Below are 265,803 nucleotides of genomic sequence, written 5' to 3'. Positions count from 1 at the left end.
TGGGCTTCACTCCCAGACCCTTTTTTTTTTTTTTTTTTTTTTTGGAAACAGGGTCTCTTAAGCCAGCAAGGCTGGCTCCGAACCAGCGCGATCCTCCTGTCCCAGCCTCCCAAACGCGGGGATTACAAGCGTGCGCCACCACGCCCGGCTAGCGCATGATTTCTAATCCCAGTACTTGAGCCTGAGACACGAGGATTGCACGTTCGAGGCTAATAATTTAGGGAAACCCTGTTTCAAAATAAGACAGAGCTAGCCAGGCATGATGGCACACGCTTGTAATACCAGTACTTGGGAGGCTGAGACAGGAAGATCCCACAGGTTTGAAGCCAGCCTCAGCTATTTAGTGAGGCTCTCAGCAACTTAGTGAGTCCCTGTTTCCAAATAAAATATAAAATAGGTCTGGGAGTATAGCCCAGAAGTAGAAAGTCATTCCCAATACCACACACACACACACACACACACACACACACACACACACACACACACACAATAGAGCTAGGGTGTAGCTCAGAGGCAGAAAGTCCTGAATTCAACTCCCAGCTTCCCCACACACAGAAAAAAAGAAGTTAGAAAATTGCCACAAAGAAAAACAAATAAAGAGTTGGGGTTGCTGTTATAAACTAACAGAACCGGGAATGTTTGCTCAGACTTGTAATTCCAGTACTTGAGAGGCTGAGACAGGAGGATCACAGGTTCGAGGACAGCCTTAGCACCCAAAAACCCAAACAGGGAAAAGGCCTAAAAGAGAAGGTAACTGCTAACTCTCTGTGTGTGTGTGTGTGTGTGTGTGTGTGTGTGTGTGTGTGTGTGTTACAGGAGATTGAATACAGGGGCATTCTGCCTCCTGGATACACTCTCAGCCCTATTTTATTTTTAACAGGGTTTTGCTATGTTAATGAGAATCTCACTACTTGCTGAAGCTGTCCTCAAACCTGCGATGCTCCTGTCCCAGCCTCACACATATTGGCATTACAGTAAAGCAAAGACCTGGGATGTTGCTCAGTGATAGAGTGCCTATCTTGCCCAAGGTCCAGGGTTCCTCTCCCAGCACAGGAAAAAAAAAAAAAGGCAAAGATCTGAAGAAAGTGAAGGAGGGAGTCTGGGGGAAGAACCTTCCAGGCAGAAAGAACACCAAGTACAAAGACCAGATGTGAGGAGTGAGTCTGGCATATCAAAGAAAACAAGGAGCTCACTGTGGCAGCAGTAAGCCAGGGAAAATGTAATACAACGCAAGGCCAGAGAAGTGAAGGCAAATCTCTCACCACCTATGAGGGCAATTTAATACTGATGGACCACATACTGCATTGTTGGAAATCCTGGAAATGCCACCGTGAATGAATGCTTTTTATTTTATTTGGTTTGTTTGTTTTGTGGTATTGGGGATTGAACCCAGGGATGTTCTACCTCTGAGCCACATCCCCAGCATATATTATTTTATTTTTAGTGTGTGTGTGTGTGTGTGTGTGTGTGTATGTGTGTTTTACTGGAGACTGAACACTCAAAATGTACACCCATTTTATTCTTACACCTATTTTATTCATACACCTATTTTATTCTTTATTTTGAAACAGGGTCTCACTAAGTTGCTGAAGCTGGTTGTGGTGAACCTGAGATCCTCCTGTCTCAGCTCCCAAGTACGGGGATTACAAGCATATGCCACCCTATCCAGTTTTACTTTTTTTTTTTTTTTTTTTTTTTTTTTTTGCGGGTCTGGAGATGAAACCCAGGGGCATTTGACCTCCGAGCTATACTCCCTGCCCTATTTTTTCTTCTTTATTTTGAAACCAGGTCTCATTGAGTTGCAGAGGGCCTCACTAAGTAGCTCAGGCTGCCTGTGAACCGCGATCCTCCCGTCTCAGCCTCCCAAATGCTGGGATCACAAGCGTGAGCCACCACGCCCGGCATTTATTTTTGAAACAGGGTCTTGCTAAGTTGCTAAGGCTGGGCTCGAACCTGTGATCCTCCAAGCCCAAGAGAAAGGGTTGACCTTTGGTAGGAACAGAGCAACTTCATCCACTATAACAAAAGGAAAAGTAGAGCTGGGCTTGGTGGTGCATGTCTGTAATACCAGCACATGGGAAGCTGAAACAGGAGGATCCCAGGTTCAAGGCCAGACTTAGCAATTTAGTGAGGCCCTATTTCAAAATTAAAAAATGGAATGGGGGTGGAATCTGAGAGGTAGAATGCCCCTGGGTTCAATCCCCAGAACCAACAAAAACAAAACAAGGAGAGTGGAGAAAATAGGTTAGATGTCAGTGGGTCGGAGGTTAGATGATGGGGAAATGAGTCCGCTTCTAGCTGTGTCTAAGTGAAAAGCAGCCCAGAGCTTAGGAGTAAGAATGTGCGCTGTGGCGTAATCGTAGCCCTGTGCTTCATAACAATGCTCTGGTCAAAAGCAGATTGAATAGAGTATGGTGATCCCTTAAGATCATAATAGAAGCCGGGCATGCTGGTGCACACCTATAATCCCAGTACTTGGAAGGCTGAGATGGGAGAATCACAGGTTCAAGGACAGCTTCAGCCTCAGTAGCGAGACCCTCAGTATGTTAGTGAGACCCTGTCTCACAATAAAAATTGGGACTATTTCCCACTTTCATAAAACGGACCATTCCAACTGGGCGTGGTGGCGCACGCTTTGTAATCCCAGAATGTGGGAGGCTGAGGCAGGAGGATCTGGGTTTGTGGCCAGCCTCAGCTACTTAGTGAGGCCTTTTGCAACTAACTCAGTGAGACCCTGTTTTAAAATTAAAAATTAAAAAAAAAATAAGGCTAGGTGTGTCACTTGGAGGTAGAATGCCCCTGGGTTCCATCCCCAGTACTGCAAAAGAAAAAAGGACTCTTCCAAACCCTTTCCCAGGAATATACCCCTTTATCAAGGCCTTTTCTTAAACTGTACCCTACTTCCCTAAATAAACCTCTTATTATATGCTAAAAATTAAATTTAAATTTTAAAAAATTGGGGTAGGTATATAGCTCAGAGGTAGAGTGTCCCTAGATTCAATCCCCAGTACCACCAAAAAAAAGATTATAACAGAGCCCGGCTTGGGCTTGTAATCCCCGCGCTTGGGAGGCGGAGACAAGAGGATCCCGCAGCTTTGATGCCAGCTGCGCTGGCTTAAGAGACCCTGTTTCCAAATAAAAAAGTATAAAATAGGTCTGGGAGTGTAGCCCGGAGATAGAAGGGTTTCCAGGAACCCCAGTACCACACACACAAAAAAAAATTATAACAGAGCTGAGCTGAAAAATTCCTATTACCTGTATCACCTAGTGATGTTGTAATATCATAGAACAACACAGTACTTACTTACTCGTTTGTCGTGAGGCTGGTGTAAATAAGCTTACTACACTGCTGTATGAAAGCACAGCACATGTAATTATGTTTAGTACATAAAACTTGACAATGATAATAAACAACCATATTACTGGTTTATGTTCCCCCTATACTATATTTTTAATCATTATTTTAGAATGTACTCCCTTTTTTTTTCTTTTCTTTTTTTTTTTTTTTTTGGTGGTACTGGGAGTGGAACCCAGAGGCTTTCTACCTCCAGGCTATACTCCCAGACCTATTTTATATTTTATTTGGAAACAGGGTCTCACTAAGTTGCTAAGAGCCTCACTAAGTAGCTGAGACTGGCTTCGAACCTGTGCTATCCTTCTGTCTCAGCCTCCCAAGTGCAGGAATTACAAGCGGGCACCACCACGCCCGGCCTACTCCTACTTAATAAAAAAGGTTAACTGTAAAACAGCTTCAAGCAGGTTCTTCAGAAGATATCCCAGAAGGCCTTGCAACCATAGGAGATGACAGCTCCATATATGTTCCTGCCCCTGAAGACTCCATTGGCACAAGATGTGAGGGTCAAAGGCAGTAAGTAATACTGATGATCCTGGCCCTGTGTAGGCCAAGGCAAATGTGTGTGTTTGTCTTCATTTTTTTCTTTGTTGGTACTGAGATTGGAACTCAGGGGCATTCTACCTCTGAGCTTCAACCCCAGCCCTTTTTATTTTTTTCTTTTTCTTTCTTTTTTTTTTTTTTTTGAAGATTTAAAGAAGTTTATTAAAAGATAGAAATACAGAAAATAGAAATACAGCCCCATGCCCAAATGGCATGCAGGGGTGACTCGAAATGAATACACCTATTTTTTTTTATTTTTCTAAGTTGCTGAGTCTCACTAAATTGCTAAGGCTGGCCTCAAACTTACAATCCTCTTGCCTCAGCCTTGGGATTACAGGCATGTGTCACTATGCCCATCTTGTGTTTCCTTCCTTCCTTCCTCCCTTCCTTCCTTCCTTTTGTGGAACTGGGGATTGAATCCAGGGGCATTTTATCTCTAAGCTACACACCCCTCCGGCCCTATTTTATTTTTTAAACTTGGGTCTCACTAAGTTGCAAAGGGCCTCACTAAGTTTCTGAGGCTGGCCATAAACCCGTGACCCTCCTGTCTCAGCCTCCCAAGTACCACCATGCCTAGTTTTTGTCTATTTTCATTTTTAAAGAAAACCTTTAAAAGTAAATATACGTGTGTGTTAATAATATATACACACTTTTTAAAATAGGCTATAGGAGCTGAGGGTGGTGGCACACACTTGTAATCCCAGCATTTGAGAGGCTAAGACTGGAGGAACATGGTTCACGGTCAGCCTCAGCTACTTAGTGAGGCCCTTTGCAACTCAGTGAGACCCTGTTTCAAAATAAGGAATAAAAAATAGGGCTGAGAGTGTAGCTCGGAGGTAGAATACCCCTGGGTTCCATCCACAGTACCACAGAAAAAGATAAATTAATTAAATAAAATAAAACAGGCTGTAGGTGTCTAGCATGTAGTGCGGCTAGACCCTCTAGGTTCATGTAAATACACTCTGTAATGCTCACACAGTGACAAACATGGCTTAGTTATGCACTGCTCAGAGAATATCCCTGTTGTTAAGGGATGCGTAACTGTGCCTGCATCGCATCCTCAGGCCCATCACTTAGTAGCTTTATGACAAGTTTCCTAACTTCTCTGTGTCTCTCTTTTCCCTCAGAGTCACATCTTGATAATGCAAATGATAATAGTAATTGCCTTCAAAGATTGCTTTGAGGATTAAATGAGCTCATATAAGCTAAGTTTTTTTTTTAAACTTAGAACAGTGCCTAATGGATAGAAAACACTAGATAACCAGGGGCACAAAACATGCATGAAATATAAAGTGTAATATAAAGCCATTATCAGCCTGGAATGGTGGTACAGACCTATAATCCCAGTGACTGAGGAAACTGAGGCAGGAGGATCACAAGTTCGAGGACAGCCTCTGAAAATTAACAAGACCCGCCGGGCGTGGTGGCGCACGCTTGTAATCCCCGCGCTTGGGAGGCAGAGACAGGAGGATCGCGCAGGTTCGAAGCCAGCCGCGCGCGCTGGCTTAGGAGACCCTGTTTCCAAATATAAAAATGTAAAAAGAGGTCTGGGAGTGTAGCCCAGAGGTAGAAGGGCTTCCAGGAACCCCAGTACCACCTAAAAAAAATAATAATAATAAAAAAAATAAACAAGACCCTGCCTCAAAATAAAAGTTTAAAATAACAAGAAGCCAGGCGTGGTGGCGCACGCTTGTAATCCCAGTATCTGGGAGGCTGAGACAGGAGGATCCGGGTTCGCAGCCAGCCTCAGCTACTTAGTGAGGCCCTCCACAACTTAGTGAGACCCTGTTTCCAAATAAAGAATAAAAAATTGGGCTGGGGGTATAGCTTGGAGGTAGAATGACCCTGGGTTCAATCCTCTGCACCACAAAAGAAAAAAAAAGTAAATGAAAAATAAAATAGCAAGAGCTGGGAATGTAGGTCAGAATAGAATACTTCAAGGTTCAATCCCAAGAACTTAAAAAAAGGGGGGAGAAGCCATTCTTTTTCATTTTGGATTTTTTTCATTAATTTTACCACTTATTGAGTATTTACTCTGTGCCAGAGAATGTGCCTATCATATTATATACCTTATCATATGTAATCATCACTCTACTATGAATAAATTAATCTCCACATTTTTGTGTGTGTGTGGTACTGGGGATGGAACCCAGGGACATTTAACCTCCGAGCTACACCCCCAGCCCAATTTTTTATTCTTTATTTTAATTTTTTTTTTTGTGGTACTGGGGATGGAACCCAGGGGCCTTCTACCTCTGGGCTACAATCCCAGACCTATTTTATATTTTATTTGGAGACAGGGTCTCTTAAACCAGCAAGGCTGGCTTTGAACCTGCGCCATCCTCCCGTCTCCGCCTCCCAAGCGTGGGGATTACAAGCATGTGCCACCATGCCCGGCTTTTTTATTCTTTATTTTAAAACTGGGTCTCATTAAATTGCAGAGGGCCTCACTAACTAGCTGAGGCTGTCCTCGAACCACGATCCTCCAGTCTCAGTCTCCCAAATGCTGGGATTACAAGCATGTGCCACCACACCTGGCTCCAACCCTATTTTTTTTTTTTTTTTTTTTTTTGGTGGTACTGGGGTTTCTGGAAACCCTTCTACCTCTGGGTTACACTCCCAGACCTATTTTATATTTTATTTGGAAACAGGGTCTCTTAAACCAGCAAGGCTGGCTTTGAACCTGCGCCATCCTCCTGTCTCCGCCTCCCAAGCACGGGAATTACAAGAGTGCGCCACCACGCCCAGCGTCAACCCTATTTTTTATTCTTTATTTTGAAACAAGGTCTTACTGAGTTGCAAAGGGCCTCGCTTAATTGTCGAAGCTGGCTTCAAACCTGCACTCCTCCTATCTCAGCCTCCCAAATGCTGGGATTACAAGCGTGTGCCACCACACCCGGCTATTTTTTATTCTTTATTTTGAAACAGGGTCTCCCTAAGTTGCGGAGAGCCTCACTGAATAACTGAGGTGGCCGCAAACCTGTGATCCTCCTGTGTCAGCCGCTCAAGTACTGGAATTACAAGTATGCACCTCCATGCCTGGCTACAACCCTAGCACTATTTTTTTATTCTTTATTTTGAAACAGGGTCTCACTTAGTCACAAAGGGTCTCACTATGCGGAGTAGCCGAGGCATCCACGAACAGCAATCCTCCTATCTCAGCCTCCCAAATGCTAGGATTACAAGCATGTGCCACCACATCTGGCATTCCCAGTTTTTTTTTTTTTTTAAACAGAGTCTCACTAAGTTGCAGAGGCCTCTGGGATTATATGCATGTGCCACTATGCTTGGCTGAGACTTTTTTTTTTTTTTTTTTTGGTGGTAGTACTGGGGATTGAACCCAGGCAGGGGCACTTTACCTCTTAGCCACACACCCAGCCCTTTATTTTTTTAATTTTATTTTGAAACAGGGTCTCACTAGATTGCTAAGAGTCTCCTTATATTGTTAAAACTATCCTCAAACCTGCTTTCCTCCTGTCTCAGCATCCCAAGTACTGGGAGTACAGGTATGTACCATTACACTCAGCTCAGACTTTTTAAAAGCAAAACAAGCAATATAAAGAGTCTAGGTTTTCTTTCTTTTTCTTTTCTTTATTTTACTTTACTTTTTTTAAACTTTTTGCAGTACTGGGGATGGAACCCAGGAGCATCCTACCTCCAAGCCAGACCCCAGCCCTATTTTTTTATTATTTTGAAACAGGATCTCACTAAGTTGCTGAGGGCTTCATTAAGTAACTGAGGCTGGCCACGAACCCGTGATCCTCCTGTCTCAGCCTCCCACATTTTTTTTAAGAAGAGCAAAAAAGCCGGGCGTGGTGGCGCAGTTTGTAATCCCCGCACTTGGGAGGCAGAGACGGGAAAATCGCGCAGGTTCGAAGCCAGCCGCGTGCGCGCTGGCTTAGGAGACCCTGTTTCCAAATAAAAATGTAAAAATAGGTCTGGGAGTGTAGTCCAGAGATAGAAGGGCTTCCAGGAACCCCAGTACCACCAAAAAAAAAAAAAAAAAAAAAAAGAAGAGCAAAAAAATGGCTTCTGTTTCTCAATATAAAGTTTCCTTTCTTTACACAGCTTTTCAGAAATGTGAGGGGCTAGCCAAGTAGTGGCACACAGCTATGATCCCAGTACTTAGGAGGCTGAGACAGGAGGATCGCAGGTTCACGGCCAACCTCAGCAGCTTAGTGAGATTTTCAACAACCTAGTGAGATCCTGTTTCAAAACAAAACATAAAAAACTGAGGGGGTAGCTCAGAGGTAGAAGACCTCTGGGTTCAATAGTCAGTAACCCCCCCCCCCACACACACACAGAAAAATAAATTTGAGGAGTGTGTGTGTGTGTGTGTGTGTGTGTGTGTGTGTGTGTTTCTAGCAAAAACGATTTCCACTTTCTCCGCAGCTGGGAGTGTAGGTGCAAATGACTTCACGATGTGCTCTGTTGTTCCTAGTTTACTGCCTTCTTTTCCTAAACTTCCCACCAACTGCTTTTGTTACCGCGATTATTGTTGTCATGTTTTCTTAATTGGCATGTGTTGGCCAACACACGGAACAGCATTTCCAGAATGCTGCCTTCATAAGGAAAAACTTGGAAACCTACAGAAAGAATGTGATTGTCCTTTGTGAGGTGTAGAGGAAAATTGTCATGCTTAAATTAGGATAGGAAAACGAGACGCTGCCTATTTTGTCTACAAACAGCAAGAACTGGTCCTTTCCTACGTACTCCTCCAGCTACAGAGCTGCTGAAATGCAGCAAAGAAAGCCGGCCATGGTGGCGCACGCTTGTAATCCCAGCATTCGGGAGGCTGAGACTGAAGGATCGCAGTCAGTGGACAGCCTGAGCTACTTAGTGAGGCCCTTTGCAACTCAGTGAGACCCTGTTTCAAAATAAAGAATAAAAAATTGGGCAGGGGGTGTATCTCGGAGGTCAAATACCCCTGGGTTCCATCCCCAGACCCGCAAAAAAAAAAAAAAAGCAGCAAAGGTTTTTTTTTGTGTGTGTGTGTGGTACTGAGGTTGTAACCCAGAGGCTTTCTACCTCCGAGCTATACTCCCAGACCTATTTATACTTTATTTGGAAACAGGGTCTCACTAAGTAGCTGAGGCTGGCTTCGAACCTGTGCTATCCTCCTGTCTCAGCCTCCCAAGTACAGGGATTACAAGTGTGCGCCACCACGCCCGGCTGTTTTTTTTTTTTTTTTTTTTTTTTTTTTTTTTTTTTTTTTTTATTCTTAAGGTACTGTGGATTGAACCCAGGGGCTGTCTACCTCTGAGCCACACCTCCAACCCTATTTTTTATTCCTTACTTTGAAACAGCATCTCACTAAGCTGTGAAGGGCCTCACGAGGTTGCTGAGGCTGGCAGGGAACCTACAATTGATCCTCCTGTCTCAGCTTCCCAAGTACTGAGAAAGGGAGAGAGAATATTTTAAGAGATCTAGGCTCTATCAGTGTTCTAAAGAGAGAAAAGAAGCTGGGCGTGATGGTGCACGCTTGTAATCCCAGCACTTGGGAGGCTGAGACAGGAGGATCTCACAGGTTCGAAGCCAGCCTCAGCTACTGAGTGAGGCTCTCAGCAACTCAGTGAGATCCTGTTTCCAAATAAAGTATAAAATAGGTCTGAGAATATAGCCCGGAGGTAGAAAAGCCCCTGGGTTCCAATCCCAATACCACTAAATAAATAAATAAATAATAAAGAGAAAAGAAAAATAAACTTACCTTTTTGTTTGTTGGTTGGTACTGGGGATTGTACTCAGGAGCCTTGTGCCTTTGACCTGCACCCTCAGCCCTTTATATTTCTTTATTTTGGAACAAGGTCTTGCTACGTTGATGGCTTGCTAAATTGCTGAGGCTATCCTCAAGCCTGCCGTCCTTCTGTCTCAGCCTGCCAAGTATGGGGATTATAGGTGTGCGCCACCACACCAGGTAATAAACTCATCTTTTGCCCTTTCCTAATGTCCCCTTAGAGAACCACATTCCTGATACCCTGGACCTTCCTATGTTTCATACGCTGGGCTTAATGGTGCACACCTGTAACTCCAGTACGTGGGAGGCTGAAACAGGAGGATCAGAGGTTCCTGGCCAACCTCAGCTACTTAGTGAGGCCCTCTGCAACTTAGTGAGACTCTATTTCAAAATAAAAATAAAATAAGGCTGGGATTATAGCTCAGAGGTAGAATGTCCCTGGGTTTAATCCCCAGTACCCCAGCCCGGGATGGTGGCGCACGCTTGTAATCCCAGCATTTGGGAGGCTGAGCCAGGAGGATCGCAGTTCATGGACAGTCTCAGCTACTTAGTGAGGCCCTTTGCAACTCAGTGAGACCCTGTTTCAAAATAAAAAATAAAGAGCCAGACGTGGTGGTGCACGCTTGTAATCCCTGCGCTTGGGAGGCAGAGACAGGAGGATCAGGCAGGTTCGAAGCCAGTTGCGCTGGCGTAAGAGACCCTGTTTCAAAAATATAAAATAGGTCTGGGAGTGTAGCCCGGAGGTAGAAGGGCTTCCAGGAACCCCAGTACCACAAAAAAATAAAAATAAAAAAAATAAAAAATAAAAAGTAGGGCTGGGGATGTAGCTCGAAGGTAGAATGCCCCTGGGTTCCATCCCTGGTACTGCAAAAAAAAAAAAAAATAATAATAATAGTAACCCCCAGTATTCCCCCACATACAAGTTTCATGACCATTTTCCTCCTTCTGGGGAATTGTCCACTCCTTTGTGCCCAACCTGTACCCTGAACAAAATTCTAAAGGAAAAAGACAGACGGCTCACTGCACACTGCTGAATATACAAATCCCCACTGTCTTGACTGGAGGTCTCTGAGGACTCCATTGCAGGTGCATCCTCCAATTCATGGGCCTCACGCAAGCAGTGTGGGACCAGAAAGCAGCAGTATCTGCTCAGCAGTGGGGGACAGTCCAAATAAAAGAGAGGGGAGGCTCGGGAAGCTGGCTTCCTAGAAACAGTTTTTAGCACGCCCAGCTTTTTAAAAAATTTTATTGGTGCATTGTAGTCATACAACTTAATGTAGTACAAGATGGTGGAGGCATACATGCACACATCATCCAATTAGCCCTTACCCAATTCCTGCCCCATTCCCTCCCCTCCCTCCTCCTCATGTTTGGCTTAGTGATTGGCTTTGATATGTTTGTACATGGTAAACATTAGAGAATTTCCCTCTTACCCCCTTCCATCCCCTCACTTAGGTCACCTTATTTGCTCATCTATAGTAAAACACACACGTTTTAATTTAAGAATAAATTTTAGGAGACAGGCATGGTGGCACATGCCTGTAATCCCAGTACTTGGGAGGCTGAGACAGTAGGAGCATAGGTTCAAGGCCAGCCTCAGTAATTTAGTTAGGGCCTCTACAACTTAGTGAGACTCTGTTTCAAAATAAAAATATAGCCAGGTGTGGTAATACATGCTTGTAATCCCAACATTTGGGAGGCTGAGACAGGAGCACCACAGTTTGAGGACAGCCTCAGCTATTTAGTGAGGCCCTTTGCACCTCAGTGAAACCCTGTTTCAAAATAAAGAATAAAAAAATAGGGCTGGGGGTATAGCTCAGAGGTAGAATGCCCCTGGGTTCCATCCCCAGTACCACAAATTAATTAATTAATTAATTAATTAAACAGGGCTAGGGGTATAGCTCGGAGGTAGAATGCTCCTGGGGCCCAATCCCTAGTACTACAAAAAATAAATAAAAAATTTTCAGCCTAGTGTGTTGCTGTGTGCCTATAATACCAGTACTTGGGAGGCTGAAATAGGAGGATTGCAGGCTCAAGGACAGCCTTAGTAACTTGTGAGACTCATCAAACTAATGAGACCCTGTTCAAAATAAAATAAAATTGGGTTCAGTGTATAGCTCAGAGGTCGAATGACCCTGGGTTCCATCCCCAATACCAAATAAATAAATAAATTTCAAAAAATAAAAACTGGGGGTGTAGCTCAGAGGTACATGTCTCTTGGTACCAAAAATTAAAATTAAAATAAAATTAGAATGAAGAAAACATAAGAGAGTTTTGGGGAAGCCAAGGCCTAGAAAAAAGGCTGCAAGGCCAAATGCAAGAATTTAAGAGGGCTCCTTCTCTGTGAACTCCATTTCTTTGTGAATTAGAAGGTTATTAACCGATATGTGGGGGAAAGTATTTGGCAGAGGTGGTGGGAGGGAGGGTAGATTTAGATAGTGAACTTTAAGATGATAATTGTGAGGGTCAAAAAGGAGAGATCCTGTGAAATGAAAAGCTATGTCAAAGTAGCACTGAAAGCCGGGCGTGGTGGTGCCTGGGAGGCTGAGACAGGAGGATCGCACAGGTTCAGCTACTTAGTGAAGCTCTCAGCAACTTAGTGAGACCCTGTTTCCAAATAAAGTATAAAATGGGTCTGGGAGTATATCCTAGAAGTAGGAAAGCCCCTGGGTTCCACCTCCAGTACCACACACACACACACACACACACACATACACACACACACACACAAGTAGCAATGAATGCCAGCTGAGTGGAAAGATACCATTAGTATCCAGGTAGCCAGGCACGGTGGCACATGCTTGTACACTTGTAATCTAAGTACTTGGAAGGCTGGGACAGGAGGATCAAAGGTCCTGGCCAGCCTCAGCTACTGAGATGCTCTGCAACCAGTAAAACCATGTCTCAAAATAATTAAAAATAGGAACCAGGCATGGTGGCGCTTGCTTGTAATCCGAATACTGGAGAGGTTGAGACAGGAGAATCTGGGTTCGCAGACAGACTCAGCTAATTAGTGAGGCTCTCCACAACTTACTGAGACCCTGTTTCAAAAGAAAGAGCATGCTGGGCATGGTGGCTTATAATCCCCGCATGGGAGGCGGAGACAGGAGGATCACGCAGGTTCGAAGCCAGCCTCTCTGGCTTACGAGACCCTGTTTCCAAATAAAAATATAAAAAATAGGTGTCTGGGAGTATATCCTGGAGGTAGAAGGGCTTCCAGGAACCCCAGTACCACCAAAAAAAAAAAAAAAAAAAAAAAGAGCAAAAAATAGGGCTGGGGTGTAGTTCAGAGGTAGAATGCCCCTGGGTTCAATCCCTAGTACCACAAAAAGAAAGAAGAGAGACAGAGAGAGAGAGAGAGAGACAGAGACAGAGAGAGGTAGGTGGGGGCGATACCATTAGTAGCACTGGCTTATCTGGTTTGGGATTTTTTTATCCTAGCAATTCTCATTAAACCTGACTGTAGGAATAGAGGAAATATATAAATATGTAACTTCATATATAATATCTAAAATTACATGTGTAATTAAAATTATTCAAGGCCGGATGTGTTGGTACATGCCTGTAATCTCTGTACTGGAGAGGTTGAGACAAAAGAGGATCACAGGTTCAAGGCCAGCCTCACAATAAAATAGGGCTAGGGGCTTAGCTCAGAGGTAGAATGCCCCTGGGTTCCATCCCCAGTACCAAAAAATAAATAAATAAATAACAAGGCTGGGAATCTAGGCTGGTCATGGCAGAAAGGAAGATAGAGTGGAAGAAAGGGTCTGAGAGACTGGCTTGATCTCCTGTGCAGTTAAAGAGAACACTAGTGGAAATAAGAGGTGAGAAGTTAGGAGGTTGTAATCAGAGAAAAGAGAAAGCTTCTGATTTCAGCATTGGAAAAGTTCCAGGTGATGGAAGGGAAGGCTGAGAGTGGAGCCCCAAGAGTTGAAAGCTGGAACATAGAGAGAGATGGAGGTACAGGAGGCCTAGAAGTTAAGAAATGGTGAGGCCACCATGCTGGCGAGCTCACTTGCATGGCAGTTGAAATTACCTGTTTGGTGGCAGGGACTGGGGTGAAAGCAGAGCCTGAGGGACAGATGCTGTGACCTCAGTGAAGGAAGTTGCTGAATTATGACAATAACAAAAGTAGAATCCTGTGATTTTTCTCAGATACCCAGGCGCCTAAGCAGAAGACCAAGGAAGACTGATTTAAGTTTTAGAAATTATCTGTGGCAGCCAGGTACAGTGCTCATGCCTACAATCCCTGAAGATGGAATGGGATAAATTATTTATTTATTTATTTATTTATTTATTGGTACTGGGGATGGAACCTAGGGGCTTTCTACCTCCAGGATACACTCCCAGACCTATTTTTATATTTATTTGGAAACAGAGTCTCACTAAGTTGCTGAAAACCTCACTAAGTAGCTGAGGCTGGCTTCGAACCTACACAATCTTTCTGTCTCAGCCTCCCAAGTGCTGGGATTACAAGAGCGCACCACCACACTCAGCCAAGATAAGTTATTTTAAAAATGTCCCTCTAGCCAGGCATGGTGGCCCATGCTTGTAATCCCCGCCCTTGGGAAGCGGAGACAGGAGGAGGCACAGGTTCGAAGCCAGCCGCGCTGGTTTAAGAGACCCTGTTTCCAAATAAAAATATAAAAAGTGGGTCTGGGAGTGTAACCCGGAGGTAGAAGGATTTCCGGGAACCCCAGTACCACCAAAAAAACCCCAAAAGCCTCCCAAATACTGGGATTACAGGCATGTTCTACCAAGTCCGGCTTCATGCTTACTTATAATTAAGTGAAAATATATGTGCGTATATATTTATGTATATATGTGTATTTATTTTATTTTATTATTATTTTTTGTGGTATTGGGATGGAATCCAGAGGCATTCTACTTCTAAGTTATACTTCGAGCCCTATTTTTTTATTCTTTATTTGAAACAGGGTCCCACTGAGTTGCAAAGGGCCTCACTAAGTAGCTGAGGCTATCCTTGAACTGCAATCCTTCTGTCTCAGCCTCCCAAAATGCTTGGATTACAAGCGTGCGCCACCACACTCGGCTCTGTATGTATGTGTAGATGTATACATTTGTAACAGGGATTGAACTCAGGGGAGGAAGCCCTGGTGGGAGATGGGCTGAAGAGGGGAGACCCGAGCAGAGTTGGATAACTGTTTGAAACGCTCCTTTCCTCCCAATGTTTAGTGTTTGCTGTTTAAATTGCCGGCTAGCTGTATAGCACTGCAGACCCTGGCTTTAGAAAGGAAGAGTTCTCACTGATCCTCAGGCTTTTATCCTGTAAGTGGAAGCATATCAATTAGAAAGATCTAGCCTCCTATCCAATTCCCAGGACTACACAGTGATTTCCAAAACATGGACCTGAATGCATAATTTATGGGCTTACTTTGTAGCTTTGTAATTAAATCTGAGAGGATTTGGTACAACTTCCTGCATATATAAATATACCATACTGGCCTGTAAAACTGATTATTTTGAACACTCCTTTTCCTACCCATTATTGGCTAATAACAGGTTGTGTTATGGCTGCAATTAAGTGGGATGAATGCATTGAACAAACGAAAGTTAAAATGCCTGTGAAGTGATTGGCCCACACAATCCTTCCTGATTTGAATTCAAGGTCTGTGCCATGCACTGCAAGTTCTTTTTTAATGTATGTTTTTCTTTTTTCTTTTTTTTTTTTTTTTTTTTTTGGTACTAGAGTTGGAACCTAGGGGCATTCTACTTCTGAGCTACATGCCAGCCCTATTTTTTTCTTCTTCTCCTTCTCCTTTTAACAAGGTCTCACAGAGTTGCTGACAGGCTGAGTTGCTGAGTTGTCCTTGAACCTGCGATCCTCCTGTCTCAGCCTCCCAAGTACTGGGATTACAAGTATGTGCTACCATGCCTGACACACTGCAATTCTCTAATATCTATTACATATGTCCCTAATTGTTCCTTAAGAGGACTGGTAAAATACATATAATATTTATCAAGTATATACTGTACCCTGGCATTGTGTAACTAATTTCAATTTCATCTATTGAGCCCTTATTTCTGTGCTAAGTGCTCTAGTTACAAAGGAGAGAACAAGTTAGACTTGGTCTCCCCTCCTGCGGCTTCTAAGTGGCTCAAGTAGTCCTTGTAACAACTGTTCAAAAAAAATCTTAAAGAGCAATAAATAATAATTGGTGATATCAATGATTGGTCCCAAAGATGACTTATCCATTAGGCATAGTAGATACAGTCATAAGAGCTCATGATACTCATAGAGGCGCAATAAAATGTTTTCATGTTAATGTATTTTAAAACCAGAAGAAGCCAGTTGTGGTGGTGCACACTTGTAATCCCAGTACGTGGGAGGCAGAGACAGGAGGATCACAGGTTCAAAGCCAGCCTTAGCAACTTAGCGAGACCCTGTTTCCAAATAAGAAATAAAATCAGGCTGGGGTATAACTTGGAGGTAGAATGCCTCTGGGTTCAATCCTTAGTACCACAAAATAATAAATAAATAAATAAATAAATCCTGAAGAAATGAACATGCTATATATTGCATAGATAATTATGAATTCAGCCTGCATTATATTAGTCTTTATGCCAATGCAGTCATCTTAACTACAGGAGCATTTTACCTTCAAGCTATATCCCCAGCCCTATTTTTTATTGTTTATTTTGAAACAGAGTCTCACAGAGTCGTGGAGGACCTCACTAAGTAGCTGAGGTTGTCCGCGAACCGCGATCCTCCTGTCTCAGCCTCCCAAATGCTCCACAAGCGTGCGCCACCACACCCGTTTAACTACTTTTTATAGAGGAAGGGGCTCAAGAAGGCAAAAGTGCCTAAATTCTAAAAAGAACACAATGGAGCTCTGATTAGTCCGAGACCACATATTTAGTAAGGAACAGACTCTGAAACCCTTTCTGGTACTGGGGATTGAATCCAGGGGTGTTCTACCTCTGAGCTACACTCCCAACCCTATTTTTTATGTTTTGTTTTGAAAGAGGGTCTCACCAGTTTGCTTAGAGTCTCACTATGTGGCCGAGGCTGTCCTTAAACCTACAATCCTCCTGCCGCAGCCTCCCAAATACTAGGATTACAGGTGTGCGCCACCACACCCAGCTTGGCATCTCTTTCGATTAGAAGCATCTGGAAGATGAGAATTTTGGCCTTTATTTCCCTCCGAGGACCTGACTCATTGACTCATCGGAGTAGATCAATAAACACTGAATTAAATCACCTTGAGTCACCCCAAAATACCTTCTACAGTGATGCTATGGTTTGAATGTTTGTGTCCCTACAAAATTCATTTGTTGGAATTTCAGCCTCAAAGTTATGGTAATAAGAGGTGGAGCAGTTAGAAGATTAGGTTAGTGGGGTTCTACCCTCATGATTAGAATTCATGCCTTTATTGATTGATTGATTGGTTTTGGTCCTGGGGATTGAATCCATGGGCATTCAAAATAAAGAAAAAAAAATAGGGTTGGGGGTGTAGCTCGAAGGTAGAATGCCCCTGGGTTCCATCCCCAGTAGTGCAAATAATAATAATAATAATAATAATGATGATGATGATGATGATGCCAGGCATGGTGGCGCACGCTTGTAATCCCCGCGCTTGGGAAGCGGAGACAGGAGGATCGCGCAGGTTCAAAGCCAGCCGCGCTGGTGTAAGAGACCCTGATTCAAAAATATAAAATAGGTCTGGGAGTGTAGCCTGGAGGTAGAAGGGCTTCCAGGAACCCCAGTACCACAATAATTAATAATAATAATAATAATAATAATAATAGCTGGGCATGGTGCCGCATGCTTGTAATCCCAGCAGCATTTGGGAGGCTGAGACAGGAGGATCACAGCCTCAGCTACTAAGTGAGACCTTTTTCCTTTTTTTTCTTTTTAGTACTGGGATGGAACCCAGGGGCATTCTACCTCCAAGCTACAACCCAGTTCTATTTTTTATTCTTTATTTTGAAACAGGGTCTCACTGAGTTGCAAAGGGCCTAAGTAGCTGAGGCTGTACACAAACCACGATTCTCCTATCTCAGCCTCCCGAATGCTGGGATTACAAGCGTGTACCACCATGCCTGGCTACCCTTTTTAAAAAATAAAAGAGACTAAAAACTAGGGCTGGTAATGTAGCTCAGAGGTAGAATTCCTCTGGGTTCCATCTCCGGTACTGCAAATCACAAACAAAAAACACCAAAATGATAACTTAATAATTTTACAACAAAATAATAATATTACAAATAATATTACAAATGTGTGCCACCACACCTGGCTTTTATTTTGTATTTTGAAACAGGATCTCACTAAGTTGCTGAGAGCCTCACCAAGTTGTGAAGCCTGGCTGTGAACCTGTGATCCTTCTGTCTCATCCTACCAAGTAATGAGATTACTGGTATGTGTCACCAAACCCAGTTTATCCGTAGCTTTTTTAAAATTTTATTTTGAGCCGGGTGTGGTGGCACACGCTTGTGATACCCGCGCTTGGGAGGCAGAGACAGGAGGATCGTGCAGGTTCGAAGCCAGCTGCGCTGGCTTAAGAGACCCTGTTTCCAAATATAATAAAGGCGAGCTGGGCATGGTGGCGCACGCTTGTAATCCCAGCACTTGGGAGGCTGAGACAGGAGGATCACATAAATTCAAAGCCAGCCTCAGCTACTTAGTGAGGCTCTCAGCAACTTAGACCCTGTTTCCAAATAAAATATAAAATAGGTCTGGGAGTATAGCCCAGAGGTAGAAAGCCACTGGGTTCCACCTACAGTACCACACACACAAAAACAAAGTAAAAAAAAAAATCCAAATATAAAAAAGGCCGGGTGTGGTGGTGCATGCTTGTAATCCCAGCACTTGGGAGGCTGAGACAGGAGGATCGTGCAAGTTCTAAGCCAGCCTCAACTACTTAGTGAGGTTCTCAGCAACTCAGTGAGACCCTGTTTCCAAATGAAATATCAAATAGGTCTGGGAGTATAGCCGGGAGGTAGAAAACACCTGGGTTCTGTCCCCAGTACCATAATAAATAAATAAATAAATAAATAAATAAATAAATAAAATGTCAGTAGTTTATAGACTGAAAAGCCCTGGCTTAGAGGAACCCAATCCAAACTCTTCCAGCTGGCACTCAAGGCCTGGACCAGTTTGGCCCTGTTCCACCTTTTCACTTTATCTCCTCTGCCTTATTCTCTGGATCTTCCATCTTCCTCGGAACTTTATGTCCCAGCTCTATCAGATTGCCACAAAATTTATAAAGAGTGATTAAGCACATGGGCTCTGAGCCAGGCCTGGGCATGGTAGTGTACCCTGTAATCTCATTTACTCAGGAGCCTGAGGCAGGAAGATCACAGACTCAAGGCCAGCCTCAGCAACTTAGCAAGACTCTGTCTCAAAATAAAAACTAAAAGGCTAAGACAGGAGGATCGCGGTTTGCAAAGACTCAGATACTACTTAGTGAGGCCCTTTAAAACTCATTGAGACCCTGTTTCAAAATAAAGAATAAAAAATAGGTCTGGTGGTGTAGCTCAGAAGTAGAGTGCCCCTGGGTTCATCCCCAGTATCACAAAAAATAAATAAGTAAATATAAAAAAATAAAAAATAAATAGCCGGGCATGGTGGTGCACGCTTGTAATCCCAGCACTTAAAAGGCGAAGACAGGAGGATCGCAGTTTGCAGACAGCCTCAGCTATTTAGTGAGGCCCTTGCAACTCAGTGAGACCCTGTTTCAAAAATAAAGAATAAAAAATAAGGGCTGGGGGTGTCACTCAGAGGTAGAATGCCTCTGGGTTCTATACCCAGTACCTAAAAAATAAATAAATAAAAGGTCTGGGGATGTTGCTCAGTGTCTCGGGTTCAACCCCTAGTTCCACAATTAATAAGTAGATAATAGATAAATGGACAGTCAAGCGAGAGACAAGCAAGCAAGGACTAAGGTTCTAAAGTCAGTCAGATCTGACTGTAAATTCAGGCTTTGCTCTTTGTTGCTTGTGAATCGTCTGGCAAGTGACCCGCCATCTCTAAGACTCAGTTCCTTCTTGTCTAAAATGGAGGCGAGACTAATAAAATGAAATAAAGGCAAAAAGAGTGATTGCTCTTACGAGAACTGCCTGGGACGATGCAGGGGAAGCCATCGCTCCCCTCGCTTGCACTTGCCATTCCAGCCTTTATTAAGGCACCAAACCCAGTCTTCTTTGGTCATAAGTTAGAGGCCTAAGGTCTGTCTCTCCCACTGGCTTGAGAATTCCTCGGCAGCATGGACGGGGTCCTATCCAATTGTCTCTGCCTCTCCAGCTTCTGTCATAGCACCTGAATATAGAGTTGATTTGTAAATACCAGTTGAAGTGAAAGTTTGACGTTCCCATTAGGACCTCCCCCACTGATGAGTAAAAAACCTTTAGAATTCTAAAGAGGCTCTTTCTTTGGGAGTCACTGTGGTTTCCTTTGCTGCTTCCAGTTTTTCTCATCTTTCAGGACTGTGTACTTACCATCGTTCCCGGCCAATCTCTCTTCCCTTTTTTCCCAATACTTTTATTGATACACTCTAATTATACATCATAGTGAGATTCAAAGTGATGAGTAAATACATGCACACAGCTCTTGGTGTATTTCTCTCCATGTCCCACCCCACGCCCCTTCATCCTCCCTCTACAAGTTAGTGAGATTAGTAGTGGTGCCATCATATAGGACATAACATTAGTTGAACTAGGACCTTCCTCAACCATATTTTTCTCCTTTCCACCTCCCTCCCCTCATCCATCCTCAATGTTTTCCTGCATTCTATTGGTCTCTCTCCTCATATAATTGAAGTCCCAGCCTAACATGGTGGCACATGCTTGTAATCCCAGTACTTTGGGGGCAGAGACAGGAGGATCGCAAGTTCATAGCCAGTCTCAGCAACTTAGTGAGGCCCTCTAGAGTTTAGTGAGACTCTGTTTCAGGACACAAAATAAAGCTGCACATGGTGGGGCACAACCGTATTTCCAGTACTTAGTAGGCTGAGACAGGAGGATGCAGGCCCGAGGACAGCCTCAGAAAGTAATAAAATTCTCATCAATCTTGCAAGACCCTGTTTCAAAATAAAAATAAAATAGAAGCCAGGTGTGGTGGTGCATTCCTATAATCTTAGTACTTGGGAGACTGAGACAGGAGGATCACAAGGTCAAGGACAGCCTGGGCAAGTAATAAGACTCTCATCAATCTAGAAAGACCCTGTTTCAAAATTAAAATAAAATAGGACTGGAGAGGTATCTTGGAGGTAGAATGACCCTGGGTTCAATCCCCAATATCCCCCGCCACACACACACACACACACACACACACACACACACACACACACACGCACACACACACACACACACACACACAGAGTTTAACTGAAGTCCCTTTTGTTTCCTATTTTCTCTGTAGTCTCCACATATGAGAGAAAACATGATCCTTGGCTGGCTTTTTTTTTTTTTTTTTCAGTACTGGGGATGGCACCCAGGGGCATTCTACCTCCAAGCCACACCCCCACCCCAGCCCTAGTTTTTATTCTTCATTTGGAAACAGGGTCTCACTGAGTTGCAAAGAGCCTTACTAGGTAGATGAGGCTGTCCTTGAACTGCGATCCTCCTGTCTCAGCCTCCCGAATGCTGGGATTGCAAGCGTGCACCACCACTATCTTTATTCTTTATTTTGAAAAAGTGTCTCACTGAGTTGCAGAGGGCGTAAGTAGTAGCTGAGGTTGACTGTGAACCACAATCCTCCTGTCTCAGCCTCCCAAATTCTGGGATTACAAGTGTGCACCACCATGCCCAGCTTGCTTGCTTTTTTTGGTGGCGGCAGGGGGTACAGGATAAGGAAACCAGGGGCATTCTACCTCTAAGCTACATGCAAGCTCTATTTATTTTATTTATATTTTAAAATAGTATCTCACAAAGTTACTGAGGCTAGCCTTGAACGTACAATACTCCTGTCTCAGACTCCAAAGTACTGGGATTACAGGTATGTGCCACCACAGCAGGCTGACCCCTGGCTTTCTGAAACTGGCTGATCTCACTTAGCATAATATTTTCTACTTCTACTCCTTTCCTGCAAATGACATGATTTTGTTCTTCTGTATGGCTGAGTAAAATTCCATTAAGTATATACCACATTTTCCTTTGTTTTCTTTTCTTGCCTTTCTTTCTTTCTTTCTTTCTTTCTTTCTTTCTTTCTTTCTTTCTTTCTTTCTTTCTTTCTTTCTTTCTTCTTTCTTTCTTTTTTTGTGGTACTGGAGATTGAACCCAGGGGCATTCTACCTATGAGCTACATCTCCAGACCTATTTATTTTTTATTTGGAAACAGAATTTCACTAAGTTGTTGAGAGTCTCACTAAGTTACCTGAGGCTGGCTATAAACCTGTGATCCTCCTGTCTCAGCCTCCCAAGTATTAGGATTCCAAGTGTGCAGAACCACATCTGGCCTCAGGGTAGTTTTAATTTGCATTTCCCTGGCTGGTATGTTGAACATTTTGGGGGCATTTTATTTCTTCTCTTTAGAAGTGTCTATTCAGCCCAGCGTGGTGGCGCAGGCTTGTAATCCCAGCATTTGGGAGGCTGAAACTGGAGGATCGCGGTTCGAAGCCAGCCTCAGCTACTACTTAGTGAGGCTCTTTCTAACTCAGTGAGACCCTGTTTCAAAATAAAGAAGCAAAAATAGGGCTGGGGGGGTGTAGCTCAGAGGTTGAATGCCCCTGGGCTCTATCCCCAGACCTGCAAAAAAAAAAAAAAAGTGTCTATTCAGTTAAATAACCCATTTTTAAATTGGGTTATTTGTTGTTAAGTTTTTTGAGTTTTTTATATATTCTAGATAGTTCATTATCAGAGGAGTAGCTGGCAAATATTTTCTCAAATTCTATAGGCTCTCTGAGTTTTGATTGTATTCTTTATTGTACAAAAGGATTTTTATTTGATGACATGCCATTTATTAATTCTTGATTTTATTTCCTGAGCTTTAGGGTAATATATTTTTTTTTTGCAACGCTAAGGGTTGAACCCAAGGGCATTATATACCTACAAGCTACACCCCAACACCCCCCCCCTTTTTTTTTGCAGGTCTGGGGATGGAACCCAGGGGCATATGACCTCCGAGCTACACCCCCTGCCCTATTTTTTATTCTTTATTTTGAAACCGGGTCTCACTGAGTTGCAGAGGGCCTCACTAAGTAGCTGAGGCTGGCCTTGAACCTGAGATCCTCCTGTCTCAGCCTCCCAAGTACTGGGATTATTGCATGTGCCCCCACGCCCAGCTTAGCTTTAGGAGTCTTATTGAGGATGTATCTGCCAGTGCCTAGATGAGTTGGTCCTGTTTTCTTCTAGTAATTGTAGTTTCTGGTCTAATTTCTAGATCTTTGACTCAGCTTGAGTTGACTTTTGTGTGACGAACAAGACAAGGATGTCCATGATCACCACTCCTATTCAATATAGTTCTTAAAATCTTAGCCAGAGCAATTAGGCAAGAGAAGGAAGTTAAAGGAATACAAATAGGGAAAGAAAAAGTGAAATTCTCTGTTTGCAGATGACATGATTATATACTTAGAAGACCCCCCCAAAAAAACTCAATCAGAAGACTTCTAGAGCTGATATACAAATTCAGCAAAGTAGCAGGGTACAAAAATCAACTAACAAAAATAGCTTCAGCCAGGCATGGTGGTACATACTTTTATTTCAGTACTTGGGAGGCTGAAACAAAAGGATCGCAGGTTTGAGGATAGTCTCAGCAAAATACTGAGGCTTTCAGCAATGTAGCAAGACCCTCTTTTCTTTTCTTTTCTTTTCTTTTCTTTTCTTTTCTTTTTTCTTTGTGGTACTGAAAATGGAACCCAGGGGCATTCTACCTTCAAACTACACCCCCATCCCTATTTTTTCTTTCTTTCTTTCTTTCTTTCTTTCTTTTTCTTTCTTTCTTCCTTTCTTTCTTCATTCTTTCTTTTGGTGGTACTGGGGATGGAACCCTTCTACCTCCGGACTACACTCTCAGACCTATTTTCTATTTTTATTTTTGAAAACAGGGTCTCTTAAGCCAGCAAGGCTGGCTTCAAACCTACACAATCCACCTGTCTCTGCCTCCCAAATGCGGGGATTCCAAGCGTCTGCCACCATGCCTGGCTTGATTGTTTATTTTGAAACAGGGTCTTACTGAGTTTCAGATGGCCTCACTAAAGTAGCTGAGGCTGTCTTCGAACCACAATCCTCCTGTCTCAGCCTCCCAAATGCTGGGATTACTAGCACATGCCACCATGCCTGGCTGAGACCCCTTTAAAACAAAAAAATAAAAAGAGTTGATGTTGTAGTTCAGAGTTAGAATGCCCCTAGGCTCAACCCCTGGTACCAAAAAGAAAAAAAAAAAAAGAGAGAAAAAGAAAAAAAAAATCAATAGCTTCTCTATACACCAACCATGAATCCACTGAAAAAGAAATTGGGAAACAATTCCATCCACAATACCCTTAAAACACACACACACACACACACACACACACACACACACACACATACACACACACACACACACACACACACACACACACACTGGATAAATCTAAAAATTTGACCTGGGATGTAAAAGACTGCCACAGTGAAAAATGTAGAGCCGGGCATGGTGACACACACTTATAATCTCAGCATTCGGGAGGCAGAGACTAGAGTATTGGTGCGGACAGCCTCAGCTCCTTAGAGGCCCTTTGCAACTCAGTGAGATCTTGTTTCAAAAAATAAAAAGAAGCCAGGCATGGTGGCGCACGCTTGTAATCCCTGCTCTTGGGAGGCTGAGACAGGCGGATTGCACAAGTTCAAAGCCAGGCTCAGCTACTTAGTGAGGCTCTCAGCAACTTAGTGAGACCCTGTTTCCAAATAAAAAATATAAAATAGGTCTGGGAGTATAGCCCGAAGGTAGAAAGCCTCTGAGTTCCACCAAAAAAAAAAAATAAATAAATAAATAAATAAAGACTAAAAAATAGGGCTTGGGGTGTAGCTCAGAGGTATAATGCCCCTGGGTTCCATCCCCAGTACTACAAATAAAATAAAATAGAAGAGAAAAGAAAAATGTAGAACATTAAAGAAAGAAATTGAAGAAGACCTTAGAAGATGAAAAGGCCTCCAATGGTCTTGGATAGGCAGAATAAATTTTGTCAAAATGGCCAGAATACAAAAACAACTTATAAAGTCAACACAATTTCTACTAAAATGCCAATATTATTTATTTTACCCAGAATTAGAAATAACTGGTTCTGCAGGAGTATCGCGCAGTTTCGAAGCCAGCCACGTGCGCTGGCTTAGGAGACCCTGTTTCCAAATAAAAATGTTAAAATAGGTCTGGGAGTGTAGCCCGGAGGTAGAAGGGCTTCCAGGAACCCCAGTACCACAAAAAAAAAAACAAAAAAACAAAAAAAACAAAAAAACAAAAAAACAAAAACTGGTCCTAAAATTAATATGGAAGGACAAAGGACCCAGAATAGCCAAAGCAAATCTGAACAGTAAGAACCATGCTGCTGTAGCCGGGCGTGATCCCAGCATTTGGGAGACTGAGGATCCAGGATTGCCGTTTGTGGACAGCCTCAGCTACTAAGGCCCTTTGCAGCTCATGAGACCCTGTTTCAAAATAAAGAATAAAAACCAGGGCTAGGGGTGTAGCTCGGAAGTAGAATGCCTCTGGGTTCCATCCCCAGTAACACAAAAAACAAAAACAAAAACAAATTATACCACAGAGCTATAGAGACAATAACAGCGTAGGATCCGCACAAGAATGGGCACATAGAAGAGTGGAATAAAGTAGAAGACACAGAGACAAATCCTCACTTTTATAGCTAGTTCATTTTTGACATACTCTAGAGAAATGACAGCCTTTTTAACAAATGGTGGTGAGAAAACTGTGGGGTTTTGTTTTGTTTTTGTACTGAGGATGGCGCCCAGGGGCATTCTACCTACGAGCTACACCTCCAGCTCTATTTTTTAATTCTTTATTTGGAAACAAGGTCTCACTGAGTTGCAAAGGGGCCTCACTAAGTAGCTGAGGCTGTCTGTGAACCGTGATCCTCCTGTCTCAGCCTCCCAAATGCTGGGATTACAAGCGTGCGCCCCCACGCCTGGCCTGAGCCCTTCACGATTACTTTGTTTTACTTTCTCAGAGGGCATGTTCTGATATCTATGTGCCTCCTTTATGGTCTTCTGTCTCAGACACTAGAAAGTGAGCTTCATGAGAGAAAAGTTGTCCGGCTTGTTTTCCACTGTGCCTTCAGTACCTAGCCTAGGCCTGGTGCATAGTAGGACCTCAATAAATAGATGTGCAAAAGATAAGGCAAGAAGGCAGTGAAGGAATTAGAATGAGAAACCCTGAGTTCTGGGACCTTGGGAGTCTCTCAGAACCTCAATTTGTTCTTCTGTAAGATGAGCATACCCACCCGCTCCTCCCACAGGGGTGAGAAGGTGGAATGATACAATGTTAAGTGCCCGGTGCAGTGCTTAGCATAGTACAGAGGTCAGCAAATGCTGTGCTCTCCTCCTCTTTGAGCATCATTTCCTCACGATGGGAGGAATAGCAGCGATTGTACAGAGTGGGCTGCTGTAGGAGTGGTATTAACCAAGCCTTTCCCTCCGTGGCCTCTGCACAGAGCCTCACCTGTGCTCCTCTACTAACCTCAGGAGGCAACACCTCCTTCAGGAAGCTTTCCCTGAGACCCCACACTGGATTAGGACTTCTGGGCTCAGGTGTTTCTGTTAAAATAAACAAGTATAGCCAGCATGGTGGCACACACCTGTCATCCCAGTATTTGTGAGGCTGAGATGGGAAGTGTTCGAGCTTAATCTCAGCAACTTAGCAAGACTCTTAGCAACCTAGCCAGATCCTGTTTCAAAACAAAAAAATAAAATAGGGCTAGGGGTGTAGTGCAGAGGTAGAATGCTGCTGGTTTCAATTTCCATTGACAAACACACATGCATACACACACACACACACACACACACACCACTCACTGGTATAATTGTTTCTTCACAAATCACACTGCTGTTTCTTCACAGGTCTAGTGGGTGGATGATGGGTGGATGGATGGACGGACCACAGGACAGAGGGAAGTCATCGTATGAAAGCACCTTAAACCCAGCTACACTAGAGTTGAGCAGGCTCACAGGCCCCCAGGGGCTGGCCTCAGCTGGCCCGGCCACTCCCCCACTCTCTGGAGACCCTGCCCTGTAGCTCCCTTAGCACTTAGCCCCCACTTAGCTCCTCCAGCACTCTCAGCACATGGTCCCCAACCATTGGCTGCAATCCTCCTGACCCTTACCCAGCCACGAATGGGAGGCAGCCAGGTGTGGATACAGGTGCTCTCAGCCCCCGCCCGGAGTCTCCGTAAAGGCCGTGCACAGCACCGGGCCAGGGCAGCAGCGCTGGGAGGCTGGGCGCTAGATGCTCAGGACAAGATGACGGGGCTGCGGGGACTGCTGCTGCTGCTGGCGACCTCTGCACTGCGGGCACAGATGCAGCGCCATGTCTACCTGCGCGAGGAGTTTGAAGACGGAGGTAAGCATTCCGGTGGAGCGATGGACGGAGGACAAGATCCTACTTGCTCCTCCCCGGTCGTCTGCCTGAGAGCTCGGTTTGCCTTGATTTTTCCCCCTGTTTGAAGCCTGTTTAGTGCCAGAAGGACCACAGTTCAAATCCCTGCTCTCTTCTTCCTAGATGTGTGACTTTCAGCTAGAGCTAACCTGGTTTCCTTCTGTTTCCTTCTTTATTAAATGAGGACAATCTAGATCTCGCAAAGTTGTCCTGAGAGTTAAATGAGATAAGATGTGCAAGGCTTTGCCCTTAACACATAGTAGGTGTGCGGTAAATGGTTCTCTCCCTTCCCTTCATCCTGAAAACACAAACAAGTGAAACTTGGAGGGGAAATGCCAACACTCATTGTGGTAGTGAAATGTTCTGGGGTCCACAAAATGTCAGAGCCTCGGGGGCATCTTATCTAGCAACTCCCATCCCTACCATGTCTCAGAAGAGCAGGGAATTATGGGAGGACTTACTTGACAGATATTCGTTGCTATTGTTTCAGTCTACAAAATATTCTTCCTTTATGCATATTTAAAATCTGATTCATTGAGAACACAGTGAATAAGGAATAAAAATGAGGAGTTTTAGGATCTGATCCATGTTCCAACCCCAAAGCCTGGCTAAGCCCTTTCCTCTTTCTTTCTTTCTTTCTTTCTTTCTTTCTTTCTTTCTTTCTTTCTTTCTTCTTTCTTTTTCGACACTGGGGATGGAACTCAGGGGCATTCTACCTCCAAGTGACACCCCCAGCCCTATTTTTTTTATTTTGAAACAGGATCTCACTGAATTGCAAAGAGCCACACTTAGCTGAGGCTGTCCGCAAACCGTGATCCTCCTGTTTCAGCCTCCTGAATGCTGGGATTCCAAGCGTGCGCCACCACGCCCAGCTGCCCTTTCCCCTTTTTGAGACTCAGTTTTCCCAGCCTGTGATACTAGTAACACCATGTCGAAGGTAGCGAGGTGCCAAGGAAGGAGTGGATAAACCCAGAAAAGAGGAAGAGCCGGGAGAAGGTGACACCTGGCAGTGCTCTGCAGGATGAAGGGGAGTTTATCCATAGGTAGGGATGGGGAGAAGGGTATTGACTCCAAATTATGATACAGCCTGCAGTGGCATGTTCAGGGACATGGAGAACATAAAGGGAGGGTAGAATGGGCCAGTCTGGAGAGCAGGCGGACCAGAGCCAAGGCACAGGGAGCCTGACTAATGCTGCAGCAGTGAGGAGCTAGTGAAGATGGTAAGCGAGGAGAAATGAGATTGGACCTGGGTCTTAGAGCACCTCAGCAAACATGGAGATGGAGCGGGAAGCTGACTGGAGACGGAAAAACCATCTGGGAGGCTACTGTAATCACGGGCAAAAGCAGAGAGGCCGTACCAGGTCAGTGGCGATATCAGTACAAGGGAAGGGGCAGACAGAAGCTTCAACTTCACTGACTAGCTGTGAGGGAACCTTTTCTTTCTCTTTCTTTCTGTTCCCTCTCCCACACGGGCTGGGGATTGAACCCACTGGCACTCTACCATTGCTTCGTTCCCAGCCCTTTTCATTTTTAACTTGGAAATAGGAGCTCACTAAATTGTCTCAGGCTGGCCCCAGACTTGCCATCCTCCTGCCTCAGGTGTTTGACTTGCTGAGATTACAGGCTTGTGTCACCACTCCCATTTGGGGGAAACTTTTTCACCAAGCCCAGCCTCCTCCAAGAATAGGTTGGTGGTTTGTTTCCTGGCTGACCTCAGCCCATCATTTGCAGTGAGCCCTGTGAGGCCGAAGCTGCTGACTGCTGGCTCCTGGCACCATAATTCCTCCTGGCAGTGGGAAGGGGAACACGCACGGACCTGCAGTCACTTCCCAGGGGACTTGATCTCCACTTGCCCAAAGCGGCAGGAGTGAAATGCCCAAGGGTTTTATGCATAAATGTTTCTGAAATGCTCCTTGCAACCCAGGAAAGAGTGGCTCAAGCCCCAAACTCCAAGGCAGTTGATGAAGCCAAAATCCTGAACCAAACCCAGGAGCACATTGTGTTCTGGAAAGGCAGCTCTGCCTCGCCTCCTCCGGGCCCCTCTCAGCTCTGAGCTTCTTGCCTGTCAGCCCTGCTCATGTCAGCAGTCAGCAGTCTCTTTCCCTGATTCTCCACTGTTTGCAGCATCAAAATCGGTGGCTGCCCTTGAGAGATGCCCAGTTAAGGACTGTTAAATGATTGAGCAATTGAACTGATTTTTGACACACACACGTCAAAAGATAATACCCCGAGAAAAGAGTATTTAAGAAATATTGCTGCAGTAGGATTGAGACATGTAACGGCTGAGGTCAAGTGCTTATCTTTTTTTGTTGTTGTTGTTTCATGGTACTGGGGATTGGACCCAGGGGCATTCTCCCTCCGAGATACACCCCCAGCCCTATTTTATTTTTATTTTGAAACAGGGTCTCATTCGGTTGATGATTCTCTCTACTTGCTGAAGCTGTTCTTGGACCTATGATCCTCCTGTCTCAGCCTTTCAAGTATTGGGACGACAGGTGCGTGCCATCATGCCCAGCTTTACTTGGTGGTTTAGGTAACAAACCTGAGTCATCTTTGATTGATTGATTGATTTTTAATTTTTATTTTTTTGTGGGTCTGGGGATGGAACCCAGGGGCATTCGACCTCTGAGCTACACCCCCTGCCCTATTTTTTATTCTTTATTTTGAAACAGGGTCTCACTGAGTTGCAAAGAGCCTCACTAAGTAGCTGAGGCTGTCTGCAAGTCATGATCCTCTGGTCTCAGCCTCCCAGATGCTGGGATTACAACCATGCACCACCATGCCCGGCTATCTTTGATTTATTAATTAATTTTATTTATTTATTTTTATGGTACTGGGAATTGAACCCAGGACTTTCTACTTCTGAGCTATGTCCCCAGACCTATTTTATTTATTTATTTATTTATTTATTTATTTATTTATTTATTTTGGTGGTACTGGGGTTCCTAGAAGCCCTTCTACCTCCGGGCTACACTCCCAGACCTATTTTTACATTTTTTTTTTTTTAAATTTGGAAACAGGGTCTCCTAAGCCAGCACGCGCGGCTGGCTTCGAACCTGCGCGATCCTTCTGTCTCTGCCTCCCAAGCGTGGGGATTACAAGCGTGCGCCACCACGCCCAGAGTCCTATTTCATTTTTATTTGCAAACAGAGTCTCACTAAGTTGATGAGTCTCATGACTTGCTGAGACTGCCCTCAAGCCTGTGATCCTCCTGTCTCAGCCTCCTAAGTACTGGGATTACAAGCATGTGCCACATTGCCCACTGATTCCTTTGTTTATCCCTCATCTAATCTGTCAGCAAGTCTGATTGACTCTACTTTCCTAATACACTCAGAGCATGCCATGTTTGCCTCTTGTATCACTGTCCCCAGTCCAGGCTCTGTCGTCTTTTGTACGCACCACTTGCTAGCTCGCTGGATGGCCTTTCTGCTCCACCTGTTTTCTTACATTTTTGACTGTTGCCTTCCTATGAGATGAAAAGTGAAATCCATCCTTCTTACTGTGATCTACATGTCCCCTGGCTCCCTGTCTACTCTCACCTCCTGCTTCCTCGTTATATTCAGCCACAGTGGCTTCCCTGCTGTTTCTCAGTCACCGCTCAAGTCCATCGCGGGGCCTTTGTACTTCCTGTGACTTCTGCCCTTAAGAGAATATTCATAGCTGGGCGTGGTGACGCAGCTTGTAATCTCAGGATTTGGGAAGCGGAGACAGGAGGATCATGGTTCACAGACATCCTCAGCTACCTTAGTAGGCCCTTTGCAACTCAGTGAGACCCTGTTTCAAAATAAAGAATAAAAAATAGGGCTGGGGATGTAGCTCAGAGGTAGAATGCTCCCGAGTTCCACTCCCAGTACCACAAAAAATAAGTAAATGAATAAGAATATTCATAAACCATTCAGGTTTCCCAGAGACATTATACTTCCAAACTACACCCCTATCCCTATTTTATTTTTATTTTGAAACAGGATCTTGCTAGGTTGATGAGAATCTCACTACTTTTGGAGGCTGTTCTTGAATTTGTGATCCTTCTGTCTCAGACTCCCAAGAAAGTAGAATTACAGGTGTGTATCACTAGGTTCAGCAAGTTTCTGTTTGTCTGTCTGTTTGTCTGTTTGTTTGTTTTGGGGTACTGGGAATAGAATTTAGGGGCATTCTACCTCCAGGCTACACTCCCAGCCATATTTTGTATTCTTTTCTTTTCTTTTCTTCTTTCGGTAAGGGGTTGAAACCCAGGGGCATTGTATCTCCAAGCTACATCCCCAGCCCTATTTTTTTTTGTCTTTTATTTTTGAAACAGGGTCTCACTGAGTTGCGAAGGGCCTCACCAAGTAGCTGAGGCTGGCCGCAAACCACAATCCTCCAATCTCTGCCTCCCAAATGCTGGGATTACAAGTGTGAGCTATCACGCCTGGCGATTCTTTCTTTATTTTTTTTTTTGAAACAGGGTCTTGCTGAGTTGCAAAGGTCCTCACTAAGTAGCTGAGGCTGTTGGTGAGCCGCAATCCTCCTGTCACAGCCTTCCAAATGTTGGGATGACAAGTTTGCACCACCAAGCCCGACTTAGTTTTCTGTTTAAATGTCTCCTCAGGGCCGGGCGTGGTGGCGCATGCTTGTAATCCCCGCGCTTGGGAGGCAGAGACAGGAGGATCGCGCAGGTTCGAAGCCAGCCGCGCTGGTTTAGGAGACCCTGTTTCCAAAAATAAAATAGGTCTGGGAGTGTAGCCCAGAGATAGACGGGCTTCCAGGAACCCCAGTACCACCAAAAATAAATAAATAAATAAATGTCTCCTCAGGGAGAGGGGAGGGAATAGGATGGGAAATGAGGAAGGGCTAAATGGGTGATGTGTGCATGTATGCCTCTCCCATCTTGTATCCTATTAACATGTATGACTTCATGAACCCCTCCCCCCCAAAAAAAATGTCTTCTCAGAGGAACTTTTCTTGTTTACCCTAACAAAAGTTATTCTTCCAAGCCGGCGTGATGGCAAATGCTTGTAATCCCAGTACTTGAGAGGCTGAGATAGGTGAATCTCTATTTCATGGCCTTCCTAAGCAATTTATAGGGAGGCCCTCTGCAACTTAGTGAGACCCTGTTTCAAAATAAAAAAAAAAAAAAAAAGCCGGGCGTGGTGGCGCACACTTGTAATCCCAGTACTTGGGAGGCTGAGACAGGAGGATCGCACAGGTTTGAAGCCGGCCTCAGCTAAGTGAGGCTCTCAGTAGCTTAATGAGACTCTGTTTCCAAATGAAATATAAAATAGGTCTGGGAGTGTAGCTCGGAGGTAGAAAGCCTCTGGGTTCCATCCCCAGTACCACAAAAAATAAAAAAAAAATAAAATAAAAAGAACTGAGGTGTAACTTAGAGGTAGAATGCCCCTATGCCAAAGTGCCTCAGTACCAAAACAACAATAACAATAATTTTTTGTTAAATGAGTGAATTTATTTATTTATTTATTTATTTATTTATTTATTGTGGTGCTAGGGATGGAACCCAGGGGCCTCCTACCTCTGAGCTATACCCCACCCCTATTTTATTCTTTATTTTGAAACAGGGTCTCACTAAGTTGCGGAGGGCCTCACTAAGTAGCTGTGGCTGGGCCTGAACCTGCGATCCTCCTGTCCCAGCTTTCCAAGTACTGGATTACAAGTGTGCGCCACCACGCCCAGCTGTGAGTGAATTTATTAATGAGTGAAATTCTCCTGTGAAATGACTATTTTCAGAGATTGAAATGCTCTTACTAGTTAAGGGAAACCCTTCCTCGCTGTCAAGGGATCCAGGAAACCAAACTCAGTAGGATGGGACTTAATCTTGTTGAGTGCCCATTGTGTCCCAGTGGATTTTCTTCTCCTTTGGACACTGTTTCATTGAATCTTTTAGCAGTTCCATAGGAAGATGCGATCATCTATTCAGTGATGAAGACACTTGGAGAGATGGAGTGGCTTTCCCCAAGTTAAGCAGCTAGCATCAAATGTAGTTAGGAGGCCAAGTAACATGCGTGTTATGGCTCAGAATTCCATCTGATGACAGTGGAGTGGGTTGGGAGCTGGAAGCCTGGCTATAGTGGACTGAGGGGTGGATGAAAGTTTAGGGAGTGAATTCAACAGGTGTAGGTCATGCATTGGAGAATACTAACTGAAGATAATTAGAGTAGAGCTCCAGTAGATAATTTGGATGATAGTATAGGTGGTTTCGTTGACACGAGGCAGAAGCCTTACACAAGGGAATTGAGAGAAGTGAGCAAGGTGACAAGGCCACATTTCCTTCAACTTCGAAACCCCTGCACTTGATTTAAGTCTGGCACATGGAAGGTACTTTATTAGCCAGGTACAGTGGGGTGTGTCTATAATCCCAGTTATTAGGAAGTGGAGACAGGAGGATCACAGGTTCAAGGCCAACCTCAGCAATTTAGAAAGACCCTCAGCAACAAAGTAGGACCTTGTTTCAAAAAAAAAAAATTGGACTGGGAGTGTAGCTCACAGGTGAATGCCCTGGGTTTAATCCCCAGTGGTTTTTTTTTTTTAAGTGTTTAAATAAAAGTCTATTATGGGGTATATTCGATCGAACCACCTCCGCATGCCACTCTTGAATGGCACGGGGCTGTAACTGTCTTCTGTATTTCTATCTTTTTAATAAACTTCTTTAAATCTTAAAAGTCTATAATGTACCAGGCATTGTGGCACACACTTGTAATCCCAATACTTGAGAGGCTGAGATAGGAGGATCACAGGTTCATGGCCAGCCTCAGCAATTTATGAGGCTCTCAGCAACTTAGTGAGACCCTGTTTCAAAATAAAAGAGTAAAAAATAGGAATGGAGGTGGAGCTCAGAGGTTTCAATCCCCAGGACCAAAAAAAAAAAAAAAGAAAGAAAGAAAAAAGAAGAGTCTGTGATATAGCTTAATCCCAGCTTAATCCCAGCTCATTTTAAAAAAAAGAAAGAAAAAGAAAAGAAAAAAAGAAGGAAGGAAGGAAGAGAAGGGGGAGAGAGAAAATAAAGAAGGAAGTGATAAGTAAAATAAAAAATTAATGTGAGTAAAATAAAAATAATGTGCATACGGCGGAGTGTGAAAAACACGAGAGAGGTCCGGTACACGTGGCATGTAAAGTTTTAATGGCACGGCTCTCCCAGGGATCAGGGCAAGGCACTGTGGGACCCGCACGCCTGTCCAAAGCTTGAGGACGCGGGCTCTCCTTTTCAAGGTATGCATCACGCGAGAGGAGGGTTTACTCGTGGGAACGCCCAATTCTCGCGGGGGGTTTCAGCCCCTCCCTTGCCCTGCAGAGGTCATGTGACACAAAGTCACATGAGTGCAGGACCCAACTTAACATTCCGGCCTTTTGATGGTAGGGATAATGGATGACGTTGGACCCTCTAGCTTCTTCCTGCTGTCAAGGGGCGTCGTCAGGGGCCCCAGGCCGGGAGGAGTTGGGAGTCCAGTCCCCCAGAAGGGGGTACAGGTGGGTGCATAGCTGCAGTGCGAATTGGAGGTTACCCTGGACAGCTTAGTGATGTGCGCTTGAGGAGGCTTGAACAGGCAAGGGCTATTAAAGAAAAAAACAAATCATGAGATTGAGCAGGCGACCAAAAAGGAGACTGGCTTACTCAGTACCTGGAGAGCTACCCTAAGCTGGCAAAGAGGATGGAGGTTGAGGGATCCAGGAGCCGTCAGTCTTCAGCCAGGCTGAGTAGGGCCAGCGGCAGGGCCTGGTCTGGAAAGGTGCTCCCCCTGTGTTGAGGCACCTGGGGCTCATCCTTTTCCAAGGGCACTGTTCCAGTGGCCCTCCTGGCCACACGCCAGGCACAGTCTGGTGGGCGTGGCTTCGCCCCACTTCAGGCAGGCTCCTGGAGGTAGTCGTCGTTGCAGTCCTCCACACCTAGGTGGCGCTCCAGAGGGCTGAGCCGCCACCACCAGCCGAAGGGCAGCTACCAGGGATCCGCTTTTTGGCAAAGTCGGAGTGTACGCTCCATCTCCGCCTGTTTCTCTCTGGAATTAAAACTTTAGATGCCATGTTAAGGTTCTGTCAGCTGCGATGGACCTATACTCACAAAGAGCGTGTCCCGGGGCTGGTGTCCGGCAAGAATGGCAACGCAGACTCCCCATGGGCAGAGGGTGTAGCCCCAGCCCCGGCCTGGCGTTTCCCGCAGCACCTAAGGCGCACCTGAGTGGGCCGGAAAGGGAGCCAGAAGCCGAGCGCATTTAGGACCGTGCGGAGCGGCTGGGCAGCCACCCAACAAAATTGCAGTCTGGTAGGGCCAAGATGGCGACTGTGACGTCACCAGGCAGCGATTGCGCGCCATCACAAAATGGCGGCTGATGGGAAAATAAATGGCAGCTGATAGGGGGGAACATTTGGAGGGATATCAGACCGCTTAGAAAAGTTCCTAACTATTCCTGGGCCACCACAACCCATTTCCCAACTCGTATCAAGGCAGACAGGCTCTCAGGGCATCTGCTAGTATAAAGGTTCGACTCCCCATAATTGGTTCGCGGGCGGAAACGAAGAACAGGAAATGGGCGTCCCCGATTTCCCTGCTCAATCGTTCGGAAACGGAGGTTAAGAGATAGGGAAGAACGTCTTCATTCCTTCTCAAAACCGGAGGATGACCTGGTCATCCGCAGGGTGGTCCCAGTGGACCAGGGGACAATGGGTCACCAAGCGCTTGGATTTTGGGGTCCCAGTGGACCGGAAGACCCAAGTCCGGAACCCGCTAACCAAGGGAAGGAGGCAGTTTACCGGAGTGAAGTGTTGCCAGCCAGCGCTGGCTGCGACAGAAACGCTGAGAAGCTGCTGGGAGCGTGGTAGAGCTGGGGCACGCAGATGCTGGTGGCTGGTGTGGATGGCACTGGCGGCTGGCGCAGGCGGGATCAAACGGTGGCACACAGGCGGCATGGCTTGCCGGGTTTGCAGCGTGGAGACAAAATGGCTTCCAGGCACGCGGCAGACGCTGAGGCTGGGCCCCGAGGAGCACCGCCAGTGAGCCTGGCTTGGGCGGGCGAAACGGAGCAGCAGCAGCGAGTAGAGCTATGCCTGGTGCGGGTGACTGTGGCGGACACCGAAGCCGGCTATGCGCCACCCAATGAGCCTGGCTCGGGACGGGTGGGGCAAACCGGCCAGAGGTCCCGGTGGTGACTGGAGCGCCGAGCTGGAACGGCGGTTTTAGGAGGTCCAAGCAGCAGGCAGAGGTCCTGGCCCGTGCAGGAGGTCAGCAAGCAGAGCAGGTGCCAGCATCACCCAAGGAGCCTGGCTCCGGGCGGGTGGAACTGGCAGCCTGGCGGCCGGCGGAGCCTGCACGCCCCGGCAGTGGTGGCTGCGGCCGCAGTGGCAGTGGAAGATGGCCGTCGGCGCTCCAGAAGAGAGCACGTGGGCAGGAAAAGATGGCCACTGGCTCTCAGCAGAGCGCAGGGCCGGAATGATGGCCGCAGACTCTCAGCAGAGTGCGGGATCAGAAAGATGGCCACCGGCTCTCAGCAGAGCGCGGGGCCGGAAAGATGGCCACCGGCTCTCAGCAGAGCGTGGGGCCGAAAAGATGGCCGCGAGCTCTCAGCAGAGCTCAGGGCTGGAAAGATGGCCACCGGCTCTCAGCAGAGCACGGGGCCGGAAAGATGGCCGCGAGCTCTCAGCAGAGCTCGGAGCTAGAAAGATGGCCACTGGCTCTCAGCAGAGCGTGGGGCCGGAAAGATGGCCGCGAGCTCTCAGCAGAGCTCGGGGCTGGAAAGATGGCCGTGGACTATCAGCAGAGCCAGGGGCGGGAAGAAGGCCGCCGGCTCTCCTGGAGAGCGCGGGGCTGGGGAAGAAGGCTTACAGTCTGGGCAGGCACGGGGCGGCGGCAGCGGCAGTGGCAGGAGCAACGCCTGCAAGCGGAGCGCTGGTGTGGGACCTCGCAATCGAGCTGCTGGCAGGTCGGAGAGTCCAGGGCTCAAAAAGAGAGTAAAAATAAAAAGAGAAAAAAGGAAAAAAAAGAAAAAAAAATGGGGAGGGACCCATGGTTCTCCCGGTTCGGCACCAAATGATAAGTAAAATAAAAAATTAATGCGAGTAAAATAAAAATAATGTGCATACGGCGGAGTGTGAAAAACACGAGAGAGGTCCGGTACACGTGGCATGTAAAGTTTTAATGGCACGGCTCTCCCGGGGATCAGGGCGAGGCACTGTGGGGCCCGCACGCCTGTCCGAAGCTTGAGGACGCGGGCTGTCCTTTTCAAGGTATGCCTCTCGCGAGAGGAGGGTTTACTCGTGGGAACGCCCAATTCTCGCGGGGGGTTTCAGCCCCTCCTTTGCCCTGCAGAGGTCATGTGACACAAAGTCACATGAGTGCAGGACTCAACTTATCAGGAAGATTGGTTTAAAGACAACCTCAAGCCAGATTTCATCAAGCCCCTGGGTTTCATCCCCAGTATCGAAAAAAAAAAAAGACAACTTCAGCAACTTAGTAACTTTCTTTCTTTCTTTCTTTCTTTCTTTCTTTCTTTCTTTCTTTCTTTCTTTCTTTCTCCTTCCTTCCTTCCTTCCTTCCTCCTCTCTTTCTGTGTGATGCTGAAGATTGAACCCAGGGGCATTCTACCTCTAAGCTACACTCACAGCCCTATTTATTTATTTATTTATTTATTTATTTATTTATTTATTTAATGCAAGTCTGAGGATGGCACCCAGGGGAATTCTACCTCTTTTTTTTGGGGGGGGGGGTTTACTGGGAGTGGAACTCAGAGGCTTTCTACCTCTGGGCTATACTTCCAGACCTATTTTTAAAATATATTTTATTTGGAAACAGTGTCTCACTAAGTTGCTGAGAGCCTCACTAAGTAGCTGAGGCTGGCTTTGAACCTGTGCGATCCTCCAGTCTCAGCCTCCCAAGCGCCGGGATTACAAGCATGCGTCATCATGCCCGGCTGGGGCATTCTACTTCTGAGCTACACCCCTAGTCCTATTTTTTTATTCTTTATTTTGAAACAGGGTCTCACTGAGTTGCAAAGAGCTTTACTAGTTGAGAGCTGAGGGGTCCTCAAACAGCAAGCCTCCTGTCTCAGCTTCCCAACTGCTGGGATTACAAACATGTACCACCACACCCAGCTCTTATATTTTATTTATTTATTTATTTATTTATTTATTTATTTATTTATTTATTTTGGTGGTAATGGGGTTCCTGGAAGCCCTTTTATATCCAGGCTACATTCCCAGACCTATTTTTTTTTTTTTTTAAACAGGGTCTCTTAAGCCAGCACGGCTGGCTTCGAACCTGCGCGATCCTCCTGTCTCTGCCTCACAAGTGTGGGGATTACAAGCGTGCGCCACCACACCCGGCTCTTATTTTTTATTTTGAAACAGGGTTTCACTAAATTGCAGAGGGCCTAAATTGCTGAGACTGTCCTTGAACCTGCTATCCTCCTGTCTCAACCTTCTAGGTACTAAGATTACAACTGTGTACCACCACACCCACCTGTGAGAGCCTCTTTCTAAATAAAATATAAAATAGGGCTGGATTGTAGTTTAGAGGTAAAATGCCTCCAGATTCAATCCCCAGTACCACATACAAAAAAAGTTAGATGTAAATATACAAAATTAGTTATAAGCTGGTGTGGTGGCACATGCTTGAAATCCCAGCGCTCAGGAGGCTGAAACAGGAGGATCACACAGGTTCAAAGCCAGCCTCAGCTACTTAGTGAGGCTCTCAGCAACTTAGTGAGACCCCATTTCCAAATAAAGTATAAAATAGGTCTGGGAGTGAGTATAGCCCAGAGGTAGAAAAGCCCTTGGGTTATACCCCCAGCACCTCAAAAAATTATTTCTAAAATATGAATATATATAGTCATTATGTAAAGTATAATTTATGCATAGAAAAGGTAATAGAAGATGGAGTGGTGGTGCACGCTTGTAATCCCAGCATTTGGGAGGCTGAGACAGGAGGATGGAGGTTTGCAGCTAGCCTCAGCTACTTAGTGAGGCCCTCTGCAACTCAGTGAGACCCTGTTTCAAAATAAAGAATAATAATATAAAAATAAGGCTGAGGATGTAGCTCGAGGTAGGATGCCCCTGGGTTCCATCTCCAGTACCACAAAAAAAAAAAAAAAAGAAAAAAAAGAAAAGGTATTAGAAGAAAATATAGCAAAATGTAAGTGATAAACAATAGCATTTCAAAGCCAGGCGTGGTGGCGCAAGCTTGTAATTCCAGCATTCAGGAGGCTGAGACAGGTGGATCACAGTTCAAGGACAGCCTCAGCTACTTAGGCCCTTTGCAACTCAGTGAGTCCCTGTTTCAAAATAAAGAATAAAAAATAGGGCTGTGGAGGGGGGTAGATTGGAGGTAGAATGCCCGTGGGTTCCATCCCTAGTACTGAAAAAAAAAAAAAAAGAAAGGAATTTCAGGTGATTTTACTTTGTATTTTAAAAGTTTTCTATAACAAACTTGTTATTCTTTTAATAAAAAAAATTAAAAATGAAGACAACTGCTTTTTCATTTCTTCTTGAAGCTGAATTTCTGGAATGTCAGCTCTTATTTGGCGCCACTAAACTGCACCTGATGTAAACTGTACCAGAACCCAGGGGCATTGTACCCCCAGCCCTATTACCCACTGGGTGTGATGCTTTCCAAACTCCCTCCTCCCCCATGTGCAGATGAGGAAATCGAGGTCCAGAGGGGGGCACGCCGCGCCTGGCCATTAAAGGGGCTGGATGCCGAGACTGATCCGGGCTACGTTTCTTCTACTGTTCTCAGACTGTCCCGGGCCACAGAGCAGCACAGCAATGACAGGTGGTACGAGCCCTTGGAATCCCGCCCTCTCTCTACAAACGGGGAAACTGAGTCCCAGAGAGAAGCAGCGTTTTCCCCAAGGCCACTTAATGAGTCAGTGACAGAGATATTTGTCAAGCCCAGGTGTCTCCTACCTTCCTAAGGATTCACTGGTCCCTGCTGTGAGCTGGCACGCGTCATATGGCCAGCGGGCAGTCATCCCAGTGGCCTCAGGGACAACAGGAGGTTTTAGAATCCCAGAACTTGTTGTCGAGGGACTGGCACATTAAGATATGCAGGAATGTTGATAGACTGAATGGGAGAATCATCAAACTGATGATATAAATAGATATGAGAGGGAGAGCAATGTGATGCAGGGACCCTTGTCAAAGCACAAAATCAGGCAGAAGGACACTGGAATTAGAATGGGGCTGAACGAGGCAGGAGCCACAAGGTGCGTGTGTGTGAATGTTAATTCCGTGAGCTCTCAGACTTGACCATGAGAGCTTGGCTGGAGAGACATTTTGAGACAAAGGGCCTCTGTGCCCAGCTGGCGCAGACACACTGAGGGCAGCGCCGCGGGGCCGAGGAACACCCTGCTGCCCAGGCCTCCGACTGATAAGCAATTGAGACCATCTGTGATTCAGGGAGACTTGGGCATGCTGAGCCTGGGGAAGAATAACGCTGGACAGATGCCCGAACCCCAGAGGCCCGATCCAGCTGGCCTCCCCAGGTCTCAAGTACAAACCGATGGTGGCGAGGAGCTCTCTGGAGGTCACAGCGGCGGGAGGGCAAGAGCAGGGCTGTGGACAGACAGTTGAGACTTCAAGCCCTTTGTATTTTTTGGTATTGGGGACTGACCCATGGGTGTTCTACCTCTGAGCCATACCCTTCAGCCCTTTTTTATTTTTTATTTTGGAACAAGGTCTCACTAAGTTGCTGAGGACCTTATTAAATTATTGAGGCTGACCCTGAAACAGCAATCCTCCTGTCTCAGCCTTCCAAGTACTGGGATTACCGGTATTCACCACTACGTCCGGCTGAGACTTCAGGTCTTTTATTCTGCCATTTATTCCCCAGGGCAGTGAGTGACTGAGGTAAATGACTAAGCTTTCTGAGTCTCCCTACACTGGAGGTAATGATCCTAACTCCCCTGCAGGGGACTGCGAGGACTGAATGGGACAAGGTATGGAAACCATCGCCCATGGCTGGTACATACTAAGAGCCAACCCCAGTCCCTACGGCCCCCTCCCTGGTGTTCTGCTTGAGTAGCTTGCCTGGAATGTGACTCATACTCTCCAATCACAGAGCAAATGTCATCTCAGCACAGAGGTGGGTTACCCTAATGAAAATGATACTTTAGCTGGGCATGGTGGCACATGGCTATCATCCTAGTACTTGGGAGGCTCAGACAGAAGGATCCCAGGTTTGAGGCCAGCCTCAGCAACTTAGTGAGACCCTATAAATAAATAAATGAATGAATAAATGACTGGCTGGAGCTGGGTGTTATGGTGAATGCCACACAGGTGGCACACCTGTAATCCCAGTCCTTGGGAGGCTGAGACAGGAGGATCGCAGGTTTGTGGCCAGCCTCAGCAACTTGTGAGGCTCTCTTCAACTCAGTGAGACTCTGTTTCAAAATAAAGAATAAAATAGGGCTCAGAAATAGAATGCCCCTGGAGTCAATCCCCAGTACCACACACACAAAAAAAATAAAATAAATAAATATAAAATAGGGCTGGGGTATAGCTCAGAGGTAGAACACCCCTGGATTCAATCCCCAGTACTGCAAAAAAAAAATAATAATAATATAAAAATATTGCCAAAGCTAATGGCAGAGATGAGTCCCTAGCCCAGTTTTTTCTTTTTCTTTATTTTTTTCCTTTCTTTTCTTTTCTTTTCTTTTTTTTCTTTTTCTTTCTTTCTTTCTTTCTTTTTTTTTTTTTTTTTTGCATTCTACCTCTGAGTAACACTCCCAGCCTATTTTTTATTCTTTATTTTGAAATAGGGTCTCACTAAGTTGTGGAGGGCCTCACGAGTTGCTGAGGATGGCTGTGAATTTGAGGTCCTCCTGTCTCGACCTCCCAAGTACTGGTATTACAAGTGTGCACCACCAGGCCTGGCTCCCTAGCTCTGTCTTTTGACTGAGCTACGTTACAAGCCAGATAATATGGGAGGCCCAGAGATGGAGCTGAGTTCATTTGAGAAAGGAAGTATGGTTCTGTGGCCCTCTCTTTCTTCTAGAGCGCTACAGATTTCAGTGTGATTATGTGCATTTATCAGCTGGACATGCCAGCTCCCAAACACATAACTTTTTGTGTGTGTGCGGGTCTGGGGATGGAACCCAGGAGCATTTGACCTCTGAGCTACACCCCCTGCCCTATTTTTTATTCTTTATTTTGAAACAGGGTCTCACTGAGTTGCAAAGGGCCTCACTACGTAGCCGAGGCTGTCCGCGAACCGCAATCCTCCAGTCTCAGCCTCCCGAATGCGGGGATTACAAGTGTGCGCCACCACGCCCGGCTAACACATAACTTTTTGTTGGAAGGGTCTTTGGAGACTTAGAGATATTTGGTCAATTTTTTTCTTGTTTTTTGGTGGTACTGGGAATGGAACCCTTCTATCTCTGGGCTATACTCCCAGACCTATTTTTTATATTTTATTTGGAAATAGGGTCTCTTAAGCCAGCGAGGCTAGCTTCGAACCTGCGCGATCCTCCTGCCTCCACCTCCTAAGCATGGGGATTACAAGCATGTGCCACCACGCCCAGCCTCAATTTATTATTTTTATTTATTTATTTATTTATTTATTTATTTCATGGTACAGGGGTTAAACCCAGGGGGATTCTATTTCCAAGATACACCCCCAGCCCTATTTTATTTTATTTTTTTGAAACATGGTCTCACTAGGTTGATGAGAGTCTCACTATTTGCTGAGGCTGTCCTCGAACCTGTGACCCTCCTGTCTCAGCATCCCGAGTCCTGGGATTACAGGATTGTGCCACGCTGTCCAGCCACCATGCTTCCTTCTGTCACGTACCTAACTGCACCGCTGCCTCACCTGTTTACTTGTTTACTGTTTATTTATGTGTCTCTTGCACCAAATTCCATGAACTCCTGAGGCTCACAGGTCCCTGATGGGGCCTCGTCAGATTCCTGTCAGTGCACCTGCTGCCTGGGCACAAAGTGAACACATAATTAGCATTCGTTGAAGAAAGGAATAAATGAGCGCAGAGCCCGGGGGAGAACTGGGTTCTGATCTCAGATCTGCAGCTGCTGTGTGTCCAGAGACGAGTTACTTCCTTCCGTGGGCTTCAGGTTTCCTGTCTGTAATATGAGGAAGTCAGATTAAATAACCACTAAGAGTCTTTTATGATAAGAGGTTCTGAAAGTGTGAAGCATGGAAGTGGGGCTTTGCTAATCATATGACATTATTCTCCTAACACAAGAAGCTTCCTGTTTTGAGGCACCCTAAATTGTGTTAGCTTTGATTTGTGTCAATACTCTTTGCCCAGAAAAAATATTTTAATTTTTTGGCGGTACTGGGAATGGAACCCAGAGGCATTCTACCTCCGAGCTACACACCCAGCCCCTATTTTTTTATTCTTTATTTTGAAACCGGGTCTCACTGAGTTGCAGAGGGCCTCACTAAGTAGCTGAGGCTGTCCACGAACTGCGATCCTCTGGTCTCAGCCTCCCGAATGCTGGGATTACAAGTGTGCGCCACCACGCCTGGCTCACCCAGAAAATTAATTAGGGATGAGAAGTTCAGAGTTCTGTTCTAACATCTTCTATCATGAAGTTCCAGGCCAAAGTTGTACAATTGTTTCTGCACATTTGGTAGACTCAATTAGCATTTGTCCATGGCATGGATAAACGCACCGATCCATTTGTGCGTAAGACTGAGAATTTATGGCTTAAGCAGAAAGCATGACCTCCCATCCATTTAGTCATTCAACAAAAATTTTTTGGCGATTTACTCTGTGCTAGATACCAGGACACGATGGTCAACAAAGCTACATAACTCACCAGTCTGGTGGGGAAGACAGATGTTACTCAACTCACACACAAATTATTCATCAGAGACACAGAGTGGCATGACTGACTCTTACACTGGTTGCTTCTCTAGGTTATGAAGGGCTTTTCACACCCATGATCTTATGGAAAGTCATATTGTTTAGGGGTTAAAAGTACAGATTCTGGCATTGCATCCACCTGAGTCCAAGCTTGGCTTGCCCACTTACTGACTGACTGTTCTTGGGCAAGACTCTAAGCTTCGATTTCATCATTTAAATTTTTTATTGGTGCATTGTATTCATACATCATATGGGATTAAAAAAAAAAAACTTGTGTAGACATACATGCACACAGCACCCAGTTAGCCCCTAACCAATCCTCACCCCATGTCCTCCCCATCCCTCCTTCCCACACTTGGCTTAGTGGTTGACATCAGTATCATCATCTTTTAATAGGAGAAAAAATAGGACATTCATCACAGGGCTATTATGAGAAGGCACGGAGATGCTGCAGATAAAACTCTTAGCATTATGCCTGACATATGGCTGCTAAATAGTATCTATTTTTTCTTTTGTTTTAAATACCATTCGTTTTAAAATCTGTTTTTAGTAGCTATTATTGTAATACATTTTTTCCCACATAGCACTTTTCTCTCTGTATCCTTCTCTTCTTCTAGAGGAAAGACCGTTGTGTGCATGTGTGTGTGTGTGTACACGCGTGAGCGCGTGCATGTGTGTGTTCTACTTCCAAGATGACCCCCAGCCTTCTTTTGTGTGTGTGGTACTGGGGGGGGGTGGAATCTAGGGGCCTTCTACCTGTAGGAAACACTCCCAGACCTACTATTATATTTTATTTGAAAACAGGGTCTCACTAAGTTGCTGAGAGCCTCAGTAAGTAGCTGAGACTGACTTCGAACCTGCTCAATACTCCTGTCTCAGCTTCCCAATTACTGGGATTACAAGCGTGCACCACCATGCCAGCCCTTCTTAATTTTGGGTTTGAAATAGAGTCTTGCTAGGTTGCTGAGGCTGGTCTCAAACCTGCGATTCTCCTGTCTCAGCCTCCCAAGTACAGGGATTACAGGCATGTGCCACCACTCCTGGCAAAGAAAGACAGTTCTGATATCAGATACATTTGGGGCTCAAATCTCAGATCTGGCTACTTACTAGGTGCCAAAAGGAAGTAATAATATCTATCTCATAGACTTGTCCACGGGTGTAAACAAGGTGATATTTTCAGGACCTAACACACATCTTGACTTTAGTATCAATACTTATTCTTCATTGGGTCAACTATGGTCAGAAAGTAGGGCCTGCTTAATTCAAGCCACAGTGGCTTTAGGCTGGAAGAAACTCCTGGCTCCCTTCCCTAAGAGAGAGTGACAGAGCTGGTCATGAAGACCTCCTGGCTTGTTGAGTACTGAGACCTTTCTTGTTTGCTTTTTGTTGTTTTCTGGTATGTGCGTGTGTGTGTGTGTGTGTGTGTGTACATATGTGTATGTGTGTGTGTATTTCTTTTTGTACTGGGGATTGAACTCAGGAGTACTCTATCTCCGAGTTATACCCCGTCCCTTTTTACATTGAAACAGGGTCTCATTAAGTTGCTGAGGGTTTCACCAAGTTGCTGAAGCTGACCTCAAACTTGTGATCCTCCTGTCTCAGTCTCCTAACTGGGATTACAGGTGTGCACTACCACACCTGGCTGAATACTGAGACCTTGAGAGAGACACAAAAAACATTGGGGAGGGAAATTTTTAATATCTTTCCTTATAGGCTTTTTATGTGTGTGTGTTACTGGGGATGGAACCCAGGGGCATTCTACCTTTGAGCCTCACCCCCAGCCCTATTTTTTATTCTTTATTTTGAAACAGGGTCTCACGGAATTGCAAAGGGCTTCACTAAGTAGCTGAGACTGGCTGAAAACCGCGATCCTCCTCTCTCAGCCTCCCAAATGCTTGGATTACAAGTGTGCACCACCACGCCCAGCTCCTTATAGGTTTTTGTTTTGTGTTGTGGTGCTAAACTTGAATCAAGGTCTCGTACCACATGCTAGGCAAGTACTCTACCACTGAGCTACACTTTCAACTCCCTTTCAGGTTTGGAGGTATTTTTGCTGGGCCTGATAATTTAATTGACATAAGATAGGGAAAATAGCATACAAGTCTGTCTGTCTGTCTGTCTGTCTGTCTCTCTCTCCCTCTCCTCTCCTTTCTTTCACACTAGGGATTGAACCCAGGGCAGTCTACCTCTGAGTTACATCCCCAGTCCTATTTTACTTTTTTTTTTTTTTTTTTTTTTTTTTTTGCAGAACTGGGGATTGAATCCAAGGAGCATTTTATATTCAAGCTACACCCTCAGCCCTATTTTTTATTCTTTATTTTGAAACAGGGTCTCACTAAGTTGCAGAGGGCCTCACTAAGTAGCTGAGGCTGGACACGAACCTCTGATCCTCCTGTCTTAGCCTCCCAAGTACTGGGATTACAAGAATGTGCCACCACGCCTGGACCTTTTTTTGTGTGTGTGTGGTGGTGGTGGTGGGGATTGAATCCAGGGGCATCCTAACTTTGATCTACATCCCCAACCTGATTTTTTTATTCTTTATTTTGAAACAGGGTCTCACTAAGTTGCTGAGGCTGGCCATGAGCCTTTGATCCTCTTATTTAGGCCTCCCAGGTACTGGGCTTACAAGTATGCATCATCACACCTAGCTACCAATTTCTTTCTTTTTTTTTTTTTTTTGCAGGTTTGGGGATGGAACCCAGGGGCATTTGACCTCCAAGCTACACCCCCTGCCCAATTTTTTATTCTTTATTTTGAAACCGGGTCTCACTGAGTTGTAGAGGGCCTCACTAAGTAGCTGAGGCTGACCGCGAACCGCGATCCTCCGATCTCCGCCTCCCAAATGCTGGGATTACAAGCGTGCGCCACCACGCCCGGCTACCAATTTCTTTAATACATCTTTTATATGGCCTGGGATCCCTGGTAAGGAAATAAAGACCCAAAGAAGCATTTAGCACCACTCCCTTAGACACTGAGATGGACAAAGAACAGTAAATTGTGGAATGTGGTCAGGGGAAGGGGCTTGAGTTGGGTAGAACTGTGACCCAGTTAGAGAAGTGACTGGGTAGATAAGGGTCGTATCAGGGTTTGTTCTGCAGATTTCCCTGCTTTGACTTCCTGTCCTTGACAATAAGAATATCACTTGCCTTTTGGTATGGGGAAGACAGTTTTCGCATGGAAATTTTATTCCTGTTTTTTAAGAAACAGAAGGAAGGTCAGAGTGATCTTCTTGCACCTGTTATTTTTTTAAGTGCCTTTAATTCCAAAGAATTGATATGGCACAGCAGCATATTTTGGGGGTGGCCTATTCTCAGCTCCTTCGAAAAGCGAGCCCAAGTCCCCTGGGTTTCATGAGAGGAGGCAGCTGAGTCATCAGACCTGAGTATTGGAGCTGATGGTGCAGCTCCAAGCGGCCTCCCCGGCTGTGTGTTGGTGTGGGGTTTTCCTGCGTGGGGAAGAGCAAAAGCAATGACCTTAGATATGAGGAAGAGGAATTTGAGAAGTAGCCCCTCGGCTGCAGGGAGGAGAGGAAATAAAGGCTAGCCCAAGGCCTTTTCTATCTCACGCTGCCAAATTGCCCTGTGACTCTGGGACTGTGGGGGGCCCAGGAAGTGGGAGTCAGCAGCTCTGAAGCATCCAATCAGAAAGGCACTGAATGTTTGGATGCAGTGCCAGGTCCCCAGAAGAATGCCTCTTTGTCTACATGCCATCTGTGCCAAAGCAGAACACATTTATCAGCATCTCCTTGAAACTGTCAGAGTCTAAAGAGTTTAAGCAACAAAAGAGGATAAATGAAAACCAATTGTTCATTATCATCCTCACTAATTTAAGAAGTATAAAATGTTATTGCTAATTTTTTTGGTAACAAAAATAAAAAGCTGATTTTTATTATTTTATTTTTTGTGGTACTGGGGGTAGAACCCAGGGGCCTTCTACCCCTGGCTATACCCCCTGTCCTATTTTATTTTTTATTTGGAAACATGGTCTTGCTAAGTTGCTAAGGCTGTCCTTGAACCTGTGACCATCCTGTCTCAGCCTCCCAAGTGCTGGAATTATAAGTGTGCCACCACGTCCAGCTTTTTATTTTATTTTACTAAACATAAGTAGGTATAAGGGCATAGTTCTATACATATTACCATCTACTTTTATGAGAATAAAAATATTTCAGCTGGGTTGGTGGTGAACACCTGTAATCCCAGTGCTTGGGAGGATAAGGCAGGAGGATTACAGGTTCAAGACCAGCCTTAGCAATCTAACTGGATTCTCAGCAACTTAGTGAGACTGTTTCATAACAACAACAAAAAAATAATAAAATGGGGCTGAGGTATAGATCAGAGGTAGAATATTTATTTATTTATTTATTTATTTATTTATTTATTTATTTATTTATTTTTGCCAGGCCTGGTGGCACAGGTCTGTAATCCCAGTACTTGGGAAGTTGAAGCCCAGCCTGGTTAAAAGAGGAGAGGTTCAGCCAGGTGTGGTGGCACGTACTTGTAATAACAGTACTTAGGAGGCTGAGACAGGACAGCAGGTTCGTGGCCAGCCTCAGCTACTTAGTGAGGCCCTTCTCAACTTAGTGAGACCCTGTTTCAAAATAAATAATAAAAAGCAGGGCTGGGAGCCATGCATGGTGGCGCATGCTTGTAATTCCAGCAATTGGCAGGCTGAGACCAGAGGATCTCAGTTCACAGAGAGCCTCAGCTACTTAGTGAGGTCCTCTGCAATTTAGTGAGACCCTGTTTCAAAATAAAGAATAAAAATAGGGCAGGGGGTGTGGCTCAGAGGTCAAATGCCCCTACGTTCCATCCCCATACCTACAAAATAAAACAAAACAAAACAGGGCTGGGGGATAGATCGGAGGGAGGTAGAATGCCCTGGTGTTCAATCTCCAGTACTGCAAATAAATTAATTATTAAAAAAATAAAATAGGGCCAGGAGTGCAACCTCCAGTACCAAAAAAATAAAAATAAAAGGCCCACTAAGGAACCTATTTTACTTTTTTGAAAGAAAGTCAGATTATAGGCCAGGAGCCCAATATAATTACAGTGGTTAAGGAGATGGGCCTTGGAATCAAATTTGAGATTGAATTGAGGTCCTCTGTTTATAAACTATAATACCATGGGCAAGTTATTCAAAATCTTTGAGCCTGAGCCAGGTGTGGTGGCGCACGCTTGTAATCCCAGCATTCGGGAGGCTGAGACCGGAGGATCGCTGTTCGCAGACAGCCTCAGCTACTTAGTGAGGCCCTCTGCAACTCAGTGAGACCTGGTTTCAAAATAAAGAATAAAAAATAGGGCAGGGGGTGTAGCTCGGAGGTCGAATGCCCGTGGGTTCCATCCCCAGACCTGCAAAAAAAAAAAAAAAAAAAAAAAAAAGGAGAGGTTCAGGTTAGAGGCCAGCCTTGGCAACTTAGCAAGGCCCTATTTCAAAAATAAAATATAGCCGGGCATGGTGGCACACACTTGTAATCCCCGCGCTTGGGAGGCGGAGACAGGAGGATTACGCAGGTTCGAAGCCAGCCGTGCTGGTTTAAGAGACGCTGTTTCCAAATAAAATATAAAATAGATCTGGGAGTGTAGCCCGGAAGTAGAAGGGTTTCCAGGAACCCCAGTACCACATAAATAAATAAATAAATAAATAAATAAATAAATAAATAAATAAAATATAGGACTGATGATATAGCTTGGAGTTAGAACATCTCTAAACTCAATCTCTAAAGATGGGCATGATGGCGCACTCTTGTAATCCCAGCATTCGGGAGGCTAAAACTGGAGTGAGACCAGAGAATCGTGATTCGCGGACAGCCTCAGCTACTTAGTGAGGTCCTCCGCAACTTAGTGAGGTCCTGTTTCAAAATAAAGAATAAAAAAATAGGGCAGGGGCTGTAGCTCAGAGATCAAATGCCTCTGGATTCCATCCCCAGATTCACACAAAAAATAAATAAAAATAATGAAAAAATAAATTCAATCTCTAACACCAAAAAAAAAAAAAAAAAGTTTCATGCCCTTAAATCCTAATTCCCTTGGGGGTGGGGTAGGTCATTAATGTGTAAGTGCTCAGCTGGCAGCCTGGTTTTTGGGCCACTCACTTTCCATGCCTGAAGAGTGGGACGAGGCAGCGGACAGCGAGGGGCATTTCAGCAATGCTGGAGTCACATGTTATACTCTTTTGCGCATGTGTGGTATTAAGGATTGAACCCAGGGGCATTCTACTTGCAAGTTTACAAGCCCCAATCATTTTTTTAAATTTATTTTTTTGGTGGTACTGGGGTTCCTGGAAGCCCTTCTACCTCCGGGCTACACTCCCAGACCTATTTTTACATTTTTATTTGGAAACAGGGTCTCCTAAACCAGCGCGGCTGGCTTCGAACCTGCGCGATCCTCCTGTCTCTGCCTCCCAAGCGCGGGGATTACAAGCATGCGCCACCACGCCTGGCCAACCCCAATCATTTTTTATTTTTGTTTGGAAACAGTCTTGGCTCAGTTGCCATAGCTGGCTTTGAGCCTGTGATCCTCCTGTCTCAGCCTCCCGAGTCCTGGGATTATAGGAACGCCCCCCACCCCCAGCAGTCTGCTACACTCTTACCATTTCCATAAAGCTTGGCTAGCATCGGTTGTACTTTATTGTTCTTAAGAAAACACTTTTTTTTTTTTTTAGTGTTGGGGATTGAACCAAAGGCCTTGCACATTACCTGAGCTACATCCTCAACTCTTTTTATTTTTTGAGTGTGTGTGTGTGTGTGTGTGTGTGTGTGTGTGTGTGTGTTGCTAAGGATTGAACCCAGGGGCCTTCTTCCTCTAGGCTACATCCCCAGATCTATTTTATTTTTTATTTTGAAACAGGGTCTTGGGAAGTTGCTGAAAGCCTCAGGAAGTTGCTGAGGCTGGACCTGCATCCTCTTGTCTCAGCCTCCCAAATACCAGCATTACAGGCATGTGCCACCGTGCCTGGTTTATTTTACTTTGAGTGCTGTTAGATTGCCCAGCCTAGCTGGATATGAGGGTACATGCCTATAATAATAGTACTCTGGAGGCTGATACAGGAGGATCATGAGTTTGAGGACCGCTTCAGCAATTTAGTGAGATCCTTAGCAGTTTAGCAAGACCCTGTTTCAAATAATAATAAAAAAAAAATACAGGACTGTGGATATAACTTGGAGGTACACTGCCCTAGGTCCAATCCTCAGTACCAAATAAATAAATTGCCCAGGATAGTCTTGACCTTTGGATTCTCCTGTCTCAGTCTTCCAGGGAGCTGGACTTGCAGGTTTGCACCACTGTGCCTTGCTCAGAAACAATTTTTATATGTTTTTTTTTCTCCTTTACTCCATAGATGGATGGAAAAAACGATGGGTGGAATCAAAACATCAGCCAGATTATGGTAAATTTCAGCTCACTGCGGGAAAATTCTATGCAGATAAAGAAAAAGATAAAGGTAAAAACTGGAATTCGGGAATGTACCAACTGACTGGAAATTTTTGAGTGTTAGACAGGCGTGGGGGCACACTCCTGTGATCCCACTACATTGGGAGGCTGAGATAGGAGGACGGAAGTTTCTAAGCCAGCCTCAGCAATGTAGCCAGACTCTCCAGACTCTCAGCAATGTGGCAAGACCGGTTCAAACAAAACAAAAAACAAACAAACAAAATTTAGCTGGGTGTGGTGGGAAGGCAGAGACAGGAGGATCGTGCAGGTTCGAAGCCAGCCGCACTGGCTTAAGAGACCCTGTTTCCAAATTTTAAAAAAGTATAAAATAGGTCTGGGAGTGTAGCCTGGAAGTAGAAGGGTTTCCAGGAACCCCAGTACCACCACAAAAAAAAAAAAAAAAAAAAAAAAAAAAAAGGCTGAGGGGTGTATCTTGGAGGCAGAATTCCCCTGTGTTCAGTCCCCAGTAACACACACACACACACACACACACACACACACACACATTAGATGAAAAAGAATGACCTTTCCGCTAAAATAATAATGTCATTTAATGAATAAGCATTATTTAAAACTAAGCCCTTGCACACATTATCCCCATTAACCTTCCTAAAAACTTGGTGAGGTGGTTATTATTTTTCCAGTTTTGAGGAGGAGCCTTGGAGTCTCAGAGAGACTGAGTTTTTTGCCCAGGGCTATGCGCAGCTGGCAAGAGGTGGGGCTGAGATCTGATTGTGGGTCTGGCTCCAGGGACCCAGTTCATTACTGCTTGACTGTTACTTTCCCCAACTCCTAAGATTGATCTTCCTCGTTCTTTCTTCCTTCCTTCCTTCCTTTCTTCCTTTCTTTCTTTCTTTCTTTCTTTCTTTCTTTCTTTCTTTCTTTCTTTCTTCCTTCCTTCCTTCCTTCCTTCCTTCCTTCCTTCCTTCCTTCCTTTCTTTCTCTTTCCCTCCCTCCCTCCCTTCCTTCCTTTCTTCTTTCTTTCTTTCTCAGTACTAAGGACTGAACCCAGGAGCATTCTGCCTCTGAGCTACACTCCCAGCCCTATTTTTTATTCTTTATATTGAAACGGGGTGTTACTAAGTTGCAGAGGACTTCACTAAGTCATTGAGGCTGGCTGGGATCCTAGGATCCTCTCCATCCTCCCTCCCATCTCAGCCTCCCAAATAGCAGGATTATAAGCATGCGCCACCACACCCAGCTCCTAAAATTTTTCAAGTAGCCCTTTGCCCTGGCAACTGAAGAAAGCACCACATAATACCCAAATGCTCTTCCCGGGAGCAATTTAGCACAATGGAGAGTAGGGCTAACCATGGCCTACTGGCTATATAATTGGAGTAAGTCTTTTTCTTCTGTGAGCCTTGACATTGGATAGAGATGATCATCATCGCCTGCCATGCTCAGTAGACAGGCTGGTGTGAGAGCCAGAGGATGTTGGGAAGGAAGGGTGAGCTCTGAGGACAGGGGCTGAAGGCACAGGCTTTGGGTCTGAGAAAGCTTTTGTCCTATAAATAGAATTTATTGATTGTCCCCTGGAGCCATTTCCCATCTTCTCCCTCCTGGCCACAGTTATGAATCTCGTTTTCATGTTTATTAAAGGAGAGAATTATAGACTGGCTTGAGTGTTTAAAATCTCATTTAAATCCACTCTGGAAACAGCTTCTAGAGGAGAGAGAATTGGAGACAGGGTGACCGTGGGATGCCTGTGCCTCGGTGGGCCAGGAAGGACAGGCTGCACGCTCAGCCCCACTTTGCCTCATCCCATCAGGTTCGTCACGTTACCCCTGGTTGCACGGGAAGACCCCAGGACACAAATGAGGCTCCAGTGAGGGGGGATTTTAATAGGGCAGGGTTTGCCAAAACAACCTTAAAGTTTGTTCTTTTGCCCATGTGCTCCCTTCTTCTTCCAGGAAGCCTTCCTTGGCTACTCTGGCCCTCCCTGAAGTGTTTTGAGTAGGGGGAGTAAGCATGCTCTAATGCAAACTGGGACGCCAGGCCTGGAGGCACATATGTATAGTCCTAGTAATTGAGAGGCTGAGAAAGGAGGATGGTTGGTTCAAGGCCGGCCTCAGCAACTTAGAGAGGCTCTCAGCAACCTTATGAGACCCTGTTTTCAAATAAAAAAAATAAAATAGGGCTGGAGATATAGCTCAGAGGTGGACTATTCCTGGGTTCCATTCCCAGAACCACCACCAAAAAAAAAAAAAAAAAAAAGTTGGTAGACAACTCCTAACATAATGTTAGACGCTTGTAATCCTAGAATTTGGGAGGCTGAGACAGGAGGATCACAGTTTGCGGCCAGCCTCAGCTACTTAGTGAGGACCTCTGTAACTCAGGGAGACCCTGTTTCAAAATAAAGAATAAAATCCAGGCATGGTGGTGCACGCTTGTAATCCCAGCGCTTGGGAGGCTGAGACAGGAGGATTGCACAGGTTCGAAGCCAGCCTCAGCTACTGAGTGAGGCTCTCAGCAACTTAGTGAGACCCTGTTTCCAAATAAAGTACAAAAAATAGGTCTGAGAGTATAGCCCAGAGGTAGAAAAGCCCCTGGGTCCACTCCTAGTACAAGAAAGAAAGAAAGAAAGAAAGAAAGAAAGAAAGAAAGAAAGAAAGAAAGAGAGAGAGAGAGAGAGAGAGAAGAAAGAAAGAAAGAAAGAAAGAAAGAAAGAAAGAAAGAAAGAAAGGAAGAAAAATAGGGCTGGGGAGCGGTGTCACTCAGAGGTAGAATACCCCTGGGTTTCATCCCCAGTACTGAAAAAAGAAAAAAAAAGAAAAAAAGAAATGCAAGTGCTGACCACAGTGCAACAGAGCCTTGTTTGAACCAGGACCTGTGATTCTTTGTGGAATTTAACAAATATGTGTTTTTATTTATTTTTTAAATTATTTTTTAAGTCTAGGATGTAGCTCAGTGATAGTTTGCCTAGTCATTTATGTCAGGCCCTGGGTTTAATCCCTACCACTGCAAAAAAAAAAAAAAAAAAAATCACATTAGCTGGAGGTGGTGGCACATGCTTGTAATCCTACTACTTGGGAGGCTGAGACAAGAAGATCACCAGTTTGAGGCCAGCCTCAGTAACTTAACAAGACCCTGTTTCAAAATTAAAAATAAAAAAGGGTTGGAGTACAGCTCATAATGCCTGTACCAAAATAAATAATTATGGGGGGGGCAGGGAGTACTAGGGATTGAACTAAGGAGCATTCTACTTCTGGGCTACACTCCCAGCCCCCCTCTTTTTGGTGGTACTGGGGATAGAACCCAGGGGTCTTCTACATTTAAGCTATATCCTCAGACTTATTTCATTTTTAGTTTAGTTGTATGTGTGTGAATGTGTGTGTGTGTGTGTGTGTGTGTGTGTGTGTGTTACTGGGGATTGAACCCAGAGGCATTCTACCTCTAATCTATACCCCCCCAGCCCAATTTTTCATTTTTTATTTGCAAACAAGGTCTCACTAAGTTAATACAAGCTTCACTGAGTTGCTGAGGCTGGCTTTGAACCTGTGATCCTCCTGTCTCAGCCTCCCCAGTCCTGGAATTACAGGTGTGTGCCACCACACCCATCTCACCCAACTTTTTAAAAGTTTTTTGAAACAGGATCTCACTAGGTTGCTGAGAGTTTCACTAAGTTGTGAGGCTGGCCTCGAACCTTCGATCATCCTGTTCCAGCCTATCAAGTACTATGGTCACAGGTGTGCACCACGATGCCTGGCTGTGTGATCTTGAGTAATTTTCCTTCTCTGGGGCAGCTATACAGTAATGTGATTAGTCTAGAAAGGCTCTGAGATCTCTGACCACCCTGATATTTACTAGGAGGTGAGGACTTGTAGTGGAGACTGAAGGCTCTGGAATCTGAACAACTAATTGAGTGATTCTGGATTAGTGAACTAGCCTCAAGACTCCATGACAACGGGGAGATTTTAGTGGCTCCCAGCCCTTGGGGTTATTAAGATGGTTAAGCACAGTAACACAGAGCTGAGCATGGTGGTATATGCCTATAATCCTAGTACCTAGGAGGCTGAGATAGAAGGATTGTGGGTTCGAGGACAGCCTCAGCAACATAGAGAGGTTTAAAGTAACCTAGCGAGACCCTGATTCCAAACAAAAAATAAAAGAGGTTCGGGGTATAGCTCAGAGGTAGAATGCTCCTGGGTTCAGTTCCCACTACCACCAAAAGAAGAAGGAGAAGGAAAAGAAAAGCAATAACACAAATAAAAACATTGTCTGGTAAAGAATAGTGTTCAATAAATAACAACAATGATTATTATTTGATCTAAGAGTTGATGCTGGGCCTATTTCAATCACAATGCCTATATGTAGCTGAGCCTCATTCTGGCCTCCCTGGGGGCCTTAGAAAAATAGGGCCTTGTTGGGTATGGTAGTATACATTTGGGAGACTGAGACAGGAGGATCACAAGTTGGAAGCCAGCCTCAGCAGCTTGGTGAGACTCTTAAGTAACCTAGTGAGACTCTGTATCCAAATAAAATATAAAATTGGCTGGGGGTGTAGCTCAGAGATAGAATGTTTCTGGGTTCAATCCCCAGTGCCCAAAACAAAACAAAACAACAACAAAAAAAAATAGGGTCTTGTTTTGTAAAGCTACAGAATAGTGTTCAAATATCTCTTGAAATTCAGAAGAAGCATGGATATAGGGGAAAGAAATGAGGTGAGTGTGGCTTAAGCTTCCTGCTCGGTTCCTGACTAGCCATGTGGCCCTATGCAGGTCCCTTCACTTCCCCAGGACTCAGCCTCCTAGCTTGGAAAGTAGCGATTATACCCATTTTGTAGGATTTCTTTAGGGCTCAGATGAGATTATAAGTATAAAGCTTCTAGCACTGTGTGTGGCTCACAACTGGTGTGTAAGAGGTGGGTTGGATCAAGTGCTGGCTCTCCCTGGTTGCTTTTGATTTGTTGATGCCTGAGGTCTCTGCGTTCTCTGTTTTTAGGTCTCCAGACCACTGAGGATGCCAAGTTTTATGCCCTTTCAACAAGGTTTGAGCCATTCAGCAATGAGAACGAGACCTTGGTGGTTCAGTTTTCAGTAAAACACGAGCAAGGCATTGATTGCGGTGGTGGGTATGTGAAACTGTTTCCTGCCACCCTGAACCAGAAGGATATGCATTCCGAATCTGAATATTACATCATGTTTGGTAAGCTCTATGATAGCAGTTCCTGTGAGACCTATGAAGTCCTGATTAGAGCCACTGGAATTGCTGAAAAGGTTTAGATTGATTTGGGACAGAAATTTTCAAATATGAGAGCTCCACACCTGCTATGCAGCATGACTCTTGGAAGACCTGAAAAAAAGTAACTCTAAACCTAAATGTTAATATAACTCAACCAAAGAAGTGGGGAGGCATGTGGTACTAACAAGTCTACAGTACAGAGAGGCATTTCTCAGCTCCTAGGGAGAGGGAAGGGAGTCATGAACTGGGAGAACGCTCCCAGACGCACCCGCTGCAGTAAGGAACTGCTCTCCGCCTCAGGGAGCATCACGGGAGGTCTGGGATGGACCTCATCAAGCTGTGCTGTGCCCAGAGTGTGGCATCTGTCACCTAAATATATAACTGGGCCTCCTGGGGGTGGTCCAGCTCTTACTTAGCTCCATCCAAACTTGAGTCCAGTTTCAAGGTTGCTAATATTAAAAAAAAAAATTAAACACCACCAAAGGATACAACTCCCACAGTGCAGTTGAAAAAAATGAATTGAGCCAGGCGTGGTGGCGCGCTTGTAATCCCCGCGCTTGGGAGGCGGAGACAGGAGGATCGCGCAGGTTCAAAGTCAGCCGCACGCGCTGGCTTAGGAGACCCTGTTTCCAAATAAAAATATAAAATAGGTCTGGGAGTGTAGCCCGGAGGTTCAAGTGCTTCCAGGAACCCCAGTACCACCAACAACAAAAAAAAATGAATTGTACTGATACTTGTGCACCAAGTCAGAGGAGAGGTTATGGTGATGCTGCACACCACACAGCCACATCTCCTTAAAAATCTCACTGGGCGTGGTGGTGCACGCTTATCATCCCAGCATTAGGGAGGCTGAGATCGGAGGATCGCGGTTCACAGGCAGCCTCAGCTACTTAGTGAGGCCCTCTGCAACTTGGTGAGACCCTGTTTCAAAATAAAGAATAAAAAACAGGGCAGGGGGTATAGCTTGGAGGTCAAATGCCCCTGGGTTCCATCCCCAGACCTACAAAACACTTTCTTTTCCCAGGACACATCAGATCTATCTATCATCTATCTATCTCCATCTCTCTTTCAAGCCCTTGTCCAAATCCTCCTCTTCAGCCTCTTTGCCTTCCTTTTTTTTTTTTTTTTCTTTTTTGGTACTTGGGGTTGAACCCATGGATAGTCTATGTCCAAGCTATACCCTCCAGAACTTTTTGTTTTGTTTTGTTTTGTTTTGCAGTACTGGGGATGGAACTCAGGGACATTCTACCTCCAAGCTACACCCCCAGCCCTTTTTGTTTCTTATGTTGAAACAGGGGCTTCCCGTGCTCAGCTAAATACTTGTGTGTGTGTGTGTGTGTGTGTGTGTGTGTGTGTGTGTGTGTGTGTTACTGGGGATGGAACCCAAGGGCATTCTACCTTTAAGCTACACCCCAAGCCCTATTTTTATTCTTTATATTGAAACAGGATCTCACTGAGTTGCAGAGGGCCTCACAGTTTGAGACTATCTTCGAACCAAGAATCTCCTGTCTCAGCCTCCCAAATACTGGGATTACGAGTGTGTGCCACTATGCCTGGCTTCATTCTGCCTTTTTTTTTTTTTTTTTTTTTTTTTGCGGGCCTGGGAATGGAACCCAGGGGCATTCAACCTCCGAGCTACACCCCCTGCCCTATTTTTTATTCTTTATTTTGAAACCGGGTCTCCCTGAGTTACAAAGGGCCTCACTAAATAGCTGAGACTGTCCGCGAACCGCGATCTTCCTGTCTCAGCCTCCCAAGCACGGGGATTACAAGCGTGCGCCACCACGCCTGGTCCTGGCCCTTATTTTTTATCTATTGAATTCTACTTGTGAGAATTAAATGACATGGTCTAAGATGCCTGGCATGGGGCGGACTTCCACTGGGTTTGGTCAATGGGAGCCCGGGCAGGAGTTCAGAGGGAGAGAAAAGAGTTGTAGCCCTCAGCTGAATGTCCCCTTCTCTCCTGGCTGCCTCCTCCACAGGACTGTTTCTTTTAGGATCTAGCAACTCCACCTCACTCCTCAGGGACTGGGCGCAACTAACCCCATAGTTGTTAGCCCTGAGAGTGGAACTACCTTTATTTATTTATTTTGGTGGGTGGTACTGGGGATTGAACCCAGAGGTATTCTATCTCTAAACCACACCCCTAGCACTATTTTATTTTTCATTTTGAAACAGGGTCTCACTAAGTTACTGTGTGATGGCCTCAACCCTGCACTCCTCCGGTCTCAACCTCCCAAGAACTGGTATTATAGGCATGCACTGCCACACCCGGCTACATCATCTGTTTCTTTTTGGAAACACTGATTAATGCACAGGCTGGATCTGCTTTGGATCTTGGCCACCGACCAGGCAAACTGCCTGAAATTGATGTGTAGTCATGCTTTGGGGTTTAATTTCCAGGCCCTGACATCTGTGGATTTGGCAACAACAAAGTACAGGTCATCCTTCATTACCAAGGGAAATACCATGAGAACAACAAGACCATCAAGTGCAGGGTGAGTGTGTGGGCTGGTCCTCAGCCTAGGGGGAAGGACCAGCATTTTCTATATGTTATCTTATTTAATCCTTAAAAATGTTCTATAAATTAAACATTATCATTTTCATCTTGCAGATTAGGAAGTAGACCTAAAGAAAAGCTATGCATTGCAGGAGTCCACAGAGGAATCCAAAAGTCTAGGAAGTCGCCCAAGTTCCCCACTGTTGGGCATGGTCTGGAGCCCAAATATCCTCATGCTGGGGAGGGAGGGAGTGCTGGGCTGAAAAATGGGGGCTCAGCTTATGTTAGTAACATCAAGTTAGAGACACCTAGGTTGGCTAGAGGAGAGGAGGCTGCTTCCATCAGCAAGCCATTCAGCAGGCATTCACTGAATGCTGACTCTGCTGGGCCTCAGGCTGGGGACAGGGTGAGGCAGACATGCCCTGCCCTGGTGGACACTGCAGCCCAGTGAAGGGAAGAGTCAAGTAAAGGAAAGTGACTCTCTAGTATGACCAGGGTCTGTGGGAACGTAGAGAGGACCCCACCCAGGCTGGAGGCTTAGGCCTCCCTGGAGAAGGTTTCCCCTAGGCTGATTTTTGTGTGTGTGTGTGTGTGTGTGTGTCTAGGGGTGGAACCCAGGGGCATTTGACCTCCAGACTACACTCCATGCCCTATTTTTTATTCTTTATTTTGAAACAGGTTCTCACTAAGTTGCAGAGGGCCTCACTAAGTAGTAGCTGAGGCTGTCTGTTCCAGTCTCAGCCTCCGGAATGCTGGGATTACAAGCATTTGCCACCACACCTGGCTTGCTTTAGGCTGAATTTTAAAAGATAAGCATGACCTGGCATGGTGGGACACACCTGTAATCCCAGGACTTGGGTGGCTGAGATAGGAGGAGTACAGATTCAAAGACAGCTTCGGCAACTTAGGGAGGCTCTCGGCAACCTAGCAAAAAAGACCCTGTTTTCAAATTAAAAATACAGAAAGGGCTAGCTGAGAGTGGCGGCACACGATTATAATCCCAGTACTTGGGAGACTGAGATAGTAGGATCTCAGGTTGGAGGCCAGCCTCAGCAACTTGTGAGGCCCTCTGAAACTCAGTGAGACCCTGTTTCAAAATAAAGAATAAAATAAGGCTGGGGGTATGGCTCAGAGGTAGAATCTTCTTTGGTCCCATCCCCAGTACCACAAAAATAAATAAATAAATAAATAAATAAATAAATAAATAAATAAATAAATCTAAAAATGTAGCTCAGGGGTAGAATGCCCCTGGGCTCAATCTCTAGTACACACACACACACACACACACACACACACACACACATGCACACATGCGCACACACAGAGTGTGACACATTTAGAGAGAACTGAATTCTTGGAAGAGATAATCACATAGAAATGTCAAGGAAAGTCTGGGCGTGGTGGCGCATGCTTGTAATCCCAGTACTTGGGAGGCTGAGACAGGAGGATGATGGGTTCGTGGCCAGCCTCAGCTACTTAGTGAGGCCCTCCGAAACTTGGTGAGAACTTGTTTCAAAATGAAGAATAAAAAATAGGCCTGGGGGTGTAGCTCAGAGGTAGAATGCCCCTGGGTTCCATTCCCAGGACTGAGAAAGAAAAGAAAGAAAAGAAAAAAAAAAAAGAAAAGAAAGGAAGAAGAAATGTTGAGGAGAGCCAGGCATTGTGGCTCATGCCTGTAACCCTAATACTTGGGAAGCTGAGACAGGAGGATCACAGGTTTGAAGACAGCCTCAGCACAGTGAGAGTCTCAACAACCTAGGGAGACCCTGTTTCAAAACAAAAAGTAAAAAGGGCCAGGGGATGCCTGGTGTGGTGGCACATGCTTATAATCTCAGCATTTGGGCGACTGAGACAGGAGGATCATGGGTCAGCCTCAGCTACTTAGTAAGGCCCTTTACAACACACTGAGACCCTGTTTCAGAATAAAGAATAAAAAAATAAGGCTGGGGTGTAGCTGGGAGGTAGAATGCCCCTGGGTTCCACCCCCAGTGACTGCAAAAAAAAAAAAAAAAAAAGAACTATAAGGGCTGGGGGTATATGTCAGAAGTTGAATGACCCAGTTCAATCCCCAGCACAGAAAAGAAAAGAAAAGGAAAGGAAAGTCAAAGAGACTTGAGAAAGAGTGGCTGGAAGAGGTATGGCACCACTGGACCACAGGGGATAGAGGGGGGAAGTAAGTATAGAGAAGCCCATAGGGCCCAGGTCGTGTTCAGGCGGAGTCTCCCAGAGCAGGTGCTTTCTGAGGTCCTTTCCAGGCTGGCTTTATGCTGAAGGCTGCAGACAGCAGATGAATCATGTATTACTCCTGTTATTGAGAAACTCACAATCTAATGGGACAGAGAGAAAAACAGACAAGACCAGAGAGTGAGTAGCAGAACAGTGGTGGAGGGAGAGATGGAAGTTAAGGGAGAGAGAGCAGTGTGTATTAGGAAATACAGAGACAAAAGGGACACAGTTCTGGGGATGTATCTCTGAGGCAGATTGCCCTGGGTTTGATCCCAAAATAATGATGATGATGATGATGATGATGATGATGATGATGATGATGATAATTACATAGTTTGATAGAACAGAACAGGCTTTATTTGGAGTAAAGCCTGGAAGGTGTACATGACCAGGGAAAGAGCCCACAGAAGTCATAAAAGCCCCTTCCTTACAGAATAAGGGCTTTTGGGGGGCATTAGGAGGGAGGGTGAGCAAAGCAGCCATGTATTTCTGAGTGGGGCTTAACAGCAGGCCAGGGCAGGTAAATTTATGGGACTGGGGGAAAGGGGGTAGTTAGAGGCATCTCTCTCCCCCCCTTTCCAGAAGTCCTTTCTTCTCAACTTCCTCCAGCCAGGTCTCACAGTCAGACCTCACAGTGGCCACAGTGTGCACTAGGAGAATGAGACCCAGGTCCCTAAATGACTAACCAGAAAAGGGAAGGAGGCATGTGGTGAAGTGTGTTTGTGAATACATGGGAAATGAATCCAGAGAACTGCGACTATGATGCATCTACTGCTTGAGATCGAAGATGCTCAGCATGGAATTGAAATGTGCCCCCATTCCCTTCATAGATCAATAAGGACACTCACCTGTACACTCTGATCATTCGCCCCAATGCTACTTATGAGGTCAAAATTGACAACAAGCGGGTGGCAGCCGGGGAACTGGAGGATGACTGGGACTTCTTGCCTCCCAAGAAAATAAAAGACCCCTATGCCCGGAAACCCAGGAAATGGGACGAACGGCTGCAAATAGAAGATCCTGAGGACAAGAAACCTGAGGTCAAAGGGTGTTTGGCTGGGGCGGGGGCGGGATCGCAGCTGTGGGGATAAGAGGAGGAGGCTGGGAGTGATGGAGCAGAGACTGGCGGGGGGGGGGGGGGGCTCAATTCCTCCAGGAGGCATCCAGCTAAATATCGATATGCAGAGAGATGTGGAAGGAAGCGGGCAGCAACTCACATTTGCTGGGTCCTTCTGGCAACCTCTGTGAGCTGTGTTCTGATCCTCCCTTTCTTTCCCTCTTGGTACTGGGGATTGAACCCAGAGGCATTCTACCTCTAAGCTGCACGCCAGCTTCCTTCCTTCCTTCCTTCCTTCCTTCCTTCCTTCCTTCCTTCCTTCCTCTCTCTTTTCTTTCTTGTAATGGAGATTGAACCCAGGGTCATTCCACCTTTCCACCTTCAAGCTAAACCCCCAACCCTATTCTTTTTTTTTTTTTTTTTTTTTTGAAACAGGGTCTAAGTTGTAGAGGGCTTCACTAAGTACTAAAGCTAACTGAACTTACAGTCCTCCAGGCTTAGTCTCCCAAGTACTGGGATCACAAGCATGTAATTACCACTACACCCAGCTGCCCTTTTTGTTTTGAAACAGGGTCTTGCTGAGTTGCTGAGGCTCTGGCCCTGAACCTATGATCCTCCTGTATCAGCCTCCCAAGTACTAGGCTTATAGGTGTGTGCCACTATGCCCAACTACAGTCTTTCTTTTATGGATGAAGAAACTTAAATGTTAGAAAACAAACTGACTTGAAGCTAGGCATAGTGGTGCACTCTTGTAATCCCAGTACTTGAGGGGGCTGAGACAGAAGGAGCACAGGTTTGCAGCCAGCCTCAGCTTCTTAGTGAGGCCCTCCACAACTTAGTGAGACCCTGTTTCAAAATAAAGAATAAAAAATGGGGCTGAGGGTACAGCTTGGAGGTAGAATGCCCCTGGGTTCCATTCCCCAATACTACACACACACACACACACACACACACACACACACACACACACACAAGGCAGAGGTGTAGCTTGGATGTAGAATACCTTTGAGTTCAATCCCGTTTGGCTGAGAAAAAAAGAAAGAAAAAAAGAAAAGAAAGAAAGGAAGGAAGAGAGGAAGAAAGAAAGAAATGAAGTGATATTTCCAAGCATACACAAGAACCAAGATTTGAACCTCTATCCCCTTGACTCCACCATTATTGATACAGGCAGCATGTTGGTGTGTGTTCATTGATTCATTCTGGTTCTGGAAAGCTATGCTGGAGGCAGCTATGAACAAGATAATCTTTGCCCTCCAAGGACTCAGTCTATGGAGGAGGCAGGAAAAAAAAAAAACACAAAGATCACACTGTGTGGTCGGTGCTGAGAGCTGGGGAAGCCAAAGCCTGTGAGAGCTAACCTAGGGGCTGGAAAAATAGGCTCTGGGATTGGACAGATGTGGGTTTCTTTAAAAAAAAAAAAACACTTTTATTGGTGCATTGTAGTCTCACATCATAATATAGTTCAGAGTGATAGGGACACACACACACACAGTACTTGGTGAGCTCGTCCCCCCTCCCCTGGCCCAGATATGTATTTGAATATGAGCTTCGATTGTTTACTGTGAGGCCTCAATTTACTAACAGACCCTGGGCAGAGAACTTAACTTCTGTGAAAGCCAATGTCACGCACAGGGATTAGCATAATACCTATGTGTAATGGCGGTATTGTGAAAATTAAATGAGCTAATATAAAATTATAAAATACATATTACAGTGTTTGGCATATGGTAAATCCTTAGTATATGGTATTTATATTGTTTATAATGTACTGAATTTCAGACAACACATTTCTTAGAGTAAAGAGAGTGGAGGGAAGACACTGTAGACCTGGGAACAGTGGCTAGGTGGAAAATCACAGGGTTTGCAGAGAATTGAAAGCAGCAGTTCAGTATTTGGGGAGACAGTTCAAGATGGGCATGGTAGGAGGAGAGGCTGAAACGTTCTGTTGGAGCCAGACCACGGAGGACGTCATCTGTCATATTACAATCCCACAGAACAGGGAGAGAAGGCAGAACAGACCCAGAGGAGACACTTAGGGTCAGCTGAGCACATCAGGAGGCCCAGCAGCTGGGACCTATCCCTAAAAGAGAGGCCTTCAGAGTGGCAGGCAGTGGCCCAGTCTTATGTAGAAAGATTCTGCAAAAGGCTCCCATCCCAGGGATAGGGAGGCATATATGATCAGGCAAAGCATTTGGGCCTTCAGCACCGTGGTGAAATAAGGGTCTGAGTTCTTGCCAGGCCCAGCAGGCAGGCTCAGGCCAACAAGACTAATCACATACCCTCTCTCCTGTTGAGGATTATGTGCCTGATGCAGTCAGGCTTGGCTCAAGGCCTGGGGCAGAGCCCAGAGGCTGCAGGCCCCTGCAGAGTAGCCCAGAAGGAGGTAGCAACTGAAGCTGGGTAGAGCTAAGCTTCCTGAGTCCAGTTAGCATTCCATCCCACAGGCTATGGACTTGCTAGATCCCCACCTAGCTCATCTGTTTCAGGAATTGCAATAATTCTCAAAACCTTTACGTTGGCTATTAAATTTTGGTGGGGGACTTCTGGGAAGATGGCGACCGAGAAAAGCGGGGCTTAAGAGCCCCGCTAACAACTAATCTCCATTACCACAACATCAGCGCCTTTCATAGCCAGAAAACACCATCACCAGAGAAACAAAAAAATCACCAGGCTCCAGAGAGAAAGCGGACTGAGAACAGAGCTCAGAGCCAGAGAAGATACACCGGCCTCACGCCCGAGGCCATGGCAGCAGCGCCATACTGCCGGCGGCAGCGGCGACTTCACCAGACGGCTACAGCAGGCCGAGGTGAGCCGCTGCAAACAGCCAGGTGGGATTTCTCGCCGCAGGTAAAATCTAAAGCTCCCAGTGGCTGAGCTCAGCACACGCTGCAGGGATTCAGAGTGGAAATCAAAACCAAGAAGAAATACGCCAGCCTCATGGCCGAGGGCATGGCAGCGGCACCATATTGCCACCGGCGGCAGCAGCAGAGAATTCACCGAATCCAGTACAGCTACATCTGCGTACTCAAGAACAGTGAGTCAAATTGCGGGCCACAGAGGAGAAATCCCAGTACTGTACTCCCTGGGACTTGACCCAGTGGGGGAGGGGCAGTGGCAGAGATATCACACCATAGGAGAACGTGCAACCTGGCACCCCCCACAGTCTAAAGCAGCTTCTATCGACTCTCTGGGTCGGAGACTCTGTGATACAACCCAGTAAAGGAGTAGTGGGGTCTGAGATACTACAGACTCGAGATCCAGAACACCTTAAATGAAGTCATAGTGACCCAAGGGAAGAACCCAGAGAAGGCACAAACTTCCTAAATCATGGGAAAGAGGAATAATACTGGAGCAATGAATGCCCACAACCCCACAACATCAGAACCCGATAAAACAGAAAATCAGAGATTTCTAGAAGATCAAATCAGGAAAATAACTGTAGAAATAATAGAGGTGCTTAGAAAAGAACTCAGAGAGAGCCAAAAAGAGTTAAAGGATGCAATTAATGAAGTAAAGCCCTCAATTCAAAGCACAAACAACCGATTAGACCACATGGAGAACAGAATCTCGCTCTTAGAAGATGATCATTCCAAAAATGAACGCATAGTTTCTAATCAAGAAAAAAAAATATCCGACAGCAGGAATCTGACATTGAAGAAATAGGGGCCCATTTTAAGAGAGCTAACCTAAGAATAATTGGAATAGAGGAGGGAAAAGAAAGTGAAACCAAAGGGATCAACAATCTCTTCAAGGAAGTAATAGCAGAAAATTTTCCAAACATAGAGCAAGAGGTTGATACACAGGTCCAGGAAACTTATAGAACTCCCTTTAGACAGGATCGAAGAAGAGGATCCCCATGCCACATAATTGTCAAAATGACCAATGTGGAAGCCAAGCAGAGAATCTTAAAGGCAACAAAAACAAAGGGCCAAGTGACATTCAGAGGCAAACCAATTAGAATCACTCCAGACTTCCCAAACCAAGTCATGAGAGCCAGAAGGGCTTGGAGTAACATATTCCAAACTCTGAAAGAAAACAACTTCCAGCCAAAAATTTCCTACCCAGCAAAACTTTCTATCAAATTAGATGGAGAAATAAGAAGCTTCCATGACAAACAGAAACTGAAGGAATTTATGTCTTCAAAACCAGCACTAGAGAAAATACTCAAAGAGATTAACTACAAAGAAGAAATAGGTAACACACACCAGAACCAGAGAAACAAGATTTTCCATCCAACAGACAACTAAGATTGGTTATCTGTGGAGATTCATTACTTATGTTAGTCTTTTACCTATCTCTAAATGGTATTGTTTGCCTTTATTGTTGTTAATTTTTAGGATTTCTAGTTGGAATATTAATATACCTTCAGATATAGCATTTGGAAATATTTTATCCCATTCTATTAGTAACTGTTAACTCTGTTTACATTGTCTTTGGATATACAATATTTTTTTTATTTTTTAGGGAGTTTGTATACTCTTCTGTTGCCTGTGCCATTGAAATCATATCCAAGAAATCACTGCCAATTTCAATGTTGTGAGGTTTAATGACCCAGATTTTCTCCTAAAAGTTTATAGTCTTAAGATTTATATTTAGGTCTTTTATCTATTTTGAGTTAATATTTGTATATGGGATTAGGTAAGGGTCCAATTTTATTCTTTTCCATGTAATTATTATTTTTAACAATATTTAGTTAAAAGAATATTATTTCCACCACCAAATGTTCGTGGAAACCTTGTCAAAAATAACTTGACAATATAGGGAAGTATTTAGCTCTAGGCTTTTATTTAACTCCAATGGTTTATATATCTGCCTTTATAATAGTACTACACTGTTTCAATTATTGTAGCTTTATATGGTTTGAAATCAGAAGATATATATCTTCTAGCTTTGTTCTTTTTCAAGATCGTTTTGGGTATCTAGAGTCCATTTTCCATATTAGGATAGATTTTTTCCCCTGAAATAATAAATATATAAATATATGATAGTTTCACCTAAAAAAATAGAAAAAAATATTCTCTGGTAAGAAAGAAAGTAAAAAGAAATATTGAAATGTTATCTTTAAGTCATCAAAAGCTTGGTATCAGACAAATGAAACTGTTATGTGAGATTATCATTTTTAATTTTGGATAAATTGCTATAATACTAGATGTCAACCACTAAGCCAAGCATGGGAGGGAGGGATGGGGAGAGAATGGGGTGGGGATCGGGTGGGGGCTGACTGGGCGATGTGTGCATGTATTTCTACAAAAGTTTGTATCCCACTATGATGTTTGAATACAGTGCACCAATAAAAAAAAATCAAAAAAATAAATAAATAAATTTTGGTGGGAGCCAGGTAAGGTAGTACATTCCTATAATCCCAGTACTTGGGAGGCTGAGACAGGAGGACTACAGGTTCAAGGTCAGCCTCAGCAACTTAGTGAGACCTTCCACAACTTAGCCAGACCTTGTTTCAAAACATAAAAAGAAAAAAAGGAAAAAAGCCAGGCATGGGGGCACATGCTTGTAATCCCAGCATTTGGGAGGCAGAGACCAGAGGATCATGGTTCAGGACAGCCTTAGCTACTTAGCTAAGCCCTTCACAACTCAGTGAGACCCTGTTTCAAAATAAAGAGTTAAAAATGGAGCTGGGGGTGTAGCTCAGAGATAGAATGTCCCTGGGTTCCATCTCCAGTATCACAAAAAAAGGGGAGCCTGGGGTGTCACTCAGAAGTAGAATGTTCAATCCCCAGTACAAAACAAAACAAAAAAATTGGAAACAAACCATGTCTGAACCCTAACAGAACACATGGCCGGGGGAAAGGAGAGGTCAGAGAAAAGGGACGTTCCACCTTATTTGAGCTCGCAGTCCTCAAGGTCAGAGTGACAGTGAACCTAGACGTAGAACTAGACTTGCTTAAAGGCCTTTTCTCTACTGTACTGGGATTTTTTTGCAGAGTCCAGAGCTGGGCACCCACGCAGGCAAGTAGGAAGGAAGGGGGGCAGTTCCCTCTGACTGCACTTGGGACCCCACTTTCATCCCAGACCACACATCTGTCTTCATGAAGGAATTTTATTGTAGGACTGGGAGGACTTTGAGTACATTCCAGACCCTGAGGCCAAGAAGCCAGACGACTGGAATGAGGCGATGGATGGAGAATGGGAAGGGCCACTGATACCCAACCTGAAGTATAAGGTGAGGAGTCACTGTCTTTCCAAAGGGCGTGAGAAGTAAGACATCATCTACAAATAAAAAATCCTGAGATGGGGTCGGAATTTTTCCCAACCCCCACCCCCAAATAGCACTGTGCCCTAGCCGAGCCTGCTCCTAGGTTGTGCCTAACTGGGAGAGGGTGGGCTGGTAAAATCAAGGATGAGAGAAGTTCAGGCAGTCCTGGGCAAGAAGCTCCTCCGGAGTGGTGGAAGCAGCCAAAGGAATGTGTTCCAAACAGGAAAGGGGCCTGGGGTCAGGGACTGGACTTCCTAGAAGTGGGTCCAAAGGGGAAAGGGCAGGACCTGAATGAGCCCGAGGCGATAGGGGCTGGGGGTGCATCTTTTGAAGAGCTAACTCCTGACCTCCTGTCGGAAGCAAGAACTAACGGAATCAGCTGACAAATGGTCCAGCAGCTAAGCTGACTGAGGCTTTGTGTTTGGCCACTGTTTCCTGTGCCGCCGCTCAGCAGGGAAAGAACAGCCCAGAGTGCCAGGACACGGAGAAGCTGCATTTCCTTAGCTTCATGCAGAGATGGGGCAGGCTCAGAATGGGTTCCTGCAGGGTCACTGAGCTCCCTCTGGGTAGAAAGGGGAACTTGGAAGAGTCTTGTGCATTAACTCAAAGAAAGGGGCAGGAACTCCAGGAATCCTGCTCTGAATCCGTATGCCTAATACTCAACTATTGGCCTTTGGTGACAGTGATCAGAAAAATGGAATTAATGCCATGTTTACTCTTTGATTCTTTGCTTAGGGACAATGGAAGCCTCGGGTCATCGACAACCCCAATTACCAGGGGGAGTGGATTCATCCAGAAATAGACAACCCTAAATATAAGCCAGACCCCACCATTGGCCGCTATTTTAACATCAGTGTTCTCGGCCTGGACCTTTGGCAGGTAAAGTTCTCTGGGCTTACAACCACTGATCAACAGTCTTCACACAGTAGAAAGAGCCCCAGGCTGAAGATCACAGACTTGAATACATCTTGGTTCTTCCAGGCTTCAAAATATTCATCTTTAAAATGGGAGTGATTGCCAGGCGTGGTGGCGCACGCTTATAATCCCCGCGCTTGGGAGGCAGAGACAGGAGGACCGCGCAGGTTCGAAGCCAGCCGCGCGCGCTGGCTTAGGAGACCCTGTTTCCAAATAAAAATGTAAAAATAGGTCTGGGAGTGTAGCCCGGAGGTAGAAGGGCTTCCAGGAACCCCAGTACCATCAAAAAATAAAAAAATAAATAAAATGGGAGTGATTAACCAGGCATGGTGATGTACACTTATAATCCAGCACTGGGAAGCTGAGTCAGGAGGAAACAGGTTTGAGGGCAGCCTCAGCAAGTGGTGAGACTCTCAGCCACCTAGCAAGACCCTGTTTCAAAATAAATAATAGCTGGGCTGGGTGAGGTGGTTCACACTTGCAATCCCAGCTTTCGGGACAGTTCACGGACAGCCTCAGCTGCTTAGTGAGGCTCTTTGCAACTCAGACCCTGTTTCAAAATAAATAATAAAAAAATAGGGCTGGGTGTGTTGCTTGGAGGTAGAATACCCCTGGGTTCCATCCCCAGTACCAAAATAAATAAAAGAATAGCTGAGCTGGGCGTGGTGGCACACGCTTTGTGTGTGTGTGTGTGTGTGTGTGTGTGTGTGTGTGTGTGTGGTGGTACTGGAGTTCCTGGAAGCCCTTTTACCTCCGGGCTACACTCCCAGACCTATTTTATATTTTTTATTTGGAAACAGGGTCTCCTAAGCCAGCGTGCGCGGATGGCTTCGAACCTACACGATCCTCCTGTCTCCACCTCCCAAGCGCGGGGATTACAAGTGTGCGCCACCACGCCTGGCTGGCACACGCTTTTAATCGCAGCTTTCAGAAGGTTGAGACAGGAGGATTGCAGTTTGCAGATAGCCTCAGCTACTTAGTTAGTGAGGTTCATTGCAACTCAGTGAACTCCTGTTTCAAAATAAAGAATAAAAAATAGGGCTGGGAGTGTAGCTCAGTGGTAGAATACCCTGGGTTCCATCTCCAGTAATGCAAAAATAGAAAGAAAGAAAGAAAGAAAGAAAGAAAGAAAGAAAGAAAGAAAGAAAGAAAGAAAGAAAGGAAGAAAGAAAGAAAGAAAGAAAGAGAAAGAAAGAAAGAATAGCCAAATAGCCAGGCATGGTGGTGTATGCTTGTAATTCCAGTACTTGGGGAGGCTGAGACAGGAAGATCATGCAGGTTCGAAGCCAGCCTCAGCTACTTAGTGAGGCTCTCAGCAACTTAGTGAGATCCTCTTTCCAAATAAAATATAAAATAGGTCTGGGAGTACATCCCAGAGGTAGAAGGCTCCTGAGTTTCATCCCCAGTACCACAAATAAATAAATAAATAAGGCCGAGTGTGTAGCTTGGAGGTAAATGCCCCTGGGTCCCATACCCAGTATTAAAAATAAAATAAAATAAATAAAATGGGAGTAATGATATTCATCCTAATAATTATAAGAACTAAAATTTACCAAGTCCCTACCATGTATCAAGCACTGCATTAAAAAAAAAAAAAAAGATTGCAGCCAGGTGTAGCAGTGCACACCTGTTCCAGTACTTGGGAAGCTGAAACAGGAGGATTGCATGTTCCAGGCTAGCCTCAGCAACACAGCAAGACTCAACAACCCAGTGAGACCCCGTTTCTAAATAAAACATAGGGTGTGTATCTTGGAGGTAGAATGTCCCTGGCTTTAATCTTCAGTAACACACACACACACACACACACACACACACACACACACACACAGACTTTGCATATGCCATTTCATTTTCACTGGAAATGTTTACTTCTTAATGTAAAAAGGAGGCTCAGGTGAGCAGAAAAACTAGGATCTGAGTGCAGGTCTTTCTGGCATCAGATCCAGGGTTCCAATACTTTATCTCTGGTCCTGTGTGGTTCCTGGGGGGAGGGGTAGTTCTATAGATAAACAGAAATCCGAGATCTGACAAAAGTCTGAAATTTTAAACTCCTTGGACAGATGTTGGGAGTGAGTGTCCCGGTGATGACAGCCCTGCCCAGCCTCCTCCTCTTGGCCTGCCTTCTTTCCTTGGCCCTGACTGGGAGGGATAGAGGAGGGCTCAGACACTCGGGCCTTTGGAGAATTGCTCTCCCTCCCCTTTCTTCCCTGACAATTGTTGGCCCATGGCCTCTCCAGGGAAGGCTCTAGAAACTGCAATACGCACAGTCCTGGAAGAATTTCTCTGGAGAGGAAGGGAATTCTCCTGTGTTATACCCTGGTCCATTACCTCCCTTACTTCTCACGACTCTGGAAGGTAACTATTTTTATCCCTCATTATTACTTCATTTGAGAGAATAGAGACTCAGAAATGCCAAGCGAGGAGCCCAAGGGCACACAGCCAGTGCACAGTAGGGACAGGAATATCCCAACTCGGGTCTGTCAGCCTCTGACACCCTTGCCACAGTGACTGTATCACAGTGCAGCAGAGCCTCTGGGGACAAAGGCCGCTTGTCCTTGGGTGTGTCCTGGCAGGCCCCTTGGAAATCTCTGTTTCTGGACAGATTTCAATAGTTTCCCGTGGTTTACAGATTTTTTGGCTTATCTGAAAAGTGTAGAGCTGGGCATGGTGGCCCATGCTTGTAATCCCAGTACTTGGGAGACTGAGACAGGAGGATTGCACGTTCGAGCCCAGCCTCAGCAATTTAGGAGACCCTGTTTCAAAATAAGGTGTAGCTCAGAGGTAGAATACCCCTAGGTTCAATCCCCAGTAGCACGAAATAAATTAGTAAATAAATAAAACAGGCCTGGGAGTGGAGGTAGAAATCCACCGTGTTCAAACTCTAGTAACAAAAAGCTGAAGATGTGAATATAATTTGCACAAGTTCACATTGTTATCTCTTTCAGTTGCTCCTTTTTGATATATAACAAGGACTTTCTATACCTTGTAAACAGATATGGTCGTATTACTAATTTGACTGTTTCCTTAAAAATACTTTTCCTCTCACTGAAAACATTATAGGTACACATTTTAAACCACATATCTGTTCATCTGCAAAATTAAAACTTATGTGACACTAATTGCTCTGCGTTCTCTCAACCTCTCCAAGCAGGCAAACCTTTCTATTTTAAGAATTTAAACCATGCCAGAGGAACACTTCTCAAATCTTAGCATGCATAAAAGTCAGTGGGGGAGCTTGTTAAAATACAGATCCTGATAGGAGATGAAGCCCAAGAGACGTGTGTGTGTGTGTGTGTGTGTGTGTGTGTGTGTGTGTGTAAGAGAAAGACATACACAGTTCTGCCTGGTGCTGCATTCTGTCCTAACTACGGGGTTGGGGTCTGGCACGGAACCACCCTCATCCTCCAGCCTTCTACTCATTAACCTGGAACATGTAGTATATAAAAGAGTCCCTGTACCTTACTGGAAAACCAAGTGACTCTCAGCATGGACATGGTGGACATTGCTTTACCTGCTCTCCCCAACCTCCCCACCCACCCTTCCCAGCCTTCAGATGCTCTGCGAGTCCATTGCCCTGCTGGCCCCTCCTCCACCTCCACCTAGTGAGCCAGTGGACCTCCTGCCCAGGCCCCGACCCTTCCCGTTCCCTCTTCTGATACCTCCAAACACAAGACTTTTACTTATTCCCCTTAGGTGGAAGTGATTGCGCCCTGGATAGGACAGAGGCTGTGGGGAGAGGGCAGAGAACAATGAAAACTCTTCTCTTCCTTTGTACTCCTTATGATCTGGGTACGGGGTTGCTGGGGATTGAACTCAGGGACGTTCTACCCACAAGCTATATCCTCAGCCCTTTTTTTTTTTTTTTTTTTTGTGTGTGTGTGTGTGTGTGGTCCTGGAGATGGAACCCAGGGGCATTCTACCTCCATGCTACACTCCAAGACCTATTTTATATTTTATTTGGAAACAGGGTCTCACTAAGTTGCTAAGAGCCTCACTAAGCTGCTGAGGTTGGCTTTGAACCTGTGATCCTCCTGTCTCAGCCTCCCAAGTACTGGTATTACAATCGTGTGCCACCATGCCTGGCTCTATCCTCAGTTTATTTTTTTATTATTTTTTATTTTTTTGGTGGTACTGGGGTTCCTGGAAGCCCTTCTACCTCCAGGCTACACTCCCAGACCTATTTTATATCTTTTATTTGGAAACAGGGTCTCTTAAGCCAGTGCGGCTGGCTTTGAACCTGCGCAATCCTCCTGTCTCCACCTCCCAAGCAGCGCAGGGATTACAAGTGTTCGCAACCATGCCCAGCTATCCTCAGCCCTTTAAAAAAATTTTTTTTTTGCAGTACCAGGGATTGAACCCAGGGGCATTCTACCTCCAAGCTAGACACCCAACCCTATTTTTTTATTCTTTATTTTAAAACAGGGTCTCACTGAGTTGCACGGGGCCTCACGAGGTAGCTGAGGCTGTCTGCGAACCTGCAATCCCCCTATCTCAGCCCCCAAGTACTGGGATTACAAGTGTGGGCCACCACACCTGGCTCAAAATTTTTATTTTGAAACAAGGTTTCGCTAAGTAGCTGAGATTTGCTTCAAACCTGTGATCCCCCTGTCTTGGCTTTCCAAGTACTGGGATTACAGGTATGTATCACCACACCCGGCTTCCTTTTGATGTTTGAAGGAACAGCAACACAAATTGCAATGAGTGTAACCTGGCCCTCATACAAAGCGCACTAATCTCCGACATCATTTGGTCTGTGCCACAGCCTTGCAAGGCCAGGAGGTCCATTCTTTTTCAATGGTGTGTGTGTGTGTGTGTGTGTGTGTGTGTGTGTGTGTGTGTGTGTGTGTGTTGATCTATCCCAGAGTCTCATGCATGCCAGGCAAGCACTCTGCAACTGAGCTCTACCAGCAGTCTCTGTTTCCATAGTCTTAGAGACTCTGCCATTGAGGTGACCTGCAGTCTCCATCTTTTAGTCTAGGATATAGAAGGACTCAGAAATGTAACTTGAGTTGTCAAGGTCCTATAGCCCAAAGTGCCCAAACCTATACTCTTTCCATTTTGTGATCCAAGTGGGACAGCACAAGAAACCAGGTTACTTTCTGTGAATAAACTTGTTAAAAATTCCTTAGTGCCAGATGTGGTGGCACACACTTGTAATCTAGTACTTGGGAGGCTGAGACAAGGGGATCACAGGTTCAACACCAGCCTCAGCAACTTAGCAAGACTCAGCAACCTAGCAAGACCTGTTTCAAAACAAAACAAAACAAAAAAATAAATAAATAAAAAAGGGCTGAGGGTGTAACTTGGAGGTAGAAAGTCCCTGGATTCAATCCCCTGTGTTTCTCTCTCACATACACACACATACCCTTATTTATTTATTTATTTATTTATTTATTTATTTATTTATTTATTTATTTTGCAGTACTGGGGATGGAACCCAGGGGCATTCTACCTCCGAGCTATATTTCCAGCCCTATTTTTTTATTCTTTATTTTGAAACGGGGTCTCACTGAGTTGCACAGGGCATCGCTAAGTAGCTGAGGCTGTCCGCAAACCACGATCCTCCTGTCTCAGCCTCCTGAATGCTGGGATTACAATCGTGCACCACCACGCCCGGCTTCCCTTAGTACTTTATGCTTTTTAATCAAACAAAGCTCTTTTTCATTTGTTCTTTTCTCTAACTATGCGAAGAAAGCAAGGAAGTTATATTTTCATCCCTTTTGCCATTTCATTTCATTTTGCAGATGAAAATATGTAAACACAGGGAAGAGATGAGCCCATCAAGGCCAACCCACTAGTGAGTTTTAGGAAGCAGGGGAGGTGGTGCCCTCAGATGCCAGAAGGATGTCGGGGTGGCAGAAGGGAGCTTGTCATTGAAGAGACCAGGGAAAAACATTACCTTGGAAATAGGAAAAATGAGCGAGTTTAAAAATGGGCAGTTTTCTAAGCAAGATTCCTGACAACTCAAAAGAAAAAAAAGTCCCAAAGGTTAGAAAATATCTTAGAGTTGCACAAGGAATTTTATATACCAATTGTAAGAAATGATTCAGAGCAAAATGACAGTCTCTAAGTGACTATTTTGGCATTTATTTTTCTGTTGAAGTCAGGGTTGGTGGGATGATACAAGGCAAACAAAAATCCTTTAGTTTGGTCCTGGGAATTGAATTCAGGGGCATTGTATCTCTGAACTATGCCTCCAGCCCTATTTTATTTTATTTTTTGAAACAGGGTCTCACTAAGTTGCTGAAGGCCTTGCTAAGTTGCTGAGGCTGGCTTCAAACCTGTCTCAGCCTCCTGAGTACTGGAATTACAGGCATGTCCATTACACACTGCTAAGTCATTTATTTATTTATTTATTTATTTATTTATTTATTTATTTAGCGGTACCAGGGATGGAACCCAGGGGCATTCTACCTCTGAGCTACACCCCAAGCCCTATTATTATTTTTTTATTATTATTTTCTTTTTTTGGTGGCTCTGGGGTTCCTGGAAACCCTTCTGCCTCAGGGCTACACTCCCAGACCTATTTTTATATTTTTATTTGGAAACAGGGTCTCATAAGCCAGCGAGGCTGGCTTTGAACCTGCATGATCCTCCTGTCTGTGCCTCCCAAGAGCAGGGATTACAGGCATGCACCACCACGCCTGGCTCGCTCTTTCTTTCTTTCTTTCTTTCTTTCTTTCTTTCTTTCTTTCTTTCTTTCTTTCTTTCGCGGGTCTGGGGAATGGAACCTAGGGGCATTCGACCTCCAAGCTACACCCCCTGCCCTATTATTATTTTATTCTTTATTTTGAAACCAAGTCTGAGTTGCAGAGGGCCTCACTAAGTAGCTGAAGCTGTCCGAGAACCACTATCCTCTGGTCTCAGCCTCCCGAATACTTGGATTAAAAGCATGCGCCACCATGCCTGACTTTTATTCTTTATTTTTGAAACAGGGTCGCATTGAGTTGTGAAGGGCCTCACTAAGTAGTTGAGGCTGTCTGTGAACCATGATACTTCCAGTCTCCGCCTCCCAAATGCTGGGATTACAAGCTTGTGCCATCATACCCCACCTCTAAGCCTCTCTTTCTTTCTTTCTTTCTTTCTTTCTTTCTTTCTTTCTTTCTTTCTTTCTTTCTTTCTTTTTTTTTTTTTGTGGTACTGGGGTCCTGGAAGCCCTTCTACCTCCGGGCTACACTCCAGACCTATTTTTTATAGTTTTATTTGGAAACAGGGTCTCTTAAACCAGAGTGGCTAGCTTCAAACGTGTGCAATCCTCCTGTCTCCGCCTCCCAAGATCAGGGATTACAAGCGTGTGCCACCACGCCTGGCTCTCTAAGTCTTTCTTATTAAAAACATTTTTAAAGCCAGGCCTGGTAGTGCATGCTTATAATCCCAGTACTTGGGAAGCTGAGACAGGAGGATCACAGGTTCATGGCCAGCCTCAGTTTAGAGAGATCCTATTTCAAAATAAAGAATAAAACATAGGGCTGGTGGTGTAGCTTGGAGGTAGAATGTCACTGAGTTCAATTCTCAGTATCACAAAAATAGATGAATAAATAAAAATAAAAATATTTTTAAAAATACAAAATGACAACAACAATAAAAAAATCCTTTGGGCCATGAAAGAATAAGGCAGAGTTTTTCAAAGTTTGGGGGAAGGACACAATATAACTCACCTGAATCTTTCTTTTGGTCACGTAACTGATTCTATGACATTAATCTGAAGATTTATTTTACATACTGCTAAAGTAAAAGACAAGAGCCTTTGACTCCTTTTGAAACATACCCAGAATGGAATGAGTATTACTTGCTAGACACTATGCTTTACATATATTATCTCTAATTCTCATGACTCTATTGCCAAAGGGTGATTATCTTCCCTGCCTCACTTAGGAGACTAGGCTTTGAGGTTGAGCAATGTGCCCAAGGTCATGCAAACTAGTATGTGGTTGAGCTGGTCTATTTGACTCCTCGACCTGTGATCTTTCTATTTTATTCCTTTATTGTGAAATAAACACTGAAAATACTACATACTATGAGCCAGGCGTGGTGGTGCATGCCTGTAATTCCAGTACTTAGGAAGCCAATACAGGAGGATCACAGGTTTGAAGATAGTCTCAGCAAGTAGTGATACTCTCAGCAACTTAGCAAGATACTGTTTCAAAATAAAAAAATAAAATAGGGCTATGGGTGTAACTCAAAGATGGAGTGCCCCTGGGTTCAATTTTCAGTAACACACACACACACACACACACACACACACACACACACACAAATTACATACTATGGATTTAATTCATCTTTCATTTAATGGCAAATACCAAAAATGTTATTTTAAAAAAAATAGAGGAGCTGGGCACAGCGACGCAGCATACATGTAATCCTAGTATTTAGGAAGCTGAAACAGGAGGATTGCAGGTTCATGGCCAGCCTTAGCAACTTGGGGAGGCCCTCCTCAACTTGGTGAGACTCTTGTTTCGAAACAAAAAATAAAAAAGGGTTAGGGTAGTTGGGCGTGGTGGTGCACGCTTATAATCCCAGCATTTGGGAGGCTGAGACAGGAGGATCGCGGTTCTCATACAGCCTCAGCTATTTAGTGAGGCCCTCCACAACTCAGTGAGACCCTGTTTCAAAATAAAGAGTAAAAATTGGAGCCGGGGTTGAATGTCCCTGGGTTCCATAAAAAAAAAAAAAAAAAAAGAAGAGAGAAATACGGTACAGGGTCTAAATTTTAGAGAATCTGAATTCTGCTTGCATTTCTTGTCATACTTTATGTTATTTTACTTTTTCTGGTTATATTAATGAGAGACCCTTAAAACTGCTACCTATTTTTTTTGTTGTTGTTGTTGTTTGGTGGTACTGGGGTTCCAGGAAACCCTTCTACCTCCAGGCTACACTCCCAGACCTATTTTATATTTTTATTTAGAAACAGGGTCTCTTAAGCCAGCAAGGCTGGCTTCGACCTGCTTGATCCTCCTGTCTCCGCCTCCTAAGGACAGGAATTAAGAGCGTGTGCCACCACGCCCGGCTGGACCCAATCTTGAGGCAGTGAAGTGATAAAAGTTTCTTTACAACCCTCTAAAATAGCCCTGAGAGAGCACCAAACATTGGGGATCAGTAAACTAAGTTCTTTCTAGAGCAGAGCAGCTGGATACTTTGAATTCCTAAGAATCTTTGCATTCCCTCCCCAGCCTTCATCATTCATTAACAATCTTTGGGTCCTGGGAATCTACATTTAACAAGGGCCTCCTAGTAATTTCTTTTTTTTTTTTTTTTTTTGTGTGTGTGTGTGCGCGCGCGCGCGCGTGCACGCATGTGCGAGACAGACACACACATGTGTGAGACAGGCAGACACACACATATCTGTGTGACAGACACACACACACGTACACACACACACACAAACACACCAGAGGGGATGAACCCAGGCCTGTGTAGGTTAAGCATGCACTCTACCACTGAGCGATATCCCCAGCCTCTCCAGGTGATTTTTAAACCATTTACCATTTAGGCACCTAGTTCTAATAATTCCATTGTTTTCTCTTCAACAGGTAAAATCAGGCAGCATCTTTGACAATTTCCTTCTTACAAACGATGAAGAGTTTGCTGCAGAGGTTGGAAACAAGACCTGGGGGATGAGAAAGGTAAGCTGCCCCCACCCCCACCTGGAGCCCATGCATCTGATTCCTCCTTTGGGTGCTGTCAGGTACATTTTCAAAATTGATCTCACCAATATCATCCCCTTTCTGGTCACATGGCCTTGAAAGGTGAGACAAAGAGCTGTCATTCATTGGAGATCTCCCACCTGGACTTGTGACTCAGCGAGCACTTTGCAAAACTGATCTCACTCGCCCCTTATGATGGCCTAGCCAGGTGAATATGACTACTTCTAGCTTTTGAACACAGGACGGGAGATGCAGACTATCAACTGTTCAAGTCTGACGCACTGCCTTAAACTTGCTTTGGAACTTGAACCCAGAACTCACATTCCTTGTTTGCCTCACCCTGCCTGCTCACAGCGTGGTGATCCAGGTCTGAGTCACTGAGCCTACTTTGGATGGGTGACTTGGGGCAAGAAAGAAGGCATAATGCCACTTACCAGCTTCCTGGCCCTCCCAGAACCATTTTTCCCTCCTGTGTTTACCAGTTTATCATAAAGGATGCAATTTAAGAACAGCCAGATGGAAGAGACACATGGGGTGAGGTCTGAGGGTGAGTGTGGCCCCTGCATACCCCTGCTCACCCCTCAGTGTGTCCACACCCCAGGAGCACATCAAATCTTGTTGTTTTTTTTTTTTTGTGCGTGTGTGGGTCTGGGAATGGAACCCAAGGGCATTCGACCTCCAAACTACATTCCTGACCCTATTTTCTTTTTTTTTTTTTTTTTTGGTGGTACTGGGGGTGGAACCCAGAGGCTTTCTACCTCTGGGCTATACTCCCAGACCTATTTTATACTTTATTTGGAAACAGGGTCTCACTAAGCTGCTGAGAGCCTCACTAAGTAACTGAGGCTGGCTTCGAACCTGTGCAATCCTCCTGTCTCAGCCTCCCAAGCACGGGGATTACAAGCATGTGCCACCATGCCCGGCTTCCCAGCCCTATTTTGTATTATTTATTTTGAAACAGGGTCTCACTTAGTAGCTGAGGCTGTCCACAAACCGCGATCCTCTGGTCTCAGCTTCCCAAATGCTGGGATTACAAGCGTGCGCCACCACAACTAGCTTAAAATCTTATTGTTCAAGAGTTTGTATAGAGTTTAATCTCTGCCCCTCCCACCACCACCCATTTATAGGAGGTCAGTGGGTGAGGTGGAGAGTTCCAGTCCTACAGTCTCTTGTTCTTTCCGGTGACAGCCCCATGCTAAGGCTACCTAGGGATCCACTCTGCCACTTTATTAATATAAACTCACGTCATGTGGGAAATTTCAAGGGTTTTAGGAGCTCCGTGCCAGGAGCTCTTTCAGAACTATTTTATGGGTGGAGTGAAACTTGAGGCAATGGGCCCATGATGGTGACACCAGGCATCCAGAAGTGCTGGCTCTGCTGGAAGGTCCATTCAAGCAGATGTGTGGCCAGTGCTTGATTATCCAACAGGAAGCTTATGCTTGAAGCAGCAGCAAAGGACAGGCACATACACACGAAATTTTTTGGAGAGAATTTTGATGCTTGATAGTTCCAAAAAAGCATCGAAGTAATCATTATGAGAAAAAGTAATTCGACTTTTTTATACTTCTGAGTCTGGTTTTGTCTGGTTTTCTGGTTTACTTGGAGTTATCAGTGTGTGTGTGTGTGTGTGTGTGTGTGTGTGTGTGTGTGTGTGTGGTACTAGGGATGGAACCCAGGGACATTCTACCTCTGATCTCCACCCAGCCCTATTTTTTATTCTTTCTTTTGAAATAGGGTCTCACTACGTTGCAAAGGACTTCACTAAGTAGCTGAGGATGGCCACGAACTGCGATCCTCATGTCTCAGCCTCTCAAATGCTGGGATTACAAGCATGCGCCACCACACTCGGCATCTGATGTTGTTTTATTAAATTGCTATTACATATTGGTTAAGAGTATGAATTTTGGAACCTTAGGTTCAAATCCAAGATCCATCCTTGACTAGCTATATGAACTGGGGTAAGTGAGACTCTCGCAATCTAGTGAGACCCTGTTTCACATACAAAGAACTCTAAACTTCAGATCCTTCATCTAGAAAATGACGTGAGTGACACTTCATGCGTTGTTATAAGGAATAAGAATGCTATGTGTAGATTGTCGAGCCCTGTCTTTAGCAATGCAGTAGGCATTTACTATTTGGTGAATCTTACCCAATTTTATGCCCAGACAAATTACACACACACACACACACACACACACACACACACACACACACACACATTCTCTTTACCCCACACATACTGAAAATTTATATGTAAATAAACAGCATCCCAAGCCAGATATGGTGGCGTATACCTATAATCCCAGTGCTTGGGAAGCTGAGACAGGAGGATTACAGGTTCAAGGGCAGCCTCAGCAACTCACTGACCCTCAGGAATTTAGCAAGACCCTGTTTCAAAATAAAAAATGAAAAGATCTGGGGGTATAGCTCAGAGGTAGAATGCCCCTGGGTTCATTCCCCAGTACCAAATAAATAAATAAACACCATCCCCCCCCCTCAAATTTAAGACTATGGGAAAATGCCAGACATTTCTAAAGTGGGTCAATTCAGTTGTACCCTCTGTAAGTTGCTTTAAAATTTCTCATTTTAAACAGGATGTAGAGAAGCAATGGAGAGAAGTGTATGAAGAAATGGAGAAAAGAAAAAAAGAAGAGGAGGCCCAGAAGAAAAAGGAAAAGGAAGAAGAACAGGAAGATGACATTTGGGCACTTGAAGAAGATGATGATGAAGAGGACCCTCAGGAGGAACCAGAACCGGACAGGCAGGGGCAGGACGGCGGTGCTGAAAGGGCGTCGCTGCCCCAAAGTGAAGAAGTCCATGTTGACCAGAAAGATGAGCTGTAACTGGGGGAAGATGGTTACTGTGCTCAGAAGCAAGTGGTGGTGCTTAGGAGAAATGCCCTTGAGGTTAGCCAAATAACCTGCTCTCTTAAAGTAAATGTTGGATTTGTATTTCCACCCCACCTTCTTTGCTCCTTATGACCTTGGAAAAGTCACTTCTGCTCTTGAAATTTATTTATTTATTTATTTATTTATTTATTTATTTATTTATCTATGGTACTGGGGATTGAGCTTGGGCACATTCTACCTCCAAGCTACACCCCCAGCCCTATTTTATATTTAGTTTGAAACAGATTTTCACTAGGTTGATGAGAGTCTCACTACTTGCTGAGGCTGTTCTCAAACCTGCTATCCTCCTGTCTTAGCCTCCCAAGTACTAAGAATTATTTTCTTATTAGGAAAAAGGGGTGATGATTTCTCTTTTATAAAGTTGTTGTAGGGAAATAAACTAATATGTGTAAAGTATCTGATATAAATATACAGTCAAAAAATAGTATCTGTTTTCGAAGCCAGCCTGGGAACCTATTCAGACTCTGTCTCACTAAAAAGGGGAGGAATATAGTTCAGTGGTAGAGTGTTTACCTAGCATGTGTGAGGCCCTGAGTTTAATCTCTAGTACCACAAATAATAAAAATAAATAATAATGATGATGATGATGATGATGATAATAATGTAATAATAGTAGCTATAACTACTATCTTTATCATGGTGTTTACAAAGTTAATTGCTGGTAAACAAACTTCTGTATAAACTTGATCCTCATTTCAATTTTCCTCATTATGCCTAGAGATTTTATTTTGTTTAAATATCTGTATTATTGTTTATTGTGCAGTGCTAATGGTTGTCCTTAATGCCCATTGATGTTTTTCCCCTGCAAATGTATACAGCACTTAGAAACAAATTGGACTTCCTCTTAACATAAGGAAAACTACTTTGTAAAAGTCCATTTGCTTCTCTGCTGTTTTGCACCCAAATTTTTAAAGGATTTTTACTTGTTTGCAAGTTTGCTGGTCTTGTATTTATCTTTCGTGTGTGTGTGTGTGTGTGTGTGTGTGTGTGTGTGTGTGTGTGTTACTGGAAATGGAACCCAGGGGCCTTCTACTCCGGGCTATACTCCCAGACATATTTTTTAGTATTTTATTTGAAAAAAAGGTCTCACTACGTTGCTGAAAGCTTCACTAAGTAGCTGAGGCTGGCTTTGAACCTGCCCTATCCTCCTGTCTCAGCCTCCCAAGTACTGGGATTACAAGCGTGGGCCGCCACACCTGGCTCACATTACTATACCTCGCATTCTCATTCTTATGAATCTGTGGAGCTCCTATAATGTGCTTATCTAATCTTCATAGTGGTCACTGCAGAGGATTCATTTTTATCTCTGTGTTACAGATGCATTAGCTGCACAGAGTGGGCCAGGCACTTGCTCAGGGTCTGTTAGTAAGGGGCCGGGCGAGGATCTGAACACAAGCTTGTCTTAGTTTCAAAGCTTATTTTCTGCTGCACCACCAGAGTCTTGCATGAGTGAGTACCAGTTATTAGTGAATGTACAGAATAGGCAATTTTCTACATGGAAGAAATGCCCTCTAAAAAAATTACAGCTAGAGCCGGGCGTGGTGGCGCACGCTTGTAATCCCCGCGCTTGGGAGGCTGAGACAGGAGGATTGCACAGGTTTGAAGCCAGCCTCAGCTACTTAGTGAAGCTTTCAGCAACTTAGTGAGACCCTGTGTCCAAATAAAATGTAAAAAAGGTCTGGGAGTATAGCCCGGAGGTAGAAAGCCTCTGGGTTCTACCCCTAGTACCACCAACAACAACAAAAAAAATTACAGCTAGGCGTGTTGACACATGCCTATAATTTTAATACTTGGGAGGCTGAAACAGGAGGAGCACAGGTCCTAGGCCAAACTCAGTAACTTAGCAAAGCCCTCAGCTATTTAGTGAGATCCTCTTTCAAAATAAAAAGCAAAATAGGAGATACGGCTCAGAGGTAGAATGCCCCTGGGTTCAATCCCCAGTACCAATAAACAAACAAACAAATACATAGATAAATAAATAAAAAGGTCCTAGCCAAGTATGGTGGCGCACACTTGTAATCTCAGTACTTGGGAGGCTGAGACAGGAAGATCGCAGGTTTGCGGGTAGCCTCAGCTGCTTATTGAGCCTCGCCACAACTTGATGAGACCCTGTTTCAAAATAAATAATAAGAAATAGGGCTGGGGGTATAGCTCGGAGGTAGAATGTCCCTGGGTTAAATCCCCAGTACCACAAAAAATAAAAAAATCTACTTCTGGCCTAGGAGTATATCTCAAGTTTTTCATCAGATACAAATTCAAATCTCTATATTGAACATTTACTGCCTCCTATTTTGTTACTTTATAAGTGAAAGTGTAGGTTCTTCCTTAATTCTCAATTACTTTAAATTGTTCTGTTGCTTTGGAGAATAATGGTGGCCCTGTGTCTTCAAAATTTGGGCAGGAGTATTTGCCAGTAGGATGAAATTTCACTTCTTATTGGCAGCTGGAGTTGATGATTCTTCTTCTTTTCACATTGAGAAGGATTTAGGAGTCAGTCATGGTGGCCCACACCTGTGATCCCATGACTTGGGAGGCTGAGACAGGAAGATCACAGGTTGGACGACAACATCAGCAATTTAGTGAGACTGGCACCTTAGGAAGACCCTGTTTCAAAATAAAAACTAGAATAGGACTTGGGTGTAGTTTGGAGGTAGAATACACCTCGGTTGAACCCCCAGTACCCCCCATAGATTTAAATTTAAATTAAACTGAAATATAGCATGTACCTGCTATGTTTACTGGAAAAGGTTATTTTACTACATGCTTGCTATAAAAACCATAATACGTCCATGATTAGGCCCTGATACCTGTACCAGGCACTAACCACCATGGAAAGCTACTGATGTTAGAAGTCTCTCTCATGAAATGACTCAGAGTCGAAATTATCATTTTTAGAGAAAATTGTTTATTATTATTATTATTATTATTATTATTATTACTACTACTACTACTACTATTTGTGGTACTGGGAAATGAACAAAGGGGCATTCTACTTCTGAGCTACACCCCTAGCCCTACAGTTTATTCTTTATTTTGAAACAGGGTCTCACTAAGTAGCTGAAGCTGACCTAGAAGCTGCAGTCCTCCTGTCTTAGCCTCCCAGGTACTGGGATTACAGAAGTGCACCATCACGACCAGCTTAGTGAAAATTCTTATTATAAGAGATATGGGGCAGCTGTGGAAAAGCTTCTGCGTTTACTTCGGCCAGCATCTTTTTTTATTGAGGATTTTAACAAAGCATTTCTTAAAAAAATGATCGAATGGCGGGGCAATCATGAGTTAAGCTTAGGGAGAGGCAGTCGTGGGTTAGTGTTGGGGAGAGGCAATCACAAGATAGGTTTAGGGAAGGGCACGTAAGCATTTCTGGGAGAACAGGAGGGCGTCCAAGTTCGCCTTGCTTATCAGTCCCATCCGGTCCAAGGAAGCTGGTCTGCTTGTGCACAATTTCCACTCCGCATGAGCTATGTACATAGCTAAACCAGTTGGAGATAGTGACCTTAGCATGGGGGGCTAGAGGACTCCCAACAGATACTCTCATTTTTCATATAAGAAAGGTCACATAAATAATAATAAAACACATACCCCACCATGGTTGCTGAAGGCATAATGTTCTTTCGGGTTGGAGGGAGGCAGATGCTCTTCTGGCATTAGAAATGCCGTAGAGAGCCGGGCGTGGTGGCGCACACTTGTAATCCCCGCGCTTGGGAGGCGGAGACAGGAGGATCGCGCAGGTTCGAAGCCAGCCGTGCTGGCGTAAGAGACCCTGTTTCAAAAATATAAAAAGTAGGTCTGGGAGTGTAGCCCGGAGGAAGAAGGGCTTCCAGGAACCCCAGTACCACCAAAAAAAAAAAAAAAAAAAGAAATGCCGTAGAGATGCGAGGGGCTGCAGTTTGCATTGCTTCTCCTGCCCAGAGGGAGAGTAGCTGGACTCTGATGAGTGAGGCCGCCCCCGAGAGCCGGGGGTAAGTGAGGCCCGGTGAGCAGCTGTGCCCACACCTCAACCACCACACGTGCTAACCCTCCTCCAACAAATGGCAGCCCTCTGCTGCGGCCCTCCCCGCCCACACGGGGCCTCCCACACTGCCGAGACTGGGAGTGTGGCCCCACAGCGAGCAACCCAGGGCTTGCCAACAACCTCAAACAAATCAATATTTCTCTTGCAGGAATCAGAATCGGGATGTGTGGGATAATTGAGGCAATCAGCATCAAGAAAGTCGATGACTAACAGGATGGAAAGAGAGGCCATGAGGCTGAGTAGGAGTATGCATGGGAGAAGACGGAGGCTGGGCTGTGACAAACCAGAGATAAGGATGCAGAAATTATGAGTATGGCTGGGCGTGGTGGCACACACCCAGTACTTGGGAGGCTAAGACAGGAGGATCTCAGGTTTGAGGTCAGCCTCAGCAACTTAGCAAGACTTCAGCAACCTAACAAGACCCTGTTTCAAAACATAAAATAAAATGACTGAGAGTGTAGCTTGGAGGTAGAATGACCCTGAGTTTAATCCTCAGTACCAAAGACAAAACAAAAAACAGAGTACACTAAGCTAAGAAGAAGAAAAACTTAAGTATGTCAATGCAAAAAATATTTTTAGAGTTCTATGAACAAGAAACTATGTTCATCTCTGAATATGTAAATGTGATTCAGATACACCCTCTGTCTTCACAGCACTTCACAAATAGTCACACAGTAAATAAATAATTACAAATTGTTTTAAGGGCTACTAAGAAGATTGGGACAGAGCAAACAAGGAAGGGACCTAATTAAGAAAAAGCATAAACCAGGCATGTTGGGAGTACTTGGGAGGCTCAGACAGGAGGATCCCATGTCTGAGGAAAGCCTCACCAATGTAGTGAAACTCTCACCAACCTAGTGAGACCCTCTTTCCAAACAAAAACTATAAAGTTTAGATATAGAATGCCCCTGGGTTTAACCCTCGGTACCCTCACACAAAGAAATAGCACAGAGGGAAGGTGTCTCTGAACAGAAAATCAGAATGAGACTTGAATTGCCAGGCATGGTAGCACACACCTGTAATCCCAATTTGGGAGGCTGAGACAGGACGATTGCAGGTTCGCAGCCAGCCTGAGCGATTCAGTGAAACTCATAGCAACCTAGTGAGATCCTGTTTCAGAATAAATAAGGGCTGGGGGTATAGCTTGGAGGTAGAAGGCTCCCTGGTTCAATCATTCCCCAGTTACGCATGCGCGAGTGCATGTGCACGCGTGCGAGCACACACACACACACAGACACACACAGACACACACACACACACACACACACACACACACACACACACACACACACACTGAGACCTGAAGAATGAGATGGAACCCACCATATGAAGATCAGGGAGAAGAGTATTTGAGGTAGGGAATATGTGAGGCCTGTTGGCAGAAAAGAGCTTGTCATGTTCAAAGAAGTGGGTAGGGGGAAGACACACATGTGGAGCAAAGGAAAGAAGAGGGAAACAGGTTAAGTTGGGAGAGTTAAGCAGAAGGAACGTCACACGGGACCTTGCAGGCCTTGGTGAGGAGTCGGGAATTTAGTTTCAGTATAGTGAGGAGACATAGTTGAGGCTGGTTAGTGACTAACACTAAGGAATCAGTCTGGTTCTATAATTTTTTTTTGGTGGTACTGGGAGTGGAACCCAGGGCTATACTCCCCTACTTCTGGGCTATACTCCCAGACCTATTTTATACTTTATTTGGAAACAGGGCCTCACTCAGTAGCTGAGGCTGGCTTCGAACCTGTGCGATCCTCCTGTCTCAGCCTCCCAAGCACTGGGATTACAAGCGCACGCCACCACGCCCGGCTCAGTCTGGGTCTAAAACCAAGTTCTACTGTATATCAGCTGTGTGGTCTTAGGCCAGTTACTGAATCTTTCTGTGCCACAGTGTCCTCATCCTAAACCTGAGGTAGATTTGAATTTCACTTCATGGTGACACGTGTGTGTGTGCATGTGTGTGTGTGTGTGTGTGTGTGTGTGTGTGTGTTTTGGGGGGGATGGTACTGGGGTTCCTGGAAACCCTTCTACCTCTGGGCTACACTCCCAGACCTATTTTATACTTTATTTGAAAACAGGGTCTCACTAAGTTGCTGAGAGCCTCACTAAGTAGCCGAGGCTGGCTTTGAACCTGCCCGATCCTCCTGTCTCCACCTCCCAAGCACGGGGATTACAAGTGTGTGCCACCAGGCCTGTCTCTCTCCCTCCCTCCCTCTCTCTTTCTCTCTCTCTCTCTCTCTCTCTCTCTCTCTCTCTCTCTCTCTCTCTCCATATATATATATAATATATATATATATGGCAGTTTCAAGCACACAACAGATTCCTGGTAAAAGTAGGCTTATATTCTTTGTTTTTGCACTACTGGGGATGGAACCCAGGGGTATTCTACCTCCGTGCTATACTCCCAGCCCTATTTTTCATCTTTATTTTGAAACAGGGTCTCACTGAGTTGCAAAGGGTCTCACTAAGCAGCTGAGGCTGTGAACCATGATCCTTCTGTCTCAGCCTCCCAATGCTGGGATTACAAGTGTATGCTACCACGCCTGGCTCTGGCTCTCAAATCTTAAACTTTATTTAGTAGGTTGTTTTTGGTAGTGAGGTGAATGTAACAATCCTGAAACTATTTTGTGTGTATTATAACACTGAATAAACATTGCTCTTGTTCCCACTGTGGGAAAAGAGAAATGCAAATAAAGAACCCTGTGGTGTGCCGGGCGTGGTGGCGCAGGCTTGTAATCCCAGCATTCGGGAGGCTGAGACAGGAGAATCTTGGTTCATGAACAGCCTCAGCTACCTTATGAGGCCCTTTGCAACTCAGTGAGATCCTGTCTCAAAATAAAGAATAAAAAATTGGGCTGAGGGTATAGCTCAGAGGTAAAATGCCCCTGGGTTCCATCCCTAGTAACACACACACACACACACACACACACACACACACACAACCTTGTGGTGTTGAATTGGAATTAGAGACACTGGTAATGAATTGATGATTAAAAATAGTTATCTAAATTAAATTGCAGTCAGGCGTCGTGGTATAGGCTTGTAATTCCAGCATTTGGGAGGCTGAGACTGGAGGATCATAGTTCACAGACAGCCTCAGCTACTTAGTGAGGCCCTTTGCAACTCAGTGAGACCCTGTTTAAAAATAGGGCTGGGATGTAACTCGGAGGTAGAATGCCCCTGGGTTAGCCGGGCGTGGTGGTGCACGCTTGTAATCCCCACGCTTGGGAGGTGGAGACAGGAGGATCGTGCAGGTTCGAAGCCAGCCATGCTGGCGTAAGAGGCCCTGTTTCAAAAATATAAAAAAAATATAGGTCTGGGAGTGTAGTGTAGCCCGGAGGTAGAAGGGCTTCCAGGAACCCCAGTACCACCAAAAAGAAAAAGAAAAGAAAAAAAAAAGAATGCCCCTGGGTTCCATCCTCAGTACTGAAAAAAAAAAAAAAAAAGAAAAAGAAAAAAAGAAAACAGCAAGAAAAAAATAACCACAACAGAATAAAAAATAGGGCTGAGGGTATACGAGGGTATAGCTTGGAGGTAGAATGCTCCTGGGTTCAATCCCCAGTGCCACAAAATAAACAAATAAATAAAAATAGATTAAATTGCTGTTTTCCCCTTTGGCTCTGTTTACTTAAAAGGCCCAAAAGCAATTATACCCCAGTAGCAATAAGCATACCTGGTGCCCAGATCTTGGTTTCTAAATACCATACTCCACTACAAGGCAGCTCGTTGAAGAAATGGATGATTTCCAGAAATAGACAGTGAAAGCACAAGATGAGCCTGGAACACCTGATACGAGGAAGTGAGAAAGTGCTTAAGCAACTAATTTGGCGGGAACATGTCAAAAGGACATAAAAGCCAAGACAGTTCGGTGGCACACCTGTAATTCTAGCTACTTGAAGTGTGAGGCAGGAGAATCATGGGTTCAAGGCCAGTCTTGACAAGACCCATAGCAACTTAGTGAGACTTCATCTCCAAATAAAATAATAAAACCAGGCACGGGGGCACAGCCTGTAATCTTAGTACTTGGGAGGCTGAGACAGGAGGATGACAGGTTCAGGGCCAGCATGTGATAATTTAGACTCTGTTTCAAAATAAATAAAACAGCTGGGCATGGTGGCGCAAGCTTGTAATCCCTGCGCTTGGAAAGTTGGAGACAGGAGGATCGTGCTGGTTCAAAGCCAGCCCCGCTGGCTTAAGAGACCCTGTTTCCAAATAAAAGAATACAAAATAGGTCTGAGAGTGTAGCCCAAACATAGAAGGGCTTCCAGGAACCCCAGTACCACCAAAAAAAATATAATAATAATAATAATAAATAATAAATAAATGCAAAATAAATAAAATAGGGCTGGGAGTGTAGCTCAGCAGTAGAATGCCCCTGGGTTCCATCCCCCATGCTGGTTGGGGAGGGGGAGAGGTGGAGGGTTCGATCCAGCATCACCTGAGGGCCTTCCACCTTGAGTCCTCTGTGACCCACCTACCTTCTAACACAGTGAGCTCCTCTGAAAGCACATTTTATTCCTTCAACTGCACCAGGATGAGCCGTTTTAGCCATCTCCACTTGAGGGCAGTAGAAAATGATGCCTTATGTGGTCTTGCTGGTTTCATTGTTTCAGCTTCTAGAACAAAACAAAGCCCTTCACATGATTTGCTCTCCAGTGTATTGGGTGAAATAAAGCTCCTGCTAGCACACCACTTTGTTCCAGTGTGTAAACCAGAGAAGCCCGACGTAATTCATAACAGGGCTTTGAAAAGAGGAGCAAGTGGGTAAAGATTTCATGCCCTGGGAAAATTCTGGAGCATATTATGAATTTAATAAAGAATGGCTGTTAACAGAAGAGAATATGTTGGAATTGCAAAGGACCATTGTGGAGGCTGAACACAGCCCTTCATTTTGTAGGCAGGACCCTGGGTCCAGAGGAGAGAAGGAACTTGACCACAGCCACCCCACAGGATAGAGAAGGAAATGGTTTCAACACTCATCTGGTTAGTCTGTGAAGACAGAGGTTCTGATATATTCAAATGACATCATAGACACAGCTTGCAGCTGGGCATGGTGAAGCACGCCTGTAATCTCAGCTTCTTGGGGAGGCTGAAGTGGAAGGATCCCAAGTTTGAGACCAGCGAGATTCTGTCTCAAAGGGAAAATTAAGAAAAGGGGCTGGGGCGAAGTATGGTGGCACACCCTTGTAATCCCAGTATTTAAGAGGCTGAGATAGGAGGTTCATGGGTTCATGGCCAGTCTCGGCTACTTAGTGAGACCCTCTGAAACTTAGTGAGACCCTGTTTCAAATAAAGAATAAAATAGGTCTGGGAGTATAGCCCAGAGACCCAGAGATAGAAAGCCTCTGGGTTCCACCCCAGTACCACAAAAAAAAAAAAAAAAAAAAAAAGAATAAAATAGGGCTGGAGGTATGGCTCATAGGTAAAATGCCCCTGGGTTCAATCCACAATACTGGAAGAAAAGAAAGAAAGAAGGAAAAGAAAGAAAGAAAGAAAGAAAGAAAGAAAGAAAGAAAGAAAGTGATAAGTAAAATAAAAAATTAAATGCGAGTAAAATAAAAATAATGTGCGTACGGCGGAGTGTGAAAAACACGAGAGAGGTCCGGTACAGGTGGCATGTAAAGTTTTAATGGCACGGCTCTCCCGGGGATCAGGGCAAGGCACCGTGGGGCCCGCGCACCTGTCCGAAGCTAGAGGACGCGGGCTCTCCTTTTAAAGGCATGCATCTCGCGAGATGGGGGTTTACTCGCGGGAATGCCCAATTCTCGCGGGGGGTTTCAGCCCCTCCCTTGCCCTGCAGAGGTCATGTGACACAAAGTCACATGAGTGCAGGACCCAACTTAACATTCCGGCCTTTTGATGGTAGGGATAATGGATGACGATTGGACCCTCTAGCTTCTTCCTGCTGTCAAGGGGCGTCGTCAGGGGCCCCAGGCCGGGAGGAGTCAGGAGTTCAGTCCCCCAGAAGGGGGTGCAGGTGGGTGCATAGCTGCAGTGCGAATTGGAGGTTACCCTGGACAGCTTAGTGATGTGCGCTTGAGGAGGCTTGAACAGGCAAGGGCTATTAAAGAAAAAAAACAAATCATGAGATTGAGCAGGCGACCAAAAAGGAGACTGGTTTACTCAGTACCTGGAGAGCTACCCTGAGCTGGCAAAGAGGATGGAGGTTGAGGGATCCAGGAGCCATCAGTCTTCAGCCAGGCTGAGTAAGGCCAGCGGCGGGGCCTGGTCTGGAAAGGTGCTCCCCCTGTGTTGAGGCACCTGGGGCTCACCCTTTTCCAAGGGCATTGTTCCAGTGGCCCTCCTGGCCGCACGCCGGGCACAGTCTGATTGGTGGGCGTGGCTTCGCCCCACTTCAGGCAGGCTCCTGGAGGTAGTTGTTGTTGCAGTCCTCCACACCTAGGTGGTGCTCCACAGGGCTGAGCCGCCACTGCCAGCTGAAGGGCAGCTACCAGGGATCTGCTTTTTGGCAAAGTCGGAGTGTACGCTCCATTTCCGCCTGTTTCTCTCTGGAATTAAAACTTAGATGCTATGTTAAGGTTCTGTCAGCTGTGACGGACCTATACTCACAAAGAGCGCGTCCCGGGGCTGGTGTCCGGCAAGAATGGCAACGCAGACTCCCCACGGGCAGAGGGTGTCGCCCCAGCCCCGGCGTTTCCCACAGCACCTAGGGCGCGCCCGAGCGGGCCGCCCAGCAAAATTGCAGTCTGGCACGGGCCAAGATGGTGACTGTGACATCACCAGGCAGTGACTACGCGCCATCACAAAATGGCAGCTGGCGGGAAAATAAATGGAAGCTGATGGGGGAGAGCATTTGGAGGGATACCAGACCGCTTATAAAAGTTCCTAACTATTCCTGGGCCACCGCAACCTATTTCCCAACTCGTATCAAGGCAGACAGGCTCTCAGGGCATCTGCTAGTATAAAGGTTCGACTCCCCATAATTGGTTCGCGGGCGGAAACGAAGAACAGGAAATGGGCGTCCCCGATTTCCCTGCTCAATCGTTCGGAAACGGAGGTTAAGAGATAGGGAAGAACGTCTTCATTCCTTCTCAAAACCGGAGGATGACCTGGTCATCCGCAGGGTGGTCCCAGTGGACCGGGGGACAATGGGTCACCAAGCGCTTGGATTTTTGGGTCCCAGTGGACCGGAAGACCCAAGTCCGGAACCAGCTAACCAAGGGAAGGAGGCAGTTTACCGGAGTATAGTGATGTCGGCCAGCGCTGGCTGTGACAGAAGCGCTGAGAAGCTGCTGGGGGCGTGGTGGAGCCAGGGCGCGCGGATGCCGGTGGCTGGTGTGGACGGCACTGGCGGCTGGCGGGATCAGTGGGGGCGCGCAGGCGGCGTGGCTTGCCGGACCCGCGGCGTGGAGACAAAATGGCTTCCAGGCACGCGCCAGACGCTGAGGCTGGGCCCCGAGGAGCACCGCCAGTGAGCCTGGCTCGGGGCGGGTGGGGCAAACCGGCCAGAGGTCCCGGCGGTGACCGGAGAACCAAGCTGGAACGGTGCTTTAGGAGGTCCAAGCGGCAGGCAGAGGTCCTGGCCCGCACAGGCGGTTGGCAGACAGAGCAAGTGCCAAGCTGCCTGGCTCGGGCCGGAAAGATGGCCGCCGACTCCTAGGATTGGTTAGGAGTGGAAAGTGGGAGGGATTAAAGATTGTGAGGCCTCCAGTGAGGCCATGAGGTGGGAGGGGTTAAAGATGGCGAGGCCTCCAGTGAGGCCATGAGGTGGGAGGGGTTAAGGATGGCGAGGCCTCCAGTGAGGCCATGAGGTGGGAGGGGTTAAGGATGGCGAGGCCTCCAGTGAGGTCATGAGGTGGGAGGGGTTAAGGATGGCGAGGCCTCCAGTGAGGCCATGAGGTGGGAGGGGTTAAGGATGGCGAGGCCTCCAGTGAGGCCATGAGGTGGGAGGGGTTAAGGATGGCGAGGCCTCCAGTGAGGCCATGAGGTGGGAGGGGTTAAAGATGGTGAGGCCTCCAGTGAGGCCATGAGGTGGGAGGGGTTAAAGATGGTGGGGCCAAGATGGCGGCCCCCCAGTGATTCCACGTGTGCAAGATGGCGGGCCAAAGCTGGCGACCCCCCCCCCCCAGTAATCCCATGTGGCTGCTTACCGGAATGGCCAGGCCCAGGCAGCAGGGGTGGGCAGGCACAGGGTGAAGGGCGCCAGGGTGCGAGTCCGAGTGGAGGAACCAGCTGGAGCGCGGGCTGGACTTGGCGGGCTGGGGTCTGTTTAGCAGAGTGGCGGCCGCCTAGGTGGAGGAGGCAGGCGGCCCCGGCAGGCAGGTCTAAGCAACGCCAGGCGCGGAGAAGACATAGGTGCACGGCGTGGCGCAGTCCGCGGGCGGCGCGTTCCCATTCCAGCGGCGGGCGGCGTGGGCAGGCGGGAACAGCGGTTTTAGGAGGTCCAAGCAGCAGGCAGAGGTCCTGGCCCGTGCAGGAGGTAGTCCACGCAGGCACGGGGCGGCAGCGGCGGCAGTGGTGGGAGCAACTCCTGCAAGCGGAGCGCTGGTGTGGGACCTCGCAGTCAGCTGCTGGCGGGTCGGAGAGTCCGGGGCTCAAAAAGAGAGTAAAAATAAAAAGAGAAAAAAGGAAAAAAACGAAAAAAAAAGAAAAAATGGGGAGGGACCCAAGAGTTCTCCCGGTTCGGCACCAAATGATAAGTAAAATAAAAAATTAAATGCGAGTAAAATAAAAATAATGTGCGTACGGCGGAGTGTGAAAAACACGAGAGAGGTCCGGTACACGTGGCATGTAAAGTTTTAATGGCACGGCTCTCCCGGGGATCAGGGCGAGGCACCGTGGGGCCCGCGCGCCTGTCCGAAGCTAGAGGACGCGGGCTCTCCTTTTAAAGGCATGCATCTCGCGAGATGGGGGTTTACTCGCGGGAACGCCCAATTCTCGCGGGGGTTTCAGCCCCTCCCTTGCCCTGCAGAGGTCATGTGACACAAAGTCACATGAGTGCAGGACCCAACTTAACAGAAAGAAAGAAAGAAAAAGAAAAGGGGCTGGGTATGTTGCTCAGAGCTAGAGTGCTTCTGTGTTCAATCCCCCATTCTGAAAAATAAAATAATTAACAAATAAGTTCAGCTTGCAAAGAGACTGAGCTTATTGTTGTTATTGATTCTGAGTTCTTGAAAAACTTGAGACACATGTGCCCCCCACATCTTCCTCTCCTTGGAAGGACGTGACTCCTCACCTTTTACTCTTATCCTTTTTAACTGATCCTACTGCCTGAATAGCATTTTTTTTGTGTGTGTGGTATTGGGTATTGAACTCAGGGGCATTCTACCTCTGAGCTATACCTCCACCCTGTTTTTTATTTTTTATTGAAACAGGGTCTCACTAAGTTGTGGAGAGCCTCACTAAACAGCTGAGGCTGGCTGCGAACCTGTGATCTTCCTGTCTCAGCCTCCCAAGTACTTTGATTACAAGTGTATGCCATCACGCCAACAGATAGCATGATTTATTCTTTTGTTTTGTTTTGTTTTGTTTTGTTGCTTTTTGGTGGTACTAGGGTTCCTGGAAACTCTTCTACCTCCGGGCTACACTCCCAGACCTATTTTTATACTTTTTTATTTGGAAACAGGGTCTCTTAAGCCAGCATGGCTGGCTTCGAACCTGCGAGATCCTCCTATCTCCGCCTCCCAAGTCTGGGGATTATGAGCGTGCGCCACCACGCCCGTCTGATAGCATTATTCTGATCACATCCAACCTCTTTTCCTTTTCTTTCTGGCAAGAGATTCCCGTGTGTGTGTGTGTGTGTGTGTGTGTGTGTGTGTGTGTGTGTGTGTGTGTGTCTAGGGAGTATTACGGATTGAACCCAAGGGTGTTAGTTCTACATCTGAGCTATACACCCAGCCCTATTTTAAAATAAGTTCTTTTTAAATTTTAAAATAAGGCTTGGCGTGGGTGGCGCACGCTTGTAATCCCCACGCTTGGGAGGTGGAGACAGGAGGATCGCGCAGGTTCACAGCCAGCCTCGCTGGCTTAAGAGACCCTGTTTCCAAATAAAAATATAAAATAGGTCTGGGAGTGTACCCTGGAGGTAGAAGGGTTTCCAGGAACCCCAGTAACACACACACACACACACAAAAAAAAAAAAGATTTAAAAATAAGATCTCGCCAGGTGTAGTGGCACACACAGCCTCCCTAGTGCTGGGATTACAAGAGACAGGAGAGTCGCAGTTTGCGGACAGCCTCAGCTATTTAGTGAGACCCTTTGCAACTCGGTGAGACCCTATTTCAAAATAAAGACTAAAACATAGGACTGGGTGTGTAGGTTGGAGGTAGAATGTGTCTGGGTTCCATCCCCAGTACTGCAATAATAAAATAAAATAAGGTCTCGCTAAGCTGAAGATCTCGCTACATTGCTGAGGTTGGCCTCGGAACTTTGATCCTTCCTTTCCCGGCCTCTCAAGTACTGGGATTATAGATGTGTGCCACCACACCTGGCCCACGACTCTTAAAATTAATCCCCGCTAACCTTGAATGGCCATTTAGCAACACATAGGGTTCATACTACGTTTTCATATTCATCCACTTTCCCCAAATGCTTATTGCATAAGTTTTCTCTATTCACACTCCTGCTATCCTTTCCTTTCTTCTCCCTCTCAGCAGATCACCCTCTCGCATGCATCCATGTACCTGTGTTCAGCCCTCTCTTTGGTGTTCTGACAGCCAGTTCTTCCCCCTGTGCTCTGGCAGTCCCCTCTCTGCCTACAGCATCACTGTTTCCTTTTTTTTTTTTTTTATAGAATCATCCCATTAGCTTAAAACATAATGCTGAAGCTGGGCGTGGTGGCCCACTCTTATAATCCCAGTACTTGGGAAGCAGAGACAAGAGGATTGCAGATTCACAGCCGCTCCCCCCCCCTAGTTACTTAATGAGGCCCTCCACAACTCAGTGAGACCCTGTTTCAAAATAAGAATGCAAAACAAGGCTGGGAGTGTAGCTTGGAGGTAGAACGCCCCTGGGTTCCACCCCCAGTGCCAAAAATAAAAATAAAAATAAAACCCCCCATAATGTGTTCTTTCTTATCCTAAGAAACTTCTCACCAGACACGATGGTGCACACCTGAAATCCCAGTACTTGGGTGGCCGAGACAGGATTGTAGTGTCAAGGCCATCAAGGCCAGCCTCAACAACTTTGTGAGAGGTCCTCAGAAACTTAGTAAGACCCTGCTTCAAAATAAAGAATAAAATAGGCTGGAGGTAAAGATCAGAGGTAGAATGCCCCTGAGTTCAATCCCCAGTACCACAGTTGTAATCCCAGCATTCAGGAGACTAAGACCGGAAGATCGCGGTACGTGGACAGCCTCAGCTACTTAGTGAGGCCCTCTGCAACTTAGTGAGACCGTTTCAAAATAAAGAATAAAAATAGGGCAGGGGGTGTAGCTCAGAGGTCGAATGCACCTGGGTTCCATCCCCAGACCCGCAAAAAAATAAAATAAATAAATAAATAAATAAATAAATAAAGGAAAAGAAACTTGTCTTGACTACACATCCCCCCTCCAGCTACCACAGTGTGTCTCTGCCTCCATTTCAGCTGGGCATCTTTAAATAACTGTGTATATTCCTTGTCTCCAACTCCTCTTCTCTCCTTCTCTCAAGCCCACTGTGATACGGTGTGCCCCTCCTTCAGCCCAAGCCCTTGTTTCCAAGGTTGTTAAAGACCTTCACATGTGGCTAATTCTGAGCTCAATTCTGAGTCCTCATCTAACTAGCCCTGTAGCCAGACTCCTGTGTGTGTGTGTGTGTGTGTGTGTGTGTGTGTGTGTGTGTGTGTGTGGTACTGGGGTTTGAACCCAGGGCTTCACTATACCCCAGCCCTTTTCTAAAATTTTTATTTTGGGATAAGTTCTGGCTAAGCTGCCCAGGCCAAGCCTTGAACTTGAGACCCTCCTGCCTTAGCCTCCAAAGTCCTGGGATTCCAGGCATGAGCCACTATGCCCACCCAGCTCTGTGATCAGACTTAACACGTTTTTTCATTTCTTCCTTCCTGAAACACTTTCTTCATTTAAGGACAGACACCAACCTCTCCTCTAAACCCACTGTTGCTTTTTTCAGTCTTCTTAACTACCTCCCAGCTATAGTCCCAGCCATAATTTATTTTTTTTATTTGGAAACAAAGTCTTGCTAAATTGCTAACCACCTCATTAAGTTGCTGAGGTTGGCTTTGAACCTGCAATCCTCCTGTCTCAGCCTTCCGAGTGTTAGGATTACAGGTGTGGGCCACCGCATCCAGCCTTGACCAGTTCTTTTTCATTTCCCTGACCTTTAACATTAGAGCAGCCCTGGGCTCAGTTCTTGGACAAACAGATGGTTTAGCCCAGTCTTATGGCTTAAAATGCCCTCATCTACTGATGACACCCAGATTTATATCTCCAACTCAGGCCTCTCCCACGAGGCTGGCTGTGAACCCACAATCCTCCTGTCTCAGCCTCCTAAGTACTGTGTGCCACCATGCCTGCCTTCCACTTTTATTTCTTATTTGGAAACAAGGTCTCACTAAGTTTCTGAGAGCCTCACTAAGTTGTGAGGTTAGCTTCTACCTATCATGCTCCTCTCTTAGCTTCCCATGGGATGAGAAGCATGTACCACCATGCCCAGTTTAGAACATTTCATCATTATTATTATTATTATTATTATTATTATTTTGTGTGTGAGTGGTACTGAGGCTCTGAGCTACACTCCCAGCCCTATTTTATTATTTTACTTTGAACCAGGGTCTCGCTAAGTTATTGAGACTGGCTGCAAAACTGCTATCCTTCCTATCTCAGCCTTCCAAGTATGGGGATTACAAGCGTGCGTCACCACGCCTGACTATTTGCAGAACATTTTGATCATCCTAAAAATAAATTCTGGACCCTGTTCTGTCCCTCTGTAACCCATTCCATCTACCTCCTGCCCCTAGCAACCTAAATCTACTTTCCATCTCTGTAGATTTGCCTATTTATTCTGGACATTTTATATAAATGAAATCATACAATGTGGGGGCCTTTATTTCTGGCTTTGTTTACTTAGCATAATGTCTTCAAGGTGCGTCCATGTTGTATCATGCATCAGTACCTTATTCTCTTTTATTGCGGGGCACCCCGTTGTATGAAGATATCAAAGTCTATCTATTCATCAATTGATGGATACTTGGGTTGTTTCCACTTTGGGCTATTATGAATAATACTGCTATGAACGTTCATATACAGGCTTCTGTGTAGACATATGTTTTCCATTCTTTTGGCTTTGTGTCTAGGAGTAGAATTGTTGGAGCATGTGTTTACTTTATGTTAACTTTTTGAGGAACTGAAAACTGTGTTCCAAAGTATCTGTTCCATTTTTTACATTTTCACCAGCAACATGGGAAGGTTCTGTTTTCTCCATATACATGCTAAAACTGAATTATTGCAACAATAACAACAACTTCATTGTTATTGTTGTTATTGTTATTGTTATTATTATTATTATTATTTATTTTTGCAGTGCTGGAAATCCACCCCAGGGTCTCTCATATGCTAGGGAAGTGCTCTACCACTGAGCTAAATCCTCAGCCCCAACTTCATTCTTTTATATGCAAATATACCATTCTTGCCCATTTAAAATTTATGGGCTACTTTAATGCATGTAAAGTAGCATTTCATTGTGGGTTTTTTTTTTTTTTTGCGGGTCTGGGGATGGAACCCAGAGGCATTTGACCTCCAAGATACACCCCCTGCCCATTTTTTTATTCTTTATTTTGAAACAGGGTCTCACTGAGTTGCAGAGGGCCTAAGTAGCTGAGGCTGTCCGCGAACCACAATCCTCCTTTCTCAGCCTCACAAATGCTGGGAGTACAAAAGTGTGGCGTGGGATTTTTTTGTTTTGTTTCAGTACTGAGAATTGAACCCAGAGGCATTCTACCTCTGAGCCACACCCTCAGGTGTATTTGTTTTGTCATTTTGAAATAGAATCTCATTAAGTTGCTGAGAGCCTCACTAAGTTGCTGAGGCTGTTCTCAAATCTGAGATGCTCCTATCTCAGCCTCCCAAATTACTGGGATTACAGTATAGGCATGCACCATGATGCCCGACTCATCGTAGTTTTTTGTTTGTTTGTTTGTTTTGTTTTTGCAGTACTGGGGATGGAACCCAGGGGTATTCTACCACTGAGCTAAACTCCCAGCTCTATTTTTTATTCTTTATTTTGGAACCGGGTTCACTGAGTTGCAAAGGGCCTCACTAAGTAGCTGAGGCTGTCTGTTAATCGTGATCCTCCAGTCTCAGCCTCCCAGCTGCTGGGATCACAAGTGTGCGCCACCACGCCTGGTTCATCATAGTTTTGATTTGTGTTTCTCTAGTGATTAATGATACTGAGCATCTTTTTAATGTGCTTTTTGGTCACTGTGTACTTTCTTCAAAGAAATGGCTACTCAAATCATTTATTTAATTTTATTTATTTGTTTATTGCAGTGCTGGCGGATTGAACACAGGGGAACTCTACCACTGGACTACAACTTTAGAACTTTTTTCTTTTTGTGATATTGGAGATTGAATCTAGGGGTGTTTTACCTCTGAATTACATTCCTAGGCCCATTTTATTTATTTATTTATTTATTTATTTATTTATAATTTTGAAACAGGCTCTTACTAAGTGAGTGTGTGTGCCATCTTGCCTGATTTGTTTTTTGTTTGTTTGTTGATTGGGTACTGGGGATTGAACCCAGGGGCATTCTACCTCCAAGCTATACTCTCAGTTCTTTTAACTTTTTTACATTTTGAAACAGGGTCTTCCTAAGTTATTGAGAATCTTGTTAAGTTGTTGAGGCTGGCCTTGAACCCACGATCCTCCTGTCTCTGCCTCTGGAGTACCGGATTATCAGTGTGTACCACTACACCAAGTACCTTGCTACATTCAGTTTTGTTTCTTGAGACCAGGTCTCACTAAGTTGCCCAGGCTGGTCTCAAACCCCTGGACTTGATGTGATCCCTTTGCCTCCGATTCCCAAGTTCTTGGAGCTGTAGGTAGGTGCCATCAAGACTAGCTTCTGTTCAATTTTTTGTTGGGTTATTTTATTTTTATTTTTGAGTTGTGTTATTTATTTATTCATTGTGGTACTTAGAATTAAACTTAGGGGCATCCTACCTCCGAACTGCACCCAAGGCCAATTTTTTTTTTTTTTTTTTTTTTAATTTTGAAACAGGGTCTCACTAATTTGCTGAGGATGGCTGCAAACCTACAATCCTTTTGTCTCAGCCTCCCAAGTACTGGTATTACAGGTGTACACCACCACTCTTTGCTTGTGTTATTTATATATTCTGGGCACAACTTTCTTATTAGACATATGATTTGCAAATATTTTCTCTCAGCTAAGGGCGGTGGCACACACCTGCAATCCCTAGTACTTGGAAGGCGGGGACAGAAGGATCGCAGTTTCCAGGACAGCCTCAGCAACAAAGCAAGGCTTTCAGCAATTTAGTGAGACCCTATTTCCAAACAAAAAAATGAAAAAGCCTGGGGTTGTAGCTTGGTGGCAGAACATCCCTGGGTTCAATCCCCAGCACCAAACACACACACACAATTTTTTTTCTGTCTTTCATTGGACTGAATTTTCACTTTCTTTAGGGTGTGTTTTGAAGCCCAAAGTGATTTATTTATTTATTTATTTATTTATTTATTTATTTATTTTTGTGGTACTGGAGATGGAACTCAGGGGCTTTCTACCTCCAGGCTACACTCCCAAACCTATTTTATATTTTATTTGGAAACAAGGTCTCATTAAGTTGCTGAGAGCCTCACTAAGTAACTGAGGCTGGCTTCAAACTCGTGCTATCCCTTAGCCTCCCAAGTACTGTCCAAGTACTGTCTTAGCCTCCCAAGTACTGGGATTACAAGCGTGCGCCACCATGCCCAGCTGCAAAATGATTGAATTTTGATAAATTCCAATTTATTTAACTTTTCTTTTTTTGCTTGTGCTTTTGGTGTCACAGCTAAGAAATTATCACCTAATAAAAGGCGATGAAGATTTACACCTTTGTTTCCAATCTTAGAAATTTATAGTTAATCAACTTTAGTTTCTTCTAAGAATTTCACACTCTTGGGGTCAAAATGGCCATTGACCCTTTTTTTGTGTGTGTGCTGGAGACTGAATCCAGCAATATTGTACCTTCAAACTATACCCCTAGATTTTTTTGGCTGTTGTTTTGAAACAGGACCTCTGTACATTGCTGAGGCTGTCCTTAAACCTGTGACCTTCCTGTCTCAGCCTCCCAAGTACTGGGATTTCAGGTGTGTGTAACCATGCCCAGCTTATAATTGCTATTTACCTGTCTGTTTTCCTCTTTAGACTGTGTACTCTTTGAGAGTGGGAACCATATCTTTTTCGCTTTATTTATTTATTTATTTATTTATTTATTTATTTTTGTAGTACTGGGGGTGGAACCTCAGGGCTTTCTACCTCCGGGCTATACTCTCAGACCTATTTTATATTTTACTTGGAAACAGGGTCTCATTAAGTTGCTGAGAGCCTCACTAAGTAGTTAAGGCTGGCTTTGAAACTGCGCAGTTCTCCTGTCTCAGCCTCCTAAGTGCGAGGATTACAAGCATGCACCACCACGCCGGGCTTTCTTTTTCACTTTTTAAATTCCTTTGCTTTGAACAGTGCTTCGCATAGTATATACTAAAAACATACTTGTCAAAAGACTAAACAAATGGGAAGAAGCCTATTGATCCACTTTTTGTGTGCGTGTGTGGTACCAGGGACTGAACACGGGGGCTTTCTATCTCCAAGCTACATCCTCAGCCTAATTTTATTTATTTATTTTTATTTTGAAACAGGGTTTTACTAAATTGCATAGGCTTCACTAAGTACTGAGGCTGGCTGTGAACCTACAATCCTCCTGTGTCAGCCTTCTAAATACTGGGATTATGAGCATGTGCCACCACATTCAGTTGACCCACCTCTTATAAGTCCCATTCTTCTGTAGACCTGCCCTTGGGAGTTTAAATCAGTAGTCTAAAAACAAGTCCACTAGCCGGGCGTGGTGGCGCACGCTTGTAATCCCCGCGCTTGGGAGGCGGAGACAGGAGGATCGCGCAGGTTCGAAGCCAGCCGCGCTCGCTGGTTTAGGAGACCCTGTTTCCAAATAAAAATGTAAAAATAGGTCTGGGAGTGTAGCCCGGAGGTAGAAGGGCTTCCAGGAACCCCAGTACCACCAAAATAAATTAAATAAATAAAATAATAAAAAAATAAAAACAAGTCCACTAGGCCAGAAGTTCACTGGATGAAGTTCAGTGACCTTTTATAGGCCTGAGATAATTAATGCACCTATGAAATCCAATCAGAAATTCTGTTCTTAAATGATTTTTAAAAAGCAACAACTGAGCCGGGCATGGTAGCGCACATTTGTAATCCCAGCATTTGGGAGGCTGAGACAGGAGGATTGCGGATTGCGTTCACAGACAGCCTCAGCTGCTACTTAGTGAGGCCCCATGCAACTCAATGAGACCCTGTTTCAAAACGAAGAATAAAAAATAGGACTGGGGGTGTAGCTCAGAGGTAGAATGCCCCTGGCTTCCATCCCTAGTACTGTTAAAAAAAAAAAAAAAGGCAACAACTGCTGGGTGTTGGCATATGCCTGTAATTCCAGTAGTTGGGAGGCTGAGACAGGAGAATCGCAGGTTCCAGGCCAGCCTCAGCAAGACCCGCATCAATTTAGCAAGACCCCATTTCAAAATTAAAAAATGAAAAGGGGCTGGGTTGTAGCCCAGAGGTAGGATGCTAGGATTCAGTCCCTAGTATAATCATCATCTGCTCACAGCAGTCTTTGTATATATGTTTAATTATAGGAATAATTTATTTTATATTATTTATATTATTTTATTTTTTTATGTTGAGATAGGCTCTCAATAAATTGCTGATGGCTTCACTAAGTGGCTTTAAACCTGTGATCCTCCTCTCTCAGCCTCCCATGTACTGACATTACTGACATGTGCCACCATGTCTGGCTGCATTTTGATATAACTAAAGCTACTAGTTGAAATAGTAGCTTGTAAACCAGGCATGGTGGCTTACCCTTGTAATCCAGCATTCAGAAGGCTGAGACTGAAGGATTGTGATTTGCAGACAGCCTCAGCTACTTAGTGAGGCCCTTGGCAACTCAATGGGACCTTGTTTCAAAAATAAAAAAGACTAAAAAATAGGAGTAGGGTTGTAGCTCGGAGGTACAGTGCCCCTGGGTTCCATCCCCAGTACTGCAAAAAACAAACAACAAAAAAAGTAAAAAAGAAAAAAATAGTAGTAGTTTGTAGAATGCTTATTGTACACTAAGAACTTTATAGACATCATAATTATTTTATCCTATTGTCTTCTCAACGAGGTGTGGAATACCATCTATTTTTTTTTTAACACGGAAGGATTGGAGTGGTTAAGCCATCGGGTTCTCACAGGTGGAGCCAAGATTGGAATATATGCCTTTTTGACAGTAAATTCATGCTCTATACAATTTACTTCTTTCATCTTACCTACTTATGATTCACATAATTTTATGAATAGAACAGTTGTATCTTATTTGAGAATAAGCTTGAAGGTTAGTAAGGCAAAATTATGTAGTGTCAAGATTACCCTAGAAAACCTCTTCAAAGTTATTCATTCAGTATAATATACAGATATATTATCTCTGTATAAATTCAACACAGCCAGTTATACTCATTGGAGTTAGGTAAAATTTTTATGTCTTCAGCTGAATACCAGCTAAAATCCTTGCCTTGCATATATAGAAATGATGTTGAAAGGTAACAACACGATGATCTTTCTTTAAACAATGACCATTGAGGGTAAATAACCTGTATAATAAAATGTAAGGACAATGCCATTTTTTATTTACATATTTTGATTTTCTGGACTGGCAGCTAGAGTATGTAATGCCTCTCATGTAAGTATATGCCCATTTGTTTATCTGTCAGTATCAAATTTTGAAGTAGGACAGAGTTTCCTTGACTTTTAATAGATTTTGCATTAATATAATGCATTAAATTTATCTTTTAAACCAGGTACAGTGGCACATGCCTATAATTCCCGTACTTTAGAGGCGAGACAGGAGAACACAGGTTTGAGAACAGTCTCAGCAATTTAACGAGGCCTTCAGTTACTGAGATCCTGTTTTAAAATAAAAAGTAAAATAGGGCTGTGGGTGTAGCTTGGAGGTAGAATGATCCTGGGTTTAATCCCCAGTACTACATACACATGAATTTATCTTTTAAACCAGGCATGGTGGCTCACACCTGCAATCGCAGTACTTGGGAGGCTGAGACAGGAGGATCCTGGTTCAAGAACAGCCTCAGTAGGCAGTGAGACTCTCATCCACCTTGTGAGATCCTGTTTCAAAATAAAAATAAAATAGGGCTGAATGTGTAGCTCGGAGGAGTCAATTCCTAGTACTACACGCATATAAACATCTTTTAATTTAACAGACCTGCTAGGTGGAGTGGTGCATACCTGTAATCTCAGCTACCTGGGAGGCTGAGGTAGGGGACGGCAAATTCAAGGACAGCCTGGGCAACTTAGCAAGATTGTGTCTCAGGATAAAAAACAAAAAGAGCTGGAGCTCAGTGGCAAAGCACTTCTGGGTGTAATCTCCAGTAGCACACGCACGCACACGCACATGTACACACACGAACAATAGATTGACTTCATATCTCTGTTAGGAGAGGGATACAGACAGTGCTTACTGATAAAGCTAATATACACGGGGCACCTATAAAGGAAGCTAATTTTTAACAAACATAACAATGAGATAATCCTCATTTGTTGAGTACTTATTCCCATGTGCCAGATACTGTGCAAAGTGCTTTGTAAGGATTGTCCCTTTCATTCCTGTAATCGCTCTGAGAGGTAGTTTGCATAAAACTAAGGCTCAAAGACTTTTTTTTTTTTTTTGCGCGGGTCTTAGGATGGAACCCAGGGGCATTCTACCTCTGAGCTACACCTCCTGCCCTATTTTTTATTCTTTATTTTGAAACCGGGTCTCACTGAGTTGCAGAGGGCCTCACTAAGTAGCTGAGGCTGTCCGCGAACCACGATCCTCCGGTCTCAGCCTCCCGAATGCTGGGATTACAAGCGTGCGCCACCACACCTGGCTCAGGCTCAAAGACTTTGGATAACTTGCCCATGGTATTATAGTTTATAAACAGAGGACCTCAATTCAATCTCAAATTTGATTCCAAGGCCCATCCCTTTAACCACTGTAATTATATTGGGCTCCTGGCCTATAATCTGACTTTCTTTCAAAAAAGTAAAATAGGTTCCTTACTGGGCCTTTTATTTTTATTTTTTTGGTACTGGAGGTTGCACTCCTGGCCCTATTTTATTTTTTTTTAATAATTAATTTATTTGCAGTACTGGAGATTGAACACCAGGGCATTCTACCTCCCTCCGATCTATCCCCCAGCCCTGTTTTGTTTTGTAGGTATGGGGATGGAACGTAGGGGCATTTGACCTCTGAGCCACACCCCCTGCCCTATTTTTATTCTTTATTTTGAAACAGGGTCTCACTAAATTGCAGAGGACCTCACTAAGTAGCTGAGGCTCTCTGTGAACTGAGATCCTCTGGTCTCAGCCTGCCAATTGCTGGAATTACAAGCATGCGCCGCCATGCGTGGCTCCCAGCCCTGCTTTTTATTATTTATTTTGAAACAGGGTCTCACTAAGTTGAGAAGGGCCTCACTAAGTAGCTGAGGCTGGCCACGAACCTGCTGTCCTGTCTCAGCCTCCTAAGTACTGTTACTACAAGTACGTGCCACCACACCTGGCTTATTTTTTATTTTATTTTTTATTTCTTTTGGTAGTACTGGGGGTGGAACTCAGGGCCTTTCTACCTCCGGTCTATACTCCCAGACCTATTTTCTATTTTATTTGGAAACAGGGTCTCACTAAGTTTCTGAGAGCCTCACTAAGTAGCTGAGGCTGGCTTCGAACCCGTGCGATCCTCCTGTCTCAGCCTCCAAGTGCTGGGATTACAAGTGTGCACCAACATGCCCGGCTTAATTTTTTTGTTTTGAAGCAGATTCTCACTAGGTTGCTGAGAGTTTCCCTAAATTGCCGAGGCTGGTCTTGAATCTGTGATCCTCCTGCTTTAATCTCCGAAGTACTGGGACTGCCTGGCTCTCAGAGGGCTTTTTAAGACAAGTCAGGGTCACTAGATTTGAAAATAACACCGGCCAGGCGTTCTGGCCCACGCTTGTAATCCCAGCGCTTGGGAGGCTGAGACAGGAGGATGGCACAGGTTCAAAGCCAGCCTCAGCTTCTTAGTGAGGCTCTCAGCAACTTAGTGAGACCCTGTTTCCAAATAAAGTATAAAAATAAGTCTGGGAGTATAGCCCGGAGGTAGAACAGCCCCTCAGTTCCACCTTCAGTACCACTAAATAAATAAATAAATAGTTAAAAAATAAATAAATGGGGAAAAAAGTAAAAGAAAATAACACCAACACAAAACATTAAAAGTCCTCTTTGCTGCCAGTGGTGACTTTGAATTTCTGAGAACCTCTAGAAAGACACATTTCTCTAGGCCTCTTCTGCTTGGCCATGATTTTGTCTGGGTATTTTTTAACCCCCTTTCATCCTTCTCTCCTTAGTTCTTCCCTCTCCTACCTCCACCGTGCTCTAATCCACCAAACAGCGAGCATGTTGAGAACATATGTGCTCAGCTGTGCTTGCTTGACGCATACTTTACCTGGAATGACCTGGCCCCAATTCTAGACCATGGTCAGTGGTTGATGAGAAGCCCCTGTAGGTTTGAAAGAGGGAAAATCTAAGATCTGATTTTATTATTATATTATATTTTAATAATAATAGTTATTATTATTATTATTATTATTATTATTATTATTATTATTACAGTACTGGGGATGGAACCCAGGGGCATTCTACCTCTAAGCTACACTCTCAGCCCTATTTTTTTAGTCATTTTATTTTTTATTTTTGAAATTGGGTCTCACTGAGTTGTGAAGGGCCTAGCTAAGTAGCTGAGGCTGTCTGAGAACCGCGATTCTCTGGTCTCAGCCTCCCAAAGGCTAGGATTACAAGCGTGCACCACCACATCTGGGTTTATTTATGTTTTTGTTTTTATTTTTGTCTGTTTTGCAGTATTGAGGATGGAACCCAGGGGCATTCTATCTCTGAGCTACACTCCCAACCCTATTTTTTAGTCTTTTATTTTTTTGAACCAGGGTCTCACTGAGTTGCAAAGGACCTCACTAAGTAGCTGAGGATGTCTGTGAACCGCGATCCTCCGGTCTCCGCCTCCCAGATGCTGGGATTACAAGCGTGCACCACCACGCCCAGCTTTGATTTATGTTTTGAAAATATTTATTCTGATGACGATATAGAGAGGAGATGAAGGTACAGGTGTGGAAGCTAACGAGTGTTAGCAATGGTCCAGGAGAAGAGGCGGCAGAGGAAACAGTGAAAAACAGTCAAATCTGGATGCATTTTGAAGACAGAATTAGAATTTTGGATATATATTGGAGATGTAGCCAACAAAACGTGCTGATAGACTGGACTTGGGCTGTGATAGAAAGCACAGAATTAAGGAAGAAAAGCCAGCAAGGCCTGAACAAAGCCTCCTCTATTTGTGCTATAATGTGAGATGTTCAATACACAGTTGTGGTTTTAAATTGAGACACAACTGTGATTATGGCTTAAAAAAAAACCTTGACTGAAAGAGCTGTCTATTGGCCATTTTGAGTGCATGAGGTGAATGTCTTGGTTTTCCCCAACTACATGAACCAACATTATTAGCACCTGCAAATTGCTAGACACTGCATTAGGCTTTTTCATAAAAGTCACATCATTTAGCTTTCCCCCAAACCCTGAGAAGTCAGATTCTCCCCATTTTACAGAGAAGGAAACTTAAGAGTTGGTTTGTGGTTTGACTGAAGTTACGCAGCCAGTGAGGGGCTGAGGCGAGATCTGAAGTCAAATTTGACTGTGATGTCCATCCATGCTCTTTGTCACTGAACAATCAAGATTTCCCAAACTTTTCCCCTTATTACCTGAAAGCTTCTGTTGGCTCTCATGTGCCCTACTTAAGAGCCCCAGGCTGGCAAACACGACAGCTTTGTTCTTTCTGCAGCCATCCTCTGACCTGGCTAGTGATTTAGGACAAGCTTCTTAATTTGATGGTGTCTCAGCCTTCACACATTGTAAGCAGGGCTAGTAATTACTGATGGAGAAAATGCTTTGAAATCTGCAGATGAAAGGACCTGCAGCCACAAAGCCACGAGTGCACATACTTTCTTTCCCATGGACCTGCCTTACGCCCCCCCCCCCTTTCATATACTTTCTCTCTTTCTTTGTATGGTACCGAGGATTGAACCTTAGGGCCTTGTGCATGCTAGGAAAGAACTCTACCACTGAGTTATGGCTTGAGCCCATTTCATTTTACTTTGAGACAGAGTTCCAGAAATTGCCCAAGCAGGCCTTAAATTTGTGATCCTCTTATCTCAGACTTCTGAGTAGTTGGGATTGCAGGCATGTGACACCATACCTGGCTCTTTTTGGTTTCTTACAACTTCCAGGACCCTTAATAAGACAGGGAGAGGACAGAAAGGAAACAGCAACTATACAACTGAATTTGCTTTTTCACTAGCAGCCAACGCACTTTGGGGCATAGATGTAATAATCTTCCTTAATCGTAGTACTCAATAAATATTACTGACAGATGAAAATTTATTCAAAACACCATTAAACAAAATTTTGAAAACTTTTGCAAATTATTTCTATTTTTGTGTTCAGTCTACTTAAACGCTAAATGTTCTCCAGTAGGAATGAAAAAAAGCTAACACTTATCTAGCATCTGCTACGTGCTGGGTATCAGGCTTCCACATGAAATCTCCCTAGTCATCATTATAGCATGAGCAGGTAGGTGTTATTATTACCTTCAGTTTACAGAGAAGACAACCATGGCTTGGTATAGTTCACTGACGTATCCAGTGTTCGAAAATTAAGATGCTATAGAAGCTGGGTGTGTTAGTACATGCCTGTAATCCCAGTACTCGGGAGGCTGAGAGAGGATTGCAGATTTGAGGCCATACTCAGAAACGTAGAGAGATTTCTGTTTCAAAATAAAAATAAGATTGAGTTGACAGCGTAGCTTAGAGGTACAAAGCCTCTGGGTTCAATTCCCAATAACACACACACACACACACACACACACACACACACACACATTAGAGCCAAGCATGGACCAAGCTGGGGCTTCCCAGTTCTAAATTCAGGCCCAGGACATCCCACTGTACTGACAAATTAGCAGGGATGTCACTTTTGAAGTGTCCTGTCACACCCCGGGTGTGTGTGTGGCATTTAAAAGCTGTTGACTGTTTTTTTCCTGGCTCAGTCTCTGGCACTGGGACAGTTACTGGTGTAGTACAATTGTTATTATTGTGCAGCCTCACATATTCTTTCTGCCCTGGGCAAAAACGAACAATGATGGGCTATATTTATGAAATCAGCAGCTTGGAAGCATGAGCGCCAGATAAGCATGACAATTGTAGTACTTTTTAAAAAACAATTTTATGGGGGCACAATAATTATGCACAGTAGCGGATTTGCTGCAACATACTATAATTTGATTGATTTCATCCCGCAGTGCCTCCTCTTTTCCTCCCCTCCATCCCCCTCTTCCCCTCTGTCTACAAAAATATGGAAAGCTTCACAAATATGTGTGTCATCCTTGCACAGGGACCAGGCTCATCGTTTCTGTATCATTTCAATTTCAGTGTATGCACTGCCAAAGCAAACACTGTAGTGTGTATTTTTTAATAGCTTAGCACCATTTATGTGGAAGGCCTTTTTCAAAGAATCATGCAAATAAATTGGTTCTTTGTATATCCAGAGAATTCCTCACAGTTCCCTCCCCCACAGTTTCAATCAGTCATCCTGCATTTCTCAACTTTATTTATGCTGACGATACGGATGTGCAGTGCTCATGAGGAGCTGATAGCACAGTTACTTCCAAGAGGTAGAAATCAAAGAAACAAAGTCACCATGATTTCCTTTAAGGGTGGGCTTGGGGGGGGCAGTGGGGTTAGAATAGGATAGAAAGAGACTGTGCATGATTTATTTATTTATTTATTTATTTATTTATTTATTTTATTTTAGGTACTGGGGCTGGAACCCAGGAGCATTCTACTTCCTAGCTATATCCCAGCCCTCTTTGTGTGTGTGTGGGGGGGTGTCTGGGGATGGAACCCAGGAGCATTCGACCTCCAAGCTACACCCTCTGCCCTATTTTTTATTCTTTATTTTTTATTTTTTTATTTTTATTTATTTATTTATTTATTTTTTTTGGTGGTTCTAGGGTTCCTGGAAGCCCTTCTACCTCCGGGCTACACTCCCAGACCTATTTTATATTTTTATTTGGAAACAGGGTCTCTTAAGCCAGGAAGGCTGGCTTCGAACCTGCGTGATCCTCCTGTCTCCGCCTCCCAAGCGCGGGGATTACAAGCGTGCGCCACCACGCCCGGCTTATTCTTTATTTTGAAACCGGGTCTCACTAAGTTGCGGAGGGCCTCACTAAGTAGCTGAGGTTGTCAACGGACTGCGATCCTCCTGTACCCCGCCTCCTGAATGCGGGCATTATAAGCATGCACCACCACGCCTGGCTCTATTTTTCTATTCTTTATTTTGAAACAGGGTCTCACTGAGTTGCAAAGGGCCTCATTGAGTAGCTGAGGCTGTCCGTAAACCACAATCCTCTTGTCTCAGCGTCCCGAATGCTGTGATTACACCACACCTGGCATGTGCATGATTTAAAATATGCAAGGTGGTACATGATTTTAAGTCTTCCATTTAAGCTCACCCCAGGTTTAGGGTTACCATAAATTCAGAGTCTCGTCTTCAGCTTGCCATGTTTAAGAGCACTGTTTCATGAGGTCTTCTTAGGAGTGATTAATTTCTGCAGGACACAGCAACATGCCCTATTAAAAAACACATGTAGCTGGGCGTGGTGCCGTGCATGCTTGTAATTCCAGTGCTGGAAGGCTGAGACAGAAGGATTACAGGTCCATGGCCAGCCTCAGCAATTTAGTGAGGCCCTCTACAATTTAATGACACCCTGTTTCAAAATATAAAATAAAATAGGGCTGGGGGTGTAGCTCAGAGGTAGAACACTACTGGGTTCAACTCCTAGCACCCCCGCTGCACACACACATGATATTTGGCCAGGTGTGGTGGCACACACTTGTAATCCCAGTACTTGGGACTGAGACAGGATGATCACAGGTTTGTAGTCAGCTTCAGTTATTTAGTGAGGCCTTCTGCAGCTTAGTAAGACCTTGTTTCAAAATAAAGAATAAAAAGGGTGCTAGGGGTATAACTTGGAGGAACAGTGCTTCTGGGTTTGATCCCAGCACCCCCCCCCAAAAAAAAAGAAAGAAAGAAAAAAAGAAAAGAAAAGAAAAGAAAGAAGAAAAATACTTTTTTGGATACTGAGGATGGAACCTGGAACCTGGAACATTTTACCTCCAAGGTATATTCCCAGCTCTTTTATTTTTATACTGAAACAGGGTCTGACAAGGTTGATGAGAGTCTCACTACTTGCTGAGGCTGTCCTCAAACCTGCAATCCTCCTGTCTCAGCCTACCAAATACTGGGATTACAAGCATATACCATCATACCTGACTTAAAAAGCACATTTGAATCAGAAATCCTGTGTATTTTAACCCTCAGCCCTGTCATTACAAATCTGGATAAATTCCTCTTCTGTACAATAAGATAAAAATAATTCCTACAGACTGGCCAGGTATGGTGGTGAACACTTGTAATTTTAGCATTTAGGAGGCTGAGACAGGAGGATCATGGTTCACGGACAATCTCAGCAACTTAGTGAGGCTCTTTTCAACTCCCTAAGACCCTGTTTCAAAATAAAGAATAAAAAAATAGGGCTGGTGGTGTAGCTTGGAGGTAGAATGCCCTGGGTTCCATCTCCAGTACCACATGAACACACATAAATCCCTATAGCATTTTTACGAAAATTAAACAATGTACACGAAAGCAGCAACTTTTGGCTATTACTGTGCAGATTTAAAGCATCAGACATAACTTTATGTACTTAGGAAACCTTCAAATTGCTGGGGCTGGCCTTGAACCTGTGATGCTCCTGTCTTAGTCTCCCAAGTACTGGGATTACATGTGTGTGCCTACTGCACTCAGCATTAGGGAACATCTATTCATCTTTCCAGTGTTGAGGATACATGTATTGGCTGCTCCAGGAACCCTTCCTTCTTCTAATTTATATATCTGCAAACTGACTTAGTAATTGGAGGGTTGGCTCAGGGGTATAGAGTTAAGTGGTGACTTCAAAGAATGTATGGTATAGCTATCACTTATTAAACATTAAGTTAAGGCTAGGCTCCATCCTATATCTTTATACATGATCTTTTGATTTTTTTTTGTACTAGGGCTTGAACCAGGGGTTTACATGTGTTAGGCAAGCACTCTACCAGTGAGCTATATACCCAGCCCTTATTTATTTGTTTGTTTGTTTGTTTAAACAAACACATTTTTGTGGTACTGGGGATTGAACCCAGGGGCTTTCTACCTCTGAGCTACACCCCCAGCCAAAATTCTTTATTTTGAAAAAAGGTCTCACTAAGTAACTGAGGCTGGCTGCGAACCTGCCATCTTCCTGTCTCAGCCTCCCAAGTACTGGGATTACAAGCATGTGCCATTACACCTGGGTCCCAGCCCTTATTTAATATTTTATTTTTGAGATAGGGTTTCACAAAATTGCTTAGGCTGTCTTAGAACTTGCAATCCTCCTGCCTCAGCTTCCTGAGTAGCTGGGATTTCAGGCATAAGCCATCATGCCTTGCGAACTATAGTTTATTTATTTATATGGTACTGGGAATTGAACACAGGGACATTCTACCTCAAACGGCATGCCCAGTTCTTTTTATTCTTTATTTTTGAAACAGGGTCTTGCTAAATTGCTGAGGTTGGTGTCAAACCTATGATCCTCCTGTTTCTATTTTATTTTATTTTATTTTTTGTGGTATTAGAGATAGAACCCAGGGGCATTCTACCTCTGAGCTATACCCCTAGCCCTATTTTATTCTTTATTTTGAAACAGGATCTCATTGAGTTGCAAAGGGCCTCACTAAATAGTAGTTGAGCATGCCCAGGAACTATGATTCTCCTGTCTCAGCCTCCCTAATGCAGGGATTACAAGCATGTACCACCATGCCTGGCTTTCTATTTTATTTTTTATTATAGACATGTGCCATGATCTCTGCCTTTTTACTTATTATTATTTTGGGGAGTACTGGAGGTTGAACTCAGAGTAATTCTACCTCCTAGTTATATACCCAGCCCTATTTCTCCCCCCAAGGAGGGTCTCTAAATTGCTGAGGGACTTTGCTAAGTAACTGAGGCTGGCCTTGAACTTGCAATCCTGTTTCAGCTTCCCAAGGACTGGGATTGTAGATATGCACCACCATTCCCAGCTTCTAATTTTTATGCCATCTCTCTGAAGTAGGTATTATCACCAGTGTACACATGAGGGATATGAGGCTTGGAGACCCAGAGACATTGTTTCCCTAGGAAATACAGGTAAATTCTTCTGTCTGCCCTATGCTGTTCATCCTTATTACAATGAATTAGATCCTCACATATCTTCCTTAGCTACATTTTATTCTCCTAAAATAGATCTGGAATGTGACCCAGTGCTTTGATGAGATCTGGGGCCCACATTTGCAAATTGTCATTGGTGTGTCATTAAAAAAATTCAACCTCAAAAGTTTTCAGCCTGTTTTGGAAGTTTGGCCTGTCATTCACATCCTTACATGCCTGCTTTCAACCCCCACTACATGTCAACTTATTAATTGAAACCAGATCCCATGAGTCCGGGGTGGGGGGGGGGAGCTACTACAAATTATTGGTGCTCTGGGAAGGACCTGGAGCAATTGCTGTACAATGATTCTAAGACAGTCTTACCCCTTTTTGGGGATCTGATTCTTCTATTTATTTTCTGATGCTGGAGATTGAACCCAGGGCCATTCAACCTCTGAGCTACATACTCACCTTTATTTTATTTTATTTTATTTTATTTTATTTTATTTTATTTTATTGGAACCAGGGTCTTGCTAGGTTGCTGAGCGCCTCAAAGAGTTGCTGAGGCTTGCTTCAAATCTGCAATCTTCCTGTCTCATCCTCCCAAGTACTGGGATTATAGGTATGTGCCACCACACGTGTTTCTATTTTTCTCTTTTTTCTTTCTTTTCTATTATTTTCTATTCTTTTTGCAGTACTGGAACATTCTACCTCTGAGCTACACTCCCAGACCTATTTTTTATTCTTTATTTTGAAACAGGGTCTCACTGAGTTGCAAAGGGCCTCACTAAGCAGCTGAGGCTGTCTGCGGACCATGATCCTCCTGTCTCAGCCTCCCAAATGCTGGGATTACAAGCGTGTGCCACCATGCACAGCTTCTATCTTTTTCTTAACTAAGATCCAAACCTGTTTGCAATGCCCCTCACTTAAACAAGTTATTTACAAAGTAAATATTTATTCCTTGATTTTCTTGTCTATGAAGTGGGAATGACGTGAAATAACTACACATGAGATTGTGTTCAGGTCAGTTCAACAGACTTTTATAATGTACCTGTTAGATATCAGGAGTTGTACTAGACACTATAAATACAAAAAACTTATAAATTGTGAAAAGCAGTACTGCATAAGTACAAAATATCTTTTTTCTTTCTTCCCCTGTAGCACTGGGGATTTAACCCAAAGCTTCATGCATACTAGGCAAATGTTCTATACTGAGTTACATCCCCAAACAGTTTTACTTTTTATTTTGAGACAGGGTCTTGCTAAGTTGCCCAGACTGGCCTTCAGATTGTGATCCTCCTGCCTCAGCCCCCCAGGTAGCTGGGATTACCACCATGCTCAGTCTGCTATGTGATTTTTGCATTTTTTTCTTTTTTATTTCAGTACTGGGGATGGAACCCAGGGACATCCTACCTCCAAATACACCCCCAGCCCTAGTTTTTATTATTTATTTGGAAGCAGGGTCTCACTGAGTTGCAGAGGGTCTCACTAAGTAGCTGAGGCTGTCCATGAACCCAGATCCTCCTGTCTCAGACTCCCAAATGCTGGGATTACAAGCGGGCGCCACCACGCTCGGCTGCTGCTGCTGCTACTGCTGCTGCTGCTGCTGCTGCTCCTCCTCCTCCTCCTCCTCCTCCTCCTCCTCCTCCTCTTCCTCCTCTTTCTCCTCCTTCTCCTTCTTTTTCTTTTCTTGGCAGTGCTGGTGATGGAACCCAGGGATATTGAGTTGCAACAGGCCTCACTTAGTAGCTGAAGCTGTCCGTAGACCATGATCCTCCTGTCTTAGCTGCCCAAATGCTGGTATTACAAGCATGCACCACCACACCCAGATTTTGCATTTTTTTATTTGTGTGCCTACAATTTTGGCACTTTTGCACGTTATTTCAAAGCAACACTAAGGCCATGTAACTAGTAGATGGTAGAACCAAGATTTGAACCTTGATGCTCCTAATGTCCGAGGCCTCTTTATTTCACTTCATTGCTTTGGTTATTATCTCTAACCTTGCAACATCACTTACCCTCTGTGATCCTGAGTTACCTCAGTCATTACAAGAGTGTAACTACTTCCGGTCAGAGTTGTTATGAAGCTCAAGCGTGTTAATGTCAAGTAGAAAACTCTGATAGAAATGTCAGTTATGGTTATAGCTGATAAATGTATCTAAGTAGAATAATTTAAAATTCTCCCTTAAGCTAAAAAGAATAACAGCAAAAAAGTGGCCAAGGAAGCCTTTCTTGAATAAATGGCTGCTCACAGACCTGCATGGCTTGCTCGTCAAGGCTGGAGCTTGTCAGAGGGGCTGAGTAGGAGCTCCTGGAGGCATTTCTGGTGATGATTTGTCTGTAGTGGAAAAAAATCTAAAAATTGAAATGGAGCTAACTGCATCCTGTATCTTGTTTTGTTGTCCTTCTTAGGGTATCAAATGGGGACTTCTGTGATGATGGTAACCGTTAGGGATCTGATAGATTTGTGGTTCCCATGGCAACTAGGTGTTGTCATAGACTCCACCATGACTGAGAAAAGAAGACAAATATATAGTGAGACTGGGCAATAGCTTTACTGAGTACCCAGCTACACTGTGAAGGAGATGTGGTGGTAAGTCAAGCCACTGATCTTCAATGATTTTATGAAGCTAACTCTTAAAAACAAGGCAGAGTGAGGAATGGTGGCATAGGCCTGTGATACCAGTACCTGGGAGGCTGAGACAGGAGGATCACAGGTTTGAGGACAGCCTCAGCAACTTAGCAAGACCCTCCCTGTCCTTGGAGGTAGAACTCTACCTGGGTTCATTCCCCAGTACCATAAACACACACACACACACACACACACACACACACACACACACACCCTACACACTTTCTCATGCTGCCACCCTCAAATAGAATAACCAACCCATTTCTCGAAATTCTCGTCTTCCAAAGCTCAGTTTATGTGCCACCTACTTCAAGAAGCCTTCTGGAAAACCCACACCTTACTTCCTAGTTGTTCTGGTGTGACATTTATTTTTTTTTTTTGCGGGTCTGGGGATGGAACCCAGGGGCATTTGACCTCTGAGCCACGCCCCCTGCCCAATTTTATTCTTTTTTTTTTTTTTTTTGAAACAAGGTCTCACTAAGTTGTGAAGGGCCTCACAGACAGCTGAGGCTGTCTGTGAACCACGATCCTCCTGTTTCAGCTTCCCGAATGCTGGGATTACAAGCGTGCGCCACCACACCCGGCTGGTGTGACATTTATTATACTCAGCTTTGTTTGTTGTGAGTTGGGCATGGTGGCACATGCCTGTAATCTCAGTACTTGGGAGGCTGAGACAGGAGGATCACAGGTTTGCAGCCAGCCTCAGAAACTTAGTGAGACTCACAGCAATCTAGCAAGACCCTGCTTCCAAACAAGAAATAAAATCAGGCTGGGGATGTAGCTCAGAGGTAGAATGCTTCTGGGACCAATACTACACACATGAAAGGAAATTATAGTATTTTTTATAGTGCTGGGGATTGAACTTAGGGGCATTCTACCTCTGAGCTGCTCCTCTAGCCCTATTTTAGTTTTTTTTTTTTTTTTTACAAACAGGGTCTCCCTAAGTTCCTAAGGCTGGCTGTGAACCTGTGATCCTCCTGTCTCAGTCTCCCAAGTACTGGGATTGCAAGTGTGCGCCACCACGCCCGGCTAGGTGTGTTATGTTTAATGTAGGCAGGAGTTAAGGCTTTCACGGAGCACATACTACAATGTTGGGGTCTGAGAATATGCAAATGTATAAGAAGCAGCTCTTTTCATTGAAGAGCTCCTACTCTAGAGGATGACATTCATTAGAGGGCTGATGATTTCATAAGGTAAAGAAGACATGTTAAAAGAAAAATGGGAGCAGGGTGTGGTGGCGCACGCTTGTAATCCCAGCGTTCGGGAGGCTGAGACAGGACTGTGGTTCGCTGACAGCCTAAGCTACTAAGTGAGGCCCTCTGCAACTCAGTGAGACCCTGTTTCAAAATAAAGACTAAAAAATAGGACTGGGGGTGTAGCTCAGAGGTAGAATGCCTCTGGGTTCCATCCCTGGTACCAAAATAAATAAATAAATAAATAAATAAATAAATAGGAAAATGTGTAACTCTGATTTGGGGAGAAGAGAAGGTACTTTGCAAAGGAAGCGATATTTGAGTTATTTCCAGAAAAAGGGAGAATTTGCTAGGTGGACTGTGGTAAAGTTAGGAATGCTTTAGGCCCCTAACAAGGCACAATGCACTTTAGTATTTCTCTCCCTTGGTGCCAGGGATGAACATGGGACTTTGTACCCGTTTTCTACCACTGAATCCTTTCTAGTGCTTTTTTTTTTTTTTTTTTTTAAAGAAAACATGAGCAATCCGAGTGCAACCAGCAGTAGGCCAGGGAGTGTTCTTTTCTCCTCCTCGAGGCTCTCAACCTTTTCAATATAATAGCAGATGGAAAGTTTTTGGAGTTAAATTGAACTACTAATCCAGCTATGTAATTGGCTCTATGATTTTAGGTAAGACTTATTTTTGTCTGTTTTCTCATTTGTATAATTATTTCTGTGTGTTTTTTTTTTTTTTTTTTTTTGTGTGGCACTTGGGGTGGAACCTCTGGGCTAAACTCCCAGACCAATTTTATATTTTTTATTTGGAAACAGGGTCTCACTAAGTTGCTGAGAACCTCACTAAGTTGCTGAGGCTAGCTTCGAACCTGTGCGATCCTCCTGTCTCAGACTCCCAAGCGCGGGGATTACAAGCGTGTGCCACCACGCCCGGCTTAATTATTTCTGTTTTGTTCCCTTCATTAATACAATTCAAAAGTTAAATGACTAGATCAGAGCTTGGCATATATAAAGTGCCACTATTAGCCGGGCATGGAGGCTCACACTTGTAATTCCAGGACTTGGGAGGCTGTGAATTACAGGTTTGAGGTCAGCCTCAGCGACTTTTGAGGTCCTCTGCAACTTAGTGAGACCCTGTTTAAAAATAAAGAATAGCGGGCGTGGTGGTGCGCACTTGGGAGGTGGAGGATCGCACAGGTTGGAAGCCAGCCGTGCTGGCTTAAGAGACCTTGAGAGACCTTGTTTCCAAATAAAAATATAAAATAGGTCTGGGAGTGTAGCCCGGAGAAGGGTTTCCAGGAGCCCCAGTACCACCAAAATAAATAAATAAATAAATAAATAAATAAATAAATAAAAGAAAAGAATAAAAATAGGACTGGGGTGTAGATTGGAGGTAGAATGCCCCTGAGTTCAATGCCACTATTATTTAGTATTATCTCATTTAGTCCTCACAAGCCACCTGGACTGTGGGTATAATTGTCTCTTCCCTTTTTGTGGTAGTGGGGGTTGAGCCCAGGGGCGTTCTTCCTCTAAGCTATATCGGCAGACCTTTTTATTTACTCTGTGTGTGTGTGTGTGTGTGTGTGTGTGTGTGTGTGTATGTATGTACGCGGGCGCGGGCCATGTATGTGTTTTACTGGGGATGGAAACCAGGGGTGTTAGACCTCTGAACTACCCCTCCAACCCTTTTATTATTTTTATTTTAATTTTATTTTTTGAGACAGAGTCGTACTAGGTTGCTGAGAGCCTAGCTAAATTGCTGAGGCTGGTGTTAAACCTGCGATTCTACTGTCTCAGTCTCCCAAGTACTGGGAGTACAGGGGAGTGCCACGGTGCCTGGTTTATTTTTTATTTTTATTTATTTATTCTTTGTGGTGCTGAAGTTTGAATCCTGGGGCATTCTACCCCTAGCTACACTCCCAGCCCTATTTTATTTTTTATTTGGAAACAGGGTCTCACTAAATTGCCGACAGCCTCGCTAAGTGCCCAGGCTGGCTTAAAACCCGCGATAAGGCTTCCTATCTCAGCCACCCAAGTCCTGGGGCTACAAGCGCGCGCTCGGGTTCATTCCGCCCGTTTTTCTGAAGGCAGCCCCAATCCAGGCGGGCTGGAGCCGCGCCCGTGCCCGCGCCCGTCCGCCCCGCAGCGTGGTCCGCGCCGGGTCTTCCGCGCGGGCGGGCTCCGGTCCGGGCGGATTCGCGCGCCGGGGTTTGCGCGCCGCCGCGCCCGCTCGGGCCGGGGGGCGGGGCCGCGGCGGGCGGGGCGGGGTGAGAGGGAAGTTGTGGAAGTTCGGGGAGACGCCCGCCGCCGCCGCCCGCGGCCTCGCCTCCGCCGCTCCCTCCGCCTCCTCCCCGCCCCGGCCCGTCCGCCCGGCCTTCCTGCCCCTGCCGTGCATGATGGAAACACCATGGCCGCGGCAGCCCCGCTCTCGCTGACACAGGTAACGCCGCCCGCCCGCCCCTCCCCCGCCGCGCCTGCCGCGTCCCGCCGCGCGGGAGCGGCCCCGGCGCCCCCCGAGCCCGCGGCCCCCCGCCCCTCCGTCCGGGAAGTGGCCCGGCCCGGCCGGCGCCCAGGTGCGCCCTGTGGAGCTCCGCCGAGCAGCCTCCCGGCCGCAGCGTGGCGTCCCCCGGCAGCCTCCCCGCGACCCCGCGGCGCCCCCGGCCCGGCAGTCCCCCCAGCATCCCGCCCGGGCGCCGGCCCCGGGGAGCCAGCCCCGCCCGGCCGCGCGCCCCGCTCCCCGACGCCGGTCCCCGGCCGGTCTTTTCCACCCAAGTTTACTTTCACTTCCAGCGGCGGTTGGGTGGGCGCCCAGCCGCTCCCGCCCGCGGCGACCAGGGAACCTTCCTCCAGCAGGTGCCACCAGGCTCGGTGCAGGGAACGAGCGCGGAGGTCACTTTGTCCTGGGAGAATCTTCAGGAAAACCTGTTGTCAGGCTCTTCCCTCTGGCTTTTGTTGCTTTCTTCAGAGCCCAGCCCTTGTGCTTCACAGAAAGCCCGCACACATCATTCACTCGAGGAGCCTGGTTCTTCCCTCTCTGTAAAGCCAATTCTAATCTTCCCATGATAGCCAGGATGACGAGGTGCCAGGCACCTGCCAGTCCCTCCCAGCGACTCCGACCACAACTCCTTCTCCCTCCCCTTGTCAGCCCTTTCTCTCCGAACCCAGCGGCCCTCAACTCCTTGGTCTGGGCCCACCCTAACCTTCCTGTCTGCCTTGTGCTATCTCCCTGTCATCTTGTCTCCTTGGCCTAGATTTGCCCGTGGTTCTAAGGCTTTAAGGCTGGGACAGACATTTGGGCAAAAGACTTCTGTGTTAGAATATAGAGGCTTTGCAGTGTTTTGCCTAGCACTCTAGGATAGAGTGAAAAAAATCCCCCAGGAACCAGGCTATCTACCCGAACACACACACACACACACACACACACACACACACACACACATTTATAGATGTGTGTCTCGGGTAAAAATAACTTCACTGTGCAGGAATTAAGAGTTTCTTAAGTAAAGTTTGTGTTCCAATTATTTACTATTGGTTATCCAAGTTATTTACTATTGGTTCTTCTGTGTTGACCAGCAAATAACAGGGAAGGAACCTTTAGCATGGAATGTAGTGGTTTAGTCTTGGTCACTAATCTATTTGGAAGGGTCCTTCAGAAACTTCAGTTTGAGGAATGGAAACATTGACTTTTGGGTGTTCACTTTCTACGCGTCTAGTTAGTGACTTGCATTAAACAAGATCCCTGTTGGCAGGCTGTTGTGTTTTGGCTCTGTTGGCTGATTCTGGCAGGAGTTTTTCTCTCTTGAAGATTTTGTTCTCTTGAAGGCTTCTGTAGAGTGAGTTGCTTCTCAGTTGTGTGCATACTTTATTTTCTCCTAGGGGAAAACTATGTTTTTAGTTTCTGTTTACTATCATTCATCTTTGGAGATTTGCTTCTGGCTCTGTCAATTTTATAGTAACTTAAATAATTTGCATATGTTCTTGTGGTTATATACTTAGGTACACAGAATAAATACTGAATCAGTAGTAGGGATTAGCCCTCAGTGTCTCATAGTTGAAAGAACGTATATTGGTAATTAATCAAATAAGTCAATTAAAAATCTTTGCTTTTAAGACACTTAGTGGCATTAGGACTCTATTGTAAAGGCACAAAAAGACATTCGCCAGTTAGATTTATTTGTTTATTGTGTACTGGAACTTGAACCAACCAGGACCATTTTACCTCCAAGCTATAACCCCAGCTCTGTTTTATTTTTTATTTTGAAACAGGGTCTTGCTAAGTTGCTGAGGCTACCTCCCCCCCCCCCCCAGTACTGGCAATTGAACCTAGGGGCATTCTACCTCCAAACTACACCCCCAGCTCTGTTTTTTATTCTTTATTTTGAAACAAGGTATCACTGAGTTGCAGAGGGCCTCACTAAGTAGCTGAGGCTGGCCACAAACCTGGGATCCTCCTGTCTCAACCTCCCAAGTACTATTATTAGTGTGCACCACTACACCTGACTTGAGGCTGACTTTGAACCTTCGATCCACTTGTCTCCTCTTTCAGCCTCTCAAGTACTGTAATTACAGGCATGTGCCACTGTGCCTGGCTTAGCAGATTTTTTTTTTTTTTTTGCCTGGCATTCTTACTTTTTTTTATTTTTATTTTTTTTTTTTTACTATGAAAAGCAGTACATGTCTTTTGCAATAGCTGGGACCCAAATACCTAGTTTCAGTAAGTTTTGTCTTCCTTCTGGAGGCAGAGGTCCATAGCTTCTCTTTCAGAAGGTAGGTGCTCCCGTTTCATGTGGACCCTCCTACTCTGTGCAGAGGAGCATGGTGGCCATGAGGGCTGATGGTTTCCAGAACATGCAACATGTAGTCCCACCCTGGCTATGCAGGGCTCCCTCTGATACCTCCCATACCCTTTTGCCACTTAGCATATTCTCCAGGCTTCTCAATCATGTGTGGCAGGTGCAGTCAGTCTACTTTGGGGGATTCCCTCAAAAACTCAAGGTGGACTGAACTGGATCTGTCTGACCCACCAATTTCTACTTTTGGGGCAATTTCTTCAGAAAATCAAAGTGGGTTGAATCTGGTCTCTGTCTCTCCAAAATAATAGCCTCTACCTCTGCTGCTGGCACTAGTGCTCATGGCTCTTAGCAGATATTTTTAAAGTACCTGTTATGTGCAAGGTACTGTCCCAGTATTGTCTTTATAAGTTTTTTTTTAACCTTTCAATTAAAAATAAACACAGTATGAGAGAAAATGTGAAAAGTGTTTTGGTTTATGCTTTTCTTCCTATTTCTCTGCCTCCCAACCAATTCTCCAACTCCCCCCACACCGAAATAAATCATTGAAATGATCATATTCTAGCTTCTAGAGATGATAGACTACTAGATTCATGAAACCTTAGTTCTAGTACCAGCCTTGCCAATAGCTAGCATTATGGCATTGGGTTATGTCTCCAGGCCTTAGCTACTGTGCTTTCTCTTCTATTCTCTTTTTTTCTTTTTTCTGTACTGGAGGTTGCACCAAGGAGTATTCTACCTCAGAGCTACATCTCCAGCCCTATTTTATTTTTTATTTTGAAACAGGGTCTTGCTGGGTTGCTGAGACTGTCCTCAAACTTGATGGTCCTACTGTCTCAGCCTCCCAAGTACTGGGATTATAGGTGTGTGCCACTGCACAAGGCTTCTTTCTACTATTTTTTCTTTTACAATGCTGGTGGTCAAAACCAGGGCCTCAGCCAGGCTGGTGGCACATGTTTGTAATCCCAGCTTTCGTGAGGCTGAGACCAGAGGATTCCAGTTTGCGGGCAGCCTCAGCTACTTAGTGAGGCCCTCTACAACTTACTGAGGCCCTGTTTCAAAATAAAGAATAAAAAACAGGGCAGGGGGTGTAGCTCAGAGGTTGAATGTCCCTGGGTTCCATCCCCAGACCTGCACACAAACAAAAAACACCAGGGCCTTGCCAGGCATGGTGGTGCATACTTGTAATCCGTACTTGGGAGACTGAGTCAGGAGAATCACAGGTTCAAAGCCAGCCTCAGTAGTTTAGTGAGGCCCTCCACAACTTAGTTAGGCCCTGTTTCCAAATAAAATATTAAAAAATAAGCCTGGGGATGTAACTTGGAGGTAGAAGGTCCCTGGGTTTCATCCCCAGTACCACCAAAAAACACCAAAAAAAACCAAAACTGGGGCCTTATGTGCACCAGGCAAGCACTCTACCTACCAATGAACTACATCCCCTGTCCTTCTGCCTGCCTGCCTGCCTGCCTGCCTGCCTTTCTTTCTTCCTTCCTTTGAATGGAAGCCAGGGGCCTTCTACCTCTGGGCTATGCCCTCAGCCCTATTTTATTTGAAAACAGGGTCTTGCTAGTTTGCTGAGAGCCTCACTAAGTTGTTGAGGCTGGTTTCAAATCTGCAACCCTTCTGTCTTAGCCTCCCAAACACTAGGATTATAGGCATGTACCACCATGCCTGCCTGCCCTTCAGTTTTTTAAACTTTGAAATTAATTAAACAAATATTCGTTGAGCAATCACTGTGTGCTAGAAATTATTCTAGTTACTGAGGATGTAGTAATGATCAAAATAGGTAAATATGGGGCTGGGCACGGTGGCACATGCTCTTGTAATCCCAGCATTTGGGAGGCTGAGACAGGAGGATTGTGGGCTCAAGGTCAGCCTCAGCTACTTAGACCCTTTGCAACTTAGTGAGACCTGTTTCAAAATAAAGAATGAAAAATAGGGCTGGGGGTGTAGCTCAGAGGTAGACTGCTCTGGGTTCCACGCCCAGTACCACACACACACACACACACACACACACACACACACACACACAGTAATTATTGGAGATGACAAAAATAGGGTAGTTTGAATTAGCTGATCAAAGGATCTTTCCAATTCTAGCATTCTGGTTGCCTTTTTTTTTTTTTTTTTCTTTTGATACTGGGAATTGAACCTAGGGCACACTTCCAGTTCTTTTTCTTTTCTTTCTTTTTTTTTTTTTTTGGTGCTGGGGATGGAACCCAGGGCCATCCTACCTCTACACTCCCAGCGCTACTTTATTCTTTATTTTGAAGCCGGGTCTCATTAAATTGTGGAGGGCCTCACAAGTTTCTGAGCCTGGCCAAGAACCTGTGATTCTCCTAACTCAGCTTCCCAAGAACTAGGACTAAAAGTGTGTGCCACCATGCCCAGCTGTTTTTTTTTTAACTTTTTCTTTTGAAATAAGTTATTGCTAAATTGCTGAGGGTGGCCTCAAACCTGCAATCCTCCTGTCTCAGTCTCTCAAATATTGGGATTATAGGCGTGTGCCACTGTGCCTGGCATAATGTTCTGTTTCTTAGATCATCTCCATTGATTTGTAGGCTTTCTCAAGGTATTTTATTTTTGTGGCACTTGGTTGAACCCAGGGGCATTCTACTTCCAGCTACACCTCCAGCTCTTATGTTTTATTTGGAAACAGGGTCTCACTAGATTGATGAGTGTCTCAGTACTGGCTGAGGCTGTTCTCGAACCTGCGATCCTTCTGTCTCAGCCTCCCAAGTACTGGGATAACAGGTGTGCACCACCCAGCCTGGCTGTCAGGGTACTTTAGTACAGCATAAACTTAGTGTTTTCTAATTTTAGTTGTTTTTGCTAGATGTATTTTTTTTCTTGTTAATAAGTAAAAGTTGAGGGAGAACGGTGCTGATTTTTGCTTAAGGAAATCTTTGCTACCTTGAGAGAGATCTAGCCATTCCTGGAATGGCTTGGCATGTTCAGTACTTGGGAGGGGTTGCTGTAGTTAATGTTAATTAGGAACAGTTGGGTTTGTCCAATGGCAAGCCTCCCAGGAATAATCTGAGTGCATTGATTTCTTCATTTTCACTATTTGCTGATAGAAAGCTAGTAGCAGACTAAGATGTAGTAGAAAGATTCCTTTAAAGTGAATTCTTGTTCCGAATATCTGCTATGTCTGGTAGCCTCAATTTAAGGCTCATACTTGCTTTTCAAGGAATATAAAAGTATTTCATGAATTTTTTGTTAGTTTTAGGCTTAATTGCATTATAACTCTGGAAACGAAAAGCAAGAAAATGGTCTGACAGATCTGGTAACTTCAAGAATTGCTAGAAAATTATCAATTAAAAGAGCTGGATGTGGTGGCACCGGCCTGTAACCCCAGTACTTGGGAGGCTACATACGGAGATTCAGGTTCAAGGCTCTGTTTCAAAATAAAAAGTTACAAAAGGGTTGGAAAGAGCGATATAGCTCAGAGATAGAACACTCCTTGCTTCCATCTCCAGTAACAAACAAACATGGCCCTACCTCAAAAACAAAAACTCTGAAAAGGCAGTGTGTTAGACAACCCGTACACTGGAATTTAATTTTAAAACACCTGAATCCTCATCAACAAGGTATGCCTTCATTAAAAAGTGTGTTTATTAGGAGCTTTTAAGTCTGAGGAATGTTATAATTGGAAATCCGTATTACAGTAAAGGGTAAAAATTCTACTTAGGCAAATAATTTAGTTAAGCTTGCAAAGAAAAGACTAGAAGAAACAATACCATGGTTTTATAATTATATATATATATATATATAATTTTTTTTTTTGGTGGTATTGGGGATGGAACTCTTTTACCTCTGGGCTATACTCCCAGACCTATTTTATATTTTTATTTGGAAACAGGGTCTCTTAAGCCAGCGAGGCTGGCTTCGAACCTGTGTGATCCTCCTGTCTCCACCTCCCAAGCACAGGGATTACAAGTGTGCGCTACCACACCTGGCCTTATGGTTATAACTTTTTAAATCTTGTTTTTAATGGCAAGCATGCATTCCTCTGTATTCAGCTGATTTATCACTTCTATATGACAATGTTTTTGAAAATGTACTACTTTTTTTGTGTTACTGGGAATGGAATCCAATGGACTTCTACCTTCAAGCTCTGCCCCAGCCTTATTTCATTTTTTTAATTTGGAGGCTGGCTTTGGACCTGTGATCCTCCTGTCTCAGCATCCTAAGTACAGAGATTCTAGGTATGTACCACCACACCTGGCTGTAAATTTACTAATTTAAATTGAGAACAGTAAGCCAGGTGTAGTGGTACACGTTTGTAATCCCAGTACTTAGGAGGCTGAGATGGGAGGATCGCAGGTTTGAGGCCAGCCTCAACTTCTTAGACCCTCTGCAACTTAGTGACACTCTGTTTCAAAAAATGAAGAAGAAAAAATAGGGCTGGGGGTATAGCTTGGAGGTATAATGCCCTTGGTTCAATATTCAGTACTGCAAAAATAAATAACCATTAAACTAAAAGTTTGTAGCTGGGCGTGGTGGCGCACACTTGTAATTCTAGCATTCTGGAGGCTGAGACCAGAAGATTGTGTTTCACGGAGAGCCACAGCTATTTAGGCCTTCCGTAACTTAGTGAGACGACCCTGTTTCAAAATAAAGAATAAAAAGTAGGGCAGGGGGTATAGCTTGGAGGCCGACTGCCCCTGGGTTCCATCCCCAGACTTGAAAAAAAAAAGTTTTTATTCCAAGATTGTGTCTACATTTAATTTTGTGTGTGTGATGCTGGAGACTGAACCCAGGGCTTCATACTTGCTAGGTAAGTAGTCCATCATGAGTGTCTCCAGCCCTTAGATTTTATTTTAAACATTCTCAACTTTGGGTTTAGGGAAATTGGTCAGAGGAATGATAATAATTATCATAATTGGTTTTGAGAATTCAGAAGGCTAATTTATAATTTCACGAGCTGCTTTATAATTTACAAAGCATTTTGTGCTCTTTTATTTGATCTTTATAATAACCAATGAACTAAGCTGTTACTATCGTCATGTCAAATTGGAGAATACTGAGGCTTAGAATTTAGGACTAAGTTTAAAAGTTAGAAAAAAAGCCAGCATGAATCCATGTTTTAAAAAATATCAAGCAGCTGGGTGTAGTGGTGTACGCCTGTAATCCCAGTACTTTGGAGGCTAAGACAGGATTGCAAGTTTGAGGCTAGTCTCAGCAATTTAGTGAGACTTGTAGGAACCTTGTAAGATTCTGTTTAAAACACACACACACACACACACACACACACACACACACACACACACACAGCCACCCAAGCTGGGCGTGATGACTCACGCTTGTAATCCCAGTATTTGGGAGGCTGAGACGAGAGGATCCGGGTTTATGGCCAACCTCAGCTACTTGGGCACTTTGCAACTTAGTGAGACCCTATTTTAAAATAAAAAGAATAAAAACATAGGTCTGTGGGTGTAACTCGAAAGTAGAATGCCCCTGGGCTCAATGTTCAATTCCCCAGTACCGCAAAAAAAAAAAAAAAAAAAAAAAAATATATATATATATATATATATATATATATATATATATATATATATATATATATCTGGATGTGGTTGTACGCTCCTATAATCCCAGTACTGGGAGGCAGAGATAGGAGGATCTCAGGTTTGAGGACAGCCTTAGTAAAGTAGTGACTTTCAGCAACCTAGCAAGAGCCCATTTCAAACAAAAAATAAAAAATCAGGTTGGGAATGTAGCTTAGAAGTAGAATATCCCTGAGTTCAGTCCCCAGTACCACAAAAACAAGTAAGTAAAACAAAACATAAATTTTAAAAATAGCTAGGTGTAGTGACACATGCCCGTAATCCCAGTATTTGGGAAGCTGAGACAGGAGGATTGCAGGTTTGAGGCCAGCCTCAGCAATTTAGCAAGACCCTGTTTCAAAATAAAAAATAAAAAGGTCTGGGGATTTTTCTCAAGAGGTAAAATGTCCTTAGATTTGATCCCTAGTACCAAAAATAAATGAATAAAATAAATGAATAAGCAAATTAAAAATATTTGGGCATGGTGGCACACCTTTAATTCAAATACTTGGTAGGCTGAGATGAGGATTGCAGGTTTTGAGGCCAGCCTTCACAATTTAGTGAGACCCTGTTTCAAAATAGAAAATAAAATAGGGCTGGAGTATAGCTCAGAGGTAGAATACGCCTATAATCCCTAGTGCCCACCCACCAAATGAACTGGAATTGTGATTAAAAAAATAAAGGATTGATTTTAGTGCTGGACTTGTAGCTCAGTCAATTTAGTAGAACTTAGGCTTAGCACATCCAAGGGCCTGGGTTTGATCCCCAGCACAAAAACAAAACAAAACAAAATCATTGTTATGTGGTGGAAATATAGGAAGAAAATAAGCCTCATTTTCTGTCCCTTTAAAATGGGAATTTTTCAAAGGGAATTTAATTATACCAGTAGTTTCCATCTTAAGTGATCAAGCTGTTTATTCCTTGTTACAGCTATAGTAAAAATACACATTTGGGCATTAACATCCTTGGTTTTTTTGGGGGGAGGGGACAAGTTTGTGAACTGCAGTGCTTTATAGTTTTTTTCTTTTTTTATTGAAAATAAATGGTAAACCGGGCGTGGTGGTGCACACTTGTAATCCCAGCATTCGGGAGGCTGAGACCTGGAGGATCGCGGTTCTCGGACAGTCAGCTACTTAGTGAGGCCCTCCGCAACTCAGTGAGACCCTGTTTCAAAATAAAGAATAAAAAATAAGGCAGGGGGTGTAGCTCAGAGGTCAAATGCCCCTGGGTTCCATCCCCAGATCTGCCAAAAAAAAAAAAAAAAAGAAAAAAAAAAGAAAATAAATGGTATACATTTAAACTGTACTTGGTGCCCTTAGTTTTTTTCTTTTTTTGATCATGGTTTCTCAGCATTGGGACTGTTGACATATGTCAGATAATTCTTTGTTGTGAGCGACTGTTCTGTACATGGTGGGATATTTTGCAGCATCCTTATCCAGGTAATTCTAGCAGCATTTTCCCCTGTTGTCACAATCAAGAGTACCTCCAGACATTGCCACATCTTTTCCTGGGGGATAAAATCATCTCTAAATCTGTTATGTGCCATGGATGACTTGCTGTGACCAGATTTCTTCCTTCTTTTCCTTCCTCCCTTTCTTCCTTCCAAAAGAATATATATATATATATATATATATATATGTATATATATATGTATATATGTATATATATTCGTATCATATTGTGTGTGGGGGCACTGGGGATTGAACCCAGAGGCATCTGAGTTATACCCTTAGTCCTGTTTTATTTTTATTTTGAAACAGGGTCTCACTGAGTTGCTGAAGTTGTCCTTGAACCTGTCTTAGCCTCCCAAGTGCTGGGATTATAGGCATGTGCCATTGTTTCCATTTTGTACACAGATTTTTTGAGTTTAAAAGTATTTTAATAAACAAAAAAACTTTAATAAGGCAACCGAAATTATGAATTTAATTTTGTGTGTGCTTTCTCAGGCTTTCTTAGTATGGTCTTATTTTAGTTGTGGAACAATTCTGTCTAGAGGGCTAAGTATTAATGTACCGGTTCTAAAAAGAAGCCATTCTTATGCCAAAGTTAAAAAGGAAGAGAACTGATGTTTCTTGGAATTTCTAGTATGTACTAGATAGTTCAGGTCATTTATACATGTCATTCCACTTACCCTTTGCCACCTTTCTACAAGTAGAAATTAATCTTCCTTTTTTTTTTTTTTTGCAGTACTGAGGATTGAACCCAGGGGCATTCTACCTCTGAGCTACACTCCTACTCCTATTTTTTATTCTTTATTTTGAACTAGGGTCTCACTAAATTGCAGAAGTTCTTACTAAGTAATTAAGGCTAGCTGCAAACCTGCAATCTTCCTGTCTTAGCCTCCCAAGTTTTGGAATTATGTGTGTGTCACCACACCCAGCTTAATTTTCTGTATTTGTTGCTCAAGGTTGCATGGAGTGGTAGAATTGAATGTGAACCCTGGCACATTTTGTTTTTCCCAAGGCACATTTCCTGTCCTGCTTCTTGTAAACAATCATTGATAATATTTCAGTCAAATTTAGAAATGAAAATGAGCATACAAATGAGATTGCATTCTTCTACTGATATGTGAGGGAAACGATATTCAGAAAGTGGTGTGTGTGTGTGTATGGGGGAGATCATCAAAATGGGATATTAAGCCGGGCGTGGTGGCGCATGCTTGTAATCCCCGCGCTTGGGAGGCTGAGACAGGAGGATCGCACAGGTTCGAAGGCAGCCTCAGCTACTTAGTGAGGCTCTCAGCAACTTATTGAGACCCTGTTTCCAAAAAAATATAAAATGGGTCTGGGAGTATAGCCCAGAGGTAGAAAGCCTCTGGGTTCCACCCCCAGTACCACACACACACACAAAAAGGATATTAATAAGGAATACTTAGTGCTTATTGTGTGTCAAGCACAGTTTCTGGTAATTCTTACAGTCTGGTGAAATTTCCAGTAATCTTTACAATATGATAATATAATAATCTATAACATCCCTATTTTACAAAAAGAAAAGGGAGGCACAGGAATAAAGCAATTAGTTCAAGGTCATACGTATTGCTGTCCAGTGGTAGTGCCAGGATTCTAACCCTGATCCCTGATAATCTAGCCCACTCAGAGATGAGTTGAACGAGTCTGAGTTTTTGTCTTGTTTTTGCCCAGGCTGCTCTCAAACTTCTGAGAGTCATCCTCCTGTCTTATACATCACTTGGTGTATTTCCTCCATATTCCACGCCACTCCCCGTTTCTCACACATGATGGTGTGCTTGGTAGTAATACCTTTCATGTATGGACATGACATTGCTTTCTATAACCTGGCTCCTTCCTCTGTAAAATAAAAATAAGAAAAAATCCAGTTAGGGTTGTTGAACAGAACAAGTGAAGTAAATCAGGTGCAGTGCTTAGTCAGCAGCCACCACATAGTAAATGCCTTTCTACAAATAGAAATTAATCTTCTATTGTAAATAACCTTTGATACACCACTTGATGAATCTTTTCTGTAAAATAATGTGTGGACACTGGGCGTGGTGGCACAGCTTGTAATCCCCATGCTTGGGAGGCTGAGACAGGAGGATTGCGCAGGTTCGAAGCCAGCCTCAGCTGGCTTAAGAGACCCAGTTTCCAAATAAAATATAAAATAGGTCTGAGAGTGTAGCCCGGAGGTAGAAAGCTCCTGGGTTTCATCCCCAGTACCACCACCCCCCAAAAAAAAAAAAAAAAAAATGTGGTGTTCTTTCGTACAATTGAATTTTTTTCATGTATACTTTTGAGTTTTGAAATCAAATGAGTAATTTATTTAGTTCATATTTTTTGTTTTTGGGGTTTTTTTTTTGGTGGTACTGGGGAGGAACCCACAGGCTTTCTACCTCCGGGATATCCTCCCAGACCTATTTTATATTTTATTTGGAAACAGGTTCTCACTAAGTTGCTGAGAGCCTCACTAAGTAGCTGAGGCTGGCTTCAAACCTCTGTGATCCTCCTGTCTCAGCCTCCCAAGCGCGGGGATTATAAGCGTGCGCCACCACACCCGGCTATTTAGTTCATATTTTTAAGATGTGTGTGTGTGTGTGTGTGTGTGTGTGTGTGTGTGTGTGTGTTACTGGGAATGAAACCCAGGAGCTTTCTATTTCTGGGCTACATTCCCAGACCTATCTTATATTTTATTTGGAAACAGGGTCTCACTAAGCTGCTGAAAGCCTCACTAAGTAGTTGAAGCTGGCTTTGAGCCTGTGGGATCCTCCTGTCTCAGCCTCCAAAGTACTGGAATTACAATGGTACGCCACCACGACCGGCTTATTTATTTATTTATTTATTTATTTAATTTTTGTAGTGCAGGAGATGGAACCCAGGGGCATTCTACCTCCCAGCTACACCCCCAGCCCGATTTTTTATTCTTTATTTTGAAACAGGGTCTCACTGAGTTGCAAATGGCCTCACTAGGTAGCTGAAGCTATCCACAAACTGAGGCTGGCCCTGAACCTGTGAGCCTCCTGTCTTAGCCTCCTTAGTACTGGGATTACAAGTTTACAAGTGTGCACCATCATGCCTGGCCTAAATATACTATTTTGAAAGAATTAGGTGAACATATCTAATTTGGTTGTAGAGGCAGGCCATTTATAGTTTGTTAAAGTTCACTTACTGCCATCCTCCTGTCCCAGCCTCCCAAATGCTGGCATTACAAGCGTGCACCACCATGCCCAGCTGTGCTAGGCTTTTAAGATCTTGAATTACAGATAGTAGCAATAATTAGATAGATTGAACAGTAACATCAAATATACTATTTTTAAATTTTTTGCCATATTGAGGATTGAACCTAGGGGCATTCTGCCTCCAAGCTACACCTCCAGCCCTATTTTTAAATTTATTTTGAAACAGAGTCTCACTAAGTTGTGGAAGGCCTCACTAAGTAGCTGAGGCTGGCTCTGAACCCGTGAGCCTCCTGTCTCAGCCTCCCTAGTACTGGGATTACAAGTTTACAAGCGTGCACCACCATGCCTGGCCTAAATATACTATTTTGAAAGAATTAGGTGAACATATCTAATTTGGTTGTAGAGGCAGGCCATTTATAGTTTGTTAAAGTTCACTTACTGGAAATTAGCATTGAAAGTTTTGAGCCTGAAGAAGATTAAAATATTTTAGTTTGCATACAGTTTTCATCCTTTTGAGTGTGTTTCTTTCATTCTTAGTCTGTTCTCTACATTCTGTTCTCCCTCTCCTCCTTTTTTTTTTTTTTTTTGGCACACTTTTATACATGGCCTTGTAATCTGGGGGTGGATTCTGGACCATCTGGCCCTTTTAAACAGTTCAAAAACTTAACTCTATTGACTGTGCTTTGAGCTGTACTTGCTTGAAATGTCCTGATTTGTCTCTTTGTGCTTGGCAAGTTTTCTTCTTGTATAAAACAGCTCTTAATGACCAATTCCTTCCTTAGCTCAGAAGTGTGTGTGTGTGTGTGTGTGTGTGTGTGTGTGTGTGTGTGTGTGTTTATACTAGGGATGGAACCCAGGAGCGTTCTACCTCTAAGCTATACCCTCTAGCCTGATTTTACTATTTTTGAAATGGTCTTCCTAAGTTGCTGAGGCTGGCCATGGAACCTGCAATCCTCCTGTTTAGCCTCCCAAGTACTGGAATTGTACGTGTGCTCCACTGTGCCCAGCTAGCCCAGGACGTCTGGCAGTACCTGTATTCATAGATTGAGTTGGGCAAATTTAGCAGGAGGAACCTGCGATCCTCCTGTTACTGCCTTCCAAATACTGGTATTAAAGGTGTGTGCTACTATACTTGGCTCAGTTCAGGTGTTTTGGTTTTGTTTTGTGGTACTTGTGATTGAACCCAGGGCTTCTACATCCACACCATACCTCAGCCCTATCTTTTCTTTCCCTTTCTTTCCTTCCTTCCTTCCTTCCTTCTTCCCTCCCTCCCTCCCTTCCTCCTTCTTTCTTTCTTTCTTTCTTTCTTTCTTTCTTTCTTTCTTTCTTTCTTTCTTTCTTTCTTTCTTTCTTTCTTTCTTTCTTTCTTTCTTTCTTTCTTTCGCAGTACTAGGGATTGAACCCAGGGGAATTCTACCTTGAAGCTACACCCCCAGCCCTATTTTTTATTCTTTTTTTTTTTTTTTTTTGAACAGGGTCTCACTAAGTTGCAGAGGGCTTTGCTAACTAGCTTGAACCTGTGAACCTCCTGTTTCAGCCTCCCAAGTACAAATGTTTGCTACCATGCCTGGTTTTATTCTTTATTTTGAAACAGGATCTCACTGTTTCAAAGGTCCTCACAAGTGTCTGAGGCTGCCCGCCAACCTGTGTTCCTCCTGTCTCAGCCTCCCAAGTACTGGATTACAAGCATGTGCCACCATTCTTGGCTACAATTCAGTATTTTTTAATTTGTTCGTAAGTATCTCCAAACATCACCTCTGTCAGTTTTAGAGCATTATTATCACCTTCAAAAGAAGCCCTTATACCCCTCAGTTATCATCCTTCTGTCTCTCATTTTCCCTTATCTGTAAGCAACTACTTCTATCTCTGTAGATTTCCTTATTCTGGTCTTTTTATGAATAGAATGAAATAATATATTGACTTTTGTTACTGGCTTCTTTGGCTTAGCATAATGTTTTTAAGATTCATCAAAGTTGTAGCAAGTGTGAATAATTTTCTTTATAGCTCAGTAGTTTCCCATTTATGGTTATACCACAGTTTATCCATTTATCCATTGATATTTGGGATGCTTCCATCTTTTGGTTATGATGGCTATAAATGTTTTATGTACAAGTCCTTGTGCAGGCTGGTTTCATTTCTCCTGGGTATATACCTGGTCACGTAGAAACTATGTTTAACCAATTGAGGAACTACTGATAGTTTTCTAATGGCACCATTTTATATTCCTACCAACAGAGAATGAGAGTGAGGATTTCTCCACATATACTCCAGTGATTGTTATTATTTGGCTTTTTTTTTTTTTTTTTTTTTTTTTTTTTGCGGTACTGGGGATGGAACCCAGGGGCATTCTACCTCCGAGCTACACCCCATCCCTATTTTTTATTTTTATTTTGAAACAGGGTCTCACTGAGTTACAAAGGGCCTTACTAAGTAGCTGAGGCTGTCTGGGAACTGTGATCCTCCTGTCTCAGCCTCCCAAATACTGGGATTATAAGCCTGTATCACCACACCCAGCTATTATTTGACTTTTATTTATTTTTTTATTGTGCTAGGGATTGAGCCTGGGGCATTTTGCCTCCAAGTTATAACCATAGCCCTATTTTTTTTTTTTTTTTAATTTGGAAACAGGGTCTCACCTGGTTGCTGAGGGCCTTACTAAGTTACTGAGGCTGGCCATGAACCTGTGATCCTCCTGTTTTAGCCTCCCAAGTATTGGGTCTACAGGCGTGCGCCACCATGTTGCTCTGTTATTCTTTCTGATGCTATTGTGAATGAAATTGATTTCTTAATTGCATTTTAAGGTTCATTACAATTGTGTAAAGATGATTAATTTTTGTGTACTGATCTTATACAAACTTGTTGAGTTTGTATATTAGTTCTAATAGATTCTTACTGTTTTATTTATATAATATGTCCTCTGAAAATACACTTTTACCTCCTCTTATCCAATCTGGATGCCATTTATTTCTTGTCCAAATTTCTTGCATATACCTTGCATTACAATAATAAAAAGAAGTGGCTGAAACAACTATATTTGTCATGTTCTGGTCTTTGAAGAAACCATGTGTATGTTTACTAGTACCTTGGAGGTGACTCATTCAGCCATAAAAGAAAACCTACTGGTTATTTGAAAAGGGCTTCATTTACATTTTGGTTATGGGGCTGAGGAGTTTTTGAGGGCCATTCTGGCACCATTAGCATCACCTGAGACCTTGTTAAGGGATCCATGCTCACATCTCATAGTGCCCCTATTCTAAATCAGAACCAGGAACTAGAGGTGAAGAGTTTATGTAGCCTTTTGCCTAGTAAATGTAGTTCATCTTAAAATAAAACAAATATGCCAGGCGTGGTGGCACATGCTTGTAATTCCAGTACTTGGGAGGCTGAAAAGGAGGATTGTAGATTCTAGGCCAGCACAGAGTAACTTAGTAAGACCTTGTTTCAAAATAAAAAGTAAAATAGGGTTTTTAGCCCAGAGTGGGAGAACACTGGGTTGAATCTCCAGTACCACAAAACCAAAACAAATAAAAAAACTAATAATGTTACATGTAGAGGGTTTTAATATATAATATTCCTAAAGATTCATTATTGTAGATATTTCTTTTCTTTGTTTTTCTTTCTAACATATAAGGAAACAACCCAGAGAAATTACCAATTTTCTGTGCTTTTAGGCATGTTAAAAACTCTGGCCTTGTACTTCATAGGTTGGAATTCCAGTTCTACCTTTTACTATCCTTGTAATTGGGGAAATAATTTAATTGCTCTGTGTTTTGTATTCTTCATATGTAAAATGTGAGTAAGAATGCCTGTTTTGCCAGGGGCTTGGTGGCACTTGCTTGTAATACCAGTACTTAGGAGGCTGAGACTGGAGGATTGCAGGTTTTCAACCAGCCTCAGCAATATAGCAAGGCCATCTGCAATTTAGTGAGACCCTGTTTTCAAAAACACATATAAAATAGGGCTTAAATTAAATGAGATAAAAAATACAACTAAAGGGCTGGGGATAGTGTTTGTCTCATAGTAAATCTTTATTAATAAAAATATTTACTGTTCCATCCAGGTATGGAGGGACATTCTTATAATCCCAATACCTGGGAGGCTGAGACAGGAAGATTGCGGGTTCAAGACCAGCCTCCGCAATTTAGCAAGTTTCAAAATAAAATATAAGTGGGCGTGGTGGCACACGCTTGTAATCCCTGTGCTGAGACAGGAAGATCGCACAGGTTTGAAACCAGCCTCACCTACTTAGTGAGGCTCTCAGCAACTTAGTGAGACCCTGATTTCAAATAAAATATAAAAATAGGTCTGGGAGTATAGCCTGGAGGTAGAAAGCCTTTGGGTTCCACCCCCAGTACCACCAAAAAAATAAAAAATAAAAAAATATATAAATTGGGCTGGAGGTGTAGCTTGGAAGTAGAATGCCCGTGGGTTCAATCCCCAGCACTAAAACCAAACGAAACCAAACCAAACAAAACCCTTACTGTTATAACTTTGACTAAGAACTCTAGCTGTGGCCCATATGTCTGAATTCTTTTTCCTCTCTTCTCCTTTTTTCATTCTACAAATTCTGAGTAATGACTGTCTGTGATGAAATTGTCTCCATTCTGAGAATACATAGGAACAAGACAGTCACTGGCTCCCTGTGTTAATATTTGTAGAGAGGGAGGCCAATAGAAGCAGATAATAAATATGGTGATAAGGAGGAAGAATAGAGCAGGGTAAGGGAAGAGACACAAAGTACTGCTTTGGATAGGGCAGCCAGAAAAGCCCCTCTCAGGAGGTTGTATTTGGTCAGAGATTTGAACCAGATAAGAAGCCATACATATCTATGGAGTTGTCCTGGTAGAGTGAACAGCAGGTACAGAGGCCATGAGAGAGGAGTGCTCTTTGTAGTTGCTGAGGGGGAGGGAACGGGGAGGGAATTGGGTAAGGCTAAGGGGATGTGTGCATGTATGCTTCCACCATATTGTACTACATTATGATGTATGACTACAATGCACCAATAAAAAAAGTAAAAAAAAAATTGGTTTAAGCTGGGCATGGTAGTGCATGCATGCTTATAATCCTAATACTTGGGAGGCTGAGAGAGGAGGATCCCACAGGTTCAGGTTCAAAGCCAGTCTCAGCTACTTAGTGAGGCTCTCAGCAACTTAGACCCTTTTCCCCAATAAAATATAGAAAAATAGGTCTGAGAGCATAGCCTGAAGGAAGAAAGCCCCTGGGTACCATCCCTAGTACTGCCCTCCCCCCAAAAAAGATTTAGTTTAGGTATCATTGTAAACCAAAGCCAAGGCTCCTTCAACTTCTCCTTGTCTTCATTTGTTATGAAGTAGTTCAGACATGACTTTTTTTTTTCCAGCTCTTTCTCTTTCATTTCTCTTAGGTACGTTTCACACTTAATCACAGTGTTATTACGCTTTCCTCCCCTGTACTCTTAACATGTCAGGGACTGTGGTTTCTTGTTTCTTTTGATATTCCTAGTAGCTCTGCATATAGATAAGCAATATGTTTAAATGAGTGATTAATGAAAGAGTGAGTAAACACACTATTTATTTATTTATTTATTTATTTATTTATTTATTTATTTATTTATTTATTGTACTGGAGATTGAACCGGGGGGTTCTACCTTTGAGCTACACCCCAGCCCTGTTTTTATTATTTATTTATTTATTTATTTATTTTTGTGGTATTGGGGATGGAACCCAGGGACATTCTACCTACGAGCTATACCCCCAGCCCTATTTTTTTATTCTTTATTTTGAAACGGGGTCTCACTGTGTTGCAAAGGACCTCACTATTTTTTTTCCCCTGTGGTACTGAGGATGAAACCCAGGGCTTTCTACCTGTGGTCTACCCTCCCAGACCTATTTTTTACTTTATTTGGAAATAGGGTCTCACTGAGTTGCTGAGAGCCTTACTGAGTAGCTGAGGCTGGTGAACCTACGCAGTCCGCCTGTCTCAGCCTCCCAAATGCTGGGATTACAAGCGTGAGTTACCACGCCCAGCCCTATTAAATTAAATTAATTAATTTATTTATTTTGATGGTACTGGGGCTCCTGGAATCCCTTCTACTTCCGAGCTACACTCCCAGACCTATTTTATATTTTATTATTTGAAAACAGAGTCTCTTAAATCAGCATGGCTGGCTTCGAACCGGTGCGATCCTCCTGTCTTTGCCTCCCAAGCGTGGGGATTACAAGCGTGCGCCACCACGCCCGGCTATTTTATTTTTTATTTGAAAACAGGGTCTCACCAAATTGCTGTGAGCTTCACTAAGTAGCTAAGGCTGGCTTCAAACCTGCAGTCCTCCTGTCTCAGCCTCCCAAATACTGGGATTACGAGTGTGTGTCACAGTGACCAGCATAGTATTTTTGATCAGAGGACTGACTATATTTTGGTACTCAGTTTCAGTGCATCAAATACATATTCATATTTAGCTGTTGTATTATAATTTCTCTTTCTCCCCTCAAAGTTCCAGTAGGGTCAGCAAGTTCCATGTGTTTATTTCAGGAGTGTATAGCACAAGTATGCAGAGTATATCAGCAATTGTTTGAATAAATGAATTGATGCTAGTATGTTCATAGAGTCTTCCACTGTATCATAAAAATTATAAGCCATGCTTACATTCTATTTCAGTAGGCCGTGAACTAAGGGCTTTAAGTGAAGAGGTGATTTTTATAAACTCTTATCTTTCCTGGTTGCTTTCTTCAGCAGCACCTTATCAAGTCTTACATTCTTGTAACTGCTTCGGTGACAGTTACTGTATTTTTCAACTAGAAATGGAAATATATGGTTTAATAATTATATAGAATACCAGAAATTCTGAGAGATGAGTATTATTTTTGTACCCACATACCAAAGTTAGCCTGTCCTCCAATTTCATAGTAGACATTCTTGTTTCAGGTACCTTCTCTGTAGCAGTTAAACAGTTAAAATTTCTAGTGTAGGTGATTCTCTGCAGATTTACACTGAGTGATGCAACCCCCAAAGCAACTGTCAAATATTGTTGTTGTTGTTGTTGTTGTCGTCGTCATCATCATCAGTAGTAGTAGTAATGGTGGTGGTGGTGGTGGTGGTAGTAGGAGGGATTGAACTCAGGGGCATTCTACCTTCAAGCTATACTCCATTACTTTTTATTTTGAAACAAGAGCTTATTAAATTGCTGAGGGTCACACTAAGTTGCTAAGGCTCTCCTTGTATCCTTCTGTGTCAGCCTCTCAAGTATTAGGATTACAGGCAAGCACCATCATGCTTGGTTTATAATTTAAAAGTAGACTTTGCTGAATTGGTCAGATGTTGAATTGGAATGTATATATAGTTGAAGGTAATATATAGTGCAGGATTTTTTTTAACCTTTTGGCTATTATGAATAATCCTTTTGGGTGCATATCCAGACCTGGAATTGCTAGATCATATGGTAATTCTACATTAAATTTTGTGTATGTGTATAGCATTAGAAATGGAATCCAAGGTGTTTCTACCTCTGATACACACTTCCATTTGTGTGTGTGTGTGTGTGTGTGTGTGTGTGTGTGTGTGTGCATGCGCTCACACACACACACGGGATTGAACTGAACCTACTTCTGAGCTACACACCCAGCCCTATTTTGTATTTTATTTTGAAACATGGTCTCACTAAGTTGCTGAGGACCTCACTAAATTTCTTAGTCTTGCCTTGAACCTGCGATCTTCCTGTCTCAGCTTCCCAAGCACTGGGATTATAAGCGTGCACCACCATACTCCACTACATCCACAGCCCCCCTGCCTTTTGTGGTACTGGAGATGGAACCCGTAGGCATTCTACCTCCAAGCTACCCCCCGCCCCCAGCCCTACAGCCCTATTTTTATTTTTTATTTTGAAACAGGGTCTCACTGAGTCAAAGGGCCTCACTAAGTAGTTGCTGAGGCTGTCCTCAAACCACGATCCTCCTGTATCAGCCTCTCCAGTGCTAGGATTACAGGCATGTGCCATCACGCCCAGCTTCAGATCCAGTTTTAAGTAGTGAAAACTGTTTAAGGATTCAGCTTTGATCTTTTACACATAGATACCCAATTTTCCCAACATTGTTGAAATACTGCTCTTTCCTAGCTGTATGCTCTTAGTACCCTTGTAAAAAACCATTTGAGGATGTCTGTCAGGGTTTACTTTTGAGGGCTCTTTTTTTCTCATTAATGTGTTGGTCCTTTGCCAATACCATAGATTTTATTACTATATTTTTATAAGCAAGAGGATCCTCCAACTTTCTTCTTCTTCAAGATTGTTTTGGTTATTTAGGATCTGGAGATTCTATGTGAACTGTAGGACAGATTTTCCATTTTGGCAAAACAAAACAAAACAAAAAAAAAAACAACTAAAGAATTTGATTTGAGAAGGCTCAAGACCAGCCTCAGGAATTTAGGGAGGCCAGCAACCTTGCAAGATCCTGTTTCTAAATAAAAATAAAACAGAGCTGGGGTGTAGCTCAGAGATAGAACATCCCTGGGTTTCATCCCCAGACCCCTCCCCACCAAAAAATCACATCATAACAATATGGAAGTTCCTCAAAAAATTAAAAGTAGAACTGCCATATGATTTAGCAGTCCTCTTTCTGTTTTTTTTTAATTTTTAAAATTTTTTAAAATTTATTTTACGTATTTATTTATTTATTTATTTATTTATTTATTTATTTTGTGGTGCTGGGGATGGAACTCAGAGGCTTTCTACCTTCGGGATACACTCCCAGACCTATTTTCTATTTTGTTTTTTTATTTTATTTATTTTTGTGGTACTAGGGGTGGAACTCAGAGGCTTTCTACCTTTGGGCTATACTCCCAGACCTATTTTATATTTTATTTGGAAGCAGGGTCTCACTAAGTTGCTTAGAGCCTCACTAAGTAGCTGAGGCTGGCTTCGAACCTGTGCGATTCTCCTTTGTCAGCCTCCGAAGCACGAGGATTACAAGTGTGTGCCACCATGCCTGGCTATTTTCAATTTTATTTGGAAACAGGGTCTCACTAAGTTGCTGAGAGCCTCACTGAGTAGATGAGGCTGGTTTCAAACTTGTGATTCTCCTGTCTCAGCCTCCCAAGTACTGGGATTACATGCGTGAGCCACCACACCCACCCTTGGGTATTTTTAAAATCAGATTCTTAAAGAGATATGTGTAGTTATACATTTGCTACTGCATTATTTACATTAGCCAAACTGTAAATAATCTAAATGGCTGTTGGTGTGTGATAGGATTTTTTTTTTTTTTTTTTTTTTTGCCATACTGGGGATGGAACCCAGGAGGATTCTACCTCCGAGCTACACCTCCAGCCCTATTTTTTATTCTTTATTTTGAAACAGTGTCTCATCTCAGCCTCCCAAATGCTGGGATTACAGGCGTGCGCCACCACGCCCGACTAGTGATAGGTTTTTAAAAATATGATATAGAGCCGGGCGTGGTGGCGCACGCTTGTAATCCCACTGCTTTGGTGTCTGAGACAGGAGGATCGCACAGGTTCGAAGTCAGCCTCAGCTACTTAAGTGAGGCTCTCAGCAACTTAGTGAGACCCTGTTTCCGAATAAAATATAAAATAGGGCTGGGAGTATAGCCCGGAGGTAGAAAAAAGCCCCTGGGTTCCACTCCCAGTACCACCACCACCCCAAAAAAAAAAAAAAATATATATATATATATATATATATATATACACACACATACATTGTATGTATATACATACCATAAATATTTCAGCCATTAAAAAGAAGAAAACTTTATCATATGCTATAGCATGAAGACATTAACGTAAGTGAAATAAATCAGTTATAGATGGACAAATTCTGTAGGATTCCACTTATATTCCAAACTTAGAGAAGCAAAAATACAGTGGTGGTTGCCAGTGGCTGGGGAGGGAAAAGATGAGAGGATGTGGTTTCCATGCAAGATGAAAAAGTTCTGGAGATCTACTGTTTAACACTGTGCATATAGTTAATACTGTACACGTACAATTTGTAGATCTTAGCTGGGTGTGGTGGTGTATGCTTGTAATCCCAGTATTGTATTGAATGTGTAGATTACTTTGGGTACCCATAGTCATCTTAATAATATTAAGACTTTAACAAATGAACATGATTTGTGTTTCTTTTTTTTTTTTTTTTTTTTTTTTGCGGGTTTGGGGATGGAAGCCAGGGGCATTTGACCTCCGAGCTAATCCCCTGCCATACTTTTTATTCTTTATTTTGAAACCGGGTCTCACTGAGTTGCAGAGGGCCTCACTAAGTAGCTGAGGCTGTCCGCGAACCGTGATCCTCCAGGTCTCAGCCTTCCCGAATGCTGGGATTACAAGCGTGTGCCACCACACCCGGCTCATGGTTTGTGTTTCTTTTCATTCATGCCTTTCATTTTCCTTCACCAGTATTAAGTCTTTCATGACTTAAATTTATTCTTAAGTATTTTACTTTTGTGATGATATTATAAATAGGTTTTTAAAATGTCCATTTCAAATTGTCTATTGCTGGTATGCAGAAATGCAACTGACTTTTCATGGTTGATTTTGTAATCTGCACCTTACTTGAATTTGCTTATTAGTTCTAACAGTTTTCTTGTGGAATCTTTAAGGTTTTCTATATATAAAAAAATCATGTCAGCCCAGCATGGTGCTATAAGCCTATAATTCCAGTACATGGAAGGATGAGACATGAAGATCAGAGTTGCAATTTATACTTTGTGGTTGTTAAACCTTACAGTAACTGTGCTCTGTGATCAGTAATATTGCCAATGTGCTGCTATGTACCTAGTTAGGAAAAAATCTGCTAAAAGGGGAGTTTTCTAAATTTTTTTTTTTTTTTTTTTTTTTGGTGGTACTGGGGTTCCTGGAAGCCCTTCTCCGGGCTGCACTCCCAGACCTATTTTATATTTTTATTTGGAAACAGGGTCTCTTAAGCCAGCGAGGCTGGCTTCTGGCTTCAAACTAGCGCGATCCTCTTGTCTCCACCTCCCAAGCTCAGGGATTACAAGCATGCGCCACCATGCCCAGCACCCAGGGGCTTTTCTACCTCCGGGCTATACTCCCAGACCTATTTTATACTTTATTTGGAAACAGGGTCTCACTAAGTTGCTGAGAGCCTCTTTAAGTAACTGAGGCTGTCTTTTTTTTTTTTTTAATTTTTATTGGTGAATTTTAGTCATACATTTTTTTTTTTTTTTTCCGGTGGTACTGGGGTTCCTGGAAAAACCCTTCGACCTACAGGTCACACTCCCAGACCTATATACACACATACATACATATATATATGTATGTATGTATATTTTTTGGAAATTATTTATTTATTTTTTTAATTTATTTTTATTGGTGCATTGTAATCATACATCACATTGGAATATAAGACTTGAGAGGATATACAAGCACACATCATCCTATTAGCCCTCATCCAGTCCCCATCCCATTCCCTCCCCCTCCCTAGATCCCATGCTTGTTTGGTGATTAACTTTGATACATATGTTTATGTACCTCCTGCTTTTTAAAGAGGCTCCATCCTCCCCTATTCCATACCCTCTGATTGGTCACCTTAATTGCTTCACTATAGGGCCCTTTCTATAGCTCGACCACTTCCTGTTGCCCCTTTCCTCCTAGTTATTGCTGATTAGGGGAAGCATCTGGTTTTAATTTTCTGCGATATTTCTCTGTGCATGCTGTGTTGCAAATACCGATCCCACTCTTGACGGCCCCATTTGTGGCCTGGCTACCCGGTGAACTGATCCAGACCTCGCTGGCTCAAGCAGCGGCCTTGCCTCATGGGAGGCCCCAGTTCTGGTCTCACTGGCCCCGACACTGGCCTAACCCCTCAGCTAGCTCCGATCCTGGCCTCGGAGGCCCCAGCACCGGCCTTGTAACTGAGGCTGTCTTTGAACCTGTGGCATCCTCCTATCTTAGCCTCCCAAGTGCTGGGATTACGAGTATGCACCACCATGCCTGGCAGTTCTGTTTTTTTTTTTTTTTTAAATTCTGAAAATTACAAACTTATTAGTTCCAGTATTTTTACAGGTGGTGTCTTTTTGCCTCTATCAAAGGCATTTTTATAGGCAAATATTTTTGTTTTTCTCATTTATGATTATTTTACATGTCCCATCAAATTTAAAAGCTACAGAATTGTAGGCCATCAATTTTATTCCTTTCCAGTACAGAATAAAAATTTATCTAGTTAAAAATAAGACTCTTAGAGTTGGGCATGGTGGCGCATGCTTGTAATCCCCGCGCTTGGGAGGCTGAGACAGGAGGATTGCACAGGTTCGAAGCCAGCCTCAGCTACTTAGTGAGGCTCTCAGCAACTTAGTGTGACCCTGTTTCAAAATTTAAAAAGGTCTGGGAGTATAGCACGGAGGTAGAAAGCCTCTGGTTTCCACCCTCAGTACCACCAAAAAAAAAAAAAAAAAAAGACTCTTAATGGACCTCCTATAATTCATTCCAAATCTAAAGTTTAACTATAGAATTTCAAAATTAAATCTTCTGTGCTATTTGAGCTTTTATCACTTAATTTGTTCAGTTTTTTTCTTGGTTTTAAAGTATACATATCAATATCTCAACAAACTATGTTTATAAAAATTAGTGTTTGCTAGGTTTGAAAGCTTGGGGTTTTTTTAGCTTTATTAATTTGACTTAAATCTTTGATTAAGGGTTTCCAGCTGAAGCCAGGCTGTGACATACGCTTGTAATCCCAGTATTTGGGAGGCTGAGACAGGAAGATCATGGTTCAAGGTCAGCCTCAGCTACTTAGTGAGGCCCTTTCCAACTCAGTGAGATCCTGTTTCAAAAAAAAAGAATAAAAAAAAAACCTTTTTTATTATCTTATCTCTAAGCTTGAGATAAAGCTTGGAGGTAGAATCTTCCTGGATTCCATCACCAGTCCTGAGAAAAAAAGAAGGTGAAGAAAAACACTTTATAAATCCAGAGCTAATACCCTCATACCCCCAGCTGTATGCATATATGTGTGTGTGTATTTGTGTGTGTGTGTGTGTGTGTGTGTGTGTGTGTGTGTGTGTGTGTTACTGGGGATGGAACCAGGGGCATTCTGCCTCTTAGGTACACCCCCAGCCCTATTATTTTATTTTATTTTTATTTTTTATAAGTGGAACATATTGAGAGTGGTGTACATTTACATTGTACTTCATGCCCTTCCCCCTCCTCTCCTCCCCCCCCATAGAGAGTGTCCAGGTTAATCATGTTGTATTTATGCTATTACACATATTCGTATGTAGCTCCTCCATTGAACAACCTCAGCTTTCTTCCTCTCCTATCCTTCCTTTCAAGGTTTGCTGAGATTTCCCCTCCATCATCTGGAATCCCTCTGGTATTACCACTACTCCCTAGCTTGAACATATTAGAGAAAACATATGTCCCTTCTCTTTCTGTGCTTGACTAATCTCACTTAACATAATGTTCTCTAGTACCTTCTATCTTATTGCAAATGCTATCATTTTATTTTTCTTTATAGCTGAATAGAATTCCATTGTGTGCATTTCCCATAATTTTGCAATCCATTCATCTGTTGATGTAGATCTAGGTTGGTTCCATATTTTGGCTATTACAAACTGTGCTGACATGGGTATGCATATGTTAACATAGTTCTCTGATTTCAACCCCTTTGGAGGGATACCCAGGAGTGGTATAGCCAGATCAAATGGTGGATCTATTCCCAGTTTTCTAAGGAATCTCCATACTGATCTCCATAGTGGCTGAACTACTTTGCACTCCCATCAACAGTGTAAAAGAGTTCCTCTTTCTCCACATCCTCACCAGCAATTGTTGTTTGATTTCTTTATGTTTGCCACTCTGATTGGGGTTAAATGGAATCTCAGCGTAGTTTTGATTTGCATCTCCCTGATGGCTAGTGATGTTGAACATCTTTTCATGTATCTATTGGCCATTTGTATCTTCTTTTGTGAAATGTCTATTCATTTCAGTTGCCCATTTCTTTTTTTTTTCTTTTTTTCTTTTTTTTTTTTTTTTCTTTTGCAGGTCTGGGGGTGGAACCCAGGGGCATTCGACCTCCGAGCTACACCTCCTGCCCTATTTTTTATTCTTTATTTTGAAACTGGGTCTCACTGAATTGCAGAGGGCCTCACAATTCTATCACTGAGTTATAACCCTATCCCTTTTAATTTTTATTTATTTATTATTTATTTTGTGGTACTAGGAATAGAACCCAGGAGCATTCTACCTTCCAGCTATACCCCCATCCCTATTTTTTATTCTTTTTTTTTTTTTGAAACAGGGTCTCACTGAGTTGCAAAGAACCTCACTAAGTAGTGAGTTTGTCCGCAAACTGCAATCCTTCTATCTCAGCCTCCCGAATGCTGGGATTACAAGTATGCACCACCACGCCTGGTTCCCTATCCCTTTTTAAAAATTTATTTTGAGCCGGGCGTGGTGGCGCACGCTTGTAATCCCCGCGCTTGGGAGGCAGAAACAGGAGGATCGCGCAGGTTCGAAGCTAGCCCCGCGCGCTGGCTTAGGAGACCCTGTTTCCAAATAAAAATGTAAAAATAGGTCTGGGAGTGTAGCCCGGAGGTAGAAGGGCTTCCAGGAACCCCAGTACCACCAAAAAAAAAAAAAAAAATAAATAAATAAATAAATAAAATAAAATAAAATAAAAATTTATTTTGAGGCCAAGTTTCTCTAAGTTATCTTCTGTTGCCCTCAAATCTATAATCATTCTGTCTCAGGCCCCCATATTCATTCCCTCTTTTGCCCCACTCCCCTCAGGAAGAAACAAAACCTAATTTCTTGAAATCAGAAATGCTTTTTTCTTACTCTTTGTTTCTCAATTATCTTTTGAGTGAGTGCTGAATATGTTAATAGGAGTTATTGGATAGAATATAATTATTATTATTTTTTTATTCTAGTTATCAAGTGGGAATCCTGTATATGAAAAATACTATAGACAGGTAAGATTTTTGTTTCCTTGTTTTCCCAGAATGAACATAATATATACTGTGCATTGTAGGCATGTAGATTAACAGCTGGATAAATTTGACATGTCTTGTTTTTAACTTCTTGTTGTTTAGCCTCCAACTTTGAGTACATAATGCTTCTAGCAAGTCCCCAGAAAAGTGAAAGGAAGATAATAATTAAGATAACTTAAGCCGGGCGTGGTGGTGCATGCTTGTAATCCCGGAGCTTGGGAGGCTGAGACAGGAGGATTGTGCAGGTTCAAAGCCAGCCTCAGCTACTTAGTGAGGCTCTCAGCAACTTAGACCCTGTTTCCAAATAAAATATAAAATAGGTCTGGGAGTATAGCCCAGAGGTAGGAAGCCTCTGGGTTCCACCCCCAGTACCATCAAAAAAAAAAAAAAAAAAAAAGAAAAAGAAAAAAAAAGACAATTATCTTAAATATATGTCTATGTTAAAAAAATCTATACAGGCCGGGCGTGGTGGCGCACGCTTGTAATCCCCGTGCTTGGGAGGCAGAAACAGGAGGATTGTGCAGGTTCGAAGCCGCGTGCGCTGGCTTAGGAGACCCTGTTTCCAAATAAAAATGTAAAAATGGGTCTGGGAGTGTAGCCTGGAGGTAGAAGGGCTTTCAGGAACCCCAGTACCACCCCCCCCCAAAAAAAATCTATACACTGTTCAATATATTCATTCAGATGTAAGTATTCAAATTAATTTATAAGCCAAGTAGAAATTACCTTTATGCTTTTTTTCCCCCCAGTAATGGGGATGGAACCCAGGGGCATTTCACTTCTGAGCTGTACCCCTAGCCCTATTTTTTATTTTGAAACAGGGTCTCACTGAGTTGTGAAGGGCCTCACTAAGTAGCTGAGGCTGGCTGCGAACCTCTATCCTCTTGTCTTAGCCTCCCAAATGCTGGGATTACAAGCATACGCTACCGTGCCTGGCTCCCTTTATTCTGTTTTTAAGATTTATTAAGGTGTAATTTTTACCTGGGCGTGGTGGTGCATGCCTGTAATCCCAGTACTTCGTGGCTGAAACAGAAGGATCACAGGTTCAAGGACAACCTCAGCAAAGTAGTGAGGCTCTCAGCAACCTAGTAAGACCCTGCTTCAAAACAAAAATATTTTTAAAAAGGGGAGGGCAGGGGGTGTAGCTCAGAGATAGAATGTCCCTGAGTTTAATCCCCAGCCTACACACTCATACAAGTATATTTTTTTACTAGCTGAAAACCACAGCTCTCATATAATTCTAAAATGAGCATAGGGGCTGAGGGTGTAACTCAGTGGTAGAGCAAACTAGCATGCACAAAGACTTGATTTCAATCCTGAGGATCATGAGAAAAAAGTTTAAACAAAGAAGAAGAAAGAAGAGTCAGAATTTTATTGAGCTCATTAATTACTGGGGAAACCAGGCGAGTATAAAAATGAAAATATGAATTACAGAGATTTATACTCTACCATTGGTATGGATAGGAATCAATTGCATTGTTAAGAATTTTCTATAACATAGTCTTTTAAGTAGAAAGTTAAATGAAGGGTGCACACTACAGATCAGATAATTTCCTGCGGTTATAGACAATCTCATTTGCCCATTTCCATGTATTAGATCATTTTTCTTAAAAGCCTCCTTGCCTTGTAATAATTATCACAGAAAAGACTGTTCTTATACTTGGCCTGGTTATCTACGTAGTTACAGAAAATATTACAGGCCTCGTGTGTGTGTGTGTGTGTGTGTGTGTGTGTGTGTGTGTGTGTGTGTGTGTTCGCAGTGGTGGGGATAGACCCCAGGGGCATTCTACCTCCAAACTATACCCCTAGCCTATTTTTTATTCTTTATTTTGAAACAGGATCTCACTAAGTTGCAAAGGACCTCACTAAGTAGCTGAGGCTGGCTGCTAACCACGATCCTCCTGTCTCAGCCTCCCAAATGCTGGGATTACAAGCATGTGCCACCACTCCCACATGACTCTTTGGTTTTGACTTGTAGATCTGGAGTGATAGACTATTTATTTAGCAACTTTTAAGGTTAGAGAATTAATTTCTGCCTGAAAACTTAGAATCTTATTATTTTTAAGTACTTATTATTTTAAGAGCTGGGGTCTTACTGTATTGCCAGATTGTCCTGAGTTCAAATCTTGGGCTCAACTGATTCTCTTGCCTCAGCCTCCCAAGTGTAACATGCCCAGCTTAATTATACTTTGGTGTTTGTTTGTTTGTTTTGTGGTATTAGGGATAGAACCCAGGGACCTTCTATCTTTAGGCTGCACCTTTCAGCCCTATTTTATCTTTTATTTGAAAACATGGATTTTGCAAAGTTGCTGAGAGCCTCACTAAGTTTCTGAGACCAGTTTCAAACCTGCGATCCTCCTGTCTTAACTTCCCAAGTAATGGGATTACAGGCATGCACCACTATGCCTAGCTTAAGTATACTTTTAAAAACCTGTATTATTTGTTCATTTATCTTTTTGGGGGGTGGTGGTGGTACTGGAGTTCCTTCTACCTCCGGGCCCTTCTACCTCTGGGCTACACTCCCAGACCCATTTTTTATATTTTTATTTGGAAACAGGGTCTCTTAAGCCAGCTCAGCTGGCTTCGAACCTGCGCAATCCTCCTGCCTCCATCTCCCAAGTGCGGGAATTACAAGCGTGTGCCACCACGCCCAGCTTGTTCATCTATCTTAAAATTAGGATCTAAAATTTAAATGTTCTCTCTGCCATATTTCACCAGCACTGCATATAAATTAGAGTGAACTTATCACATCTTGAGGTTTCCCAGACATGCTAAGGTTCCTAGCCTGCTGGTATGTGACCTTGCTTTACTGCTTGTGTGGTTGGGACTTCATAAACCAGACAGTAGGCCAGGTTTCTTGGAAGGGATTTATAGGTATTGGCTCCAATGTAAAGTCAGTGTTCTTTAATAGTAATTTGTTCTATCAAAATAAAAGGGAATCGTTCTCAAATATGGCTTAGTTTTACACGATTGATTTATCCAATTATATTCCTAGAAAAGCAGGATAAATTGTTGTTGAATCTTTGTAATAACTATTACTATATACAATAAAGATATTCAGCAAAAGTATTTGTTTCTAACAAAAAATCAAATGGTATCTGAGAAACATATATAAATTAGAATCAAATTAATACTTTGATTCAAGTTTACAAAAAGCAGAGCCTACTAAATTGAGGGTTGAAATAGTGTAAGAAGAAAAAGAATAGGTTTCTTCACATACCCATTAGAAAATAGAACATTAGCCATGGGTAGTGGCTCAGGCCTGTAATCCCAGTATTTGGGAGGCTGATAGAGGAAAATTGCAGGTTCAAAGCCAGCCTCAGTAATTTAGTCAGACCCTCGGAAGCTTAGAGAGACCCTGTTTCAAAAAAAATTTTTTAAAAAGTGCTGGGAGTGTAGCTTAGATGTATATTGCCCCAAGGCTCAATCCCTGGTACCACAAAAAAAAAAAAAAAAAAAAAAACACAAACACAAGCAAACAAAAATAAAAATACCAGCAGAGGACTGGAGATGTAACTTAGTAGATTGTGTGTTTAGCTTGTGGGAGGCCCTGGGTTCAATTCCCAGCACCTAAAAAAAAAAAAAAAAAAAATATATATATATATATATATATATGTATATGTAATTAAATTTTCTTCAACATTCAGCCTGGTATAATTCTGTATAATCATTCAGCTCTGTATAATACTGTTTTGGCTGGCTCTTGGGTCAGGAATCTGCTTTAGTGAAGTACACCTGCTTCTGGACTGAAAGGAATCCTGGAAATCCTGACAGACTATCAGTACAGTCTGAAAACTGTCTGAATGGTGTCAGCTTTGAAGTCTTTACCCCAAAGTTGCTAAAGTTTTAATAATTCAAAGTTCTTTGCACAAGGCTCTAATACTATCTTTATTGAAGACACATATTTTAGATTTGTTTTGTTTTTGCAGTACTGGGGATGGAACCCAGGGGCATTCTACCTATGAGCTAACTCCTAGCTCTATTTTTTATTCCTTTTTTTATTTTAATTTTTTGGTGGTACTGGGGTTCTTGGAAACCCTTCTACCTCCGGCCTACACTGCCAGACCCATTTTATATTTTTAAATTGGAAACAGGGTATCTTAAACCAGCGCGGCTGGCTTTAAGCCTGCACTATCCTCCTGTCTCTGCCTCCCAAAGGGGGGGGGGGTTTACAAGCATGCACCACCACGCCCGGCTTATTCATTATTTTGAAACAGGATCTCACTGAGTTGCAGAGGACCTCACTAAGTTGTTGAGGCTGTCCCTGAACCAGGATTCTCCTGTTTCAGCCTCCCAAATGCTGAGATTACCAGCGTGTATCACCATGCCCAGTTGTAGACTGTTTTTAATTTATTATGGTAATTAAAAGAATGGACGATAGTAAAATTCTTTATTGGATACAGTGCATAACTATTTAACGAGTTTGATCAGTGTCCCCTCTGAGTGCCTTTATATTTAAATTATACTGGGTGTGAGTAGTCTTCTGCCCTGATTAGGGAATAGGCAAAGAGAAGTAGTTCTGGAGAATTCTAGAGGCAGTTTCCCTGGTCCTTTTCTATACTTCTTCCCCTATCTAGATTTGAAGGATAGGCAGTTTTTCTTTTTTGCTGAGTGCCTGATTTATCCCATGTTTTCGCACTTGAAAGGGTTTTTTTTTTTTTTTGCTTCTTTGTTCCTAGTATTGAAATGTCTAGAATACTTTGTATATGTTTATAGTAAACTTAATCTTTTAAATAAACTGGAAATATAGCTATTTCATCTGTCCTAGTATAATGAATGACTTTTAAAAATTGACTTTCAGATTTACAAAGTAGAATTTTAGGGATTATTTACAAAAATGACAGTCATTGGGAAGTTTTTAAAATTTTCTGTTGTTTGTGACCTCATTCTATCTTAAAGGAAAGTCCCTATCAGTTAAAATAATGTTTCCTTAACGTGCTTTAGGAATTTAACAGCCTTTTTTTTGCATGTGTGCATGTGTTGGGGATTCAACTCAGGCGCATCCTACCTCTGAGCTATACTCCCAGCCCTATTTTTATTTTTGTATTTATTTACTTGTTTGTTTATTTTTGTGGTACTGGGGATGGAACCCAGGGATATTCTAACTTTGAGCTATACTCTCAGCCCTATTTTTTATTCTTTATTTTGAAACAGGGTCTTACTGAGTTGTAAAGGGCCTCACTAAGTAGCTGAGGCTGTCCACGAACCATGATCCTCCTGTCTCAGCCTCCCAGATGCTGGGATTATGAGTGTGCGCCACTATGCCCGGCTCTCTATTTTTATTTTGAGACAGTTTTGCTAGACAGCTTCACTAAGTTGCTGAGGCTGGCTTCAAATCTGGGATCTTCCTGTCTCAGTCTCCCAAGTATTGGGATTACAGGTGTGTACCACCATGCCTGGTGGAATTTAACAGATTTATTTATTTATTTATGCAGTACTGGGGGTGGAACCCAGGGGCATTGTACCTCTGAGCTACACCCCAGCCCTCTTTTTTAATCTTTTTAGTTATTGAAACAGTCTCACTGAGTTGTGAAGGGCCTTGCTAGTAGCTGAGGCTGTCCTCAAACCGCAATCCTCTGGTCTCCGCCTCCCAAATTCTGGGATTACAAACCTGTGCCACCACACCTAGCCTGCTTGCGTATGTATGTATGTATGTATGTATGTATGTATGTATGTATGTATTGAACCCAGGGGCATTCTACCTCTGAGGTATACTCTCAGCCTTATTTTTTATTCTTTATTTTCAAACAAGGTCTTACTAATTTGCAGAAGGCCTCACTAAGTAGCTGAGACTGGTTGTGATCCCTCTGCTCAGCCTCCCAGGTACTGGGATTACAGGCGTGCACTACCACACCCAGCTTTTAACAGTTTTAAAAATGTTTTATACTGCCGGGCGTGGTGGCGCACGCTTGTAATCCCCACGCTTAGGAGGCGGAGACAGGAAGATTGCGCAGGTTTGAAGCCAGACGCTCTGGCTTAAGAGACCCTGTTTCAAATAAGAAAAAAGTATAAAATAGGTCTGGGAGTGTAGCCCAGAGGTAGAAGGGTTTCTAGGAACCCACCCACCCCATATATATATATGGTTTATATATATATATATATATATATATATATATATATATATATATATATGGTTTATATATATATATATGGTTATATATATATATATAGTTTATTATGGAATCATTGTTGGTTTCTGAGCTGATATTCCTTTGATTTTCTTTTTTTTAATATTGTAGTTCCTAAGAGTAGTTATAAAAGCAGAAGTTGATCTGAAACCATTTTAAGAGCCAGATAACATATGCAGTTATTCCCATTTGTCAAAAGGCCTATTCAGGAAATGCTATCTTTTTCTTCCTATTGCCATTAAAGTTTATTGGAATTTAAATGACAACCATATTATTTGGAGTCAGAAGAAATGTGCTAATTCCACTAATTTACTCCCTCCGAGCTTCAGTTTTCTCATTTTTGTAGTAACATGGTAAAAACAACAACAGAACAACAAAAAGCCCTTACAAATTACCATTGCCGTCTAGATGATTCCCTACTTCTTCATGCTCCTGAGTCAAAGGATTCTCCCTCCATTCCGTCCTTCCTTCCTTCCTTTCTTCCTCCTCCCTCCCTCCCTGCCTGCCTCCTTTCTCTCTTTCCCTCCCTCTCCTTCCTTCCTTCCTTCTTTCTTTCTTCCTTTTCTTTCCCTCCCTCCCTCCCTCCCTCCCTTTCCTCCTCCTCCTCCTCCTCCTCCTCCTCCTCCTCCTCCTCCTCCTCCTCCTCCTCCTCCTCTCTCTCTCTCTCTCTCTCTCTCCTCTCTCCCCTTCCCTCTCTCCCTCTCTCCCTCTCTCCCTCTCTCTCTCCCTCTCTCCCTCCCTCCCTCCCTCCCTCTCTCCCTCCTCCCCCCCCCTCGTCTTTTTGGAACCAGGGATCCAACCCAGAAAACTGCACCTGCAAAAGCAAGTGCTTTGCCACTGAGCTACATCCCAGCCTGTTGTTCCTTTCTTGAAAAAGCCAGTTTCCAAATCCCGGGGATGGGAGGCAGATAAATGGAGATGATTTTGCCTTTGTGTTTTATTGTAAGCTTATGGTTTGTGTCTTCTCAGGTTGATACAGGCAGTACTGGAAGGGTGTTGGCTTCGGATGCTGCTGCTTTCCTGAAAAAATCAGGGCTTCCAGACTTGATACTTGGAAAGGTAGTATTTGCTTATTTTAACTAGGTTATAATGAATATATAGAGTCACAGATAAACTGGATGCAAATTCAGAAAGATACTATCAAGAAAATTAGAAGCCAGAGCACAGTGTTTTGGTACATGCCTATAATCTCAGTACTTAAGAAGCTGAGACAGGGAGATCAGAGGTTTGAGGCCACGTTGAGCAACTTGGCGAGATCCTTTTTCAAATTAAAACACGGAGCCAGGTATGGTGGTACATGCTTATAATCCCAGCATTTCAGAGACTGAGACAGGAGGATCATAGACCGCTTTAGCTACTTAGTGAGGTTCTTTGCACATCAGTGAGACCCTGTTTCAAAAATAAAGAATAAAAAATAGACCGGGGGGCATAGATTGGAGGTAGAATGCCCAGGGTTCCGCCCCCAGTACCGCAAAATAAATAAATAAAATAAATAAATAATAAAGGGTTCGGTATACCTCTGATGTAGAAAGCCCCTGAATTGAATCCCCAGTACCAAGGTGCAGAGAGAGAGAGAGAGAGAGAGAGAGACAGACAGACAGACAGACAGACAGACAGACGGACGGAAAGAGAAAGAGAGCACACATCTTAGAAGTTGGGCATAGTGGTGCACATCTGTAATCCGGTGCCTCAGGAGATTGAGGCAGGAGGATTACAAGTTCAAGACCAGCCTAGGCAATTTAGTAAGACTTTGTCTTAAAGTAAAAAAGGCTGTATCTAAGTAGTACAGCACCCTTGGGTTTAATTCCCTATTATCATGGAAAAAGAAAAACAAACTTAGAAGTTATAACTGATTAATAGAAGCAGATACAGTAATGAGATGGGGACAGTTTGTGACATAGGAATTTATCCCACTGTAAAGTAAGATGTTATTTAGATTTTTAGTAATAGATTACTTTTGAGGAGGATGAAATGAAGTAATAGTACATCTGGCTCAGAACCTTGCCACATACTCATAGAATTGTCTTTATGCTGCTTCCTCTACATAACTGCCTGTGTTTAGTATGTCATGAACAGAGCAGGGGATAGTAGACTTTGGAAAGAGCACAGAGGTGGAATGTCCCTATCCTATCAAAATCTTATACATGGCCAGGTATAGTAGCTCATGCATGTAATCCCAGTACTTAAGAGGCAGAGACAAGAGGATTGTAGGTTCAGAGCCAGCCTCTTATCAATTTAGTGAAACCTTGTTTCCAAATAAATAAAATAGAGCTGGGCGTGCTGGCACACACTTGTAATCCCAGCATTTGGGAGACTGAGACAGGAGGATCGCGCCGGTTCAAAGCCAGCCTCAGCTACTTAGTGAGGCTCTCGACAACTTAGTGAGACCCTGTTTCTAAATAAAATATAAAATAGGTCTGGGAGTATAGCCTGGAGGTAGAAAGCCCCTGGGTTCCACCTCTAGTACCACCAATAAATAAATAAATAAATAAATAAAGCAAGCAAGCTGTGGGAATAGCTCAGAGGTAGAGTGGTAAAGTATCCCTGGGTTTAATCCCCAGTACCAAAATCAGTCAATCATACATGATATTGACATGTAGTAAAAATACTGAAACATAACTACTATTGATAATTTTTTTTTCCTGTACTGAGGATGGAACCCAGGAGCATTCTACCTCCAAACTACACCTCCAGTCCTATTTTTATTCTTTATTTTGAAACAGTGTCTCACTGAGTTGTAAAGGGCCTCACAAGGTAGCTTAGACTGTCTGCGAACCCTGATCCCCCTGTCTCAGCCTCCCAAATGCTGGAATTACAAGTGTGTCACCACGCCTGGCCATTATTGAAAATTTAATTATTCACCAATAAACATTAGTCTCTCAGCTTAAGCCGGGCGTGGTGGCGCAGGCTTGTAATCCCAGCATTTGGGAGGCTGAGACCGGAAGATCGCGGTTCGTGGACAGCCTCAGCTACTTAATGAGGCCCTCTGCAACTTAGTGAGACCCGGTTTCAAAATAAGGAATAAAAAAAAAATAGGGCAGGGGGTGTAGCTCGGAGGTCGAATGCCCCTGGGTTCCATCCCCAGACCCGCAAAAAAAAAAAAAAAAAAAAAAAAAAAAAAAATCAGTTTGACTGTGGCACAGAATATTTTTAAAAGAATCTAAAATCAAGGATAGTATGTTTTAGTAGAAAGAACATTTTTTTACTCAGTTAAAACATAGGATAATGAAGCTGGGTTTGGTGGTGCACGCTTGTAATCCCAGCATTTGGGAGGCTAAGACAGGAGGATTGTGTTTGCAGACAGCCTCAGCTACTTAAGCCCCTTGCAACTCAGTGAAACCCTGTTTCAAAATAAAGAATAAAATAATAGGGCTGGGGGTATAGCTTGGAGGTAGAATTGCCCCTGAGTTCCATCCCAGATACTGAAAAAAAAAAAAAAAAAAAGTTAATGAAAAAAGCATTTGACTGGAAATTGGAAGCAAGATTTCAATTTCTTCCCATGGTGCCTTGAAAGTTTTTGAACCAAATCCCTTAACCACATTGGGCCCATTGGGTTTTAGTATCTTTGAGAAGGGTTGCACTGAGATCTTTAAAGGTTCTACTATGTGTGTGTGTGCACGTGCATGTGTACCTGTGTACTTTGTTTTAGATTTTTATTGGTGCACTGTAATTATTTCTACTTTATTTGTGTGTGTATGCTACTGGGTGTGGAACCCAGGGGCTTTTCTACCTCCGGGGTATACTCCTAGACCTATTTTATACTCTATTTGAAACAGGGTCTCACTAAGTTGCTGAGAGCCTCACTAAGTAGCTGAGGCTGGCTTCAAACCTGTGCGATCTCAGCCTCCCAAGCACTGGGATTACAAGCATATGCTACTACCTCCGGCCTTCTTTCTACTCTTAATTTCATGATTCTTAGAACTAATTACCAGAGAGCATTGGATTGTAAATTGAAGGGATTTAATTCATCTTTAAGATGATTTCTGCTAAAAATATAGACTGATTCTTTTTTCCCCTTAATTGCAGATTTGGGATTTAGCTGACACAGATGGCAAAGGCATCCTGAACAAACAAGTAAGATTCAAAGATTCATATGAAAATTTTGTAGGCTATTTGCAATAAAAGCTAGCCAACTGATTTTTTCTAATTTTTAAGCTAAAAGTTGAGTTTTTACCAACTTTAGAGTTTTGCAACTACTGAACACTTAAGTATCTAATTCCTAAAGGTCAGTTTTTGTTTGATGACATTGTTCTCTTGAGGTTTATTTTTTTGTACCACAGAGAGACTTTGCTCTTTGTATCTTAACTAATTAAATGTCTTGAATATACAAGGTTATAAGTAAATGTTGATTTAACTAGTAAGTGATAAAATGGTATTGCCTAGTACATTTGAAAAGAATCTCTTGGCTAAGTAAACCTACATATTCTGGTCTAGGTCTTAATTTTTTTTTTTAACCTCCAGGCTATATTCCCAGACCTATTTTATACTTTATTTGGAAACAGAGTCTCACTAAGTTGCTGAGAGCCTCACCTCACTAAGTAGCTGAGGCTGGCTTTGAACCTGTGCGATCCTCCTGTCTCAGCCTCCCAAGCGCTAAGATTACAAGCGTGTACCACTACACCCGGCTAGGTCTTACTTCTGACAGCCCCCAAAACAGTTTTGTAGGCCAAACATATTTCTTTGAAATATGAGTATTAGAGAGCCGAGTGTGGTGGTGCACGCTTGTAATTCTAGCCATGGGGAGGTTGAGACAGGAGGATTGCGGACCCTGTTTCAAAAAATAAAGAATAAAAAATAGGGCTGGGGGTGTAGCTTGGAGGTGGAATGCCCCTGGGTTCCATCTTCAGTACCGTAAAAAAAAAAAAAACCCAGTATTAATTTTGTATAATTTCCACTATCAGTATGTAACACAGTTTATTAAAATATTTTTTGCCGGGCCTGGTGGCACAAGCTTGTAATTGCAGCGCTTGGGAGGCTGAGACAGGAGGATCACACAGGTTCAAAGACAGCCTCAAGTGAGGCTTTCAGCAACTTAGTGAGACCCTGTTTCCAAATAAAGTATAAAAAATAGGTCTGGGAGTACAGTGTGGAGGTAGAAAAGCCCCAGTACTACAAAAAAAAATTTTTTTTTCCACTTGTATTGTTATTTGGTACTTAAAATGTTAGAAAACTCCTTTGTTACATAGGTCTTTTCTCAATTTTAAAGCAAGTGCTTTTGAAGAAAATGTGCTATTTGTTTCCACACGAAAACCATGGAATAATTATGAATTCTTTTATATTTTCAGATTCTAAGTGTGTGTGGTAGGGTGGTAAGTGGGTAGGGAATGCTCTTAACAGCTGTACTTTTCTTTCTCAGGAATTTTTTGTTGCTTTGCGTCTTGTGGCATGCGCCCAGAATGGATTGGAGGTGTCATTGAGTAGCTTGAACCTGGCTGTTCCTCCACCAAGATTTGTAAGAAATGCTTTTACATGTAAATTGTATTTAATTAAAAAAATAATACCATGTGACTTGAAATTAAAATATTTTAAAAAATTCCACTTTTAACTTTATTACTCAGCTACATGGTTTTCTTAGTGGCTACTGTGTTTTATTAGTTTTTTGTGCATTCTTCAATTATTATGTGTACATATAAAGAAATATATTGGGCCAGGTGTGGTGGCACATGCTTGTAATCCCAGCTCTTGGGAGGCTGAGACAGGAGGATTGCAGAGGTTCGAAGCCAGCCTCAGCTACTTAGTGAGGCTCTCAGCAACTTAGTGAGACCTTGTTTCCAAATAAAGTATAAAATAGGTAAATAGGTCTGGGAGTGTAGCCTGGAGGTAGAAAAGCCCTCGGGTTCCACCCCCAGTGCCACACACACACACAAAAAAAAATATAAATGTGTATTTCTTAACTTTCTCTTAATTGTAGTGTATTATTCATGTCATGCCATGCCTTTTATTTTTTTGTTTTTTTTGTGTGTGGTATTGGGGATTGAACCCAAGAGACATTCAGGCATTCTACCTTCAAGCTATACTTCTAGCCTGATTTTCTTTTCTTTTCCTTTTCTTTTCTTTTTTTTTCTTTTCTTCTCTTTTCTGTTTTTCAGTACTAGGGATGGAACCTGGGAGCATTCTACCTCTGAGCGACACCCCCAGCACAATTTTTTATTCTTTATTTTGAAACAGGTTCTCACTGAGTTGCAAAGGACCTCACTAAGTAGCCGAGGCTGTCAGAGAACTGCGATCCTCCTTCCATCTCAGCCTCTCCTTCCCTCTCTTCTTTCCTTCCTTCTTTCCTTAACCTAGAGACATTTACCTCCAAGCTATGCCTCCAGCCCAATTTTATTTCTTTATTTGGAAACAGGGTCTCACTAGGTTTCTGAGTCTCTTTACATTGCAGAGGCTAGTTTTGACCCCGTAATCCTTGTGTCTCAGCCTCCCAAGTTACTGGGATTACAAGCATACACTACCACACCCAGCTTCCAATTTTATTTCTTACTTGGTAATAGGATCTCATTAAGTTGCTGAGGCTGGCTTCAAACCTGGGATTCCTGACTCAGCCTTCAAGTACTGGACTTACAAGTATGCACCCCATGGCAGGCTGATCCCATATCTTTTAAAAATAACTATATGTTTTATAAATCTTTACATATAATTATATCATTGTATTAAACCTTTTTTTGGTACTGGGGGGTGGAACCCAGGGACATTCTACCTCTAAACTACACTCCCAGTTCTATTTTTTTTTTATTCTTTATTTTGAAACAGGTGTCACTAAGTTGCAGAGGGCCTCACTAAGTAGAACAGTGATCCTTCTGCCTCAGCCTCTCAAATGCTGGGATTACAAGCATGTGTCACCACACCTGGCTTCTTTTTCTGTTTTTGATGTTGGGGGTTGAACCCAGGGGCATTCTACCTCTGAGCTATATCCTTAGCCCTTTTATTTTTTGTCTTGTTATGTTACTGAGTGTCTTATTACATCACTAAGGCTGGCCTTGAACCTTTATCCTCCTTTCTATGGTTACAGGCGTAATATTAAGAATTTAATTTCAAGCCAAGCATGGTGGCATATGCTTGTAATCCCAGTATTTGAGAGCCTGAGACAGGAGGCTTTCAGCTTTTTGGCCAGCCTCAGCAACTTGTGAAGCCCTCTACAACTTAGTGAGATTCTGTTTCAAAATAAAGAATAAAATAGGACTGGGGTTGTAGCACGAAGATAGAATGCCTCTGGGTTTAATCCCCAGTACCACATACACACACACCAAAAAAAAAAAAAAAAAAAAAAAAAAAAAAGAAAGGAAGGAAGGAAGAAAAAAGAAAAAAAAAGAATTTAGTTTTGAGAATGTCTGTACTATGTTTAGGCATGAAGTCAGGTTTAATACAGGGATTTTTTTTTTTCTTTTTTGTTGGTAGTGGGATTCCTAGAAACCCTTCTACCTCTGGGCTACACTTCCAGACACCTATTTTTTATATATTTTTTTTACTTGGAAACAGGGTCTCTTAAGCCAGAGAGTCTGGCTTGGAACCTGCGTGATCCTCTTGTCTCTGTTTCCCAAGCGCGGGGATTATAAGCGTGCGCCACCACGCCCGGCAATATAGGGATTTTTTGCCCATTTATATTATTATAAAAAAATTTCAAGTATAGTGATCTGTCTCTTAAGTTAGATAAGCATAATAATTTGGGCATACTGTTAACAGGTAGCAGGTACTCATAACTTAAAAATGCTAATTTGAGCTATTTTCCCAGTCTGCTTTCCATAAATAATAATGGGGAAAAGTCATCAGTTAATAGGGCTCTAGATATTTATGTTAATATTCAATATCTTTATCTTCGTCTCAATTGTAGTAGTTTTCTTTAGGTGAAGACTAGTGGTCTTTTTATTTTTATTTTTATTTTATTTATTTTATTTTATTTTTTGCAGTACTGGGGATGGAACCCAGGGGCATTCTACCTTAGAGCTACACCCCTAGCCCTATTTTTTTAATTATTTATTTTGATACAGAGTCTCACTGAGTTGCAAAGGGCCTCACTAAGTAGTAGCTGAGGCTGGCTGTGAACCCTGATCCTCCTGTCTCAGCCTTCCAAATGCTGGGATTACAAACATGTGCTACCATGCCTGGCTTAGTGGTCTTCTTTAATAATTACATGTTTTAGTTAATACTACATAATGATTAGTATGAGTAAGTGAAAATTTTTCAGTAGAAAATAGATGAAGGTCTAGTTAATCTAAAATAGTGTTCTAAGTACATTGGGATCCAACATTTTGTATATTTATATCCCAAAACCATTTTTTGATGAATAATAATAATAATAATAATAATAATAATAATAGAATCCAGGGCATTCTCTTTTCAAGCTACACTTCTGTTTTTATTTTATTTTTACTTTGAAACAGGGTCTTGCTAGGCAGATGAGAGTCTTACTACTAGCTGAGGCTGCCCTCAAACTTTTAATCCTCTTGTCTCAGCCTCTCAAGTATTGGGATTACAGGTGTGTGCCCTCATGCCCGGCTCATTATTTATTGATAAAAGAAGTTCAACAATTTATGTACTATTTATTTTTTAGCATGATACCAGTAGTCCTTTGCTTATGGGTGGAACCTCTACAGCTGAACTCCCATGGGCTGTAAAAGTAAGTAAACTTTGTAACTATCCATTTCTTACCCCTACTTTGCTTCCTACCTGCATATATTCATTTCCTCTACATTAGACTTTCATTTGTGTTATTCAAGAAGAGTAGGAGAAATACTGGCCTTAGAAATCTTGGAAAGATCTTTCAATTCTGTTAGTCATTTTGTGTTAAAAAGTGAGAAATTGGGCCTTGACTAGGCAAATACTGAATAGTAATTTTTCATGTTATATAAGTAGCATTCAAGATTTTAGGAAACATTATCTGATTGACAAGAAAAAGAAATTTGCTTTGGGAAAATTGGGGAGAATCTTGATGTTTATTCCTGGATCGATTTTTATTTTTTAAATTAATTTCTTTGAGCCAGGCATGGTGGCGCATGCTTGTAATCCCCGTACTTGGGAGGCTGAGACAGGAGGATCGCACAGGTTCAAAGCCAGCCTCAGCTACTTAGTGAGGCTCTCAGCAACTTAATGAGACCCTGTTTCCAAATAAAATATAAAATAGGGCTGGGAGTATAGCCTGGAGGTAGAAAAGCCCCTGGGTTCCACCCCTAGTACCACACACACAAAAAAATTCTTTGAATTTGAAATGTACCTAATGCCAAGTTTAGAAAATCATAAAATATCACTAACAAATTACATTTGTAATTACACATTTAAGCCCAGTGGATGTATATATTTTAACTTACACTCTGTCTTATAAAAGTTACTTCCTGTTGGTCTGATTAAACAGTGAAAAGGTTAGTCCAGATGCTCTTCAAAATCTTTTTATCTCTTTTGACTCTAACCTAACAGAGAAACAAAGATTGTATTTCAGCTACAAAAGGAATAGGGAACACTGGACTTTAGAATAGTGTCACTTTGACATATTTATTTATTTTTGGTGGTACTGTGGGTGGAACCCAGAGGCTTTCTACCTCCGGGCTATACTCCCAGACCTATTTTGTATTTTATTCGGAAACAGGGTCTCACTAAGTTGCTGAAAGCCTCACTAAGTAGCTGAGGCTGGCTTCGAACCTGTGCGATCCTCCTGTCTCAGCCTCCCAAGTGCGGGGATTACAAGTGTGTGCCACCACGCCTGGCCTTAATTTGGTTTTTAAGTGTTCAATAAATGTGTTGTCTATTCTTTGAGGACTTGATTTTTTTTCTCGTGGTACCAAGGATTGACCCCACAGGCATTCTGCCTCTGAGCTACACCTCTAGTCCTATTTTTTATTCTTTATTTTGAAATAGGGTCTCACTAAGTTACAGAAGGCCTCACTAAATAGATGAAGCTGTCCACAAACCTGCAGTCCTCTTGTGTCAGTCTCCCAGGTACTAGAATTATAAGCATGTACCACTATGCCTGGCTAGCACTTCATTTTTATAACTAGCTAAATTCTTTCTGCCATTATTTAACTTGTCATTTTTTCTTCTAAATTTTATGTTGTAGGCTGAAGATAAGGCCAAATATGATGCAATTTTTGATAGTTTGAGCCCAGTGGATGGATTTTTGTCTGGTGATAAAGTGAAACCAGTATTGCTCAACTCTAAATTACCTGTGGAAATCCTTGGACGAGTAAGATACTAAGTTTTAAATGTAATTTGTATGTATTTTAATTTTATATCTACCAGGAGTACTTACAGCTCATTTTTAAATACACAGATTTTATTTTAAGGTTATATTATTACAGAATTTTCTGTGTTCTGATGTAATATATAAAATTATTGTCCATTTATCTCTTATTTTGGTTATTCCTTGTCAAATATGTATAGTTGAAATTATATACATAAGCCCTTTAAGTAGGTTTTTCTTTGTACACTCTGATCTTTCAATTTCTTGACAGTTTTTATTTTTTATTTTTATTTTTATTTTTGGTGGTACTGGGGTTCCTGGAAGCCCTTCTACCTCCAGGCTACACTCCCAGACCTATTTTTACATTTTTATTTGGAAACAGGGTCTCCTAAGCCAGCGCGCGCGGCTGGCTTCGAACCTACGCGATCCTCCTGTCTCTGCCTCCCAAGCGCGGGGATTACAAGCGTGCGCCACCACACCCCGGCGCTTGACAGTTTTTAAATACGATCAGTATTTTATATCTGTTACCTTATAAGGACTTTTACCTTTGCAATCATAAATTCTGCAGTCTTATCTGAAGTTCTTTTTTTTTAATTTTTTATTTGTGCACTGTATTCATACATCATAGTGGGATACAAAAAAAAACTTTTGTAGACATACATGCACACATCGCCAGTCAACCCCCACCCGATCCCCATCCCATTCCCTCCCCATCCCTCCTTCCCATGCTTGGCTTAGTGGTTGACATCTAGTATTATAGCAATTTATCCAAAATTAAAAATGATAATCTCATATAACAGTTTCATTTGTCTGATACCAAGCTTTTGATAACTTAAAGATAACATTTCAATATTTCTTTTTGCTTTCTTTCTTACCAGAGAATATTTTTTCTTTTTTTTTTTTTAGGTGAAACCATCATATATTTATATATTTATTTTTCAGAAAAAAATCTATCTTAATATGGAATATGGACTCTAGATACCCAAAACGATCTCGAAAAAGAACAAAGTTAGAAGATGTATATTTTCTGATTTCAAACCATATAAAGCTATAATAATTGATACAGTGTAGTACTGTTCTAAAGGCAGATATATAAACTATTGGAGCTAAATAAAAGCCTAGAGCTAAATTCTTCCATATATTGTCAAGTTATATTTGACAAGGTTTCCACGAACATTTGGTGGAGGAAATAATAATCTTTTAACTAAATATTGTTGAAACATAATAATTACATGAAAAAGAATAAAATTGGACCCTTACCTAATCCCATATACAAATATTAACTCAAAATAGATAAAAGACCTAAATATACATCTTAAGACTATAAACTTTTAGAAGAAAATCTGGGTCATAAACCTTACATCATTAAAATTGGCAGTGATTTCTTGGATATGATTTCAATGGCACAGGCAACAGAAGGGTAAACAAACTCCCTAAAAAATAAAAAAAATATTGTATATCCAAAGACAATGTAAACAGAGTTAAAAGTTACTGATAGAATGGGATAAAATATTTCCAAATGCTTTATGTGAAGGTATATTAATATTCCAACTAGAAATCCTAAAAATTAACAATAATAAAAGCAAACAATACAATTTAGATAGGTAAAAGACTAACATAAATAATGAATCTCCACATATAACTAATCTTAGTTGTCTTTTGGATGGAAAATTTTGTTTCTCTCCCTCCCTGTCCCTCCCTCCCTTGCTTGACTTAGTGATTGACTTTGATATGTTTAAGTACATTGTGTGTTTTAGAGATTTTCCTCTTCCCCCCTCCTTTCTCCTCCTTTAGGTTGTCTTGTTTGCTCCTCTATAGGATTTCCTCTTTCAAGAGTTCTGAAGTTCTTGTCTTTCTAGAGCTTTCTACAAGCTTGCAATACTTCAGTTCTTTGATTTCACTAAAACCTTTAAATCTCAGACTCCTTTACTTTTCCTCTTTTTAAAAAATTCCAATATCTTTTTCTTTTCCTTTTTTTTTTTTTTTTTGGTGGTACTGGGGTTCCTGGAAGCCCTTCTACCTTTGGCCTACACTCCCACGGACTACACTCCCAGACCTATTCTTTATATTTTTTATATTTTTATTTGGAAACAGGGTCTCTTAAGCCAGTGCGGCTGGCTTCGAACCTGCGTGATCCTCCTGTCTCTGCCTCCCAAGTGTGGGAATTACAAGCGTGCGCCACCACGCCCAGCTAAATTCCAATATCTTATTGTGGTAAAATACACATAACATGAAATTTACCATCTTAACTAATTTTAAATGTATAGCTCAAATATTTATAGTGTTAAATACATTTGTATTGTTATGCAACCATTATCACCATCTTCATAACTTTGTTCATCTTGTAAAACTTAAACACTTTCCCCATCTCCTGCTTTTTTTCAGGGCTGGAGATTGAACTCAGTGTTTCACGCATATTAGGCAAGCTCTCTTATCACTGAGCCACATTCCTACATTCCTGGCCTTTTCCCTGTCCCCCTCTAACTCCCCTCCCATGGTACTGGTATAGGACCCACAGGCATTTTTATTCTGAAATTCACCCCCAGCCCTGTTTTATTTTTTTATTTGGAAATGGTCTAAGTTGCTGTGGTGGGCCACAAACCTGTGATCCTCCTTTCTCAGCCTCCCAAATACTGGGATTATAGGTGTGTGTGTGTGTGTGTGTGTGTGTGTGTGTGTGTGTGTGTGTTCTGGGGTTTGAACTCAGGGGCGTTCTACCTCTGCACTACACCCTCAGCCCATTTTAATTTTTATTTTGAAGCAGAGTCTTGCTAGGTTGCAGAGAGTCTTGCTATGCTGTGTAGGCTGTCCTCAAACCTGTGATCCTCTTGTCTCAGCTGCCCAAGTACTGGAATTGTAGGTGTGTGCCACGACACCTGGCTTTTCCTGTCTTTTGAAATTACTTTTTTCCTCATCTGACTTAGGTTTTTTTGGTCCTCAGTTCTATACCCTTAACACCTAGCTCCCTGTGCTACTTTATTCTACTGTCTCTCCTGCTTGATGAAATCGTAAATTCTCCTTTTTTTTTTTTTTTTTTTTTTCCGGTACTGAGGATGGAACAGGGGCATTCTACCTCCGAGCTACACACCTTGCCCTATTTTTTATTCTTTTCTTTTTTTTTTTCTGAAACAGGGTCTTACTAAATTGCAGAGGACCTCACTAAGTAGCTGAGGCAGTCCTGAACTGTGATCCTCTGGTCTCAGCCTCCTGAATGTTGGGATTACAAGCGTGCGCCACCATGCCCAGCTTTATAAATTCCACTTTCTAGCTTGACTTTCCTGTCTTTTTAGTCTTTTTTCTAGATATTTTCAAGATTTTAACTCTTAAAATTCCCTAAGAAGTCTTTGAATTAAAAATCCTACTTTTCATGAATTATCTGTCTTCAGTGGCATGTAGACTACTGAGAAAGATCATTAAATTGGCATCATCTTGAACTCATGATCACTGACTTCAGAGGGGCCTCTTCCTAGTGTCTACCCTGCTTGTTTTCAGAGTGATTTTTCTCTACTCTCTTCATATTTCAAACCTTAACAACTCTTTTTAAACCTCCAATCCTTTCTTTAATTCCCTGCCTAATTAGATTACATAGGATCAAATCCTGGCTGTACTGCTGCATAGTAGTGATTGTGGAAAATCACTAGAAAATAGCATTTTCTTTTTTTTTTTTTTGACAGTACTGGGGTTGGAACCCAGGGACATTCTACCTCTGAGCTATGCCCCAGATCTATTTTTTATTCTTTATTTTGAAACAGGGTCTCACTGAGTTGTAAAGGCCTCACTGAGTAGCTGAGGCTGTCTGTGAACTGCGATCCTCCAGTCTCAGCCTCCCAAATGCTGGGATTACAAGCGTGCACCACCATGCCCGGCTCACATGTTCTCTTTCTAATATTTAAAGTGAGCATCATTTCCTTTGTGTGTGTGTGTGTGTGGGGAGGGTGGGTGAGTCTGGGGATGGAACCCAGGGGCATTCGACCTCTGAGCTATACCCTCTGCCCTATTTTTTATCCTTTTTTTTTTTAAAAAAAAAAACTGGGTCTCATTGAGTTGCAGAGGGCCTCACTAAGTAGCTGAGGCTGTCTGGGAACCGTGATCCTCTGGGTCTCAGCCTCCTGAATGCTGGGATTACAAGTGTGCGCCACCACGCTCGGCTTCCAGTTTTTCTTTTTTTTTTTTTCTTTTTTTTTTTTATATTGAGAATTGAACCCAGGGGCATTTAACTATCAACCTACATCACTAGTCCCTTTTATTGTTTTTTGTTGTTGTTGTTGTTGTTATTTTATTTTATTTGGTAACTAACTATATCACTAGTCCCTTTTTTTGGTATTTTATTTTATTTGGTATTGTGGATTGAACCCAGGGGCATTATACTTCTGAGCTATACCCTGAGCCCAGTCAATTTTTTTTTAGTCTATATTTTGAAATAGGATCTCGCTGTTGTTGAGGCTGGTTTGAACCTGTTTCTCTTGTCTCAACCTCCCAAATACTGGGATTAAAGGTATGCTACCATTCCCAGATTATTTTTTGTTTTGAAACAGTGTCTCACTAGGTTACTGAGACTTTCCTCAAACCTGTGATCCTCTTGTCTCAGTCTCCCAAGTACTAGGTTCACAGGTGAGCACCACCACACCCAGCAATATGATGTACTTAATACTTTTTTTGGGGGGTGGTGGTGGTACTGGGGATGGAACCCCTCTACTTCCGGGCTACTCCCCCAGACCTATTTTATATTTTTATTTGGAAACAGGGTCTCTTAAAATGTACTTCATACTTAATGCAGACTTTCTACGTATTTCTTGAATGCTAGCAGCTATGGTGATCATGACAATGATAATGACTATTACTACTATAGTACTTGTACTACTGCTACTACTACTACTGGATCAGCATTATATAGATAAGGGGCTCAGTGAATATTGACCTAAAAACTGTTTTTTAATATTGTATCCCACTAGTTATTTCTTTAAAAATTTTTTTAAATTGGTGCATTATAGTCATACATCTTAATGGAGTACAAGATGGTAGAGGCATAAATGCAAACATCATTCATTCAGTCCTTCCCAAATTCCCACCCCATTCTCTCCCCCCTCCCTCCTTCTCATGTTTGGCTTAATGATTGACTTTGATATGTTTGTGAATGTACATTGTGTACATTAGGGAATTTCCCTCTTCCCTCCTCCCATCACCCTCAGCTAGGCCTCCTTATTTGCTCATCTATGGTTTTTCCTTCTTCATCTAGAGTTCCTCTTATGACCCTTTTTCTCCCTAGCTTTTGCATATTAGGGAGAGCATCTGATTTCTTACTTTTTGTGACTGACTGATCTCACTTAGCATACTGTTCTCCACTTCCATCCATCTCCCTGTAAATGATGTAATTTTGATCTTCTTTATGGCTGAGTAAAATTCCATTGTGTACATATCCCATAGCTTTGTAATCCATTCATCTGTTGATGGACATCTTGGCTGGTTCCATAGTTTGGCAGTTGTGAATTGTGCATCTATGAACATAGATAGATACACATGCATTGGTTTGGTATTTTGGTTTTTATTTTTTGGTTAGATAACCAGAAGTGGTTTTGCTGGGTCATATGGTAAGTTTGTTCCTATTGTTCTGAGGATTCTCCATACTGTTTTCCAAAGTGTTTGTACTAATTTGCAAAACCACCAACAATGTAGAGTTCCCACTTCTCCACACCTTTGTCAGCATTTGTTATTGTTTGTGTTTTGAATGATTGCCATCCTAGTTGGAGTTAGGTGAAATCTCAGGGTAGTTTTGATTTGCATCTCTGATTGCTAATGATTATGTTCAGCATTTTTTCATACAGTTATTAGCCATTTGAATGTGATGCAGGATTCGTAAACTATAAATAATCTTGTCATCTATTACTTAAAACTAACCTATTAGCCTCCCGTTGCAGTTAAGGTAGAGTCCAAACTCCTTTCAAGGCACTTAGTGAGCAGGTACTTGCATATCTCCGTCCTAACATCTCACCAGTACACTTGGCCCTCACTGCCCCCAAGTAGCACACAAAGGAAAAGAACATTAATTTCTCTCACTTATTCTCTTTTTAAGGTTTGGGAGTTGAGTGATATTGAACATGATGGAAAGCTTGACAGAGATGAGTTTGCAGTTGTAAGTAACTTATATTCTTAAAATCTGAAATATCTTAATTGTTTTATCATGTGAAAAATTATCCTTTTAATTCATGGAGAAAAACTTTGTCCATCAGATTATTGCTATAAATTTTTAAAACTAGAGTTTATAGGTAGTTAATAAATATTTTAAACTAAATGAATAACAAAATGTGTGTTTTTTCTTTCCTTTCCTTTTTTTTTTTTTTTTTTTTTTGCGAGACTCCAGCCCTATTTTTTTATTCTTTATTTTGAAACAGGGTCTCACTGAGTTGCAAAGGGCCTCACTAAGTAGTAGCTGAGGCTGTCCTTGAACTGCGATCCTCCTGTCTCAGCCTCCAAATGCTGGGATTACAAGCGTGTGTGCCACCACACCCAGCCATATTTATTTTATTTGACACTATATTACATAGTAATACATGCTTTGGTTAATGTGCTGTAAAGATTCTAAGTGTTACTATCTTTTATATTCCTGCTTGGCAAGACATCTCAACAGCTGCCTCTGCTGTGGAATAATTTTACTTCATATGTATCCTGTAGTTTTTACATTAATTTTACTAAAAGGAAATATGAATAAGTTTAGTTACATTTTGTTTATGAAGGCAGAGTTTTTACATCTTATCTGATTCATTGTTTTAAAGACCCCTCAAAAGACATTATTTGAGTAAAGGGTTAGTTAAATCCAAGTAGGATAGCTGGGCATGGTGGTGCACGCTTGTAATCCCTGCACTTGGGAGGTGGAGACAGGAGGATCACGCAGGTTCAAAGCCAGCCTTTCTGGATTAAGAGACCCTGTTTCCAAATAAAATATATAATAGGTCTGGGAGTGTAGCCCAGAAGTAGAAGGGTTCCATCCCCAGTACCACACATACACATAAAATAAATAAAAAATAAATCCAAGTAGGGTATTCCTTCCTTCCTTCCTTCCTTCCTTTCTTTTTTTTTTTTTTTTTTGGTGGTACTGGGGTTCCTGGAAGCCCTTCTACCTCCGGGCTACACTCCCAGACCTATTTTATATTTTTGAAACAGGGTCTCTTACGCCAGCGCAGCTGGCTTTGAACCTGCGCGATCCTCCTGTCTCCGCCTCCTAAGCGCGGGGATTACAAGCGTGCACCACCACGCCCGGCTTCATTTCTTTCCTAAAAAGTAAACTCTGGTGTGGATGCATCACTGGCAAATCTCTAATCCTCCCCTTTACTCTCATATTTGAAATTAGTCTGTTCAGATTTTCTCTCCTTATTTTGCTAAGGAATTGTCATTTTTTTCCTTTTTCTTAATTTCAGAATGTTGCTACAAATTTGCATTGTTTTTCAGTCTCTTCTGAGTTTGTGGTTGTGCTCTTTTCTTAGTCCATCTCTTAAGCATTCATATTTTTGTTCTTGTTTTTAAAATTAGTTTAATCTGTCATTAAACATCTAGTCTGTTGATCTTTCAAAGGGACCATTTTTTGTACTTATTTGTCCTATTGTATTTTGACTTTATTTTCATTCTCTTCAATTTAATTTCTTCTTTCTAGTTTCTTTTCATTTATTTTTTGTTTTTATTTTGTTTTGGTGGTACTGGGGTTCCTGGAAGGACTTCAACCTCCAGGCTACACTCCCAGACCTATTTTATGTATATATATATTTTTTATTTGGAAACAGGGTCTCTTAAGCCAGCGTGGCTGGCTTCGAACCTGCGCGATCCTCCTATCTCCGTCTCCCAAGCGCTGGGATTATAAGCGTGTGCTACCATGCCCGGCTATTTTGAGTTTTTCATGGTTTTTTTTTTGTGTGTGTGTGATACTGGGGGTGAAACCCAGGGGCTTTTCTACTTCCCAGACCTATTTTATACTTTATTTTGAAACAGGGTCTCACTAAGTTGCTGAGAGCCTTACTAAGTAACTGAGGCTGGCTTCAAACCTGTGTGATCCTCTGTCTCAGCCTCCCAAGCACTGGGATTACAAGCGTGTGCCACTATGCCCGTGTTATGTTTTCTTTTTATTTTATTCTTTAAATTTTCTCAAGATAAGTGCTAGTATTTTTAATCTTTAATCCTTTTAAATCTTTAAATCATTTAAGCTGGGTATGGTGGTGCACACCTGTAATCCCAGTTCTTGGGGGAGTTGAGACAGGAGGATCAGAGGTTTGCGGGCAGCTTCAATAATTTAGTGAGACTGTCAGCATCTTAGAGAGACCTTGTTTCAAAATAAAGAATAAGCCGGGCGTGGTGGCCCACACTTGTAATTCCAGCATTTGGGAGGCTGAGACAAGCGGATCATGGTTCCAGACAACCTTAACTACTTGAGGCCCTTTGCAACTTAGTGAGACCTTGTTTCAAAATAAAGAATAAAAAATAGGGCTGGGGGTGTAGCTTGGAGATAGAATGACCCTGAGTTCCATCTCTAGTACTGCAAAAAATAAATTAAAAAAATAAAATGGGGCTGAGGGTCTAGCTCACAGATAGAACACCCCTTGGTTCAATCCCCATTATAAAAGAAAAGGTAAGAAAAGAAAAAGAAATTATTTAAAGATGTTTCTCCCAAATATAGATTTAGCTGTATAGGTCGAAAGTGTTCTTCTTTTTACTACTTTTTAGATAATTTTTAGTTTTCTTTGATCATCCAGATAAGGATTTCAAAGTAGTTAAATTTGTTTGGCTTTTGATACATATGTATATACTTTTAACTTGATTGGATTATGAATAAAGAGTATAGTCTGTAAAATCTCTTAAGAAATTTTTCAAGGTTTTCTTTATTGCCAAGTTTATGGCATTTTTACATATGCTTCACAGATATGCCAACATTTCTGTTTAAAGAATATTAGACTATTCTAAATATATTTCATCAAACTTATTGATTATGTGGTTTCTTTTTGTCTTTATTTAATTTTATCCCATTTATTTCCCACAAGACCCAAATGAAATAGAATACATATTATCACTTATTTTTATTTTTATTTTTTTGCGGTACTGGGGATGGAACCCAGGGTCATTCTACCTCCGAGTTACACCTCCAGCCCTGTTTTTATTCTTTATTTTGAAACAGGGTCTCATTGAGTTGCAAAGGGCCTCATTAAGTAGCTGAGACTGTCTGTGAACCTGGATTCTCCTGTCTCAGCCTCACAAATGCTGGGATTACAAGTGTGCACTACCATGCCTGGCCTCAAATTATCACATTTAAAACACAGATATAGAAACTTAAAGTCTCTTGAATTCATAGTTACAGGTTTATTTATTTATTTATTTATTTTTGCGGGTCTGGGGATGGAATCCAGGGGCATTTGACCCCCTGCCTTATTTTTTATTCTTTATTTTGGAACAGGATCTCACTAAGTTGCGGAGGGCCTCACTAAGTAGCTGAGGCTGTCTGCAAACCACAATCCTACTGTTTCAGTCTCCCGAATGCTGGGGTTACAAGTGTGTGCCACCACGCCTGGCTGCCATTTTTGTTTTCATTTGAGTCCTGGTTGGGAAATGGTAGAGGATATACTCTCACAATGGTGACAAAAGTTACTCCAGATATATTTCAGGGTTTAAGTCAATGTTTGGGGAAAGATGATATATTGAAGAGACCTGGTATATAATACTCTTTGAAACATTATCAACCTCTACATATAAAGCTTTGTAAATGGATTCTGTATTAAGAATATTGATTGTATGCCGGGCATGGTGGCCCACGCTTGTAATCCCAGCATTTGGTAGGCTGATACCGGAGGATTGTGGTTCGCGGACAGCCTCAGCTACTATTTAGTGAGGCCCTTTGCAACTTAGTGAGACTCTGTTTCAAAATAAAGAATAAAAACTAGGGCAGAGATGTAGCTTGGAGGTAGAATGCCCCTGGGTTCCATCCCAGACCCTCAAAAAAAATAAAAAAAATAGAATATTGATTGCCTGGTATGGTGGCTAACGCTTGTAATCCCAAATCTTGGGAGAGAATGAGATGGGAAGATTGCAAGCCAGCCTCAGCAAGTTAGTGAGGCTATCAGCAACTTAGACTTTGTTTCTAAATAATAAGAAAAAGAAAGCTGCACCAAAAAACAAACAAACAAACAAACAGGTAGGGAGTTAGCCTGGAGGTCGATGTCTTGTGGGTTCCATCCCCAGTATCATTGGTGCTAGCTAGACATGATGGCACAGGTTTATAATCCCAGGACTTGGGAGGCTGAGACAGGAAGATCACAGGTTCCAAATAAGAAATTTCCAAATAAGAAATAAAATTGGGTTGGGGGGACAGTTTGGAGGTAGAATGCCCCTGGGTTCAATTCCTAGTACCCCCCCCCCAAAAAAAAAAGAATATACAATGAAGCGGGTATAGTGGCATATCCCTTTAATCCCTGAGAGGCCTCCACAGAGATCCTCCCACAGGAGGATCACAAGTTCAGTGACCTAGAGAGGCCCTGTTTCAAAACAAAAAACGAAGGGCTGAGGGTATAACTCAGAATGCCCCTGGTTCAGTGTCCAGTACCAACACACACACACACACACACACACACACACACACACACACACACACACACACATATAATTTGCAGTTACAGATATTTTATCATTAAAATAGTACCCTTATTTGGTAAATAATACTATATAGTAAGGGAAGTGAATACAGTTTATCTTATATGTCCTGAAGCCTTTTCCTAGACAGTTTACTCTTTCTTTAAATAAGTCTTTACTAAAGGAATAATTTTAGGATAATAAACACATTTGCAGGAAATTATTACCTTAAATTTTGTTTTAAATATTGCTACATTTGCAGAAGTTTTTTTTCCAGCTTTAAAGTCTAGCTTATAATTTGGTGAAGTACTTTTTCTGATCCCTTTTTTGTCTAAATTACATATATTGTGTTTATTAAGTGCCTCTTGAAAACAGCACATTTCTGGTTTTGTTTTTGTTTTTTTCTGGTGTGTGCTAATGATTGAAGCCAGGGGCACTTTACTTCTGAGCTGTACTTCCAGCTGGAACATTTTACCTAATTTAAGTTACCTATGATAAAAATTGAATATGTAATCATTATTTTTGGGTGGCCTGCATTTTCTCTTGAACATATATTTTCTACTTTCCTAAATAAACCTCTGTCTATGTCTCTGGGGGGGAAAAAGTGAGTCAGGCATGGTGGTACACACCTGTAATCCTAGTACTTGGGAGGCTGAGACAGAGGGATTGCAGGTTTGAGGACAATCTCAGCAAGTAGTGAAACTCTCATCAACCCAGTGAGACCCTGTTCCAAAGTAGAAGTAAAATAGGGCTGGGAGTATAGCTCAGAGGTAGAATACCCCTGGGTTCAATCCCCAGTGCCACATACACACAAAAAAGTAAATTTGTAAAACTCAGATCTCATCATGGCATGGGTGTTCTGGCCACAACTAAAATGACTTTTGAGAGTCTCATTTGTGTATAAATGTACACACACAGAAATAAAGTGGATTTAAAACATCATATTACCCCTTTGTGGATTTTTTAAAATTTTATGGCTATCAGTATTTTATTTACTCATTGATGAATAATTTGATCAAAGTATAAAGATATTAGCAATATATCTCCTGGAATGTGTACTGGCGGGGTGAAACATACCTGTAATCCTAGTATTGGGAGGCTGAGACAGGAGAATTGCAGGTTCAAGGCTAGCCTCAGCAAGTTAGCTAGTTCCTCGGCAACTTAATGAGACCATATATCAAAATAAAATATTTGAATAAATTTTAAAAAGTTAGAGGTGTGCCTTGGAGGTAGAATGTCCCAAGATTTAATTCCTAGTATTGAATAAAAATAATTTTAAAAAATATAGTTCTTTGAGTTTTTCTTCTGGCCCATTTAGCTTAGTAGAAAGCTTCTTACTATTCATTCATTCATTCATTCATTCATTCATTCATTCATTTTGTGCATACGTGTGTTTGTATGTGTTACCAGGGATTGAACTCAGAGGCATTCTTCTGCTGAACTATATCTTGAGCCCTATTTTTAAATTTTTATTTTGAAAGAGGGTCTCACTAGGTAAATGAGTCTCACTACTTCCTGATGCTATCTTTGAACCTCTCTCTGCCTCCCAAATACTGGGATTATAGGCATAGACCCCTAAATATAGTAGTCTAGTATTTGGTTATGTTCATGTTTTTTCATAGATCTTTTTTTTTTTTTAGAGTTTGACATGGTGCTATAAATTAGCTTATTTTGGCAGAAGAGTTAGTAGCAAAGCCAAGCATGAACCTAAAGCCTTTGAGTGCCATACTTTAAAATTTGGAATGATTTTGGATTTACAAAAATGTTGCAGAGTTTCTCAATACCTCTTTCTGTTTTTTCTCATTGTTTGCATATTAAGTCTCCATGATACATTTGTCAAAACTAAGAAACTAACTTTGGTACATTACTGTTTAACTTCATACTTTATTTGGGTTTCAACAGTATTAACTGAGAAACTCTCAGAAACACAAATCTTCCAGCCTTTTCCCAGACCTACCAGAAACTAGAAAAGGGTGCAGCAGTCTGTGTTTAAAAACCCCTCTACCGCTAGTCAAAATGGTAAATGTCTGTAATCCTAATACTTGGGAGGCTGAGATAGGAGGATCACAGGTTTGAGGACAGCCTCAGCAAGTATTACAACTTTATCTAATTAACCTAGTGAGACCCTGTTTCAAAATAAAAATAGAAACAGGGCTAGGGGTGTAGTTCAGAGGTAAAATGTTTCTGGACTCAATCCCTAGTATCACCAGTAAACAAAGCAAAACCTATCTTTGGCTGGGCAGGGTGGTATACACCTGAAATTCTACTACTTGGGAGGGCGAGACAAGAGGAACCCAGGTTCAAGGCCAGCATGCACTTACTAAGAGTGGGCGTGTAACTCAGAGTTGGAGCACCCCTGGATTCAATCCCCAGTACATTAAAAGAAAAAAAATGCCTTCCAGGTTATACTCATAGCTACTAAAATTTTATTCTGCTTAAAAGCATAGAGAATGAGCCGGGCGTGGTGGTGCATGCTTGTAATCCCAGTACTTGGGAGGCTGAGACAGAAGGATTGCAGGTTTGCAGCCAGCCTAAGTTACTTAGTGAGGCCCTCTGTAACTTAGATCCTGTTTCAAAATAAAGAATAAAAAATATGACTGAGGATGTAGCTCGGAGGTAGAAGGCCCCTGAGTTTCATCCCCAGTAATGAAAACAGAAAACTGGGGAGAGAGAGACAGAGGGAGAGAGGGAGGCATCATTTAATTTAGTTATTGTTTTTATTTGGAAGACCTTGAATAGGATAAAGTATAGTATAATAAGACAAAATTGTTACAACCCAGCAGTACTAAAAGTGTTCTGTTCACTTTTTTAGTTGGTAAAAAAAAATTGCTTTTGTTTTGTGAAGGAAACTATTTTCAAGACAACATGAAATTAACAATTTTTTAAATTTTAAAAATATGTGTTTTCTATTGGCAGCAGATGGCTAATGTTACTTTATTGTTCTAGTGTCTAATTTTTTAGGAAATGCTTTCCATGTGCAGAAAGAGGACTGCTGACCTAATGTGCGTGCTACTCATTTTTCTTAGCAAAGTGCCTAATACTACAAGATGTGCCAACTGGATTGTTTTTTTTTTTCTGGAGTTTCAAGATTTTTGGATATATAAAGTTTGTGTATTCTTAAAACTAACATTTGAATTCTTCTAAGCTGGCTAGTGTATGGGAACAGAATTCTTGTTTTGATACACAGTGCTAAAAGCAGGAGAACTTGTTAGAATGCAGTCTCTTTGCCCAGCTCCAGAAGAAAGAATCAGCCGTATTGATTTCAGAATGCTGGGTGTAGGTCTATCAAGTTGCCAGGTAATATTGTGTATACCTATAGGTTAAGGTTTAGTTTTGTCAGTTGTAAAAGGAAAACATGGTGTTATAAAATTACAAGTGTGCTGGTAATAATGTTGATCACATTTAGATAAACCCCAGAGCATTGTAGCCAAAAGATCTTGGTTGAACCATACTGTATGGCTTCTTTAAAATGTTGTATTGGAAGCCAGGCATGGTGGCTCACACTTATAATCCCAGCATTTGAGAGGCTGAGACAGGAGGATCTCGGTTCGCGGACAGCCTCAGCTACTTTGTGAGGTCCTTTGCGACTCAGACCCTGTTTCAAAATAAAGAACAAAAAATAGAGCTGGAGTGTAATTGGAGGTAGAATGCCCCCGGATTCCATCCCCAATACAAAAAAAAAAAAAAAGTTGTATTGGGCAAGTTACTTACTTTTTCTTTTCTTTTCTTTTCTTTTTTTTTTTTTTTTTTTTTTTTTGTGGTGGTACTGGGGCTAGAACCCAGAGGCTTTCTACCTCTGAGCTATACTCTCAGACCTATTTTATATTTTATTTGGAAACAGGGTCTCACTAAGTTGCTGAGAGCCTCACTAAGTAGCTGAGGCTGGCTTCAAACCTGCACGATCCTCCTGTCTCGGCCTCCTAAGTGTGGGGATTACAAGCATGTGCCACCACGCCCGGCTCTGTTACTTACCATTTTTGAGCCTCATTTTCTTAATTTGTAAAATATTAGTAATCATAGAAATCATAGATCATTGTATTCAGTGGAAGAAAAACATCAAGAAGTATGTAAACTAAACTCTTTCTAGAAATTCCAAGTCACTTTGAGTAATTTCTTAATGCATAAAGATAATCACGGAAGCTTTTCTTTCTATATCTTTCTTCTTTTCTCTATTCATTTATTTTTGGTGGTGTTGGGGCTTGAACCCAGATGCATTCTATCTCCTAGCCACACCCCCAGCCCTATTTTTATTTATTTATTTTTTATTTATTTTTTGGTGGTACTGGGGGTAGAACCCAGAGGCTTTCTACCTCCCCGCTTTACTCCCAGACCTGTTTTATATTTTATTTGGAAACAGGGTCTCACTAAGTTGCTTGAGAGCCTCACTAAGTAGCTGAGGCTGGCTTTGAACCTGTGCAATCCTCCTGTCTCAGCCTCCCAAACGTGGGGATGTTGTTTATTTTTTGAAACAGGGTCTCACCGAGTTGCAAAGGGCCTTACTAAGTAGCTAAGGCTGTCTGTGAACCATGATTCTCCTGTTTTAGCCTCCCAAATGCTGGGATTACAAGCGTGCACCACCATGCTTGGTTTAATTTTTTAACTTTTAAAGCCATGGAAACTTAGCAAGATTCTGTCTCAAAATAAAAAGGATTGGGGATGTAGCTCAGTGGTAGAACACCCCTAGTACTGCAAACAGACACACAAAAAATAAAATAGATAATACATTCGCATGGCTCAGAAATCAATACAAAAAGGTATGCAGTTAAAAACAATTTAAAGCTGGGCATGGTGGTACACCCCTGTAATCCCACTACTTGGGAGGATGAGACAGGAGAATCACAGGTTCAAGGACATTCTCAGCAAGTACTGAGACTCTTATCAACCTAGTGAGACTTTGTTGCAAAGCAGAAATAAAATAGGGCTGGCTGGCATGATGGAGCATGCTTGTAATCCCAGCACTTGGGAGGCTGAGACAGGAGGATCACACAGGTTTGAAGCCAGCCTCAGGCTACTTAGTGAGGCTCAGCAACTCAGTGAGACCCTGTTTCCAAATAAAGTATAAAATAGGTCTGGGAATATAGCCTGGAGGTAGCAAAGGCCCTGGGTTCCACCCCCAGTACCACACACAAAAAATAAAAAAAAATAAAAATAGGGCTGGGGTTGTAGCTTAGAGGTAGAATGCCTCTGGGTTCAAGCCCCAACACCATAAAAAATCAATAATAGTAATAATAATAATAATAATAATAATAATAATAATAATAATAATAGTTTCATCCTTCATCCTTGCTCTCTGCTGCTCCAAGTATTTTAAGTCTGTAACCAGCCTCTTAATTTCCTCTCTATTTTCCTATAATTTCTTAATGTAAATGTAAACAAACATGAATAATTATTTCTTCCTTACCACAGTTAACACTATACTTTTTCATGTCTATCAGTATAGATTCTTGGATTTCTTTTCACATAGTATTTCATGATTCTTTTTTTGTTGTTGTTACTTTATTGAAAAGTACATATAGTGAATCGCATCCAGTTTATTTTTGCAGTACCGAGGATGGAAACCAGGGGCAATCTACTCCAGCTAACTGCATCCAATTTAAATACATAATTGGATGAGTCTGATAGTTAAGTAACTGTAAAGGCATCACCATTTTTTTGGTGGTACTAGGGGTGGAACCCAGAGGCTTTCTACCTCCGGGCTATACTCCCAGACCTTTTTTTTTTTTTTTTTTTTGAAACAGGGTCTCACTAAGTTGCTGAAAGCCTCACTAAGTAGCTGAGGCTGGCTTCGAACCTGTGTGAGCCTCCTGTCTCAGCGTCCCAAGCGCGGGGATTACAAGTGTGTGCCACCACACCCGGCTCAAAGGCACCACCATTTTTAAGATACAGAATGTTTCCCTGTGATGTTTTATTGCTTCATAGTATACTTTCATTGTATAGATGTACCATAATTTTTTAAACCATTCATGTGAACCAGGTGTGGTGGCACATGCTTGTAATCCCAGTACTTGGGAGGCTGAGTCAGGAAGATCCAGGTTCTCGGCTAGCCTCAGCTACTTAGTGAGGCCCTTGGCAACTCATTGAGACCCTGTTTCAAAATAAAGAATAAAAATAGGACTAGGTTTGTAGCTCAGAGGTAGAATGCCCCTGGGTTCAATCCCCAGCACCACACACACACATACACACACACACACACACACACACACACACAAATCCTGTGTGTGTGTGTGTGTGTGTGTGTGTGTGTGTGTGTGTTGTGTGTTTTATTAGGTATTGAGTCCAGGGGCATTCTACCTCTGACCTATACCTTTATCCCTATTTGATTTATTTATTTATTTATTTATTTTTGGTGGTACTGGGGCTCCTAGAAACTCTTCTACCTCCAGGCTACACTCCCAGACACCTATTTTTTTTTTTTTTTTGAAACAGGGTCTCTTAAGCCAGCTGGCTTCGAACCTGCGCGATCCTTCTGTCTCCGGCTCCCAAGCACGGGGATTACAAGCATGCTCCACCTCGCCCGTCGATTCCTATTTTATTTTTATTTTGAAACAGGGTCTTGTTAGGTTGATGAGAGTCTCTCTACTTGCTGAAGCTGTCCTTGACTTGTAATTCCAGTACTTGGGAGGCTGAGACAGGAAGATCAGGCTGCAATTTTTCTGTCTCAGCCTACTAAATACTGGGATTACAAGTGTGCGCCACCACTCCCAACTCTAAATCAGTGTTTCGTTCATAGACACTTGGGTCCTGATACAAAGAGTTCTGTAGTTAATAAACTTTTTTTTTTTTTTTTTTTTTTTTTTTTTTTTGGTGGTACTCGGGTTCCTGGAAGCCCTTCTACCTCCGGGCTACACTTCCAGACCTATTTTTTTATACTTTTTTTATTTGGAAACAGGGTCTCCTAAGCCAGCGCGCGCGCGGCTGGCTTCGAACCTGTGCGATCCTCCTGTCTCTGCCTCCCAAGCGCGGGGATTACAAGCGTGCGCCACCACACCCGGCCGTTAATAAACTTTTTTCATGCAGCATTTCATATGTAGCTGAGTCTAAGCATGGTTTCCCTGATGAAAAATGGTTGAGCCAAAGAAAAAATACATTTGCAATTTGGTAGATGTTGTCAATTTATCCTTCACAGGAATGGTACCAGTTTGAGTTCTGTAGAGGAAGAAAACTAATTTTCCCTCTACCTTTTAAGGTATTGGCTGGGATCCTTGTTAAAAAAAATTAAAGATTATAAAAAGAAAAACAAGCCAGGAGTGGTGGTGCACACTTCCAATTTCAATACTTGGGAGGCTGAGACAGAAAGATCACAAGTAGGAGACCAGCCTCAGTTAACTTCTCAGGACTCTCAGCAACCTAGTGAGGCCCTATTTAAAAAATAGAATAGAAGAATAGGGCTGAGGGTGTTGCTCAGAGATAGAATACCCCTGGGCTCAGTCCTCCCCCACAAAAAAAGAAAAACAAAGTTTTTTATTTTTTTTATTTATTATTATTATTATTATTTTTGGTGGTACTGGGGTTCCTGGAAGCCCTTCTACCTCCGGGCTACACTCCCAGACCTATTTTTACATTTTTTTTTTAATTTGGAAACAGGGTCTCCTAAGCCAGCGCGCACGGCTGGCTTCGAACCTGCGTGATCCTCCTGTCTCTGCCTCCCAAGTGCGGGTATTACAAGCGTGCGCCACCACGCCTGGCAAAAACAAAGTTTTTTAATATGTATATTTTATATGTACATAAGAGACCACTCAGAAAGGTTAGAACTCAAGCTTATAGCTTCTTCAACAAAGAACAATACATTTTTAGAGAAACAAGACAAATGAAAAGGACCTTGTTTCTAGGGGTTGCAAGTTGAAGGAAAGTAGATACATGAGAAACTAATGGTAGGTAAAGTCTAGTTAATAACGTTTGTTATGAGCCAGGCTTGGTGGTGCATACTTGTAATCTCAGCATTTGGGAGGCTGAGACAGGAGGATCGTTGTGCTCAGACAGCCTCAGCTACTTAATGAGGCCCTCTGTAACTCAGTGAGACCCGGTTTCAAAATAAAGAATAAAATACAGCTGGGGTGTAGCTCATAGGTAGAATGCCCTTGGGTTCCATCCCTAGTACTGCCAAAATAAAAATAAAAAAATAAAGTTTGTTATGTAAATTCATTTTTCTATTGGACTTAGCTTTATCTTCCCTTAATCTCTGGGAGCATTGTATATATTATGGAGATTACCTTTTTCTTTGCAGATAGTATTTCCCCCCCATGTTGTCATTTGCTTTTGTCTTTGCGGGGACTTTAGTTGAAGGTATATCTCTTAAGTTTTCTGCTATTCAGGATATCTCCCCCAAAATTGCTTAGTTTCAGTTACCTTTATTCCTTCCTTGTATTTCTTCCCTTTTTTCTCCTACTTTCCCTCCCAGCCACATTTCTTAAGAAAGGATTGTGACAGTTTGAAGATGATTTGTTGTTGAACAATAATCAATTCGGTGAGTAAATGCTGTTGATTGATTTTAATATATATGATCTTGGTTCATCTGTTTTTAAGGCCATGTTTTTGGTGTACTGCGCACTGGAGAAGGAACCTGTGCCAATGGCCTTGCCTCCAGCCTTGGTGCCACCTTCTAAGAGAAAAACGGTCAGTATATCAGACTCTATGCGTCTGATCCCCTCTGCAGCATCAGCCAAGGAATCTTACCACTCCTTACCACCTGTAGGCATTTTACCCACCAAAGCATCATTAAGACAGGTATAGATTTATCAGTGTTAAAGGATTTTTCTTTTAACAAAGTGCATGGCATTTAACCGTGATTACTTGATAAAGATAGAAGGAACAATCAAAGGGATCAAAGATTTAGAGCTCCCTCTGGTTGAACCTACACAATGAGACATGACAGAAGAGACAGGTATTTCTGTGCATTCTCTTAGGTCATATGGATGTTTCATTGGCATTACCTTGATCTTTGTGGGATTAAAGTTGGAAATGGAAGATGCTACATGCTAACACAGCATGCTTGCTATGGCATGATTTTTTTGTTGAATCTCTAGTTAACTCTTGGTTCTTTGGGATCAAATTATCCAATTCTGATTTGTCTAGTTATTCTTGCTTACCTGCCTCTTGTCAGGTTGATTAAAGCAAAATAATAACAGTGTGTGTGAATTGGCCAGTTTGCTGTAGTTACGAATACTGGATGAAACTAAAGAAAACAAAGATTGAGAATTATCTGAATATTTTTATTTCCCAGTTACCTATATTAATATCTGAATTCATAGGTCAAGAGTTAACTATGGGGGCTGGGAGTATTGCTCGGTGGTATAGTGCTTGCCTAACGTGCATGAGGCCCTGGGTTCAATCTTTAGCACCACAAAAATATGAGAAAAGTAAAATGTTGAGTGATTGCAGTACTATGTATTTAAAAAGTAGTTAAGTATGCTTGAATTTACTCATTGCTTAAAAGGAAAAAAAGTAAAATGGACATCTTATAAATACATCTCAACTAGCTGCATGTGGTCATGTATCCATCTCAGTGCCGGGAGGCTGAGACAGGCGATTTACAGGTTCAAAGCCTGCCTCAGCTACTTAGTGAGGCTTTCAGCAACTTAGGCCTGTTTCCAAATAAAAAACAAACAAAATAGGTTGGGGGTATAGCCCAGTGGTAGAAGGCCCCTGGGTTCCATCCTCGGTACCATAAAAAAAAAAAAAAAAAAAATCCCAACTGAGGTCTGTTTTTGTTATTTTCTCTTCACCACACCATTTTGGTTGCTGCATGATGGAGGGGATATACCTACACTGTTGTAGTTAGATATTCTTGTTCAGAATTTGTGATAGATAAGCTGGGTGTGATGGCGCACGCCTGTAATCCCAGTACTTGGGAGGCTGAGACAGGAGGATCGCACAGGTTCGAAGCCAGCCTTGGCTACTTAGGCTCTCAGCAACTTAGTGAGACCCTGTTTCAAAATGAAATGTAAAATAGGTCGGGGGTGTAGCCCAGAGGTAGAGGCCGCTGGGTTCCATCCCAAGGACCACGAAAAAAAAAATAATAATAAATAGAATTTGTGATAGATACTGGCATGGGTTGTACAAGAGTGACACTTCCAAGTTTGTTTCATTTGGTAGAAATACTGTTTTTCCTCCTCTCTAGTGGGTTGTATCCCCTGCAGAAAAAGTTAAATACGATGAAATCTTCATGAAAACTGATAAAGATATGGATGGATTTGTGTCTGGGTTGGAAGTCCGTGAAATCTTCCTGAAAACAGGTTTACCTTCTACCATACTAGCTCATATTTGGTAAGACTTGATTTAAATGGATTTTTAAAAAATGTATCAACACTAGTTTTGTGTGTTTTTATTTTTAGTCATTTTTGTGTGTACATAGCTTTTGTTTCAGAATTCCTTATAGAGAAAATTTAATTCTGGAAAATTACTCTAGGTAATGGACAAAAAGCATGAGAACAGGTTACCTGAAGCTTTATAATCCTGACAGTGTTAGCTATGAGAATGTTAAAGTGCATCATCTGTTTAAATCAGTTAACCTTAAGATTTTATAGAAGAATCCAAATACCTGAAATATAAACAATAAAAGAAGCAGTATCTTTAAGGCATACTCATGTAGTTCTATAGGGTATCTGTATTTTTTCACAAATTTTCATAACACACTCAGTCCTCAAAAAAGAAAAATCTACTGGTGAGGTAGCACAGTTGTGTAATCCAGTTCAAGCCAGCCCAGGCAACTGAGACCCTATCTCAAAAACAATAGCAACAAAGCTGGACTTGGTGGCGCACGCTTGCAATCCCAGCATTTGGGAGGCTGAGACCGGAGGATCACGGTTCATGGACAGTCTCAGCTACCTAGTGAGGCCCTCTGCAACTTAGTGAGATCCTGTTTCAAAATAAAGAATAAAAAATAGGGCAGGGGGTGTAGCTTGGAGGTTGGATGCCCTTGGGTTCCATCCCCAGACCCGGAAAACAAAACAAAACAAAAAAAAACAATAGCAACAAAAAAGGATCTGGAGGCAGCTCAGTATAGAGCAGAGCACTTGCTAGATTATGCAAGGCCCTGGTCTTAACCCCCAGTACTGCAAAAAAAAAAAAAAAAAAAAAAAAAAAAGTGTGTGTGTGTGTGTGTGTGTGTGTGTGTGTGAATAAAAAATAAGTGTGTTTAATAAATTTCACACTAAATGTGATAATGTATATGAAAATGTTTTGTAGTAGACCTGCTACCAATCCAGCTAATTAAACTGGAGGTTATTTTGAAATTTTAAGAGGCAGCAAATATCAGAAGGTGAAGCACATAATTGGCATAAAGAAGAGAGGAGGATAGTAAGTCTGGCTTAAAAGGGATAAGTACCCAAGACTGGGAGAGATTAAAGATGTATAACTAATAATGACTCCTGCTTTTGAGTGCCTAGGTTAGACACCATACTCAATGAATGGCAGCTATTAAGGTGGGCTTGGCATTATGCCCAGACTTCTAATGTATCCGGTCTTTCATTCCAATAGTAATCTCATGGGATGGGTATTATCTCTACTTTATAAATGAGGAAATTTAGGCTTGGAGAAGTTAAGAAATTTGGCCCAGATTGCAAGAAGAAATAAGTAGAGAAGTTGGAATTTAGGGTCAATTTGATACCATGGCCTATGGACTTTCGTCAAGCCATACTGGCTTTCAAAGAATTAAACAGATCAGACTTCAGAAAGCCAAGCTTTAAAAAAAAAAAAAAAGAAAAGAAAAAAGGAGAAAATAGAATGACAGTTGGCTTTTTTTATCTCCAAATGATTCCGTAAAGCAGTCCAGATCGCTGCCTTCTCACATGTGATCCCCATTTGCAGCTGTTCTTTCTGCTTCAACTTGGTGATATTTGTATCCTCCTACTCTAAGAGTTGCAGAAGCAAGATGACGTGGACATTTTGGCTTGTTTTGGATTTGTTACAGTGCCATCAATGAACTAAATTTTTTGAGATTTAGGTTTCATTTTAACATTTTTTAATGTTAAAAAAAAAAGTGGGAGTAGGGAGCATTAGGATTCTTTGGCCCATCACCACTTTTTTTTTTTTTTTTTTTTTTTTTTTGTGGTACTGGGGTACCTGGAAACCCTTCTACCTCCAGGCTACACTCCCAGACCTATTTTTACACTTTTTTAAACAGGGTCTCTTAAGCCAGCATGGCTGGCTTTGAACCTGCGCGATCCTCCTGTCTCCGCCTCCCAAGTGCGGGGATTACAAGTGTGTGCCACCACGCCCGGCTTCCCATCACCACTTTTACTTTGTAGTAGTTCTAGAAATTGATGAGAAAGCACAAAGTGAACCAGATTAGAGAGATCTTTGCTCAATGCCAAAATGACCATTCTCTTTTTTACCATCTTATGTGATCTATCTCTTACAACATTTAATCTTGGACAAGCTGCAAATTAATGTGAGTGACTTTCTTAATTGAACTGGTTATTTTTTAAAGGTATATAGTTGTACTTTTTTCCTCTTGGATTTTTGTAATGGTAATTGTGGCACTTATATACTATTCGTTTTGTTTGTACAGGGCATTATGTGACACAAAGGACTGTGGGAAGCTTTCAAAGGACCAGTTTGCTTTGGCTTTTCACTTAATCAACCAAAAGTTAACAAAGGGCGTTGATCCTCCTCATGTTCTTAGTCCTGAGATGATTCCACCATCAGACAGGGCAAGTTTACAAAAGGTAAGACAACAAGTCTGAATTTATTAATAGGAAGTTACAGTAAATGATATATCAAGTTCAGATTTTATTTGGATGTAATAAGGGGGAAAATGTTTCTGGCTAGGAGCATAGTATACTGTTGATGCTTTAGTTTGTATCTATAAATATACTCATGTGCCTATATAACATTCTTGATCAGCTTATTTACTATTTATTGTATATATGACAATTTATATTTTCCAACCTTAAGTCGGAAAAATTTGGCCTTATTTTTTCCTTCATGGATTTGTGAATAATTTTTATGAATAAAATATAAAAGTTAAATGAAATCTGTAAGAAAGTGCTTCATTTGATGACTCAGAAAACAATACAAATTTAAAAAGGAAAATCTGGGAGATAATGATTACTTAGTGTCCATTTTATATCAAAAAAGTCCTCAAGAAAAATATGTTGGGGATATACCTGTATGTGATTTGCCAATGCTGAACTTTATATCTGTATAGCTGAACTTTATATCTGAATAGCTAGAAGTAAGTTTTAGTTTGGGTTTCTGGCCAGCAGTGGGAATTTTCAAAACTACATCATTTTAACCATGTTGTTCTTTGATTTTCTCTCCTCATCTAGAAACCCTTCCCAGGATAATGCATTTATAATAACTTGGCCTTTGAAAGGACTTGTATACCATACTGTTTGCCTTTAAAAATACTTAAGCTGGGTGTGGTGTCACACACCTGTAATACCAGCTACTGGGGAATCTGAGAAGCAAGAATCTCTTGAGCCTAAGTGTTTGAGGCTAGCCTGGCAGCAGAGCATGAGCCTGTTTTGTTTGTTTGTTTGTTTGTTTGTTTGTTTGTGGTACTGGGGATTGAACCAAGGGGTGTTCTGCCTCTGAGCTACACTCCAAGTCCTTTTTATTTTGAAGCACTTAGTGGCTAAGGACATTGCCAAGTTGCTGGGGCTGGCCTTGAATGTGCAATCCTCCTGAAACTGCTCTTAAAACAAAAAACTATATTTAAATCTCTTGGCCTATAAAATAATTCTGCAGTGTTATATAAAATAAGAATTGTGCTGGGCATGGTGGTGTGTGTTTGTAATCCCAAGACTTGGGAGGCTGAGACAGGATTACAGGTTCAAGACCAGTCTCAGCCATTTTGTGAGGCTGGGGTTGGAGGTTGGAGGTAGAATGCTCTTGGGTTCAATCCTCTGTCTGTCTGTCTGTCTGTCTGTCTGTCTGTCTGTCTCCCTCTCCATCTCCCTCCCTCTCTCTCCTCTACCTCTCTTTCTCCCCCTCCCTCTCTCTCCTCCCCCCTCTCTTTTCTCCCCCTCTCCCTCTCTCCCTCTCTCCCTCTCTCCCCCTCTCCCCTCCTTCCCTCCCTCTTTCTCTCCCTCTCCCTTCCCCCTCTCTCTCCCTCTCCCTCCCCCCTCTTTCCCTCTCTCTCTCTTCTCTCTCCCTCCCTCACTCTCTTCCTCTCTCTCTTCCCCTCCCTCTCCCCCCCTCTCTCTCTCTCCTCTCTCTCTCCCTCCCTCTCTTTCTCTCCCCCCCACACACACCAGTTATAAAATATGTTCTTTGTATGAGGAGAATTTTCTTTCAAATATCAATAGAATGTTTTGGCTTTGCATTCATTTTTTAATGTGGGTTTTAAAAAATTCTATTTTAATAAATCTAATAGAAGACAAAATTGGATTTTTAAATGGAATTTATCACCACAAGAGTTACTTACAGGTGTTTTTGTTATTATTTCTAATAAAATAAATGTTAGATTGTTTGCTTGGTTAGATTTTTTCTGGGGTAGCACTTTGTGGATTTTTAAAATGTATGATATGGGTTACCTAGGTTGTAGAGTAGAAGTGATGCCACTCAGAAAGATAAAGGTTACTGGATTTCTATTTATGTCCTCTGCTAATCCAATTATAGAATGTCCTGTTGTTTCATTCTTTTTTCCTATGACTTCTTCATTTGTAACTTGCTAAGGCTTCCACCAACACAGATTACAGATTATGACAGAAATTTCTGAAGCAAATCGAGGTGTTCATTGAAATCTCTGTGCTATTAGATACTTGAAGTTTCATCCGAGTATACATAGTATTTAATTTAGTAGATTTGTTTGAAATCCATACATTTTGTCAATTTGTGTCAAGTATCAGTATTCATTAAAATAGGATTTTATCACTGTTAACTATTAACCCTAAATTTTAACTTATAAATTAAAATTTGTACTTGTTTTTATCTTCCAGAACATCTCTTTTTATAACCTGATTTTTTAAGTACTGCATTTTTTGCAGCTTTGACTAATCCCTTTTTGAATGTTGCTTTCCTTTCTGTGTTTTTTCTAGTTTGGACTATTTTTTCCATTCTGCAGCACTCTGCTTTTCGCCTTTCTTGTACTGTCAGTTTCTTAACTCTACTCTCTCTCAAGGTTAGAGCTTTATTTTATGCCTTTTTTTAGCATTGTGGTTTTTGGTTTACAAGATACATTTTGAAATTAGAGGTTTTTTTATGGGCAAAGTTGATGCAGAGAAAATACTGAAATAGCATGCTTTTATCACGTGTCACTCGGTCCTTGTGTGCATTTTAGCTTGCCTTTCCTAGGCTCTCTGATCCACTTCAGAGCGGATCATCAAATCACTAAAGTGGAATTTTTGTGTAATGCAAAAAGTGGGGGTGAGAGAAAATATTTTAAAAGATGGGTACAGGCTACATTTTCCTTTAAATATCCTTCCCATGCTATATTAGCTGAACTACTTTCAATGTTTCCTAATCATCTAAGGAATTATTTTCTAACTTGCTTGAGGTTAAACTAACTTGTTTTACTTTGTCTTCTTATTTGATGATATTTTAATAGCAAAGACTGTCAAATATGAGTCACCTTTTAAAGTTAGAGTGACAGAAGAGGTGTGGAAGTCATACTTTCCTTGGTACACTTGCACCTCCAGTAGCAGGTTTCTCAGCAGCATCTATGTGAATAGAAGCTCCTCTTGGTGATGAAAGTGAGACCGGGAACTATTTTTTCATTTTCTTCACCTGACTAGCTGTCTGGCCTGGCTTAGCTCATAGCTCATAAACAGAGTTATGATCCTGGTGAATAACTCTCATTTTCAGAAATTCCCTTTAAAACTGCTAACATAGCATTAATACAGGACTATATCAGTGGTGTACAGTAAAATAATGAAGAGATATATTTGATATAAATCTGAAATTAGTATGAAATCGAATGTATCATTAGTTAATCCTCATTGATGAATTTTTGGTATTGATTGTCAAAAAGCAGCTCAGTTCTAAAAATGCAGTGTGGCATTAAAAAGAAGAGTAGAAGGAAATAATTTGCCAAATTTTATTTTTGTTTTTCAAGTTTACTTTTATCCTGATGGTTCTATTTACCTAAGTGATCTTGACACACAAGTGCCAAGGGGCATAGAGTGAAATGGCATTTGAATTTAATTGGAAAACTTGTTCAGACTACTGTTAGCTGTGTTCAACTTTGAACAGTCATTTGATCTGTTTCCTCAGCTCTAAAATGGGATTAAGAATATCTGCCCTTCCTAACAACCCACTTTCAGAGCCGGGCGTGGTGGCGACACTTGTAATCCTAGCATTTGGGAGGCTGAGACTGAAGGATCGCAGTTCTCAGACAGCCTCAGCTACTTAGTGAGGCCCTTTGCAACTTAGACCCTGTTTCAAAATAAAGAATTAAAAAAATAGGGCAGGGAGTGTAGCTCAGAGGTCGAATGCCCCTGGGTTCCATCCCCAGACCCGCAAAACAAAAAAACAAACAAACAAACAAAAAAAAACCAAACCACTTTCAGATTAATTTTGAGAATTGGCTAATGGATTTTTAGTGCTTAATGAATTATAAATGATCATGTAAATGTGAGGAAATGGGATATTTCTTCTCTTGTGCAAGTTAATGGCATACATTAAGTTTATGATTATATAAAGGTTAATCCTACTAAGTATCTTCTACTAATAAGGGTCATCAGCATATATCTTGGGTTTTACATGTTCATGCATCAATTTTAACATTTTCAAAAAGTAGTGATTATTCTGTTGTCAGTCATCTGTTTAGAGCAGCAATTATTTATTTAATTTGTAAAGTGAGCATGGCAGAGATTACTTGCATGTTTTTTGTTTGTTTTGGCGGTACTGAGGTTCCTGGAAGCCCTTCTACCTCCGGGCTACACTCCCAGACCTATTTTTTACTTTTTTATTATTTATTTATTTATTATTTTATTTATTTATTTATTTATTATTTATTTATTTATTTATTTGGTGGTACTGGGGTTCCTGGAAGCCCTTCTACCTCCGGGCTATACTCCCAGACCTATTTTATACTTTTTATTTGGAAACGGGGTCTCTTAAGCCAGCGCGGCTGACTTCGAACCTGCACGACCCTCCTGTCTCCGCCTCCCAAGCGCGGGGATTACAAGGGTGTGCCACCACGCCCGGCTACTTTTTTTATTTTTGGAAACAGTGTCTCTTAAGCCAGAGCAGCTAGCTTTGAACCTGCGCTATCCTCCTGTCTCTACCTCCCAAGTGCAGGGATTGCAAACGTGCACCACCATGCCCGGCTACTTGCATGTTTTATAGGTGGAAATTGTGCAGCTGGTAAAATAACAAAGCCCCCAGAATAAACCAAGCTAGTTATTGTAACTACAAGTACCACTTGGAGAGCAATTTGGGGACTTTTATTATTATTATGTAAAAGATGTATGTGAGCCAGGCATGGTGTCATATGCCTGTAATCCCAGTACTTGGGAAGCTGAAACAAGAGGATTGCGGGTTTGAGGCCAGCTTCAGCAACTTAGTGAGGCCCTTTGCAACTTACTGTGAACATGTTTCAAAATAAAACATAAAATAGGGTTTGGAGTATAGCTCAGAGGTGGAACACCCCTTGGTTCAATCCCAGAGGGGAAAAAATCAAAATAAAAGATGTATTTGGTGATGTTAATATTTACTGTGAAACATCCTAGAGCATTTGGTTTTACTTTAAATAGAGTAGACACAAAATATTTGACAAAAAAGTAAATATTTATTGAATTGAACTAAATCAGTCATTATTATAATTCTGATACTCAACAAAATTTGTGTACTTTTGTACCAGATGAGACAAATCAATAAATCATCCATTTTGCTAAGAAATTTTATACCTCAGTGGAGGAATTAGTTTTTAAATTTGGTATCCACAAGAATCTGGACAGGCTAGGATCAAGCAACAAAGCTCTTGGGATCTGAGGTTAGGGCATATATTCATGGAATAACAAATTTTAGAGAATTAAAGGGAACTTAATACATTACCAAATTTATAATTATGTATATAATTGTATTTGATAGATTTTATTAAATGAAGTAAAAGTGTTAGTAATGTAATAAATATCCATTTATTGCTTTTAATATTTTCAGTGCCTAGTCTTATATTACGTAATTTAATGGTGATACTTTATAATTGTGAACTTTTTGTTTTTAGAACATCATAGGATCAAGTCCTGTTGCAGATTTCTCTGCTATTAAGGAGCTAGATACCCTTAACAATGAAATAGTTGACCTGCAGAGGTATGTAAAGTAAAATTGCAGCTGATTTCATATCCATACCCACGCAAAGTATATCTGTAACAGTATATGTGTGTGTATACACACAGACACCTTCTGTTTCTAATGCATATTTTGGTAAATGCTGCTTTTTTAAGTTAGGTACTGAAATTCTACTCAGTGTACCATATTTCATCAAGTGTAAGGCAGTCTTTAATTACTGGATATGCTATACTTTTATATATATATACCATTGAAAAAAAGAAAAACTATTATGCAGTAAACACCGATATGCCATTAACTAATAGGTAACTGTTTGATTTCAGATTGTGAAAAAAAATGTGTACCTAAAAATGAATGAAATAATTTTTCCTTAACTTTTTTTTTTTCATTGTGGTACTGGGGATGGAACCCATGGAACCCAGGTGCTTTCTACCTTCGGGCTACACACCCAGATCTATTTTATATTTTGTTTGGAAACAGGGTCTCACTAAGTTGCTGAGAGCCTCACTAAGTAGCTGAGGCTGGCTTCGAACCTGTGTGATCCTCCTGTCTCAGCCTCCCAAGTGCTGGGATTACAAGTGTGCACCACCACGCCCAGTGAATCTTTTTTCTTGTACATAGATACTGTATAGAAGAAATTCAAATGCAATTAGATTTGATTCTGAGTATGGCAAGTATTTTTTGTATTTCCCTACTCTCTGGAAATATAAATAATATTGTAAAAATTACTTCCTAAAATTTCAAAATTATCTTTTGAAGGGTCAGACCATTTTTCTATCTTCAAGGCACTGGATTTAAACATCACTATGAACTTATATCAAGGTTTTTTATTTGTGTGTATGGTACTGGAGATTGAACCCAGGGCCATATCCCCAGACCTATTTTATCTTAGGCTGGCTCAAACCTGTGATACTCCTGTCTCAGCCTCTAAAGTACTGGGATTGCAAGGTTATTATTTTTTTAACCTTTATAATTCATTTGAAGCAGGTAATGGCTAATAATATATTTTATTGATGGTGATAATTTCAAGTTTGATGGAGAGTGTTGCTTCTCTTCTATCAGTTCCTGAAAAAGTTCTGAGATTCAATCTGATTCAGTTGGCTTAAAACCATGCTGACTTCTGAGCCAGTCAATGGCGAGAGAGAGGGGGGAGGGAGGGAGAGAAGAGAGACAGTCAGTCATTAGAGGTTCTTGCCAGAGGAGGAATGAATTCTGGGAGGCAAACATCTACTATAAGCAGTATATAGCTTCAAATCTATTTAAATTTCAATAATCAACTTTAATATCTTATGACTAACATCCTATAAATTTACTGTAGGCACCTTTTCAAATGTCATTGCTTACTTTTGAGTATATTTGCTTTATATTTGCTTTATACTAAATTTAACTAAATTTTTACTGTTTGAAAATTGGGCTTTATTTTATTACATAAAGCCTCTAATATTGGAATCCTAAAACCTTAAAAAAAAAACTCCTTGGAGATCATATAGTCCAATTTCTTTCTTACTGTTGAGGAAAAATAAAGTCCAAAGACACATATCAAGTCAGAGATTCTGCTGACACCAAAGCCATATTTGGTGAGGTTAGCATTTTTTTCTTTATATAGTTTTGCCGCTAATTAAAATTTAAAAATGTTTGCTTTTTGTTTGAAACAGAGAAGCAAACTTTTGGTTATTGAATCTATAATGGTGTTTAGATTTTTCATTTTCGTATTTTCCATAAGTAATTTTGCTTGTTTTGATTATATAATACATATTTCATAGTAACTATTAAAAATATTTTTCTCTGCTTCTCAAGCCTATGAAAATTGGCACTTCAGTATTCTAGGACTTGCTTTCTTGACTTCCACAGTAGTTGTCTAACATATAAGTGTTTTTATAGTGAGTTCTTATAAGAATTACAACAACATAGGTAAATGCTCTCCTTTTGCCATATTTGTAATATTTGTTGCATTTTGGTCAACTAAGCTTTCAATAACTTTTAACAATCATAATGTTATACTTGTACCAGTGGCAGCTTGTATAGTGAGCAACAACTAACAACTTAAAAGAATGTAGCTGGTCATAGTGGCACATGCCTGTAATTCCAGTATGTGGGAGGCTGAGACAGGAGGATTTCAGGTTCAAAGCCAGCCTCAGCAGTTTAGCAAGACTTTCAGCAACTTAGCAAGGGTCTTGCTAAAAAGTGAAAAAAAAAAAGGCTGGGGATTTAGCTCAGAGGCAGAATATTTTGTGATTGTCTTACTATGAAAGATAGAGTTTCGAAATCTTGTTATTTTTTAGGTTGTAGTCACATTTTATAGATGTGTAATACATTTATACATGATTTGACATTTATGAAAATACAGTCTCTAGGCTTTTATTTTAGGTGAGATCTATGGTGTAGGCAAACTTCCATCATCTGTCAAATCCAGCAAAGGCATAATGAAATTCATTATCCATGCTAAAATTACAAAATTCACTTTTCTAAGTGATTATATTAGATCAAGTGATTGTATTATATTAAAAACAAGCTTTTGTTATGGTGAATAACTTTTTTCTGTGCAAAGTTTCTCCTTTTATTAATATATCAGGATGTGATATATATAACTATAAAATAAGAAAAAATAATTTAAACAGATTTTGTTTCAGTACTTACCAAATTGTTGTTGACAAAATAGACTCTTCTTTGTTGGTTTTGAGATGAAGATACTTAATTTTGGTCTGATGACCCGACTTGGAAACAAATAGCACATAATATGGAATTATGAATTTGTAATGAACATAATATAATATTTAACCCCCTTGATAATTATAGTACATATTTATTTTTAAAATTTGGGAAATGTAGAAAAGCATGTAAAAATGTTTCATAGAATAGTATTTTGTTTTCAGCATTCACAAATCAATGGATATAATGAAAGCTATGCTTGTAACCTGGGAGTGAGTTGGTAAAGAATGCTCTTACTTAGGGGTAGGCTGTGGCTCAGGGGCAGAGTGCTCACTTAGCATGTGCAAGGCCCTGGGTTCGATCCCTAGTACAAAGTGAGACTTTTTTTTTTTTTTTTTTTTTTGGTGGTACTGGGGTTCCTGGAAGCCCTTCTACCTCCAGGATACACTCCCACGGGCTACACTCCCAGACCTATTTTTTCACTTTTTTATGTGGAAACAGGGTCTCTTAAGCCAGCAAGGCTGGCTCCGAACCAGCGCGATCCTCCTGTCTCCACCTCCCAAGCGCGGGGATTACAAGCGTGCGCCACCATGCCTGGCAAAGTGAGACTTTTATATCCATGTATATTATTTTGTATTTATTTCCAAAGTTCCTAGACCCTTAAAAACTGTTCACAGTTTCATTTTCAAGAATTCTTGCTTTGAAAATAAAATGCTGCAGATAGAGAAGTTCTTGATAGAGGAAAAGGCAAAATATACTGAGAAGTGCTTCAGCCACTCTGACAGTGTGGTAGTGGCGAGTTATGCTGAGGCAGGAGTTAATGTTTTATCTTCTGCTAGCTTCTACTTCCTTCCTGTCTCTGTCCTTTCAGCAAGAATATCAGGAAGCAAAAGCCACATCCTGTCAGGCCTGTTCATTATCCTGGCGTTGGGCCAATAAACAGGATAGACGATTTTAATAATAGTTACTGGGGACTGTGCTATGCCTGCTTCATATAAATTTTCCTGTTGAATGCTTTATAACATTCTTGAAGAATAAGAGGTCTTGTCTTGATTTTTCAGACAAGGAAATGTTGGAACAAGTTTGTATTTCCAAGAAGCTTCCTTAATATTTGTCTCAATTCAGAGAGCAGTTTCCTTTGCTCAGAGCACTTTTAATACTGAGGCCCTATTTTATTTTATATTATTTTATTACTTTTGAAACAGAGACTTGCTAAATTGTTCACACTAGTCTGGAACCTGTGATCCTCCAGTCTCAATCTCCACTTACTAGGATTATAAATGTGTACCACTACACCTAACTGACTGTGTGTGTGTGTGTGTGGTGTGTGTGTGTGTGTGTGTGTGTGTGTGTGTGTCTGTGTGTGTGTGTGTGTGTTATTGGGGACTGAATTCAGGCATTCCACCTCCAAGCTAACACCCCCAGCCCTATTTTTTATTCTTTATTTTGAAATAGGGATTTTGAACAAGATTACAAACCTGTGCCACCAAACGCAGCTTGAATTTTTTTTTTTTTTAATGTGGTACTGGGGATTGAACCCAGGGGCATTCTACCTCTGAATTATACCCTGGCCCTAATTTTTATTCTTTATTTTGAAACAGGGTCTCACTAAGTTGCAGAGGGCCTCACTAAGTAGCTGAGGCTGGCCACAAACCTGTGATCCTCCTGTCTCAGCCTCCCAAGTACTGGAATTACAAGTGTGCACAACCACTCCTGGATGATTTTTTTTTTTTTTTTCTGGTGGTACTTGGGGTGGAACCCAGAGACTTTCTACCTCTGGGCTATACTCCCAGACCTATTATTTGGAAACAGGGTCTCACTAAGTTGCTGAGAGCCTCACTAAGTAGCTGAGGCTGGCTTCGAACCTGTGTAATCCTCCTGTCTCGGCTTCCCATGTGCTGGGATTACAAGCATGTGCCGCCATGCCCGGCTTAATTTTTTTTAATCATGTTTTTTGTTTAGTTTGGTTCAGTTTCTATTAGTAACTGGCCAAGGTGGTTGCATCTTCCTGTAATCCCAGTACTTTGGAGTTTGAGACAGGAGGATTGCAGGTTTGAGGCCAGTGCACAGTAACTTAGTGTGGTCATTCCCAACATAAAAAGGGCAAAGGAGGCTATAGCTTAGTGGTAGAAGGCCAGAGGGTTTAATCTCCAGTACCAAAAAGGAAGGAACCATTATATCTAGAAAGAGCATTGCTTATATATCAAATATGTTTTGCTTATATGATTCAATCAGATCTTTTTCTGGCTATGTACAGATCTATGGCACTGACAGCTAGGTTTCATGACTACCTCAGAAGTGGTATTACTGATAATTGAAGCTCTAGATTGTAAAGTGTACTTGTATGAATAAGGTTGCTACCTAATTCATTTCATTTAATGTATGTGTTGCGGTTGAAATGTGTTTGGTGTGTGAGGGGTGAAGTAATTCCCCCACAACCACACAAACAGGAAAACAGAGAAAAACTGCGGATTCTTGTTCTGAGCTAAGTATAAATACACATTAGCCCGAACTCTTGCTAAAGATTTAAAGAAGTTTATTAAAAGATGGAAATACAGAGAACAGAAATACAGCCCCATGCCAAAATGGCATGAGGGGATGACTCAAATGAGTACACCAAAGGGCTTATACACCGGACTTTTTATACCCATGACCTCCATCTTGTTTGCGTGACTCTGACGTAGTGAATGTCCCTGTAAGGTACCTCCCCTTAACCAGGTGTGGCCAGGCGGCTCCTTTCCTGAAGGGCAAGGTCAAACCCTGCCCTATCCTCCCTAGATCACCATGTATATCTCTTTAGAAAGCAGAAATTCTAGCTCTCCTCTATTGACTTGGTAATTATTTTGAGCTAGGTTAATTTACATTGAAATAGCTGCCTGTTTTAGACAGAAATCAAATCCTTGCACAGATCTGCCCCTCACCCATGTCTGCTGCCATTTTAATACAACTATTTTTGAAATATCAATCATCTTCTTTTGAAATATATTAATAATCAGAGCTTTCCCAAATCTTCCTAGGCTGTTCCCAATACTGGTACAGTATGGATTATCACTAAAACCTCTATTAGCAGACTCCCTTTATTTGAAAAGGTCTTTGCTAAAGTCTAAATCTGTGCTGTGCAATATAGTAGCCATTAGTCTTGTGTGGCTGTTGAACATTTAAAATATGGTTAGTCTAAATTAGGATGTGCTATTGTTGTAAAATATAATGGATTTCAGAGACAGTGTAACAAAACAATGTAAGATAGCGCATTAATTGTTTTATGTTTATTACCTATTGGAGATGTAGTATTATGAGACCTGCTCTGGTCTACTTAGTTGTGTTCTCTAAAATTTTATTTTATTTGGTTTAGTATTTTGTGGCTTTGGTAACTTACTAAGTGTCACTTATCTCTTTTGGTAAAGCTTTTATTTTTAAGATATATTTCTGGACATGTTAGCACATGTCCCCTAGTTCCCAGGGATTTGGGGAACTAAAGCAGGAAGACTGCAAGTTTAAGACCATTTTGGAGCCGGGCGTGGTGGCGCACGCTTGTAATCCCAGCATTTGGGAGGCTGAGACCGGAGGATCGCGGTTCGCAGACAGCCTCAGTTACTAAGTGAGGCCCTCTGCAACTCAGTGAGACCCGGTTTCAAAATAAAAAATAAAAAAAACAGGGCAGGGGGTGTAGCTCGGAGGTCGAATGCCCCTGAGTTCCATCCCCAGACCTGCAAAAAAAAAAAAAAAAAAAAAAAGACCATTCTGGGGCAACTTAGTGAGATCCTGTCTTAAATAAAGCTGGAGACATAGTATAGTGGTAGAGTGCCCTGGATTAAAACTACAGTACTGGGGCAAAGGGTAGGAAAACTGGGTTACAATCTGTCTTTGGGAACCAAAAAACGTGTCAGGAAATTTTATCATTAAGGAAAAAAACAGTATTGTGCTTTTATACTAGTAAATAAATAATGGTACTAATAATAATTAATGAAATTTACTTAACACTATCTGCTAGGTACTGTGCTGGAATCTTTCTAGATGTAATCTAAGTTAATTCTGGCTATCATCTCTATTTTATAATTGAGAAAGCTAAGGCTTAGTTTTACATTTAATTCCTTTTTTAAATATACTTTCACTGAAGCCAGGCTTGATGGCGCACACTTGTAATCCCAGCATTTGGGAGGCTGAGAAAAAGGAGAATCGTAGTTTGAGGACAGTCTCAGCCTCTTAGTGAGACCCTTTGCAACTCAGTGAGACCCTGTTTCAAAATAAAGGATAAAAATATAGGCCTGGGGGTATAGCTTGAAGTTAGAATGCCCCTGGGTTCCATCCCCAGTACCACGAAAATAAATAAGTAAGTAAGTAAGTAAATAAATAAATAAATAAATATACTTTCACTGGTACATTGTAATTAAACATATATGTGAATAGCACTTGATGTGATTCCCTCCAGATCCCTTCCCTGCACAAGTTGGTGAGACTGGTAATGCCTTTATATGTGGACAGCATTAATTGAACCTCATCACGTCTCCTTTCCCCCTTCCATCTCCTCCCCAATTCTCTTCCACTATTCTACTAGTCTCTCTCTTCATTTATCTGAAGTCCCTTTTGTTTTCTATGTCTAGCTTTCACATGAGAGAAATATATGACCCTTGACTTTTTGAGACTGGCTGTTCTCACATAATACATTATGTTCAAGTTCTATTTATTTTCTGCAAAATAACATAATTTTGTTCTTTATGAATAAGTAAAATTCCATTGTGGCCAGGCGTGGTGGTACACGCTTGTAATCCCTACACTTGGGAGGCTGAGACAGAAGGATCGCACAGGTTCTAAGACAGTCTCAGCTACTTAGTGAGGCTCTCAGCAACTTAGTGAGACCCTGTTTCCAGATAAGTATAAAATAGGTCTGGGAGTATAGTCCAGAGGTAGAAAAGCCCCTGGGTTCCACCCCCAGTACCAGTCACACACAAAAAAACCCGTTGTGTGTGTATACCACATTTTCTTTATCCATTCATTTGTTGACAAATACCCAGGCTGGTTCCATAATTTGGCTATTGTGAACTGTGTTGCTATAAACATGGGTGTGCATGTATCACTATATTTTTCTGACTATAATTCTTTTAGAAAGATACCATAAAGTGGTGTAGCTGGATCATGTGTTGGCTCTACTCCTAGTCTTTTCGTATACCTCTGTACTTAACTCCATAGTAGTTGTATTATTTACACTACCACCAACAGTATGTGAGAGTTCTTCCTTCCTGCCAATATTTTTTTTTTCTTTTTTAGGTACTGGGGATGGAACCCAGGAGCATTCTACCTCCAAGCAACGCCCCAGCCCTATTTGTTTATTCTTTATTTTGAAACAGGATCTCCCTCAGTTGCAAAGGGCCTCACAAAGTAGCTGAAGCTGTTCGTGAACCTTGATCCTCCCATCTCAGCGTCCCAAATGCTGGGATTATAAGCGTGTCCCACCATGCCTGGCTTGTTTGTATTCTTGATGACTGCCATTCTAACTAGAGTGAGATAGAATCACAGTATAGTTTTGATTGGAATTTCCCTAATTGATAATAATTTTGAACTTTTTTCTTTTGTAATCCTTCTTTTGAGAAGTTCAGTTCAGTTGACCATTTTTCCCTTTTTTTAATTGTTCATTGTGTATTCTAGATATTAGTCCTCTATGAGGAGGAACTGATAATTAGCTCTTTATATTCTTCCTTCCAACTCATCACACCAAGTGTGTGTTCATTTACATTGAATTGAGAACTTCTTAATGGCAAGTCCCTACCCCCACTGTTTTATAAAATGTAATAGTATTCAATATGTATTTGTTGAATCAGTAGGTAGGTCTTCAAGTTGCATAGGGATATATTAGATTCTGTTAATTATTTTTTTCTTTCACTCTTCACACCAGTTCCACATCTGATGTGTAAAATAGTTATCTTAAATGGGGAAACTAGAGCTTATTATTAGTTTGTTACTGTTTAGCTTTTTATTTAGAATCTTCTAGGTACTAGATGTGTTGCAAATAGTATTTAATCTTTTCTATAACTGTTACTTATTTCTGTAACTGTGAGATACAGGTTTTATTATCCCGCTTTTTTGTTGTTGTTGTTTTGTTTTTTGTTTTTTGTTTTGGTGGTACTGGGGTTCCTGGAAGCCCTTCTCCCTCCGGGCTACACTCTCAGACCTATTTTTATATATTTATATATATGCCTGGCTATTATCCCTCTTTTAAGAAAAGAAAACTGAGACTTAAAAATGAAGTGCAGGCCGGGCGTGGCGGCTCACGTTTGTAATCCCCGCATTTGGGAGGCAGACACAGGAGGATCACGCTGGTTCAAAGCCAGCCGGTCTGGCTTAAGAGACCCTGTTTCCAAATAAAAATATAAAAATAGGTCTGGGAGTGTAGCGCGGAGGTAGAAGGGCTTCCAGGAACCCCAGTACCGCCAAAAAAAAAAAAAAAAAAAAAAAGTGCAGCCGGTTGTGGTGGTGCATGTTTATAATCTTGGGAGACTGAGACAGAAGGATGATAAGTTTGAGTTCAGCCTCAGCAATTTAGTGAGACCGTGTTTCAAAATAAAAAATAAGAGCCGGGCGTGGTGGCACATGCTTATAATCCCCGTGCTTGGGAGGCTGAGACAGGAGGATTGCACAGGTTTGAAGCCAGCCTCAGCTACTTAGTGAGGCTCTCAGCAACTTAGTGAGACCCTGTTTCCAAATAAAGTATAAAATAGGCCTGGGAGCGTAGCCCAGAGGTAGAAAAGCCCCTGGGTTCTACCCCCAGTACCACAAATAAATAAATGAATAAAAATAATAAAAATAAAAAATAAAATTAGGTGGGGGTAGAGCTCAGAAGTAGAATGCCCCTGTGTTCAATTCTCAGTACTCCCCACACACAGAAAAAAGAAGTGCTGTACATAATTGGAGTTGCTTTAGGCAAAAGGGAGAATTTGATGGCTATATGTAATTGGAATAATAAAGGTATAGGTGGAAGGTATGTTAGGGTTCTCCATAGAAACAGAAGCAGTAGAATTTATGTATATGATTATCATACAGACAGAAAGAATGGGGGAATTTTTATTTTAAATTTGTTCATATGGTTTTAGGGCCTGGCTTTTTTTTTTTTTTTTTTTTTTTTTTTTTGGTAGTACTGGGGTTCCTGGTAGCCCTTCTACCTCTGGGTTATATTCCCAGACCTATTTTTTATACCTTTTTATTTTGAAACAGGGTCTCTTAAGCCAGCGTGTCTGGCCCGGGGGATTACAAGTGTGCGCCACCATGCCCGGTGGGCCTGGCAATTTTGAAATCTGCATAACAAGCCAGCAGATTGCAAACCCAAGGAAGAGTTGATATTGCAGTTGTGTCTGCAGAGGCAGTCTGGACAGAATTCCCTTTTCCTTCAGGAATCTCAGTCTCTCTCTTTTAAGGTCTTAAACTGATTGAATGAGGTCCATACATCATGGAGGATTCATCCCAGGAAAGACTGCTAACTCTGGGATAAAGAGGGGCCAGCTAGAAGCAGTAGCTATCTCTGTAGTGATTGAAGACCATCTGTGACTGGGCGTGGTGTTGCCTGTGCCTGTCTGTACTTGGGAGGCTGAGACAGGAGGATCGCATCGCAGGTTTCAGGACAGCCTCAGCAAGTAGTGAGCCTCAGCAACCCAGAGAGATACTGTTTCCAAATCAGAAATAAAATCTATAGCTCAAAGGTAGAGTGCCTCTGGGTTCCGTTCCCCATATGACAAAACAAAGAGACAAACAAAACAACAGTCTGTTATGGAGCCAGTATTTTAACCCTGAATTATTTTTTTTCAAGTCACAAGCTTTGAAAACCATATAATGAGTTTCTAATAGTAGAGGTTAGATTATTTTGAAGTGCCAGGTGTGATGGTGCATGCTTGTAATTCCAGCACTTGGGAGGCTGAGACAGGAGGATCTCAGGTTCACAGCCAGCCTCAGCTACTTAGTGAGACCCTGTTTCAAAATAAAGAATAAAAAATTGGCCATGGAGGGGGTAGCTCAGAGGTAGAATGCCCCTGGGTTCAATCCCCAGTATGGCAGATAAAAATATTATTTTAATTATTGAGACATGATTTTAAGGCAGAGATTTTATAACTATATTAATGTTTTGTGATCTTTTATAAGTCATTTATAAATTGAAAACTTCCTCCATTAACTTAAAATTCTTAGTAATATTAATATATAGGCTCAAAGCCTCCTTTTTTCTTGATTACATGATGTGCATTTCACCTTTTGAACCTAAGATTTTAGAGATATTAGTATATATATGTGAAAAAGAAGACAGTCTTTGAAAGATTAAGTGATATAATCAGAGTCAGAAAAACTCTCAACAGAGCCAGATTAGAATCCAGGTCTCTGTTTTTTGTTCATTTCCTTGCTCTCTGTAAGGCCCCAGTGCCTTACTGAAGATGCATAATGGGAATAGCATGCTTTTCTCTGTTTGCTTGTGAAAGAGATTGGTAGTTTAGCTACTTCATAATAAGCATTTCTACAGTTAAATGTGCCCCAAAAGGATTTTTATAAGTAAGACTTAGGATTCTAAAATATGGATTCTGAGTTTACAGTTTTCTAATTTCCAGCACTTTCTAGTGTTCTTTTTTTTTTTTCTGGTTAGAATATAGTGAATGCTTTCAGTAAAAAGACATAACTAGCCGGGCATGGTGGCGCACGCTTGTAATCTCCGCGCTTGGGAGGCTGAGACAGGAGGATTGCGCAGGTTCGAAGCCAGCCTCAGCTACTTAGTGAGGCTCTCAGCAACTTAGTGAGACCCTGTTTCCAAATAAAATATAAAAAATGGGTCTGGGAGTATAGCCCAGAGGTAGAAAGCCTCTGGGTTCCATCCCCAATACCACTAAAAAAAAAAAAAAAAAAGACATAACTATATATCTGGGAAGGACTTTGAAGGTGATTTAATCTTGTCTCTATGATAATACTGGAATTGTATCAAAGTTAAGACAGATGGCTTTCTGTCCCTTTAAACAGAGCTGGGAAAATGGAGGTAAATTGTTTGGACTCAAAGTTTCTCAATCTGACCCATCCTCTACGCAGCTTTTGACTACTTCATGTTAGGTCTGTGTAGTTACCAACCTCAGGCTACTGAAACTAGCCTGGGCCTTGCTCTCTCCTTGATGGGTACTAGGGCCCATGGAGTCAGAACCACAGTCTTTGAAACACCAGGGCGCTCTGTCCCTGGGGCGCTCTGTCCCTGGCTTGCTATAGAGCTTTGTTCTTGTGGATTCCTCAGGATTCCTCTGAGCCTCTTAGAGTACATAGGGCCAGAGAGAAAGTCTAGAGGATAATTAGGTTCATTTATTTTTCTGGAAATTTCTAAGGAGGAGAAAATAACTTTATAACATCCAAAATAAGTGGTAGTAGCTAGGCATGGTGTTTCACACTTGTAATTGCAGTACTTGGGAGGATTGTAGGTTCATGGCCAGCCTCAGCTACTTTGTGAAGTCCTCCACAACTTAGTGAGACCCTGATTCAAAAATAAAGAATAAAAAGTAGGGCTGAAGGCATAGCTCGAGGGTAGAATGCCCCCGGGTTCAGTCCCTAGTACCACACACAAAAAAGTGGTAGTTTGAGTAAAATACTCACACACCTGTTAAACAGAATGTATTGGTTATGCATACATCACCTTTATAAAGATATACACATTGTTCAAAAGGGAGGAGAATGTAAGAAATATAGCCAAGCATCTTTCCTGCACCTTAATGTATGATAACTTGGCGAAAATGAGTTGTAGAGTTGTGATCCACTGCAAGATGACAGAGAAACAATTTGGCATCCTTGAAATTTTAAATCAGTGAGGAAAATTGCTTAATTTTCAGTCTAGTTTCTAGGGCAAGTTTTCAGTAATTTTTTTCAATAGAGAGTGATATACCTGAACATTTAATTAAGCTTTCTGTTTATCAATGTATATTACAGTACTTGCTTTGGATTATAAAGGGAATTATGAGAACATAATTTTTTTTTTTTTTTTTTTTTTTTTTGGTGGTACTGGGGTTCCTGGAAGCCCTTCTTCCTCCGGGCTACACTCCCAGACCTATTTTATATTTTTGAAACAGGGTCTCTTACGCCAGCGCGGCTGGCTTCGAACCTGTGTGATCCTCCTGTCTCTGCCTCCCAAGCGCGGGGATTACAAGCGTGCGCCACCACGCCCGGCGCGAACATAATTTGACTAAATAGGGACCAAAAATTTAACTGATTGCTGTACTAAGATCGAATGCCTAAAATTTCCCATATTCTATTTATTTGGGAATGTTTTTCAGGGTGTTTTGGAGTTACCACTACTGTTGCTCTCACCTCCAATACACCATAAATTATGAAGAGAAATTTACATTCTTCATGCTTACTCCATTTTATGCAAATATAGACAGTGTTTGCTGGTTTGAGCTGAGTGTCCTTTGTGATCTGTTTGTCTTTTTCAAACATTCTCCTTTTGCTCTGCCAATCTTCTGTCTTAACTACTTGAAGTCAGCTCACTGCCTTCTTGCAGCCCTATTTTCCTGCATGTATGCTGATCCTCTGAGCAGATACTGTCAGCAGGAGTTAGCAGCAGAGCAGAATTAAGCAGAAACTGTCAGTAGTGGGAGTTAGCAGCAAAGCAGAAAGAATTGGAAGGTGTACATCCACATCAGTGTCTATGTGCCGATCTATGGTACTGTGTAGTGTTTTCTACTTTTGTTACTATCTACTGTCTGAAATGGAGCTGAAGTTATACCGACCTTGTGTGGAGTGCCTCTCAGGAGGGGTGGGGGAAGGGGCTAGATTTTCATGTGACTTATCTCTGACACACTGCAGCAGGACTGAAAACACTCATCTGTTCACATAAGGAGGAAAGAAAATTTTCCAGAATTGAGCTTGCAGAATTTGTGTGGTATTTTCAGATTTTGTTCCCCCTCTGTTTTTCTAGTTTTCGGTTTTACCTAATTTGATAAGGTTTGGAGGCAAGCGGGGGATGGCCTTTGCATAATATGTAGATTGAGGGATGGAAGGAACTGGCTGCAGCAATGATTCGCATGGTAAGGGACTGTTTAAAATCTCCACGACATCGCGACCCACATTGCGACCCATCTGACAAACGGTTAGTGAGCTCCTTAGCCATCTCCAGTCTCTAAAAGTAACAATATGCAAATAGCTTTATTCGTGTGTTTTTTTTTTCCATACAAATTTTAAGATCATTGTGCCTACATATCCAAAACAGTTGTTTTTGGTCTACATTTAAAATCTCACCTCGAAAAGGTGATAAATATAAGTGAAGCATGCAGTTTGTCCCCTCGGTATCTCCTTTGATATATTTCTAAATTTTCTTTATGTTGAAAGCTAAATGGAGCCTGAGCTTACATTTGGATTGTGCCTGGAAGGGAAAGTGAAATACAGTAATGAGGCTCTGAACAGAAATTGTGCAGTTCTAAGTCTGGATGACTTCTTAAATCTCATCCTTCCCTCTCCATGTTGCCTTTTATCTTCCCTACCCCCACTCAAAAATGTATTGCTGCAGAATTCTATGGTCTTTTTCTCACATTTTGTAGAAAAGAAAGGGATGGGAGCAGTAACAGTTGGTGTATGTGGGGGATAAACATGGGTATTTAACATTTGTTACATCAAAGAAATAGCTTTATTTTGTAATTTTGAATCTCAGGTTGCTTTAGACTTACAGGAACACAGCTTTGATCAAAATGTGTAAGAATTTAGGTAGTGAAATTTCAAAGCCCATTATGTTTGATTTGAAGAGTTGAAGGGAGAAATGCTTTGATTTTTTAAAAATGTAGTATATGTTGTTTTATATATTTATCAATTGGATTTGATAGATGTTCCCAAAATAGCCTGTTTGAGTAGATATATTTTTGATAGAGCAAATTACCTGAGATTAACAATCTTTTTCATTTTCTCTATGTTGTTGCATTCTAAAATTGATGTATACCAATGACTTAAGGGGAAATTAACACTTCAACCAGTGGCTCTTTCCTTAATATTGTTCACTGTTTTCTATTAGCCATTTTCATTTAATTCGACAGTGACACTTAAGGGTTAAGCTTATAGAGCTGATGCAACCCCTCCTTTTCTTCACCTAAGTGTTCATTGGACAGTATTTCCATAGCAACAGTGAGATCAGTGAAGCCTGAGTGTTTCATTGATTATTTGTCTCTTCCTTTTTTAATCTATTCTCTTTTCACCACATTTTAGTGAGGAAGCAATTTTTTGTAAACAGAGCTTATATTGATTTCTTTCCCATAAATAATTAAAAGAGGGTAGAAAATCTGCCCTTCACTTAAAAATTGAATGTTTCACTATGTATTTAAAAAGCGATTCCGGATTAGGAGGATGGATAACCATACCAGCTGTAGCTGATGTTCTCAAATATTCTTGCATTGTTTGCTGGTCTTCTAGGGAAAAGAATAATGTGGAACAGGACCTTAAGGAGAAAGAAGACACTATTAAACAGAGGACAAGTGAGGTTCAGGTAAGTGAATTGTAAAATCCATTATCTCATTTCTGACTTAGGAATATTCATTTTAAATGTATTGGGTCATTTACTATTTGATGACTATGCTATTAGGTGTAGGGAATACATCTATCTTTTGTAAAATGATTGATCTTGCTTTGAATTTTGGCCTTCAATGATTGTACTGCAAATGAGAAAGCAGTATTTTTCAGCATAGATTTCTAGTTTTAAGAGTGTTTTTAAATGGTATTTACCTATATTATACCATTAAGGGTAACTTTGAATGACTTTGTGAATACTATTATACCAGTAAAATTAAATAAATATGTGAGATCATCGTTATTATCATGAAAAACCAAATTGCTTTTTTATACATGTGAGATTCTTTAGCTAGAAGCCCTAGTATTTTCAAAGACTGTTTTTCATACTTCTGCTAGAATGGAAAATGATATAGAATCATTTAAAAATAACATTTTATGAGTTGCTTAGTAGCTGTGGTATTTTAACTTTGGTATGAAGAAATTTAATTTATTTTCACCAACTGCTCTGTTAAATTATTTCATTTTATAAATAGAAAAGGTAAAAAATCTTTTTCTAATGAAATGATGCAAAAGAGTGTTTCAAATACTAAAAACATAAGAAATTGAGCAGTGTCTCGTTTAGAGCAATAAGCAGTTCGTGTGGCCATGTTAGGGGTGCAGTTTCCTGAATGCTGCACTGGTACAAACAGGAGGTTAGATGTAGAAGCACCAGTAGCAGCTGCCAATAAGAGCTCATGGATGGACATTTCTTAGTGTGTTGCTTGTTTGTTAGATTTCCCTGCCTGGTATTAAACAGGTGACAGTGCTAAATTGTTGGAGTCATTATTTTGTTTTGATGTAGTAGAGATTGTCTGTTAGGTGGAGTATGCTAGGGCAAAGAAAATGATTTACTGAAGGATTGGGGAATAAACCAGAGAATCTTCTGGGTAGTTGATTCTCTGATTGCATTTATTATCTTTACTGGAATTTTCCTAAATGTGATGCAAGTCAAGAGATCATCACCAATATATTTCTCTTTCTGGTAGTAAAATTAGGTATAGAAAGGCAGGTTACTTGAATTGGATCATCATCATCATTATTATTATTTCTGTGGCACTAGAGATTGAACCCAGAGGCATTCTACCTCTGAGCTAAACTCCCAACCTGATTTTATTTCTTATTTGGAAACAGAGTCTCACTAAGTTGCAGAAGGCCTTGCTAAGTTGTCAAGGCTGGCTTCGAGCCTGCGATCTTCCTGTCTCAGCCTCCCAAGTATTGGGATAACAAGTGTACGCCACCATGCCCGGCTGTAATTGCATTATTTTATGCTGTTTTAAAGCCTCTTAAGAAATGCTAGAGCCTTTGATATTAAGCAGTTATTCCTGAAAATAGCTTGAGAATGGGAGACAAAATGTACAAAAATTTTCTCAATCTGAAGAAATAGATATAGTCACTGATATAATCTTGAATAGCTTCTGAAGTTGGTTAGTTACTGTTTTAAAGTATATAGGTTCTTGGGATAGATAATGTTTTGTTAACTTGAGTACATATACCTGTTAGTTTTTCCCTACTGTATATTTTGAGGATGGGGATTTAAATAGCCAGTCTAAGCTGGGCGTGGTGGCGCACACTTGTAATCCCCGCGCTTGGGAGGCTGAGACAGGAGGATCACACAGGTTCCAAGCCAGCCTCAGTTACTTAGTGAGGCTGTCAGCAACTTAGTGAGACCCTGTTTCTAAATAAAATAGAAAATAGGTCTAGGAGTATAGCCCAGAGGTAGAAAGTTCCTAGGTTCCACTCCCAGTACCACCAAAATAAATAAGTAAACAAACAAATAAATAAATAGCCAACCTAAAGAGCTCTAAAATTGACATTGTTCCTTTCAGGCTAAATGGATTGACCTGAAATATTTGGTTTCTTATAGAAGGCAGAATTTCTCTGTGATTGATTTATTGTTCTTATTTAGTAGCAATGATAAGGCATATGCTTAACCTTAAACTTTGTGAAATCCAAAATACGTGATTAGCATAGGAAGTCCAGTTTATTGAATTTTTCTGAATAGGTTGCTGTAAGTAAGGTCTTGTGGATCATGCTTAATATAGACTAAGTAGTAATGGTTGAACATAAATTAATTGAATAGTAACACTGGATTAAAGCTTTGGGTTAGTATATCTGTGTATAATCAGTGGTAGTGAGGCACTAGATTAAGAATGAAGATACTTGACATCTATAAAGCAATTAAAACTCTTCACTTTCATGATTGTTTTCAGTTTTATGAAGTATGAGACAACTTGCCAAAAATAGTCATAAGTAGATTTCATTACCTATTAAATTAACTCTGTGATATGCCCAATGGTAATGAGGCACAGACTAAGAATAACGTGTAATTAAAATTCATAAAAAATTGCAACTCTCAGTACTGACTTTTTGAATTATCTGGCAAAAAGCAATTAACTAGAGCTATTAAGAAATAGCAGAATCTAGCCGGGCATGGTGGCGCACACCTGTAATCCCACTACTTAGAAGACTAAGGCAGGAGGATTGCAGATTTGAGGACAGCTTCAGCAAGTAGTGAGATTCATCAATCTAGTGAGACCCTGTTTCCAAATAGGAATTAAAATTGGCCTGGAGGTGTAACTGGGAGGTAGAATATCTCTGGATTCAATCTCCAGTACCACGAAAGAAAGGAAGGAAGGAAGGAAGGAAGGAAGGAAGGAAGGAAGGAAGGAAGGAAGGAAGGAAGGAAGAAAGAAAACAGAATCTAAGAAGGTATACTTCACTGCTTCTTTCTGGCCCCTCTTTTTACACTTACTAATTGTGGTACTAAAAATGCTAAAATGAAGGCATTAAGAAAGACAAGTATCACTGGGTGTGGTGGCACACATTTGTAATCCCCGTGCTTGGGAGGCTGAGACAGGAGGATCCCTCAGGTTCCAAGCCAGCTGGCTTAAAAGACCCTGTTTCCAAATAAAAAGTATAAAATAGGTCTGGGAGTGTAGCCCGGAGGTAGAAGGGTTTCCAGGAACCCCAGTACCACCAAAACAACAACAAAAAAAAAAACAAAACAAAAAAAAGAAAAGTAATGGAATTTGGCTCATCGGTAATTATCTGCTCAACCCAAACTTATCTTTTCTGAGTATTCTTGCTTTTTACATATTAATAAAGTCACAAATATTGATTGATCTCATATTTCAAGCATAGAAACAAAAATTTCAAAACCAGTTGACTTAAGCTGGTTGTGGTGTGCACACTTGTAATCCCATTACTTGGGAGGCTGAGACAGGATGATCGCAGGTTCATGGCCACCCTCAGCTACTTAAGATAAGGTCCTCTGCAACTTAGACCCTATTTCAAAATAAAGAATAAAAAATAGGGCTGGAGGTGTAGCTCAGAAATAGAATGCCCCTGGTTCAATCCCCAGTACTGCAAAAAAAGAAAAAAATGTGTGTTGTTTTGTTTTTATTTGATGCTAGGAATTGAATCCAAAGCATTGTGTATGCAAGCATGTACTCTACCACTTAGATATAGCCTTAGCCAAGTTTTTTATTTCATATTTATATACTCTAGTTCAGTTAGAATATCTATTACATAATTCCTAAATATTCACTTCTTGTCTGTATTCCTCTCTGAACTCCCATCTTGAAAATTTTTAGTTCAAGATTTTTTTTATTAACAATGACCTCGTTTTATTTCATGAAATGATGACTGCTAATTTATATGAGGCATGCTAATAACTTATCAAGTTCTATGGAAAAATTAGACCCAAAGAGAACCAGTTAAAAAGAGAAAAATTTTGAAAGGCCATTTTATTTCTGATGTTTATGGTTTGGGCTTTTTAATTATAAGGAGAGAAGTAGACCCCACATTCTTTTCTACCTTGTCCCTACATACAATCTTACTAAACTTTTTTTTTTTCTGACTGGACAACAAATATGTAGGAATTTAGCCTCATATGATGCTTTTTAGTTTTTGTATAGAGGTTTATAAACAACAACTTGGTATCAGACAAATTTAAATCCGTTTCTTGGCTCTGCCACTTCCTAGGTTTGTGATCGTAAATAAATAATTGAAGCACTCTATGCTCTAGTTTTCTTTTCTGTGGCATGGAACAATAAAAATGCCAAACACTTCAGAGACTATATAAGAATAAAATGAAGTTGGGTGTGGTAGTGCATGCTTGTAATCCCAGTACTTGGGAGGCTAGTAGAAGAGGATAACGGGTTCGAGGACAGCCTCAGCAAATACTGAGACTCTCATCAACCTAGTGAGACCTTGTTTTAAAATAAAAATAGGACTGGAAGTATAGCTCAGAGATAGATTGCCCCAGATTCAATTTCCAGTACCGCAAAAAAAAAAAAAGAATAAAATTAGACAAAACAGGTAACATGCCTCATAGAATGATTGGCACCAGGTAAATGTTCACTCTGTGCCCTGCAGTCACCTCCTGTGCCTTCCTTCAATGTCAGGCTCTTTTTCCTCTGACTTTTTTCTTCATGCTGGGTTCTCTGTGCATAGGGCTTTCTACTTAGAAAGCTATTGCTGCCATGTTAGCTACCAACCTAATTTTCTACTGCTTTGTGTGAACATTTCCCCCTTCCCATCCTTTTACCACTTTGTACTGTCTTTTGTTTTGTTTGTTTGTTACTAGGGATGGAACCCAGGGGCATTGTAACTCTGCGCAACACCCCCAGCCCTATTTTTTATTCTTTATTTTGAAACAGGGTCTCACTAAGTTTCAGAAGGCCTCACTAAGGTGCTGAGGCTGTTCCGGATTTGTGATCTTTTTCAGCCTCCCAAATGCTGGGATTACAAGCATGTACCACCATGCCTAACTATACAGTCTTGTTTTTTTGTTTTGTTTTGTTTTGTTTTGGTGGTACTGGGGTTCCTGGAAGCCCTTCTACCTCCGGGCCACACTCCCAGACCTATTTTTTATTTTATTTCTGGAAACAGGGTCTCTTAAGCCAGCACAGCTGGCTTCGAACCTGCGTGATCCTCCTGTCTCCGCCTCCCAAGCGCAAGGATTACAAGCATGCACCACCACACCCGGCTACAGTCTTCTATTTACCCATTTCATTGTGCTTTAATTTTTCTCCCCAAGGCCAGCACTCTTAAGGCCAAATATGTTGGTGCTTCCTGTATTAATTAGTTTTGCTTTCTTGGGGTGTACAGTTCTATCTTCCTAACTCTTTCTTTGTTTCTGTGTCCTTTATCAAGAGCAGATGGATGGATGGATGGATGGATGGATGGATGGATGGATGGATGGATAGAGAGAGAGAGATATCTTCTTTCTCTGTACTGCCATGTTGTTCCCATGCTGATAACTACCAAATATTTGTCAAGCTTTCAACTCTTCTGAGTTCTAGTCCCACATCTTCAGTTAATCATTTTGTTATCTATAATTTTAGAGCCAGTATGTCTGAAGTTAGGCTTTTCTTGTTGGAAAAAAGTGGCATCCAGTTTGAACTTTGCTATTTGTCTCAGTGCTTTCACCGCGCCCCTAGCGTCTGTAAGTGCTCACTCTGTCTTCTCTTGCCTTATTCCCACTCATGCTTTTGTTGCTGTAATCTGGAATGTTTGCGACTTTCCTGCTCATAGTAATTCCACCTGTGCCTTAAAGCCCAGCTCAAATCTCATTGCTTCTCTTATCCTTTCCCTTCTCTGTCTCTTTAGGTCAGTTTTCCCTGCATTAGAGCTCGCAGAGGAGCATACCGACTTATGTGGCATGTACCATATGTTGCCTTATAGTCCTAGCTTGGTGTGTGTGTATGTAGATTCCAGGATCTTCTAGACTGTATTATGAGCTCCTGGAGCTTTGAAAATGTTCCCTGGATCATATCTTCTGCCATATTTGGTAATATTAGATGGAGGTACATTAAGGAAGCAATTCACAATAGAAATTAATAAATTTTTATTTTGTTCTTGAAATTTAAAAAAGACACACCCAGAAACCACAGGCAGATAGGTTTGGGAGCAGAATAGGTATCACTGGGTCAACAAGAGAAGCTCCCAATTATTTGTACTTTACCACTTAAGAATAATTCAGAGAAATTGTTCTCTTTTTTTTTTCATTTTAATTCACTTAGTTAAGCTTTCTCAGATGAAGAGGGATGACTTCTTTTAGATGAAAATAAAATTAGATACATGAGCTCAACATTCTTTTCCTGGCTACAGTGCTCTTTCGAACACACTGGGAAGTATCTAATTGGGAAATAAATGCAGGCTGTTAGTGGAGTTTTCTAACACTAGTTTAATAGGCTTTTTTTTTTTTTTTTTTTTTTTGGTGGTATTGGTGGTATTGGGGATGGAACCCTTCTACCTCCGGGCTACACTCCCAGACCTATTTTATATTTTATTTTCTTAAGCTAGCAAGGCTGGCTTTGAACCTGCGCGATCTTCCTGTCTCTACCTCCCCGGGACGGAGATTATAAGTGTGCGCCATCACGCCTGGCGCTCTTTCTGTTTTGTTTTGTTTTGTTTTTTTACTTAAACATCTTGCTCTACAGTTGATCAACCTTTTTATATGAAGAAAAATCCTATAACTTCTGTTTTGAATGTACACAGTGGATGTACCTGATTGTTTCTAGCTTTAGATTTGTTTTAATAAGGTATTTTTAGGTGGTTTTTAAATAAGTAGTACTTTTTGTGAGCTTATTGAAATTCCTCTTGTTCTCTTTAATAATTCTGGTATAGATATCCTACAGAATTATGTGTCTGTATATATGCTTTTTTTAAGAACCTTTTTTTTTTTTTTTGGTACTAGGGATTGAGCTCATGCGCATTCTACCTCTGAGCTATATCCCCAGCCCTGTTTTTTTTTTTTTTTTTTTTAACAAGATCTCACTGAGTTGCTGAAGCTGGCCTAGAACCTGTGATCCTTCTTGTCTCAGCCTCTCAAGTACTGGAATTACAGACATATGCTACCATACCTGACTGCTTTTTTTTTTTTTAATAAAGCAAGTGTTTTATTTATAAATTAGTGCCCCTTTAGTTCACTTTTATTCTGTTTTATGAAACAGTCACAAACATATTCATATTATTTATAATTCCTAAGTTACTTCTACAGATGTACATGTGACTTAGATTACTAAAATGAGTCTTTGATATGTCTAAGACATTTTATGATTTTAAATTTTATCTCCACTATCTGATAGCGCTAAGGGATGGTGATGAGTTTGTCATTTTCAGCAATTTGAGTGATTTCTAGAAAACAGGACATTTTTCTTGAAAAACAATTTTTAAATAAAGCAGAGATTCCGCAGCTCATTATCCCTTCATTCCTGGATAAAGCTTAGCTGTGGTTGCTTTGGTGTTTTTCTAGAACACACTCGGCACCATGTTACCTAGGCCTGTTCCCGGCATCCTTGCCACTTTCTAATGGCTGCAAGTAGAGCATGACTGGGGAAGCAAGGCAGAGCCAAGAATTTATGGGGAAGCAAGGCAGAGCACTCGTAAGTGCTGCCACTGTGCACTGACCGGGAGGGGGCTTCCCAAGGGTCACCTAAGAGCAAGAGAAATGATCCACATTGAATGAGGAGAAGGCACTGTCTGCCAGGAGAACCTGCTACCGCCCTAGTTAAGGGCATGGCAGGGATAGGGGAGCGGGAGGAGGCTTAAATCTGTTTATTGAGTCTCAGGATAAACAGATTTGTAACAAGTATTAGTTGGATGCTGATTATGATACAGAAATTGCATTGCATTGGTGGTAGTGAAATTTGATTCTTATTCCTGTTGGCATGTATATTCATAACTGTTCAGTTTTACTTTGTACAGTTCAATAATTTTAAATCCTAAATAAGATCCTTTAGCTTGTGAATTTGTTTGAATTTTTATAGAGAAAGTCTTCTTTTCAAATTTAGAAATAGATATAGAGAACCACTAATTAGAATGAATTTTTAAGAGGACCTCTGTCCAACTTTTGGTATTGCACTATTGTGAGGTATTTTCTCAGTAACTTTTTTCATAGGCTCATGCTTTTGTGTTACCATGAAGACTTTTACTGCAGCCAAGAAGTAAGAAAAGGCCGTAAGGTTAGGAAGTGTGAGTGAATGGTTTGCTATTTGGAAGAGAAAGGGCGGGAGTAAACATATTGGTTTGTTTATCCCTTTTCCTGTTGTGTAAGCCTGTCTTCCGCTGTTAGGATTAAATGGTTTGGCCAAAATATTATTTTGGAAAAAAAATGGTTCTGTTTATTAAAGGAAACTAGCAGTAATCCTATTATTTGTAATTCTTACCTAAAAATTTAGTCAAATCAGATTTTTTGTGTCTGTGTGGTACTAGGGATTAAACCCAGGGACATTCTATAAGTCTGAGATACCCTTAGACCTCCTTCTTAATTTTTAAATTTGAAATAGGTTCTTACTAAATTTCTGAGAGTCTTGCTAAATTGCTGAGGCTTGTTTTGTTTTGAACCTGCAAGCCTCCTGTTTTGGCCTCCCAAGTAGTGGAATAACAGGAATTCATCACCATGCCCAGCTACATCAGAATATTTTTATATTTGTCTAAAACCATCAAGATGTGATACTTAAAAAACAGCAAACTTGCCAGGCATGGTGGTGCATTCCTGTAATCCCAGTACCTGGAAAGTTGAGACAGGAGGATGGCAGGTTCCAGATTAGCCTCAGCAGCTTAGCAAGACTTGTTTCGAAATATAAAATGGACTAGGGTATACCTAAATATTTACACTGTGTACTGAAAACTGAGAATACCATGGTGAATAAAACTTACAAATAATTCTTGACTCATGAAGCTTACTTGTATTTTTGAGCATAGATTCCTAAACTTACTTGGCTTTTTGGGGGGGAAATTACTCAGCACCCTTTTGGAAGTCTACCTTCTTTAAGCAAATAAAACAAAGATTCAGTGACAAACTTGTATCCTTTTATGTTTCTATGTTTTGTTCTAGCACCTCACCCCCGTGTGTGAGGTGCTATTACCCACTTTGGAAATATGTGTCCTAGAGGAAGATAGGCCATAAGTAAGAACAATGGATTATATGCTCTATTATTCTTAGAAACTTTACAACCCAGCCAGGTGTGGTGGCTCACACCTGTTATCCTAGTATTTGGGAGCCTAAGACTGGAGGGATCACAGGCTCAAAGCCAGCCTCAGCAACTTTGTGACAGACCTTTTTTTAAAAAAAAAAAATAAATAGGGTTGGGGGTGTAGTGGAAATAGAATGCCTCTAAGTTCAATCCCTAGTCAGTCAGTCTGTCAGTGTGTCTCTGTCTGTCACACACACACACACAAAAACTTTACAGTCCCACACTGGAAATAGTCTTAATAACTTGGTATATCCATACAATAAAATACTATTCTAGAATAAAAAGGAATATACATGGAGCAACGTGTGTGAATCTCTAAAATGTTATTCTTGATGTAAAAGCAGGTTACAGTAGATTGCATATGTGATTCTGTTGGTGTGTGTGTGTGTGTGTGTGTGTGTGTGTGTGTGTGTGTGTGTGTGTTGGTGGTACTGGGGTTCCTGGAAACCCTTCTACCTCCGGGCTACACTCCCAGACCTATTTTTATATTTTTATTTGGAAACAGGGTCTCAAGCCACCTGAGCGATCCTCCTGTCTCCACCTCCCAAGTGCAGGGATTACGAGCGTACACCACCACGTCCGGATTGATATGAAATTTTTACTAACTGCAAAACTATAGAAACAAAAAGCAGGTCATTAATTGCCTGGGGCACAAAATAAGAGTGCAAATGAACATAAGAGAACTTTTGGAGTGATGAATTAATTAATTCTAAAACTGAATTGTGACAATGGTTGCACAAGTGTATCAATTTATTAAACTTTGAAGTGTATACTTAAAATGGCAAATTTTATATTATATAAACTACACTTCAGTAAGGCTGTTTAAAATAACTATATGCCAACATTAAAAACATTATGCTAAGTAAATAAAGCCAGTTACAAAAAGACACGTTGTATGACTTTATGTAAAATGTCTAGAATAAACAAATCCATAGAGATAAAAAGATTGTTTCTAGCCAGGCGTGGTGGCGCACGCTTGTAATCCCTGCGCTTGGGAGGCAGAGACAGGAGGATCGCGCAGGTTCGAAGCCAGCCGCGCGCGCTGGTTTAGGAGACCCTGTTTCCAAATGAAAATGTAAAAATAGGTCTGGGAGTGTAGCCCGGAGGTAGAAGGGCTTCCAGGAACCCCAGTACCACCAAAAAAAAAAAAAAAAAAAAAAAAAAAAAAAAAAAAAAAGATTGTTTCTAGGGCAGAGGAGGATGGGGTAAGGTAAGGAGGGAAGTCAGCAGAGAAGTAAGAGTTAACTTGCTAATGGGATCAAGGTTTCTTTCTTGGGTTGATGAAAGTGTTCCAGAATGTTTTGAGTTAATTATTGTACAACTCCCTGAATGTACTACTAAAAACCACTGAATTGTATACTTTTAAATAGGTGAATGGTATGCTATTCAAATTATTTCAGTAATCTGTTATAGAAAATAAATCAGTCATGCTATATTTGAGGGAGAATTAGAAGTGGGCTGGGCGGGGGGTGGTTTTGATAGTCAGAACACCTCACTGAGAAGCTTTCAAAGAGCTGAGGGGCCAGATTCCTAGAGGAAGGAGTTTCTAAGTGGAAGGGGTCATTGGTGGAAGGTCCCGAGGGGTCAGACCTGGTGTTTGAGGAGTGCCAAAGAGGACAGCCTGGTTGAGATAGACTGAGTAAGGGAGCGGTCTCTAGGAAGTGAGGTTGAGGGATGGGATCGAATAGGTCTTTGGTTTTTGCAGTGAGATGGGGGAGGTCAGTGCAAGGGTTTGAGTGTTTCTCTCTGTCTCTGTCTCTCTGTGGTGCTAGGAATTGAACTCATACATGCTAGGCAGACATTAACATTGAGCTATACCTCCAGCTTGTTTTAAATTTTATTTTGAGATAGGATTTCACTCAGTTTACTGAACTTACCTTTAACTTACAGTCCTCTGGACTCAGCCCTTTGAGTAGCTTGCCCAACTATGTTTCATTATTTTACAATATATTTCTGCTCTAGTATTTGGGATGCTGAGATAGGAGAATCAGTTTTGAGGCCAGCTGCAGAAACTTAAGACAGTTTCAGAATTAAAAAAAAAATTAAAAAGAGCTTGGGGATAGAATACTCAAGTTCAGTCTTCAGTACCAAATTTTTTTTCTATTTTAATTGACACATTGTAATTATACATATTTTAGGTGCAGTGTAATAATGTATATGTAATGGATGATGATCAAGTCATGATAATTGGCATACCTATAATCTCATACATAGTATTTCTTTGTAGAACATTCAAAAAACCTCTCTGGTAGCTATTTTCAAATATTCAGTTAATAATTGTCAAACATAGTTGTCCTATTGTTCAGTACAACCTCAGAAATGATTCCTCTTGAATCTAACTGCACGCCATTGTCCTCCCATGGTTCCCCCCACACCCACACCTTGCCAGGCTCCGTTAACCGCTGTTCTGTTCTCTACTTCTGAGAGACCACCTTTTATACTTGCACATACAAGTGAGGATGTGTGGTACTTGTTTGACATAGGTCTCTAGTAGAGGCTGATGTGCTGAAAATACACGAAGACTGCATGAGTGGAAGCAGGGCTGCCAGCTAGGGAGGGGGCAGCAGTCCAGCAAGCAGATGAAAGCCACTGTGCCAGCAGTGGGGAGCAAAGGGGCCCATATCTGAATGTCATTTGAAGGAAGTAACAATAGGGTTTGCTCACAGATTGGAGATGTGAAAGAAAGGGAAGAATCAAAGAAAATACCATGGTTTTTTTTTTTTTTTTTTTTTTTTTACCAGAGTAACTGAGAGGAGGGGGAAGATTGAGGTTAAAGATTTACAGAGAAGTGCCAGGAGGTTTGTTTGTTTGTTTGTTTGTTTGTTTGTTTGTTTGTTTTTGGTGGTATTGGGGTAGAACCCAGAATCTTTCTACCTCTGGGCTATACTCCCAGACCTATTTTATACTTTATTTGGAAACAGGGTCTCACTAAGTTGCTGAGAGCCTCACTAAGTAGCTGAGGCTGGCTTCGAACCTGTGCCATCCTCCTGTCTCAGCCTCCCAAGCGCAGGGATTACAAGCGTGCGCCACCACACCCGGCTGGAGTTTTGTTTTTGACATGCTAGTGAAGCCCATCAGATGTCCAAGGATGGGTTGTTGTTGTTGTTGTTTTTGTATATGTGTGTGTGGTGCTGTGGATCAACCCAGGATCTCACAAATGCTAGGCCAGTTCTCTATCACTGACTGACATCCCCATCCCTGAGGACAGATTTGAATAAGCAAATTAGATGTCTAAATCTAGAGTCTAGCCTGTTGTGGTAGTGCACACTTGTAATCCCAGTACCTAGGAGGCTGATAAAAAGAGGATAGCAGATTTGAAGCTAGCCTCAGAACTTAGTGAGAAATAAAAATAGAATAAAAAATAAAGAAGGACTGGAGGTGTAGCTCAGAGATAGAACACTCCTTGGTTCAGTCCCTAGTACCACAAAAAATAAATGAATGCGTGAATGAATTAATGTGCAGTCTAGGGAAGAGGTCCTCAAGTAAAGATTGTATAGTTATGAATACTCTAGTGCACCAAAACAATGTATTTGATAAGAAAATACTTTATTTTCCCTTAAGACAGACTTAAAAATTAGCTTACCCTCTCCCTTCCCAAAGAGAATAAATATGTTAATTTTCTTATATTGTAGGATCTTCAAGATGAAGTTCAAAGAGAAAATATCAATCTACAAAAACTACAGGCCCAGAAGCAGCAAGTACAGGAGCTCCTTGATGAACTGGATGAGCAGAAAGCCCAGCTGGAGGAGCAACTCAAGGAAGTCAGGAAGAAATGTGCGGAGGAGGCCCAGCTGGTAATGGCCGCGGCTTCCTGCTGCCTGCGAATAGGCTTTAGTTGCTTTTCCCAGTTGAACACGAAAACATTGTCTGCCCTTGTTCTCCTTAGGTGGCAATCTAGTCAGCAGTTGGCACATGAGGGAAATGGAGTAAGGTTCACCAGGTATTATAGGCTGGCTTTAGTGGAAATACAAGGGCACTATTTTATTTTATTTTATTATTTTTATTTTATTATTATTATTTTATTTATTTATTTATTTATTTTTTTGGTGGTACTGGGGTTCCTGGAAGCCCTTCTACTTCCGGGCTACACTCCCAGACCTATTTTTACATTTTTATTTGGAAACAGGGTCTCCTAAGCCAGCACACGTGGCTGGCTTCGAACCTGCGTGATCCTCCTGTCTCTGCCTCCCAAGCGCAGGGATTACAAGCGTGCGCCACCACGCCCAGCCAAGAGCACTATTTTAAAAGGGCAGAATTCTTCCAAATTTTGTTTGGAAGTGTAGTCCCTCCCCCCTCCCTTTCCCTCTCCTCTTCCATAAATTTCCCTTCTCCCCCAAATATATACATCAAAAAGCACCAAAATTGTAAACTAAAAAGATAAATGTATTATGTTATAAAACTTTTTTTTTTGGTAGTTCTGGGGATAGAACTCAGGAGCATTCTACCTCTGAGCCGCACCCCCAGCCCTATCTATCTATCTATCTATCTTTATTTTTGTGGTACTGGGGAGAGAACCCAGAATTACACCCCAGCCCTATTTTTTTTAATAGTTTTCATTTTGAAACAGGGTCTCACTGAGTTGTAAAGGGCCTCAATAAGTAGCTGAGGCTGCCCTTGAACCAGGATCCTCCTGTCTCAGCCTCTGGAATGCTGGGATTACAAGCATGTGCCACCACATCCAGCCCCAACCCTATTTATTTATTTATTTATTTATTTATTTATTTATTTATTATTTATTTATTTATTTATTTATTTTGGGGGTACTGGGGATAGAACAAAGGGGTATTATACCTCCGAGCTACAGCCCCTAACTCTATTATTTATTTATTTATTTATTTATTTATTTATTTATTTATTTTGGTGCTACTGGGGTTCCTGGAAACCCTTCTATCTCCAGGGTACACTCCCAGACTTATTTTTATATTTGTATTTGGAAACAGGGTCTCTTAAGCCAGCAAGGCTGGCTTCGAACCAGCATGATCCTCTTGTCTTAGCCTCCCGAATGCTGGGATTACGAGGGTGCACCACCACACCTGGCTCCCGGCCCTAATTTTTATTCTTTATTTGGAAGCAGGGTCTCACTAAGTAGCTGAGGCTGTCCTTGAACCTGCGATCCTCAGCTCAGCCTCCCAAGTACTGGGATTACAAGTGTGCGTCACAACACCTAACACATTATAGAACATTTTAATGTCTTCTCTCTTTTTTTGTGTGTGGTGCTAGGGATTGAACCCAGGGGCAATCTTCCTCCAAACTACACTCTCAGCCCTTTTTTTTATTCTTTATTTTGAAACAGGGTCTCACTAAGTTGCTGAGGCTGTCTGCGAACTGTGGTCCTACTGTCTCAGCTTCCCAAATGCTGGGAATTACAAGCATGCACCACCATACCCAGCTGAACGCTCTCTTCTTTTAATCCCCCTTCTCATTCACCTCCCTATTATAGATCTCTTCTCTGAAAGCTGAAATAACTAATCAAGAATCACAGATCTCAACTTATGAAGAAGAACTGGCCAAAGCTAGAGAAGAGCTGAGCCGCTTACAGCAAGAAACAGCAGAACTGGAGGAAAGTGTGGAATCAGGGAAGGCTCAGCTGGACCCTCTCCAGCAGCACCTGCAAGAGTCACAGCAGGAAATTAGCTCAGTAAGTCTCCATAAGCAGAAGTACTCAGTGGGCCCTGGCTACCCTGCTACTCAATGATTCTTTCTCTTTTCTTTTCTTTTCTTTTTTTTTTTTTTTTTTTTTTTTTAGTGGGACTTGAACCCAGGTGTTCTATCTCTGAAATACATTCCCAGCTCTTTTTTTGAAACAGAAACAGGGTCTCACTAAATTGCTGAGGCTGTCCTCAAACCTTCATCCTCCTATCTCAGCCTCTTAAGTACTGGGATTATAGGCATGCACCACCGTGCCCAGCATCAGTGACACTTTCTAACATCTGCTTCTCCCTCTGCCTAATTTATTATTAGTCATTTTGTACAAATAGGTTTCATGTCACCAGATATACATTCAAACTATCATGTATCTTCTACATCTGCTGATCATTTGAATAGTTAGTGGGTAAGAATGTAGGCTTTATAGTTAGATGGTCTTTTTTTTTTTTTTTTTTTTTGCTGGTCTGGGAATGGAACCCAGGGGCAATTGACCTCCGAGCTACACCCCCTGCCTTATATTTTATTTTTTATTTTGAAACAGGGTCTCTCACTAAGTTGCAGAGGACCTCACTAAGTAGCTGAGGCTGTCTGCAAACCGAGATCCTCCAGTCTCGGCCTCCCGAATGCTGGGATTACAAGCGTGCACCACCACGCCCGGCTTAGATGGTCCATATTTTAAGGGTATATAGATAAATGATTTTTAATAATTTTAGAATTCTGCAAATGTCACACAAATTAGTATTATAGTATTTCATCACTTTCAAAAGATCCCTCATAGCCATTTTTAGCCAGTTTCCATTTCTACCCTCAGGTGGCTACTAATCTGCAAGCTCTAGATTTGGGGTTAGAATATTTTATATAGATGAAATCAAACAATATATAATCTTTTTCATGTGATTCTTCCACTTAGTACGCATAATATATTTGAGGTTAGCCGGGCGTGGTGGCACATGCTTGTAATCCCAGCGCTTGGGAGGCTGAGACAGGAGGATCGCACAGGTTCAGAGCCAGCCTCAGCTCTTACTTAGGCTCTCAGCAACTTAGTAAGACCCAGTTTCCAAATAAAGTATAAAATAGGTCTGAGAATATAGCCCGGAAGTAGAAAGACCCTGGGTTCCACCCCCAGTACCACCAAAAAAAAGAAATATATGTATATATATACATATATATATATGTATATATATGTATATATATATTTGAGGTTCATCAATTATTTGTATCATGTATCAATATTATATTCCATTTTACTTCTGAATAGTATTCCCTCATATATTTAGGAAATATTTATTTACTTAACGTTCCAACTAATGAACATTTGTATTCTTTCTCTTTGTTGGCTGTTATGAATAATGCTGTTATGAACATTCACATACAAGTCTTTATGTAGGTATCTGATTTCATTTCTCCTGGATATGAAACAATTGGTCATACTGTAAAGTTATGTTTAACCTCTTTTTCACTAAACTTTATTTTTGTACTAGGAACTGAAACCAGAGGCATCCTACCTCCAAGCTATGCCCCCAGCCCCATTTTATTTTTATTTTGAAACAGGGTCTCACTAGGTTAATGAGAGTCTCATTATTTGATGACGCTGTCCTAAACCTGCAATCCTCCTGTTTTAGCCTCCAGCTACTGGGATTACAGGTGTGTGCCACCATGCATGACTTTATTAAACTTTAAATTACCAAATTGTTTTCCAAAGAGGACATACCTTTTTATATCACCACCAGCAACAGATGAGGGTTCTAGTTTGTTCACATTCTTACCAATATACCGTAGTCTTCCTAATAGTAGAAAGTGGTATCTCATAGTGTTTAATTTGCATTCCCCTATTCCTTGTTACTTATTGAATGCCTTTTCATGTGCTTATTAGCCATGTGTTTATCTTCCTAGATTAAAAGTCTATTCATATCTTTTTACTTATTTTTAAAATTGAGTTGTCTCATCATATTATGTTTTTTAGCATATACTTTACTAGAGAAATGATTTACAAATAATTTCTCTCAGTCTGTGACTTGTCTTTTCTTTTTGATTTCTTTGAATTTTTTTTTTTTCAATACTGGGGATGGAACCTAGAGGCATTTGACTTCCAAGCTATACCCTCAGCCTTATTTTTTATTTTTTATTTTGAAACTGCGTCTCATTAAGTTGCGGAAGGCCGTACTAAGTAGCTGAGGCTATTGTGAACCACAGTCCTCCAGTCTCAGCCTTCCAAATGCTGGGATTACAAGCACACGCCACCACTCCCAGCTTTTTATTTTTTATTTTGAAACAGGGTCTCACTGAATTGCAAAGGGCCTCACTAAGTAGCAGAGGCTGTTTTTAAACCCCGATCCTCCTGTCTTAGCCTCCTATATGCTGGAATGATAAGTGTGTGCCACCACACCCAGCTTCTTTGATCTTTTTTGAAATAGGCCTTCTTTCAAAGGAAAGAACATAAACAAATGAAGAAAGCGCTCTCTGTATTATAAATCATTATTTAGAAAATAAAACAATGTTTGTAAGCCATACAAAAGAAAGCCTAAATTTGGTCAGTATTCTTTTATCTCAGACAGAACCATAAGGAACAATCTGTTCTAAATAGAATTGATAGGTATTTCCATTTACTGTTGCATTGAAATGGTGTGTATAATTTTACTGTTACAGTTTTAATGTTAGAGTGAATCATGAAATAGACTTTATGGTCATGGTACTGGGATTACAAGTGTGCACCACCATGCCCAGCTCATTCATATATATATATTAGCTATTATAATGCATTGAATTCTCCTTCTGTGTCCTACTGTTGTTCTAGGAGTGTTAATTCATTTGAATGATAGGATCAGAAACACTTTGCCCTTTATTTAACATGCTTGGAATAGCTTAGATTTAGAGAAGACATTAGGACTCTAACCCACTAACAAATAATGCCAGAAAACAGAACTCCAGCTTATTTTACCCTTGTTTTCTCTCCCCTTTCCCAGTAGGAGTATGGCTGGTTCCAAAAAGCCTTTTGCACTATCCTTAACTTCCTGTATCTCTCTTAAAGCTGCATCACAGAGTCTCTTTTTTCTCTGTCATGTTGCTATCTCTTTCCACACAGTATCTTACCTTTTTCTTTTTGTCTTCTTTCTCTTTCTTTTTTCTCTTCTTTTCTTTTCTTTTCTTTTCTTTTCTTTTCTTTCTTTTTGTGGTACCAAGGATTGAACTCAGAGGCATTCTACCTCCTAGCTATACTCTCAGCACTATTTTATTTTTATTTTGAAACAGGGTCTCGCTAGGTTGATGAGAGTCTCCCTACTTGCTGAGGCTGTCCTTGAACTTGCGATCCTCCTGTCTCAGTCTCCCAAGTACTGGGATTACAAGCATGCGCCACCATGCCAGGCTTCTTTTTCTAATTATACTCTAAGGCACTGCCAGTTTGCAGAAATTCAGAATTCTTGGAGATTTCAAAAGATATACAAAAACAAAATCCATGTATACTAGAATTTCAAGAAAACTTACTGGGAGGTTATTGACATGTCTTCTCTAAGTCATGCTGTATTGCCAGAAGATTTTCCTGATAGAGAGCCAATTTATTCTTGACCAAGTCTAGGGGTATAGCTATTTTTATGGTACCTGCCTTTCAAGTGATAAATTTTGTTTTATATTTCTGCTTCTGTATTGATAGATGCAAATGAGATTGATGGAAATGAAAGAGCTGGAAAATCATAATAATCAATCAAATTGGTGTGGTAGCCCACACAGCATTCTTGTGAATGGCGCTACAGATTATTGCAGCCTCAGCACCAGCAGCAGTGAAACAGCCAACCTCAATGAACACGCCGAAAGCCAGAGCAACCTGGAGTCAGAGACCATGCACCAGGAGTCTCCAGTGAGTCTGAGAGCCATGCAGATCAAAGTTCTGTTGCATCATACTTAATGTGAATTTGTTAATATGCCTCACCTGAGGACAATTGAGATCTCATTTTTAGAAGCAGAAAGTGAGCCGAGCGTGGTGGCTCATCCCTGTAATCTCATTATTTGGGAGACTGAAACAAGAGGAACACAAGTTCAGGGACAGCCTCAGCAAGTAGTGAGACTCTAATCAGCATAGTGAGACCCTGTTTCAAAATAAAAATCAAGTAGAGTCAGGTGTGTAGCTCAGAGGTAGTGTACCCCTGGGCTCCATCCCCATTAAAACACACACAAAGAGTGAGTCCTGTTATAGTAATTTTAACAATTTTAGCTAGAGTTATAATGTAATATTAACTGCTTTGGGTTTTTCATAGAAATGATTTAAAAAATAGTACTTTATAGGTAATAACATTCATTTATTCATTGTTGAGATGAAGTCTCACTGTGTTGTCCAGAGTCATCTTAAACTCCTGGGATTAAGCAGCTCTCCTGCCTCTGCCTCTTAGTTACTAAGACAATAGGTTCCACTGTACTTGGCTTAGATAACATTTTTTAAAGGGGCTGAGGGTCTAGCTCAGTGTAATGAGCTTGTCTAACATGTGAGAGGCCCTGGCATGACACACAAAAGAAAGTTTAGTCTTACTCAATACTCAAAGTCGTTTTATTATAATGTTAATGAAATTCTTAACCCTTTCTTTAAGTAGCATACAGTTCAGTAGTGTGGCACTGTATTAAAGGGCTGTGATGAAAAACAGGATATTCAGGGAGGACAGACAGCTTGAAGGGAACTCAAAAAAGATTCTGTAGGGCAAGCTCTGTAAGTCACCTTTGGTAAGCAAGAAGGGGTTAAGCAAAGAAGACGGTGGTACATTCCTGGCAGAGGTCCTGTAGCATACATAGAAAGTAGAAGAGGGCTGGGTGTGGTGGCGCACGCTTGTAATCCCAGCATTCAGGAGGCTGAGACCAGAGGATCGCGGTATGTGGACAGCCTCAGCTACTTAGGCCCTTCGCAACTCAGTGAGACCCTGTTTCAAAATAAAGAATAAAAAATAGGGCTGGGGGTGTAGCTCAGTTGTTGATGCCCCCGGGTTCCATCCCCAGTACCACACAAAAAAAGTAAAAGAAAACATGCTGTGTGGAATCATGACAAGTTTGGAAGGATATCTTTGGTAAGAGATGAGGCAGTCTCCTAGTGGGCATCTGCATTTTCTTTGTTACTTTATCAGAGTATAGATGTATATGTTCTATCCCACGCTTGCTGAACTAGAGTTTCTGGGATGAAACACCAGGTACGTATATTTTAGTAACAAATTCCTTATGGATTACTTATGTGATTTTAAAGTATATCTAGATAAAAATGACTTGTATATTAGGGCCAGAGGGCAAAATAATTCAGATTCATTTTGAATCATTGTGAGATTTATCTTACTGAAGTAAGTAGCCCTTGAAGAATATTAAACAGGAAATAGTTAAATTTACCTTTTAGAAATATGGGAAATGAGCTGGGTGTGGTGACACATGCCTGTAATCTCAGTATTTGGGAAGCTTAGACAGGAGGATCCCAGGTTTGAGGACAGCCTCAGCAAGTAGTGAGTTCTCATCAACCTAGCAAGAGCCTGTTTCCAACCAAAAAATAAAACAGGGCTGGAATGTCGCCTGCAAGCAGAATGCCTCTGGGTTCCACCCCCAGTGCCACTAAAAAGAAATAAGGGAAATTAATTGGAAAGTGGGACTGTCCACATAGAAATTTGTTAAGACACTGTTAGGATAATCTCTGTGTGGGATTTTTTTTTTAGCCTAAATTTAAGCAGTTACAGGAGGGCTGATGAGAAAATGACATGTTTGAAAGGTATTATGGATGTCATATTTACAGACCTTATTATTTTTAGACAGTACTGTCGTGAATGTATTATTTAATATTCTGTCAAGCTCCGCAGGCAGATTACTTGGTTATCCCTCAATACATCAGGGTGGCATGAAGTGAAGGCTGTCCAGTCATTTTCTGCCCCCCTCCCTAGTACTAGGGATCACACTCTACCACTCAGATACATTCCCAGCTTGCTTGCTTGCTTGCTTGCTTGCTTGCTTGCTTGCTTGCTTTCTTTCTTTCTTTCTTTATTTATTTATTTATTTATTTATTTATTTATTTATTTATTTATTTATTTTGGGGTACTGAGGGTGGAACACAGAGGCTTTCTACCTCTGGGCTATACTCCCAGACCTATTTTATACTTTATTTGGAAACAGGGTCTCACTACGTTGCTGCGAGCCTCACTAAGTAGCTGAGGCTGGCTTTGAACCTATGTGATCCTCCTGTCTCAGCCTCCCAAGTGCTGGAATTTACAAGTGTGCGCCACCACGCCCAGCTCTTTTTATTTTGAGACAAATTTTAAGTTTCCCAAGCTGGCCTCAGATCTTCCTGCCTCAGCCTCCTGAGTTGCTGGGATGACATGCATACACTAGTACCTGGCAAGATTGTCCCAGCTTCTAAGCCTTTTTACCAAATGACCTAAATTAAGAAAACAGTGGAGAGGGATGTGGTGGCACACAATTGTAGTCCCAGTACTTGGGAGGCTGGGAGAGCAGAATCACAGATTCAAGGACAGTCTCAGCAACCTACAAGACTCTGTTTGAAACAAAACAATAAAAAGGGCTGGAGGTATAGCCCCTAGGTTCAGTCCCTAGTAACTAACAAGCACACACACACACACAGCAAGCAATTGAGAATCACTGAAGGATGTTTAGCCAGAGGAGCCACGATATAATTCATATTTTTTAATCTGTTTTGGCTACTATAGGAAATGTGGCTTGAAAGAAGCAGGAATGCAGTTAGAAGGCTACTAGTGCAGTCTAGACCAGAGTTGATTGTTCTATAAATGAATAATAATGACAGAGGGCATGTGAAGAAGTAGACTAAGATTTGGAGACTTATTCTAACTTACTCTAATAGCAATAATAACAATAAGAACAACAACACTAATAATATCATCATCTTAGAGGATGACTAAAAGAATGTAGTTAAAGATGACCTAAAGGCTTCTGACTTAAGTGACTTTGATGCTTGGTGACACCATTTTCCTAAGAAAGATTATAGGAGAAGAAATTATGCAATGAATATATGTTCTGCTTGTATTTTTTTAAATTTTTGGACCTGGACGTGGTGGCACATGCCTGTTATCCCTGTACGTGGGAGGCTGAGACAGGAGGATCACAGGTTCAAGGGCAGTCTCAGCAGATAGAAAGGCTCTCATCAACCTATCGAGATGCTGTTTCCAAATAAGAAATAAACTTGGGCTGGGGGTGGTAGCTCAAAGGAAGAATGCCTCTGGGCTCAATCCCCAGTACCACCCCAGAAATAATAACAATAGTTTTTGTTTTTTCCTTTGTTTCCTCTGCCAAGTAGAAAAGAATATATTGTTAGTCCGTGTGGCATTAATACTTGGTAGGCAGGTCTGAGCATACAGCTTAATGGAAGAGCAGTTACCTGGTATGGGCAAGGCCTTGGATTTGATTCCTCAGCACTATAAAAAAGAAAAGAGGGAGACAGACAGAAAAGCACATGTATGTTTGTTTATTTATTTAGGCAAGAAGTAGTCCTGAAATACCACCTTCTGACACGACTGATGAGAATGAAGTGGTGACTGCAGTCATTCATGAAAGCGTCTGTCCTGAATCTGACAGTGATAAGCATTCAAAAGAGGTAAAAAACAAACAAGCAGGGGGAGGGATTGGTGGTAGGAATTGAACCCAGGGGCATTCTACTTCTGGGCTATACCCCCAGCCCTTTCTGTTTTTAATTTTTTTAATTTTGAAACAGGGTCTCACCAGGTTGCTGAGGTCCCCACTGAGTGAGTTGCTGAGCCCCCTGGCCTCAAACCTGCTATCCTACTGCTCAGCCTCCCATGTACTGGGATTACAGACATGCACCACTGTTCTTGACTTACATTTAAATATTCTTAACATTAATGTGTCAAATGTTCTTTATGAGTACAGAAATATTTGTTAATTTTTCAAAGCATGTATATGAATGTCTGTTATTTTACTTTAAAATGCTACCAATTAGCCGGCGTGGTGGCGCACGCTTGTAATCCCAGCATTCGGGAGGCTGAGACCTGGAGGATCGCGGTTTGTGGACAGCCTCAGCTACTTAGTGAGGCCCCCTGCAACTCAGTGAGACCCGGTTTCAAAATAAAGAATAAAAAGTAGGGCAGGGGGTGTAGCTCGGAGGTTGAATGCCCCTGGGTTCCATCCCCAGACCCGCAAAAAAAAAAAAAAAAAAAAAAAAAAAATGCTACCTATTAAGCTGGGCATGGTGATGCATTAATTTTTTGGGAGGTCTTCTGCAATTTAGATCCTATTTCAAATAAGAGAATAAAATTGGGCTGGGGATGTAGCTCAAAGGTAGAATGCCCCTGGTTTCATTACCAGTATCAAAATTAAAAAAAAAAAACGTTACCGTTTAAAACTTTTATTTTCTAAAAACATTTTATTTAAAATTATTTTTAGGAAGATCCATTTAATGCAGAATCAAGTTCACTGACAGGTTCAGTTGCAGATACAAACTTGGATTTTTTTCAGTCTGATCCTTTTGTTGGCAGTAAGTATCTTTTTTCATACATTTATCAAAAAAGCTTTTTTAATGTGTATACTATATAAGGATTAGTGCTTTAATTTTGAGAATAGACTTGTTATAATAGAGAGGCAAGAATAAGGGTTAATCTCTTTATTATTTTTTATTTTAGTGCTGGGGATTCTCTATTATTATTTATTCTCTTTATTATTATTTTAGTGCTGGGGATTAAACCTAGGGCACTCTGCCTTCAAGCCACACCCTCAGGCCTTTTTATGTTGAAACAGGAGATGATAAGTTACTAGAGGCCTCACTCAGTTGCTGGGGCTGACCTTAAACGTGTGATCTTCTCATTCAGTCTCCCCAGTACTGGGATTATAAACACGTACCATCAGACTTAGCTGTGATCTTCAGTCTGCTACTGCTTGTCCCCCACAGGAAACTAAATCTCACAACTAATCCTTTGATTATGCCTTAGGAGCCTCTGAGCAAGAGTATGTTTCTTCTTCATAATGGAAACCAAGGAAAGAGATGTTATAGACAAGTAGTGGACATTGGATGCTTTAAAGCAGTCAGTAACTACTTACTAGAAGTGCCAACATTGTACTTTTAAAACAACAGAAACTAAGTAGAGTTAGATGTCTAATCCCTTGCCTTAAGGTACCTTCATGTTATTGAAGAAATATAACTTCGATAAATTAAAATGTCTTCTGTCAGTATAAATTATGTTAAATGATATCTCTTTTTTTACGGTACTAGGGATGGAACCCAGGAGCATTCTACATCCAGGCTCCACCCCCAGCCCTATTTTTTATTCTTTATTTTGAAACAGGGTCTCGTTGAGTTGCAGAGGGCCTCACTAAGTAGCTAAGGCTGTCCGCGAACCAGGATCTTCCTGTCTCAGCCTCCCAAATGCTGGGATTACAAGCTTGTGCCACCATGCCCAGCTCAGATATATTTAAATAAACACTTCTCCAAAGTAGATACACATGTGGCCAATTAACAGATGTGGAACATTAGGTATCTCTACAATAAGATATTCATATCTGGCTAGAATGGGTATAATTCAAAGAACAGATAAGTGTTGATGGGAATTGGGGAAAGTGCACCTCACATATACTGCTAGTCAGTGTGTAAAATAGTGCATTTTCTTTGGAAAACAGTCTGACCATTTCTCCACCAATTAAACATAGAATTACCAATTTAATAATTACTGTATTAACTGATATATACCCAGGAGAAATGAAAACATATCTACACAAATATTTGTATACAAATATCAAGCATCATTTTGCTCAATTTGTAATTGATTGGTTTGTCTTCTTTACTGTTGATTTATAAGAGCTCTTTACATATTTCAAATATACATTTTATCAGATATTTTCTTGGCATTCTCTATCATTTTTCTTAACTTATTTAAAAGATAGTTTACTATTGGGCATGGTGTTGCATGCTTGTAATCTTAGGAGGCTAAGACAGGAGGATTGAAGGTTTGAGGCCAGCCTCAGCAACTTAGTGAGACCTTGTTTCAAGTTTGGAGGTGTAACTCAGAGGTAGAATGCCCCTGAGTTCAATCCCTAGTACTACACACACACACACACACACACACGCACGCGCGCGCACACACACACACACACACACACACACACACACACACACTAGTTTGCTGCTTTTCAGTATATTCATAGGGTCATGCAACTATTACCACAGTTTAGAACATTTAAATTATCTCCCCCCAAAACTCCATACTTATTAACAGTCACTTCTATGTGTCCTCTCTCCCCATACTACTCAATATCAACAAATAGAGATTTGTTTGGCAAATAGTACACATGATTTTTTTATTTTTTATTTTTTGCGGGTCTAGGGATGGAACCCAGGGTCATTGGACGTCCGAGCTACACCCCCTGCCCTATTTTTTATTCTTTATTTCGAAACCGGGTCTCACTGAGTTGCAGAGGGCCTCACTAAGTAGCTGAGGCTGCCTGCGAACCGTGATTCTCCTGTCTCAACCTCCTGAATGCTGGGATTACAAGCGTGCACCACCACGCCTGGCTCGATACATACTTTTTTTAAACAAAGAATCATATTCTTCTGGAACTTTCGGTATTTTTAAATAAATTCCTCAGCAACTGGCCAAGGGATAAGAAAGGCCTACACCAGGTCTTTACCCAGGTCGGAGTCTTACCAAGGTGGTGCAATTAGAGTTGGGTGTGATGGCACAGGCCAGTAATCCCAGTACTTGAGAGACTGAAACAGGAGTGTGGTAGAATGCCCCTGCCTTCAACTCCCAGTAACTCACACACACACACACACGCACACACAATCCCAGTACTTGAGAGGCTGAAACAGGAGTGTGGTAAAATGCCCCTGCCTTCAACTCCCAGTAACTCACACACACACACACACACACACACACACACACACACACACACACACACTCCCAGTACTTGAGAGGCTAAAACAGGAGTATGGTAGAATGCCCCTGGCTTCAACTCCCAGTAACTCAGACACACACACACACACACGTGCGTGCGCACACACACACACACCTCCACCCCCTCCACCCCCTGCTCAGAAGATAGGGAAGAAACATACCAAAGCAAGACGTGAAGATTCAGAAGGGAGCCAGCGAGTGGGCCGAGGGAAGCTTGTTGCTACTGAGAAGAGTATTAACCTCCTTTAGGCTTCCAAAAGTGGAGTACAAACTCTGGGAGCTCCAAAGAATTAACAAAAGTGAGAATTGAGAAGAGACACAGAAGATGAGCTCTGGTTTAAGATTTAAACCCTTTGCTCTGCTCCTTGAAGGCCATGGGTTTCTTGTGTTGAATTTAACATTTGTGGGAGGGGGAATGGGGAATACTGAAGATTGAACTCAAGGTTGTTCTACCTCTTGAGTTACATCCCCAGCCCTCTTTTATTTTTTATTTTGAAGAAGGGTCTTGGTAAGTTGCCAAGATTGGCCTGGAACTTGTTTCCCTCCTATCTCTATCTCCCAAGTACTGAGACCACAGGCATGCACCACCATACCTGGTTATCTTATATTTTTGGTGGTATACTGCCAAGCACAAAAGTTTTAATTTGAGTGAAGTTCAATTTACCTATTTTCTTCTGCCATTTGTGATTTTGGTGTCAAATCTAAGAAACCATTACCTAATGTAAAGAAAGATTTACTCCAATTTTTTAAAGATCTTTATGGTTTTAGCCGGGCGTGGTGGTGCACGCTTGTAATCCCCGCGCTTGGGAGGCAGAGACAGGAGGATCACGCAGGTTCGAAGCCAGCCGCGTGAGCTGGCTTAGGAGACCCTGTTTCCAAATAAAAATATAAAATAGGTCTGGGAGTGTAGCCCGGAGGTAGAAGGGCTTCTAGGAACCCCAGTACCACCACCAAAAAAAAAAAAAAAAAAAAAATCTTTATGGTTTTAACTGTTACACTTAGGTCTTTGGTTCATTTTTAGTTAATTTTTGTGTATGGTGTAAGATAAGGGTCCTGTTGAAAAAACAGCATCTGTTAAAAAAAACTATTCTTTCCCCATTGTGTTTTCTTGGTACTCTTGTCAAAAATCTAGTAACCAGGTGTGGTGATGCACGCCTGTAATCCTAGTGCTTGGGAGACTAAGGCGGGTTTGAGGACAGCTTCAGTAATGTATCAAGACTCTTAGCAATCTAGCAGGACCCTGTTTCAGAACAAAAAGCAAAATTAAAAAAGGACTGGTGAAGTACCTCAGAATTAGAATGTCTCTAGGTTCAATCACCAGTACTGAAAAAGAAAAAAAATCAAATGACCATAAATATGAGGGTCTGTACTCTTCAATTCTATAAGAATAATTTTTTGCCTCACTGAAGCTCAGCTTCTTAATTTATTTTATTTTATTTTATTTTTTGGTGGCAGTGGGGATTGAACCCAGAGGCATTTTACCTCTGAGCTAACCCTCAGCCCAATTTTATTTATTTGGAAACAACGTGTCAATAAGTTGCAGAGGGCCTCACCAAGTTGTTGTTAAGGCTGGCTTTGAACCTGTGATCCTCCTGTCTTGTCTCAGCCTCCCAAGTACTAGGATTACAGGCGTTGGTTTACCATGCCTGGCTTAACTTCTTAATTTTTGAAGTGCTAATCATAATACATGTGTTCTTGGGAGGAGTAGAGATTTTCTTAGGAAAACTTTTGTTGTTGTGCCTGTCTTGCCCTCCATCTATAATTTCTACTTGTAATCAAGGTAAGTAGTTGGTTCTGTTTCAGATGTCTTTTTTATGAAGTGTATTGAGTTTCACCTTTATCCTTCATTAGTTTAAATATCTCCTTACTTGGATAACATTCATAATTCTATTAACTTTGAGGTGAAGTTACTGAAACTAACTTTGCTTTAAGAAGCTTTGCTTTAATTTTGTTTAAAATGAAAATGTCTTTTAAAAGTTACCTTTTAAACAAAGAAGTTACCCTTTAAATCATATTGCCACAACAACAAATATTGTTATTTTGATTTCTGCTTATTTACTTTATCACAGGTGATCCTTTCAAGGATGATCCTTTTGGCAAAATTGGTCAGTATATTACTGGATTATATCTTATCTTCAGTTCTGTTTAATTATAAGTTTATGTTAAATTTAGGAATGAGAGGTCACAAGCTGGGTAGTTATAAGAAATGGACTTCCTTTTTATTTAGTCTTTTGTTGTTGTTGTTGTTTGTACTAAGGATTTCACCCTCTGAACTATACACCCAAACTATTTTACTTTTATTTTTGAAATGGTCTCACTAAATTGCTGAGGCTGGTCTTGAACCTGTGATCCTCTTGTGTCAGCCTCCCAAGCATTGTGATTACAGATGGTACCACCACACCTGGCTCTTTTTATTTAGTTTTGAAACTGCTCTAAAGCCATAGTTTAAAGTAAATGCTGTGTGGGTCTTACATTTTCAGAAAAAGAGTGGTTGAGTCTGGTGAATTTGCTTAATGAAATGTGTTATATTTCTTTTTTCCTAAGCTGGGCCGGGTGGCACACACTTGTAATCCCAGCATTTAGAAGGCTGAGGCTGGAGGATTGCAGTTCGAAGCCAGCCACAGCTACTTAGTGAGACCCTCCGCAACTTAGTGAGACCCTGCTTCAAAATAAAGAATAAAATAGGGTGGGGGATGCGGCTCAGAGGTCACATGCCCCTGGTTTCCATCCCCAGACCCACACACACAAAGTTTGTTTGTTTGTTTTTAAGTTTTTTTCCCCTCTTTATTGTACTGCTAAGGATTGAACCCAGAGCCTTGGGCAAGCTAGGCAAGCACTTTACCACTGAGCTATGGCTCTGGCCCCAGATTTACTTTTTTAAAAAGTAATAATATTGTTCTAGTAAGTGGTTTTTGTTGTTGTTGTTGTTGTTGTTTGGTTTTGGTGGGGGGTTTGTTTGTTTTTATTTTTGTTTTGTTTTTTGGGTGGTACTAGGAATGGAACCCAGGGGCTTTCTACCTCGGGGCTAAATTCCAAGACCTTTATTTTTTTGGAAAGAAGGTCTCACTAAGTTGCTGAGAGCCTCACTAAGTAGCTGAGGCTGGCCTTCAACTTGTGTGATCCTCCTGTCTTAGCCTCCCAAATACTGGGATTACAAACGTGTGCCACCACGCTCAGTTTAGTAATAATATTATTATAGTTAATATTATTATAAATAATATAAACTCTTAATTTGCCTTAATCACTAAAAGTTAGGAGAGCATAATTAATCTACATGTTACTACAGGGTTAGAATGTAATTTTATTTTACTAAGATTATAGCCTACTCATTACAAATAATAGAAAAGGAAACATCTTGAAGAATTACTAAATGTTGACACATTTTTGGGGAGAATTTTAAAAAATACTTTCATTGAGAGAGGTTTAGTAGGTATAAAATTCTTTATCTTTTGCTGGGCATGGTGGCAAACACTTGTAATCCCAGCATTTGGGAGGCTGAGACCAGAGGGTCGCAGTTTGCGGACAGCCTCAGCTACTTAGTGAGACCCTGTTTCAAAATAAAGAATACAAAATAGGGCAAGGGGTATAGCTCAGAGGTCAAATGCCCCTAGATTCCATCCCCAAACCCACACACACACAAAAATCTACATCTTTTATTGGTACATTGTAACTATATATCATATTGAGCTTTAGTATGATAGAAAAATACATGTACATAGTTGTCTAGGATTATTTTTATTAGAATAAAGCAAATCTTCAATTTAGTAAGACCCTGTTTCAAAATAAAAAGTAAAACAGGGCTGGAGTGTAACTCAGAGGTAGAGTGAGTCTAGGTTCAATTCCCAGTATCACAAGAAGGAAGGAAGGGAGGGAGGGAGGGAGGGAGAAAAAGAAGGAAGGAAAGAAAGAAAATCTTGCTTAGCATTTAGTTTCGCTCCTCAAATCTCTTCCAAAGTATTGGCTATTAGCCTTTAGCACAGAGAAAGAAATATATTTTATTCTTTTATTATTGTTTTCTTTAGTTATGATAGCATAGAATAAGGAGACTTAAAAGATGTACCCTTTAAGATTATATGCTGCTGGGCATGGTGGCACACATTTGTAATCTTAGTACTTGGGAGGCTGAGATAGGAGGATCACAGGTTCACGGCCTGCCTCAGCAATTTAGTCAAGCCCTCTACAATTTATTGAGACCCTGTCCCAAAATAAAAAAAATTAGCCAGGCGTGGTGGCACATGCTTGTAATCCCAGCATCTGGGAGGCTGAGACAGGAGGATCCAGGTTCGCAGCCAGCCTCAGCTACTTAATGAGGCCCTCTGCAACGTAGTGAGATCTTGTTTCAAAATAAAGAATAAAAAGGGCTGAGGGTGTAGCTCAAAAATAGAATGCCCCTGGGTTCTATCCCTAGTACCACACACACACAAAAAAAAATTAAATAGGGATGGGGGTATAGCTCAGAGGTAGAATGCCCCTGTGTTTCAGTCCCAAGTACAACCAAAAAAGACAGAGATACGTTTAGTAGGTGAAAATTATATGTCTTTTATCAATATTTGAACCCAGGAGCATTCCACCTTCAAACTACGCCCCCAGCCCTACTTTATTCTCTTTACTTTTTTTTTTTTTTGTGTGTGTGTGGGGGGGGGGTACTGGGGATGAAACCCAGGGGCATTCTACCTTGGAACTACACCCCCAGTCCTGTTTTTTATTCTTTATTTTGAAACCGGTTCTCACTGAGTTGCAAGGGGCCTCACTAAATAGCTGAGGCTGTCCACTAACTGCGATCCTCCAGTCTCAGCCTCCCAAATGCTAGGATTACAAGTGTGCGCCACCATGCCCAGCTTCTCTTTACTTTTAAACAGGGTCTCACTAAGTTGCTGAAGCTAACTGTAAACCTGTGATCCTCCTGTCTCAGCCTCCCTAGTACTGGACACGTGTGCGCCACCACACCTAGCTTGAAATGACTTCTAATTAAAGCAATGATAATGCCTTCCTTCAAGGGATAGGAGATTTAGTGTAATAATTTTTCATTCTCTTATATTTGTGCTTTATCTTCTTAGATCCATTTGGTGGTGATCCTTTCAAAGGTTCAGATCCATTTGCATCTGACTGTTTCTTCAAGCAATCTTCTACTGATCCTTTTGCCACTTCCAGTACTGACCCTTTCGGTGCATCCAGCCATAGCAGTAATACATCAGTAAGTGGGAGCACTAGAAACGCCTAAATTGGACGGATAACAAGTGTCCTAGGTGAAATTTGAAATATACAGCGATGAAAGAATCTTTGTTTAGTTGTTTGTTTTTTTTTTGAATGGTCTATAAGAGTTTCTGTCTCATCCCATCTCATCCCACCTAATTTGGGGTTCAAGTTGACTACTCAGTTTGCTCACCCAGTGGAATTTGACTATGGCTTACAGTGTTCATAAATGAAGTCTATCATTCAAGGGAACGAATTTTATCCATAGGGAATATTAAAAATAAATGATTATAAATATGTAAGATAGTCTTATGTAATACTTTTAGAAATATTTGTTGTATTATTGAAATGAAAATTACTTTAAAAGGAACAGTACTAATATTTTAAAAAATTAAATCACATGGGAGTGGTTGTGCAGTCTTCTAATACTAGTACTTTTGAGACTAAGACAGGATTACAGGTTCAAGGACAGCCTCAGAAAATAGTGGGACTCTCATCAACCTAGCAAGACCCTGTTTCAAAATAAAAATAAAATAGAGCTGAAAGTGTAAGATTCTACTCAGAGGTAGAATCTTCCTGGGTTCAATCCCCAGCACCACAAAAAAATAAACAAAATCACATAAGACACCTCAGAAATGTTACTATTGTAAAGAAGTACAAATTCTCACTAATGTCAGGCTCTCTTGCGTACATACATACCTACAATAACAATTACTATTTAATAGCCACACACTGACCCAGGTTCTCTTTGTGCTTTACATTCATTGTAATCTTCAAAAGGTAAGTGTGTTAACCGGGCGTGGTGGCACACACTTGTAATCCCAGCGTTCGGGAGGCTGAGACCAGAGGATTGCGGTTCGCGGACAGCCTCATCAGCTACTTAGTGAGGCCCTCTGCAACTCAGTGAGACATGGTTTCAAAATAAAGAAAAAAAAATAGGGCAGGGAGTGTAGTTTGGAGGTCGAATGCCCCTGGGTTCTATCCCCAGACCTGCAAAAAAAAAAAAAAAAGTATGTAAGTATGTTGATATCCCTATACCAAGTAAAAAATAATTAGCTTTTATTCTTTATTTTGAAACAGGGTCTCACTAAGTTTCAGAGGGCCTCACTAAGTAGCTAAGGCTGGCCGTGAACCTGCAATCCTCTGGTCTCAGCCTCCCAAGTATTGAGATTACAAGCATGTGCCACCACAACTAGGTAATACTTAACATTCCCAAAGTCATACAACTAAGTGCTTTGTTATTTGGAGGCTTAGTTTTTTGTTTTGTTTTGTTTTCTTGGTGTGTGGGGGGTACTGCAATTGAACCGAGGAGTATTCTACCTCTGAGCTACACCATTTTATTTATTTATTTATTTATTTATTTATTTATTTATTTATTTATTTATTTTGTGGTACTGGGGATGGATCCCAGGGGTATTCTGCCTCCAAATTACACCCCAAGCCCTATTTTTTATTCTTTATTTTTTTGAAACAGGGTCTCACTGAGTTGAAAAAAAAAATGTTATCTTTTAATACTACTAAGTAGTAGCTGAGGCTGTCTGCGAACTACAATCCTCCTGTTTTAGCCTCCCAAATGCTGGGATTACAAGAGTGCACCACCACGCCGGCCTTTTTTTTTTTTTTTTTTTTTTTAAGCTAGCTAGATTGCTGTGTGATCATCAGTAAGTTGTTGAGGCTGGTCTTGAACCTGCTATCCTGCCGTCTCAGTCTCCTGAGTACTGGGATTACAGGTGTTCACCAACACACCCAGCTTTAAAAAAAAAAAAAGCAAATTTCTATTATGAATATTTGAAAATTCTCAAAACTGAATAATATAATGAAACATTTAAGTTCCATGTATCCATAACTCAATTTCAGTAGTTATGAATGGAGTGAAAATTTGTTTCTTTTTGAGAGTTTAGCTTTTGAAGCAGTAGTTTCAGTGTCTATAAGTAAAATGGATCCAGAAAGGGGCAGTTAAATGACAGACATTTGAAGCAAAATATGTTATCTTTTAATACTATGAGGTTAAGAATACTTCCTTTAAAAATAATTGATTCTTTTTTGTATTCCTAAGTTATTTCCCTACTGTATTCAGTAAAGAGGTACTTGGCTAACAACTGGTATTTTCCACTGATAGCAAACCAGACAAATTCCTCTGTAACTGAATATTTGTGGTTTCCACAGGCTACTAGATACTCTGTTTTCCTAAACACTTAGTTTTCAGTGTGGACTTACTTGCCAAATTCTTCTAAAATTGACGACAATCTGAATTCTCCTCTTACCACATTTGATCCTCTCATTTAAAAAACAAAAAAGCCACATCAGCTCTTCTCAATTTAAAAGTAACACATTCCTCCTGTTCCTGTCCCCTGCTGAAGTTTTTTTATCTTTTGTTTGATTTACTATTCCTTTTTTTCCCACAGTTTTCAAAGGAAATAGTTCTCTTGCTAACATCTCATAATTTCTTCATTCAAAATGTAAAAACACCAGCTTGGCATTATAATAATAGCTGCAGCCTGTCTAATCTCTTTGATGTGCTATCGATTGTGCTAAGCTCTTTCAGGGCACACCTCATTTAATTTACAGTGCATACCTTGGAGAGACACAGTAATCCTGTGAGACTAATGATGATGATAAGATTCCCACTTTCAAGATAAATGAGACACAGAGGTTAAGTTAGTGGTTCTGACTGTACCTCCAGATATGATTCTCCCTGCAAGTGTTTCTATTCCTTTAAGGCTATACTCTGCTCTCTTGGGCATAAGTAAACAGAACAAAAACAACTCTTTGCTCTCCTAACTAATATGTAAGAACATTGTATAGGGACTAAGTCATGCTATCAAGGGGGCAGGGGTAGCCAAAGGAAGAGAAAGAGAATTTCAGTGATAAATTAGGTGACCTTTTAGGAGGATTTAGGGATATTAGCTCTATAAATTCTTCCACCTGAGTTTTAGTTATGAAAATTACATGTAAAATTGCCTAATTATCAAACTGAGCACAACATAGAGTTTTGTGGCACTCACTTCTTCGTGGGCTACACGCTCTTTTCCCCTTTGCTGTCCCTGTGGCTTTTTAGTGTAGTTGCACAGTGTACGATGAAGGAACAGAAACCTAAACTGACATCCATCTAGACACTCCTTTCCTATATGTGATGGCAACTCTACAAGCGGTTAAACTCTACTGCTTATTACACAACTCTACTTTCATTAAAAATAAGGCCTGTTAGTTTTTTCTTCATTCAAAATCAAGAGCAGAAATAATAGTTGGTGACACATCATGGCAGTGACTTATTTCTCAAACCAGTATTTTGACTGTCATCTTAGAAAACATGGCAAGTTTCTGTTTGTTAAATAAAATTTAAGCTAGAGTGCTAGTTTTATGATAATATTGGCATCAGTTAAAATATCACTTTCATTTCTAAAAACTTCACTACTAAGCTGGGCATGGTGGCACATGCTTGTAATCCCAGCACTTGGGAGGCTGAGACAGGAGGATTGCACAGGTTCAAAGCCAGCCTCAGCTACTTTGTGAGGCTCTCAGCAACTTAGTGAGACCCTGTTTCCAAATGAAATTAAAAAATAGATCTGGGAGTGTACCTCAGAGGTAGAAAGCTCCTGAGTTCCATCCCCAGTTACTCACACACACACACACACACACACACACACACACACACGAATAAAAAATTGGGCTGAAGGTGTAGCTCAGCAGTAGAATGCCCCTGGGTTCAATCCCCAGTACTGGAAGGGGGGAAAAAAAAATAAAACTTCACTACTACAGTATTATTTACTTCTTTCTGCTAGTAGTTTTAATAGCTCATCTTATTATAGAGGATGTAAATCCAAGTTTACATTACCTTTCTCTCCCATTAATTCATTTTACTTGGAAATTATAAATTGAGCTCTCGCAGTTTCCTTTGACGTTTGTAATACTCAATTTCTTGATGATTAGAAACAGGACCTAGAAAAAGCTAGATGTGGTGGCACACAATCATAATCCCAGCTTTTGGGAGGCTGAGATGGGAGAATTGCATTTCGCAGACAGCCTCAGCTCCTTAGTGAGGCCCTTTGCAAGTCAGTGATACCCTGTTTCAATATAAAGAATAAAAAATGGGGCTGGAGGTGTAGCTTAGCGATATTATGCCCCTGGGTTTTATCCCCAGTATTGCAAAAAAAGAAAAGAAAAAGGACCCAGATCCAGGCATGGTAGCACACACTTTTAGTCCCAGTACTTGGGAGGCTGAAACAATAAGATCACCGGTTTGAGGCCAGCCTCAGCAACTTAGCAAGACCCTGCTTCAAAAAATTGGGCTGGGAGTGTACTTCAGAGTAGAACATCCCTGGATCACTAGTACCACAGGGGGGAAAATAAAGAAAAGAAAGGAAGGAAGGAAAAAATAGGACTGGAAATACAGGTGACATTGGTAGCCCTGAATCAGTTAGAGTTAGATACAAAAGTTTGGAAAGTCTTCACACCCTTTTCACTTAACTACCTTAGCCAGATGCCAGAAAGAAAAAAATCAGTTATCCTATCTTCCTAAATAGGCAGTTGACTCTTAATTAAAAACTGAAGTATAAAGCTGGGCGTGGTGGTGCATGCTTGTAATCCCAGTACTTGGGAAGCTGAGGATCGCAGGAGGATCACAGGTTCACAGCCAGCCTCCGCTACTTAATGAGGTTCTCTGCAACTTAGTGAGACCCTATTTCAAAATTAAAAAAAAACAAAAAACTATAAAGTTGAAGACAGTTCAATAGCAGGAATCCATGGTCTCAGGTAAAATCCTCACGTGTTGTGGCCACTCATCCTTGCCACTTGATCCCAAACTTTTACATGCCTTATTATCAAAAGCAGCAGGATCTTTTTAACAGAAAGCTATCCATGTATATGTGTGTTTCCTCTGGGGGCAGAGACTAGAATTATTTTTAGACAAAAATTAGAAAATGGTAACATACCCAGGCATGGTGGCACAAACTTGCAATCCCAGTACTTGGGAGGTTGGGACAGGAGGATCGAGGGCAGCCAGCCTCGGCTACTTAGTGAGACCCTGTTTCAAATAAGGAATAAAATAAAATAGGGCTGGGGGTGTGGGTTTCATCCACAGTACCATCAAAAAAAAAAGAACATGGTAACATAGCTTTTTGTGACATTAAGTATTAAGACATGTAAGGGAATAGTATGCATCCAGATGCAACACCATGCCCTGGAGTGAAAATGAAAAAGAATATTAATGGAAAAACTGAAATCCAAATGTCTATAGTTTTTAGTTTTATAGTAGTGTTAATTTCTTAGTAGATGTACCATGATTATATGAGATTATCATTAAAGGAGGAAGCTGAGTGACTTGTGTATGGAAATTGCTTTCTTTACATCTCTTCTGTCTGAACTATTTCAGAAAAAGTTAAAATAGTATGCATCTGTAGAAGAGCATTATTGTGAAGAAAAAATAAACAAATAGCACTGAATCAGGAGGAGGGATGAGATTGTGATTGGAGAGGGGCACGGGAAGCCTGAGGTTGGCGGCTTCCTGGGAGATGATATTTATGCAGGTGTTCACTTGATACTTACTCAATCATACATGTGTTTCAGGCACTCTTTGGAATGGATATTATGTTTCTCACAGGATTAGAAAATAGTATTATTTCTATTTAGTAAGACTGCACATCACTAGGAGGAAACATTTGTTCCTTGTGTTGTGTTTGTATGCTTTTATTTATTTAGAATTTGCAAAGAATACTTTCTTGAGTGATAGTGAGGTTTCAGCTATGAAATATTGCATCTCAGTCATGAATTCTTGTCATTTCTATAGGTAGAAACATTGAAGCATAATGATCCTTTTGCTCCTGGTGGGACAGTTGTTATTGCAGCAAGTGATTCAGGTAAAGAAATAATTTTTCATTATTTTGCTGAATGTTAAACATTACTCTTTTTGCTGAATGTTAAACATTACTCTTTTTTAAAGCTTTTTTTCTTCAAATGCTTATAATATCAATTATGGCTTTAAAATGATTGTACAATTATATCCAGTTATAACCTACCAATAATATTAGTAACAAATACTTTATCACTTTCTCTTATTATTATTCATTATCTTTTATTTATCATATTAAAGATTTTTCTAGAGTACACTCTAATATCAGTAAAACCAATACGATTTTGTAATTTATTTTTATTTATTTATTTATTTATTTATTTTTTTTTTTTTTGGTGGTGGTGGTACTGGGGGTGGAACCCAGAGGCTTTTTACCTCCGGGCTATATTCTCAGACCTATTTTATATTTTATTTGGAAACAGGGTCTCACTAAGTTGCTGAGAGCCTCACTAAGTAGCTGAGGCCGGCTTCGAACCTGCACGATCCTCCTGTCTCAGCCTCCCAAGAACGGGGAATTTTTAAAATATTTTTTGGTACATTGTAATTATACATCACAGTGAAGTTCAAAGTGGTGCAAACATACATGGACGTAGGTCTTGGTGTGTTCCCCTCTAAGTTCCACCCCACTACCCACCCTTCCCCATACATATTAGTGAGATTGGTAGTGATGCCTATATAGAGAGACATAGTATTATTTAAACTCTTTCCTTCATCAGCTCTCCACCCCCTACATCCTCCACCTATCCTCTTCCACTATTCTACTAGTCTCTCCTCAATTATCAAAAGTTACTTTTGGGACTTCCGGGAAGATGGCGACTGAGAAAAGCGGGGCTTAAGAGCCCCGCTAACAACCAATCTCCATTACCACAAATTCAGCGCCTTTCATAGCCAGAAAACACCATCACCAGAGAAACAAAAAAATCACCAGGCTCCAGAGAGAAAGCGGACTGAGAACACAGCTCAGAGCCACAGAGGAGATAACCGGCCTCACGCCCGAGGACTCGGCAGCAGCGCCATACTGCCGGCGGCAGCAACGACTTCACCGGACGGCTACAGCAAGCCGAGGTAAGCCGCTGCGGAACAGCCAGGCGGGATTTCTCGCCACAGGTAAAATCTAAAACTCCCAGTGGCTGAGCTCAGCACACGTCGCAGAGATTCAGAGTGGAAATCAAAACCAAAAAGAAATACGCCAGCCTCACGGCCGAGGCCGTGGCAGCGGCGCCATATTGCCACCGGCGGCAGCAGCAGAGAATTCACCGAATCCAGTACAGCTACATCTGTGTACTCAAGAACAGTGAGTCAAATTGTGGGCCACAGAGGTGAAATCCCAGTACTGTACTCCCTGGAACTTGACCCAGTGGGGGAGGGGCGGTGGCAGAGATATCACACCATAGGAGAACGTGCAACCTGGCACCCCCCACAGTCTAAAGCAGCCTCTATTCGACTCTCTGGGTCGGAGACTCTGTGATACAACCCAGTAAAGGAGTAGTGGGGTCTGAGATACTACTGACTCGAGATCCAGAACACCTTAAGTAAAGTCATAGTGACCCAAGGGAAGAACCCAGAGAAGGCACAAACTTCCGAAATCATGGGATAGAAGAATAATACTGGAGCAATGAATGCCCACAACCCCACAACATCAGAACCCGATAAAACAGAAAATCAGAGATTTCTAGAAGATCAAATCAGGAAAATAACTGTAGAAATAATAGAGGTGCTTCGAAAAGAACTCAGAGAGAGCCAAAAAGAGATAAAGGATGCAATTAATGAAGTAAAGGCCTCAATTCAAAGCACAAACAACCGATTAGACCACATGGAGAACAGAATCTCGCTCTTAGAAGATGATCATTCCAAAAATGAACGCATAGTTTCTAATCTAGGAAAAGATATCCGACAGCAGGAATCTGATATTGAAGAAATATGGGCCCATTTTAAGAGAGCTAACCTAAGAATAATTGGAATAGAGGAGGGAAAAGAAAGTGAAACCAAAGGGATCAACAATCTCTTCAAGGAAGTAATAGCAGAAAATTTTCCAAACATAGAGCAAGAGGTTGATACACAGGTCCAGGAAACTTATAGAACTCCCTTTAGACAGGATGGGAGAAGAGGATCCCCACGCCACATAATTGTCAAAATGACCAATGTGGAAGCCAAGCAGAGAATCTTAAAGGCAACAAAAACAAAGGGCCAAGTGACATTCAGAGGCAAACCAATTAGAATCACTCCAGACTTCCCAAACCAAGTCATGAGAGCCAGAAGGGCTTGGAGTAACATATTCCAAACTCTGAAAGAAAACAACTTCCAGCCAAAAATTTCCTACCCAGCAAAACTTTCTATCAAATTAGATGGAGAAATAAGAAGCTTCCATGACAAACAGAAACTGAAGGAATTTGTGTCTTCAAAACCAGCGCTAGAGAAAATACTCAAAGAGATTAACTACAAAGAAGAAATAGGTAACACACACCAGAACCAGAGAAACAAGAGTTTCCATCCAACAGTCAACTAAAATTGGTTATCTGTGGAGATTCATTACTTATGTTAGTCTTTTACCTATCTCTAAATGGTATTGTTTGCCTTTATTGTTGTTAATTTTTAGGATTTCTAGTTGGAATATTAATATACCTTCAGATATAGCATTTGGAAATATTTTATCCCATTCTATTAGTAACTGTTAACTCTGTTTACATTGTCTTTGGATATGCAATATTTTTTTATTTTTTAGGGAGTTTGTATACTCTTCTGTTGCCTGTGCCATTGAAATCATATCCAAGAAATCACTGCCAATTTCAATGTTGTGAGGTTTTATGACCCAGATTTTCTCCTAAAAGTTTATAGTCTTAAGATTTATATTTAGGTCTTTTATCTATTTTAAGTTAATATTTGTATATGGGATTAGGTAAGGGTCCAACTTTATTCTTTTCCATATTATTATTATGTTTCAACAATATTTAGTTAAAAGATTATTATTTCCACCACCAAATGTTCATGGAAACCTTGTCAAAAATAACTTGACAATATAGGGAAGAATTTAGCTCTAGGCTTTTATTTAACTCCAATGGTTTATATATCTGCCTTTAGAATAGTACTACACTGTTTCAATTATTGTAGCTTTATATGGTTTGAAATCAGAAAATATATATCTTCTAGCTTTGTTCTTTTTCAAGATCGTTTTGGGTATCTAGAGTCCATATTCCATATTAGGATAGATTTTTTTTCTGAAAAATAAATATATAAATATATGATAGTTTCACCTAAAAAAATAGAAAAAAAAATATTCTCTGGTAAGAAAGAAAGTAAAAAGAAATATTGAAATGTTATCTTTAAGTCATCAAAAGCTTGGTATCAGACAAATGAAACTGTTATGTGAGATTATCATTTTTAATTTTGGATAAATTGCTATAATACTAGATGTCAACCACTAAGCCAAGCATGGGAGGGAGGGATGGGGAGAGAATGGGGTGGGGATCAGGTGGGGGCTGACTGGGCGATGTGTGCATGTATGTCTACAAAAGTTTGTATCCCACTATGATGTATGAATACAGTGCACCAATAAAAATAAATAAATAAATAAAATAAAAAAACAAAGAAACATAAATATAGACAAAGGAATGTTTTAGATAGACTAGCAAAACATGTCAAAAGAAAAGTTTAAAAGTAGTAGTTGCCGGGCATGGTGGCGCACTCTTGTAATCCCCGCGCTTGGGAGGCGGAGACAGGAGGATCTCACAGGTTCGAAGCCAGCTGTGCTAGCTTAAGAGACACTGTTTCCAAATAAGAAAGTATAAAAATAGGTCTGGGAGTGTAGCCAGGAAGGAAAAGGGTTTCCAGGAACCCCAGTACCACCAAAAAAAAAAAAAAAAAAAAATACTAGTCAGCCAAGATACCCATATAGTAATTAAAGGTAATATGAAAATTGATTTCTGAGCTTCCAGGCAGCTAATGCAAAGGATGGAAACATGTCTTATATGGCCCATTAAGAAAGGGCACATCTGAGAACTCAGATAAGAAAAATCTTTCTCCGATAGGTTCTTTACTTTGAGAATATTGAGTGATGCTGTGTATACATTCTTCAACACCATTCCTGGCAAGAAGACAGAAATGGGGGCTGTAGGACTATTACTTGTAGATGACTCCAATAAATATAAAGAGAAAAAACTCACCCCATAAAAAAAAAGTTACTTTTGTTTTCTATGTTCTTTCTAGCTTCCACAAATGAGAAAAAACATTCAACTCTTGACTTTGAGACTGGCTGCTCTTAGCATAAAATTCTCTACTTTCATCCATTTTTTTCAAGTAACATAATTTTGTTCTTTATGACTGAGTGAAATTCTATTGTGTGTATACCAAATTTTATTCGTTCATTTGCTGATGGACACCTAGGTTGGTTCTGTAGGCCATGACTGCTGTGAATTGTGCTGCTATAAACATGGGTCTACACGCATCATTATTGTATTCTGACTTTAATTCTTTGGGAAAGATACCAAGCAGTGGAATGGCTGGATCATTATGTGGTTCTTTTCCTTGTCCTTTGAGGAGCATCCATACTTACTTCCATAGAGGCTGTACTAATTTACACTCTCAACAACAGTGTGTAAGAGTTCTTGTTTCCCTAGATTTTCACCAACATTTATTATTGTTTTTATTATTGATTGCTGTTCATACTGGAGTTAGATGAAATCTCAGTGTAATTCTTTACTTGGATGTTTCCAGTTGCTAATGATGTTGAACATGTTTTCATATTTTTATTGGTCATTTATATTTCTTCTATTTTGGGGGGGATGGGACCCAGGGGCATTCGACCTCCAAGCTACACTCCTGCCCTATTTTTTATTCTTTATTTTGAAACAGGGCTTCATTAAGTTGCAAAAGGCCTCACTAAGTAGCTGAGGCTGTCTGCAAACCATGATCCTCCGATCTCAGCCTCCCAAATGCTGAGATTACAAGTGTGCACCAACATGCCTGGCTTTCCATATTTCTTCTTTTGAGATGTGTCTATTCAGTTCGATTGTTCATTTTTAAATTTTTTTAGTTTTAAGTTTTATTTTGTATATTCTAGATATTATTTCTCTCTTCGAGGAATAGCTAGCAAAGATTTCCTCCCATTCTGTAGGCTCTCTTTTCAGCCTCTTCTATTGTTCCCAGTCCTATTAAAATACCATGATCATTCTTCACAGGGCTAGAAAAAACAGACAGACAAAAGACCCAGAATAGCCAAAGCAGTTTTTTTTTTGTTTTGTTTTGTTTTTTTTTTTTTTTTGTACCCTGGGGCATTCTACCTCAGAACTATACCCTCAGCCCTATTTATTTGTTTTGTTTTGAAACAGGGTCTCCCTAAGCTGATGAGACTTTCACTACTTGTTAAGGCTATACTCCAACCTGCAATCCTCCTGTCTCAGCCTTTCAAGTACTAGAATTACAGGCATGCTTCACCATGCCCTAGCTAAAGCAATTCTGAGCAACAAGAACTCTGCTGTATAGCCGGGCGTGTTGGCGCAGGCTTGTGATCCCAGCATTTGGGAGGCTCAGACAGGAGGATCTTGGTTTTCCCTGTCAGCCTCAGATACTTAGTGAGGCCCTTTGCAACTCAGTGAGACACTGTTTGAAAATAAAGAATAAAAAATAGGGTCAGGGTATAACTTGGAGGTAAAATGCCCATGGGTTCCATCCCCAGTAGTTAAAAAAAAAAAAAAGGAATCATGCTGGAGGTATCACAATACCTGATTTCAAATTATACTACAGAGCTATAGTAACAATAAACAACATGGTATTGGCACAAAAAAAAAAAACAGATACGTAGACCAATGGAATAGAATAGACGATACAGAAATCTTCGCTCTTATAGCCACTGAGTTTTTTGACAAGTGGGGCCAAAAACATATGCCGGAGAAAAGGTAACCTTCAGCAAGTAGTGCCAGGGAAACTGGATATCCATATGTAGAAGAATGAGATTAGGCTCCAGTGTCTCATCCCGCACAAGAGTCAGCTCAAGATGGATCAAAGACCTAGAAATGAGACTAGACATTTGGCAATTACTGGAAAAAAGATAGAACTAACTCTCCAACCTAGAAGTACTGGTAGAGACTTCTTCATTAAGGCCCCCAAAGCTCAGGAAAGAAAAATGAGAGTCAGCCAATAGGATAGTATCAAATTGAAAAGCTTCTGCATAGTTTTAATTCTAGATACTGGTCCTCTCTTCAAGTTTTGACTCTTATGGTTCTTGGCCTAAGTTAAAAGATTAATGGCAGCCAGGCGTGGTGGCGCACACTTGTAATTCCAGCATTTGGGAGACTGAGACGGGAGGATCCATGTTCACGGACAGCCTCAGCTACTTATTAGTGAGGCCCTTTGCAACTCATTGAGACCCTGTATCAAAATAAAGAATAAAAAATAGAGCTAGGGGTGTAGCTTGGAGGTAGAATGCCCCTGGGCTTCATCCCCAAAACAAAAAAAAGATGAATGGCTTCCAATAAATAATCAAAATTGTTTTACAAATACAAAGAGGTTCTGTTAATACTATGAAAAATTAAATGTTATTCTAGCATTCGGTCTTTATGCTTCATTTATAGTATCTAGTTTTTATTCTTTTAATAACCTTTTAAGTAATATTCTCATTTTAAACATTAAGCAACTAAGGACCAGAACATTAATAATTTGATCAAGATTATATGATTTTAGTAGATTTGACCCAGGCAAACCAGTTTGCTAGATTCAGTCCTAAGTCTAATGTAGTCTACATGCTTTTTTCAATTAAGTAACTCTGCTTCTTCCCTCTGTTCATTTAAAAATAAAATAGGTAAGGTTGAGCACTGTGACACATACCTGTAATCCCAGTGGCTTTGGATGTTGAAGCAGGGTGATTACAAGTTTGAAGCCAGCCTTGGCAACTTAGACCCTGTATCAACATAAGAAATAAAAAGAGCTGGGGATATAGCTCAGTGGTTGAGCACTCCTGAGTTCGATGTCCAGTTTGGCTAAATAAATTAATAAACAAACAGTCCAGCAACTGTGAAGGAAAACAGGAAATTAGAGGGAAATAAATGTGTCATTACTTCAGTGTTATGCTGAGAGTAGGAAGCTTATTTTTCCAGATTGCTGATTATGAAAAGTTAAGGGTTATGAGCATAGATAATATTAGTAGAAAGCCTTAATAACTTAGATTTTTATATTGAACCAAAAAATTTTTTTTGGTACTGAGGGTGGAACCCAGGGGCTTTTCTACCTCTGGACTATACTCCCGTACCTATTTTATACTTTATTTATTTCACTTAGTTGCAAAAAGCCTCACTAAGTAGCTGAGGCTGGCTTCAAACCTGTGCCTCCCAAGCACTGGGATTACAAGCGTGTGCCACGATGCCTGGCTTTGAGCAAATTTTATTAACATGAGATCTGTTGAGCCTAATGTGGTGACACATGCTTGTAATCCCAGCATTTGGGAGACTGAGACAGGGAGATTGTTGTTCAAGGACAACCTCAGCTCCTTAGGCCCTTTGCAACTCAGTGAGATCTTGTTTCAGAATAATAAAAAATTGGGCTGGGGATGTAACTTAGAGGTAGAATGTCCCTGGGTTCCATCCCCAGTACCATAAAAAAAGATGAGATTTATTAGCACAGTGTGTTATGTCTTCAGGTTGAAAATGAACTCCCAGTATTAGTAGCAAAAGTGAAGAATGTAAAAAGCAGATATGAAGAAAATAAGATTTAATGTAATGGGCATTGATTTAAACAGAAACTTAGAATGAGAGCAAATTAGAATTCCAAGACTTGTCATAGTAACAGTAGTTAAATTATATATTTTTAAATATGTGTGTTTATTTTAGACCCTCATTATTAAGCTAATGAATTAATATATTACTGGAGATATTACATGATTATAAAGAATAACCTAAGAATAAATAAAAGGTGATTATATTAATAATTAACTCTAAATTGCCCATACTAAGAAAGTAGTAAGTGCCATGAGAGTTGGTTAAAACTGCACAGATTTGAAAGAAGGGGAGATCACATTGAGGGTAAATTGTGATTTCTAAGCCAAACACGGCTTGTGTGGTATGCTGTAAGAGAACAGACGTAGGATTTTAGCAGGTAGATAGGGAAAGAAAGATTATGTGAAGCTGAGCGAGAGCAACCAGAGCAAAGTATGGAGGCAGGAAATACAAGGCAGAAAGATAGTTAGCAGAGAGATAGCTAAGCTGGGCAGGGTGTGTACACCTGTGATCCTAGCTTTTAGGAGGCTGAGACAGGAGGATTGAGGCCAGGCTCAGCAATTTAGCAAGACCCTGTTTCAACATAAAAATAAAAAGAGATAGGGTGTAGCTTGACAGTAGAATGCCCCTGGGTTTAATCTCCTCTACCAAAAATAAAGAAGAGAAGCAGCAGTTAAGTTAGGTTAAGGCTGAAGTGATTGATTTCGGTCTGACAAAGTTATGCATGCCTTTACTAGTTATCTCCTTAAATTCCAGCTCCTAGTTCATTCCCCATGAAACGGTAGAATAAATGACTGTACCCTAGGAGGGGGCTAGGATTTATTGTTGTTAACCATAATAATAGGTAACATTTTTTGAGCACTTGCAGAGTTATAACACTCAGTGTGCTACATTCCTATACTTGGTCTCATTTAATTCTCACAATACCTACGTGAGATAATTGGTATTATATGTGCTGTGCAGAAAAGTAAAATTAAGGCATTGGAGCAATGAAGCCATTTTTACAACTCTAAGAAGTGGGAGTAGATGGATGCAGCTTCAGATCAGAGCTCTGGCTTTTCACCTCTCTACATCTTTGGTCATTCTTTTTCAGCCTCCTTTGCTAATTGCTCCTCGTTCCTAGCATCTTAATGTTGTATTGTCTCAGGTGTTAGTTGCTGTCCTCCTTTCCTCTACATTTAGTTGCTGACCTTTCCTCTACATTTATACTCCTTGAGGAACTCATCTGGTCTCATGGCTTCAGATACTACTTACATGTTGATTTAAATCTTTAGCCATATCTCTTTCCTAAACTCTAGACTTATTTATTCAACTACCTATTTTACTTTTTTATTTTGGGGAGTATTAGGGATTAAACCCATGGGAAGGGTGTATTCATTTCGAGTCACCCCTCCATGCCATTTTGGCATGGGGCTGTATTTCTATTTTCTGTATTTCTATCTTTCTAATAAACTTCTTTAAATCTTCAAAAAAAAAAAAAAACCCCATGGGAAGTCTTATCTCTGAGCTATACCCCCAGCTATAACCCCTATTTTTTAAATTTTGAAACAGGGTCTCATTAAATTGCTGAGGCTGTCCTCAAACCTGCAACCCTTCTGTCTCAGCACCCCAAGTACTAGGATTACAGATGTATTCCACCATGCCCAGCTCTGTTTGACATTTCTACTTGAATTTTTTTTTTTTTTCCGGTACAATGGAACCCAGGGGCATTCTAACTCTGAGCAACACTCCCAGCCCTATTTTTTATTCTTTATTTTGAAACAGGGTCTCACTGAGTTGCAGAGGGTCTCACTAAGTAGCTGAGGCTCTCTGTGAACCATGATTCTCCTGTCTCAGCCTCCCGAATGCTGGGATTACAAGTGTGCGCCACCATGTCCTGCTTTTACTTATTGAATATTTGATAGAATATCTAACACAGTATGTCTTACACCTAATCTTCTTTCATAAACTTTCTCTTAGAACCTTCCCTTTCTTTGTTCATGACTTCATCTTTAATGTTTCCCACTTCTACTGTTTCTTCTTTCATAATGATATATGCTTTCCAGCATACTATACAAATTATTTTCTTTTATCTATCTCTTCCTACTAGAATGTAAGCTCCTGAGATTTAAGGAACTGAGATCTTTGTTTTCACTAATAAATGTCAAGAACTTGAGCTTTTTAAGAATAGGAACTGGCCGGGTGTGGTGATGCATGCTTGTAATCCCTGCATTTGGGAGGCTGAGACAGGAGGATCACGGTTTGCAGACAGCCTCAGCTACTACATAGTGAGGCCCTTTGAAACTCAGTGAGACCCTGTTTCAAAATAAAGATTAAAAAATAGGGCCGGGAGGTAGAATGCCCCTGGGTTCCATCTCCAGTACCACAAAAAAAAAAAAAAAAAAGAATAGGAACTGTATCTTAGCTTCTTGTACATGGTCAGCAAGTGTTTGCTGACTCTCAATCAGAGATGATCATAATATCAATTAGAATGCAGTTATTGCCACAGAAAATAAATAAATCACTCTTTTCTGTGACCAGGCTTTGTAGATGAAGTAACATTTGAAGTGGGTTCTGAAGGATGATAGTGAAATGTGGAATTAATGGTACCTAGCTTTCTTTTTCTTCTCAGTGTCTTCTTTAAACATCATTTAAGATTTAGGAACTGTATTATTCGATGTGTGTACCAGAGCCTGAGACACTTTACCTGGAGGTAGCTCACCTGCTTTTTACAAGGCTCTATTTTTTTTATCTTGAGTTGTTCACCAGATAACTTATATAAAGGAATACATCTTCTGGAATTACCACTGTGCACTTTGTCTCTGTGGACATCAGTCATACATTCAAGAATTAATATTTGGAGTTAGATTTTTTCATCTGTCTGAATGTTCCCAACTATAAGAGGATATGAAATCTGATATCTTTCTATTGTGTTCCACTGATTTTCTTTACTTATTTTTAGCCACAGATCCTTTTGCTTCTGTTTTTGGAAATGAATCATTTGGAGATGGATTTGCTGATTTCAGCACATTGTCAAAGGTAATCTGCAGTGATTAATGAGAAGAGGAAATACATCATGTTTCCATCCAAAGAGGTCTCCCTTTCAGTTACAGAACCCTCTCACAGACATTGCAACTTGATTACAATAAGTTACAGTAAATGTTAATTTCAGATAAAAATGAAAGATAAGCTATACATAAATAGAGTATGGTGATGGTATGGGCAATTATAATTTTCCAATAAATATGCCTAGTGACACCAGTTTTAGTCTCTTTTCATCTGTTTGAATAGATTTCTTCTAACTGAACTATGTTTCCCCCTGTGATTTCTCTGGGTTATTCATTCCATTTTCTACATTGTCTACTTGATTTTATGCTCCGAGGTTGTTAGGATCTATACAGTACCCTTGGGTTCAATCTTTAGTACACACACACACACACACACACACACACACAAATATATGTGTGTACATAAATATGTATATATGTGCATGTGTATATATATATTTTATATGTTTCTTTTTTAAATAAAGGCTAACAATGAAGATCCTTTTAATTCAGCCACATCAAGCTCTGTCAACAATGTAGTCATTTCAAAAAATGTATTTGATGAAACAAATACATTCAAGAATGATGATATACCCCCAGCACTGCCACCAAAGATCGGAACTCCAACAAGACCCTGCCCACCACCACCTGGTATGAGAATTGGTACCTTTTCTAAGTCCACTCAGTGCATTTTCTCCTTTTGAAAAGTATTGTGTGGCCGTTACTTATATACTTATATAAGGAATGGTAAACAAAAGAAGTCAAACACATAGCAGAGGCTGGCTCCTGCCATCTGTTCTGATCTCAGTACACAATTATAGATGTGTGCCTAAAAGGCTAGTATGTAGACTGGCATTAGCTTTCTGGCAAGAACATTTTTCTTTTCCTTAATCATTTCAGAGAGGCAGTAAATGAAAAAGGAGATGTACAAATGAAATCTCTTGCTTTTGGGGAACTCATTGATTCCCATTTGAATAGAAGTTTTTTATACTTTGATATTTTAATTAATTTTTAATAGGAGAAAAGTAATTTTAGGTCTCCATTTTCTGCAAAATATAGTCTTCCTTAAATCATTTAATGTGAGAAAATATGGATTCTCATATCCAGTATTCAGCGATACAGTGGTTTAAAAGAATAGTATTGACTTTCTTGATGTAAAGTATTATTTTTAGCTCACTTAAAAGACTTTTTTTGGGGAGTACTGGGCATGGAACCCAGGGGCATTCAGCCTCCAAGCTACACCCCAAGACCCATTTTTTATTCTTTTATTTTGAAACAGGGTCTCTCTGAGTTGCAAAGGGACTCATTAAGTAGCTGAGGCTGCCCTCAAACCATGATCCTCCTGTCTCAGCCTCCCGAATGTTGGGATTACAAGCATGTGCCAACACGCCCAGCTAAAAATCTCTTTTATTTTATACTAGTGGGGGTTTTTTGTTTTGTTTTTTGTTTTTGTTTGTATTTTTTGGGGGGTCCAGGAACAAAGTCTTCACAGCTTGTTGTTGTTTAGTATATTTACGTATGTTAGCACTATACAAAGGAAAGGTTTATTTTGTTTTTAACAAAACTCATAAAAAGTGGCTAAAGTAGATAGTTATGGTGCTGCTAGACTGTCCTGTGAGAAGACACACTACTTGATAAACTTGGAGCCCCAGTAGTTATAGATTATTATTCTTGACTCCATGGTTTTTCTGGGCAGATTATATCTTTTTTTTTAAGCACTGCTTATGTAATTGTTAATACTCAATTATCTGTTGAAACATCAAGTAAATGAGTTAAGTGGTTTCTATGGTTTTTTGTTTTGTTTTTTTGTGGATGGAACCCAGGGGCATTCTACCTCCGAGCTACTCCCTCAGCCATAATTTTTATTCTTTATTTTGATATAGGGTCTCAGTGCAAAAGGCCTCCCTAAGTAGCTGAGTCTGTCCGTGAACCACGATCCTCCTGTCTCAGCCTCCCAAATGCTAGGATTGCAAGTATTTGCCCAGTGGTTTCTATCATTTAAAGAAAAGTAACCACTATCATAAATTGTTAGGTGTAAAATTGTCAGAATATATGAAGAAAGCAGGAGATTGCTTATTTAGGTTTTTATACCTGTATGATACCAACGGTGAGGTTATTTTAAAATACTAAGTAAAACAATATACTAGTACCTTAATTAAAGGTAATCTTCTGAGTTGACATCATTGTTAGAAATACCAAGAAAAAGCAAAGGGAATGGTTTGTTGGGAAAGCTCTAATTAGAAGCCTAAACATCTGGTTATAATTTTGGATATTCTCTATGACTTGTTTGTAATTTTTTCCCCCTGCATTACTAGGAATTGAACCCAGGGCCTCTCACGTGCTCATCAGGTTTCTACCACTGAGCTGTATCTCCAGCCCTTGTTCTGTGATTTTATTTTTTCAGTACTGAGGACTGAACCCAGGGACATTCTACCTCTGAAATACTCCCCCAGCTCCATTTTATTTTTTATTTTGAAACAGGGTCTCACTAAGTTGCTAAGGTTCTTGCTAAGTTGCTGAGGGTGGCCTCAAACCTCTGATCCTTCTGTCTCACCCTCCCAAGTACTGGGATTACAGGCATATTCCATCACACCCCGCTGCTCTGTGGTCTTATCATTTCATTTCTCCAGGCTTGGGCTGCCTCAGTTAGATGGTGGTAGTAAGTCTAACTTTGCCTACTTTCACAGGATTGTTGGAAGGATTCGTTGAGATAGGAGATTAAAACGCCCTTTGTATGCTGCTATTGTTGATATTACCATCTTAGTGCACAGTAGGAAAAAATATATTTGAAGCTGTTTTTAACATCTACTCTTACTGTCTTCAAGAAATTCTAAGTTTTTAACATCTACTCTTACTGTCTTCAAGAAATTCTAAGTTTAAGTAAGACTTTAAAATTAGAGAACTTAGCCAGGCGTGGTGGCGCACGCTTGTAATCCCCACACTTGGGAGGCGGAGACAGGAGGATCGCACAGGTTCATAGCCAGCCTCGCTGGCTTAAGAGACCCTGTTTCCAAATAAAAATATAAAAATAGATCTGGGAGTGTAGCCCAAAGGTAGAAGGGTTTCCAGGAACCCCAGTACCACCAAAAAACAAAACAAAATTAGAGAACTTACTGAGCGTGGTGGCATACGCTTATAATCCTAGTACTTGGGAGGCTGAGACAGGAGGTTCACAGGTTTGCAGCCAGCCTCAGCTACTTACTAAGGCCATCCAAAACTTAGTGAGATCCTGTTTCAACAATAAAGAATAAAAAAACAGGGCTGAAGTTTAGCTCAGAGGTAGAATGCCCTGGATTCAATCCCTAGTACTGCACGCACACACACTCCAAAAAAATTAGAGAACTTGTTTGAAAATGATATTAAATTAATGAATAACAGGACAATATACTGTTGTTTATTCAAAGATTAGTTTGTCATCAACTACAAAAATATAGGCCTTGGACTTCAAAACTTATTTATTCTTTAATTCAAAATATTGTAGATGTCAGCCAGGCATGGTGGTGCATGTTTGTAATCCCAGTACTTGGGAGGCTGAGACAGGAGGATAACAAGTTTGAGGACAACCCCAGCAAGTAGTGAGACTCTCATCAACTTAGTGAGACTGTTTCCAAACAAAAATAAAATAAGCCTGGGGGTTAGCTCAGAGTTAGAATGCTCCTTGGGTTCAATCCTCAGTACAAAAATAAATTGGAAGCCGGGCGTGGTGGCGCACACTTGTAATCCCTGTGCTTGGGAGGCTGAAACAGGAGGATCGCACGGGTTTGAAGCCAGACTCAGCTACTTAGTGAGGTTTTCGGCAACTTAGTGAGACCCTGTTTCCAAATAAAATATTTTTTTAAAATGGTCTGGGAGTATAGCCCAGAGGTAGAAAGCCTTTGGGTTCCACACCTAGTACCACCAAAAACAAAAATAAATTGGAAATATTATAGATGTCAAAAAGGTAGGCAGTTTTGTCAAGGTAATTTTTATTATTGATGTCATAAGTTTTATATATAAAATAATATATATAATATAAATATATATATGTATATCCAGAGAAAAATCAGAGGAAATTTGCCATTTTTCAGTGTCATTTTCCCTTACTGCCACTAGTGAGTGACTCTATAAGTAACGAGCTCAACAGAGGCCATGGCCGTCTTTATTTCTTACCATTTTCTTCCTGTTTTGTCCTTTCTTCCCTCTCAGGAACATGATTCTTTAGAGTTGTCTTTGGACAAAAATATGCTTCCTGGCCCATTCCCCTCTTTGCTGTTCTTCGTTAAGCTATACCTAGCTGGGATGTCTTTGAGAGATTGTATGTGACATTTTTGAGGGCAGAGTGTTGGTGTGGCCATTCAAGACATATTTAGGTCTTCACCCCATCTACCATTCTCAGTTCTTTAATGCTTCCAGTGTACATGTTCTTGTGTGCTTGTGTTTGCCTATTTACTAGTTGCGTTAATTGTAATGATTTTGATCCAGGGAAAAGACCCATCAACAAATTGGATTCTTCTGATCCCTTTAAAGTGAGTGATCCATTTCAGCCTTTCCCAGGCAATGATAGCCCCAAAGAAAAAGATCCTGATATGTATTGTGATCCATTCACTTCTTCTACTACTACCACTACCAATAAAGAGGCTGACCCAAGCAATTTTGCTAACTTCAGTGCTGTAAGTACTGTGAATGGGCTGTTTGGGGGAAAATACTTCCATTTATAGTTTGAAGAGTATTCAAAGATTACTCTGAAGTCTGCCAAATTTGTATTATTTCAACTATATTTGCCAACATACTAAAAATGATCTTTCATTTTCCCCCAAGCAAAACCTCTGTTTGATTCTGTTTTGATGATTCTAAAATTGTTCCATTGCACCATTGATTTGTCTTCGTTTTTGTGGTATATTCAAGTCATTCTGTAAATCCTTCTCTTAGTCTTGGCTATATATATAAAATATTTTTATTTTTTATTGATTTATTTTGTGTGTGGGGTGTGTGTGTGTGTGGTACTGGGGATTTATTTTGTGGGGGGGGGTGTGGGGGGGTATTGGGGATTGAACCAAAGGGCATTCTCCCTCTGAGCTTCACCCTCAACCCTTTTTATTTTTTGTTTGGAAACAGGGCCTTGCTAGGTTGCCCAGAGTCTCGCTGTATTGCCGGCACTGGCCTTGAACCTGCAATCCTCCTGTCTCAGCCTCCCAAGTACCAGAATTACAAGCATGTATCTTCATGCCCACCTTATAAAGTAAAATCTTGACAGTTATTATTTTACAGATGTTTGTTGATGATGGTAATGTAGTGGGCTATTAGAGAGTAATTTATTCTTTGCCCACAGATAGATAATGACAATATGAGTTTGTGTACTTGTAACTGTGTTGTATGTGTGTTTTAAATGACTGAAGTTTTATATGTATAAAGTTTTAATAACTTCTGGAGACTATTCAGTAAGTATTTCATGAGAGGATAGCTCCAGGGATTCTTTGAGTAAAAGTAAAATTCTGTATTTATTATATTTACACAATAGTTTTCATTTTTGGTTTTTTTGTGGAGCTGTTTTGTTGTTGTTTTTGTTTTGTGCCAGAGATTGAACGTAGTTCCTCAAATGTGCTAATAAAGCTCATGCTCTACTGTTGAGCTCCACCCTCACCCCATGTTAGCTTGCTTGCTTATTTATTTATTCATTTATTTATTTTTGTGAGACTAGGGATGAAACCTAGGGGTATTCTACCTCTAAGCTATACCCCCAGCCCTATTTTTTATTCTTTCTTTTGAAACAGGGTCACACTGAGTTGCAAGGGACCTAAGTAGCTGAGGCTGTGAATCTCAATCCTCCTGTCTCAGCCCCCAGGTACTGAGATTACAAGTGTACGCCACCATGCCTGGCTTCCAGTATAGCTTTTTAAAAAGTCACTGTCTCTGGGATATGTTGATACATGCCTTAGTCCCAGTTGTTTCGGAGGATGTGGTGGGAGGATCACTTTGGCCCAAGAGTTTGAGACTAGCTTAAGCAATATAGCAAGACACTATTTAAACACCATTTTTTCTCAGAATAAGTAAGATAAATTTTAAAAAGTTACTGTCACCTTTATAAAATTATCAGTTTTGACAGTCCTTAACTACTTAGAGGTCTCTAATTCACCTGTCTGCCATATTTACTCTGCATTCTCTCAAAGCTAAGATTGGGAGACCATTAGGAACAGGCATCATTCTGGAGGACGTAAAGTTGTATCCATCATTGTTCACATAAAATCAAGTACTTGAGGTTTTTAAATAAAATTCTTAAAAATTGTTTTATTTTTCCAGAATATTTTCAGACAAAATGACCTTATTCTCATTGCATGCTCTGTCACACAGCAATTTTCCTCTGTTCATGACTTGATAACCTTGGTGTTGGACATTCTGGCTGTAGTTGAATAATGTTTTCCTCTTTAGTGCAGCACTGGATCACTTGGATAATTGCCTTGCTGCTGCTGCTGTTTGTAGTTGGGAAGCTGGAGGCAGGTATAGGTAGCAACCGCAGCAGCCTCACTGCCCAGCTTTGCAGTCTGTACTCTGAGTCCCGGTGGCCTCTCCTGCAAGAGAAGGAGCGAAATACAAATCACTGTTTTGAATATCGTGAAAGTGGAGTGTCAGAGTGGGGTGTGGTGGCACATGCATATAATCCCAGGACTTGGGAGGCTGAGACAGGACGATCGCAGATTTGAGGCCAGCCTCAGCAAGACTTTCAGTAACCTAGCAAAACCCTGTTTCAAGCCAAAAAAAAAAAAAAAAAAAATTAAAGTACTAGGTAGGCCAGGCATGGTGGCACACACTTGTAATTCTTATACTTGGGAGGCTGAGACAGGAGAATCACAGGATTGTGGCCATCTTCAGCTACTTAAGTGAGGCCCTCTGCAACTTAGTGAGATCCTATTTCAAAATAAAGAAGCATGCACAAGCTTGGGAGGCGGAGACAGGAGGATCGTGCAGGTTCAAAGCCAGCGCGCTGGCTTAAGAGACCCTGTTTCCAAATAAAAATATAAAATAGGTCTTAGAGTGTAGCTCAGAGGTAGAAGGGTTTCCAGGAACCCCAGTACCACCCCCCCAAAAAAAAAAGAATAAATAAAAAATAGGGTTGAGAGTATAGCTCAGAAGTAGAATGCCCCTAGGTCCAATCCCCAGTACAGAAAATAAATAAATAAATAAATAAATAAATAAATAAATAAATAAATAAATAAAGCTGCATAGGATACCCCATGGGTTCAAATCCTACTATCACAAAAAATAAAAATTTTAAAAATGGAGTGTCAGAATTACCCTGAACTTTTATTTAATGTAGAATTTGTATATTGGAATTATTTCCAGCAGAGAGTCAAGAACTGACCTGCCTTGGTTTATAATTCTCTTAGTACAAAATAAAACTTTAGCCAGGAATGGTAGCATACCCTTGTAATCCCAGCACTTGAGAGGCTGAGACAGGAGGGTATCGGTTCAAGGACAGCCTCAGCTACTTCGTGTGGCTCTTTGCAACTCTGTGAGATCCTGTTTCAAAATAAAGAATAAAAGATAGGGCTGGAGGTTTTGCTCAGAGATAGAATGCCCCTGGGTTCCATTCCCAGTACCTAATAAAAAAGAATAAAACTTTGACAATTTGTTGCATTTAATATCTTAAATTTGACATTAGCAGGTCAAAACATGATTGGATTGTCTTGAAGAAGTAGCTGAGGCATTTTCCTCATTTCATATTTTAAAATCTTAATATGGTATAAAGTAACTCATAATAAGAAATATTTTAGCCAGGCGTGGTGGCGCACGCTTGTAATCCCAGCATTCGGGAGACTGACAAGAGGATCGCGATTCGTGGCCACCCTCGGCTGCTTAGTGAGGCTCTGCAACTCAGTGAGACTCTGTCCATCCCCAGACCAGCAAAAATAGAAAAGAAATATCTTCCTTGGCTGTTTTTCACTTTTGGAAACAGGCTGTTCCAGAGCCTTTCTCTGGAATATAACTCTTTGTCATGGCCTTCTCTTCAATTATATTCCCACTTTCCTAAATAAACCTCTTATAGTTCCCTAAAAAATCATTTACTTTTTTTTAATTGAAAAAGATTTGTTAAGTATTGCAAGTTTCACAGGTCCTCTAATACCCTAGTGGTAAGAAGAAAACCACCATCTTCATAAAGTCTGTTTCTTTAATTTCCTTCTATTAGGGGCCTCCTCTTTGTAACAAGACTTGAAACTAAGTAGAATTTTGTATTTGGTTTCTGCCAAAATTGCTGTCTGCAGTAAATACAAATATTTCCCTGATCTAATCATCAATATTAAGAATTTTTTAAAAAACTGAGTCAAAAATCTTTTAGATCCTCCTAAAATCTTCAAAATACTTTTTAAAAAAATTATTTGAGCTGGGCGTGGTGGTGCACGCTTGTAATCCTAGCATTCGGGAGGCTGAGACCGGAGGATCACGCTTCGTGGACAGCCTCAGCTACTTAGTGAGGCCCTCTGCAACTTAGTGAGACCCTCTTTCAAAAAAGGAATAAAAAAATAGGGCAGGGGGTGTAGCTCGGAGGTCAAATGCCCCTGGGTTCCATCCCCAAACCTGCAAAAAAAAAAAAAAAAATTATTTGGGCAGTGCATGGGAGGTTGTATGCCTATGATCCCAGTATTTGAGAGGCTAAGCAGGAGAATCACAGGTTTGAGGCCAGCCTCAGCAACTTAGCAAGCCTGTTTCAAAATAAAGAGTTGGGGTGTAGCTTGGAGCTAGAATGCCCCTCGGCTCAATCCCAGTAACCAGAACAACAAAAAGGTCTAATTCACATCTTGCTTAGTGTGCCTAATACTCTTACAGTATGTGTAGAAGAATCAACCTGTTTTTTGCTTCACAGTTTTTCTGTACCCGAAAGCTAGGATAAAATAGAAAATCACCACTGGAATTAGGTTAACAGTGATTTATCATGTGAGAATGCTTGCTAAAGTTTAAATAGTAAATGTTTTACATTAGAACAAAAAGATTAGCCTGCTTCCATTTTAAAATTTTCTTTTATCGACCTTAAGCATTTTTACTTTTTGAAGTGATTTTTTAATGTTTACTTTTGTAGATTCTTTTTATCTGTAGGCTACGTTCATTTTTAAAAAATAAATAAATAAACTATGGTTTAATAGTTGGTTAAAACTAAACTTGTTTTCTCAGAAAAAAAATTCACAAGTATCAAGACTGTATTTCCAGTCCTTCAGGTGAAACAGGCAGTTAGTGCTCTTTTTTAAAAAAGACAGTTTTTCCTTTTTTTTCTTATTTTACTCACTTTAATCTTTCATTCATTCATTTGGTCTTTTAAATGGCAGTATCCCTCTGAAGAAGATATGATTGAATGGGCCAAGAGGGAAAGTGAGAGAGAGGAAGAGCAGAGGCTCGCCAGGCTGAACCAACAGGAACAAGAAGACTTAGAACTGGCCATTGCCCTCAGCAAGTCAGAGATATCAGAAGCATGAAGAACTCTATTGTCCTTTGTCAGCAATACAGTACTTTTTACCATGTGTATCAAAACTACCTATGAGCATGGGAATACAAAAAGGTTTGAGATTCCTGTAAATGTGACAACGTCTAGGGTTTTTTATTATTATTATAATTCAGATTGTTCTTTTATTTTTTCCTCTAAAAGCAGTCACCCAATCAGCTTCACCTAGGCCTCTGTTCTGGTGTGCATTTACTGTGAGCTTTGCCTGCCTGTGCTACTTTTACTTGTAAAGCTACAGCACCCAAGCTTTTGCCTTCTGGAATATAGACAAATAGTTCCACCCTATGCTACCCTCGTACTGTAGTTATTCCGATGATAGCCAGTGGGGTTTTTGAAGTTTGCAGTATTCTTTCCTGATTTGAATGGTTGAAGGAGGGGAAGGGAAAGAACATCTTGTTTGTTTTATAATTGGTGCAGATTGGCTAACATGCATTTTTTATTTCCTTTCCTTATACTAAAAATACCATTTAATTTGGT

At 41.6% G+C, this 265,803-nt stretch overlaps 2 protein-coding genes across 4 annotated transcripts; both read left to right on the top strand.

Annotated features, from left to right (window-relative positions):
- Positions 1-26,906: 26,906 nt before the first annotated feature.
- Positions 26,907-81,977, top strand: LOC308260083 (calreticulin-like; the record flags this gene model as incomplete). Its single annotated transcript, XM_080691414.1, has 9 exons — positions 26,907-27,132; positions 51,306-51,407; positions 56,339-56,542; positions 58,982-59,076; positions 62,135-62,344; positions 68,426-68,539; positions 69,308-69,451; positions 79,021-79,113; positions 81,729-81,977. The coding sequence occupies 9 exons, from the start codon at positions 26,907-26,909 to the stop codon at positions 81,975-81,977; spliced, it is 1,437 nt and encodes a 478-aa protein (XP_080547540.1).
- A 38,858-nt stretch (positions 81,978-120,835) lies between these two features.
- EPS15 (epidermal growth factor receptor pathway substrate 15) lies at positions 120,836-265,300 on the top strand (the record flags this gene model as incomplete). Of its 3 annotated transcripts, none has more annotated exons than XM_080690749.1 (25): positions 120,836-120,883; positions 148,275-148,316; positions 155,429-155,518; positions 158,486-158,533; positions 159,816-159,911; positions 163,008-163,073; positions 164,505-164,630; positions 170,698-170,757; positions 183,750-183,950; positions 185,344-185,489; positions 187,735-187,891; positions 193,336-193,421; positions 208,443-208,515; positions 221,194-221,355; positions 223,002-223,199; positions 226,857-227,060; positions 230,667-230,783; positions 231,590-231,680; positions 236,160-236,195; positions 239,148-239,284; positions 245,069-245,138; positions 255,776-255,852; positions 256,346-256,511; positions 260,322-260,509; positions 265,154-265,300. In XM_080690749.1, the coding sequence occupies 25 exons, from the start codon at positions 120,851-120,853 to the stop codon at positions 265,298-265,300; spliced, it is 2,817 nt and encodes a 938-aa protein (XP_080546875.1). The 3 variants fall into 3 exon arrangements, with proteins under 3 accessions (XP_080546875.1, XP_080546873.1, XP_080546874.1); XM_080690747.1 differs by having other exon boundaries at positions 120,851-120,883; positions 183,750-183,839; XM_080690748.1 differs by lacking the exon at positions 183,750-183,950 and having other exon boundaries at positions 120,851-120,883.
- Positions 265,301-265,803: the final 503 nt, after the last annotated feature.

The sequence above is a fragment of the Muscardinus avellanarius genome (assembly GCF_963383645.1).
Source record: "Muscardinus avellanarius genome assembly, chromosome: 3".
Classification (NCBI taxonomy): domain Eukaryota; kingdom Metazoa; phylum Chordata; class Mammalia; order Rodentia; family Gliridae; genus Muscardinus; species Muscardinus avellanarius.
This window is presented reverse-complemented; position numbering and strand designations above follow the sequence as displayed.